The 285994-nt window shown below is 52.1% G+C and overlaps 7 protein-coding genes across 13 annotated transcripts; 4 read left to right on the forward strand and 3 right to left on the reverse strand.

The window, feature by feature from the left end:
* Positions 1-275: 275 nt before the first annotated feature.
* Positions 276-41135, forward strand: P2RY8 (P2Y receptor family member 8). 3 transcript variants are annotated; one of them, XR_007124728.1, is made up of 3 exons: positions 19908-20101; positions 38489-40876; positions 41126-41135. XR_007124728.1 is itself a non-coding variant. In XM_047715382.1 (2 exons), the coding sequence occupies exon 2, from the start codon at positions 38521-38523 to the stop codon at positions 39595-39597; it is 1077 nt and encodes a 358-aa protein (XP_047571338.1). In that variant the 5' UTR covers positions 276-585; positions 38489-38520; the 3' UTR covers positions 39598-41114. The 3 variants fall into 3 exon arrangements, 2 of the variants coding, with proteins under 2 accessions (XP_047571338.1, XP_047571337.1); XM_047715382.1 differs by lacking the exons at positions 19908-20101; positions 41126-41135 and adding an exon at positions 276-585 and having other exon boundaries at positions 38489-41114; XM_047715381.1 differs by lacking the exon at positions 41126-41135 and having other exon boundaries at positions 38489-41114.
* A 6381-nt stretch (positions 41136-47516) lies between these two features.
* ASMTL (acetylserotonin O-methyltransferase like) lies at positions 47517-69800 on the forward strand. Of its 2 annotated transcripts, none has more exons than XM_047715379.1 (13): positions 47517-47699; positions 49684-49815; positions 51473-51520; positions 51649-51713; positions 52157-52218; positions 53579-53687; positions 54653-55049; positions 57297-57459; positions 59287-59462; positions 61246-61363; positions 62212-62355; positions 63459-63581; positions 68162-69800. In XM_047715379.1, the coding sequence occupies exons 1-13, from the start codon at positions 47607-47609 to the stop codon at positions 68380-68382; spliced, it is 1851 nt and encodes a 616-aa protein (XP_047571335.1). In that variant the 5' UTR covers positions 47517-47606; the 3' UTR covers positions 68383-69800. The 2 variants fall into 2 exon arrangements, with proteins under 2 accessions (XP_047571335.1, XP_047571336.1); XM_047715380.1 differs by lacking the exon at positions 68162-69800 and adding an exon at positions 64047-65389.
* Positions 69801-74627: 4827 nt separating this feature from the next.
* Positions 74628-77925, forward strand: SLC25A6 (solute carrier family 25 member 6). The gene is made up of 4 exons (XM_047716104.1): positions 74628-74849; positions 75362-75848; positions 76661-76801; positions 77347-77925. The coding sequence occupies exons 1-4, from the start codon at positions 74739-74741 to the stop codon at positions 77502-77504; spliced, it is 897 nt and encodes a 298-aa protein (XP_047572060.1). The 5' UTR covers positions 74628-74738; the 3' UTR covers positions 77505-77925.
* A 1450-nt stretch (positions 77926-79375) lies between these two features.
* On the reverse strand, positions 79376-99966 carry IL3RA (interleukin 3 receptor subunit alpha). 4 transcript variants are annotated; one of them, XM_047716102.1, is made up of 12 exons: positions 99682-99966; positions 96890-96983; positions 92747-92865; positions 89799-89919; positions 89273-89405; positions 89012-89187; positions 85413-85528; positions 83732-83758; positions 82571-82682; positions 80973-81078; positions 79904-79977; positions 79376-79648 (listed from the first exon to the last, which is right to left on the reverse strand). In XM_047716102.1, the coding sequence occupies exons 2-11, from the start codon at positions 96951-96953 to the stop codon at positions 79926-79928; spliced, it is 1026 nt and encodes a 341-aa protein (XP_047572058.1). In that variant the 5' UTR covers positions 96954-96983; positions 99682-99966; the 3' UTR covers positions 79376-79648; positions 79904-79925. The 4 variants fall into 4 exon arrangements, with proteins under 4 accessions (XP_047572058.1, XP_047572057.1, XP_047572056.1 ...); XM_047716101.1 differs by having other exon boundaries at positions 79908-79985; XM_047716100.1 differs by having other exon boundaries at positions 79904-79985.
* A 6541-nt stretch (positions 99967-106507) lies between these two features.
* On the reverse strand, positions 106508-135646 carry LOC125092116 (uncharacterized). The gene is made up of 12 exons (XM_047716457.1): positions 134465-135646; positions 129307-129400; positions 125787-125947; positions 117478-117604; positions 117223-117352; positions 116542-116726; positions 114540-114673; positions 112426-112449; positions 110251-110386; positions 108793-108886; positions 108360-108426; positions 106508-106824 (listed from the first exon to the last, which is right to left on the reverse strand). Exons 1-12 carry the CDS (start codon positions 135440-135442, stop codon positions 106747-106749), a joined length of 2208 nt encoding a protein of 735 aa, XP_047572413.1. The 5' UTR covers positions 135443-135646; the 3' UTR covers positions 106508-106746.
* A 2392-nt stretch (positions 135647-138038) lies between these two features.
* Positions 138039-158530, reverse strand: LOC125092117 (granulocyte-macrophage colony-stimulating factor receptor subunit alpha-like). Its single transcript, XM_047716458.1, is given in 16 exon segments — positions 138039-139850; positions 140013-140094; positions 141770-141866; positions 143627-143762; positions 144478-144507; positions 145533-145666; positions 147395-147567; positions 147655-147784; positions 150658-150781; positions 152017-152087; positions 152090-152107; positions 152110-152136; positions 152139-152156; positions 153339-153425; positions 153428-153439; positions 158433-158530. Coding segments are annotated over 16 exon segments (1308 nt in total). The 5' UTR covers positions 158497-158530; the 3' UTR covers positions 138039-139745.
* Positions 158531-189897: 31367 nt separating this feature from the next.
* Positions 189898-211863, forward strand: CRLF2 (cytokine receptor like factor 2). Its single transcript, XM_047716304.1, has 8 exons — positions 189898-189979; positions 199118-199220; positions 200794-200957; positions 202392-202525; positions 204934-205096; positions 206233-206338; positions 208719-208803; positions 210957-211863. Exons 1-8 carry the CDS (start codon positions 189898-189900, stop codon positions 211230-211232), a joined length of 1113 nt encoding a protein of 370 aa, XP_047572260.1. The 3' UTR covers positions 211233-211863.
* The last annotated feature ends 74131 nt before the right edge of the window (positions 211864-285994 follow it).

Here is a 285994-nt window from a genome sequence, read left to right on the forward strand (position 1 = left end):
CAACAAAAAAAACAGGAATTAGCCCTGTCTGGGTGGGAGGGGGCGCTTGCTTCTCTGCCTGCTGAGTTAGGAGGACGGTCCTAGCTCCCCGCCTGCGTGCACCGGATTGCCTCCTGCAGGCGACCCTGGGCAGGGGGGCAGGGTCTCCCCGAGGCCTCTTGAAAGCAGCGCTGTGGCCGGAGGCTGTGACGCAGGCACCCCACCCCACGCAGGGCTGCACCAAGCGTCCTAGGAGTCAGGAGGCCCCACGGGCTTTGCAGTCGCCTGAGCGAGCAAGCGAACAGACGGTTAGTTACACAGGAAATTTCAACACGGGTTTCCTCTCTCCCCACCCTGCCTCCCAACCGTGGCTGCGAGGCTCGGAGGTGGACCCTGGAGAATTTGCATTTCGCAACGGCCGGGCCATGCCCCCGTGAGACCTGCCGGAGCAGCCACAGGACCGCCGCCGTGACTCGGGCCGGCCCTCTGTGGGCACAGACGGTTCCGAGGCACATCTGACCGCCGGCCGGCTTCCAGAATGAGGACCGCCGCCTTCTGGACGCCAGGCTCCGAGACAGAGCTGCCGGCCGCCCTCTGAGACTCCTGGTGAGCCCTCTGCCCGGTGCCGTGTCCATGCCTTGTCGGAAATCAGGGAGGTCCAACGGGGACAGGGTTGCAGGGGTGCAGATGTGGGCGAAAGGGGGGCTGCCCACACAGACGGGCAAACCCCCAGAGAGACCTTGCAGAGGTGCCTACCAGGGAAACTCTCCTGCAAACGTTCATCCGGTAAAAGGCACCCATACCGGCCGAGCCAAACCCTGCACTGGGCGGGCGTATGGGGCCAACACCCTGACGGCCACGGTTGGGGGGGACAGAGGGCCGTGAGCCCCCACAGACAAGCTCACGGGTGCCAGATCATGTGCGAACACGGGGCCTTGGACCGTGTGCCAAGCCGCCCTCCAGCGGCGTCTGGGCGGAAGGGAGCGCGTGGCCCCAGCTAGAGCATCCGTCTGGATACGGTTGTCGGCACGGCGGGCGGTCAGCCTCGCTGGTAGTAAGGAGGCGGAACCCTGGGCCACGTGCTTCTGCGCGCAAAGCCAACACGGTTTCTCTGCGTCCCCGTCGTGTCTGTGCAGTGGGGACGGTCGGAGGCAGGGCCCCGGCACCGGGTGCTAAGAAACTGCATCGACCCAGGAAGAAGCCCGTGGCCGTGAGGGGGACTGTGCCCACGATGTGGGACATGAGTGTCTGTTGTTTTGTCCTTGGATGTCTGCACACTGGAGGAATGGCGGGTCATCGGGGCACGGCCGATGCCAGCCCTGGTGCAGGGAAGGGGGTGTGTCTCCAGGACGGTGGCCCCCAAATCCTGCTGATTACATCTGGGGAGGCCGATGGGACCCAGGTCTCGGGAGGAATCCAGGGATGGATGTGGCCTCTGGATGGTGTTTGGGGAAGCATATGAGGGTCTGCTGGCCGTCGGAAAGACCCCTGCTTAGCCACAGCCCAGGGACGTGCCTGCCGCAGCTGGACAGTATGTAAGGCTGACCCGGGACCCCAACCTAACCACACCCTGGGTGGTTGTGTTTAGGACAAGGGGACACGGAGAAAGGGTTAGGGTTAGGGCAGATGAGCCCTCCCGTGGACCCCCAACTGGGGTGCTGCTCTCCCATCCAGCCCCTCCGTCTGTACGTCCTCCTTGCTGTCACCACCGGCCGGCAAGCCATTGCAGCTGGGCCCTCCCTTTCACATCCCCCTTCACGTCCCTGGAGGCAGCGGAGTGGGCGGGCAGGATATGGGGAGCCTGATATGCACCTGCCGGCTCGCTCTGCAGCCCCTACTAGGACAGGGCCCCTGGGAGGTGACCCACACCAGTCAGGGCCCCTCTCGGCTTCTCCCCGGGGCCAGCAACATCATAGGGAATCATGAGCCCGTGGCCAAGCTCAGAGAGCAGCTGCGGGGACGTCCCCGGGGCAGCACTAGGATCCCCCAGCTGTGTGTGTCTGTACCCTCGTTGGCCACATGGACGGACACGGGGCGGGGCGCCGTCTCTCCAGAGCAATGAGCAGATCCCACAAGTGTGTGGATGCCTTGGAGCCAAGCAGGGATCTCGGGGGTGGGAGGTGGCTGTGTTCCCAACATCCCCCTACTCCACATGGGGGAAACTGAGGCGAGAAGGGGCGAAGGAGGTCACCCAAGCACACCAGACCCAGACTTTCTGCCTCCAGGGTCCTCTCCTTAACCTGCTGCCCGTCCACTAGCCTGCCATCCCATCGATCCAGACGCTGACGACGTCGTCACATGCCGGGCTCAGGGCTGTGCTTCCGGGTAGGGGCGGGGGAGAGAACTCAAAATAATTGAGATACTGATCTGGGCTGCAGGTTGCAAAGATTTGGGGGTGGGAAGAAATCCAGGAGGGCTTCCTGGCAGAGGCGGGGCTCACCAGGTCAGTGTAGCACCAAGGATGTTGTGCCCAGGCTGTGTGTGTTCTGGATGACAGCTGGGGATGATCCCAGCAGGCAGGTGACATGTTAGCACCCAGCCCAGAAAAGCCAAGGAAGCTTCCAGCACTGCTGGAAATTGTGGAGCTGAGCTTTGCAAAGAGATCGGGTGGGGGCCCTGGTCTGAGCACGGGGATGAGAGTCGGGAGGGCGGTGCCCACGTAGAGGGAATGTGTGGTTTGCTAGCTGGGACGGAGGGCGGCTGGACCAGAGGACAGGCCGTCCCCTGTGACGCCCTAAGGATGGCAGGCAACGAGGCATGGACTGACGTAGGACCGTGGTGTCTGTTGAAGGTGGTGCCTTTGTGCAGACGCTGCTGCTGACTGGACCCCCAGGGAGCCTCACGAATGAGTTGCGGGCCTGATGGCAGGGACCCTGGGTGACCTCGATGATGTTTATGGGGGGACCCCCGACAGAGAGAGGGGCTGAAGGAAGACGGGGGCAAAGGAAGGGTGTCTTGGGACAGAACCAAGTGTCAGGTATGCAGGGCGAAGGCACGGTCTCTCTGCTATGGCACGGGCATTGGGTGGAACCTGCAGTCTGCCCCCACCAGATGCCAATCCCATTTCTTCCCCCAAAAGTTGGAATGTCCAGAAATGTTCCCTGCGGGGAGGGGCAAAGTTATGGCTGCTTGTGAAGCAGTGTGATAGATAGATGATGGATGGATGGATAGATAGACAGACAGACAGACAACAGATAGATAGGGTTGAACAGATGATAAATTGGATGGATGGATGATGGATGAATAGGTAGAAAGATAGGAAGATAGATGATAGATTGACAGACTGACAACAGGTAGATATGGATGGACAGATGGATATATAGATGGGCAGATAGATGAATGAGAGATGATAGATAGATGGTGATAGATAGATACATAGATATGGATGGATAGATGGATGGATGGATGGATAGATAGAAGGAAGAGTGGATAGATGATAGATATAGACAGATGATAGAGATAGATAGATATGGATGGATGGATAGATGGAAGGAAGAATGGATAGATGATAGATAGATAGATAGATAGATAGATGGATAGATAGATAGATAGATAGATAGATAGATAGATGATAGATATAGATAGATACATAGATAGACAAACAGAGTCTCTCATGTAGACCAAGGAGTCTCTGCCTCAGCACTGCTGACATCTGTGGCTGGATCCCTCCTCTGATGTGGGATACCCTAGGAACTACAGAGTGCTCAGTGTCTCTGGTCTTCACCCACCCGATATCAGGAGTATCCCCACAAGCTATGACACCCCAAACTGTCTCCAGACATCATCAAGTGTCTTCTATGGGGCAGAATCGACCCCAATTCAGAACTGCCAAGGGAGAGGATGAGAAAGAACAAGGGACAACACCGCCAGAGGCCTGGGAGGAACAGCAAGACCATGTCACATTCTCTGGGTCTCAGGGAGAGGACTAGGCGGGGCCAGGGTGCTCGGGGACACTTTCTCCCATTTCTTAATGTTCTGCCTCATGTTTTTGTTTCTGTGATGAAATTATAGGGGTGATAGGGCACAGGGCTCATTACAGAATAAGCAGACGCAGGCCACATCCAGGGAGAAATGAGCCAAGGTTTACTCTGCTCTGTTCCCACAGGAAGGTCCCTATCCTATAGCACAAGATGATCTGACCAAGAACAAAATCCTGGCTTGAACTAGTGGCATTTTTACTAATAAAGCAGTAACAATAGGAAAACTTTTGTAATATTCTGCCTCACATAGAGAACAGGGAAAGTATGTGGGTTAGGGAGCCTGGCTTCTGGCCAGCCTGGTCACTCAGCGTCTTGGATGTCCCATCCACCAGGAGGTGCTGTCTCCTCCAAGTACGCTGCAGTTGGAGGCATGGAGTCTCCATGTATGTGTTGGAGGGGGAAGGGAATGGAGCAAGGCCACCCCTCCACTCAGGACAGGGACAGACCAGCAGGCACATATGTGGGATGGGATGGGAGAGAACCCAGTAGTCATGGCCATAGGCAATCAATGCATAGGGTGAGTGCATATGCTGCGGCTTTGTAGATGACCCCAGAAAAAATCGCCATGAGTTTGGTAATTGATGGATGGGTTAGTCACGGATGGATGGATAGAAGGATAAAGGCGTGGGTACATGGGTAGGAGGATGGATGATTGATGGATGAATGGATGGATGGATGGATGGATGCGTGGTTGCATGGTGGGTGAGTAGGTAGATGGATGCATCGTGGATGGATGGATAGAAGGATAAAGGCGTGGGTACATGGGTAGGAGGATGGATGGTTGATGGGTGAATGGATGGATGGATGGATGGATGGATGGATGCGTGGTTGCATGGTGGGTGAGTAGGTAGATGGATGCATCGTGGGTGGATGGATGGATGAAAAGGTGCATTGATGGTTGAGTGAGTAAATAACTGGAAGGATGAAAGTTTGGATAGATAGATACATGAGAGATAGATGGATGATAGGTAGACAGATAGATGATAGGATGGATAATGGATGGATGAATGGATGGATGGATGGATGGATGGAAAGGAGAAAGGGTGTGTGGGTGCAAGGATGGATAGATAGATGATAGATGATAGATAGATAGATAGATAGATAGGATGGATGGATGAAAGGATGGGTGAGTTGGTAGATGGATGGATGAATGAGTAGATGGATGGATGCATGGATGCATGGAGGAAATGGAAGGTGCGGTACACATGGACCAATAAAACAAGAAAAGAGGCAGGTTGCCCATCCATCCCTCCAGATCTGTTCCTTAGGGCAGCCATAACCAGTGACCACAACTGGTGGCAAGGAGGTTGGAGATGCAATGGAGCTACACAGAGGCGGTGATTGCACACCATGGTGAATGCGCCCAAGGCCACTGCCGTGTTCACCTTAAAATGGTGAATTGTGTGTCAGTGTAAAGCAGAGAGAGTGGAAACAAACAGCCATCCGATGCCCGTGCTCTTACTTCCTCACCCCAGGCTATAAACACTGTCTGCAGGACACGTTGCCAGTGAGCCGGGTGTCACAGATTCTGAGTCACAGTCACAGGAAGCCGCTGAAGGGCGTTCCTGAAACCCCACCACAAGATGCCCGTCCCAAGCAAGGGCTGGTTGGTTTCCTTCCTTGAGCACGACTCCCTCCTAAGGAAACACGGCCATCCCCACTTGTAAACAGGCATGCAAACAGCAGACAAGCTGAGCTGTCGCCTGCGGGGCTGTGCACAGCCTGGCGTGTGCAGCCCCCTGTGTGCAGAGCGTCCTCCCGGCCGTGGCTTTGATTTCCAGCTCACACCAGCACCACGGTGACCTCCCTCGCCACTGGGTTCCAAGCGAGTTGCTGTGTATGGACACATACTGTCGTTGGTGGAAACAGATTGTAGGGGAGAGACAACGGGAGAGCAGAGAGATCATTAAGGTACCAGAGAAAATTTTAGGAACACATACTTAGGGGGAACAGAGCTTATTGGAGATACATGCCAAAGATCATGGCCCTGTGATCCACATTCAGGAAACCCACTGAGGTCACAGGGACCAGCTGAGCCCACTTTGCCCAAGCATGCTAACGGGCCATGTGGGCTCAGGCACGATGACCCCACTCAGAGCATTTGACCTATACCCCAGCCCAACACAAGAATTACCCCTAGATCCTCTTTCCCACTAAAAGTAGTTTCCATCTTGCTCAGCACATCAGACAACTTCTGTAGTGCCTTATACTTGTCCTCGGACTCTGAGAGGCGGAACATCAACCCCAGGTCAGGTGCCTGGGACTTCCCATAGGGCACTCGGGGGGCACAGACTGGGTGGCTCCTGAGCCCTCGCCCAGTGCTGCCCTCCATGTGATGGGTGACATCTGCGTGTCATGCTCAGAGCTTCTCCTTGGACACTCTCCACTGCCCTGAATGTCCAGCTTCATACCCTCCAAGCATGACCCAGTCCTGGTTTCACACTGCCATGGCTACCTGTCCACCAGGTGTGGACCGAACACCCCATCCCACCTTCTCTGCACTCCCCTAGCAGCACAGCAGGATCTCCACGTCATCCTCTGGCTCCATGACCACTTCCGATTATGAGCGTGTGCAGTAGCCCACAACACGCAGGGGTACGACCCACCGGGTAACACCTCATGCACCTGGATGGCACACTCCACGACAGGTCCCCGGTCAAACACAGTGGTCACATGACACATGCACCTTGAGGATGTGAAGCTCCGGGAGAGAAGTAGACACACACGATCACACGGTGCGCAACTCTCTTTATAGGAAATGTGCAGAACATTTCTGTGTACAGCAAACCTGAAAAATCCAGTGACAAAAACCAGATTGTTGGTGCCAGTGGGAGGTGCCGGTAATGAGGACAGGGATGTCTTAGTCAATTGGGGTGGCGACTCTGTGTCTGGGGGGAGCCCACGTCCTGGTCAGCAGAGACCTCCATGGTCTCTGCAGAGGGAGGGAGTGGAGAACTCAGGTATCCACAGAAAGCACCACTTGGTGGCCTGACTTGGCTTGGGGATTAAACAGAATGGTATAAATGTTATGGGTAGGGTGATTTGCCATGTAGATTTGCCTGGGAAGCCAGGGGTCCTGAGAAGTAGAACTTCAGGAACCAAAATGGGAGTAGTCCAGGCAAAACGGGTATAGTGTGTTGAATGGTGGACCCCTAAAATATATGCCCATGTCTTAATCACCCCACCTGTGGAGCTTATATGGAAATAGGGTCTTTGTAGATGTAATGAAGGGAAGGATCTGAGATGAGCTCATCCTGGATCAGGGTGGCCCTAAGTCCAATGACAAGTGTCCTTGTAAGAGACAGAAGAGGAAACACAGACACAGGGGAGAAGCCACGTGATGATGGAGGCAGAGGTAGGAGGTGTAGATACAAATAAGATTGGATAGATACTGAGATAATAGCTAGATATAGATGGATGGATGGATAGGTAGATTAGAAAGAAATAGGGATGGAGGGATGGAGGGATGGATGGATGGAGTGATGGATGGTTATGCAGATGATAGATAGATAGATACATACATACATACAGAGATGGATGCATGGATGGATGGATTAGGTAGGTAGGTAGGGAGATGATAGAGATAGATGATAGATATAGTGATGGATAGGTAAGTAGGTAAGCAGTTGATGATAGATAGATGATTAGATAGATAGATAGATAGATAGATGGATGGATGTAGGGATGGATGGATGGATGGATGGATGGTCTTGTAGGTAGATGATAGATGATAGATAGATAGATATAGGGATAGATGAATGGATGGGTGGATTCATGGTTGGATGGTCATGCAGATGGTAGGTAGATGCATGGATGGATGGATGGATAGGTAGGTAGGTAAGCAGATGATGATGATAGATAGAGAGAGAGATGGATGGATGATAAATAGATAGAGTCTCTCATGTTAGACCAGGACTTCTCAGCCTCAGCACTACTGACATCTCAGGATGGAGGGCTCTGAGGCAGGGCGTCCTGGGCACTGTAGGGTGCTGAGCAGCATCTCTAGTCTCCACCCACCACATGCCAGGAACAACCCCCTACTCTAGTGTGACCAACAGAAACAGCCCTGGACATTGTGGGACATCCCCTGGGAGCCCAGTCACCCCCAGGTAGTACTTCCTTCACCAACACTGCACCTGTTGGGCAGGAACATTCCCTACGTCTCATGGGCCAACCGCCCACAGGGTTGAGGGACACTAGGCTCTCCTTGGGTGTCAAGGAGCACCTAATTATATTGACCAGAAAAATCCACATACATTGTATGGAATGCAGTGTATTAGTACCAAGGCCAGCCCCGGGGGTTTCCTCCCTCAAATCACAGGGTGCCTGCCTGGGACTCTACCAGGCCCAGTCTCTGATTCCACGTGAAGGCCGGGATGTGGCAGGTCCTGGAGGGTCCCAACATGCACCAAACACTGTGTGGTCTCACCATGAGCGAGTAAGATGGGGCCTGGTGTGTGTTTGTGTCTTCCGTGCACATCTTCAGAAGCCACGAGCTGTGAGTCTGACCGCGGCCATGCTCTGACCTAACGCTTAACCTCTATTTCCTCTTCTGTGACATGACAAAAACACTATTTTCTATTCCGTTCTCTTGAGGATGCTGGGCTAACACTCAGGCCACAGGGGATGTAAGCCTGCTCAGGTACAAGGAGCTGACCCCAGAAATGAGACGCCCTTGAGTGGTAGAAATGCCAACAAGAAGGGATTTGGTTCGGCCAACAAGAAGGGATTCAGTTTGGCAGTTTTGGGCCATAGGTTTACCCAGCCTCGGCTTAGCGATCTGTATGATGCTATATCATCACTCTGTGGGGTTTTGTGAGTTCACTCAGCTCCACGCCTGTGTCACAGGAAAACACGGTCAATTAGAAAGCACGCATTATTAGCTCCATGGTTGTGTTCTCCCATCAAAGCTGGATTCACACAATGACCCAATCCATGAGCAGTGGGGATTGACCCTCTGCAGGACTCAGGACCTGAGTCAAGGTAAATCCATCATGGCCTCCAGGACATGCCAGGGCTCCCTCCTTCTCCCCTCCTTCTGGACCCTCCTGGCTCTGGTCAGTAACAGGTGTGCCTGGAAAGAGGACTCCCAGACATTCTTGGTGATGGAACAGAGTTGCGGGACCCACTTGGCTTCTGATTAGAACACTGATGGACCCGCTCCCTTGAACTTTTCCCAAAACCAAACTGTCTACCTCCTTAGCCTTGCCCAACCGCCTTGGGCCCCAAGTCTTTGATGCAAAATTGCGTCTCACGTTCTCCCCACACCACATCCGTGTTGAGCTGTCCTGGTTCATGGTGGGTGTTTCCAAGTTACCTGATTTTGCCTTCCATGGAGAGTCTTGTTATTGAAAACCCTAGGGTCTGGCTGGAGGGGAACATGTCAGTTCAAATGCAAAATAGGTCATGTCTTTGGAAAGCAGGGGTCTCGGAGCTCAGAGTGAAAAATGCGTTCACCTTCTTCTGCACAGGGAAGAACTAGGATCGACACCTAGGGTCTTGCTTCTCTGAGGGTTTTTGTATTGATCAAGGTTCTCAACAGAAGCAGACTGTGGTGGTTAGTTTTATTTGTGAATATGGTTGGACCTCGGGGTGCCCAGATATTTCAGCCAATAGGCCTCTGGGTGTGTCTGTGTGAGATGAGCATTGCATCAGTGGACCGAGTAAAGCAGATGCCCTCCCCAGTGTGGGTGGTCCTCAGGCAAGCCAGCAATCCTTCCTGGGCCTAAGGAGAACAGACAGTGAGTAAAGGAGAATCAGCTCCCTCTGCCTCACTGTCTCCAAGCCAGGATATATGTCTTCTCCTACCTTCTGATGGGAATGCATCACAGACTGCTTCCCTGGGCCTCCAACCTGCAGACAGGAGACCGTGCCATGTTTCACCCCCCACAATCATGTGAGCCAATTCCTTTAATAATTCTCTTTATATATGTGTGTATGTGTATATATGCTACTGCTTTTGTTTCTCTGCAGAATCCTGACTCATACAAGAACCAGAAAGATGGAAAGATGATAGATAGATAGATAGATAGATAGATAGATAGAAGGTAGATAGATAGTGGGTAGGTAGGTAGGATGGATGGATGTAGGGATGCATGGATGGATGGAAGATAGATAGAATCAATGGGTAGGTAGATAGGTAGGATGGATGGATGGATGGATGGACGGACGGATGGGTATAGGAATACATGGATAGATGGATGGATGAACATATAGGTGGATAGATGGTTGGATGGGTGCATGGATGGATGGGTGGGTGGATGGACGCATACATTAATACATAGATATATAGATGATACATGGAAAGATCTATGTCTGCCTATAGGAGAGATAGAAACAGAGAAAGTGAGAAAGACATTTATTTTAAGGAAATGCGTCTTATTATTGGAGGCCAGCAAGTCTGAAATCTGCAGGGTTGACTAGCAGGCTGAGGCCCAGGGAAGCGGTGATCACGCTGCATTTTGAGTGTGAACACTATCTGGAAACACAGAATTCCCGCTTCCTCAGAGGAGGTCATTCTGTTTCCTCTTAAAGCCTTCAACTGATCAGACAAGGCCCACCCAACCCATTATGGCGGCCACCTGATTTACTTAAAGTCCGCTGATTGGAATGTTAATCCAAAAGAAATACACACAGCAACGTGCTGACTTGTGTGTGACCACAGATCTGGATACCGTGATACCGCCAAGTGGACAATATAACGCTTACTGTCACATGGCAGCAATGCAAAGGGGACTTTTTCAGGGCACCCCCGTAGCTCCCAATCGAGTTGCTGAACTTCTTTTTTTCCTTTGTGCAACATACCGACCTCGTGGCTCATTTTTCACAAAGAAAGGCACAAGGGAAGGCAGTTTGCTGTATTTTGTTTTTTGCACTGTTTGTGCGGACATATCTTCTCCTTTCTTTTTTCCCTAGTTTTAATGAGATATAACTGACATATAGCTTTTCATGAGCTGCAGTGGGACAGCATCATAATACAGCATGTGATATATGTATATGGGAGCATTCAAAAGGAAATGAAGAAGCTTTGTTTGAATCCATAAACACAGTTTTGTGTTATTAAGTTTTAGGAGGGGATAAGGAAGAACACCCCAGATGGTTTACATGGTGAGCCAAAGAATTACAACCACTTCACTGGCAAACTTGTCCTCTTGCATTTTTGTGATCTGATACCCCCCGGAGCTTTGTCACTAGAAACCTAAGTGACATCTTTCACTACGTCTGCAAAGACTTATCAGATGCCTCAGGACAGGGTAGCTCAAACTTTCAATTCTCTTCCATGGGGTGAACCTACTGAAATCCAGCAAGTGGGTAGCATGCGTGTCATGGAGACCCCAAAGATGAAGAGAGCCCCACTGTGGGATCCTTGGCCTGATCTTCACAGAAAGATAAAAATCTGCTTCTCATGATCTTTTAAGTTTCACAACCCTCAGCCCAATGGCCTCTCCACCACCCAGGAAACCCAGCCCTTCTCCTGCCTCCAGAAGCCCATGCAGTTCATGGTGGGAGGCAGGGCATGGGGTTCTGCATCTGTAGGACCACATGCCTCCCTGGCTAGCAGCCAACAGCACAGCAAAAGGTTGCGTGTGCATGGGCAAGTTGTATGTAACTCGTTAAGTTGAGAGCCCACAGAACAACAAGGGACCTCATTAGAGAGGTCCCAGGGCTATGTGTGAATGCAAAAAGGTTTCCCATGTAGATACAGGATTGCATTATTATGGGCTGAATTCCATCCCTGCAAAACTCACCTATTGGAGTGCTCACCCCAAGACCTCAGATTATGACTTGACTGGAAATAGGATTTCCAGTAGTTAGGCAAAATGAAGTCACCTTGGAGTAGGGTGGGTCCCTACTCCAATATGATTGTGGTCCTTATAAAAGGGAGAAATTTGGACACAGACACACACACACTCACAGAAGGAGAACCATGTCAGGACGCAGGAAGAAGACGGGGTCTACGCACCAAGGAGGGGCACCAGCTTCAGCCTCACCTGGATCTCAGCCCCACAGCCTCAGCCCCACCTGGATTTCAGACTCCCAGCCTCCAGGACTGGGAAACATAATTTATTATTCTGTGAGAAAATAAATTTGCAGACTCAGGTACTGTGTTATTGCAACCATAGGAAACCCATACCATCAACAGTTGGGACAATTTCTTACACGGCATTAAGACTCCAACCACTGTGGTTTTCTTCTCAGCTTCCTGCCCTAACCTGCTATTTCTCAGAAATGGAGAATAATCCCACAGAGGAGAGAACAACAGCATTGCCTGGTCAAGGGTGTCTTGTCTCCACTGCAACCCTTGCTGGCCTCAGTACTCAAGCATGGTCTGTGGATGGCTTTCAGGAGAGACTCTTTATATCCATGACCACCTTGAGCTGGAGCTTTGTCTGGAACAGATGGATGGACATGCACTGCCCCATAGGGGTCTCTCTCCCATCAACTATCTAAGCAGGTGCCCTGTGGGTCAGAGGACATGAGGAAGCATATACAGATGGGCCTTGGCCTCAGGCCACTCCAGATTTCTCTGTCTCAACTCTGGACCCCACAGGCATAAAGATCACCTGTGCAGAGTCACCAAACAGAACCAAGCCTTGTGTGTTTGAGATGATTGGATGCATTCCTGAGGCTGCTCTCTGAACTCAAAATAATTGAGCTGGAAATCATAACAAACAGCTGAGCAGAGATTCAGTCACTGCTGGACTCTTCCAAATAACCCATGGGCCAAAGATGGTGATGAAAACAGGAAAGACTTTGAATGAATAATGTTGCTGGCAGACACGGCCTCAGAGATGCCCACGGCCTCTCTCCCAAATGCCCACACCCTAATCCCCATGGGCTAAGCAGGATAATGCAGGTGCTTCCAGAATCCGGAAAAGACAAGGAAACAGATTTTCCCCTAGAGTCGCCACAAGGAGCCAGCTTTGCCACTATTTTGACTTTTAACTGGGAAAACAGATTTTGGGGCTCTGGCCACCTGGGCAGTAAGGAAGTAGATCTCATTTGTCTAAAGCTTGTGGTGCTTTGTCACAGTAGGACGCTCATGCAAACGATAATTAGGACACAATGCCTCAAAGTACGTAAGAGGAGGCCAAAGTAGTGAAAACAGGCAAATTCATTGCCTTGAATCCATGCATGAGACAAGGAAAAAAAAAAAAACAAAACAGCATGCCCACGGCCCAAGAGTCCATCTTAAGTATCTAGAAAGAGCTAGCTGAAACCAAAGTAAGGTAGAAGGGAGGAAACGATGAAATGAAGAGATCAGTAGAACAGGGAGGGGGGATGTACAGGGGTGAGGTGTGGGAGGAAAATGTGCAGAACTTATCCTTATGACGGTGGGATCGAGAGTTTAGGTCCCACCATAGGGTTGTTCTTAGGGTTGAATATGATGCGCCAGCCCAAGGCCGGCTGGTTGGAAATGCTCAGTAAACACCCAAAATGTGCAACCAGAAGCTTCCAAGCAAGCGACACCTTGCTTTGCGGAAACACCCTCGGAAAGTAACGTACGTTTGTCACTAACAGCATTGCTGTGACATATCTGCCTCCTGTCTATACCCCTCTCAACCAGGAAGAGAAAAAACACAAACAACTCTCGAAACATCGGTGAGATCCAAGCCCAACGGTTCATTTTCTTGATTAATTAACTGCTTAACGTATTTGTGTTTTCACTGTGCTTAGTACGATAATGACTTCAAAGCACCCAACTTTGTTGTAAGTAGGAAAGCTAGTTTGGGGCAATTGTTGGTGGAACTGCTCCCACCATCTGTGGGGACTAGAGTCGGGAGGTTGGCGGTGGGCACAGTCCCTGTAAGATGCTTCCCCCTCTCCCAGCAGAAACCATTTCTTTCAGGGATGGATGTGAGTGTTGGGTTCTCACAGAGACTCTAAAGCCGGGAGCACAGCCTTGTCTCCTCCTGTGACCCAGATCCCCTTCTCAGAAACGCAGAGAGATCATGTCTCCTCACCAAGCTGCTGAACGTTCCGATGCCCATTTACAATCACCTACAAATCAAAAGCGCTTTCACTAAGAACGAATTTTGCACACTGCCCCCTCCCCCCAAGTCCCAGGAGACCTCTCCCTCTCCAAGCATGAAGACTGAGAGCAGTAGAGGTCCTTCAAACTGAGATGCCCAAGGCACCAGACACCACCCGGGGGCAGAGGAGGGTCCCCGCACACACTTAGTTCTAAAAGAATCAACGCGTGATCACGGAAATAAGGTGGTTTCTTGTCCAGTCAATGTTCAACTCAAATGCAAGTTCAAGAAAGTTCTAGAATTCTGGGTGAACAAGAGAAAGCAAGCCCTCCTCCAGGATAGATCCTACAATGACGCATGTCCCCAGTGGCCCCAAAGGAGGTGCTCACGTTCTTAATATTCAACCCCAGGTATCACAATCCCAAAGGGTCCCGTGTCACCCACCTGGTCGCACCTGTGTCGACGGCCGGGGAGGTGACTCACTCACAAAGCAGGTGCACGGGGCCCATGCAGAGGAACGTCTGAATTCCCTGGAGTGGAGACAATGCTCACATGTCCAGTTTGTCACCCTTCCCTCCTCCACACCCCAAGGACGCTAGAGCTGCCCGTCAGACCCATGGAGACTTTTCAACATGGCGAGATCCCCTCCCACTAGTTTCAAGATTCATGGGCGGGAATCCCACGGATGAAACCGTTGCGCCATTTCCTCCGAATCTGCTACTCCGTGAGTTAGCGAGCCCTCGTTGGAACTGAACCAGAGCCTATGGGCTCCGGGGACACTGAGCCCTCTTCCTGGGGGACCTTACAAGATGTGTGGTGAGTTCAATGCCTATTGAAAGCGAAAATGAGAGGATACATGTTTCTTTCGGTGCACGAATGTTCTGTTTTCTTCAACGTGTGGGAAAATCTCGACTACAGTCCACCTCTTTCAGGAAGTCGTGTCCCATACATTTTTTTTTTTCACCGTTAGGTGTATCAAGGCGTGTGATATAGTCATGTTTCTTGCATCGATGTGACCACAATGACTCCAAACAAGCCTTTCAGCACCAAGGGCCCGACGGACGGGAAGTGAAACACATGTGTGCGATACAACGCGCACACCTATTTTTGTTGTCGTGACTTGGACGGGATCGCAGACCAAAGAGTTTCGAGCATGTCCCTGAGACGCTCAGAATCTGCAGAAACAGTGATAACAAAATGGCAGTTTGAGGAGAGAGAGAGAGAGAAATCGTGTGATATTGCCCAATCTTCCAAGAGTCCCTTCATCGGTCGGTGACAGGCATGATCCGGTATGTAACGCTGATACCATCAGAGACGCCTTCAGAACGGTCGCCTCGCAGTTGTGTTCTTAAACAGCCACGTTCGCGGTGGGTCCGGAATGGTTTGCATCTCTTTAAAACTGGCGGCGCTGGCTGCTAACGTCCACATTGTTTTAGGCTGCACAGACGAAGACACTGGTGGTCATTTCCTGGGGCAGCCATAACCGAGGACTACACACGGGTGACCGAAAACAACAGAAATTTGTAACCTCCCACGTCCAGGCCAGAAGTCTGAGATCCAGGTGGGGCAGGAATGCTGAGATCCAGGCGGGGCAGGGCCGTGCTCCCTCCTGAGACTGCAGGGGAGGGTCCTTCCTGCCTCTTCAGCTTCTGAGGCTCCAGGTGTCTCTGGGCTGGTGGCCGTGTCCCTCTCATCTCTGCCTCCGTCCTCACGTGGCTTCACCTCTGTCTGTGTCTCTTGTCCTCTAAATCTTACAAGGACCCCATCACTGGATGGAGAAGGACAACCTCATCCAGGATGGTCTCACGTCAGATCCTTCATTTAATCACATCTGCAAAGACCCAATTCCCCCCAAGAAATCTCCATTCCCAGGCTGCGGGGGTCAGGATGCGGACATATCCTTTTGGGGTCACGTTTCCTGTCTGCCTCCCCCCACACCATGGCAGGCCACAAAGCAGGGTTTGCTGGCTTGGTGGAGGCAGTCAGCATAGTCTCGTTCCTGTACAGCCAGGGGCGGGGAGGGGAAAAGGGCCGGTTGGGGACAAGAGGTGGACAGAACAGCAGGCACAGAGCCCTCAGCAGGGCACCTCAGGGGGAAACCTTGTGCCCCTGAAGGTGAGTGCAAGGAGGAAGCAGCCCCAGGTGGGGCCAGTCCCTGTCCAATTGTCAGAAACCCCAACGCAGGGTTCGCAGTGGGGGAGGGAGGGGAGCCGAGCTCAGAGCAGCAGAGAACAGGGATGCATAAACCCACTCCCTTTCAGTCTGCCCTTGGGGACACCGTTCCAGCCACCACAACCCTAGACAGGGCTTGACATCCAAACACGGGCGGGAAAGCCAAACAGAAACATGGACAAAGGTCTGAACGTCCCTCCCAGGGATGCTGCCCATGTCCTCCAGGCTCCCACATCTCCGCCTCCTGCCATCTCGTCCCGGGAATCACCGTGCAAACCCCCCGCCAAGGCATGCGAGCAGAGGAGGCCCCTGGAACTCAGCCAGCCCCAGCACACACACCCTCAGCCACGCCGGGGACCTGCGCAGCCCCGGGGTCGGTGAAAAGGTCACGGTTGAAAATCCCCACCTCCCACAGGACAGAACCGAGACTTTTGCCTCAGCGTCGAGGGGGCCGGAAGCTTGGAACCGCACCCAGGCTCTGCACAGGGATCACTTCCCTCCTTGTGCATGTGTGTGTGTGCATGTGGGTCTCCAACATCCCACTCACGGGGGTGTCCTGCTCGGCGTGCTGCTGGGGACTCTCCCAGCTTCGCCCTAAAAATCCCTCTTCCCGGGAAGCCCCCGGGGACCCCACTAACTGGGAAAGTTGGTGCTCACAGCTGGGAACCCATGCTGGCCCCTGGGAGGACCAGACTCCGGGGTGCGGAGGTCGGTGGTGACGCTGCTCTGGGAGGCCAGCGCTGGGTGACACCTGCTCACGTCACTGTAGCCTCAGCTGCCCCCTGGCACCCTGCTTTGATCTGGGAACTCCAAGCTGCTCCTAACCCTAAAAAAAAAAAAAAAAAAGCACCCATACCATTTTTTAACTTATTTTATTTTTTTGTTTCTTGTGTGTGTGTGTGGTAAGAAGGCTTCGGAGGAGACCTGCCTTCTCAGACGATCTCTACACGCACCATGGCATCCTGCTGTGTATAAGCTCGATGCTGCTCCCTAAATCCTTTTTTTTTTAAATATTTAAAGATTATTTGTTTGTTTGGGGGAGAGAGAGAGAGCACAAGCAGGGGGAGCTGGAGAGCGAGAAGCAGACTCTCCTCTGAGCAGGGAGCCCCACGCGGGACTTGATCCCAGGACCTGATCCCAAAGCGGATGCTTCACCGACGGAGCTACCCGGACGTCCCTCAAGGACGTTTTCATCTTGCAAAGCTGGAAGTCTGTCCCCATGAGACACTCATACCGGGTCCTCCCCCCCGAGCCCCAGGCACCCACCACCTGTGCGTCTGATGGCTCTGGGGTCCTGGTGTATGTGGAGTGACATAGGATTTGTCCTCCAGTGTCCGGCTGATGTCACCGAGCTCCACGTCCTCAAGGTCCGTCCATGTCCGTGCAGGTGCCGCCGTCCTGCATCTTCAAGCCTCCGTGTGCGGGAACCTCATTCTGCTCATCACGTGCCCAAGCGATTGCACAGAGCTGCCGTACGATGCGGCGACCCCCAGAAGGAGCGCGGGCAGGACCTCGAAGGCATGTCAGCGCCCCCGTGACCACAGCAGCGTTAGGACCCGTCCTCAAAATGGGAACACAAGCCAAGTGATTACTGAGGACGAGCCCATGCAGGGCTGGACCATCCCTGGGCTCTTTGCACAGGACCGTGAGCCCCATCTCTGGTCCTACAAAGTCGAGGGAATGTAGGCAGGCTGGACCCCAAGCCCAGGCCGTGGGGAAACGGTGGCTGGTTCTCCCCCGCTAGCCTCAAACGCTCCTAAGCTCTGTGTCCTTCCTGCTTCTCACTATGACCCCAAGACGCTCACCCCGTACCACAGCTCTGCTTAGTTCCTGCTGCTCCCCTGGGTCCTACCTGCCTATTTTCCCCTCATCGTCCTCACGGTGGCCTCTCAAAGCCTCACCAGACCCAGGAGGTGTCCAGCGTTGGGAGACATGCCTGAGCTCAGCCCCACACCCTCTCTCTCCGCTACACACACACCCCCATGCACACTCACCTCCAACCATCACGGACGCGTATCCGACCCCGCGGTGGGGATCCAGAAATGAATTCTGCAAGCCCCCTGCCCCGAGGAAGACAGACCCCTGATCCCACTCCCAAACAGGTCCACGTCCGATTCCTCAGACCCTGTTGTTGGCTTTGCAAACGGGAGGTTGGGGTTTGCCGATGGCGTGAAGGCTGGTCATCGGCGGAGCGGGATGGAGGTGGACGGGTGACCCGGGGCTGTCTCGTGGGGGTGGGTCCAAGGCAGGAAGGGTCCTTTGGCATGCAAGACAGCAGCAGAATAGAGGACGTCGGGCAGGAGACACAAGGATGCACAGCAGGCTTTGCAGGTGGGCGGAAAGACCCCGAGGCAATGGACACAGGGCTCCAGGAGCTGGGTCCGGCCACGGCGTCCCTGCGGGGAACTCGCCCCGCACGCACGTCTCTCCCAGCCGGATTTCCCCATGCGTTTTGCGACGGGAACGTCAGACTCTGAAAATAGGAATGGTAAATAATCACTGTCCATCCCTGGGGCAGGCGTCTCCAGGGGCTTCGTTCCTAAAATACTAATAGGGCAAAGCTTCTGGGGAAGCCGTGATGAAGGGTTCAGTAGTGTTGCATGACATGCGTCCTCTGGCTTCATGCATGAGGCCTCAGGCCACCGCTCGCGGGACATACTGAGCTGAAGGGCCGTCCTTCCAGCCTGTTCCTCTGCAGAATGGCAGCGGGCGAAGGCCCCAGGAGGAGGGTTCTGGGGCCATGGGAAGGGCTGGAAAAGGGAGCAAACAAGTCTCAGGAGGAGGTAGCACCAGCCATCATGATGTATCCATCTAGGGGGCTGCAGCCCAGGTGGGGGGCCCTCTTGGGGGACTCCCCTAACCAAAGCTGCAGAATCCCTTCCCATGGCTCTGCCCCTCCTGCAGCATCACAAGTCAACTTCCAACCGAGCCACGGAGCCAGAACGCAAGGCCCGCTGCCCCGGGAGTGGTTTTCAGGGTTCTGGAGGGTGACGGCCAGATTGCAAGCGCGTGTCCTTCCGTCCGTGCGTCCGTCATATGCTTCTGCGATACCTAGAATGCCTGCTTCTGTTCAAAACCCCAGTCCCAAAGAGACCCAGGTAGGGCTCAGGCTGGGAGGCTGAGACCCAGGCAGGGCTGAGGCTGGGAGGCTGAGACCCAGGCAAGGCTGAGGCTGGGAGGCTGAGACCCAGGCAAGGCTGAGGCTGGGAGGCTGAGACCCAGGCAAGGCTGAGGCTGGGAGAGTGAGACCAGGCAAGGCTGAGGCTGGGAGTGTGAGATCCAGGCTTTACCTCCTTAAAGACCCCGTGTGCAAATACACTGACATTCTGAGTTCCTGGGGGTAATGGTTCGGTTGTGTGAGGTGCGGGGGGCGGGCGAGGCACACAATTCAGCTCATAATGGGATAAAACTCAGAAAATGGACTATAGACCAGCAGCTTCCTTGGCATTAACAAGCCCTGGGAGTGAGGGTTCGGATCATTACCGTGAACAGCTGTTTACAAAGTAAAACAAAACGGTATAAAATGTATCCAGAGGAAACCGCACGGCAACGTGTCCCCTGTCCTCTCCACCAAGTCAGCCCCCGCAAGTCGAACCCCTGACTACGTTCTGGCGAAGATTTTTGTTGTTGTTGTTTTATAAATACCATTTTTTCTAATGTAAACTTTGAAAAAATCTGTGAAATCCCCAGCACGGACGGACGGCGCCCTGCCCCCTCCCTGCCCAGGAGCCCGCTGTGAAAAAGAGGAACCTTTCACAACCTTTGTGTGTTTAATTAAATCTGCAGATGACGGGTTGCCGTTACGAGCAGGCGGCTGGGTCCCCTGGGGGGCCGGGGACCGTGTCGACTTTGCTGGGGGGGGGGGGGGTTGGCGCGGATGAACCGCCACGGGGTCCTTTCTCTGAAGGGACAGTCGCCTGGGCACCAGCGTTAAGGGTCCCCACCGCGCGCCGGTCAGACCAGCTCCGCGGGGACAGCTCGTCCAGGACCGTCGCTGTAAGTCACGGGACCCGAGGAGGGGGGCACGCAAGCCTGGGTCGCAACCCCGGAGAGGCAGGGCAGACCCCAGGCGAGGGGATGCCGCCGTCCACCTAAAGATGCTGCTGGACCGCGGGGCTGGTGGTCCGCTCCTTTGGGGGCGTGTGCTGTGAGAACCTTGGCCGCCCCAGGGTCCTACCCACGATTTATGGGGTGCACAGGGTGGGCGCAGAGCCTGCCGCAGGGTCCCAGGCCTCGGGTGGAGGGCCGGCAGGTCAGGGCTCCGCAGCAACCCCTCGTCCTTGCACATCTCGGGACGCGCAAACCAGGCAACGGCTCAGCGTCTCGTGCGTTTTAGCGCAACTGCCCTCACCGGCGCCCCGTGTCCCTCCGCCGGCCGCTGTGCTCTAGTCCCGTCACCAAGGCCACTCCGTCCCTCCCCACACGCGAGCTCGCCGTCTTCAACGTCTCATCCCGGAGACGTGTCATCCCAACGTCCCTGGGATGAGACGTTGGAGCTGCACACCTGCCTTCAGTGCTTTCTTTTTCTTTTCTTTTTTTGGTTACGGTTTCACAGGGGGGAGGCCTGTTGTTCTCGGTTTGTAGGTGTTGTCGTTGACATGGACGAACGGCTGACGGCCGTGCGGGCCCCTGTCGCCAGGGTTCTGTGCAGGGACTCTGTGACCTCCGACAAGGCAGGCGCTGGTGTGTGGGGCTACCGTGGAATGACTGTGTGTCGGCTGAGGCGGGAGCCGCAGTGTCCCCCGCTCAAATCCGCCTCCTCTGCCATTCTGTCCCCCAACGGGGTGGGGGGCACGTCGGCTCCTAATGGGTGAGGAACAGCTCTTGGGGTGGCACACGAGACACTTGACTCAAGGTGGAAATTGTCTAACTGGGTAGTTAGGGATTTCAGGACAGCTTCAGGCACGGCTCGATCCAGGAGTGTAAATGTCGTCAGCTCCTGCTCTCTCTTGCCCTCTCTCTCCCGTCCGCTATTTCAGCTCGACTGTGGGTTTAGGGTCTCTTGAGGAAGTCTGCTTGCCCTATGTGCAAGGAAAGAGATTCCCTGGCATGCTGAACCCCCTCTTTGGAAAGCAGAACTCAAAGGGACCAGCCTGTCTTGATGGTTGTGTTGCTCATACCAGGGTCAGATGAGGCTAAGTCTTGGGGAAGTCCCCAGGAACGCAGTGATGGGACTCTGGGGTGGGACACGCTTGGGCCGCATCTCGCACGTGTGGGACGCACAGTCCTGTGGACCACAAAGCTCAGAGTGGGACTGACTGCAGGGGAGGAAAGGGGGCTGGACACCAGGCTCTGCTGCAGCAGGGGGACAGCAGGGGGGAGCTGGACACTGCAGGGGACAGCAGGGGGACGAGAGGGGGAGCTGGACACTGCAGGGGACAGCAGTAGACGGGCAGGGGTTGGACACTGAGGGGACAGCAGTAGACGGGCAGGGGTTGGACACTGCAGGGGACAGCAGTAGACGGGCAGGGGTTGGACACTGCAGGGGACAGCAGTAGACGGCAGGGCAGGGTTGGACACTGCAGGGAACAGCAGTAGACGGGCAGGGATTGGACACTGACGGGACAGCAGTAGACGGGCAGGGTTTGGACACTGCAGGGGACAGCAGTAGACAGCAGGGCAGGGTTGGACACTGCAGGGAACAGCAGTAGACGGGCAGGGATTGGACACTGCAGGGGATAGCAGTGGACGGCAGGGCAGGGTTGGACACTGCAGGGGACAGCACAGGGGAGCAGACGGTGCAGGCTGCTCTGTCAGCGGGACGGCAGGCCATGTCCGAGGAGCCGGGGCAGGAGCCCCAGGGGGCAGGAGGGGCTCTGGGCGAACATGTGCACCGACCCCTCCTTCCTTCCGTTCACACGTCCACACGTTCACGCTGCCCTTTATGGACCGCGTCCTGCGTCCTCCATCCCTCCTCTCACTCATCCATGCGTCCGTGCATCCCTCTCTGTGCGCAGACGGGGACCTCCGTGTGCCATTCACTCCCTCCGTCTGCATTGCAGGAGGTCGCCCGTGTGTCCGGGTCTAAACACAGGACAGAGCTGCGCGTCTCCCGGGCCTGGCCTGTAGGACTGCAGCCCTCACCGACCCCAGCCAGCGGTCACGGTGCCCTCCCCTGTGATGCGCGCGGCCGCTCCGAGAGGCCTGGGTGCTTGCTGGTCAGCGGGCAAAGACCAGCAACGTGGGCGCGATCCTCCAGGCCTCTGCCAGTCCCAGGGGTGAGGGGCCGCATCAGCAGACACACAGACGGGTCATGATGGGGGCACTCGGGGAGCAGGCGGGCTCGGCCAAGCCATTCTGCTTCCACGTGAACCAAGAGGCTCCTGGGGGGCTCCCCAGACAGGGGACGCTGCCGACACCCTCTCTCTCTTCTGTCCCCGTGTTCTGACATGTGCCCATGCTCGAGACTCACAGCCCCAAACGGCAGGTGTGAACTCACCTGGGGGATCACGGCCAACAGTCTCCAGTGAGGATAGCTCCCTGCATGAGGGAAAACCATGGCTGGTCATACATGGTGCAGGCCATGGTCTCGGGCCAGCCCCCTCTGCTCCTCAGCACATAGCGTGGCCCCAGACACAGGGACAGCAGACGCTGAGATGGGACAGCTGGACCCAGGGCAGGAGCAGGGCTCACCCAGAAACACCGCAGACATGGTCCGAGGGCTTGGAGTTGCTCGGCCCGAGCCAGAGAGAAACTGTCTGCGGCCTTGAGACAGAAGGAAATGAAAACAGTAGGAGCCCCTGGGAACCCTGAACCCACAAACGCCGGCTTCCCGGGGAAAGTGTTATGTCATGAGTGAAGGTGGCTGTTGTCACCCCTTCCTCCTAACACAGGTCCCACTGCGGGTGCAAAGGGCCGCGGCAACCACAGGCCAGCAGACGTGGGTGGCCGGCTCCAGACACCCCACCAGTGACCCGAAGGGTGGGGACGCTGGAGAAAAAGGAGGGAAGTCTCAGAAGGTGGGGTGAGCAGGCAGCCAGGAGGACAGGAGGGCATGAGAGCCCGGTAGGACATGGGGAAGTTCAGCAGAAACGTCTTCAGGTTTTCTTCCGCCGGGGTCCCTGAGGCCTTCGTTTTTATGGACATATAATTCACATAGCACACAAGCAAGTAAATAATTCAGGGGGCATTTGGTCCATTCACAATCTCATGTGACCACTGCCTCTACCTGGTTCCAGAAGACTCTCGTTGCCCCACAAGGAGACCCCAACCCCACAGTGCAGTCCCTTCCCACACTTTCTGTGCAGCCCCAAGGGACCAGCAATCGGCTTTCTCTCTGTGGGTTTCCCATTCCCAAACATTCAGGATGTTTCATGTAAATGGAGTCACACAGAATGTGCCCTTTCTTGTCTGCATCTCTCCAGGAGCATCGTGTTTCAAGGTCTGATTACGTGGTGGCAGGTGTTGGAACGTCACTCCTTTTTCATGGTTGAGTAATATTCCGTTGTATGCATGGACCGTCTTCTGCTTCTGCATCCACCTGTCGATAGAAATTTGGGTTGTCTCTACTGTTTGGCTGCTTTGAATAGTGCTGTTATGCACATGCGTGTACATGCTTGTGTGTGGACGTGTATCTTCGTTTCTCTTGGGGTTTACCCGGGACAGAACTGCTAAGTGAGAGACAGAGAGATGAACAGATACATATAGATGAACAGATAAATGGATGGATGGATGGATGGATGGATGGATGGATGGATGGATGGATATGATAGATAATAAGATGATAGATAGATGGATGGATAGATAGAATGATGAATGATGGGTGGATAGAGATGGATACATAGATACACAGACACATAGATTGGGTGGGTGGATGGATGGATGAATGGATGGGTGGTTGGATGGATGAATGGATGATGGATGGATGGGTAGAGATAGGTAGATGATAGATAAGATAGATGATAGATAAATGGATACATGTAGCTGAACAGATAATGGATGGAAGGATGGATGGATGGATGGATGGATGGATGGATGGATGGATGGATAGATGGAAGGATGGATGGATGGATGGATGGATGGATGGATGGATGGATATGATAGATAATAAGATGATAGATGGTAGATATATAGATCAATAGATGGATAGATAAAATGATGAATGATGGGTGGGTGGAGATGGATGCGTAGATACACAGACACATAGCTGGGTGGGTGGATGGATGGATGAATGGGTGGGTGGTTGGATGGATGGTGATGGATGGATGTATAGAGATAGATAGATGATAGATAGATGGATAGATAGATAGATAGATAGATAGATAGATAACAGATATAAATGGATAGGTGCATGGACAGTCTAGATAGTGAGTGGAAACATCACAAGGCATATTCCCCCTTCTATTGCCTCGTTTCAATGCACGGTTCACCATCCTACTTGAGGAAGAACTCACGTGTTCATTGTAGCCTCCTTCAGAAGGAACCAGCCTTCATTCAGGACTTTTGGCCTCCAGAGCTGGGACAGAGAAAGTTTCCATTGTTTTAAGTCCCCAATTTGTGGTCATGTGTTCTCATAGTCATAGGAAAGCAATACTGTCCCATCTCCCATGGTGGAAACTGGGCTCACAGAGGGAGGTCCCTGGATAGGGCCATCCATCTCCCACTAAAGGAGCTGGGACTTGAACTCAGATCTTGCTAACCAACCCCCCCCCCACCACCACCAAGGCTAGGCTGATCATCACCAGGCCATCATGCCTCCATGGACACACTGTAGGGCACGCCATCAATTTCACATGGAAAAAAATATAAATGGGTCCATTTAGGGGATTTCCCCCTCCCCCAAGTCACCAGTTTTCCTTTCATTCAAGACACTGTCTCTTTGATGAAACAATAAAGTAAACATCTAACTTCCTATCAATTTTAACTGTGGATGGGGCCTTGGAGTAGATAAGTTTCAGTTAATAAGCAAGGTCTTTCTTGAGCAAGATCATGAATTGTGCATTGAAACAAGGCAAACAAAGGGAAATATTTGAGGCAAATGTGCTTCCCCTTCTCATCCATGTATCTAAACCATCCCTCCACCTATCCATCTGTATCTATCATCTACACATCTACCTGTCCCCATCATCCATCCATCATCTTTTTATCCAGTGTCCATCTATCTCTCATCCATCCATCCATCTGTCCATCTGTCTATGTATATCTACCTATCTATCCATCCATCCTTTCATCTGCCCATCTCTATCTGTTATCTATCTATTCATACTTATCATGTATCTATCTATACATCTATCATATGTATCCATCCATCCATCCATCCATCCATCCATCTGTCCGTATATATCTATCTGTTATCTGTCTACCCATCCATCATTCATTCATCCATCCATCTATCATCTATCATCTATCCATCTACCTGTCCATCTACCCATCATCCATCCATCCATTACCCATCCATCGATCATCCATCCATCCATATATATATCTATCTGTTATCTATCCTTCCACCCATCATTCACCCATCCATCCATCCATCTATGCATCTGTCCATATATATGTATCTATCTATCTGTTATTTATCTATCCATCCATCACTCATCCATCCATGATCCATCCATCCTACATCTATCTGTTTTCTATTTATCAATCTATCTATCATCTATCAGTCTGTCTATCCATCCATCCATTTATCTATCCATCTGCTCACCTGTATCTCCTTATCTGTGTATCCATGATGTATCATCTATCTATCATCTATCACGTATCTACCTACCCATATATGTATCTACCATCTATCTATTTGTCTACCACCCATCAATCTTCTGTCTATACATCCATCCATCGAACTGTATCTATCATCCATTTGCCAATCTGTCTAACCTTATACTCCATCAGCCATCTCCGTGTCTCTATTATCTATGTATTGATCTGCACACATACATAGCTCTTTTTTTAAAAGACCCTTCTCTGGACCCCAAGCCCTTCCTGGCATGACCTGGAGATGCATGACCTCTGTCTGTCTTCATTAGCATGTTAGGGGAGTTCTTCCCATCAACAAGAAAGAGGCTTAAACACCATCTGGAAAGCAGGGAAATGTGCATACCCGGGGCATGTCCCACTGAAGGGTTCCCATCCCTGGGGGTTTCAATCAAGAGGACAAGGGAAAGTGCCCATAAAGTTCAAGCAGTTGTGAGACCATCACGATGCCTTGGCTTCTCCTCAGACGTTCCTTGGACCATTTTCGCTTTGGCAGCTTTGCAGAACACGTTGGTAGAAACTGGATGGGCACCACGAGCCCCGTGGTGCTTCAACTCTCAATCTATTCACCTAGAGAAGAGATCTGAATCACGGTCTTTGAGCAGAGGAGAGCTTTAGTTCATTGCCTGTGGACCCGCTCACCCCTCTCTGCTTCCACTACTTATGCAAATCTCTCCAACGTATTCACGCCGTTCTGGTTCCGTCGTGGTGGAGGGGCCTGAAATTCCTGTTATGTGCCGTCTGCAAACTGCTACTTCCCGGCAGGTCCCCAACCCCCAGGCCGGCTGGGTTTTCTTTCACAGAATGGCTGTTCACGTTAATTAATGTGTGCCTGTGGTCACTTCCTGCCTCACAGACGGAGCCTGCTTTGGCAGGCACCCCTCAGACGGAACTGCTCAGGAACATGTGCGTAGGGGGTACGGCTTGAAAAATGGAAAAAAAAAAAAACCCAACAACAACCACCAACCATGTAATGCAAACAGAAAGCAAGGGGCTTGTTGCATTTTAGAGATTCTGGTCTCTGGTTGGCGAGGGAGCCCTTTGCTTGTGTCCCACTCTAGGAAAAAGACACAGGCGAGGAACCGCGAACACGGCTGCCGTCTCGCAGGAGGTGGCGATTAAAATCTGCATGCACCCCACCGGCGTTTAGACAGACAATGGCATGCAAATCACCCATAATTTACAGCGCACCTGGGTTGTGCAATGCAGAGGGAAATAGAACACAGAGCGATAAGACCATCACGTGCCCATGTGTGCTTAGCGGGAAGAGCTCTTGCACTGTGATCTGAGCAGACGGACGGCCCCCCGTCTTCCACCGCCAGCCTCGCCCACCAGCTGTCCCCATGACTGCGGCTCAGCCCCTCTCTCTGAAGTCTGAGAGCACACTGTTCGCTCAGAGGCGATGCAGCAGTAACGTGAGACTCGGGTCTGCAGAGATCCGGGACCTTGAAGCGTGGAGGTATTGGCAGTACCCTGTCACCCTTGAAGACGCAGTGACAGGTGCAAGGTGGCCAGGAGGCCCCTGGTGATGCAAACGCCCACTTAGAAGGGCCCCTTGTGGACGGAGAACCGTTCCCCAGCCTTACCAGACTTTGCTGTTGGCAGTGTTTTTAGACCCCAGTCATTTCGATACCTGTCTCGTGGCATCTCATTGTGGGGCTAACGTGCATTTCCCTGATGACACACCATGGGTGGGACCTTTCAGTAGGCTTCCAGGACATTCCTATGTCTTCTTTGGTGAGCTATGGGTTCCGACCTGTAGCCCATGATTCACATGGGGCTGGTTGTTCTCATGTAGTTGAGTTTTAACAATTCTTTGTGAATTTCAGATATATAGATATGTATGTGTGTGTGTGTTTATACAAATATACATATTTTTTAGCTATGTCTCTGGAAGACACCTTCTCTCACTCTATGGCTTGTATTCATGTGCTCTCAACATTGTCTTTTCCAGAGCAGAAGTTTTTAAGTTTCATGAATTCCGACGTATCCATTATTTTTTCATGCATCGTGCCTTTGGCGATCTAAGAAGTGATCCCCGTGTCCAAGGTTATCTAGATTTTGTTCCATGTTAATTTGTAGATGTTTTATAGTTTTCACATTTTACACAAAGGTCTGTGACCCCCTTTGAGTTCTTTTGAGTCTGTGTCTAGATTCTTAGTTTTTGAGGTTTTGAGGGGGGCGGTTTGTTGCTTCGTTTGTTTTTTGGGGTTTTGTATATGGATGTCCAGTTGTTCTAGTAGCATCTGTTGAAGAAATTATCTTTGCTTCAGGTTATTGCCCTTGCCTTTTTTGTCAAAGTCAGTTGACTATACTTACGGGGCTGTTCCTGGGCTCTCATGCCATCCCATGGGTCCATTTCTCCACTGTTCAGCTAATACCGTGCTGTCTTCATTGCCGTAGCTTTATAGGAAGTCATGAATCCCACTCGTGTTAGTCACCCCTCCAACCTCTACGGTGTTGATTATTCTCATCTTTTGTCCCTCTAGATCAACTCTCAGAGCAGTTGGTCAACATCCACATCTCGTCAGGAGGTGTTAGGATTGGCGGTATCTCTCCCCTAGCCCACACAAGTCATGGCATATTAAGGCGATGGCTTGGAACCCCAGTTGGGCGAACAGTCAAGGTCCGATGGGTGAGTGAGGTCAGGGATTTCTCGGGTACCATTATTTTCTGATTTTACATTGCGTTTTCTTCGATCCCATCACTCATACATTCACTCAGCAGACAGCAGGCCTGGGTTAAGAGCAGGCATGATGACATGATTGTCATGACAATTATGAGACAGCTTGGGCAACAGCCTGAGGATGACAATTAGAAACTAAAAGACTGTGAAGGTGCTCCAAAAAGAGGGGAGAGAATGTTTTATAGTTACAGCATGGAAAAGATAGAAGGTCGCTTATACCTAAGAGAGGTGTAAAAATACAGAACACATCATGGGAAAGATCTTGTGGCATAAAGATATAAAACGTTAATGCAACATGAAACACCACCAACAAAATTTAAAGTTGGGTGGGTGGATGGATGGATGAGTAGGTGGATGGATAGATGAATGATAGAAGATATAGAAGATATAGATGGAGGGATGGAAGGAGAGAGGAAGGAAGGCAAGCATGGATGGATGGATGGATGTACAGACGGACAGATGGGCAAATGGATGGATAAGTAGATGGATGGATGGATATATATAGATAGATATGATGGATTGATGGGTGGATGGATGGATGATAGATAAATGGTAGATAACAGATGAACAGATAGATAAACTGATACAGATGGGCAGACGGACAGATAAATGGGTGGATGGACAGATAGATTGATACATAGATACATAGAGAGATGATAGATAGATAGATGATATGGATGGATGGATGGGTTTTTGATAAACATGGGATGGATGGATGGATGATAGATAGATGATACATAATGGATGAACAGATAGATAAACTGATACAGATGGGCGGGTGGATAGATAAATGGGTGGATGGATGGATAGATTGATACATAGATACATAGAGGGATGATAGATGATATGTATGAATGGATGCATGGATGGATGATATGGATGGATGGATGGATGGATGGATGGAGAGAAGAAGGGAGACTGGGATTGTCAGATGGATGGATAGATAGATAGATAGATAGATAGATAGATAGATGACCCTGGGGTGGGATGTCCTATGGACTGCAGGATGTTGAGCAGCACCCCTGGTCTCTATACACCAGACAGCAGTATCATTCCCATCCCCACCCGGTGGTGACAACCAAAATTGTCTCCAGATGTCATCAAATGTCTGGTCTAGCAAAGTATCCCAGGTGAGAACCTTTACCCCCAGGTTATGTATATTGTCCCCCGCCCCCGCAGTACCATCTAGATGACCTGTCCTTTTTCTGAATCAATAATCAAAATGTTTCTGTCCTGTTCCATGCAGTTCCTGAACCTGCTGGTGGCTCCTCACATCTCTCTGTTTCCCTTGACTCCTACCCTTTCCATGCCTTATCTTTTCTTAGAGGCTCTTCCCTTTCTTTAATGTAGAATGATCATGGTTCCTATCATTTCTTTAGCTTGATGGAGTGTGTCAACGAAACCCCTTCCCTCCTTTTTTGTGTATTAGCTTCCCAGAAATTTTCTGTATCAAATTACCCCAAACTGGGGGCTCAGACAAGATAAATGTATTCTCCCTTATCTCTGGGGACCAGAGTCTGAGACCAAGGTGCCAGCAGGACTGGTTCCCTCCAGAGCATCTCGGGGAGAGTCTGTTCCATACCTCTTCTGTCTTCAAGTGGTTGCTGGCAATCCAGGGTGTTCTTTGACTTATAGGAACATCACCTCTGTCTCTGTCTCTGCCTCCATCTCCATGTGGCCTCCTCCCCGTGTGCCTGCCTGTGTCCAAATGTCTCCTTTCTGTAAGGACGTCAGGCGTAATGGAGTCAGGTCCCATCCTGCTCCAGAAATACCTCTTCTTAATTTAACAACTTGCACAGGCTCTATTTCTAACTGAGGTCACATTCTGAGGTATGGGGAATTGGGATGACATACAAATTTGAGGGAGTTACATCTCAGCCCATGGCAACCACTCACTTTCTTGTGTCTTTGGTGAGCTGCCCACAGTTGACCAGAAAACCCAATGCAGCTTCCTGTCTGGGTCGCTTCACAAACATTGCTCACGTCCTGGGGCTGTGGGCAAGAAGGCGGTCCCTCAGACCAGGCTGGTGATGGGGTACACAGCTCCCTGGAGCTTATGTGTCAATGGCCAGAACTTCTGGGTGTCATGGTCAGATTACAAACCATAGTCTTGCTTCCTCTACGTCTGCAGGCTGGGCATCCTGCGGAGTCCTCTCTCCAAGGAGGTCCCTCGGCACTAGCAGGGATATCCCTGTACTCAGGAGCATTGCCCTGGGATGAGTGAGGGTCAGCAGCAGCTGGCTAGAGGGAGGGTCTCAGGGGGGTGGCACTCATGCTGATGACACCCCAAGACAAGGCCGTCCTGATGGATGCTTAATGGGTTCTGTTTGTTAATTGAAGACGGGGGACCCAGGAAATGCTACAAACAGCTCTTACGAATGTTCTCCTCCTGGACACCTCCACAGTGGGCTGAATGGGGGTCCCCAAAACACATGTCCCCCAGAACCTAGGAATGTGATTTGCCTGGAAATAGGGTCTTTGCAGATGGGATTCATGAAGGATCCGAGATGCATTCATTCTTGATCAGGGTGGTCCTAAATCTAATGACAGGGGTCCTTATAAGATGCAGAAGAGGAAACACAGACACAGAGGAGAAGCCACATGAGGACGGACGCAGGATTGGGAGGGACGCGGCCACCAGCCCAGGGATGCCTGGAGCCCCCAAAGCTGGAAGAGGCAGGAAGGACCCTTCTCCTGGTGCCTCTGGAGGGAGCTCGGCTCTGCCCCACCTGCAGTGGTCCTGCCCCGCCTGGATCTCAGCAGCCCTGCCCCGCCTGGATGTCAGACTTCTGGTCTCCAGAGCTGGGGGAGGATGCATCCTTGGGACTTTAACTCCCCCGCTCATGGTCACTTATTAGGACTGCTCCAGGACACGCATGCAGTAACGGACCTAGCTAACAATGTTGACAGAGCACAGCACACCTTACAATGTGTTTTCTCTTCCTTGGGTCACACCACACCACAGCAAGCCTCTGAGGAGAACAGTTGAGGAGGAGACTGGAGGTCCAGGTGGGGACACCACCCTGGGCACTCTCCGTGCTGCGAGGCACCAGTGCTTCCCACGTGTGGTGGCAGCTGCACCAAGCTCGGCTCGGCCCAGGATCAGAGTCTGGTGACCAAGACCCCAAGAGAAGCAGAACCTTGCCCATGCCATGCTCATCCAGGCAGGGCTGCCAGGAGCTCAGCCCATGTGTGCCTGATGACTAAACGTTCTCCTATGTGACAAAAGGCACTTCCCATCTGCATTCTCCAACAGCACCATGTCTCCAAAGCTGTAGCATTTTGTGGGGGCTGTCGGAGTCTCCCAGGGCCACCATAACAAAGCACCACAAAAGCCCAAGACAGTGCCGGGGGCTGGCTCGTGGCCTCCTGTCCTCACAGTGAGCTCAGCACCTGGGACAGCCCCCAGCATGCAGGAAACAAGAGTCGTGACCCTGAGAGAAGACGCCGGGGACCCAGAAAGACCCCCGTGCTCAGCCTTCAAGTGGGGGGTCCGATGCTGGGTGCAAAATCCATAACATTGTTCACAATCACCAAAAAGCAGAAACAACCCAACTGTCCATCCACGGAGGGACAGAGGAACCACATGGGGGTCCATCCCAGGGGGGAACAGGACTCAGCCATGAGAAGGACCAAAGTCCTAACACTTGCTGACCCATGAATGGAACTTGAAGTCATGATGGTCAAGCAGACACTGAAAGCCACAGACAGTGCGCATCCCACGTCCCTCAAATGCTCCCGACAGGCTCGTCCGCCAACATAGCAACTGGGTGCACGGTCACCCGGGGTCTCAGATCAGGGAGGCGTGGGGCCGGGGGCCAGCGAGAACGGGGGCGACGGTTCTGCGGTGCGCAGGATTTCCCCTAGGGCCGCTCAGAACGTCGTGGGACGGCTTTACGCCGATGTTTGCACATCTCTGAGTGTCTTCAGAAACCACAGAACTGTCCACTTTAAACGGCTGAACTTGACAATATGTAAATCATATGTCAGAAGAGCTGTGAGGAGCCGTCCCGGGGAGGAGAGCAGTGGCCCGCCGTGCCCTCGGACCAGCCCGCGCTTCCTGGGAGGCGGAGGGCGACGGGCCACCCGGGCCGCGTCCCTCTCATGACACCTCCGTTCAAACCACAAGCGCGTTTCAGAGCAGCCCGGTCTGCCAGAGCTGATTTCTTTATTAATCACCCGTGGCGCTCAGCAGGCGGCCACACGGCCCAGACGCCTCCAGGGGGGCCGCCGCCGGGGCTCAAGGAGTGCAGACGGGGCTGAGTGCCCTCCTGGGGTGACTCACGGGGGACGCGGGGGCCGACGGGCACAGGGGGCTGCACCGTGGAGCATCTGCTCCTGCTATCCCCCATCACACTCGTCTGCTTTCCACCCTGATGCACACCATGCAAATACGCACGATAACAAGCAGCCACCTGGACGGGGGACAATGGACGCCCACGTCCCTTGGTCTGTAAGCGGAACAGGAAACAGTTTCCCCCCGTGCCGCCCCGTGCTGGGAAGACCACGGCACCGTCCTGCGTGGAACGTGCACTTTCCTGCCTGTCCTCGTGGGCACCAGGACGTCCGCTCACGGGCTGTGGACACGTCTCCAGGATGCACACGTCCCCGGAGCACACAGCAACATCCTCACTCACGCTCTGCACCCGGCAGGTTCTGGGTGTCTGCCCTCCCCCACGTGTGTCCCTCCATGGCACCCATGGAGATCCCAAGGACCACGGATCCCTCTGTCTCCTGACACCGTGCGTGGACCCAGATGGCCCCTGGGTGACCGTGCAACGCACACCTGAGCGTACCTGAGAGGAACAGAAAGCACTGAGCTCAACGTGGGACCCGGGGCCATTTGTAAACCGGTTCGAGGAACCTCCCGGATGCCGGTGGCAGATGGCAAGTCCTCGAGGCAGGAAGAACGTCCGCTCAGGCCCGCGGGTTGAGATCTGCAAAGGCTTTGAAGGCGGCGTGCCGGCCTCTCCGAGACATGCACCCCGCACGTCCTGCTGGTGGACACTCCCAGAACAGCGTCCCCTAGGACAAAACGGCCGACACCCAGACTAGCTGGTGTCCTTGATGCAGGGCCCACCCCAGGGGCCGAGAGCGTCTTTGGGGATCCCGTCCATGGGAGGGAGGCCTGAGCTACCGAGAGGCCACCCTGAGCCCCACACCCTGCTCTCAGGAGCCCCCACATCGTGCAAAAGGGCAGTCCACAGCCTCAGCCCCCTGCAGAACAGCAAACAGGAATCCACATCTGGACCACAAGCCAGCAAGGTCAGGGAAACCGGCCTCGGCCGCAGCAGCCCTAGTCCCAAGCCCTCCGCCTGTGGGGCACTGTCCAGCTTCCAGGAAAAGACCCACTGATTTTTACTTGAGACGTTCTGCACAGTAGCAGCAGGCCCAGGCTCCTGAGGACAGAACCGGTCAGAACCGGAACAGTTTGCTGGGAGTCCAGGCCTGAGGCCATCGGTCAGTATCCTGGTGGAGAGGCTCATGCACTGGGCCCATCCAACCCCTGCTCTAACGAGTCCCTCTTGCAACCTCTGAGCCCGGGTCTGTAAGATGTGACCCTGTTGCCCACGTCACCACCTCAGGGCATGGTGGCAGGACCACGGAATGGGTGAGGGGTTTTGTGCCATGGGTGCCGGCCATGCAGAGGAGTTGGTGTGACCCATGGGGTCACAGGAGCTCCTGTGCAATCACAGTGTGAGTGGGGCCAGCAGCAACGGCCTGAGGCCATCAGTATAATGGCTGGAGAGGCCAGCAGCAACAGCCAGAGGCCATCAGTATAACGGGTGGTGGGGTCAGCAGCAATGGCCTGAGGCCACCAGTACAGTGACTGGAGGGGCCAGCAGAAATGGTCTGAAGTCACCAATATAATGGGTGGTGAAGCCAGCAGCAATGGCCTGAGGCCATCAGTATAATGGCTGGAGGGGTCGGCAGCAATGGCCTGGGGCCATCAGCATTACATCTGGAGGGATCAGCAGCAATGGCCTGGGGCCATCCGTATAATGGCTGGAGGAGCCAGCTGCAAAGGCCTAGGGCCATCAGTATAATGACTGGAGGGGCCAGCAGCAATGGACTAAGGCCGTCAGTGTAGCTGGGGCACGGCCAGCAGCTATGGTCTGAGGCCATCAGTAGAGTGGACGGGTCAGCTCAAGCCACTATCACAGAATCACACCGACGGACAGGACGGCTTCACCGACACTCATTTCTCGTAGATGGACGGGTTCTAGGAGGCCCTCTCCTCCGGCCTGCAGACATCCCCATGTCCCCAAGGAGCCATGGTGTGCCGGCTGCACCGTCAACTCAATGTCACAGGTCACCCTCCCTGAAGGCACCCTAAAGATGTGTCCTCGAGCCCCCACTAAACGTCCTCAGCTGACCCCAAGCCGGGCTGCCCCATGCAGGCACTGTCTCCGAAACCCAGAAAAGGCACACACAGTGCTCTCTCTTCCCCCTGACTTTCAACGTTTGACGGCATTTTTCCAGCACTCGAAAGTGGAGAAGCCAGATACGGACCAGGTGGACGCAGGGGAGAAGGAAACCACCAAAGCAATCCCTCCAGACTGTTTAAACCAAAGAAAACACCTCGACTTTCAGGGAGGGGTGCGAGGGACGGGCGGCCAGCAGCGGGGTGTACAGCGTTGCACACTTCTCCGTGGGAGCAGAAGAGCCCGGGCTGGGAGGTCCGCAGAGGAAATGCGAGTTCAGTTCCCGCAGCAGCAGGAGACGGTTCTCACCTGCTGCGTCCAATGTGGTTTCCATATTCCAGGCTGATTCCTGGAGAGCCGCTCGCCCTCGGTCCTCCCACCACGCTTCATCAGGCTGTGAAACCTAAGAGGCAAACCAGCTGCAAAGGGGGCAGGAGAGCGGGTTTCCAGGGTCCCCCGCGGGGATTCCAGCCCATGTTCGTGGGTGTCTGCAACGCCAAGCCACGTCTCTCTGTACCAGGTCCCGCTGTGCCAGGTCCCGCTTGCACACATGGACACAGATAACTAAGATGTGGGAAGGGGCTCCCACTTCCACTCACACATCATAATGTTCCTCCAGGGCCGAGAGCGCCATCTGCAGAGAATCCCCCTGGGTCTGTCTCCATCTGTGTCTCTCCGGATGCTCCAAGGGGCAGGGCTGACCAGGACGCAGCATGCACAGATTTTCATCAGAGAAAATGTCTGCACCAGGACAAACAGGGAGACCATCGTGGAAAGCAGCAGATGTCTGAGCCTCATGCAAATGAGGGACAGAGATCGGGCCGCGTGGGGCAGGCACCCTGATTGCCGAGGTCCCTGTGGGCTGTGCACGGCGCCTGGGGCCAAATGCACCATCAGAGGAGACTCCGTCCCCCAGGAGCAGCACCCGTGTCCTGACAAGGAGCAGGGCACGGGCTGGGCCTCTGCACACACCTGGGGATGGAGGTCAGAGGCGGGAGCTGGTGCCCCACCACGACACTGCCTGTGGGAGCACGTGTGAGGGGCCTACAATCTCTTAAGATAAGAATCAGCACAAATATAAGGAACAGCTAATAGTGACCTCCCGGCCACCATGAGGCCCCTCGGCGGTCCATCCGTCACCCCTGTATGCACGAGCATTCTGCAGAGAAACAGGCACAAAAGGATGGAGACCTATGTCCTCTGTGGCTGCACATCACCTAGATGTACGTGTATGAACGCAGTAGGGTGTGTGCACCACAGAACATGCACGCACACATGTAAACAATACACACATGTGCATGCACGTGTACGCACGTGTACACATATTGCGTGCATGTATATGATCACGTATGCATACGGGTACATCTGTGCACATGTGCATGTATATGTGCATGTACACACATCTGTGCTTAGCACCTTCATTCATGTGGACATGCACAAGGGGACGTCATGTCACAGAACACGTGTGTGGGGGGTGTGAGCATCTGTACATGTAGGATGAATACACAGGATATACACGTGTGTGCGTATATATACACACATGAGAGGATACGTGTGCATGAATGCATTCAAGTATGTGTATATACACAGGAAGACCTGTACACAATGGACATCCTGCATGTGTGCATGTATGTATAAACGTGTATGCCACAGAGCGCACCCAATGGCGTGTGTGTGTCTACACGCATACCCGTATGTGCAGCAGGGCAAGTACTCTAGCTATTGTGTGTGCAAACATATATGTAATAGAAAACACATGCATGTGCATATGCGATAGGATGCATATAGGATAGTGTACATGTGCGAATACACGCGTGTATTTTTATGAAGTAGGATTCATGTGCTATAGAAGGACCATATACACACGCAACAGGAGAAACATGTAATAGGACGGGTCCGTATACAGGTACATATACAATACACGCAATGCATTGCATGCACGATTGGACATGGTTGCATACACATACATGTGCGTAAGTCTATGTAATAGAACATGTATGTATATATATGTGTATAAACACACATGCATGTATAGATAGAGATACAAAAAAAAAATTTAAACTAAGGAACTGGGCACCCAGGATGGCCCGGCTGGTGAGCCTGGAATCTGCAAGGCAGGGGGGCAGGCTGGAGACTCAGGGGAGACCTGACCCCGCAGAAACCTCAGTGTTTCCTTTTTCAGGCCTTCCCCTGATTAGACAAGGCCCACCGCAGGACAGAGCATCATGTCTTTACTTCAAGAAAGCTGCTTGGCTCCAGAGCCGCACCTAGGAAACCCCTTCGCAGACACCCTCGCATGCACGCCCAGCTGGATGAGTGGGGACCCATGGCACAAACAACCTGTACCTCCCGCAACCAGACCTCCACCCCCATCAGCCCTGCCTGATCAGGCCTGGGTCACAGACAGGGCATAGACGGGGCCTGACCGGGATCCCCTGGCCCTGGACCACAATAAAGAAACGAAATCCCTGTTTTTGGAAAACTTGGATAAGCAAAATGCTCGGAGTTTGCCATGTCCTCCCCTCTTGGTATATATTCTGACTGTTATGGAACCCACCCCCCACCCCCAGCCCATAGCCCGGGGAAAGGCACAGGACCTGAGTTGAGAAATCAAGAGAACAAGCAGAGGTAAGACCCAGATGGTAATGTGGACACCAGTCAGGCACTCTGTCTGCCCCAGCCGGACAGGGCTGCCCTCCTGGGCATCTGGCCTCCTGGACCTGGGAGGCTGGGAGGGCGCTGGGGTTTTGAAACCACACCGGAGGGCGCGTGTCTGGTCGTGGGGACAGGTGCATACGTGCTGTATCTTGAAACAAGCGCGTGGGTGTTGTTACCTTGAAGCGGAGATGTGAAACAGCTGTGTGACAAGTGGGCACACTATTCCCTCCACCCGTGGCCATGCCCTTAAATGGATGGGGAGCGGGGGCTGTGGGGCCTTTGGTGATGGAGCAGGGGACTTCCTGCCTGGACTGTGTGGAGCCCTCCCAGAGCCCTCATCAGAGCCTCCAAAGTCCCCCCCTGCAGTGGACACCCCAAGATTAGGGCCTCAGAGCAGGTGAGTGGACCCGGGGTGTCCAAGCTCGAAACAGAAGAAAGCAGGAGGCCAGGAACAGGTGACCTGGGTGGAGATGCTGGGACGTTTAGTGCTGACGACACAGCGCCCTCGTGAGGCGAGGTGGAGCACCAGCGAGAGTCAGGAGGGCCTGGGGTCGCCTCCTCCACCTTCCAGGGGTCCCCAAGAAACTTCCGCGGCTGGAAGGCCGGTTTGCGCCTCCGTAAGTCTGTAACCCCCCAACCCTTTGCCGTGCCTCTCCTCGCGTCCTCCTGGCCCCAACGATGAAGCCGCTGCGCCCTAGCTTGCAGCACGCTCCCTGCGCGTCCCAGTAGCAGGACGGGAAGGAACGTCCAAGTCCTGCGCCTTTGCAGGATGTAGCGCGCATTAGCTCAGCTCCGTGACCCAGGGGGACCACAGCCGGTGCACTCAAGGGTACGGGACTGCTGGGGAGGCCAGAGAGGGGGGCCCGCAGGGAGTCCCGCCCTGCTCCCCTCCTCACCCGAGCGCCCCTTGCCTTCCAGACCCGCGAGAGCGGGGGACCAGCAGCGCCAGGATGGATATGAACATGACACGTCCAGACAACGCCACCATCCTGATGCTGCGCGACCCGACCATCGCGGTGGTCCTGCCCGTCGTGTACTCGCTGGTGGCGCTGGTCAGCATCCCCGGCAACCTCTTCTCCCTGTGGGTCCTCTGCTGCCACATCGGGCCCAAGTCCCCGTCGGTCATCTTCATGATCAACCTGAGCGTCACGGACCTGATGCTGGCCAGCGTGCTCCCTTTCCAGATCTACTACCACTGCAACGGGAACCACTGGGTGTTCGGGGAGCTGCTGTGCAACGTGGTCACCGTGGCCTTCTACGCCAACATGTACTCGTCCATCCTCACCATGACGTGCATCAGCGTGGAGCGCTTTCTGGGCGTCGTGTACCCGCTGGCCTCCGCGCGCTGGCGCCGGCGCCGCTACGCCGTGGCCGCCTGCGCCTGCGTCTGGCTGCTGCTGCTGGGCGCGCTGTCCCCGCTGGCGCGCACCGACCTCACCTACACCGTGGAGGCGCTGGGCATCGTCACCTGCTTCGACGTGCTCAAGTCCACCATGCTGCCCAGCGTGGCCATGTGGGCCATCTTCCTCTTCACGCTGTTCATCGTGCTGTTCTTCATCCCGTTCGTGGTCACCGTGGCCTGCTACACGGCCACCATCCTGACGCTGCTGCGCACCTCGGACCCGCACGGCCGCGGCCAGCGGCGCCGCGCCGTGAGCCTGGCCGTCGTGGTGCTGCTGGCCTTCGTCACCTGCTTCGCGCCCAACAACTTCGTGCTGCTGGTGCACATGGTCAGCCGCCTGTTCCTGGGCGGCAGCTACTACCACGTGTACAAGCTCACGCTCTGCCTCAGCTGCGTGAACAACTGTCTGGACCCCTTCGTGTACTACTTCGCGTCCCGCGAGTTCCAGCTGCGGCTGCGGCGCTACCTGGGCTACGGGCGGCTGCAGGCCTGCAGCCGGGACGCGCGCAGGGACACCCTGTTCTCCGCCCGGACGCTGTCGGCGCGCTCCATGTCTAGCGGCCACGGCGACGGGCTCGACGGCCCCAGCCGGCCGTGCCTCCAGAGGCAGGAGAGCGTGTTCTGAGCCCCGCACCGCCAGAGTGGGGGCGGGGGTAACGGCTGGAGACGGAGGGGACGGCCCTTCCCCGCCCGCCTGCCTGCTGCTCCTGCTGCCACATCCGCCACGGTGCACACGGAGAGGGTCCCCAGATGGGCCTGCTGCTCCTATGACGCATCCGCCCGGTGCGCACAGAGAGGGTCCCCGGGTGGGCTCGAGTCTGGTGTCCCAGCACGGCCGCAGAGCAACAAGACAGAACACCCCGCGGTGTAACAGGACAGGACGCAGCGGGCCAGGCCGACTGGCCCTGCTCCCTGAGGATGACGACCCAGCCTGACAGAACATCGAGCCAGCCCAGCTGAGACCCCATGGACCCCCAACCTACGCCTGCCTTGTTCTCTGTGCCTCCTGCTCGGGAAAGCCAGGGACACGTGCTGCTCCCCAGCCTGGTGGCGCCTGGACTTGCTGTTCGTACCAGCCTCGATCACTGTGCGTGCTGGGATGCACCCCCACGAGGGCAGACGGGCCCCTCTGGCCTCTGTTCTTCCAGAGCTCACGGGTTCCCCTGCACCCCATGTCACGGTCTTCCCAGGAGCAACCATTGCAAGGCTTTCAAAGCGTTTGGTCACTCTGGTTCCTCCAGCCGCACAATCTACAAAGATGTCACAACTTACGAGGTCCAGACAGGAAGGACATCCAACCTGAAGGTGTGGGTCAGGCCCCCCATGCAGGGGGAGGGTCTCTAGGCACATGAGATGCTGCTGAGGCTGAGCACTGTGAAGGACGATGGCCGTCCGCACCTTCTGCCGGGCTCCCGGACATGCTTCTGGGTCCAGCTGGCCCCGAGGTGCCCTCTGGCTAGTTCTCGGCCTCCTGCTCCCAGGCGAGAGCCCCCTGAGTCGCAAGCAAGGCCTCCCAGGGTGTGAGGTGGCCTTGCGCACCTATCCTGACCCATGGCACCCTCTGGGACCCAGACACCCCAGATTCCTGGGGAAGGATCAGCACCCGAGGCCCCTTTGTGCCTGCTGGCCGCCTCAGCATATGGGCGGGGGCATTCTTGTCTCTTCCTGGGCCCAGGGCACATCTGGACCAGCCCAGAGTCGTGTGCTGCTTCGGGAACACAAGGAACCCCATCTCCAGGGGGGTCTGGGGTGCCAAAACAGTGGGTTTCCAGGAGCCCGGGATTTGCCTGAAATAGCAAAGTTTGATACTTTGTTCATCACATAGGGCATGCACGGCCTCGGACTCCGCGACCTCCAGGGAGGAGCGGCTACATGACAGGCAGCCTCCCCACGGCAGGTTCCATGTACGGAAGGAGAGTGATAGCTGCCATCCAGGGGCCCCTGGGGGGGAGGGGGACTTGCTCCTGGTGTGACTGCTTCGGAAGGAAAACAGACACACCTGTCCTCGAGCGAACAGTGACCCCAAGCCCGTGTCCACCCAGGACCTCAGAATGTGACCTGCTGGATCGGGGTGACCCTAAATCCAATGGCAGGTGTCCTTGTAAGAGACAGAAGAGAGACAGATGCAGAGGAGAAGCCACATGAGGATGGAGGCAGAGATGGGAGGGGCGTGCCCACCAGCCCAGCGATGCCAGGAGCCCCAGAAGCTGGAAGAGGCAGGAAGGAGCCTCAGGAGGGAACCCAGCCCTGCCCCGCCTGGATCTCAGCAGCCCTGCCCCGCCTGGATCTCAGACTGGTCTCCAGAGCTGGGAGGGGATTGATCCCTGTGGTTTTAAGTCTCCGGTTTGTGAGGGCCTCCCCAGGACGCACTATCTGGGCCACTCTGAAATTGCAAATTGGGTCATGGGACCCAATCTCTTGGCATGCAGGGCTCTCGGGACCCCTGCAGGGTCCGCCCTTGTGATGCCACAGAGCCTCCCCGAGAGTCCCCAACACATGGCCCCAGAGATTTCCAATGCCACCAATGCCTTTTTGCACACCGTCTCCAGAGTTTTAGTTTCGGAACGGGCCTGCCAGGTGGACGGGGCTGGTGCTACCATCTCTGGAGCCCCAAATCCAGAGGCTCCCCAGGGCGGCTTGCAGAGAGAAGGCCTGAGTCCCAGCAGGTACTCCCCACCCACGGGCTCCTCAGTCCTCAAGACCACATGGCCGAGAGGTGACTTCTCTCCTCCTCCGCATACACAGTGACGTCCACGCATGGAATCTGAAAACGACGTGGGAGGCCACCCTTCACAGAGACGCCTGTTCCGGGAGTAACTCCCCGGCTCCAGCTGCCCGTTATGTGTCGTGGACTCCAGAGGTTAGTGTATAAATTGGGGACCCCAACACCAGCCTCTGGAGGCTCCAGTCCCCCTCCCTGTGCGTGGTCTTAGAATCAAACCCAGTTTCGTAGGTTTGCCTCGTGCGCATGCTTGTCTGGGGTGTGCAGAGGCACGTGCAGGGGGAAAGCAGGTGAGTGCATGCTACGCTCGCCCTTGGGAACGGAGAGTCAGCCTCCAGCGTCCCCTCGAAACCCTGCACGCCACACTGGGGTTACACATAGTCATTGCCCACCGCCTTGCGGCTGGAACGTCCCCACAGGGGACAGCACCTGAGCACATGAGTCCTGAATGCCCCGGAGTGTGCCTGGAACTCAAAGTCACCATAGGAACCCTTCCGAGAGACCCCTTGAGACTCACCTGGAGAAGGATTTACCTGAGGGCATACAGGTGGCTCCAAGAAGGCTGGCACGAGGGACCCGAACTCTGCAGGGAAAGAGCCCCGACCCGCCACTCTACCTGACTCTCCCAAAGCCAAACCCTAGAAAGCAACATCGAGGCAGCAGCCGCATCCCGTCGGAAATCCTGAGCCAGCAAGACGTCCCCAGCCACTCTCTAGGCGTGGGCCTCGGTGCGTCTGGTGCACAAAAGCTGTGAAAACCTCAAACCAGCCGCACAGAACATGGCGGTGGCCCGTGAGAAGCCGCAGACCCCAATTCTGGAAGAAGCCTGTCTGTGTAATATCTTCCTCCGCAGGATGTCAGGCCCCTGGAGCCCTCGGAGGACAGAAGGGACTGTCAGCGGGGTCACTACCCAGCAAGCGGGCCGATCTCAGCGTGGAGTGTTAGCGGGAGGATGGGGGCTGCGATCACACCGGGGCCTTCCCGTTGCTGGGAATCCCAGAGCACAGGTCCCCGTTTCATGCCACCGTGTCTGTCCTATCGCCTGAAATCCCAGGGCTGGCCTTGCTTCTAGTTCCACACTCAAATAATGTTGTGTGCTCTGGGCGTGTGTGTGCGTGTGGGGGGGGGGGGTTCCCCAGGAACCTGACCTGTTCACCTGTTAAGGAGCCCATAAACGTAGACACGTGCATGGGTACATCCAGGTGTGAACTTTTTAAAAAGCTGTGGTACCGGGATTCAGCGGCTGGCTGCATGCGGAGCGCCAGAGGCACCCTGAGACACAGGACCCTTGATGCCAACCCTGAGTTTTCCCCGCGCAGAAGGGGTCTGCACTTCTCCTTCGGGCCTCTGAGACCCCGGCTTTCCAAAGACACGGACCATCTCGCTTTGAACCGCACGCACCCTCCAGCCAGACACCAGACACCACGAGAAGACTCCGCACGGAGCGTGGATTCGGGTTCCTGGGAAGCACACAGCACGAATCGGGGCAGCGCAACGCGGACGGGGCGTGCGGTACAATCAAGGATTTGTTGCCTCAGATGATGGAGCTTTTGAAAAGAAATCCCTTTTTGTAAGACGTACGCGTGTACATACTCATGTGTCCGATGGTATGGAGTCTGAGGCTTTGCTTAAAATACTGGAACAAACAGATGCATGCACACGCGTTGGCATGCACCACATGTACCCATATTCACGCTGGTAGGTGGGCATCCATCCATGTGTGCACACGTGCATGCAAAAGTGCACACAACGTACCCATGTGCAGGCCAGCAGGCATCCATCCGTCCGCGCACACACAGGCACACACCCGTCCATGCACACGAAGTATCCATAAGCACACATGAATACGTGTGGGCGCCCATGCATGTACACACACACACACACACGTGCGCATATACACATGTACGCACCTGGGCGTGCCTACATTGGGAGAACATGGGAGAAGGCTGATCCCTGCTAATGCCTGAAGCTGGGGGAAGGGACCGGGGCTTCCATTCTATAACGCTCTGTCCTTTAAGCATATTTGACAATATCTGTACTTTAACAACACGAGGCATCTCGGGAAATGTCACACGGAGACATCGACTTCTGCCCAGTGGCACTTCTCCAAACTGCTGAACGTGGAAGGAGCAAACATTCCCAACCCAGCTGTGCTGTTTTGTTTTGTTTTGTTTTTCTTTTCCTCCCAGTTATATTGCGGTAAAACACATAGACACAAAACTCACCATTTTATCCACGTTTAAGTGTGCAGGTCAGTGATGTCACACACACTCACGGAGCTGTGCCACCGTCCCCAACGTCTGTGTCCACAATCCTTCATCGAGTACAAGGGGAACTCTGACCCCACTAAACAAGAAAGCCCCTTCCTATCCCCCACCATCTGCCCCCGGTCCCTATAAAGGCGATGCCACCAGGGGACTCTTATACACGTGGGATCACAAAGTATTTGTCCTTTTGTGTCTGGCTTATGTCACTAACCATCATGTCCTCCAGCTTCGCCCACGTCACCGCCAAATCAAGGTACCATTTGCCCCCCACACGGCTCAGCCGGTTGGTAGTACGTTTGTAGTGGCCTCCCCGAGACACCACAGTGCAGCTATGGGACATTTCCATCACCCCCAAAAGATGCCCGATGCCTGTTTTCTCCCCATCCCTACGACCAGCCCCAAACCAGTGCCCACTACTGTTTCTGCTTCTCTGGACTTGTCCTTCCTGTCCCTGTGACATCAGTGGGATCAAAGGGCACATGGGGTGCTGCCATACTGTCTATTTCTCAACAGGGCATTTTGGGGTTCATCCCGTGTGGTAATATTTACCCTATTCTTCTCTCCTTGCTCCGTGGGCTGGGGGAGCGCCTCGTGTCCATCATGCCAGACAGAATCCAAAGAGCCCCCCCTTCGGCAGATTTTGACCTCAATCTCCAGCAAAGGGTCCAATCGAAATACCCAAAACAACAGGGCGGAAGTAGCCAGGACATCGAGAACTCTGCGTCTGTCACGAGGTGCTGGGAACCTACTTCTACCCTGTCCTTTTTGCTCTTTCTGGAAAAGACCACGAAGAAAACGCATCCCACAGCTAACCAAGACTTGAGAATGTCATCGTTATTTGGTCAACATAGAAATTATTCAGATTCAGAATGACTTGGTTAAGAAAACTTCAGTGTTTGACCTTGGCGTGCTCTGTCTCTCTCTCTCTTTTTAAGTCTGATCTCTTTGGAAATCTATGCGATTCTGCAAATGTCCATGAAGGTTTTTTTTTTTTTTTTTCAATTGTCATGAAAATACTTCTAGGGTAGGATTCAATCCAAGGGAGGGCCCAGGGAGAGGGTTTCCAGACGAGGACAAGCCGTGTAATGGGTACGCTAGTTTCTGGGACTCAAGCATAAACCCCCACACACAATGGGCAGCCATCAGAGGATAAACCCCACACCAGGGCGTCCCCTAGTCGATCACATGGGTGAGCTCCTTCATTCATCTCACTGGAATTGGGTAGGTGTTAGGTCCATTTTGCAGAGGAGCAAACTGAGCCAAAGAGAGGTAGAAGGACTTTTCCGGGGTCCCAGAGCTGGCAAGGAGGACAACCCGGGTTTGAAGCTGGCATCTGTCCCCAGAGGCTCATCCCACGTCTGTGGGAGCCCAGGCTGGGTTTGTAACTCCCGCCGAGAGTCTGTGGCTAACTCCGTAACCCAAGGCGTAGCCTGGCCCACCCAGCAGCTCTTCCTTGTGTCCACGCTTCTGCCGTGTAGATCACCCTCGGTGCAAGTGAAAAACCGTCAAAACTCCAGCCAGCCTGTTCCCGCTACTCATCGTCAGCAGGCCCAACAAAGAAGGGTCTGGGTCCATGCCCACCACCCCGGCCCTCAGCTGCACTGAGGATTCTGGGTCCTTGCGTCTGTATCACGACACAGCCTATGGGTGTCTAAACCTCCTTTGAGCCCCTATCCCATGCCTCATGGGAGATCAGCCAGCACAGAACATGAAGGGGGAAACAGGAGAAGGAACAATGCCATCCAAATACATCATAGGCCGTCACGTTGAAGTATGTGTGTGCCACATGTATACAGACACTGCACGTACAAACATGTATATGTGTGCAATATGGGTTTATATGCATGTGTACATACTCTTCTGGGGACACTTATGGTGGTCACAACGGGGGGGGGTGCGACTGGCATGTGGGAGATAGAGACAGGGACACCTACAGCGTAGCTCCTGCAGTGCCCAGGAAGCCCTGGGTCAGAGTCATGCAGCCCAAGATGTCAACAGTGCCCAGGCTGAGAATCCTGGACCAGGCATGAGAGACTATCTATCCATCCACCTACCCATCCATCCAACCATCCATCCATCTATCCATCCATCCATCCATCCATCCATCCATCCATCTATCCATCATATGTATCTATCCATCCATCACCCATCTATCCATCCATCCATCCATCATCCATGTATCCATCCCTCATCTATCGATCCATCCATCCATTCTTCTATCCATCTACACAACCATGTATCATCTATCTATCCGTCCATCCGTCTATGTAACCGTACATCCAACCAACTATCAATCCATCGATCCATCTTATCTATCCATACCCACCTATCATCTATCTACCTGTCCTCCGTCCGACCATCCATCCATCCGTATCTATCCATCGTATCTATCCACCCTATCTATCTATCTATCTATCTATCTATCTATCTATCTATCATCTATCTACCTACCTATCTACCTATCATGTCTATGGTCAGGGTTGTCAACTAAGAGGGACGCCGCGGCAATGTCTGGAGAGACCTGGGACGGTCACAACTCGAAAGGAAGCCACTGCCATCTAGCGGCGCAAACTGGGCTTGCCGCTGGACACCGTGGTGTGCGCAGGTCGCCCCGACCTGCCCCCCCCAAATGTCAGCAGTCCGGAGGCTGAGAAGCCCCCCACAGTTCGCAGGACAGAGTCTCCCTCTCTCTCTCCCTATCTACTACCTGTTTACCTGTGTCAACCGAGGGCCAGTCTGCAACGCCCCCCGCCCCGGAAACCCCCATCTCTGCCCACTGCCTCCCGGGAAACACCTGTGTCTCAGGGACCCTCACCTCCATGCCCCACTGTGCTCTCGGAAACCCCATCTCCCCCCCTCCGCCGTGCCCCTGGGACCCCAGCTCCGCACCCCCATGTCCGCACCCCGTGCCACGCTGTCAGGGACCCCCATCTCCGCACCCTCCGCCGTGTCCTGGGTCCCCCATCTCCGCACCCCCCCATTTCCGTACTTCCTCCCGGAGACACCCTCACCTCCACGCCCCACTGCTCTCGGAGACCCCATCTCCGCACCCTCCGCGGTGCCCCAGGGACCCCATCTCCTCACCCCCTCCACCACCTCCCAGAGACGCCCCCATCTCTGCGCCCGCCCCCACTGCCCCCAAGGGGTGCCGGGACATTGGGTTCTCGGAGATCGTCCGCAACGACCTCTCCCCAGCCCCTCGGCGGGCGCAGCTGGTTTGGGGGCGCGGGGTGGAGGGGACGCGTAGCCGGGGGTCTGGACGGGGAAGGCAGGGGCGGGGCTCTGGCGGGCGGGGCGGGGCGGGGCCTGGGCGGTGCGTCGAGAGGGCCGGGCCTCGTTGGGGGCGGGGCCTCACTCGGCTGATGTGCGCGGCGCAGGGCGGGGCTCCGGCGGGCGGGGCGGGGCGGAGCCTGGGCGGTGCGTCGAGAGGGCCGGGCCTCGTTGGGGGCGGGCCCTCACTCGGCTGATGTGCGCGGCGCAGGGCGGGGCTCCGGAGGGCGGGGCGGGGCCTGGGCGGGGCGCCGCGCGGGCCGGGGCCTCGTTGGGGGCGGGGCCACACTGGGTCCGGAGCGCGCGGCGCGGGCGTGGAGATCCGGCTGCAGGTCCGGCTGCCGGCGGGGTGCGCGGCGCGCGGTTCGGGGCGCCATGGTGCTGAGCCCGGTCATCGGGAAGCTGCTGCACAAGCGCGTGGTGCTGGCCAGCGCCTCCCCGCGCCGCCGGGAGATCCTCAGCCACGCGGTGAGCGAGCGGCCTGCGCAGGGCCTGGGGCTGGGGTCTGCGGCGGCGCCGGGCGCGGGGAGTCTGGTGCCTCCGGGTCTGCGGGCCTGGGGGACTGGAGCCGTGCGGGGGAGGGGGCCTGGGGCCAGGCGCCTACTGACCTGGGCACCTGGGGGGCCTGGAGCCTGAGGGCCTGGCGATCTGGGGCACCTGGGGCCTGCGCCGGGAGGTCTGGTGACCTGGGGCTCTGCTCACTGAGGACCTGGTGTTCCGGGGGGTCGGAGCTGGGGATCTAGTGATCCCGGGACCTGGTGATCTGGGGACATGGTGACCTGGGGGTCTGAAGCTGGCGATCTGGTGATCCCGGGACCTGGTGTTCCGGGGGGCCTGGAGCTGGGGATCTGGTGATCCGGGGACCGGTGGATCCGGGGGTTTGGAGCTGGGATCTGGTGATCTGGGGCTCTAGTCACTGGGGAACTGGGCCCCGAGACTCTGGTGATTTCGGGGAGTGAGGCACCTGGTGATTGGAGCTCTGGTGACTGGGGCTTTTGGTTCTGCTGTGGAGGCGTGGGAGAGGGGTTGGGAAGCCGGAGACCTATTGACCTGGGGACGGGGGGCTTGGGGCAGGGGTCTGGAGACCTGGGACGTGGGGAGGTCAGGGGGACAACTGTGGGGGGAGGTGTGGAAAGGGGAGGTCTTGGTGACTGGGGGATCTAGTGATTGGGATCCTGGTGCCTGGGGGCCTATTCCTAGGGGCTTGGGGACCAGGAGCCTAGTAAAAGGAAGGGACTGGTGCCAGGTGGTCTGGTGTCCAGGTTCATGGTGACCAGAGACCTCGTGACCCACGCAGGTGGTCTGGTGACTGGTCCCTGGAGCCAAGGGCCCTGGTCACCCAGAATGGCCTGGTGCTGGGGCCTTACTGACCAGACCAGCTGGGCTAGTGCCAGGGGTCTTGGTGACCCTGGGACCCATTGACTGGGGTCTAGAGACCTGTGGCTCAGGCCGGGAGCTGGGGGCTGCAGGCTGGGGAAAGTGGGACTCTGTGTGATGGGGGAACAGGGCTCTGCAGACGGGGGTCTTTGTCAGAGCTGTGGCATAGTGATTGAGGGTCCCAGGGACTGACGGTAGAAGCAGTCTGCATGGTCTGAGAACGGAGTCTTCAGGCCAGGCTGAGTGGACGAGAACCTATTGGCCGGGGCGTGGGGGCGGGGGGGGGGTGGTTTCTGGGCCAAGGCCATGTCTGTGCCTGACCTGTGTCCATCCTGGAGGTGGTAGTGGGGAATAGACAGAGCCAGAGTGGAGGGGACGTGGTCTCCATGGGGATGCCCTGTCTAGGGGGCAGGGGTACTGGAGATAGGAGGAGGGGTTGGGGTGGGTACAGACCAGAAGATGGCTCACAAGGCGATCCAGGGAAAACGGGGTATAGGAGGCCAAGGACCAAGGCGGGCCCCTCAGAGAGGTGTGGGGAGGGATGGTCAGAGCTCTGACCAGGGGAGCTCTGTCGGGGGGCACTGCCCAGAGGTGGGGGGAGTTTGACCCTTTGCGTTCAAAGCCCACATTCCTGTCCCCACAAACTCCGGGGTGTCACTGCTCGACCAGCTCCCCACAGGGGACTGCCTTGCTTGTCCACACATGTTTGGGGACTGCGGTCAGTCCTCTGTGGCATTTTGTGCAGGTAGACGTTTTCAGCTGTTTATCCACCGTGGGATGAAATGCCGGCCTCAGGGACACCCTGGGAACCCTTTGACCCCACAGAGCCTCACAACCCAGTGCCCTAACCAATCTCTCCTGCTGGCTTCTGTGTACTGATGTCTTCCCGGCAGGTCCGCTGGGCCCCAGCCAGCCCCCGTGCCTCCCCAGCCAGCTGGGAGTTGGCACTGGTCAGCGTTTGGCATCTTCCTTGCACGTGGCAAAGGCCACCTGTACTGTAAGTCGGGCGCCCTGCTGCTCAGCGTCCTTGGGTTCTTCCTGCCAACCCTCAAAACCCCGATCTCCCCTTTTCCAGGGTCTCCGGTTTGAGGTGGTTCCTTCCAGGTTCAAAGAGAAGCTTGATAAAGCGTCCTTCCCCACGCCTTATGCCTACGCCATCGAAACAGCGAAGCAGAAGGCCCTGGAGGTCGCCAGAAGGATGCACCAGGCAAGGGGGCTCTGCTCCTGCGTCTTCACAGAATTCTCTTGCTGGGACGGCGGTGTCGGGGTCTCCGTGCACATGCCGTCCATAAACGCCATTTACTGTATCGTATGCAATTATGGTAGCTCATCTACCAATGAGTGTTAACAATGTAACGTGCTCTTATAATTAATATAACAGTATCTTTGATATAACGCGGTTCATATCCATCTGTTACTCTGTAACATGCTATTGGGATTAACAGAGTGGTGTCATTTACCATTAAAAAATTAACATAGCTTGGGGCACCTGGGTGGTTCAGTGGGTTAAGCCACTGCCTTTGGCTCAGGTCATGGTCTCAGGGTCCTGGGATCGAGCCCCACATTGGCTCTCTGCTCAGCAGGGAAACTGCTTCCCCCTCGCTCTCTGTCTGCCTCTCTGCCTACTTGTGATCTCTCTCTCTCTGTCAAATAAATAAATAAAATCTATAAAAAAAATTAATGTAGCTCATCTATTACTATGGGCTACTATGTAAAATACTATTACAATTAACCTAATAGTATCATTTATAATAAAGAATGAATATAGGGGCGCCTGGGTGGCTCAGTGGGTTAAGCCGCTGCCTTCGGCTCAGGTCATGATCTCAGGGTCCTGGGATCGAGCCCCGCATCGGGCTCTCTGCTTAGCAGGGAGCCTGCTTCCTCCTCTCTCTCTGCCTGCCTCTCTGCCTACTTGTGATCTCTCTCTGTCAAATAAATAAATAAAATCTTAAAAAAAAAAGAATGAATATAGATTATGTACTACTGTGTATTACTATACAGGTAATCTTGTGGATAACATAACAGCATCCCTCAAAATAAATGAACAGACCTGAACTATTCTTTTTTTTTTTTGACCTGAACTATTCTTATACGTTACCATGTAATACACTGTTGCGATGAGTATAAGAGCATCACTCATGGTACAGAATTAACGGACCTAAACTATTACCATATAAAACTATATGATACGTTATTGCAGTGACCGTTATGTCATTATTTATGATACAAAATTAACAGACCTGGACTATTACTGTTACTATATAATATAGTATTACAATGATGACAACAGTATCACTTACGACATAGAATGGACATACCTTAACTATTACTATATGATATGCTATTAGTGACAATAACAGCATCATTTATGATACAGAATTAATGTACATTGTTATTGCTAAGTGTTACAATAATACCCTGTTGCATTTAACGTAACAACAAATGCACGGTACTGAATGCTATAAGAAGTATTGATATAAATAAGCAAGTGTTGATCAATTGATTTTCGGCAGTGGAAAAGTTAATATTTACGTACAAGCTAAGTCCAAGGTTCCATACAGATCCCCCATGACCGTGTTCAGCCCCAAGCCTGAATTTTCTACTTGGATTTATTTTATTGTCCAGTGTATTGACCAAGTTTCAACTTCGGTTGAGCGGGCCAGAAAACACCGGCTTTGTCCTTAATTCAGGATAGCTTGGGGAGGATTTGGAGTCACGTTCGTGTCCTTGTTTGGGACATGGAGGACACCCACGTCTTAGTTTCTGAAGTGAGAGTGGCCTCGTGCCCACCCGTCACCCCATCAGGGTATTTGCGGAAGACCATAGGGACGTCGTTTCTAAAGCTGGGTTCGGATTTCTTGCAGAAGGACCTCCGGGCCCCCGACGTTGTCATCGGAGCGGATACCATTGTGGTGAGTCCCCCCTCGGGGCCCCCGTTCTGGCCTCCAGTTTGGTTTGTGTGTGCTTGGTGACCAAAGTCAAGGTGCGGACGGTGAGATCCAGCTGAGTGAGAGTGAATTCCTCCCTGGTTCTCTTGCAGACCATCGGGGGGTTGATTCTGGAGAAGCCAGTGGACAAGCAGGACGCATACAGGATGCTTTCCAGGTCGGTGCAGACGGTCGTCCCCCTGGGAACAGCACTGGGGCAGGTCTGGAGCAGGGCCAGTGGGGTCTGTGCCTGGGGAGGGGTCTGTGCACAGCCTACCTGGCCACCCTCCCGGCTGTCCGTGTGTCCATGAGCTCTTATTCCTGGTCTCCTGTCCTACTTCTGAGTGGTGGTCTCCCCATGCCCACCTCCGTGTGCTCGGCTCTCCCCATGAGCTCTGCTCGGGCAACAGGCGGATGGGCAGTCTCCCTCCGGCCGGACATGCTCAGCCTCTACCTCAGGGCGTGTGATCCCCGAGGCCGTGCCGTGCGCCGTGCACCGTGCACCCATGTTTCACTCTGCTGCAGGACAGCATATGGACGGCTGAGAGCAGGGTGGCGGGAATGTGCCACAGAGCACGGCTCTGGCGAGGGGGACACGGTCATGACGATTATGTCTTGCAGGTTGAACGGGAAAGAGCACAGCGTGTTCACGGGTGTCGCCATCGTCCACTGTTGCACCACAGGTACAGCACCGCTGGCTTCCTCCCCAGGCCCTGGCCACCGCGGGCGGAACCGGTGTCCCTGCAGACCTGTGCCCTCCCTCCTGCCTCAGGGAGTCGGGGCTGCACAGAGGCCTCGGAGCACCTGACAGAGATGGGTTGGCCCGCCCAGTGTGACCCACGCAGGTGCTTCCCTGCAGACCTTCCGGTCCGGAAGACAGAGAGGGCTGGCTCACGCCCGGCCAGCCGGAAATCACAGCAGGCCAAAGAAGGTTTTTTCAAAAAGGACGGAAACCCCAGGGATTGTCTGCAAAAGCTGCTTTGCATAATGTGCCCCGCGGGCCGTGCGGGGGGCTTTCCAGCCCCACAGCCAAGGCCTCTGGGCCAGCCCCGAAGTTCTGTTTCTTTTCTTTCTTTTTTTTTTTTTTTTTAAGATTGTATTTATTTGACAGAGAGATGCATTGAGGGAGTGAACACAAGTAGGAGGAGTGGGAGAGGGAGAAGCAGACTTCCTCTGAGCAGGGGGCCGGATACGGGGCTCGATCCCAGGATGCCGGGATCAGCTGAGCTGAAGTCTGACTGTTAATGACTGAGCCACCCAGGGACACCCCCACCCCCACCCCATCCGCACCCTGAGGTTCTGTTTCTGCAGGAAAACCCAAGGCCCCATGCTTGTCTGCGTGTTGGGCGTGCAACATTCCTCACTCCCCGAACCCCAGGTCTGGGTCTGCAGGTTGCAACTTTTTATCCCCCAAGCCCCACCCCTGCAGGTTGCAACTTTATACCCCCCAAGCCCCACCCCTGCTGGTTGCAACTTTCTATCCCCCAAGCCCCACCCCTGCAGGTTGCAACTTTTTATCCCCCAAGCCCCACCCCTGCAGGTTGCAACTTTTTATCCCCCAAGCCCCACCCCTGCAGGTTGCAACTTTTTATCCCCCAAGCCCCACCCCTGCAGGTTGCAACTTTTTATCCCCCAAGCCCCACCCCTGCAGGTTGCAACTTTATACCCCCCAAGCCCCACCCCTGCTGTTTGCAACTTTCTATCCCCCAAGCCCCACCCCTGCAGGTTGCAACTTTCTATCCCCCAAGCCCCACCCCTGCAGGTTGCAACTTTCTATCCCCCAAGCCCCACCCCTGCAGGTTGCAACTTTCTATCCTCCAAGCCCCACCCCTGCAGGTTGCAACTTTCTATCCCCCAAGCCCCACCCCTGCAGGTTGCAACTTTTTACTGCTCGTTGGTTTTGCTTGCTTGAGTTTGCAATTTAATTTTCCCTGCCTGGAGCCTCCTGCCGCCCCTAATTAAGAACGGAGAACCCGGACAGATGTCCCCCAGGTGTACAGAGCCCAGTGGCTGTGCCCCCTGACTGGCAGCTCTGTGTTGCAGACGCCCAACTCGACTTGGAGGTGTCCGAGTTCCACGAGGAGACCACGGTGAAGTTCTCTGAGCTGTCGGAGGAGCTCCTGTGGGAATACATCGACAGCGGGGAGCCCATGTGAGTCCCTCAGACGAGGACACTCATTGCCGTGCGTGGGCAGGCCACCCTCATGACAGGATCCCCTCCAAACGCCCCACCTCCTAACACCATCACCTTGGAGGTTGGATCTCAATATATGAATTTGGGGGTGTGGGGGACACAGACATCTGGTGCATGGTCATCGTGTTGCTGTCCTGATTACAACGGGGGCCGGGCTCAGGCGGGCAGTGCAGGGACCTGGGTGATGGGCTTCCTGGAGGAACAGCGGGGGTCAGGGGCTGCTGGCAGGGCCCGTGTCAGGACCTGAGCTGTCCTGGGCTGGGACAGTGAGTGCGAATCACCCCAAGTGTGAGAAGCAGTCTTGGGCTGCTGTCCGGAGAGCAGGTGAGTACACGGCCAAGCTCACCTGCTCCCGGTTCCGTTCCCCCCATGGAACGGGGCCAGGTGGGGGACAGGTGCATGGGTGCAGATGCCAGGGGACGGTCCCAGTGCTGACGATGCCCCGAACTGACTCCTCCTGCCATTTTAAGGACCGGGGTCGGGGGGAAGCAGACGACGGAGGGTCAGGTTGAACGTGCTAGGCGCTAAAGTCAGGGTCCAGGAAAGGGCCTGCGAAGTGCCCTCCCTGTCCCGAAGGAGGCCTCAGCAGAAGCTGCTGGACCAGAGATGCAGACGGGCCCTAGAGCATGGCCTGGGTCGGGCGTCCTCACTGCACTGCCCCCAACTGCTGTGCCCTAGGCCTGGTGTGGGAGACAGTGTCCCCGAGGGACGGTCTGGGACACCACGTCATCGCCCAGGATGGGACTAGACTCATCACTGAAGCAGCCCGGGGTGATCGCTGGGCTCCTGTCCGCCATCCCGTCTGATCATGTGCAGTGAAGCCATCCAGCAGCCACCCGTCTTTTGACCCTTCAGACTTTGATTTCTTCTATAACCGTCCCCCTCCTCTCCTCCCCGCCCGTTCTTCCTTCCTCCCCACGCAGGGACAAGGCCGGTGGCTACGGGATCCAGGCGCTGGGCGGCATGCTGGTGGAGCACGTGCGCGGAGACTTCCTCAACGTCGTGGGCTTCCCCCTGAACCACTTTTGCAAGAAGCTGGTGGAGCTGTACTACCCGCCCCGTCGCGAGGACCTGCAGCGGGTCAAGCACGACTCCATCCCCCCCGTCGACACCTTCGAGAACCTGAGCGACGTGGAAGGGACCGGCTCAGACCCCGCTCAGGGCGATGACGGTGGCGGCCACGGAAGGGCAGAGGCCGGCGGTGACAAGAGACAGGGTCCTGCTGGCATGCAGGGAACAGACTCTAACGGGACAGGGAAGAGCCCGCCCCCCTTCCCAGCGGGCCTTCTAGAACTCATAGACGGCTTTAAAGCATCAAAGGTACTTGTCTGAGTGTCCTGAGGCAGCCGTAACAAATGACCGCAGACTGTGGGCTTAAAACACCACAGTTTCATCCTTTCTCAGCTCTGGAAACCGGATCTAAGATCCAGGTGGGGCAGGGATGCTGAGATCCAGGCGGGGCAGGACCACTGAGATCCAGGCAGGGCAGGGCTGTGCTCCTTCCTGAACCTCTTGGAGAGGGTCCTTCCTGCCTTTTCTAGCTTCTGAGGCTCCAGGCGTCCCCAGGCTGGTGACCATGTCCCTCCCATCTCTGCCTCTGTCCTTACATGGCTTCTCCTCTGTATCTGTGTCTCATCTTCTGTTTCTTACAAGATTGGATTGGATTCGGGACCACCCTGATCCACGATGAGCTCATCCCAGATCCTTCCCTTCATCACATCTACAAAGACCCTGTTTCCAAATAAGATCTCCCTTTTCAGGTTCTAGGGGTCAAGTCTTTGGCATATCTTTTTGGGGCTGGTGTTCAGCCCATACAGGTGTCCCCAGCTGATTTCCTGCCTTCATGAAATGGCTTGGGAGAGAGAGTGACTTTGGGGGTCACAGAGGCTGTGACCTGATTTGCTGGGGCTCACATCCTGGCGTGTGAGACTCGTGCTCAGGGCTGTGGTGGCCGAGTCTGATGCCCAGCTGGGGCGAGCTGTCTGTGGATATTTGAAGGTGAGCAGCGGTCTCATGACCCCAGCACAGGGCACACAGGGCATCGCTGACCAGCCTCTCACCAGCCCCGGACGACGAGGCCAGAATGCTGACCGTGCACCAGCCTCGGGGAGCCCAGCATGCCCCTGGCCAGGTGGACTCTAGCACTAGGTCACCAGCTGCCTGGAGGGATCTGTGACCTCATCGTACTGTGGCTTTGGGATCCCAGACACCCGTCTCAGCCAGAGGGTGTCCCAGGCGGTGAGGGAAACTGCAGGCCACTGGGTGCTCGCTGGAGCCAGCTGGTGCCTGTGGCTGTGGCCTCCCCAGTCCTTCCTGCGAGTACCCACGGGTACCCATGCCACACTGGACGGCATCTGAGGCAGAAACCCACCTGGTCGTCTCCTGCCACGTCCATCAGGGACAGGGCTGGTGCGGCCATCCCTGCCTTCCACCCATCTCCGCCCACACGGCTGTTACATCTCTCCAACCTTCTGCTGCCCCACTAGGCCGACCTTCCAGCCATCTGAGCAGCTCTGGGCTTCAGAGAGAGAGCTGGAACGCAGCCCTCCCCGTGCCTGGGCTCCTCAGGGACCACGTCAGTGGCTCTCGCGTGCTGGGTGGGGGACTGGAGATCGCCCCTTCCCACACTCCAGCCCTGGCCACTTCCCTGGCCTTGTCTGGGGCAGAAGCTCTCCTAATTAGGAGAAGTGGTTGTTCTGTGTTATACCTCAAAATAATCAAGTTTTTCTGCAAAATGATCGTTAAATGATAGTACATGGCACCCTCATCTGATGGATGTACACGTCGTTCTATCCTCTCCCTCTCTTCCTGTCTTTCTACCTACTTATCTACCTATCATCAAACTATCATCTATTATCTATCTACCTATGTCCCTGTGATCAAAGATCAATTATCTGCGTATCTATCGTCTATCTATCCGATCTATTATCTATCTGCCTAGCTAACTGTGTATCTGTCTGCTTACTACATTGCTGTCTTTAACCAAGATCTCCCGGTGGTCAGGTGAGCTGATCAAGCCGAGAGGCAGGAGGGAGCCTGGGAGTGTGTCACCTCGCCAGGTCCGTCACGGTTAGTTCTAGAAGCAGCTCCGTGTCGTGCCCTTGGGAACGTGCATCAGTTGTCACAGACGGTTTTGGCAGCACGAGGTGAGGGCCGTGTGAGCGAAGGTTATCGCGGTCACTGCAGGGCATCTGTTCTGAGCTTTGTAGAGACTCTGCACCTGAGGACAGCCCTTTGCCTCCAAATACAGTCACGTCCTGAGGCCCTGGGAGTTAGGGCTTCAGCATACAGATCTTAGGGTGGAAACACCATTCAGCCTGAAGCCGCAGCACACTGGTTTTTTTTTCCCATGGCCCCGTTTTTCTGCTTGGTATTCACTGATGTGCTTTTGCCTTGTGCAAACCTGGTATCAGCTGGCCCCTAAATCCACTGTCTTTGGAGGAGGAGTTTCCGTTGACAAGTTAAATACGTACCACAGCTTTGACCTCCATGTTTTGGGTCCACAAGAGTCAAAAGTCCTTGACAAGTCACGGAGTGAGTCTAACTGTAGTTGTTTCTACTGGATAGGCCCTGTTCGTGGCTTGCAAGCTGAATGTGTTTGATGTACTGAAAGATGGCGCCCCGCTGAAGGCCGTGGATATCGCAGGCAAAATCGATGCCTCTGTGTGTGGAACTGAACGGCTTCTGGATGTCTGTGTGGCCCTGGGATTGCTGGAGAAGACAGACAGAGGTAAGAGAACATCTGAGGTGTCTTGCTGAGAATCCTTGCAGGTGGAAGTAAGTCACCAAGTGAAGGTGGTTTCTGAGCCAAGGCAGGGAGGACGAGACCGTTGGAACATGGCTTGTCCCCAAGGGTGAGAAGTAGAGGATGGAAGAAAGGAGACATAGGTGTGCGTTGGGCGGGGGGGTGTGTATTAGGAGAGTGACTTCTCTATGGGCTCTGCTCTCAAACGACCTATACCTGCGTTCACCAGAGAAACAAAACCAGTGGAATATATGTGTGTGCAAAACATAGATGCGTGTTTGTTTTTACTTATTTAGACAAATGAGATGAATGGGTGGGTACACCTAAACAGATAATAGCTTGGTAATAGAGACGGAAAATATCTAGGTAAGTAACAGGAGATTTTGATGGATAGACTGATGGATGGATAGATGGATGAATGGGTGGATGGATGGATGAATGGATGGATAGGTAGGTAGATGGATGGGTGGTTGGGTGGATGGATAGGGAGGTAAATAGGTAGATGGAGGAGTGGAAGGAGGGATAGATGGATAGGTAGGAGGATGGATGGGTGGACAGATGAACGTGTGGGTGACAGTGTTTGCTGAATTGAACCAGACTGTTGAGCATGGCCTCAGAGCAGACGATCCCCCAGATGGTCTTTGTGGAAACCTTGGGAGTGATGGTCGTCGGGGGAGGTGGGATCAAGGGCCCCGGGCAGGAGAGACTGCTTCCCTTCTGTGATAAGGAGGAAAGCGGGATACTGGCAAAGGCCCCAGAACCTGCCTTTTGTACAAAAGTCATACAGACATGTGATTACGATTTGGAGCTTAGAAAGCAAAACTTTCTCCTCACCCAGATCATTGTAATGATCTTCTCCTCTGTCCAAAATAATGATTGAACCTCGAGAAAGTTTCAGGTGTCTAGACTTCTGATCACCCTGGACCTTCTTCCCGCACGTTTTCACTGATGCCTTGCAGGGTTCTGCAGGCAAACCCCGTGAACCATTCCCACACGTGCACAGGGAGCACTGCTGCTCTTCCAAAGGCCTCAGAAGAACGACACTGAGGTGTTAAAAGGGATTCGGTGCTGTTCTTTATTTCTCATAATTCTTTATTTCTCAGTCGGTGCAACCTTCCATGGAGAGATAGGGTCTCCCCCACCATTACCTGTACCCCCAGTCTCCCATTCTCCAGATATAGGTGTCCGGGAGGGGCTCCCATGAGCCAGGTCTTACAGACAGCCCAGCTGGGCATGAAGAGGGTGGAGACAGGAAGAGACTCACCACCAGTCCAGACTCTCCAGAGAAGCAGAACACGCAGTCTGGAGATCTGCAGGTGTATAGCATGGAAATGGCTCATCCAGCTGTGCTACTGGGGTAGTTGAAAATCAGTACACACTGACCCTGAAGTCTTGAGACACAATGTCTTCTTGCTCAGCAAAACGTCATCCCTACTCTTGGCACCTTCACCTGATTGGATGTGACCCACCCACATTGCCCTGTAGTTATAGATCGCCTGTAGTTATAGATGTCAAAACACTCCACAGCAACGTCCCTCCTGGCATTGCACCTAAGAACCGGGGACCATGGCCCAACCAAGTGACCGTCCTACAGGGTTTGGGGTCATCTCCCCTGGGAATGTCCACCTGCTTGGTTAACACAGGAGTCCACCTGCATGCTGGGTCTGGGCTGTCTCTCCATGGAGCCGCCCCGAGCAGGTGCCCTGTGCCCCAGTCAGGCAGGTGAGGTTTGTGCCCCCATGTCAAGATCCCCGCTGTAGGGTCTGCTGCGGCGTCCCTGCTAGGAGCCCCCACGACGCCTTGTCACATCAGGTTACCGCAACACGGAGCTGGCGGACGTGCACCTGGCATCGGACGGCGAGTATTCCCTGCACGGCTTGGCCATGCGCAGCAACGACCACTTTTGGAACCTCTTCACGGACCTGGAGCTCGCCGTGCGGGAGGGAGCCAGTGCGGCTTTTGGGAGGAAGGCAGAAGAGCCCGTTCAGGTACCGTGACTCGGAACGTTTGTTGTCACATCGTGGACGTATCTTCCAAAAGGACCGACGGGTGCAGAACCCTTGCCCTGCCAGTGGGTTAACAGGGACCTGTTAGAAAACCACAAAAGTTGGCTCGCATGACCTCAGGAGCCGTGCAGGGAGGCCGCGGCTGGCTGGTATGGGGGGGGAGGGGCAGAGCACGGAGATGGGGGGCCTGGTGGTCCTCTGACCGCCAGGGCCAGGTGGTGCCCAAGAAGAGACAATGCTTGTAGGACAAGACTTGGGCCTACACAGAATTAACGCACCGTGTTTCCTTCTTGTGGTTAAATCAGAGGGACCCTGTCATTCGAGCTCACGCTCTGCAGAGCCCTTCCTGCTGTGTCTCTCCCTCGTTCCCCTTCCAGAATGCTTTGGGGATTTGGGGTGCAGCATTGGCCACGGGCAGAGACCTGTGGCACTGACCCAGGCTGTCTGCGGGATGCAGAACTGACCGTGAGAGCACGGGGCTTGTACCCAGCCTGGGCAACAGGGACAGAGACAAACGGTCTTGGGAGGGCGCAGGCCAGGGGGCTTACGGACAACAGACATTTTCCTTCTCAGGGTTCTGGAGGTAGCATCCAAGGTCAAGGCGCCTGCAGACTCAGGGTCTCTTGGCTCGTACTCACTGTCTTCTCTCTGGTCCTCATGGAGTGATGGGGTCAGGGGTCTCTGCACCCTCATGTCCCCATCCCCCCTGCTAGATGCCCACCTCAGAACGCCATCCCCGTGGGGCTTTGGTTTTGACATGGGAAGTGGAGGGGTGGGGGTCAGATGCGGCAGAGAGACCCACAGTCAGGTGGAGACAGAGAAGCCACAGACGGGGCTCCCTGGGAACAGAGTGGGACGGGGGTGGGGCCAGGAGGAAGGGGGACCCCTGTGAGGTGGGCTTGCTCAGGTGGGCTGCCTGTGGCCCCGTCTATCCCTGTGGGATTCAGGGACACGTCCTGCACCTCCCCACTGTGGCACGTCCGGCAGTGCTGGGGGCTCCAGGAGGCACCCTGCCCCCCAGAGGCCACCCTCCCCAACGGGGGACCCCATCTTCCCTCCCACCCTGGAGAGGCCCTGACCACATGGGGACCCCTCAGTGGAGCTGGGCGAGGGGCTGTGGTCTGACTACTGCTAAGACGGTCAGCAGCATGGTGCCGGCTGCAGGGGCCACTGGGGGACCCCACCCTGTACCCCACCTGCTTGTCCACGGAGACCCTTCATGGGGGTCTGGGGCCTCCAGGGTGACCGTCCCAGATGACTGACTTCAGATTCTTAGACGTGGGCATCTGTTAGGATGGGAAAGGGGGGATTCCAGTGCCCCACCGGACCCCCCCCCAAGTTTGCTTCCTGCCCGACCCAACACCCACCTGCCCCACCAGTCCTCTCCCACAGCTATGCCTCCCGGGACCCTCCTGCCCCCAACCCTGCTCTGCTCCTCCCCTGCTGGCTCTGCACCACTCACCCCCTCCCTACACCCTCTGCTGTACCCAACACCTTCCTTGCCCAGCTCTGCCCTGAAGGAAACCCCCACCCAGGCCTCACTGTGTCCCCCCAACCCCCTCCCGACCCAGCACTGCCCCACCGGTCCCCCTTCCGGCCCGCTCCCCCACCAGACCCCTTCCCCAGCACAGCTCTGCCCTAACGTTCCCCTCCCCGTGAGCCCCACCGAGCTCCCACCTGCAGAAACGCCCAGTGGCCCCCAGCCAGAGTGCAGGAGCTCCCCAGGCCTCGGTGGGGGCTCGCCTCAAGCCTCATTCTCTTTCAGAGCAAGCACAAGAAGCTGCAGTTCATGAGGGCCATGCACGGCCTCGCCATGCTGACGGCACGCCCGGTGGCCACTGCCTTTGACCTGTCCCGGTTCACCTCCGCCTGTGACCTGGGAGGTGTGTAGTGCCCCCCGCCTGCTCCCGCCAGGAATCGGGAGCAAAGGGCTCTGTGCATTTCTTGTGTGAAGTCATGCCCACCTCATTTGCTCTTAAGATGTCCAGGATGTATCTACCTCTTGAGGAAGCATCTGAGGCCTGAATTTGGCCGTGGCGGGAGCTGGGGCTTGGGCAGAAATCCCCAAGTTCTAGGAGGTTCTAGCGATGGGCAAGGACCCCCACAGAGGTTATAGGGCCCTTTCTGGTGGATGCTGAGTGGTGGGGAGAGGATCACGACCCCCATTTGCCCTCATCCCATCAGCTCTAATTGTGCCTCATACACTTTCCTCCCCATCCCAACCCACTCCGTAGCCCAGGGACAGCACACGGGGCGAGCAGATGCCTGCCTAAGGGGTCCAGAGGGATTGGGGTCCCAGGGGGAGCCCAGAGGACCAGGTTTTATTTCCCTGTCCGCTGCATACCTTTCCTGCTGGTGGCCCAGAGTGGCTGCTGGGGCACCAGCCATCACACCTACCGTCTTGCACCAGAAAGGAGATAAGGTGCAGCTCCTCCCCCACGACACAGCTGGGCTCCGTTCTCCTTCCATGAGTCTGTGCCCACCCCTGCCCAGTGCTGGGCCAGGACTGGCTCTCGCACCAGCGAGTGAGGTCCTGACCTCGAGAAGCCGTGAGGTCTGCATGCGACGGCACAGATCTCTGCCACGGGCTGGCTTTCTTTCCCGGTGCTGACCTCGGTCTGTGTGCTCAGGCATCATTTTGGTTTTACCAAAGTTGAATTTGGGAGACGGGCGAGGGTTTCATCAGCGCTGGTGGGTCAGGTCACAAAGTGTGTGTTTGCATTTCCCGCAGGCTGCACAGGTGCCCTGGCCCGAGCGCTCACCCAGGAGTACCCGCGTCTGAAGGTGACTGTGTTTGACCTCCCGGAGGTCATCGAGCACGTCACGTGTTTTCAGCCCGAAGGACGGCGGCCGGACCGGATGAGCTTCATGCCAGGTAGACGCGTCTCTGTCTTTGCCGTGAGCCAGTGTTCGGCAGGCCTTATTTGTAGAGGAGTGTGCGTGTCTGTGTGTGTGACTGTGTCTGTGTGTGTATATGTGTGTTTGCGTATGTGCATATCTGTGTGTGCTGTGTCTGTGTGTGTGAGTGCAAATGTGTGTGTTGTGTCTGCAAGTGTGTGTTGTCTCTGCATGTGTGTGCACATGGGTGTCATCTGTGTGCATGTGTGTGTCTGCATGTACATGCCTATTGTCTGTATGCATGTAAATGTGTGCCTGTGTATATGTCTCTGTGTTTGTGTGCCTGGGCGTGCACAGGCGTGCATGTGTGTTGTATGTGTGTGCATATGTGTACATGAGTGCTGCGTGTGCATGCACGTGTATTTCTGCATGTGGGTATATGTGCACGAGTGTTGTGTGTGCACGTCTGTTTCTGCATGTGTGTGCGTGGTGCGTTTGTTCTCTGCATGTACACACATGGGTGTGTGGTCTGTGTATTCATGTCTGCATATATGTGTGTGCCTGTGCGTACATGCACGTGTTGTCTGCGTGTTCGTGCAGATGTGTATGTGTCTCTGCGCGGATCTGTGTATTGTCTGTGTGCGTGCATATGGGTCTCTGTGTGTGTGTGCGCACCCGTACGCATCTCCAAATCCTGCGAGTGGGAGTGCGAGTGGCAATTGGATGGGAAGCCGTCGCGGTGGGAGGGCAGGTGGGACGTGGAATGGCAGACGTGAGCATCTCCAGGTGTCTACAACCCACACAAACCGCAAAACCAAGTTCCACAAAAGCTAGAGCAGGAAGGCCTTGAGTTCGACGTGAGGGAGAACTTCCAGGAGGGGCAGTCATCAGTGTGGGGGCAGCTGGAAATGAAACCGTTCCCACCCCGAATCTTGGGAACACCCAGCCCCAGGGCAGACGAGCTGGCGGGCCCGGGGCTCCCCCCTGCAGGTTGTGGGGTTCAGGACACAGTTCTCCCCCGACAGGCAGTCTCCCTTCTGCTCCAGCAGCCCTGGGGAGCGGCACACCCACTGTGTCCAGCAGGGGCAGGACCCGGTCCGGCGTCCCTGATGGGCTCCTGACCTCTTGTTGTCACACCAGGTGACTTTTTCAAGGACGACCTCCCAGAGGCAGACCTGTACATCCTTTCCAGAATTCTGCACGAGTGGCCGGACGACAAAGTGTGCGAGTTGCTGAGCCGCGTCTCGAGCCGCTGCAAGCCGGGTGAGTCCAGGCCGCGACCGGGTCCTTCTTGCAAACGTAAAGGCCGTTTCCACTTACAAAGAAACAAAGATGTGTACAGAAAGCCGTGCCCCCCGGCACCGTTTACCGCATCCCCCTGACAACATGCTCGATCCACAAGGGGGTGGAGGGAGGTTTGGGGACGTCTCCCTGGATCCCCTTGTCTGGGCCCCATAAAGCCAGTGACGGCATCTGAGCTCTCAAGCCCCAAAGTCTCCTGGATGCTTCCCGGCCGTGGCCCTCTGTGGATGCAGGCCGTGGCTTCTCCGATTGCTGTCCTGGGCGCTCCTTGTCCCCCCCACCATGTCCAACCACTCAGGGCCATCATGGCCCATCAGGCCACAAAGAGGGGCACGCCCAGTTCCCGGGTTCCCTTTCCAGGCCCTCGAGGTCCCCAGTCCCACAAAGCACAGCCCTCACTCCCATGTCCGGGCCTGGTCCACTTAGGGAAGAAAAACAATATAGCAATTCACGGGTCCTTCCGCTCCACGGTGGCCGGGAAACGCCCCGCGTGTTTGAGCTCCTCTGTCGCACACAAAGAACGCAAAGGTGAAGTGCAACAGGCTGTGTGTGGATAGAGATGGAGAAAGAGAGAGAGACCGGTCTGTTCCGAGGAATCAGTTCATGTGATCCTGTAGCCTGGGACGTCCAACGTCTGCACGGTGGACCGGGCAGCCGGAGACCCGGGGACCGGCTCCTGCTGAGGCTCGAGTCCGCACACAGGCGGGAGGCAGAATTCCCTCTTCCTGCAGGAGGCCAGTCTCTTTGCTCTCGAGACCTTCAACTGATTAGACGAGGCCCACCACACTGTGGCGTGCCACCTGCTTCTACCGACCGAACCGTGAATCTAATCTCCCGGAAGGACGCTCGGCCACGAATCTGGGCACCGCGGCCCGGCTGAGATGACCCGTACAATTAAACATCACCCCAGTGGCCCCCAGGCAGGGCCAGGTTATCCGTGGCCCCCAACTCAGACACAGGGCCCCGTGGAGGGCACACGGGGACATTTTATTTGGCATGAGGTTCAGCTAACATTTTCGATGCGTGCTGGCCCCTCTGGGTACCCCCCATGCCCACCCTCCAGAGCAGAGTCTGGGAGAAACATGGAGGGTCTCCTAGCTCCACACGGTGTCCCTGCTCTGCACAGGCGAACAGGCATCCAGGACTGAAAGACACGCTTGGGGACCGGGGAACAAACAGACTCGCAGAAGGCAGAGGGCAGAGTCCGTCCCCCGCTCCGTGCACAGAGCGTGACCGCAGGAGCGAACAGCAGGAAAGTTCTAGCAAGTAAAACAAGGAATGAGGCAGACACGGATCAGACCGACAGCCGTGGCAGGAAAAGGAGACGATTCAGGTTCTAGCTGGGAGCCCTCATGCCAGACCCGCGAGGGTCCCCACACCCCGGGACCCGGAATCCGGGAAGCATCCCACGTTGGGCACAAAGCGGACGTTTCAGGATCCCGGGGACCCAGACCTGAGCCTGCGTGGAGACAGAGTCACGCAGCAGTAATGGGCATCAGAAACACACGGGGGTTCCTCTAAAGGAGAGTGAGGACAGCAAGGCCATGTGTATATTCAGTGGGGAGGGGCGTCTGGGGGCACTGAGCGACCGACCCTTGATTTTGGCTCAGGTCACGATCTCAGGGCCGTGGGATCGAGCCCCGTATCGGGGTCTCTGGTCAGCACAGAGTTTGCTTGAGAGTTGTCTCTTCCCCTCCCTGTACCCCTCCTGCTCGCTCGCACTCTCTAGGATGAATAAATATATCTTTAAAAATTCAGGGGCGCCTGGGTGTTTCAGTGGGTTAAAGCCTCTGCCTTCGGCTCAGGTCATGATCCCAGGTCCTGGGTTCGAGCCCCGCATCGGGCTTTCTGCTCAGAAGGGAGCCTGCTTCCTCCTCTCTCTCTGCCTGCCTGTCTGCCTCCTTGTGATCTCTCTCTGTCAAATAGATAAATAAAATCTTAAAAAAAAAAATGCAACACGGACAACGAATTGCCAGTTCACAGCTGTAGACAGAAAGTCCCACAGGCATTTGTGGACTCAAAGCGCTGAGCCCCCTCCCCCCCGCCATTCCGAGGAGGCTCCTGGAGACATTCTGGAGTGAAGTACACACAGACGTCCAGGAACCAGACACGATGGTGCTCCCACCATGGGACAACACTGAGGGGCCCCAGGTGACGATCCAGGTGGGGACGGTGAGAGGGGAGAGTCCCGTGGGCCGGACTCGCAGAGACACAGACATGGGTGAGGGATGTCACACGTCGGAGGGTTTGGAAACAGTATTGGCACGTGTTGACCAATCTCCCGGAGCCTCTGGGGGCGTGAGCGTCTGGGGACATGTTAACAAGTGCCGCAGAGAAAATTGAGCAACTGCTTTTAAATGAGCCAAGTTCCGTGCCAAGAAAGGCGGTGGCGTTTGAGCATCCTAGTTGGTTCGTGCAGCTGGATGAGTTCTGCAACCTGTCCGCCACCCCCCACCGCCGCCGCTCCAGAGTCATGTCCACTTGGAACGTGTGAATCGGACCTTGTTTGGAAATAGGGTCTTTGCAGAGGTGGTAAGGGGGAGCATGTGAGATGAGCTCATCCTGGGTCAGGGTAGTCCTGAATCCAAGGACAGGGGTCCTCCTAGGAGACAAAAGAGGAGACACAGACACAGGGGACAAGCCACGTGAAGATGGAGGCAGAGATGGGAAGGACGCGGCCACCAGCCCAGGAACACCTGGAGCCCCAGAAGCTGGAGGAGGTGGCAAGGACCCTCCCTTGGAGCTTCAGGAGGGAGCTCGGCCCTGCCCCGCCTGGATCTCAGCATCCCTGCCCCGCCTGGATCTCAGCCGCTCTGCCCCGTCTGGGTCTTAGACTCTGGCCTCTAGAGCTGGAAGACGACAAGTAACCAGTCTGTGGTCATTTGTTGCCGCAGCCCCAGGACACGCACGCTGTCGGGGAGAGGCAGGCGTTCACGCGGCCATCCCCATGTCACATGGGCACTGGGGCTGCCCCGCGCGGAGAATGTGGCCCTGGGAGGACGGGTTTCTGCCTGTTTCCTCCCTGCAGCGTTCCCAAGCCCTGGAATGGAGCCCCGCCCCGAGCGGATGTCCACAAAGCTGTGAGTGAAACGATCGTCAAAGTGTGGTCAAGACTGACCGCTGGGTGAATGAATCTTCACCTGCCCGGGGAGACAGCTAGGCTAGACGGAGAGCTTATGCTGTGCCGCGCTGGCTGGGGGGGCGGGGGGCATGCCTGGGTGCACCGAGGCTTCTCCCCCACCCGCTGGAAGGCTGCCTTCCCTCCCATGCGTGCCGAGTTGTTAGCTTGAACTTGGCCAGGAGAGAGACGACCTGACCACACGGGCCCTCATAGCCGCTAGGAACCGGGGCTTCCCATCCACCCCCAGAGCTGGGAGTTTGGTGGTTAGCAGCACCTGGGGCAGAGTGGGGGGTCCTGGGAGCCACAGGACAGAGCTGAAAGTGCCCGGTTTAACCTGAGTCTTCTGGAGCCAGTGGTATTAGCCCCACGTGTGCATTTCTTTGAAAAACACCAAGATTGGGGCGCCTGGGTGGCTCAGTGGGTTAAAGCCTCTGCCTTCAGCTCAGGTCATGATCTCAGGGTCCTGGGATCGAGCCCCACATCAAGCTCTCTGCTCAGCAGGAAGCTGCTTCCCTTCCTCTCTCTCTCTCTGTCTGTCTCTCTGCCTACTTGTGATCTCTGTCAAATAAATAAATTAAAAAAAAAAAAACAAAAAAAAAACCACCAAGATTGATGATACACTAGAGAAATGCTCCGATCCCGATTCTGTTAGCCCTGCGTTCGCTTGCATGCCTGGAACCAGCAGGAGAAGAGCCGCAGTATCGTCCCAGCGGCGGCCACCTCTGGGCCCGTCCTCTCTCCTCTGCCCCTTGCCTGTGGATCTCAGCTGGAAGGACAACGACCACAAAACGCAAACATGAACTACTTCCTGCCGGGCTCCTTTGCATCCCAAGGGAGCTGAGTTCCCGCCGCTTGGTTTCTCCGTCCTTTGTGAACGACTTTGCACGGAGAGACGCAGACAGACGCGTACAGGGCGCGTACACACACACATGCACACACAAGCACACTCGCACACACTTTGTTCTTGAAGTTCTCACGCTTTGTGCACCAGTAATGCAAGGGTTCCTGGGTCTGGCGTGGCTGGTCCTAGCCCTGTCCCGAAGCAGGTACCGTCCCGGGTGCTCATGGGATTTCCAGGGTGAATGCGTGCTCCCTGCTGGGACCACCGGACCTTGCACCCAGCGTTTGTGGCATGTTTCCATACACGGTGAACCCTCAGGGGAGCCCTGGGCTGCGTCTGTGTGCACTGAGCCCCCGTCCAGTCTGGCCCGTGAGACCCCTTGCTATCTCTGTGTTCTCCCGTCCATGTTTCTCTGTCTCTGTCTGTCCCCCTGCGGTTCTGGTTCCCCAGGCTGGCGGGCAGTGTCCTCAGCCTCCCCGCAAGTCGACCCGAGCTCCCGTCCTTCTCGAAACCGGCCACCCCCACGGGGCTCCCCGCCAAAATCTTGTGCGTGACTCTAGCTAATTGTGTTCTTCACAGGTGGTGGCATATTGGTGGCTGAGAAGGTGCTGGAGGACAAGCCAGCGGTGCGGGGCAGCCTGCCATCGTCCTTGAACCTGCTGGTGCGAACCCAGGGGAGGGAACGCAGGCTTCCCGAGTACCGGGGGCTGCTGGAGTGCCACGGCTTCCGGGACGTGCGGCTCGCACACGCGGGGGACAGGCTGGACGTGATGCTGGGCACCAGAGCCTCGCCACCCTGAGGCCCCCGGCAACACACGCTGCTTTCCCTGGAGGCCGACGGGTGTCCCCGTCCCCAGTGTCGGCTGCCAGGTACCCCCAGGACCAACAGCATCTCGCCAACCATGGAACCACACAGATTAAAGCAGCAAAATGCACCTGCTGCAAGCTCGTTTGTGGGTCCCGAGATGGGCCAGGCCGTGCCCGGAGGTGGGCAACACCGGCCAGGTGCTCGCCCAAGGACCCACCTGCCCTAGGACCCGTCTGCCCCAGGACCCACCCGCATGGCTGGCTCTCCAGCAGGTGTCAGCCTGTGGCCGCCTCCTCCTTCACGCCTGTTCTAAACATGTGTGTCCGTGTGACTCCCGGCCGCTCGGCACTGCAGGACACCTGCCGTGTGCCGGGGTCCTGGGGCGCCCCATCTCCTACCCTCTCCACCCGGATGCTGGGAGCAGGGCCGTGGCCTCCCCCCGCGACCTTGCCCAGCTCACGTCTTTAAGAAGCTGGTTAGCTCCCGCGGGCCGCCGTCGATCGGGGCAAGAGGACGGCGTCCAACCCGCGTCCCCAGCCGACCGATTTCTCGCTCACGTCTCTTGTGTATGTTCCCTGAGTTACCTCGTTGTCTGAAAGGTAACTCTGTTCTCTCGTGTTGGGGGCAACAGCAAATGCGTACGACCCGCGAGCCGTCTGTCGTTGACGTCACGGGATGATTCGAGAAACGGCCCAGTCGGTCCGACGGGGCCACGTTCAGCGAGGCCAGCCTGGCGGCGTTCTCTGCCCGCGCTTGCCGGCTAATAGCCACCTTCCGGGGCGCCTGGCGGGCTCCGTCGGCCGAGCCCTCCGCTCTTGGCTTCGATTCAGCTCGCGATCTCAGGGTCGTGGGATCGAGCCTCGTGTCTGGCTCTGTCCTCAAAGGGGAGTCTGTTAGGATCCTGTCCCTCCCCCCTGCCCCTCCCCCACTACATGCACCTGCTCGCTCGCTCGCTCTCTCTCTCCCAAATAAATCTTTTCAAAAAGTAATAATAACAGGAGCGCCCAGGGGTGCTCTGTGAAGCGTCTGCCTTCAGCTCTGGTCATGATCCTGGGGTCCTGGGATCGGATCCCGCGTCGGGCTCTCTGCCCAGCAGACCGTCTGCTTCTCCCTCAGTCCTGCACGGGCGCTCTCCGCCTCTCTCTGGGTCAAATAAGTGATTAAAGTCTTTTTTAAAAAATTAATATTGAAAAACAATAAGAGTGAAAATAAGACACTGTACGTCCCCCAAACATAGACAAATATATGCAGATTAAGGCTCCCAGTGTATGAAGCTATTTTATATAACAATGTAGTATGTGTTTTAGATGCAATTCTACAGGTATATTCTTAGAATGCAAATTCTATATTTGTGTATTATAATTATATGTATCTGTTCCACGCAGACATAAATGCATACTTTTGGTTGAAGTCCGAATTTTTTTTTTTTTTTTTGAATCACAAGGTGTGTCTCTGTAGGAGGCTGGAGTGGGAGAAGGAAATTAGACACTGATCTAAGGGGCTGTGCTGTCCGGGGTGCCCATGACTGCCCTGTGCTAAGAACAAAGGTTAAGGGCTCAGACTCCTCCGTCCCCTGGCCCCGGGCAGGCGCCAGGGAGAGATGCTCCTCCCACCCTGGGTCCCGTCCTCCACCCCATCCAGTCCCCACACCCACTGGCCAGTGCTCACATCTGCCGTGAACTAGCCCCAGTTGGGGGGAGCTGGGTGACACTGACACGGTCACCTTGGGCCACGCCGGTCACGTCCTTCCCCACCTGGGAGAACAGGGCGTTTCCTGCAGGACCTTTTGTATAGGTGGAAAGCTGTGGCCTCAGCAGTGGGTGTTCCCCGTACACCTGTTGTCCGGCCCGCTGGGCTGGCCCGTGAGCCGTCTCAAGGACATGGGTTTTGTTAGAACCCACCGTGCGTCTCACCACTGCTGGTGCCTGCTGGCGTGACTTGGAACACCCAAGCCCCTGTGGGTCCCGGCTGCCCTGTACCGGCTGCTCACAGGGACCCGGCCCTAGGACCCCAGGAGGGGCTGACCCTGAGTCTGCACACTCACAACTGTGCCCTAAAACCTCGGATCCACCCGAGGGAGACCCGGGGTGGAGAGCGGCAGCCAGATACCACTGGAGAATCCCACAAAGGTTCTGTGGGTTCCTTATACCCCTTGCTGGCCCGTTTCTGTCCGCAGGAACTTTTCATAGCCAAACCTAAGAAAAGTGAGAAAATGTGATTTCTATACTATTAAGACCTGACTTTTCATTTATTAGGAACGCTGCTCAAGCTGTCTTTAGGGGAGTCTGAGAAAGAACGGAGAGGGTGTGCGTGCACACACGGGTATATGTCTTTAAAGGGCTTTTACTCAGGGCGCCTGGGTGGCTCAGTCGTTACCTGTTGCTGGTCATGATTGGGTTCGAGCCCCACATTGGGCTCCCTGCTCGCTGGGGAGCCTGCTTCTCTCTCTGCTTCTCCCCAGCTTGTGCTCTCTGTCAAATAAATATGTAAAATACTTTAAAATATATATATAGGGTTAGTCGTTCCCCGATGCACACATGCTCTCCTTCCGCAGGTGTCTGCCCTGTCTGACCACATTGCTAGATGAAATCTGTCCTCCAGACATTCGAGGGTGGGGGTTGGTTAGGAAGTCGTCAAGAGAACACCCAAGAAGACATCCCCAGGCTCCCTCCCGTGGTTCCCTCCCAAGGTCGCGTGTGGGAGTATCTGGCGCCATTCCTGGCCAGCCTCCTCAGCACTCACCAGACTGGGTTACTCAAAGGCAGGGTCTCCATGAAGGCCACCACCCCCACCCCAGGGACGGAGTCACCCACCCACGGGCTCACAACACACAACCCCACCCCATGGCCCAGCCCCCGCACTGCACGGCCCTGTTCTCAGCCATTACCTAAAATGCACAAGGTTTTAAAACGGATTCTTACAACAACCTCTTTTTTAGTTCACACCCTCATTTCTCAGAAATTCGGGGGATGCGTATTTAAGCACCTGCTGGCCAGGTAGCAGCTGACCTCTAGCGGCACCCAAGTTGCTGTCTTAGGAACGTGGGATCCTTCTTGTGGTCCCCGTGGGCGCTGGAAATTTGACCCTTTGGAGGATCCCATCCACCTTCCCTCCTACCACCCCACCCCCCGCCATCTCCCTTCAGACATCCTCTCCCCCTTTCCTGTCTCGGGGTGGGGGCCCTCTGCCTGGGCCATCCTTTCCTAGGTACATGAGGTTCTCGGTTTCTGGGTTGGAAAGACCCTGCTGCCCTCTCTCTTGGTAAGCCCCTCTGGAGCACAGGGGCCATGTCCCCCAACCTCCTCAATACACACACACACACACACACACACCCCAAGGACGAACAGGTGGGTGCCTCAGTCTAACATCCATGGAAAAATGTGTTCTTAACATGGGTTACTTCCTTCCTCCCTCCCTTTCTTCCTTCCTTTCAGAATCATTCTCCAGGGCCCCTGGGGTGTCATGCTGACCGCTGCTGGGGTGGCCACTGGGAATTCGGAGCACAGGAAGGGGAGCAGACCACTCCCAGGTTAACCGTCCCCACCTACAGAAGCGGTCACTCTGCGGAAGCCCCTCATCCCAAGTCCTAGAACTGGAGTCCCAGTCTGAGCACACCCCAACCAGCTTCATCCTGGATGAGCAGCTGGTTGGGCCCTGAGGTTCCCCCCACCCCACCCCGGGGCAGTGATCATCATTTCGAGGGCCCCTTCCAGCCCAGACAGGCTGATCCAGTTCTCACCTGGGAGTGCCCAGATGTGAGCCTCTGAGCGAGATCCTCATCCCCACCCAGCACCCAGAGCGGCCCTCTGTCCTCTCCTACAGAGCCCATGGCTGCTCCAGCCAGAGTGCGACTGGACCCTCCAGGGACCTTCTCCACTTCCCGTCCCAGGGAAGCCTCAGGAATGTGCCAGAACCTCCACTGCCCTCCCCACAGCCCTCCTCGTAAGCCTAGACCCTCTAAGCATTTAAGTGACTTCTGAATGCCCCACCCCCACACACACAGCTTGATCAGCCTCTGTGCCCTGCTGGCCTCACGCGCCAGGAGCCTTCCCTGCCTCTCCTGGAGGTCAGGACAGGATGGAGGCAGGCATTTGCAAGGACACCCGGGACCGGCAAAATCATAGACTCAGGGTGCTCGGGGCTCTCCTGGATGCTTTGCCGGCATCCATCCAGCACAAGGGTTTTCTACCTGCTACTGTGGACACAGGAAACCACACGGAAGTGCGGCAAGCGCAGAGGAAAAAAGGAAGGAAGAGGAGAAGAGACAGGGAGGGAGAAACCCCAAGAAGCCTTGGCTGAGGATTGCTCTTAAAGATCGTGTTCTGAGCTCGGTGTTTACACCGCTGTAAAATGCAGCTAATGATACACTTCCTACTCCTGCAATTTGGTTACAGCTCAGTAAAAGGTTCAGGATGCAAACCTCCAGGCTTGGTGAGTTTCATGAGTTCTGGGGGTGCATGGAGTGGGTATGCACGTGTGTGTGCAAGTACTTGCGTGTAAGGAGTGGGTGTGCATGTGTGTACAAACGCATGCGTGTGAGGAGTGGGTATGCACGTGTGTAGAAATTCATGCATGTAAGGAGTGGGTGTGCACGTGTGTGCAAATGCACACGTGTAAGGAGTGGGTATGCACATGTGTACAAATGCATGCATGGAAGGAGTGGGTATGCACGTGTGTGCAAGTGCTTGTGTATAAGGAGTGGGTGTGCACGTGTGTGCAAATGCATGCATGCAGGGGTGGGTGTTCACACGTGTCCAAGTGCACACGTGTAAGGAGTGGGTTTTCACCTGTGCGTGCAAGTGCACGTGTGTAAATGTGCACATGTGAGCAGCTGGGTGAACACAGGCCCTGTGCGCTGAGGGCCACCATGGATCACCAACCCATATGGGTTTTGGGACCCCATGTCGGGGTGGTGTCCACCACCTGGGCCCAGCGCGACCAGACCTGGGATGGTCTGAGTCTCTGGGGCAGGGGGCGGCGTGTCTCGAGATGTGTCAGTTTGGGGGGGGGGGGGCGGGGGCGGGCTCTCATCACTCCGGAGGTCCAGGTGAACAACTGGTCGGGGGGTCTTTGGATGAGCGCGGGGGTGGGTGGTGACCTAACCTCGGGCGTCTTCAGGGAGAGCCTGAAAGTTGCTACCTGACCTCGAGAGTCGGCAGGGAAAGCCAAAGGGTCGCGGCTGGGGACGGCAGGGCGTGGGGGTGATCAGGGAGAGCTAGGGAGTCACGGTCGGGCGCTGGTCACCGCGATGCGCCAGGGACTGGGGTTTGGGGGGTCTTCGGGGCGAGGCCGACGTGAACTCAGGGTTGAACAGGGGCAGCCGAGGGGTCACAGGACGGGGGTAGGGGTCTTCGGGGCAAGCCGGGGGGTCAGCAGGGAGAGTTAAGTGGTCGTGGTCGGTAATCGGGGAGAAGGTGGAGGGTGGAGTTCAGGGCAAGTCTAGAGGTCGCGGTCGGGTGTTGGTCAGCCACAAGGGCCAGGGGCTGGGGGTCGGGGGTCATTGGGGCTAGCCTGGGGGTCGTAGTCAGGAGTCAGTCAGGCAGACGGGCCAGGGGCCGGGGGCCCCAGTCAGGTGTCAGTCAGGCAGACGGGCCGGGGGTCAGGGGTCGGGGGTCATCGGGGCGGGCCCGGGGGTCGCGGTCGGGCGTCGGTCAGGCAGAAGGGCCAGGGGCTAGGGTCAGGGGTCTCCGGGGCGGGCCCGGGAGCCGCGATCGGGCGTCGGTCAGGCAGACGGGCCGGGGGTCAGGGGTCGGGGGTCATCGGGGCGGGCCCGGGGGTCGCGGTCGGGCGTCGGTCAGACAGAAGGTCCAGGGGCTGGGGTCGGGGGTCTGCGGGGCGGGCCCAGCCTTGACAGCCCGGCCTCGCAGGGCAGCGGGGTGAGCCCTTCCCGCGGTCTGGAAGGAGCCCGGGCGCAGGGCCCCGACGACGCGCGGCCTTGCCGGTCCGCAGCGAGCGCCGGGGCCCCACGGTGACCTTGACAAGGTCACGGCGGCCGCCGAGACCCCCCCACCCCCCGCGGCCCGCACGGCGCAGGGGCGGGGCCTTGCTCCCGCCATGCCCTGGGGTGCGGCGCGCGGGAAGGGGCGGGGCCACGGCGGGGACGCGGCCAATGGGCGCGGCGCTGGCGGACGAGGGGCGGGGCGCGGCGCGGCTCCCGGCAGCCCGCGGGGGCGCGGCGCAGCCAATGGGCGCGGCGGGCGGGGGCGCGGGGCGGGGCGTGGGGCCCTTAGCGGCTGCGCGCTGGCCGCCCCGTCCTTTCGATCCCGGCGGCGGCAGCGCTGAGCCCTCGGCGCCCACCCTCCGGCTCCCCGCGCCCGCACAGCGCCGTCCGCCCGCCGCGCCGCCACCATGACGGAGCAGGCCATCTCCTTCGCCAAGGACTTTCTGGCCGGGGGCATCGCCGCCGCCATCTCCAAGACGGCCGTGGCCCCGATCGAGCGTGTCAAGCTGCTGCTGCAGGTGCGGGGCGGGCCGCGCGCGCTCGGGGGCGGGGAGGGGGCTCCCGGGGTCGCCGAGGGGGGCTGCAGGGGCGCGGGGGCTGAGCGCGCCGGCCGGCCGCGTGCACCGGAAGCGCGGGGCCGCGCCGCTTTGTCCGCGCGCCGCCGGGATCCGGGGCCGGCCGCGCGTCACGTGGGTGGGGCCGCGGGCGCGCATGCGCCGTTCGCGCTAGCAGGGAGCCTGGGCGCGTGCGCCCGGGTCGGAAGCCCCCAAACTCCCTCCCGGGGTGGGGGCGGCGAACGGACCGCGGGTTCCCCGGTGGCCGCGGCCGGTCTTGTATCTGTTCCGTGCGGCTGCAGACCACACGGCGCCGCGCTCCGCCAGGACGTGCTTGCAGGCCCCCCGCGGCGTCGGCAACATTGTTGCAACGTCCAGTGGCAACATTGTTGCAACCGCGTTCCAGTTCGCGAGCTCCCGAAACCGCTTTCCCAACGCGTCTTGCGAGCCTGTCCGTCCGTCCGTCCGTCTTGCAGGTGCAGCACGCCAGCAAGCAGATCGCCGCGGACAAGCAGTACAAGGGCATCGTGGACTGCATCGTGCGGATCCCCAAGGAGCAGGGCGTGCTGTCCTTCTGGAGGGGCAACCTGGCCAACGTCATCCGCTACTTCCCCACGCAAGCTCTCAACTTCGCCTTCAAGGATAAGTACAAGCAGATCTTCCTGGGCGGCGTGGACAAGCACACGCAGTTCTGGAGGTACTTCGCCGGGAACCTGGCCTCGGGCGGCGCTGCTGGAGCCACCTCGCTCTGCTTCGTCTACCCGCTGGATTTCGCCAGAACCCGTCTGGCTGCCGATGTGGGCAAGTCCGGCACCGAGCGGGAGTTCAAGGGCCTGGGAGACTGTCTGGTGAAGATCACCAAGTCCGACGGCATCCGGGGTCTGTACCAGGGCTTCAACGTGTCCGTGCAGGGCATCATCATCTACCGCGCGGCCTACTTCGGCGTGTACGACACCGCCAAGGGTGAGTGTGTCCTTGCGCTGGGGCTGCCGAGCGAGGGGCTGCGCACGGGTGGGGGTTCAGTCACGGACCTCGGGGGTTCCACGGTTCCGGCGGTCGGGAGTGCGAGATCCAGCTGCGCACAGGGTTGCTTCCGTTCCTGAGGTGTCCTTGGACCGTGGGCAGCCGTTTTCATGTGGCTGTCTTCTGTGTGTGGGTCTTTTTTTTTTTTCCAAGATTTTTTTTAAATTTATTTATTCATTTGACAGATCACAAAAAGGCGGGGGGAGGGGGGCGGAAGCAGGCTCCCCGCGGAGCAGAGAGCCCGCGCGGCTCCATCCCAGGACCCTGGGATCATGACTCCAGTCGAAGGCAGACCCTTTAACCCACTGAGCCACCCAGGCACCTTGGGTCTTTATTTTTTAAAGGGTATTGTTGGTGTTGGCTTAGGTGGCAGCCTGATGAGCTCATTTTAACTTGTTCTCTTTTAAAAGAGTCTTCTGATTACATATTGGAGGTGGGAGCTCTCATGGGAACTTTAGGTTGTACTGTTCACACCCTGGAAGCAGCTGTAGGCCTGCTAGCGTCGGGGCTGGGTTGTCTGCAGCAGAACATGCTCGCGTATGGTGTGCCCTCTTCCCAGGGCTGGTCTGAACCCTGCTGTACGGAGAGGCCATTCCCGGGCCCTGAGCCGGGTCCTCTGGCCAGCAGGTGGTCTGTCTGCCGGCCCACTGGTACTGGGCGTGGGGAGCTCCACGTGGAGCCGGGGTGGGCAGGACTATTCCTGTACCGCTGTGTGCAGCGCTAGGTCCTAACGCTGGCCGGTGGCCCCACAGGTATGCTCCCGGACCCCAAGAACACCCACATCGTGGTGAGCTGGATGATCGCGCAGACCGTGACGGCTGTGGCGGGCGTGGTCTCCTACCCCTTTGACACCGTGCGACGGCGCATGATGATGCAGTCGGGGCGCAAAGGAGGTATTGTGTCTCAGTCCTGGTGACAGCGGCTCACTCTAGATCTCCCTGAATGGGGTGGTTCTCTGGCCTCAGCTTAGGGAGCTGCGAGCCAGCAGATGACATACTTAGCGAGCTTAGGGGCAAGGCTTTGTGGGCTGGCTTCACAGGGTGGCGACGCCCAGGTCAACGACTGTGTTCACATTCTCAAGGCTGCTCTAGACCCCCACAGCTTGGCCAGGTACCTGCCCAAGCCCTTGGTCCTGCCCTTTCTTGGCTCTTGTCTTTCTAGCATGGGTAGGGGCCTTGCCTTGATTCCAGGGGTGGAGATGGTGCTCCTTGGTGATTGGGGGGGGTGTGAGTTTCTGCATGTATGGTCCCTATCCGCCCCCCACCCACATCAGTGGGCTGGGCAAGAGCCGTGAGCCAGGGCTCTTGGTGTGCCTGTGGTCAGAAGCAGAGCTCCCCCGGAGAGTATCGTGCAGTTTCAGTGTGCTGTGTTTTTCGGGGTTCCCTTTGTGCCCCTTCCCAGAAAAACCTCCCAGTCAGCTCTCCTGTCTCTCTCGCAGCGGACATCATGTACAAGGGGACCGTCGATTGCTGGCGGAAGATCTTCAAAGACGAAGGGGGCAAGGCCTTCTTCAAGGGCGCGTGGTCCAACGTCCTGAGGGGTATGGGGGGCGCGTTCGTGCTGGTCCTGTATGACGAGCTGAAGAAGGTCATCTAGACGTTCCTCCTCCAGACGCGGGGACCATGGGAATCCCGTAGAATACTTTTAACTGTTATGGACCATTGATCTTCGAGAAATTCCAGTGTCCTTGTCCCGGCCAGATCACACGTAGAGGCTTGGGGAAGGTTCCAAAGGGGGCTCATTGTGATCTATCATTGGCACCAGATTCCATGTACTGATTATGGGGGGGAGGGGAATCACGAGGTTTCGTGGGTCCACAGGCCAGCAGCTCCCTGGCACAGACCTTAGAGTCCAGGTGCTTGTGGGACCCGAGGTGTGTTTAAGTATTTATTTAAGAAAAAAAAAATCATGTCTACATTTGTACTTAAGCACTATTCTCTTTTGCACAGCCGAGTATTTGCAATTATGTTTCATGTCGGGCATTCTGCTGCAAAACCATAAAAAAATGGGACACAGACTGCTGGTTTGTTTTCTGCTGAGCGGCGTTGTGGGCGGGGCTGGTGGGCAGCAGGGTGGGAGACGGGAGGGGTCAGGGAGGCTACAGGGCATGTCCCTGCCTGCAGGGTAGGGAGGCAAGTTCAGACCAGCCCACTGGCGGCTCGTCTGCTGCTTGGAGAGACCACCCTTGGGTGGGAAAGAGAACCCAACGAGAGCGAGCCCTGGGGCGTCTGAGTGTCCCTGCTCCAGGGTGGGGGGGGGGGTCTTTCAGGAGACCTTCCTTAAACTGCTGTGAGCTTCCCCGTCCCATCTGAGCAGTACAGCGTAGCTAGCTTTCTTGCTGGAGAAAGACCACCCAGCCACATCCTGTGACCAACATCAGCCCTGGTCTCCTACGCAAGAATCCACAGGAGCAGGCCCCGGGACAGGTCCACGTCCTCTGCAGCCGCCTCTGCACAAACGGCAGCACCGTGCAGGAGAGACTCGGGGCTGAATGTTGGGTCCTGGCTCTGCGTTGACCTGTTCTGGGTGACCTGGGCTAGGGAGGCCAACTGCGGGTTCTAGAACCTTCTGGGGCTGGGACATCTTGCACACAGACGGCAGGTTTTCTCTTCAAGAATGGGCAGGTGTAAACGCACATTTCTGCCCCTATGCGGGGTCGACTCAGAGCTTGGAGTCTGGACTCTGCCCAGGGCTCCCAGGCAGGTTAGAAGGGGAGGGGACGGAAACATGCGTCCTTGCACCCGTCTTAACCCTGCCCAACTCCTGAGGAGTCTCCCTGGGAACCCCCACTTCAACCCACGGGAGCCCTGGTGTTCTGAGTGAATGACCATGTGGACGCGGCCTCCTGCCTGGAGCCGTGTCGATGGCTGGGTTTGGAGACCTTCCGTCCCCTGTTCATCTTCGCTGGTTCAGAACGGTGCGGTCACTTGTGCCCTTGTTCTGTTAGTTGGCATGTCCCCAAGTATTGGCATTGCTGGTGGCCTCGTAGGGATTGTGAGTACAGTGTTTCTGCACTGACGCCGGGGTGGTTTTCAGCGCGGCCCATTCAGCGATGTGGGGTGCAGGCTTGCTACCGTTCTAAATGGCTAGAGGTCCCTTTGAGTGGGCGAGCCGAGCCCGGTGTTTCCCGGGAGCCCTAACCCCTGGGAGGCCCTGGCCCCTGGGGGGCAGGTTGTGTCCGGATCTGCGTCCTTGTCCGGGTCTCCGTGTCGGAAATCCACGCCGTGGGCAGCCCCACTCAACGCCGCCCTGCGGGGGATGGTGACGAACCAGCGGGGGGCCCAGGGTTTCCCAGACGTCGCCTCCCCATCTCGGGGTGCCTGACGGCCCGTGTGTGAACACATCGACGGCTGCCGCAGGGACCAACCCGTCTGGCCAACGTGTTAGCATCCTGGCGGGGGGCGTTTTGGGAGGCCAGAGCGGGGCCCCGGGGTCCGGTGTGATGGGCAGTAGGCATTCCCCCTGCCCCCACCTGCGTACAAGCACTGGGTGGAAACAGCGTTGATTTATTGAATGAGCCCGACACAGCCCTGCTTCCTTGCTGGTGGCCTCTCCATGGAACACTCTCTGAGGTTCCTACCCCACCCCATACAGTCATCCCTCGGTCAAACCGCAGCCAGGCTGTGTGGGCATCTGGGCGGGCCAAGAAGGTCTCGGGTCCCTCGTCATGTCTCCCCTAAAACCTGCACCTCCGCCACTGGGCAGTCCTCCCGGCTTGCTCTGCTGCCCTCCCAGGCCACCTGCCGGCGACAAGGGGGTCAGGCTGAGCCGCAGAGCTGCGGAGGGCGTGGCTAGTCTTGGGCGCCTGGGTCACTGGGGATCCAGGCCCTGCGTGCCTGGAGGAGCTCTTGGGGGTGACCCTGCAGCTCCTGACATGGCGTCACCCTGCAGCTTCCCCTGCCTCCCGCCAGGACCCACACACAAGCCTCCTGCTCCCCCTGCGGGCCGGTGGCTGCCCCGTCCCAGCCCCACCCCCAGCAAGGGCCCCGACGTACCAGCTTGCTGCTCTGAAGGTTGTCAGTGATGGGGTCTTTCATGTGCGGGATGGGAGGAAAGAGCTTCTGCAACACTGAGTACCTCGGAGGACAGAGACACAGGCTCTGGATCCAGAACTCGGGACGCCGGAATGGAATTACAGCTCCGGCTCAGTCCCCGGGTGGGGGTGGGGAGCTGGTCTCCACGGCTGGCCCCTGGCGCCCAGCCCCCCCGAGCAATCCTGGCAGGCAGGGGCAGAGCCCGGCATCTGCTGCTGGGACCCATGCACCCCACCCAGGCTCCTGCCACAGGCCCCGGCCAGGCTGGAGGCGGCCCCCCGGCTCCGGGCACCCATCGCGGACGCCGCCGCTCCCCACGGCTTACAGACCAGTGTCCCCTACCTGAGCCACAGGCCCAAGCATGCCCAAGGCCCAGCCCCTGGGCAGGACGGCTCAGCCTGAAGGCTCTGGGAGGGGCGTGGGTGCAGCCAGAGAGAGGCCTGAGCCCCTAGGGACAGACCCCAAGGCCCGCTGGGCAGGACCTGGCTGGGCAGGACCTGGAGGCATTTGGGAGACACCCCAAGGGCAGGACTTGCTATTACACTTGATCTTAGCCAAAAGGCCGAGAAGCGATAGGACTTGCTATTCGATGGGCAAGGTCAGCATGGCCCTGTCGCTGGCCTGTTGCCTACTGGAGAGAGGGAGGAGGACAGAGGGGGGAAGGAGGGGGAGGACAGAAAGGGGAAGGGGGAGGGGAAAGAGGAGGGGGAGGGCAACTCCCAGTCACCCCGGCCCCAGGATGTGGGGAATGGGGAGTCTGCACGAGGGGTGAGTGGCTGAACAGCCGGGACACATGGGGACACGCAGGCGAGCCTGGCTGCACCCCGGGGCTCGAGCTAAGAGGGAGGGACCTTCTGGATTTTCACGACGGCAGACAGCAGAGCAAGGTCAAGTCTCAGAAGGACCCTGGGGACACGTGAGGCAGCAGCCCCATCCCTGGAGGTGTCCCGCACACGCGGTGGCGGGAGGGTGGGGACAGGGAGGAGCACCTTGCGGGGAGGAGGCCAGCGGGGGCGGGGGTGGCACTCACCTTCCACACAGCGCGATCACGAGCCCCAGGACCAGCAGTGTGGCCAGCAAGACCAGCGCGGACAGCAGCCAGTCGGGCCGCTGCCAGTCGTCCCCCACATCGCACGCTGCGGAAGAGGGCGGGCAGGGCACATCAGCAGGTCCCGGGGTGGTGGTGGCACCCAGCCCCGAGTGCTACCCCAGGGGACCCCGGAGAGGCAGCGGGCACTCGGGCACGTCCCGGAGGGGAGAGTGGGCGGCCGCCCGGCCAGAAGACAGAGGCCCCCACTGCACACTCAACACCTCCTGGAGCCCATGTTGAGGCCGGGGGGGGGGGGGTTCCATTCCCCTGCAGCTGGCGGGTAGGGGGAGCACCAGCACGCTGCTCTGCAAAGACCTCCGCCTCCCCTCGGGACAGCGGGGCCTGTGGGGAATGTGTGAGTTTGCTGGGTCTGCCACAACCCAGTCCCACAGACTGGGTGGCTGACACAGCAGATACTGTGGCTTCACGGTCCCAGAGGCTGGAAGTCCGAGATCCACATGGGGCTGAGGCCGGTTCCTCAGGAGGCCTCTCCCCTGGGCATGCTCACGCTGTGTTCTCCCCGTGTCCCCACATGTTCGTCCTTCTGTGCCTGTCCGTGTCCTCAGCCCCTCTTCTCATGGGATCAAGACCACCATAATGACCTCATTTCACCTTAATCCCCTCTTTAACGACCCCATCTCCAAATATAGTCCCATTCTGAGGTCCTGGGGGTGAAGACTTCAATATGTGAATTTGGGGGGACACATTTGAGCCCACAGCAGAGGGTCTTTGCGGAAGTAATTAGGTAAACGTGAGGTCCCAGTGGAATAGGATGGCCCTAACCCAATGACTAGTGTCTTTATACAAAGAAGAAATTTGGACACAGAGACACACAGGAGAAGCCACATGCACATGGAGGCAGACATTGGAGAGACATGGCCTGAAGCTCAGGGACGCCTGGAGCCCCAGAAGCTTGAAGAGGCAAGAAGGACCCTCCCCTGCAGTCCCAGGAGGGAGCCCTGCCCTGCCTGGGTCTCAGACTCTGGTCTCCAGAGCTGGGAGAGGCTGGGTTCCTGTGGGTTTAAGCCCCCTCCCCCACCACCTGTGGTCATTTATTGCAGCAGCTGCAGGACCCTCGTGACCAAGGCTTCCTCCGTGCCACCTCTGAAATGGGACATTCTAGGAGAGCCTGCGAGGAGGCTCTGGTTTCCGAACAGGTCAGGGAGAAACAGCAGGTCTTATTCTGGGCAAATCCTTCTAATCAGGCCAGGGACCATGTCGGATGAAAGGAACCCGTGTGCCTGCGGACAGCGTTGTAACTGACAAGCCATGGGGGCTCGAACTGGGGGTCTTGTTCCTCTTCCTCTCTGCGCCCCCATGGGGTGAGCACAAGGTGCAGGGTCAGATGTTGTCTTCAGAGCCCTCTCTGGGGACGCAGAAGCCTGTGCGGCTGGATCCCTGCTCCTTTGGTGGCAGAGCATCCAAGAGCAGGGGTGAAGAGCCCGTCCGAGCACGAGGGGTCCGTGCTTCCTGGAGCAGGGGTGGTGCCCGCAGCGTCCAGCGCACACACAGGACAGATAAAAGGGCGCCTTACTCACCAAAGCGTTGGGGGGCACTCCACTCGCTCCAGCTCTTGCGGTAGAAACCTTTGGCCCTTAGTCTCGCCACGTAGTTTCTGGGATTGTGAAGCTCAAAGAACTTTTCCTGGAGCTGTGGTTGACAAGGAAAGAAGGAAAGGCTGTTCCCAGTGGGCGGGGAGACAGTGGGGCCCCGTCGTGGGTGGAGCGGGCCCTCCCCCAAACTCGTGTGTGAGCATCCTCGCCCCGCGGTGCCTCGGAAGCGGACCTCATCTGGAAACGAGGTTGGAGCAGATGCAGTCAGTGAAGAAGAGGGCAGCTTGGGTTAGGGGTCTGTGATCCATTACCACTGGTGGGCTTACAAAAAGGGGGAGTTTGGGAACACACACACATGGGGAAGACCATGTGCATGACAGAGGGAGACAGCCACACGCCAAGGAGCCCCAGTAGCTGGGACAGATGTTCCCTGGAGCCTCCAAAGGGAATGAGATCCTCCCCCATCTATATCTTGGACATCTGGTCTCCAGGACCCCGAGAGAATAGAGCTGTGTTTTAAAGCCCTCAACCTGGGACACTCGTTATATACAAGCCCCCCCAAGAATGTGAACCCAACCAGCCTCCATCGGGGAAGATGCCTGTTCAGAGGGGTCCGAATCCTGGAGCCCCCTACCCTTCTCAGCCCAGGCTCTTGGTGTCCAAGACACCAAGCACTGGGAGGAAAAGAAGCCACGGCCGTCCCCAAAGAGGCCAAGCCCATGGTGCCGTGTGTGGGTGTTGTGCATGGCATGGGGCCCTACCCACTCTTGAATGTGACCTCTGCTCCCCAAGAAAGATATGTCATCACCCTCCCCCTTGGAGTCTGTGGTCCGGACCTTCTTTGAAAGTAGGGTCTTTGCCGATGTGCTTACTTGAAGGATCTCGGGATGAACTCATCCTGGATTGGGGTCGCCCTACGTCCAGTGACAGGGGCCTAACAAGGGACAGAAGAGGAGACACACACACAGAGGAGAAGCCTCAGGAGCACAGAGCATCATCTCCGAGCTGTTCCCCCTCAGCACGGACTCCTGGAGATCGCCGGATGGGTGAGCAGGGCCCACGAGCAGCGTCGGGCACCACAGAGAGACTGGACAGTAAGGAAACGGGTTTGTGATGCCCAGTTCAGGGAGGGTGGGGGACACTCACCTTCTCCGTGTAGGCGGGATCACTGCCCTACAAAACAAGAGGAGAATGCCGTGGGTATATCTGCTGCTGTCCCCCGACAGACGCCCTTATTCAAGCCCTTTTAGGTTTATAACAGAAACTGAGTACAAAATAATCAGCGGTTGAGCCTAAATGAGTCATATCATATATAAATAACCTGCGTATGAAGGAGGTATGAACTAAAAAACACCTGGTCTTTTTTGGGGGGGGCGGATAGAATTAATAACCTTTATCTCAGCTCAAAACATTTGGTCATTTTCTTTTAATTTATAGACTTAGAGGTTTTTGTTTTGTTGTTGTTGTTTTTTTTGTTTTTTTTTTTTTTTAAAGTCTATTTGTTTAGTCTCTGGGCCCAGCGTGGGACGTGAACTCCCAACCCTGAGATTAAGAGTCGGTGCTCTGACCGAGCCCACCAGGCATCCCCCACTTGATCATTTTGTAAGGTAATTGGATTCAGGCGTAATTTGCTTGAGCAAACCACACCTCGAAAGCACACTCCTTGTGCCCCTCGGCCACGCTTCCCTTCCCGCACACACCCAGGGCCCACGCATGTCACCCACTAGAGATCGTGCTGCATGTTCTACGCTTCTGTGCATAAATGGGGTCCAAGCCAGACCTTGAGTCTGGCTGACCTTTCCCTGGGGGACCCGATTCCACAGCGTGGATATGTTTTGTTGGTGCCTTCACTTGGGCTGTTCCTAAACTCAGCTGCTATGAACACGCAGGTCCCCACGTTGGTGGGACTTAGGTTTTCATCATTCCTGGAGCCAGACCAGCACGGGCATGGCTGCCTCCACGAGATACTACCAAAGCCCATTCCAAAGTGCCTGCACCATGTTTTTCCTTAAAAATATATGATTTTTACCCTGGGTCTTAACCATCGGGAGAAGGTTCATGCACAAGGGACATGCGAGAGAAGAAGGAGCCACGTGTATCATTTTGAATGGCCCCCAGTTGAGTTGCAAGCAACTGTTGCAATCAGCTGGGTGGCAGCCTCCCCTCCCCTCGGTTTGGCCAGACTGTCACGTTAGCCGATGTCAGGGGTGCGGAGTGGCCTCTCCCTATGGTTTGCATGTCGGTGACACCTTTCCACGTGCTTACGGGGCATGAGTACGTCTTCCTTGGGGAAATGGCTGTTTCAAGTTCTTGCCCTTTGTTTTTTTTCATACAGTTATTGGTCTTCTTGTTATGGACTTGCAAACCGTTCTCATCCAGCCCGAATACGAGGCCTTTGACGGACAAATAGGCACCTGGTTTCTTCCCTCGGTGGCCTGCCTTTTTCATTTTACCTCTTCTCTTTCCAACAGCCAACACTGTGACTTTGCTTAAGGCTAAATTTTTTTTTTTAGGGTTTGCATATTTGCTCTTGACAATTTTCACACACGAGAGGTTAAACGATCGTTCATTTTTCTCAGTTTTTGTTTTGTGTGTGTTAACATTCTTCATTGTTATGTAGAGTTTAGTTCATGTTTTTATTTGTTTTTATTTATTTTAAAATTTACTTTAGTTTTTTTTTTACTGTATTGATATTTATTTTTAAAAGAGTAAAAAAATATTTTTTTTTGATTCATATTTGTGTGTGTGTGTGTGTTTTATCTGCCTCCAAAGCCTGGGGGTACAGATTCTCCTGAATTTGGAAGTGCCAGCAAGGGCAAGCATGTACCTTTTGTAGCTGAAGTTCATACTCAAATCTGTTATTAAAGTGGCTGCACGCTTCCCACTCCATCATCAAATACGATTTATTACACATTGCAGTGATATTAGGTGGATTTAATATCTCTAGGACAGGAAAAAAAAAAACTTTTATGAGTAAAACCAATCAACACCCCCGCCCCCCAGAATATACTTCAAAACAGGCTTCATGGAGATTTAAGGTGGTAAAGAGCAGAGGAACATGTCATTCCAAGGTTAGACAATGGGCAAAGCATCCGTTCGGATGAATGACAAGATACGTTGCCATGTCTGTCGGTTTGGATTAGCCATAGGTCTAGCTGCGCAGACGCCAGCCGGTGACAGACCCCCGCCCACCCCTCCTGGAAAGCAAGGTCTGTGCCAACGACGTCGCCAGGACGACACCTGCTGTTTTCCCTTGGCCCTAGTTCCACCGTCCTCCAGCAGAGGGAGGACAGCGTCCTGCGCCCGAGGACTGCCTCCTTCCCACCGGCCCAGTCTCGGTGCCGGGCAGCCTGGCCCGCTCCCCGCCCCGCACAGGGTCCGTCCCAACGCCAGTGCTCTCCGCAGGCCAGCCCCAGCCGTACTCCCGGAAACATCTGCCCCGGCCTCCTCGCCTCCCCCAGACCCTGCCGGCTGCAGCCAGCTCCTCCCCGGACGTCCTGTCCTCCCTTCTGGGTGCTGGGACCCTCCTGGCTGTGCTCTGCCCTCTGCCCTCGCTCTGGGCATTCAGCTTCCCCTGACTCCGTGGCTTCTCCAGCTTTGCATGTGAGCACATCTGAACCTCCGCTGGGAGCCCAGCCCTGGGTCCTCACCTGTCGGCACCTGTGTTCCACCGGCACCCCAGGCTGGCAGTCCCCAACTCTGTCTGGGTCCCCTCCTCCTCAAGTCCTTCCCCTCCTCTCCCTCCTCTTCTCCTGCTCCCTCCTGCTCCCCCTCCCTCATCAGTGACATCACCCTGACCCCAGGCTCCCTCTATCCCCGCCTCTACCTCCAGCTACAATGCCATCCTCAGAAATAGCCTCAAAACCAGCCCCGCTCCCTCCTCCCGGCAGCCACCCAGACCCTGCCCATCTGTTGCCACGGGACCCGCACCCCACAAATGGCCTTCTCCCCTCAGGGGCAGGAGACAGGGCAAGAAGGCTGCTTGGGAGGATATGTCCATTGGCAGGGCCGGAGAGTGAGGCCAGGAAGGCAGGGGCACCCCAAGGGGCAAGTGAGTCAGTCCTGCTGGGCAACAACCCTGGAGACAGCCCAGAACCCACCTGCTAGGAGCCACCCGGCCCAGGTGAGGGCGCAGGGTTACCACCAGCCCTTGGGGCAGAGCCTGTGTCCCACCAGCCTGTGGGAAAGGCTCTGTCACAGAGTAACACCCACAGGCTCCCCTTGGAGATGGTCCTTCTGGGAGGAAGGGCCGGGGCCAGCATGAAATGTGAGCCACTTTCTAAAGAGCTCCACAGTGACGGGAATGGTCACCCCCAAATGGTCCCTCCCTGTCAAATCTCTAAAACATGGGAATGGAATCTTGTTTAAAAATAGGGTCTTTAGGGGCGTCTGGGTGGCTCAGTCCTTAAGCGTATGCCTTTGGCTCAGGTCATGATCCCAGGGTCCTGGGATGGAGCCCCGCATCAGCGGGAAGCCAGCTTCTCCCTCTCCCGTTCCCCCTGTTTGTGTTCCCTCTCCCGGCTGTGTCTCTCTCTGCTAAATATCTAAAAATAGGGTTTTTACAGGTATAATACATAAAGGATCCTGAGATGATGTCCTCCGACTGCAGGGGGCCCCTAAATCCAATGACAGGTGTCCTTGTAAGAAATAGAAGACAAGCCACGCGAAAATACAGGCAGAGATAGGAGGGACACGGCCAGAAGCCCAGGGACGCTTGGAGCCCCAGAAGCTGGAAGAGGCAGGAAAGACCTCCCTGGAGGCTCAGGAAGGACCATGACTCTGCCCCACCCGGATCCCTGGTCCTGCCCTGCCTGGATCTCAGATTGCTCTCCAGGGCTGGACGATTAATTCCTGTGCTTAAAGCCTCACGGTTTAGGATCATTTATTAAGAGAGCAATTGGGAACTAATAAACCCCCCGACTCTCTTGGTGTCATGGGGCACCATCAGTGACACTCTCCAGCAGCCACCCCTGCACGCCTCAACCTGGCCCGTCCCGGCGCAGAGCTGTGTGGGACTGATGTCCTTGCACATGGCCCCAGGCTTGGGTCCCTGCTCTCCCGGCGCCATGCTGAAGTGGCCAGTAATGCCATCGAATTCATTTCCCACTCCGGGTGGCCGCCGGCCATCCCTGGCGTTCCTGGGCTGTACGCCCTATGGCCTCCCATGGCCTTCCCGTCTGTCTTTGGGTTGGCCTCTGCGTCTCCTCCATTTCTTCTAAGGGAACCACCACATTGGATTAGGCCCTCCCTATAACAAGTGCAAAGATCCTGTTCCCACACAAGGTGGCATTCACAGGTGCAAGACGCGGACACATCTTTGGGGCACAGCAGGCGTTTTTGAATTTGTGCTCCTGACAGGATAATGCAGCATGCACTGGGGGCACAGAGCCCCCGGTTCCCATTTGACCCCTCCATGCATCCCCACCGGGCTCTCTGACACCCACCACCCCACTGGCCTGACCACTGTGTCCTCCACCCCTGCTGGGACTGGGGCGGGAGGACACAGGGGTCCAGGGGGGAGCATGCACAGAGTGGCAGCAGCCTTAGACATGGTCTGGACATACCAGTGAGCGTCCCGTGTCTGGGGCAGCAGCGTCCAACACCAGTGCCCATAAAACACAGCATGTCAGCTCAGGAGGGGGAAGCCGCAAACAAAGGAAGAGGCCCCCCACTTTTCAAGCAAGAGGCCTTGCATTCTTCCCCTCTGCACCACATGTCAATTCATGTCGCCGGCCCCGTGCTTCCTTATCCCACGTGGACCCGCCGGGGCAGGCCCAGGCTTCCGGAGGCCCAAAGCTATCACAGTCTGGGGAGGGGTCCGGTCGAAGGAAACGGATGGCAACAGAGCGTTGCTACGACGGGGTCTGTGTTCCAGAAACCCATTAGCATAAGAACACAGGGCCTTGACAGGGGCTGTGGGCACGACTCTCACCCCCTCCCCGAGACTCATGAGGGAGCCCCGTGCCCCGTGTGTTGCTGGAATGCTCTAGAAGCAAATGGGTTAGTTCCTTAGCTGCCGTGAACTCACAGCCGCTGCTTGGAGCTGAACACATGTCGTCCCCAAACGCACATGCCCTGACCCCTAGTGGGATGGCGTTCGAAGGTGGGAGGTAATTACGTGGGGCCCCATGATGGGATTCGGACGGCACCAGAAGAAGAGAATGGAGCGCTCTTTCTCTCCCTCGCCCCCTGGGTGAGGTCACAGTGAGAAGTCTGCCATGGGCAAGCTGGGAAGAGGGACCCTCACCAGGAACCCGATCTGCTGGCCCCTTGAGGTCGGGCTTCCAGCCTTCAGAACTATGAGAAATCAGCATGTCATTTCAGCCGACCGCTTGGGGCTATTTTCTGACGGTCCCCTGCGCTCAGACACCAGCATCCCAGAGCCCAGGGTGCAGCCTGAGAGCCGTGTCCTCGACCTGTACTCACCAATTTCTGATAATTCGACAGTACGGTCAGAGCAGGGGATCCTGACACCTTGGCTTGTGCCCCTCACTAGGATCTGGAGGAGTTTCGGCAATCTGGAGACATCATTGAAATGACACCGGACGAGTTTTCCCTGATTATCCATTTCGTAATTTGGGCACTCGTACTCCCTGTGGGTCCTGCGGCAAGGAGGGGGCACCCAGCAATGACCCAGCGGCCCCATGTGCCTGGGGAGAGCCCAGCTGTGCCTGCAGCCAAACCTACCTCAGATCCTGCCAGTACAGGTGATACTGGATGTCCCGGGGGGCCTCCCTGCCCACCTCCCAGTTGCACGTCAGGAAGTCCACGTCGTGCACCCGGCAGCCCAGACCTTGTGCGGCCGCCTCAGGGTTTCCTTCTGCATTTGCAAAGGAGATGAGAAGAAAAACAAGTCACCTTTAAGAGGGACGTTAGGATTTCCAGGTCCTCGTGGGTTCACACATAGTTGCAGATGTCAACGCCCAAAATGTCAGGATACAGCGTGGTCTCATCCCCCAAGAGCCCTCCAGATGTTCCTTTTCTCTCCTCACCCCTGCCAAGCACTAATCTGTTCTGCATTTGCACACGTCATCAACCCAAGAAAGTCTTACGAATGACATCCTCCTGCATATGTGACGTCCTACGGTCCTATGCTTTCTTTCCCCCCAGTCCCTGCAGGTCCACCCCAGCTGAAAGTCATGGTTTCTGTATCCTTACGACCAGCCAGCGACTGAGAGCATGCAAAACGCAAAGAGGAACACATTCCCTTCACCTTGCAGAGGATACTGAATCCCCATCAGGAACGGCGGGCCTGTGGTCAAGGAGACGCTGAAGTTTTTCACTTCACACGAGGGAAGGATGTGGAACTGGCAGTAACGGTTGTTGTTGACGGCCTGAGAGGGAAAGAACCATTTAGTCATTGTTGAGAGAACACACCTAGTGTCATGGTGACGATACCCAGATTGAATAACAACGATAACCATAACGACGGCAAAAAACCGTAAGTCTCTATAGAGTCCGTTCAATCTTCAACAAAACCCCAACAACTTACTTTGTGGCAATCGACAGACTGGAGATGGTGTATAAATTACTGGTTGGTGGAGAGGGAGGGAGAGGGGAACAGATGAAACACAGCATTTTTTTTTTTTTTTTAGGGCAGTGACTTTGTCCTGTGTACTACATTTACCATTCTCTGTTTGTCGAAAGTCACCAAATACACACACTGAGAGTGACCCGTCTCGTCATCCGTGCACTCTGGGTGAGGATGACGTGTTCAAGCACATTCATCCATGTGAGGCCTGTGCCCTCTGGTCGGGAGGCTCCTAGTGGAAAGGCCGTGCGTGTGCACGGGCGGGGGACTGCGGGCCATACAGGAAATCCCAATACCTTCCTCTCAATTTTGCTGTGAACCCCACACTGCTCCGGGAAAAAAGTGAAGTTTATTCATTTTTTAAAAACCATACAAGAATTTACATAAAATAATTCCATGTATGAATAAATAAATAACCAGCTTATAAATAAATATTCCATTTATAAATTCCATTATGAATAAATCAACCCTTTTCTGAGGATCGAGAGATAAAAGAAATTGGGACAGAAAAGTTAGGAAAATGGGGAAATAAAAATGTAAAGTCAAAAACGAAAGGAAGATATTTATCAAGCTCATGATGAATTCTGGCTTTTTCCCTGCATTATGTAATAAGTTAACAATGTGGAGCCCCAAATAGTTTAAGAAGGAGAAGGTTATTTTTTTTTAAGGTTTTAAGTCCGCTCCATGCCCAACATGGAGCTCAAAGTCATGACACCCTAATGTCAAGATTTTCTCGCTCTGTACCAGCTGAGCCAGCCAGCACCCCCAGTTGGTGGAAATTGTAATTAATAAAGGAAGAAGACATCTGTCTAATTAATCATATCTATAACAAATTCAACCAGACTAGTTGTTAAATACACGTTAACACAACAAATCTCGAGAATCTGGGAAAATGTACGTCTTTGGGCATTTTTTGGGCACTGATCTAAAGCTTCCTTGGGTAATTCAGGTGAGACTCGTAAACTTGGTCACTGTCTCTTGTCCGAGGAACCTGAGTTCCATAAATGCCTCTCAAAGGAAGTTCTAAAAGAACAACAGGATGCGGGGTTGATGGGTGTTTTCCCAAACCCGCTCACGTAGGCAGACCATGGAAACAAGGAGAGGGAGAGACTCACCCACTGAGAAGGAGAACCTGTCTCCATTGAGGACAAACACACCAAACCAGATGGCTCAACCCCATGTTTACCCATTTGGCCAAGAGCATAATATTAAAGTAGCGTAGATACATGGGAAAACGGGACCCACACACAAAGACCATGAACAAAACGGAAATGAATTCAATTCAGGGAAAACCAACAGCAGATGAAGGAATGACAACAGGGTCCAATATCTTGAAATAGACCTTTTAGCAATTCCTTCTACATCTTCAGGATCCAGAAAAATCTCTAGATCGCTCCTAATTGCGATTTATGTGCCTGGACGTTGGGAAGTAGGAATCCAACTTAACTTCAGCGCATTTTGGAAATTGTGCTGACTCCATGCGTACAACCATCCTTCTTCACCGATTTGAAATAGCACCTTAGTGGTGTAGAAAACCCACCCTACCCAACGTGCCACCAAGGCACGCTTCTGCTTCTGGATTGTTCCATTTCTTTAATCTATCCACGCATTCCATCAACCCAACCCTGGATAATCATAGCTTCTTGGTACATTTGGAGACGTCATGGAAAGGCAAATTCCTGATCACTAGTTTTCTTCATCAACATTTCTTGGTTGATTTGTAGCCTACCATGGTCCAGATAGAGTTTAGAGTCAACTGGACAAGTCCCAGTGAAATCCCACCTAGGCTTGTCATGAACTGGACTGTGTCCCCCCAAATTCGTCTGGTGAAACCCTCACCCCCAGAACCTCAGAAAGTGGTTGTATTTGGACATTGGGTCTTTAAAGAGGGGATTAAGGTAAAATGAGGTCAGTAGGGTGGGCCCTGATCCCATAGGACTGGGGTCCTTAGAAAAAGAGGACATCAGGACACAGACACACACCAAGGGATGACCACATGAGGATGCAGAAAGAACAGAGTGTCTACACACCCAAGAGATAGGGCTCAGGAGAACCAGCTACAGCCCCGCCTGGATCTCAGACTCCCAGCCTCCGGGACGGGGAGGAATATTTGTATTGGGGGCCCAGGTTGTGACCTGTATTGTATTAAATCAAGAATAATCTTAAAACACCAAATTTATTGTCAAGGAAGTTGACAGGTGCATCTTCCTCATGAGACACTATGAGCTGTGAATATGTTATATTCTCATCAAGGCCCACCCATGGGGTCTGTCACAGTTCTCAAGACCTCTCAAGCTCGGAAGATGACACAGTATAGGATTTGGGTGAGGGGCGGGCGATGGTGGGAAAGCAAGCACTCACTTTGAGGTGGGCTTGGCTCTCCACCCGGATCCCTGAGGACATGTTCTCACCAAGGTTCTCCAGGAGCACCATCTTGGACATCGTACAGAAGGTGAACCCTGAGCTGTGGTGTCTGTGATAGTCTTTAACCCCTTCCACAGCCAACCCCAGAGTAGAATTCCCGCTTCTGTGATGCCAGAACCCGTCTTGGCCTTTGGGCTCTGCTGGCTCTTAAGTCCCCTAATGTCAGGAAAACCTTGACTATGCCAAGTACAGGGAAGATGGTTTACCTTAGTGATAAATTTTGAATTTATGAAACACATAATTTCAGAAACATTTCCATGGAGGTCCCAGGTCAATCTCCTTTCCACCGGCTCTATCCTTAGGTTCTTAATTGGTGAATAGCGATCTGAAATGGGTAGAGGTCAGAGTTAGGAGAAGTATTGCAGAAGCTTGAACCCTTATCACCGAGGGGACTTCCTCTTCCCACCGAGTTCACCGACGACCTTGGGAAGCAGAATTGTACACGGGTGCGGAATTGCTGAGAGCTGGAAGAAACCTTCCGTCAACAGCGCCCTGTTCCTCTCCTTAGCCTGCCATCCCCATGATGGAGAAACTGAGAACAGATCTGGCTTGCATACGTCTCTCAAGGTCTGGGTTTCTGGGACTGGTTGTCAATGGCCATCAAACTTGCTTTTTTTTTTTTTTTTTTTTGCTTTATTTTGAAAATACAAGGCATGGTCATTAGAATGATATGCATGGCCTTTCAGGGCTCATAGGCTGTTGGAGCAGGTCTGACATTACTGGAGAAGCTCCCCAAGTACATCAGGTTCTGTTTTGAGACGGAATCAAAGCTCACGCATTCCCGTTACAAGTTGCTGGGAAAGGGGGTCTCCAGCGGCAGACCACAGGGCTCAGCATATCTCATCCACGATTTGCTTGCCCAGGTACAAGGTGCTACCGAGTCACGCTTTCCAATAACACCCGTCTGTAAAGCTACAACGGACAGCCGGTGAGATTTCATCTGTGACCCCTTTCAAGGACTTACAGGATGTGACTTTAATAAACGTTCACCGAGTTGATAAGCTGTCAGTATCGTGATTACGTATCAAGATCAACAGCCTTAGTTTCATAACCAAGACCAAACCGTATCAACACCTTGGTTTCTGCCATTATTTTCTTCTACCTTATAAGGACAATGTATTCCTTTACGGTAATAACAACAACAAAAAAATTCATTGAGGCAAATTTCTTATACATTGAACATGTAATTCTTAAGAGTTTTTTAAATTTAAATTCAATTAGCCAACATGTATACCTCATTAGTTTCAGATGTACTGTTGAATAGTTTACGGACATTCTCTTAATAAATTCTTTTTTTAAAGATTATATTCATTTATTTGTCGGAGAGAGAGCGAGAGCTCAAGGAGGGAGAGCAGCAGAGAGAGAGGGAGAGGCAGGCTCCGCACTGAGCAGGGAGCCCGATGCGGGACTCGATCCCAGCACCTGAGCCGAAGGCAGAGGCTTAACTGACTGAGCCACCCAGACGTCCCTCTCCTAACAGATTCTTAGGCCTGAAAACCTACACGCAGTTCTGCGAACACAACATTAAATATCATTAAAGCAGATAGGAAAGATGAAGTAGGAAATACTAATGTTAACATATTTTATCACATTTTATTTTTATAACTAATAATATATATAAATTATCAGATATTTAAGGAAGAAATAGTATCATGGGCACAAATGTTCAAAAAAGAAAGCGGGGGTGGGGGCCACGGGAAATATTTCCTGATTCCCTTTAGGAGGCCAGCATTATCCCAATATCAAAATCAAAGATACTAAAAGTCAACTCGAGGCCAACATCCCTTATAAACATAGATGCAAAATCCCTTCAGAAAATATTAGTCAACAAAGTCCAGGAATACACATAAACCTGGTAATATCTCATGACCCAAGAGATTTACTCTGGGAATGCAAGTTTTGTTTAACCGTCGATGTAATTCACCCCCATTAACAAGAAACTAATGATCTCTATAGAAGCAGGAAAAAAGAAACCGACCAACTTGCACCCATTTGTAAGTAAAAAAAAAAAATCTTAATAAACGAGGAAAGGAAGAGATCTTCCTTACCCCGATAAATCTATGAAAATCTTTGCGCTAATTCAGACTCAATGGTGAAAGACTAACCACTTCTCCTTAAGACCAGAACAAGGCAAGGCGTCTGGTTTCAACACCTCTATTCCAGCTCGTGCTGTCCCAATGGCCCCTCTTAATGCAGTGTGGCCAACGCTGGAGTCTTACGGGGCGTCCCGCTTACGAGGGAAGATGTGAACATTTCGGATTGCGTCAGCTGCCCCCTTCTAGGAGCCTTCTGTTCCTAGAAAGCAGCTCACTTCCAACCTGTGGTCAGCCATCCTAGAGCACCCTCAGGCCTGAAGTGACCACAAAGGCAGCAGCGGCCTTTGTCCCCGGCCGAGACGGGCAAACCAAAGGCGGGAACTGGGAGAAGAGCCCAGATCGTCCTCAGACCTGGGGGTGGCAGGCTGAAGTGGACAAGGCACCTTCCCTTTCCTGACATCCCGCCATGTCCCAGTCCCCTGGATGGGAGGGGGTGTGGCCACATGACTGGGTTCTAGTCCATGAAATTCAACACGACATGTGGCGGTACTTCCAGTTCTCACCCATAAATGCTCTTGGGGGAGCCGAAGGACCCTGGATCTCGGGATAAATATTTGGGGCAGAACCACCTGTCATGAGCCCCACACTGTCCCATCAAAATTCATGCTGGAGTCCCAACTCCCAGGACCTCACAATGGGACCTGGAAATGGGGTCATGGCACATGTTAATTGAGATGAGGTCATCCTTGAATAGTGTGGACCCGAACACGATGTGGCTGGTGTCCTTCTTAGGAGAGGACATTTGGACACGAACAGACACAGAAAAGGCTACAGGTGAGGACAGAGGCAGAGATGGGAGGGACGTAGCCATGAGCCCAGGGATGCCTGGAGCTCCAGAAGCTGGAAAAGGCAGGAGTGATCTTCTCCTGCAGCCTCAGGAGGGAGCACAGCTCTGCCCTTGTTGCCTGGATCTCAGAGGTCCTGCCCCACCTGGATCTCAGAGGTCCTGCCCCACCTGGATCTCAGCATCCCTGCCCCCTCCCAATCTCAGAGGTCTGGTCTCCAGAGCTGGGAGACATAGACTGAGCTCCCCAGGCGACAGTATTTTGTTCTGTCTGCCCACACAGACTCAAACAGCAGCCTTCAAGAGACCAAAACCTTCCTCTCTCTCCCCCACAAAAACATCTGAATTCCGCCCCTGTTTGAGGAAGGAATCAACATCTAGCGGGTTGTGAAATCTTGTGGGTGTCCCCGCAGCTGACATCGGACTGGTACAGCCCCAGGTGGGTAGGCTCCGGGGCTCCCGCGGGACCTGTCATGCCCAGTCTTCACCCCAGGACCCTGTGCCATGGGAACCCGACGTGGAAAACATGCAGATGGCCCTCTCGGGGGTCCGCTGATTACTCAGAAAATTCCTGACGGCGAGTGGCTCCCGTGCAGACACGCCCACAGAGACATTACCAGCCCCCTCATCCTCGTGGCACTCGGGGCTGCACCCGGGCTCTGTTAATGCACCGTGCCCTGTACCAGAGCCGTCCAGCAGCTGACGGGTTCCTTAGGACATTCCCTGCTGCACGCCCATTGGCCGCTCCTGTCCCCTGAGGCTGACCGGACAGTGACAGAAGTTGGCACAGAAGGCTCGGGGATCGCCATCAGCCTCTTCTCTCATCGATTCTGGTTCCTATGGGATCTCATTCCCCAGCGTCGTGAGGCAAGATTGTACGAGCCACACGGAGGGCACGGAGACCGCACTCGCCGCACGTGGCCTTCCCCGCGGGCTCACATCCGTGGCCACACGTCCCCTTCCTATAAGAACGCCAGTCCTGTTGTGTTAGGAGCCAACCCAGATGGGCTCATCTCAGCAAACTCTGTCTGCAAACACAGTCACATTTATAGGGTCTGGGTGCGAGGGTTTCCAGGGAGAACTTTAGTGGGGACACAAGTCAGCCCATAACCATCGCCTTGCCCACAACCCTACCCGGGAAAGGGACATACAGGTCAACAGAGTTTCTGTTGGAAAATGACTCAGAAAAATGACTCAGAACCCAAGTAGGTGATGGGTCCTTGCATTCGAGCGCCATCGAAATGCTCAGCACCTCGGCCCTCCCCCACCCCGCGTCCTGGCCGTGAGGTTGTGGCGTGACAGGGCTGCCAGACGACCCCATGGGCAGCATCGGGGTGGGGGGCACACGGGCGGTCTCCGTATCCCCGCTCACCGCTGCCGCCGGATCCGTAACGATCTGGACGTCGAGTTTCACGGAAACAGCAGAACGCCGCACACACCCTCAGAACGCACCTGGGGTTTGGTCCTACCTTCCTGTGATTGCCGCAGGCTGGACGCAGACGTCAGAAGCACGGCGAGCCACAGCAAGGCCATAGCGAGGCAGCTCCCACGTCAGGCCGCGCGCTGGGAAAGAAGGGACGGTTAGCGGGTGGGACGGAGGAGGGTGACTTGGGGAAGCCCCTGCTCGTGAGCACGGGGCCTTTGGCAGGAGGAAAGGGTCTGGGTACGTGCAAGTGTGTGCATTCGCGTATGCCCGGTGCGTGTGCACACATTTGCGTCTGTATGTGTACGTGTGTGCGATCGTGCACATGTGTGTGCATTTGCACACGTGTGCATCTGAGCACAGGTTCCCGCGGCACGCACGTGTGCATACGGTGCACGCACTGCCGTGGGCGTGCACACGGCCGCACACACATGTGAGTGTGCGTGTGCACATCTGCGTGTCCATGTGTGTCCTATGCATGTCCCGCGTGTGTGTGCTTGTGTGGACGTCCCCGTGTGTACGCCAGTCGGCTTGAGAGACTCGCACTCTCGGGTCAGAGCGTGCTCTTGGCTCCAGCCGGAGGCAGAAGTCGGGAAAGCACACGCCACGCACGGTGCCGGGAAACGCGGCCATGACAAAGCGTGGGAAGGAAGTGTAATTAAAACTATGAAGCCGACAGACATCGAATTTCCTGAACGGGCAGAGTTACAGTAACTGAACCCTGCATGGTCCCAGCGGCCCAGCAGGACCTTCTCAGGGCCTCCAGGAAGCCCCGTCTTCAGGCTGGTTCTCCAGGACCCTCGCCTCGGTGACCAGCCTCCTTCCCCCACTGGGACCGTCAGCAACTCGGTCTCCTGACGAGCCCCCATCCTCCCCACTGTGTCACTGTTGGCAAACACCATTCGTGGTCTGGGGCCAGCACTCTGTGCCCCTCAGAACTGTCCACAAAACGTGCCCCTCCGGTCCATCGAGTCTGGAAAATCTCAGCCGGGATTGAGGAGTGGGACCTCAGATTTCCCCTGTCTTGTCCTGGGCATTCACAGCCGCCAGCACAGGACCCAATGAGGACTCCACCAGGGGTCTCACCTGCTCCCCTGGTTCAGCTGTGGGGCTCCAAGCAGATTTCCCGTCTCGAAAACAGGGCTGAGGGCGATTTCCAGCAAATGTGCACTTTTGCACAATCGGACAGCGAAAGTGGCTCTTGCCAACCTCGGGGAACACGCCCGAGAGAGCCCTTCCCCAGGACAGGGGGATGGAAAGATCCCCGATCGCCTTTGGGTGGGAGGCGCCCGGGACAGGTGTCTCGTCGTCGTAACGCAGGGACGCTGGGGAGGACAGGGATGCGGGAGGCTCAAGCTTTGCTGGGGGTCCCCCCAACCCGTGTTCACCATACACTGTGCGCCCCAGAGGTCAGAGCGGGAAATCCACGGTGGGGAAAGGATCCGCGTGTTAAACAGAGCGGACTGGGACTTGCCGCTAGTTACTGAGGACAGCTGCTACGGGACTGCAGGCGGCCGGACGCGGTGGGCGCCAACGTGCACGCGAATGTCCAGGGGTCTGGAGCCCCCATTCGGCTGGAGCCCACAGCTAGCCCAGAGGAGGGGCGAGGAGTGCGTCCTGCCTGGCGTCATCCCCTGTAAGACCTTGGTCCCGACAGGACCTGCCCAGAGGGGGTCCTGGGGAGGCTCTCAGGCATCTGCATTTTTTAATTTTATGTTTTATAAACATATAATGTATCGGTTCATTAATTCTCTGTGGAGACGAAATGCACGTTCCATCAAAGTCGCGCTTTTCACTGCGTGCTCAGCGGGGAACCTGCTTCTCCCTCTGCCCTTGTCCCCCCTCGTGCTCTGTCTCTCTCTGAGAAATAAAGTAATAAAATCTTAAAAAAAATGTTTTTTACTTTTTAAAAACGTAACTGAGGGGCGCCTGGGTGGCTCAGTCGTTTGGGCGTCTGCTTTTGATTCAGGTCACGATCCCGGGGTCCTGAGATCGAGCCCCGCTTCGGGCTCCCTGCTCCGCCAGGAGCCTGCTTCTCCCTCTCCCCACAGCCCTGATCGTACTCGCTCTGTCTCTCTCTCGGATAAATAAATAGAATCTTAAAATAAAATAAAATGTAACTCAGGGACCATCTGGGACGTTCTCCGCCACTCTCTGGCTCCAGGACGTTCCATCCAGCGAAAGGAAACCCCATCAGCATGAGCTCTCACTCCCCGTCCCCTCCCCGCCACTGGGCAGCCCCTAACCCACGTTCCGTCCATGCATTTCCCCGTTGTGCCCGTTTTTCTGGAAATGGGATCACGCACCATGACCCTCGTGTGTCTTCTTGTCTCCCCGTGCATCGTGTCCTCGAGCTCATTTACCGGGCTGAGTCCGACTCCCTGCGTGGACGGACCACGTTTTGTGCACATCCAGGCCCATGTGCATCGGGCACCTCCAAGGGGTTGGTGCTTCATGGTCTGTCCGAGCCCCCAGCAGCTCCCTGCCAGGCCGCGCTGGACGTCGGGAACCAGCCGCTGTGCTCACCTCAGACCCGAGTTTCTTGGCAAGACTCGGCACGGCAGCCTCATGCGTGTGCTCGCGCTTTTCCAAAAAAAAATGGGGTCAGCGTGGTAGAAGGCCACTCACATCTTCTGTCCCGTACCGCTCAGCCCGTCCAGCCCGTCAGTGTGCAAGCCTGGTCTCACGGTCCCTGCCGGCTCTCGGTGCCGTCCCCAGCATCCTTCACAAGCCCTAAACCCTCCAGATCCCGGTGCCGTGCCCAAGGCAGATGTACCGCACCTGGAATGAGCCCCACTCAAATGCCCCTTCGTCCCTCCCGGGGGTCGGGGGTCTTACCTGGGTGTCGACATAGGTCCCACGCGGGAAAGGCACCCAGCCCTGGGCGGGATCAGGACCCAAGACTCCTCTCTCCGAGTCCTGTTCCCAGTTGTGCTCCAGGAAGTGTCCCCAAAGAGAAACCAAAGCTGCCGCTCCCTTCTCAGGACTTTTATGGCCACGACGAGGGGCCCCGCCCCTAAAACCCAGACCCAGTGAGGCTCGGGGGGCCAGGAGGGAGAGGTCAGCGACCCAGGCGAGAACCCGGTCCCCGTGTCTGCCTGGTGTCTTCCCTCGAAGCCGGGGTCAGCCACCCCCTACTTTCCCTGGAATGAGTCCCCTTTCTTTCAAAATTGCTCTTTTCCTGTTGTCATTTCTCCTCGCGTGTTCCTCTTTGTCAGAACCCTGATTGCGGCTCGCCATCCAGGGCGGGCTTGGGCAACTTCCTGGCACCGTTGATGATACGCCGCGTGCAGCCGTGGGCCGGGTGGAGCACGCCTCCCCCGTCTTTCCGCCGGGTTCCAAGGAAGCGCTCTCCTCCGTGCCCCCGGGGCACAGACCCTGGTGAGGACCCTGGGTCCCCACAGAGGACTCCGCCCTGGGTCAAACACAGCCGTCCAGCGGAGCAAGTGGCCTCCGGCTTCGTCTCCCGCTGCAGTGGACCTGGGCTCAGCCCCTGCTGGAAGGACCCCGCTCAGGGACAGGGAATGACCCCTTGGCGTCACCCCACTTACACCTGTGACAACACGCCAGCTCCCTCACGGTGCAGGATTCCGAGATAAGGGGGGTGTGGCTGGCGCGACCCCACTGTGATCCCTGACGTGGACTTTACATTGGAAAAGGGTCTTTGCAGGTCTCAGGAAATGAAGGATGTGAGATGAGCTCATCCTGGATCTGGGGGGACCTAAATGCAATGACTGGTGTGCTTACAGGAGACAGAAGAGACACACAGACGCAGAAGACAGGGCGGCCACCTTCACCCCGCTGAGCCCCTGGTGGACCCCTTTCCAGGGCAGCGTGCACCCAGATGTCCTGGGCATGGAGATAAGATGCACCGGTCTGGACGGGCACCTGGGAGGCCCGGTCCACTAAGCCTCTACCTTCGGCTCAGGTCATGATCCCAGAGTCCTGGGATCGAGGCCCCCATCAGGCTCCTTACTCCACGAGGAGCCTGCTTTTCCCTCTGCCTGCTGCTCTCCCTGCTTGTGCTCTTTCTCTGTCAAATAAAATATATATATATATATATATATATATGTATATTTAAAAAGATGCAGAGGTCTGGGCGGGGCCATTTCAAGCCTGCTCCCAAGGATGCCCCACACGGCATGTGCTGGGCAGCTGTCTAGGGCATGGAGAAGAGGAGCAGAGAGGCCCAGGGCCAGCGGCAGAGAGCGGCCAGAGAAGGACAGGGCTGGGATGGGGGACGTCCGCATCAGTGGGGACCTGAGAGTGTTGTGGGAAGCAGCGTTCTCCGTGGGCAGAAGTGGGACGCTGCCCAGGGTTATTAAAGAGGCAAAGCCGACATCAGGAATTTGCACCCTGGGTCACAACGCACTGACCTCCTTGCGGATCAGGACTCTGATCGGCTGCAGCCACAAGCAGGGACGGACTCCGATCCCTCCGCAGGGGCCAGACGTCGCCTCCCACAATCGGAGCAGAGCTTTGGGTCCGTTCCTCGGTTTGCTTCTCCCTCCCTCCTGTCCTCCCCACGGCCGGCGGCCAGGCTAGTGTCAGCCCTAACCTGGAACACACTGCACGCTCAGACTCCCTGCACCGGGGACCCTGGCAGGGCCGAGGACGGTGGTCCCTTCCAGAAACCGGCCGGGAAGGCATCTGTCCACGTGGATGCAAGACCTCTTCCCTCCGGATTCGAGACCGTCGTTAACGTGGCTGTCGGGAACCAGCTTCTGCGTCACCTGCCTGCTCTACGCTTCCCAAACACCTCTCCTGTCCCCCCCGCCCCGGGGCAGGCATGTGGCCAGACAACAAAAAATTCCCCATCTCAGGAAGTAGAAAAGCAGGACAAAAGCAAGCAACGGGGGTGCGGGGTGGGGTTAGGAGAGCTTCCTTCGTGAGCACAGACGGCACCCTCCAAGGGCAGGGTCTGCACCTGGGGGAAGACAGGAACAGAAGACGGGAAGCGGGAAGGGAAGTGGGCGAGGCAGGAGGTACCGATGCCTGCTGGGGCAGGCCCAGAATAGACCTCCTCCACCCAGCAAGATGCACCCAGGAGCCCAGAGGAGAGCCTGTCACCCAGCACGACGCACCTGTGCACGGAGCCCCTGCACACGGGAGCTCAGAGTAGTCCCTCCACCCAGCACGACGCACAGGTCCTTATCGATGGGCAGATGGGGGCCTCTGAGGGGCCATACAGGTGGCAGGTGCGCCAGTATGACATTACATTACATTGCATTATATTATAGTATTCTATATGATCGTCTTATATATTATTGTGTTACACTGTATATCATTAGACTGTATTGTTACATTATATATTATTGCATTATGTTATCTGTATCCTAGATAACGTCAACCACGTGTTACATGTAGTACATTATTACAATATGATATAGACACATTAATGTTGAGATGAATGAATGTCTATTCATTAATCTATAAACGCTAGCATTTTATTTTAAAATGTTTCTTAATAATGTGATTCATTCACATGCATGGACCGGTGTATTCACGCACGTGAATATTGGCGACATGTTGATTTAGGCGGAAAGGCTTTGTCTTCCCGTCCGGCGGTGCTGGGGCCAGGCACGTGCTCCCAGTGGGGCGGGGGAACCGGAAGGAGTAGGATGGTCGGAGCGTCCCCGTAGCCCAGCTGCGTGGACTCCTCTGAGTTCACTTGCTCCTTCCGGGGGGGGCGGGAGGTGAGCCCTTCTCTGGCAACCCCAGACCCTGTTCACACGGTCTCTGTTACAGAAACAGCACCCGCCCCTGGTGTTCAGGAGCATTTCCCGAGCCTCATTCTTGGAGGGAGCAGGAGAATTTTACCCCGTCTTCCCTGCAGATTAGGGGAGGACAATGCCTCCTTCGTCTGCACCGCCTACCTCCGAATTAAAAAGTCCCATTATGTGGGGGGTCGGCCATCTGGTCTGGGCAGAACCATTGTGAAGCCCGATTCGGGATGTAAGGGGGCACCGTGAGGGCTTCTTAAGGAGGGAGGACTCGGCCTGCGGGGGGGGGGGTGTCTCGGACTCCTGGCTGCCCGACCCCCACGATGCACCCTTCAATGTGCCCACGTGGGTCACGGTCTGCAGCTCAGAGCGAAGCAGGTGGTCCTGGTGCCTCGGAGCTGCAGGAGGACCCGGGACCCAGCATGGAGGCGTCCTTTCCACGCCCGGTGCTGGGGTCTGGGAAGACCCCCAGTCCTGCTTCTCCAAGAGCCCAGGAAGGGAGCAGAGGCAAAATGTTCACCCGAGACACCTTGTCAGCTCTGAGTCACGCAGACATCCAGCCGCGAGGACCCCTGGGCGTCCGTGGGGAGCTTCAGGGCCACTTTCTGCTTTAAGGTTGGCCTTGCCCTGGGACCCGGTGGGCCTGGCTGCAGGATCCCAGTCCTCATCGAGGGGGTTCCCCCAAGATAAGAGGCTCCACTGGTGCACTTTTCCAGCTGAAAACAGAACCGTCAGACGCTCTGCCCCTCACCCCGGAGGGGAAGGTGCTCCTTGCTCTGAGGTGTCCGGGCAGCTGCTCTGGAACAACCTTGCCCACGTCCTTGAGGCTTGCCCTCTGCTCCGTGCAGAGGCTAGTTCTCCTCCAGAGGCCGTGGGCGTACCCCCCACCAGCACGCGGTCCCGAGGAGACGCAAATGTCTTCTGCAATTGGCTCACCAAGCAAAACAAACTCTTTCTGTTTTCTTTTCATTTACCTGTATTTTTGTCTTACACATTGTGGGGCAGAAGGAGAGAGAGAAGCTCAAGCACGCTCCACGCCCCCGGTGTGAGATACGAGGCTCGATCTCACCACCTTAGATCATGACCTGAGCCAGAATCAAGAGGCGGAAGCTTAAGTGACTGTCCACCCAGGCACCCTTGACAATGAGCAGTTGCAGTCACCGTGCTGGGTCGAATGGTGCCTCCCCAAAGGTATGACCGTTGGAGGCTACGAAGGGGCCCTTGTTTGGAAATAGGGTCTTTGAGGATATAATAAAAGACCTGATGTGAGCTTGCCTTGGATCAGGGTGGCCCTGAATGCAAGGACAGGGGTCCTTGTAAGAGACAGAAGAGGAGACACAGACACAGACGAGAAGCCATGTGAGGACGGAGGCAGAGATGGGAGGGACGTGGCCACCAGCCCAGGGACACCTGGAGCCCCAGAAGCTGGAAGAGGAGGAAGGACCCTTCCCTAGAGCCTCAGGAGGGAGCACAGCCCTGCCCCGCCTGGATCTCAGACTCTGGTCTCTGGAGTGGGGGGAGGATGAACCCCGTGGCTTTAAGCTCCCATCATAATAATATTCTTCCTTATTCTTCTCTCGACCCTAAAGAGTCACCCCTGGCTCCTCACTCTGGCCCTGAGTCCCAGGAAGCCTTGCCTGGCCACCCCATGGGGTCCCAAACCCACAGAGGGCGCACAGATGACCCGTCCATTCCAGAACCTGCAGGCGCCCGGCCCGGTGAGGGCTGGATTCCCAGGTTCCAGTTTTTAACTCAAATCCGTGCATGAAACTGGAGGTTCCCGGGTCGAGGGTTGCGGTCATCGGCGGAAGCAGAGCAGGTGTTTGCGACGGAAACTTCTCTCCTTGGCTCGCATGCCCGCGCCCCCCTGGTTGCAGGGTCCTCCCTGTAATCTCGGGGCGCCGTCTGTTTATCGTGCTCGACACCTTGACGGAGCGGCTCCTTGACGTGGCCCCACGGGTATCTCAGCTGGCGTGACAGCCGATAGCAAGCGGCCGCTTCCTCTGCTGGGAGGACTCGGTTTTCTTTCTCGGTGCGTGGACGTGTTTCGAAAGACGCTGACTCCTCTTCCGTGTATTTAAGCCCCGACACAAACCATGGATGTTTGTCAACCAAACCTTCGTTATCAGCCATCAGCGCCTCTTGTGAAACACGTTTCTTCACGGTGCAGTTTTTTTTTTCCTTTTTTTAAGGTTTTTATTTATTTATTGCAGGAGAGACACAGAGAGAGCATGAGCAGGGGAAGGTGGAGAGGCAGAGGGGAAAGCAGGCTCGTGGCTGAGCAGAGAGAACCCGGAACCCCAGAATCACGACCTGAGCAGAAGGCAGATGCTTCCCCGACGGAGCCCCCCAGACGCCCCACAGTGTAGACTGTGAGTGGATTGGGCTGTCTCATGTAATCACAGCGAGCATCTCCCGACCCGGGTGTCCGTGGGCTTCTCTTGTCCTCGAATGAGCACACACAGCCCGGAACAGCATTTTCCTCCTTAAATGGTCACAGCCGCAGCCCCATGTGTGGTATATGGTCATGCAGAACGGCGACAGAGGGGCGCTGGGCCAAGCTCACCAAGCGCCTTCCCCCTCCTCTGCGCCCGTGAGCCCCGACCTCAAAGGTGACAGAAAGAGCCATCCCCAGGTCCCTCATCCCGAGTCCTGGCTGCCTGGCGGCTGCCCCTCGGGGAGGACATCCGGTGGCCGTCTTTCCCCATCCCTTCCCCCCCGACTGCGTTCCCATAACTGTGGACACGCGTTTCCATGTCCCCACTCCGCAGAGTTTCCAAATGGCAACGCGTCTGCCCAGCGTCCGGAAGGCGTCGCTGGCGGGATCCTTGGAGACTTTCTTTTAACGGCTGAGATGCTGTGGGGCCGTCCCGAGTCAGCCGCCGTCCCAGGAACCCGTCCTGGCAGGTCCGGGGTCTATCCGCGGCCACTGCTGGAATCCCGGGCCTGCCGCCATCACCCGCCCACTGGCCCCCCAGTCTGCTTGTTTTTTTATTTTATTTTAATTTCTTAGCAGCCGAGTCAGTGTTCCTGGGGTTGTCACTAAATGTCGCGTCATCAGTGCAGCTTGGAGGCTGTGTGGCGGTCGGGGTCCAGAGGACCCTGTCCAGGGAGTCAGGTCCTCTCCAAATGCCCCCCTGGGTCAGAGGTGGCCTGGGGGTCGGAGGCTGGATCCCTCGGGGCAGCGGGGCTCGACCGTGCAGGCGGCCAGTGTAGATGCCAGGAGGGATGCGAGGAAGGAGCGGAGGGTTGGGGGAGCTCGATGGGAGGCTTCCAGGCACCTGCTGGGAGAGCTGAGTGTCCCGAGGACGCTGAACCCTCCCCTGCGGGTGCAGCTCCTCCTGAGCCCGACCCCTAACAGAGACGGGCCCGAGGGGGCATGTCCGGCATAAGCCACTCTCCTCCCCGGCCCGGCCACGCGCCCCTCGCAAGATCTGAGCAAAGCCCTTGACAGGGCAGAACCTCAGGCGTCCGTCCATGACTCGAGGACAGAGACACCTGCTTCTCTGGGGGGCTGGGTCGGGTGTACCCACGTGTCTGGAGACGGACCCCCCCACCTGCAACGTGGTGCTGTGGGCGTCTGTCCCACGGAGAACCACAGCCTGTCCGGGCCCCGGAGCCCGCCTGGCAGGAGTCCTATATTCCGAGGACGCCCACCTGCCCCACTTAAGGTTTCACTTTCCGCTTCCCAAACGACCTCGTGCCCTCGACCCCAGCGTCCTGTGCAGAGTCTGTTTAAGGACGGGGAGTCTTGGGAAGAACCTTTATTCACCAGCGACGGGATTCACACCAAACCCCACAGCGTAAGGGGGCAACACCGGCTCGTTCCCAGCCGTTTGTAGAATCAGTACAGCCCGGCCAGGACACGGACTTCTCCCCTCAAAACCCGCTCCTGACGCGCGGCTTGGTCCCCCCAAATGTGCCCACTCGTGTCTCACCGTAGAACTATTTTATTTCCCCCGGAGTCAAAAATACAGAAACCAGGAAGGAAACGCCCGTCAGTCGCATACAGCGCTCGCGGCGTGGACGCCAGCACGAAGCCAGAAAGCCGTGCTGCTGGGTTTTGGGTGGCGGTGGTGGGGGTGGGGGAGACATCGTCCCCAGACGTGAGCGTGCGATGCTCCTGCGCGACATTTTCCGGGGAGGCGGGGGACGCGGGGAGAGGCCAAAGCCACGCCCGTCACGACAGGTCCTCCATGATGAGGATGTCCTCGGGCTCCTGGGAGCCTGGCGGAGGGCGGCCCTCGTCCCAGGAGACCTGGGAGACAGAAGACGGGCAGCGTTGAGTGCACCCACGCGCGAGATCCTCGTGCCACCGAGAAAGTGCCTGTGCGGAGCTGCATGGTTCCCCGTGGCCGAAGGGTGGACACCCCCTCCCTCTAGTGCACCGGGGGAAGGTCACTAAGCCACGAACGGAGCAGAGCTCTGCCACCTGCTGCCCCATGGATGGACCCTGAAAGCACGATGCTCTGGGGGAGAAGAGACAGGCCAGACCTTGTAGCACGTGACCCCCAGATCCAAAACGTCCGGGACAGGCAAATCCACAAACAGAATATGGATGCGTGTCGTCGGGAGCTGGGGAGGGGATGGAACGGACCCATCACGGGGACGGCTTCTCCTTTGGGGGGTGCAAAGGCTCAGGGGACCAGACAGAGGGGGTGTCACAGTCCCTCTTGGAGGACACAGATCCTTCCAGCCTGGACGGTGGCGGCCATGGGGGACCCAGGGGATGACTGCTTCAGGACTCAGGGAGGCCCCCCCCAGTATAAGAGGGGGTGACCCCGGCCAGCCTGAGCCTGAAAATCATGTTTCTATCCCGGACCTTATCGGGGGGGGGGGGTCCCTTTGTGCCGACCGTGAAATAGGAGTCCTGACATCCACCTGCCGGCTGCTCTGGGCTCTCAGATGAGCAGCATTTCCTGGACCACGTGTTACAGGAGGGGTCCTGCAAAGGGCCTGGGGACCACCTGTGCCAGCCACAGTGTGGGCTGTGGACGGGACCCCGAGAAGTTGGGCTGTTGCCCTAAGTCAACAAGGCCTTCCCACTGGAACGTTGAGACCCACGGCAAGGCCCCCTACAAAAGCCACGACCTCACCCCAATCTTTTCCATGAACCCTCAACCCCGCTGGGAGGACACCCAGGCCTTGTGGAAGCCCCAGGGGGAGCCCAAGGGTGGGGGGCTTCCCAAGGAAACAGCCTCCAGCCCGAGCTAGAGCCCCTGTGCTGGGGGCGTCCCTCTGCTCGTCATCGGGCAGAATGTGGGGCTGATGCACGAGGAGGGTCAGAAAGGGCAGTGGTGCCATCCCAGGGAGGGTTCCTCACCCGAGAGCCAGCGGCAACCCCAGGGAACCATGGTCCGGGGTTGAGTGGTGGTCCGCAGACTCCACGTCCAGCCAGAACCACGAGAGATAGCTCTATGTGGAAATAGGGTCTGTACCCATGTAATAGGTTCGGGGTCTCCTGATGAGGGCTGTCTGACTGGGGAGAGGAAGACCAGCACTACCCGTGCCTGAGGACTGGCCTGGCATTTACGGCAGGGAAATAGGGCCACCCCACTTCCCCTGCTCCAGGGACTGCTTCTGTCTTAAGCCCCAAGTTGTGGCCTTTGTGGTGAGGTCCCCTTCCCAGGAGGATGGACTTTTGTGCTGAAGGCAGCTGGACCCCCATGCCTCCCCGCTCCCTTGGAACTGCACGCCAGCGTTGGCGAACGCAGGACACCCCTGCCCAACCACGCCGCACCCCTTGGAGCAGCCCCAGTCTCCGGACTGGGAACTGGGAACAGGCGCACCCACCTCGGGGGAGAACAGGGTCCCGGTGAGTTCCTTCTTCACCTGCGGGATGCGGGGGAACAGACTGTACCTGCCGAGGAGGGGGATACCATGAAGGGCCCAGCAAGCCGGGGGGCGCACCCTGGAGCCCCGGCCCCCTACCCCTCCTACAGAAACCCAGCGCGCACTGCAGCGGCCAGACCCGTCTGCACCGTCCGGACCGGCCTCGCCGCTGTGGTCATGTGGCCCCGGACAGACGTGGCTGGCGCAGCGGGAGACGCCCCACCCGCACCCCATGGACAGTCACTCCGCCTTCCTTGCCAGCCCTCAGCAACCTGCAATCCGAGCCTGGACTCTGCATTCGCCCTCCCCTGGCCATTCCCGCGCGCTCCGCGGTCCTGCTCCAGGGTGGGAAGGGCGGGGGCGGGCGGTCCTGGGTCCAGGGCTGGGGGCTCACCATTTGCAGAAGCACACGAGGACCAGCGCGGGCACGGCCGTGGCCGCCACCAGCACCCCGACCAGGGCGCCGTGGAAATCCTGCTCCGGGAGGCCTGGTGGGGAGAGAGGCAGACGGTCAGGACCGCGCGCGCGGGAGTGGGTGGTCAGCTTTGCGCACACGCCCGCCCCCCACCCTCGACCCCGTTACGGGAGGATTACGGACAGGCTGGCGGAAGCAGGGCTACAGCGGAGGAAGACCAGCCTCCCAGAGGAGGTGGAAGGCCGGCGGGGACGTATGGACCCTCCCTCGGGTCCTGTGCCCACGCCGCCCTACTGGCGGTCCCTGCCCATCTCCTCCACGCCCTACGCCCGAGAGACCATCCACCATAGACATTTGCGTAAGGACACAACTAGTACCACGCAACGCATTCCTTCTCATGGACGTTCACTTTCAACACGGTGCTACGTAGCCAAAGGAACGAATGTGTAATTGTGAAACTCCAGGGTGGGACAGGGGTGTGTTCTCTATTGCCCTGGAGACCTTCCTTGGGGAACCCTGATGTGACCTGGGCCGTCTGTGCAGCTTCTGGAGAGCCGTGAACCTATTCTCTGGAAAGAAGGAGCCCCACACTTGCGTTCTGGGGTCCTCTGGGAGAGGGCATCCAGCTGGGGCATACTCTGAGCTCCTTCCCTGTCGCTCCCCAGAACGGATGTGTGGGACTCCTGGAGGGATGTCCCCACGGACTCCTGTCTTATGGGGTTTCTGCCACCCCTGCAAGGAAGTATGCTGAGAGGCCCGGTGAGGGACACCCCCCACCCACCCCCAGGCCCTCAGAGCGCCCTAAAACCCTCCATTTCCGTTTCCTGCCGCCAGCGCTACCGCATGATGGGAGCTGTCACGTTGCAAACCACAAGCTCTGGGATACCCCTCGCTGACCCCATAAAGGAGAGGGGGTGTTTGGGCATCCAAGGGGACGGGTGGAGCTCCCCTGGGCCCTGGCTGACCCTTCTGGGGAAAGGGACACCGCTGGGTTGGGGTATGGCCATCATCTGGGGCTTTCCAGACACCTGAGCTGGGCTAAGGGAACAGTAGCCCACGGGGGCTCGTGCCCTGTGGCTCATTCTTGGGGTCGTCCTCCTACGGTGATCCCAGGAGCTCGGGAGGGGGCGCACAGCAGCAGGACACACTAAAGGTGGTGTGTTTCGGCAGAGAGCTGGTAGGGCCTGCCCCGAGCTCACTCCGCTGGGAGGGGCGCCTGTGAGCTCAAAGGATCCCCAAAAAGATACGTGCGCCCTAACCCCAAAACCTGGCAACAGGCCCTTATGGGAACAGGACCATCTCAGGTGTGATGGAGAGGTTCCAGATGAGCTTGCCCTGGACGCAACGGCAGGTGTCCTGGTAAGACCCCGAAGAGGAGCCGCGCAGGAGCACCCGGTCCAATATCCGTCCGCGGCGCATGGGGAGTCTGGCGCTCACCGAGACGCAGCGTTGGGCTCCACATGCTCCAGAGCTCGTTATGCAGATAGCGCACCCTCACCCGGAGCGTGGTGTCCGGCCTGACGGCAGAACGCGGCACCACGTACACATTCGCGTCTTGTCCCCTCTGGAAAACCTTGAAGAGAAGAGGACACCGTCTGGGACCAGCGTTGGTGACGCGGGAGGGTCCCCTGGAGTCTGAGCACTGGGGTCCGTGCAGGGACGACATCTGAGGCCCAGGATATCCGCGCATCTCTCTGGCCCCAAGCAGGGACCCTAAGGGGCTCTCCCGGGGGAAGGTAGACTCCATGCCCGTGGCGCACGGCTTCCGAGCTGCGCCGACCGCTAGCGCAGAGTCCCCACGTCCTCCGGCCCTGACCTGCGGTTATTGCAAATCTATACCCTGACAGCCGAGGGTGGGTGCGTGGACAGGAGCCCAACCTGGCCTCGCGGCTTCTGGGGGCACAGCTGGACTCTGAATGCGACAGCGCTGGCCAGGCTCCAGGGGTCTGCCATCCCCTCCTGGGGCCAAAATGAGGCCAGTTCTGAGACAGGCCTCACGTGTCCCTCTGGATGAGGACCACCTCTGCGTCCACCGCACAGAGCATGTGCAGGTCTGGAGAGACCCGCGGAGTCAGACTGACCGGAACACTAGGTGGTCAGCGAGGAGAAAGAGGCCCAACTTGCAGGTCCCCGGGGGCAGGGATGCATTTCTTCACGCGCCATGACCCCCTGCAAATCCCCAACTCATCCAACCACTTCCTGGGGCTGGAGCAGAGTGGGTCGCCCAGAGTTCCCGCCTGCTGGCTCGGTCCAGGAGCCCTGGTGTTTCTCTGCAGCATAGATGGGAGGATGGACAGTGACCCAAGTTTGCACAACCCGGAAGCCCCAGACATGTTCTTCACTGTTCCTCTTGCCTGGAAGAACCTAGTTTCTTCTCACCTGTCCATGATGAAGTATCTTGCCTTTATCAGCTGTGCGGCTCCCTTTGGACCCTGAGGATCGCATGCTACTCGTCCCCTCAGCCACAACAGCCCTGGGGCAGGTACTAGATGGGCCCCAGCATGGATCCAGGGAGCTTCCAGGCCAGCCCATGCAGAGAAAAGCTGAGGGCAACAGCAGGGATTCCCCCAGTCCCCAAGGAGAGCCCCCGAGGCAGCGAGAAGCCGTACATGTTGCTTGTCCAATGTCCGTGGTGCACCAGGTCTCATATGTCGTCTGAGTCGCTGATGGGGCCCAGACAGGACACCTGTCTCCCCAAGGCTAGCCTCCGGGGACAGCTTCAGACTGCCACCAACCCTCTTTGCACTTGTCCCGGCCGCTGCCAGTGTGGCCCATGGGCAGCATCCTGCCCGCAGCACCGGCATCGCGTGGGAGCAGGTGATGCCTGCAGGAACCCAGGTGAAGGATGGGACAGATTCTGAGAGGTGGGGGGTTCCTCCTGCCCTTGAGAGGGTACACGGGGATGCTCGTCTCTGTGTGAGTGCCCTGGGGCGACAGGGACCAACGACCACATACGCCACAGCTCAAAACCACAGAAAATTATCCTCCCCCAGCTCTGGAGTCCAGAAGCCCCACTGAGATCCAGGCAGAGCAGGGCCATTGAGATGCAGGCGGGACAGGGCTGTGCTCCCTCCTGAGGCTCCAGGGGAGGGTCCTTCCTGTCGCTTCCAGCTTCTGGGGCTCCAGGCGTCCCTGGGCTGGTGGCTGCGTCCCTCCCATCTCTGCCTCCATCTTCCTGTGGCTTCTTCTCTGTGTCTGTCCTCTTCTGTCTCTTACAAGGACACTTGTCTTGGATTTAGGGTCACCCTCATCTAAGATCCTTCCCTTTTATTTGCAGACACTGTTTCTAAACAAGACCCTGTTCTGAGCATCTGGGCAGACATGAGTTTTTGCAGGACGGTGTTCAACGCATGACGAACTTTGAACTGAAAAGGTCCGAGGCGTCGCGTCTGGAAGAAGACCGTTGCTCTGTCCACGGGGTAGATGATGACCCGTGACTTGAGCTGAGTCAGAGGCTTTCCAGAAAACAAAACTTCTCAATCTGAGACTAACAGCCTGATGGCCACGAAGGGGCTAATGGGGACCCCACCGCCGAGGTGATCTGTGAACACTGATGCTTGATGTGACTTCGGGCCCAAGCAAAGGAGGCGTAGAGAAAGAAGAGATACTTACGGGGTTTGTCCTGGAAGCGCTGTCCTGTAACAAAAGGGAGGATTGTTAGCATCTGGGGTTTCAGCATTATATGCAAATGTGGGAACCCACCTGGACCCCCAGAACTGGTATGAAGAACCCTTCTCAGAGCTTCCCTTATCTGCCAAAGAGCAGACAACCGGGAATGAGGCATGCCATCAGTTCCCCCTTTGGGGAGACGTCCCTTCCGGGATGGACAGGGAATGTGTCATAAATTCCATCTCCAGGGGACTTTCACGCCCAGAAGAAGACAAACAAGACCACTGGTACCTGCCTCAACAAGCATCATCACTATTGTTCTTATCCCCTATTTCTTCTAGAAACCCATTTGTTCCTCTTCTGGAAGTTTTTTCTTTCCCTCTCCCTGTCCCCTGGTTAGGTAGGTAGTAAGCTCCTTACTTGAGCTATTCAAGAGCCCCATCTTTTGTGAGCTCTTATATACATATGAATGCCTTTGCCCCCCCCTCCTTTATTTAATTTACTGCCCTCAGGTTCAGGACCTAAGAGGGTGGAGGAACAGCTTTTCCTCCTCATCACAAAGTTTCCTTATTGTGAATTTGTCTCTGGCTGCTGAGTTTGCTCCGGGGATATTAGCAAGGAAGGAGAAGGCAACGCCCAGGGTACCTTTTTTCCGCATCACTGGATGTTCTAGTGAAGACTGACCCTCTCAGAGACCTTCTGCCTCGTCCAGCACTGACTGAGTGCGCCCGCCAGGCTCCGGGCAGAAAGCCAGAGCGGAGCTCGCTGCCCACCTGGGGCTTCACACACACGGACGCTCAGGCCTGCACAGCTGTGTGAGGTCACCTGTGTTACCACCTGCCTGAGATCACCTGCTTGGAACCAGTGTGAGGTCAGCTGGGCATAGTTCCCTGTGTAAGGTCATCTGTGAGAGGTCACTTACGGGAGGTCCCTCGGGTGATGTCACACACAGGAACCCTGGGAGGAGGATGTAGGTGGGCAGGACCAGAAGCCATAGACTCCTGGCCGGTTGCGTCCAGGAGTCCGACTCTAACCCAAGACCCACACCCAACCTCGCAAGGGTTGTAAGGACAGAAGGGACACGACCTCATTTGTGGTTGGAAAGACACACGCCACTGAGTAGTTCACACCTGGGCGGGGCCTGGGGGTCACCTGCAGAGCCCTGAAGTATGTGGAAACTGTGATGTCAAGGACCATGCGGGTGTGGAACGGGGCCAGCAACATTTACTGAGCACCTACTGTGTGCCCAGAGCACCCAGCTCTGCCATTGCCGTACGCATCATGAAAGCATCCTTGTGCTCAGGGAACCTGCCTCTGTGAGGTATTTGCAAAGGCCCTGAGGTCTGGGGTGCTCGGGACTGAATCCCGGAGTCGCCTTCCATCCCTGGCTCTGGGCTTGGGGTGCATGTTGAGGCCCCAGGCCATGGGGAAACAGAGATGCTGAGTGTCCTGTGGGAAGTCCCCAATTTCCAGGACTCGGGGACACATCCAGATCTCAGGTTGCAGACGCTCTCTGGCACAGGTGTGCTGAGGGGACGGGGAGCAGGTGGGCGAGCTGAAGATTCAGGGGAGCTCCCAGTGCACCTGTCGTGAGCCGCCCATTCCCAGGCCATTTTCACGTTTTGTTTCCAAAAAGGCTAAGAAAGGGGCTGCGTCCTGTTAGGGTCTCAACTCTGATATTCTAGAAAAGGCAGCTAATGGGAACGGTGATGGGCACAGTGTGCATGTGTGGACCACGAGAGGTGTGGGGCATGCCCCTTGACCTTCCCCTCAATTCTGTTACAAACCTAAAGTGACTAAAAAAAAAAAAAAAAGAAACTATTACAGGGTTCCCAGGGTGCCTCAGGCAGAGGTCCGTGCAACCCTTGGTCTTGGGATCCCGACTTAAGTCCCACGTTTTGCATAGAGATTAGTTTTAAAAAATAAAAATAAAGAAGCAGATTTCATGGAGGGAAAAAAAGGAATGAACCACCGGTGTAGGGTATAGGGCACAGGAGTTCCCAGAGAACAACTTTCGGGAGCAGCGTCTCTGGTTTGCGAGCCGGGATTGAGCTCTGCATGAGCAGACGGGACCGAGCACGGTTTGTCGTTCCCTCGCCGAGGTTGGGGGCTCTTACCGGTCTTTGGATGTCCAGCTCATAATACAAGACTTGAGGCGAAAGCTCGTATCTCATCTCGGGGTTCTCCCACCGGATAATGTGATGCGATGTGTTGTGGGCGATCGTGATGTTTGGTGGGGGGTCGTACTTCTCTGTGGGAAATAGAAACAACAACAAAAATCCTCACAAACACCCAGGGGTCAGTTGTGGAGGGGGCTCCCGGCGGATCGCACCTCTGTAGGAAATTGTCCTATATTTCTTTTTCTGCAGGAAAAACAAAAACAAAAACAAAAACAAAAAACAAAACACAGAAGGTGAACTGGGCTTGGAACGGGAGGGCTCAAGCGAGCTGATGGTGCATGAAGGGGACTGTCCCCTCCGTGGTGCCGGCCACCCCTCCTGGTTGAGTACCACCCTCTGTGTCCCTGCTGCAGATTGCCGGAACCCCAGGTAAGGACGCCAGCAGACAAGCACGTCCTCCTTGTCTGTGCCTCATCTCCGGGACACCCTACAACTCTGGGGACCTAAGTCACCCAGGATCTGTGTGCACACACCAAAGCAGGTTGACCGTTCGTCGTCTTAAAAGCATCCAGTCAAAATGAGTCAAAAATGTCAACCAATCCACCAGACGGTTTGTCTAGAACCAGACGCCGTAAGGACATGGCTGGAGGACCCCTTCCTTCGACGCAAGATACAGATGATGCTCCAGGTTATTTGCAGAAATCCGCAGACTGGGTGCAAATTAAAATACAAAGGGGGGTCACCCCACGGGCATACACCCGTATGACGTGGAGCACGGCCAAGCTCTGTGTTCTGGTTTCTGCTCCCGGATTGCAAACCAGCGCCTGTTCTGCGGCCGGTGGAGTGCGGTGTCGTTCCCGCTTTTGTGCTTTGGGTTGGCGACGTCAACGTGTGAAACGGCCCCCAAGCGTGCAGTTGGGGGGTTGTCTGATTTGCACAAAGGGGACTGGCATGTCATCTCCAAAACAGGACACGTTGGCGCAAGGGTTATTTGGAACCGCAGGCAACCGAGAGTCGTGGATACAGAAAGAAGACTTTCTTGGAGCTTTCCTTATCGGACTAAAACCAGAAACTTCTGAGAAAGTAAGATTGCCACAAATCCCGTCTCTGGGGAAGTTTTCTGTCCATGAAAGTCAGCACCAAATCGTATCTGCACCAAAAAACCCCTCACTAATACAACCCTCTCTCCCATTATTTTCCGTATATATTTACCACTTCTAAAAGCACAAATTTGTTTTCATTGAACTCCACAGTTAATTGATTTTTATTAAAATGGTATATAAGTAAAAATTTTAAAAAATTGTTTATAAGTCCCTGAATCTAACCATTTCCTTCGGACATTTTCCTTTATTTTCTCTGAAGCCCTCCCCCATGTATATCAGACTTAAAAATTAAAATGGCATTTGCGTGCTTTTCTCCCGTTAATAGAGCGTCTGTCAGTTTAATTTGCAAGCCCTGGCTACAGAACCTAAGAGGGTAGAGGAAAGCTTCTTTCTTCTTTTGCATCCCTACACGCAAGAAGGTCACGATGTGACTGTTGGAGAAAATACACACATGCGAGAAGCATTGTTCAGTCTTGAGGTATAGGGCTGTGGGCGTTGGGTGCACCATTAATTCATCAGCAATGTACATTATGTAAGATGTCTTTAAACAGAAACACGGTTATACCACGACGGACCCTGTATTTCCACCCCGGCAGCCGTGATAAGTTGGGTTTTGCAAATTCAGGATTTGCAGGGAATTTGCAGAAATTAGCAAAACTGGGTACGTGACATGAACACATGCCTTTCCTGCATCCCACCGCAAGGGGACAGTCAGGGCTGCCATGCCCGTCTCTCTCTGTTCCCCAGACCTCGAGTGCCGACCTTGGTCCTTGCTCAGGCTGGTCCTGAACCCAGGGCTGCATCCCACACAGTGAGGATGTGAGCCCAGATGCGTGAAGCCCGCTCTCCTGGCTGGGGGGCGGGTGGGGGAGGACACAGGTCGCGGAGCGTCTTACCGATCTTACGGGCTTCAAACGGAACAAAGTCCAAAAACGGGATTGCGGTCTCACTGCTGGTCCCATTCAGTAGGAAGAAGTAATTATCCATACTCTGGGGTTCACCGAGTTCATCGAAATGGCAGCCCACGCGTGTCCCCGTGGGGTCCGTGATGTAATGCACGCACTCCGCCTCGTCCTCGTGCCTGTCGTTTGCAAAAGGGATGCGGGAAAAGCCTGACTGTGTATCCTTCTGGGCAGACATTATCAGCAAGGAGATCTCCTCCCCAACCCAGAAAGGCCTCCAAAAAAACCCCAAAACCAAAAAACAAAAAACTGCAAACTGATACAAATCCGTCCCCAAATAAGCACAAAACCAGAACAGGATATGCGTCCTAGGGAATCGGCCAAGATGTGGCACACACAGGGACGGATCCCACCCTTCGCAGGGCGAAGCCATCGCAACCATTCCGTGCACGATAAACATCACGAAATTGTGGCTTTCGTCCTCTCTTTAGGACGGGAGGAGGGTTTGCAACTTTGAGCTAGGCAGCCGCCAAGGCGCCACATCTCCCCTCCCAGGGTTCTGTGATTTTGTGACATTTCCGGGAGGAGCCCCCTGGGGTCCCCCGGCTCTCTGGGCCTCTCCCGCTATGATCCCCTCACAGATCCCCGGTGGTGCAGGGATGGCGTCCGGCTTACAGGGAGGCCCACCAGAAGAGCCGGTAGCAGACGTCAGCGGGGGCTCGGGGGCCGGGCGCCCAGCTGCAGTTCATGAGACAGACGTTGTAGATGAAGCAGGAGAAGTTCACGGCGCCGGAACCTTCCCTGCCTGGGAAGACACCCAGCGACGCTCTCAGAGGCGGCATCGCCACCAGCAGCCCCCAAGGGGTGACGTGAGTGGATGCCCACGGCGCTGGGCGGGAGCCCGGCACCCACCCGCTCAGGGAACCTCACCTGGGTTCACAAAAGGCAAGACTTCCTGGAATTTGGCCCCGTCACAGGTGACCCTCACGGTCAGGTTGGCTCCCCTATGCAGCACGCGGTTTCGGAAGATGCAGAAGTACGTGCTGTCCTCTCTGACCTGGAAAGGGAACCATCGAGAACCCACACATCACACACGCACTCTGGGCTCCCCCGGACCCGACTCCGCCCCGGGAGAGGTCCACGGCCGGGCGTCCCCATCCTAGATCGAGTACCCCTCGGACCCCTTTCCAAGCCTGTTGCATGCTAGGTCTCGTGCCTGACCTACTGAGCCCAGTTTCGGCAAAGAATCCCGCTCAAATGATTATTGAGAATCCCTCCCCCACCTCTGATCCTCTGATGCTGGGAACAGGTCACCCCAAAGAGGCCACTTGGGTGCAACGATTATTTTGAGCTGAAAGCAAGGTGCACACACACACGAAAACTCGCTGCCCTCCTCTGTACCTAAAACCCGGGCACACGTTTCCTTTTCAGAAGGCGTTCCCACCCTGTGGGTCTGACCAAGAAAGGCAGAGTGAATCCCGCTGGCAGAGACGATTGCAGACACCCAGCAACCTGGAAATAGACCCCAATCTGCAAGACAAACTTTGCCCCGTGCTTCCCCTAGTTCCCCCAAATGATCACCTACCCCAAGACCTGCAGGAAACCTACCCTTGCCTATAATAACCAGCCCACAGGTCCTGCTGAGTGAGTCGCCCGGGAAACCACTCGCCCTGCACTAATGCAACGAGCTCACACCTGGCCCAGAATGGCCAGGATCTGAGGGACACCAACGGTGTCCCTGATTCTGTCCTTGCTTCCAGTGCTGCGTAAGGATTATTCTGACCCAGAAGCAACGGAGAACCAGCAGATACAGAAAGAAACCTTCCTGCAGCTTCCCTGATCAGACTAACAGCAGAAACCTGTAGAAACACACATGACACGGATCCCCGCTCTCTCTCTATGGGGGAACTTTTAGGGCCATGAAGAAGGCAGAAAGTCAGCACCAAGACGAAGCCATACGAACCACCCTACTGACATGAACCGTGTCTTCCAAGAGTGTCCTTCAAATATCTATCTTCCCCCGCAATTTGCTGCCCTTAGCAGCCTCCAATGCTCTTCCTGCCGCTTGTCACAGCTGCACGATGTATCTGCTCTTCATGAAAAACCATATACAAACTCTCAGGTCTAACCACTCCTCTGGGGGCATTTTCGTCTTTCTATCAGGACATCCACATCATGCCACCTAAAATGTTTAACAGCACACAGAATGTGCATGCCTTTTCTCAGCTCGTCTGTCTTCTGTCATTTTAATTTGCAGAGCCTCACGGACAGAACTTAAGAGGGTGGACAAAAGTGGTGTTGCGTGCCTGCACCACGATGCAGTTTTCCCAGTCCTCTGCGTGACTCTGAGGCTCTGCTCAAGGTCAGAGCTGGTGGCCGACACCCTGGCTGGAGCCTCCTTTGTCTTCATTTGGGGGGGGGGGGGGGTTCTTGGTTGTTGTGATCAATTGTGAACGCATTTTATTAATGCTCCTGTAGTAATACGGCTGTTTTGTCTTTGTGGGGGAGGCTTTCCGGGTTTGGGGGTTGGATTCTGTGTTTGATTAAGTTCCCCAAGAAGTGTTACTGGGGATGCAGGGGGGTGAGTGGCCACAGTGCCCTGGGGGTCGGGGAGGGATGGTGGGGGGAGATCAGATGCATGAACATCCCTGAGAATCCAGCCAGGCCTGCCCTCCAGCACAGCTTCTGGAAGGGGATTCAGGAAGCATCCAGGATTCTGGAAGCAAGGCCAGGTGACAATGGGGGAGGGGGTCCTGGAGACACTTGGGTGACCTGGCACTTACCAGGCCCACCAGGCCCGGGGCAGGGAGGGGGTTGCCCTTGTGTAAAGAAAAACAATGAGGACCCAAATCGTGAAATGATTCTGCCATAGGAAATAAAAGGATGATTTATTTTTTTTTCCTAGAAATGACAGTAGGACACGTGCCATTTCCGAGTCTACAGAAACCCTTTATCGCAAAAGGGTTTTCCTGCACGAACAAACAAACAAACAAACAGAAACGGTTGCTCGGGAACCCTAAAACAAATACGCATTTTGAAAAAGGATGATCAACGAGGACGACCTGGGGCTGGGGAGAAGGGGAGGATTCCCCCCAAGCTCCTTGTAAGGGGAACAGCCTAGGAATTATACAGAGAACAAAGAGCCCCTTTAAAACATCCAGGCAGGAAAATCTCAGATTTACATAAAAATCGGGTGATTGACGGCCTTAAAACGCCAACCACGAGGCCACCAGCAGGGAACCCATTCAGAGGTTTTTTTGGGGGAAAATGGTTGAAAAGAAGTTTTAATACATCGGGGCCTGTTTGTGAGCGAGATGAGGAGAAAAACACCTTCTTCAATCATCAAGGGCTCACAAAAGTGTCCCAGTCATCACCCATCCTGAGGCCAAATGCAAATCTTAAAATATATATATATATATTTTTTCTAGTTCCAAAAAGGATAAAATACACCTCCTGCGTCTTTGATAGCATCCATTAGAAAACGGGCAACAGCACGGGGTCTCCTGGACACGTGTGTGAATCTCTTTTACAGCTGAAGGGGATGCAGCTGGGTTCTGGGGTTCTAGGTCCCAGCGGTGTCTGTCAGGGGCCCGGAAGCCTCTGCATCTGGAGCGTCCGTAAGGGGCTCCTGCGTCCTGTCTCTGCAAGAAATTTGCTCCAACATACAATTTCCCACTTGTTGAAAAGATGGGACTTTTAATACAATGAAAATCATAACAATTATTAAGAAACAGAAATAAAAGATGGGATTTGGATGCTTCCTTCGGATCAGGACAGAGAACAGGTGCGTCACGGGTTGTGTCTGGCAGAAAAGGCAGAAAAGGCGAGGTCCCTCCCGTCTCTGCCATGACCGAGCAGGATGCCCGGGAACCCCTTGCATCCCGGTTTCCTGCTGATGCTCCTCAATCCGTGCTGGCCTTCTGGCCGGGCTGGGGATTTTGTCTGATTCATTTACATATTCATACATGTATTTCTGTTTTGCTCTGCACTTTAGCTTTTGACCATTTTTTTTAATTTTAATTTTTTATCGTGGACAAGTAGGCGTAACCACAAAATGGACCGTGTCCTTCCCTCTTAGGCGTGCACGTCAGTGGCGTGGGGCACCTTTGCTCTGTGGTGGAAACTTTACGTCTAGTTCCAGAATATCATCACCCCCACCCCATGGCCCCCTAACTAGGCCTCATTTACCCCCTTTCCCCAGCCCCTGGCAAACACTAACGTACTTTCTTTTACCAGGATTTGTCTATTTGTGTAGCTTCACAGAGCTGGACTGATGGAGCCTTTTGGGTCTGCATTCCCAGATACAGTTGCAAGGTCTGTATACACTGTAGCAAGGTTTGTGTACATTGTAGCAAGGTTCGTATACATTGTAGCAAGGTCTGCACACATTGTAGCGCGGGTCATATACATTGTAGCAAGGTTTGTATACGTTGTAGCAAGGGTCGTATACAATGTAGCAAGGGTCGAGCTGGTTCCCTTTCACAACTGCGTGGGAGTATGTATTTTTAATCCTTTTCCCCTTACCGTGGTATCACCGCTGAACACTCCTATGGGGGCAAAATGAGGAACTGGAAAAAATGGGCAAAGCAGCGTTCGCCGGGGCTGTGACGGCAAACAGCCCCACATGGTGTCTCGTGCTAAATATGGAGCCTAAGCATGGTGACCCATGAGGTCACGAGATTTAAAAAGAACTTGAAAGGAAAAACAGAGCATGTGGAAAAAAAGAAAAAAAAAAGTGAGTACAGCAGCATCCTGTTTGTGAAATCCTGGATTCCGTGGGTGCAGGGTGGCCCGGCCGACAAGGAATTGTGGGCATTCACTGCCCATGGGGCCGGTCGGGTGGGGTCCCACCAGGACGGTCCTTACATACACTCCAATTTCCTCAAGTTCAAAACGTAGGAAAACAGACTGAGAGCATCACTGACATCTGTTTGTCTGTGCCCGATCTCGTGCTGAAAGCCAGAGGCAGACTCCCGGGGGTTCCTGGGAGGTCTTCACGCTGCAGAGAGACCCCCATCCTGACCCGGAGCTGGGTCTCCCTCAGCGGGGCCTGCTAAGGAGGGAATAAAACCCACAGTCCAGAGATGTGTTCAAGGGTTGACTGAACCCACAGCTATCCCGTCTTCCCTGCAAGCACCTTTGGGCAGCCTCACAGAAAACCCAAAATCCCAGTGACAAAGTCTGCAGTCACGTTTTCTTAGTCTGCAAAACAAAACAAAACAAAACAAAACAAAACAAAACACCAAAACCCAGTCAACTCCCAACTAAAGAAGAAGAAGGAGGAGGAGGAGGGAGGGGGGGAACTCTGATTATTTCAAAAACAGAATTATGTTTTCCCAAAGGAAGTCTTGAGAATTCCTTCAAAGTCTTGAGACAGCAGGGAATTAGAAGCACCACGCAGGCCGTTTAAAACAAAAGTGACCCAAAGAGGCAGCCCAGCGAGGGCTGAGGGCCCCGGTTCCAGCACCTTCACTTTCCAACCAGCAGGAAGGAGTTGGCCCGCCACTCAGTTAATCTAAGACATTAGAACCCTTCTCTGCAAAAGAGCTAGCATTCTTTTTTTTTTCCCCTTTCCTGCAGAAAACCCTCAAAACAAATCTGCTCAGAGCAGGCGGAAGGAAATGAACCAGAGATTACTAACACGGAAAACACACATGGGCAAAAAACGGACGGCCTGAAGAACACGTAGAGGGACTCGTTTTTATGTTCGTGGCAGAGTTGGAATCTAAGACCATCTGGAGGATATTTTATTTTATACTTTTAGAAGATTTTATTTATTGATTTGAGAGAGAGAGAGTGTGTGCATGTGAATGCACACAAGCAGGGGGAGAGGCAGAGGGAGATGCAGATTCCCCACTGAGCAGAGAGCCTGATGCGGGACTCGATCCCAGGACCCTGAGATCATGACCTGAGCCGAAGGCAGTTGCTTTACTGAGTGAGCCCCCTAGGTGTCCCTGACAGGATATTAAAAAATAAATAAATAAAAATAAGAACCAGTTTCATTTAAAAATTAAAATTAAAAAAAACAACAACAAAAACGGGGTACCAGGCTGGCTCAGTCAGTGGACAGTGCCACTCTTGATCATGGGGTCGTGAGTTCGAGCCCCACACTGGGTGCAGACTTACTTAATAAATCTTACTTAATTACTTACTTAATAAAATAAAATGTTTTTTTTTAAAGAAATGTAAAGCTATAAAAAAAATAAATCCCAAAATGTCATGCTCATGCACTAAACTCAGCATTATTTTTAAAAAAAATCCCATCAAGATTGTGCACGATCTGTTTTCATGAGGTCCATACAGGGGGGGAAGCAAAGGGATAACCTCGACAAAGGTCTAAAAACACATTTTCAAGAATTTGCCAGATCTGTGCTAGAGAAAAACAGCACTTAGCACAGCAGGCACTTAAATGCTTTGGGGTTTTGTTGTTGTTGATGTCCGTTGTTTTTCACCAACAGGCCGTGTTGTAATTCATATGGAAACACTAACTGTAGTTTTCTTGAATTTTTTAGGAAAAATGAGATGAAACAGAAAGCCAAGACCATTACAAAGGGGAGGGGCACACTCACATTGTTCCTAAATTACGGGACGACATTCAGAAGACCAGATGCTTCCGCCAAACATATTGAATTTGTAAAAAAAAAAAAAAAAAAAAAAAAAATAGTAATAATAATAAAACAAATAACCCTGGACAGGAAAGCCATTAAATTAATGCCTTCCGTGCACCAACGGGAAGAAAAAAATTGAGGCAAGCCACAGAAAGAGATACAATGCTTAGAAATGACCCACTCATAAAGGAAGGTCAGCGACCCATTTCCATCTGTTTCATTACGTTAAAATTTAATTTCATTCCTTTTTAAAAGCACAGGTACGTAATGATGCCCACAGCTGGGTCTCTGCGAACCCCTACGGGGAAACCCTCCTTGCTCCATCCTCCTGCCCCCACCCCGGGGGCCATAAATCCCTGCTCCCAAGGGGTGACCGTGGCAGACTCTATCACCTCCCAATACACCATCTCGGCACAAGGATTATTTTGAGCTGAAGGCAATTGCAAAGACCAGATAGAAGACACCCCCAGTGCAGATCACTTGCCTAAAAGCAGGACATACCTGGGAAGGTGTCCTTTGCTCCCCACGACTTTGATCTCCGGAGACAATGCAAGACCCCCTCAGCCTGCAGATGGCGCCAGAGGAACCCATATAAAAAAATCCTAATGGGGAGCCCGGGGGACAGTGGGCTGACCCTGGGTCTTGCTCTCGGCTCAGGTCCTGATCTCAGGGTCAGGAGATACAGCCCTGCGTTGGCCCCACGGTCAGCATGGAATCTGCTTGGGATTCTCTCCCCCTCTCTTTGGGCCTAAATACATAAATCTTAAAAAAAAAAAAAAAAAATTCCTGCTAGAAACAGCCCTAATGATACAGGGGTCCTCCTCCCCACAGTCTGCATGGGCAGGGGTACGGGAGCACAGCCCACCTGCTCATTCCGGGTTTTGGCTTTTCCCGGGGCAGCCTAGATTCTCATTTCATTCTAGAATCGGTTTATGGGGCGATTCCAGGGGGTGTCTCAAGGTACGGTCGTCCCATGGAGGGATGGAATGTCGGGGCTGGAAGCGCCCCAGGGGCAGGGTTTGGGGCAGAGGACATGGATCCCTTGCAGCCTCCTGTCTGGGGCACATCCCCACCGGTTGTGGGGATCCCCCACTCCATCCCCAGGAAGCCCCAAATTATTATGAAGATCATTTTAAGCTGAAGACGTTTGGATTCAAGAGATGCAGAAAGAAACATTTTTGAGGAGAGCTTTTTTTTTAATCTGACTAAAAGCAGAAAGTTCTGGAAAATGAGGCTACCATAAATTCCCTCTTTGGAGTGAGTTTAACTTCCAGGAAGGACATCAAGGGTAAACCTACCATGAATGCCCTCTTTGGGCAAAGCTTTAGGGCCACTAAAAAATCAGAAAAACTTCTCAAACTTACATAAACAAGCATGATTCCAAACTTTATCTTCTGTTTTTCTGTTTTGTGTTTTTTGTTTTTTTCTGGAAAACTCCTTGTTCTAACCATAGAGAGCTTTATTGTCTCCTTTCTTTTTCGTACTGGTTAGGTACATAAATCCTTCACTTTAGCTATTTATTGAGCTCTGTTTTTTATAAGCTCCATATGCATGGGAATATATTTTTCTCCCTCTTCTTTATCTATCTTTCAACATGTTAATTCACAGGCCTCTGGGGACAGAACCTAAGAGGGTGGATGACAAGGTTTTTCCTTCCTGACATCCTTAGAATGAAACTAAGGGAGTGTGTGAACTAGGTGATGAATGAGTAAACATAGCCCCAAAACACAAACTGAATCCAGGGGGGCTGTTTTAACATGAAAGGGATGGAGCCCATTTAATGGGCAAATTCACATCTTTCCCCCTCCTCCCTCACTAAGGGGAGAAATCAAATGAAGGCATGCACCAAAAAGACAGCTATTATATTCTCCCTCATATGTGAGACGTAGTGTGTACGTTTTATTCCTACCATACAGAAGCAGAGTGAAGGAGGTCATCCTATATATGGGATTTGCCCCAGTCCCAAAGAGACCACTTGGGCCTACGAATCATTTTGAGCAGGGGGCACCTGACAAATGGACAGATAAAAGAGGGCTTCTCCGCCTCCTTATCTACATAAAAGCAGGACACAAAAGACCCTTTCACAAAGGATTTTCCCACCTTCTCCTGTGCCTGGAAGGTGAAGAGTGATCCTTATTACGGGAGAGGGACCACCAGCGCTGAGAAGACACTGCCCAGACAGACCTTACTAAAATAACACGTACCAGCCACTAGTTCACCCACTGATTCCCTAGTCACTTCCAAACAATGTAGTGGCCCCAGAAGCCAAAAATCCCTATTCCCTCATCATGATATCTCCTCAATTTCTCACTCCTTTAAAAAAAACAGCAGGAAATCTTCCTAGTCTGACCACTTCTTGGGGTGTTTACTTTGCTTCTGTGACTCTTCATGTATGTAAAAAGTTGAACTAAGAATAAATCTGTACGTCTTTTCCCCCTGAAAAATCTGGCATTGGTCACTTTAATTTTCATGTCCCTATCCCAGAATATAAGAGGATAGAGGAAATGTTTTCTCCCTGTTGACAAGAGCAACAGGAGTGGAAATCAAGGCAGGGGACTCAAGAGTCATTTCACAGGAAAATTCAAGATTTACAAGGAGCAAAGCAGTAAGGCATGAGCCAAGAGCACTCACCTGTGGGGCTTGTATGGTGGAAAAGGTGGGCACGGTGGGAGAGTTGGGAGGGGTAGATATCATGCATTCCTGCTCACTCACGTTTCTTAGGTAATTCCAGGTTAACATTCTTTTCCTTGAATCTAGCTGCATGTTTGTAATAGGAGATCTATTCTCCCCTGCTGTAATTAGAAACAAATAAACAAACTTAGTAAGAATTAGAACCCCCTCCCCAGGTGATGTCATAGTTACAGGTCAGGGGAGATAATCTGCAAACATCAGGCATGGATTGTCACATTTGTTTGTTTACTGAGGCCGAATTCACGCACAAAATAAATAAAATAAAATGAATAAACCATTTCAAAGTGAACAATTCAGGGACATTTATGAGCCCATGAAAAGAACCATTAGTTATCAGGGGAATGGATAACAAAACCGTAATGAGAAGTCACTTGATTCCCGTAAACTTAGCTTTCGTAATAATAATTTGAAAAATACAGAAAATAATTTGAAAAATATGAGTTAGTTTGCCTGGGTGGCTCAGTGGTTAAGCATCTGCCTTTGGCTCAGGTCATGATCCCAGTGTCCAGGGATCGAGTCCCACATTGAGCTCCCTGCTCAGCGGGGAATCTTCCTCTCCCTCTGCCTCTCCCCGATGGCCTGTGCTCTCTCTCTCTCTCTCTCTCGCTAAAATAAATAAATAAAATATTTTTTAAAAATAAAGGAAAACACAAGCCAGCTATTGTCATAATTTGAAAAATAAAACAATTTGAAAAATACACAAGTTAAGTATAGTGATGATTAGAAAAATATGCAAAATCATTTGAAAAGTACAAGTTAACTATAATAATAATGTAAAAAGTACAGAAAATAATTTGAAAAGCATGGAAAAGTTAGCTATAGCAACAATAATTTGAAAAACTAAAATAATTTGAAAAATACACAAAAGTTAACTATAGTAATAATATTTTGAAAAACACAGATGATACAGAAAATAATTTGAAAAATATGGACAAGTTAGCTATAGCAACAGTAATTTGAAAAATACAGAAAATAATTCGAAAAGTACAAGTTAGCTAAGTAACAATGTGAAAAAGAAAATAGCTTGAAAAATACAGAAAATAATTTGAAAAATACAGACAGGTTAGCTATAGCAATAATAATTTGAAAAATACAGACAACTTAGCTATAGTAGTAAAATCTGAAAAATACAGAAAATAACTTGAAAAATATAGAAAATAACTTGAACAACACAGACAAGTTAGGTATAGCAATAATAATTTGAAAAAATACAGACATGGGGCCCCTGGGTGGTGGCTCAGTGGGTTAAAGCCTCTGCCTTCGGCCCAGGTCATGATTTCAGGGTCCTGGGATCGAGGCCCGCATCGGGCTCTCTGCTCAGGGAGCATCCTGCTTCCTCCTCTCTCTGCCTGCCTCTCTGCCTACTTGTGATCTCTGTCTCTGTGTCCAATAAATAAATAAAATCTTTAAAAAAAAGAAAAAAGAAAAAATACAGACAACTTAGCTACAGTAGCAATAATTTGAAAAGTACAGAAAATAATTTGGAAAATACAGACACGTTAGCTATAGTAATAATAATTTGAAAATACAGAAACTGATTCTTAAAATATAGAGAAATAAAAATTAAAAAAATCTTAAATACAGAAAAATGTTTAAATACAGGAAAAAAAATTTTTAAATACAGAAAAAAAGGGGCGCCTGGGTGGCTCAGTGGGTTAAGCCGCTGCCTTCGGCTCAGGTCATGATCTCAGGGTCCTGGGATCGAGTCCCACATCGGGCTCTCTGCTCAGCAAGAAGCCTGCTTCCCTCTCTCTCTCTCTCTGCCTGCCTTCCTCTCCGTCTACTTGTGATCTCTCTCTGTCAAATAAATAAATAAAATCTTTAAAAAAAAAAAAAAAACAGAAAAAAATTACAGAAACTATTTAAAGTCAAAGGGCAGGTTGTGGAGACATTAGGACCCTCTAAACCTTCTGGGAGGGAATGGAAAGTGGGTTTTCCTGTGTCAATCTAATTGAGGAGCTTCTGTCCCATGCCTTCTGGGTGGGCTTTGACTCTTGGGGTGGGGCAGGGAGTGGGGGACCTGATGCATCACCTGGACCAGGAGGAACCTGCCACAGGGGAGGACAAGTAGAAACTAACCATGAGGACTTTAATTCTCCCTGTTGGGGGATTAAAAAAAAAAAAAAAGCATGAAGAGCCAATTTGCAACATCAGAGCCAAGAAGATAGAATGGGGGGATGCAGAGTCTCTCCAGAAAATGGTGGGAAAAGCAGTCTGACTGCTGGGAAAAGCTGTCAGTCACTTGCCAAAGAGTGAAACCACGCCACTAACCAGATTCACAAAAAAATTAACTCAAACTGGATTAAAGACTCGAACGTGCAACCTGAAACCAAAAAACTCCTAGGCAAGAAAAACATAAAAACATAAAGCCAAGTTGGAAACTTCCTTGACGTCGGTCTAAGCAATGATTTTTTTTTTTTTTTTGACTTGACCCCAAAAGCAAAAGCAACGAAAGTACAAAGTAGAACATGGCCCTTCCCAGAGGGGCTTTTTGAGCATCAAAATTCCAGAATGTCTGGACCCAGATCTGGAGCATCTGTGAAATGTGGTCGTCAGAGAAGTGAACGCCCGTCCTCAGCCTCGGGGGAGGAGAGACGCCCCAACGTCCCCAGGACCCTAGCTCCAAACCAGGGGATGTTTTTCTCCCTGTCTCTGCGCCATCTTTACTGGGTCACCTACCTACAATTTCTACATTATCTTGCACCTTTGTGGACAGGTTTTGCGGATTGGCAGATTTTTTTTGTTTTTAAAACATACACTTTTGGGGCGCCTGGGTGGCTCAGTGGGTTAAGCCGCTGCCTTCGGCTCAGGTCATGATCCCAGGTCCTGGGTTCGAGCCCCACATCGGGCTTTCTGCTCAGCAGGGAGCCTGCTTCCTCCTCTCTCTCTGCCTGCCTCTCTGTCTACTTGTGATTTCTCTCTGTCAAATAAATAAAATCTTAAAAAAAAAAACCATACACTTTTAAAGATTTTCATTCTTTCTTTCTTTTCTTTTCTTTTTAGTGTTTTATTTATTTGTCAGAGAGAAAGAGAGAGAGAGAGAGCACAAGCAGGGGGACCAGCAGAGGCAGAGGCAGAGGGAGAAGCAGGCTCCCCGCTGAGCAAGGAGACCCATGTGGGACTTGATCCCACGACCCTGGGATCATGACCTGAGCCAGAATCAAAAGTTGGATGCTTCACTGACTGAGCCACCCAGGCGTCCAAAATTTTTGCATTTTAATAAGTTTTTTTCCCAGGATAGGCAGAAGGTCTGACACCTGAGCTGGGTTTGAGTGACTTTTCAGTCCCTGATTCTGACAGAGGTTAAACATCCACTTATAGGTTGATTTGCAAAAGGACCCCTTCCTCTACCAGGGGAGATACCTCGGGTCTGGGGGAGGGATTTGTCCCCTTCTGGCGTGGGGGTATGGCAGTTTCACCCCACCCAGACCCTGGCGTTGGAGCCCCTGCCTGTACCTACCCAGCTGTGCTCGTCCGCAGCACGCCGAGTTCAGGAGCACCAGAAAGCTCACAGGGCCCAGCATGGTCGCCATGCCCCAGCCCCAATGCTGCACCTACACAGGAGGAGAACCCAGGTCAGAGGTCAGATTCCAAGCTGGACCCTCCCTTATCGCCCTTGGGGGAGTCAGCGGTAATGAGCCTTTAAGAATATGCAGGAGCTCTTGGGGTGCATCCCGTCACCTTATTTGGCCAGCAGCGCCCCATCCCAGTACTGTGTGGGGCCACCCTCCTATTCCCACACCCCTGGTTCCCTGCAAAATCACAGTACCTCTGAAACTCTGCTGGAACTCCCCCCAGAGCGTCAGTACGTTCAACATGCCTCCTTGATGACCACTTTCTGCAAGATGGTAGTGAACCAACTTTCCCCAGCAGGCGTGATTTTCCCCACCCCACTGTCACTGGCCATTGCTGGTCCCACCCACATTCGTGCTGCTGAGATGCTTGTGTGCGGAACCATTGCAAACCCCAGAGCTACTATCGGGATTATGTTAGGCTGCTTCTCTTGTGCAGGGTGGCCGAGGGCAGAAGTGAGGCCTGCAGTAAAGAAGAAGGAATGTGTGGTGAGGATACCGGTCCCCAGCAGCCACTTTGGGGTCCGAGGCAACTCTGTCTGGCCCTGAGCCAAGCCCCTGGGGCTACCATTTTCCTATAGAACAAAGGTCCCAGCAGGCAGGAACACTCCTGGCATCATCCTTAGGGACTGACCATGGTCCACAGGGAGGTCACCTGCCTTGGAGTCCATGTGATGAGTACTGGCTTTAAAAGCCATTTGGAAGTGAGCAGGGACCTGGGAGCTGGCTGTGTTGCAGAGGCCAAAAAAAAAAAAACGATGGAATTTTCTGATGGAAGGTCTTTCTGTGTCTGCTGATTGTCGGGACAGGGTTTTGTATCTTTGAGTGATTTTTTTCTAATAGTTCTGCATCAGTGCAGATCAACAAGGGCTGGACACAAAGACAGACAGGGGATGGCCTCAGTGGCTGAATGGACACCACCAGGAATGAGGCCACAGGTCACCTGACCGGGATGGAAAAGCTTTTTTAAAAAAATCATCATTATCATTATTATTATTTAGAGAGAAGTAGTGGGGGGAGAAGCAGAGAGAGAGAAAGAATTCCAAGCAGACTCTCTGCTGAGCACAGAGTCCAGTGAAGGGCTCGTCTCATGACCCTCAGATCACGACCTGAGCTGAAATCAGGAGTAGGACGTTTCATCATCTGAGCCGTCCAAGTGCTCCAAGAATGAAATGTCTTTGTAGAAAGATCCAATATGAGCCTGGGGGCCACCAGAGACTCGGAGTACACAAACCCCTCAGGCCATCACAGTGTTTTAGTCTCTTTCCAACCTCCAGGGATGAGAGATGTTTATCTCCCTACGGGGGAAGCAGGTCTACTCCTTTCTGCTCTGTGTCTCCTTAGTGAGTGAGAAGTCTTCCTACATACGACAGACCTAGGACAGAGACGAGGAAAGGAGAGAGTCAGAGAGTAGAGGTTGTAGGGGAGGAAAAAAAAAAAATCGATTCCCTCTAACCTCTTAGATTCGGTTCACGACACCCGCAAATTAAGCAGCTAAAAGATTAACAGGAAAACCAGCCTTAACCACAATATATAAGCATGGGAGTTCTTGAAGGAAAATGTGGCTCAGGGAGACAGTCAGATGATCAGGTCTTATAAACCATCTTCAATTCAACATCGGAAAGGGGGTTTCTGGGTTTTGAAAGGGGAAAGGCAATTATGGGGAAAGGGAAAGCAGGAAATGAGTGATAAATACAGGCTCTTGTTCATAAGAATCTCTCAGATGATAAGAAATCTCTGGGTGGAGTCATCTTCCTGGTATAGAAACGTTTTTTTTTTTTGTTTGTTTGTTTGTTTTTTAAATTTAATTTCATTTCAGATTTTTTTTTAAGATTTTATTTTATTTATTTGACAGACAGAGATCACAAGTAGACAGAGAGGCAGGCAGAGAGAGAGGAAGGGAAGCAGGCTCCCCGCTTCACAGAGAGCCCGATGTGGGGCTCGATCCCAGGACCCCGGGACCATGACCTGAGCCGAAGGCAGAGGCTTTAACCCGCTGAGCCACCCAGGCGCCCCTATAGAAATGTTTATACCATTAGAAACTTTATTTACAAATGTAATTTTCCTTCATGATGGGAGACTTTATGTCCTCTGTCTTCTGGTCGTTAGGGAGACATATAGAGCTCTTCCTGCTTCTGCTGGTTCTCCATGGCCTGTTGCACAAAATCTTCCATATGCCCAAGAAGTACATTGTAGGGCAGTGTGGCGTGGTGCCCTTCAAGACTGACCTTGGCCCCTCAGCTTGGGGTGCAGAGCTCCATATACCAGAGCAGTGGGTGGGAAGTAGGTGCTCTGGACCAGCCCACCAAAGACCAGCCCTCCTGGAAGGCGTTCTCGGTGCACCTGTTGTGGGTCAGCCTTGAAGCAGGGGCTGACCTGCCCATGCCTGCTGGTGGCAGGTCTCAGGCACCTCCCGGCTCACAGCTTCCCACCTTCCCCTGTGGCAGGGGGGTGGGGGTGGGGTGGCCCCGCCACGCCACACCCCGCCACGCCACTGATGTCCATCAGCCACTCCGGGATCATTGCTGAAATGTTCCCCACAAGAAAGGAAACACAGTAACATACGCGGGCCACAAAGGGAAGTTCGAGGTCTGTTTGGAGGTGCACATTCAGGACAGGAAGGACTGATGTGGCCAGGCCAGGGGAAGTGAACCCTTTGGGGAAGGGCCTGTGCTGGGTCAGGAGCCGTGTGAACACAGACCACAGAAGGGCCACACAGAACCTCAGGGTCGGCTGCCGGAGAAACTCAGAGGGGACAGAGAAAGGCCCCAGCGATAAAGTTCCAGAGGAATGTGTGAAGCCCATAGAGGAGAAAATGCTTTGAGGGAAAAGAGTCATCTTGAGCATCAGGAGCTGTGGTGCTGGCCTAAGGGGGCTTGTGAGCAGTGAGGTGGACGTGTCCCTTCTCCAAGAAGGGGGAGTCCTGGGGGCTGACTTGTGTCCCCCTAAAATTCACATGTAGAAGCCCTTGCTCCCAGGACCTCAGGATGAGTCTATATTTGGAGATGGAGTCTTTAAAGAGATTAAGGTAAAATGAGGCCATTGAATGGACCCTGATCCCATAGAACAGGGGTCCTTATAGGAAGAGGGGATGAGGACACAGACATGCACAGAGATGACCATGGGAGGACACAGGGAGGGCACGGGGTCAACACACCAAAGAGAGAGGCCTTAGGAGGAACCAGCCTCAGCTCTGCCTGGATCTCGGACTCTCAGCCTCCGGGTCTGGGATCAATAAATATCTGTTGTTGAAATCGGCATATCTGGGGTATTTGCAACAGCCACCCTGGTTATTTGGGGGTCTCCCTGAGCCGCATTTTTCTCTGTGAACCCCAGTGCCTATATATGTAGTTAAGGCAGGTTTGCCTGTTAATCCTTTATCTGCTTAATTTGCAGGGTCAGGGACAGAATATAAGAGGTTAGAGGGAAAAGATCCCACGGCAGAGTTGCCAGGAAAACAAGGCGTGGTGATGCTGAGTGTTTAAGGCTGTCCCCACCATCCACAGTGTCTGCGTTGTGAGTCTTAGGGACAGAGGATAGGGGTCCGTGTGTGTTACACTCAGGGCCCGAGAGTGGGGTCCAGACAGGCACGGATTCCTGATGACTCCGGAGGTGGGAGCTGGGGGCAGGTGTGTGTCTCTGTGGGTACCAACCCTCCTCGGAACAGGTCAGCCTGCGGACATGTAGTCCTGTCATCTCGGAGCATCCAGCAGTGTGGCCAGAATCAGAATCCAGGACCCCAGGCACCTCCTGGGAATGAGCTGTCCCCTCCACAAACTCCCGATTTGTCCTGAAACTGCGGCATTTATCCTCTTCAAACCTCTTCTCGCAAGTGACCGACAAGAGCCACGACGCACAGGCTGTGTCACTGAGGCACGGAAAGAAAACGTGGGTGTTTCTGCATTTCGCACGGGCTCGGCAACCCGCGGAGGGACATGGCGGTGTCTAGGCCGGGGGATGTGAAGGCGCCCACGCAGGAGCCACGAAGGGCTGAGCGCCAGGCCTGGGACTTCTGCATTTTTCACAGAGTCTCCCTTTGCCCTTCTCTTGGCGTTGACCCAACGATTGCCCGTTAAGCCTTCTGGACGCCCCGTTTCTTCTGCACCTTTTATGAACAAACAGGATTCCTTCTTCCTCGGGTGTGCACGCCCACAGCCGTCCTTGATAAGACGACTCTTCTCCCTGAACCTTGTGCCAACCGCAGGAGTTGGAAGACATGTCCCCGCTGGCTTCCCTGACCTTTCGTTGGGGGGTGGGGTGCATGGGCAGGCGGGATCCTCTGTTCTCTCTGACAGTTGTCAATGTGCCCCTTTTTGTCCTCTGGGCCTTCCCACCTGCTTTCCTCCCTCCCGTGGGATTCTTGAGGCCAAAACCCCAGCATCCGTCTCAATGAAAAATATCTCGCCGTGTCTTCCTACCACTGGGGCGTTTCCAAAATTAACCCGGGGGTCTTTATCACACGGAAAATCCGCACACGTAACTCAAAGGGGTTCGATGCGTTTAGTCCTGAATTGGGCACTGGTCTGCTTTCTTTCTGGCATTCCGGCAAGATCGTCCGACCTCCGGCCGGGGCTTATCAGGGGTACCAGCCTCTTCCCGGAGACGCTGCTTTGCCTCCGGCTGTAGACCCCCACCCCCACCACCCCCCCACAACTTTGCCTGAGTCTCAGCTTTGCTCTTGGGTTCAGTGGTTTCTGCTTCCAACTGGAAAGATCTGAGCTATCAACATGCGAAGTCCGACCCTGGGTGACTTTAATCCTTAAAAACGCCCCAAAGAGGGACATCCAGGCCTTGTGCGCACTGGCCGGATGCCGCGACCGTTCGCGCACCCCGTCTGGGAAAGCCACGCTCCCGGGGCGGCTTCCCCGAGGCGGTGGTTCTGGTCTCCGTACCGCGGGGGTGCTCAGCCCACCGGTCCACTCCGCAGCCGTCCCGAGAGGGGCGCACGGAGCTCGCACGGGGTTTCCCTCCCATCCCCAGTCTGCCCTGCCGTAGCATCACGCCAAAGCCTCTGGGCCCTACAGATGCGACAAGCCTCAGACTTACTCGTCCGCGAGCTTTCCGGAATGTTCTCCGCCCGTTTGGAAAGCGCTGTCCTGCCCGGTGGATGGGCCGCCCGTGAGGCCGTGGTCCGCGGGGCGATGGAGACCGGCCGTGCCCGAGGGGACGAGCAGAAAGCCGCCTCAACAGCCTTCTGTGCAGACACTGCCCGCGATTCACGCTCAGGTCAGCGTCTGGAGAAACGCCCTGTCTGCGGTCCGCGGGGTCCTCCTTCTCGGTGGGCGGCGGGGTCCCCGTTATCTCCCCACGGGACAGGAAGCTTTCCAGCCCAGCCAGCGTCTGTCTCAAGCTCGAAGCTGGCCCCTGGCTTTTATCAGCATCTCCGAGTTCCTCTTTTTTTTTTTTTTGTGCAGCAGAATCCCTCTGGCCAGTCGCCCACCCGGTCCCTCTGGGGTGCTCGGGGTTTCGGTGCTCGGTGTCATGCTTCCTCACACTCAGCTCTCTGAGATGGGCAGGGTTCCCGTCCTGGCTTAGGTCCTCGAGGCTTCTCTGTCTCCCCAACGCTTCCCCACGATGGGACGGATCCTCGTCGCCGGGGGAGTCTGTGTCTTCCCTCTTCCACAACGACCCCGCTCCATCACGCCTGGATGGACGGATCCGGTGGGCGAGCTCGGAAAGGACTCGCTTCCGCGTCCCAGTGGGGTGATTACGTGCCCAGCACTCTCCGGAGTGGGGACGACCATTCCCGGCCTGTCTCCTCCCACAGAAATGGTGTCCTTGGAAGGCTTTTCTCATGAGATGGACCGTATCCCCTTGTTTGCTCTTCTCAAAGACTATTCTACCCTGCAGTGTAGACAAGACGAATCCCAGACGCCCCATGAAGGGGATGCACGCATGGAAATACAGCTCTTGAGATACGTATCCTCTGGAGAACTCCTTGCCCCCGTTGGGTCTCCAAACTCCAAACCATGCCCTGGGTAGAGAATGGGTTACCGTTTGATGGGGGACACGTTTCCCAGGCATGAGGCAGTAGTTAGGCTCCTGCTGTTTATTTCAGGAGCTGGCGAATCTCTCCCTCCCAAACCCAGAAGCCAGTGGGAAGTTTCTAGAAGAGCGGGAGTGCTGGCAGGAAGGGTGTCTCTTTGCTTTGATTTGGAAGGGGACGCGCCTCAGGGCTGGATTCAACGTGGCGCCGTCTTCGGCGCTGTTCCTGCTGGTGGGGAAGCAAGGCCCTCACGCCCGCGGCCACAGAGCTCAACGGGCCGCCGGGAACTACGTGGGGCGGGAAGCATGGGGCTCTGGACGCCTCGGCCAACCTGCTGTTTTATAAATCCCAGAAATACGGATGGCGTATCCACATGGATCTGGCCTCCAGCGCTGGGGAGGGTTTATGTGGGAACGGCGGAGTCCTGCCACCCCCTGGATCGTGTTGCTTTGTTGTGAGCACCCTGGAAACTCGTCCAAACACTCCTGCCCGACCCCCGGCTGCCCTGCCTGCGTATCTAGACTGAGATTATCTTCCACAGGACCCCCGTGTCCCCTACACATGGCCAGCACCGCCCCGGCTCTCCTGGCCCCTCTCCCCATGCCTGTGCAGTGGAAGCAACTGTACTTGCCTCCCCGGCCTCCTGAGAGCCCCAGTGCCTGCCCAGCTGTCTGGTTTCCTGGAGGAGAGCTCCTCCCACCGTGGGGCATTTTCTCGTACGTCTGCAAGAATATGGGGCCCAGCCCGACTCCGTTCCCCTGAACTGTGAGCTCTTCACCCCGTTGTGTCCCTTCCCCTAATGTTCTTGACAGTGCGAGTATGGGGAAGCCAAGTGTGACCCCAGACTGGTCATCTCAGTAACACATGCTTCAGGGAGGCTTTTTCCCCAGAAGCCGGCCTCCTTGTGAGAAGAAAGGGCACCAAGGACGAACCCCAATATCTGGGTCCTGGTCGCTGCCCCCATTCTGTTCCATCTGACCCCCAGGTTGCCACTGGTCCTCACAACCGGCTGCCCCCTGCCGGGTGTGGGGCATGACCTAACCCTAACCCTAACCCTGGGGACAGAACTCCTACCCAGGGGGTGTGCTGACCCCAGTCCTCTTGGGTGCCCTCGGGTCAGTCCCTGAACTGGGGTGAGACTCCCTCAGCATCCAGATGGAGAGGCATTTCCAGGACCCAGCGTGGCGTGAGGTCCTGGGGTCCCTCTGCACCTGGAATTGCTTCTCCTGGAGCTTCATCCTGTCCCAACACTGTCCTTGTCTTGTAGTGGAGGGCTTCTCCAGGGCATCTTTCCTAAGGGGTTCTTCCAGGGCCACTGAAAATGTCTACTGAACAAAAGAAGTCTCTCCAGCACCACTTCCCCCTGAGTTTAAATTCCGTTAAACCTCCCCAAACCATCAATGCTTACACCTGAAAATGAAATGGAACCAGCCTGGGAGGGGGATTGCAAATTCATACTAAAGTGATAATGACTGATATCACCTCCGCCTACACATGCAGGAACTCAGTCTTTTATAGAAGTTACAGGTGAGTGGGGAAGGTGTCAGGGGAGGCAGAATGGAGAGGGAAAGCAGGAACAGCAAGTGGAAAGCCTAAATGTAAAATATCTCTCTTTTGCAACATGATTTAGATTTTCCTATATCCGTATTTTGCCAAAGGTAGTTGTTCACAGAAACCTGCTCTTTTTGTTGTTGTTCTTTTCTGTGCATAGACTATTTTGGTCCCATCTGGGCTATTCCAGGGCAAAATTTCAAGGTGCAAGGCGCATGCCTTTGGTGCCGTCCATGCTCTTATCCCTGACACTCCTGCGTGGGGATCTTGGGCGACCATTCGCACTCCTGGAACACAGAGGTCCTGTCCTCAGCTGACGGCCTCCATTGGGCGAGCATCTGTCATCCTGGAGTCCAGTTTGGTCCCTCTGGACTCTGAGCAGCATTTACTTTCCAAGGACAAGTCTTGGTCTGAAGGGACGTCCCCACCTATGGCAGGATGTCAGGTGCCAGGAGTCGTTATCGGAGGGTGATGGTGTTTCTTAGAGATGAAGAGAGGGAGGCAGGTTTTCGGCATCCTGGGCATCATCTTACAGACAGACAGATGGACAGGACTCACATGAAGTGCTTGTTGGAATCTGCGAGGCAGGGACAAGTGGGGGCCACCTCGTACACACCCCTGGGGGGTCCATGTTGAAAATCTGAGAGTGTTTAGTGCTGATGTTAAGCCTCTGGAAACTCCAAGGAGGCTGGGCCAGACGATCTACAGCAAAAGCAGCAAATGGTATAAATCAACTTTTTTTTTTTTTGGTTTTGTTTTGTTTTGCTTTTCATTTCCTGGGGAGCTGACTGAGAGGAGCCCCGACACCTCTGAAGTCAGGTTTAACAGCTGGGGGGTCCCTTCAGGCCCCAAGCATATGATTTTGTTACCTGAAACTTGTCAGGAGCAAATCGCACAGCAAAGCTCCCAGGCTAGGAGCCCCCACCCTGGGCAGACCTGCCTGATCCCACAGGAGCCGTGGGAAGGCACAGCTGGCACTGGGAGCAGAGGTCCATCTCCACGGCAGGTGTCACCTGGGACATGCCCAGGGCACCCACTGCAAGTCCCATCACAATGCATTCCATTTTAAAGGGTTCCAGGATGATCCGTTTGTGTGTTCACACAGACAGGGGACAAGCCCCCTGTTATGCAATCAGACACTTGCCTAGAGCTGTTTTGCAGGTGGGACAAAAAATCCACTAGCAAAAAAAGAAAAAAAGGAAACAAAAGAAGAAAAGAGAAAGAAAAAGAAAAAAATCCACAAGCCACTACATTTAACAGAGTCTACTTCAACGGTGGTGGGCCTCGTCCAATCAGGTGACGGTTTTAAAAGCAAACAGCACTCTTTCTCAGAGAAGTAATTCTGCCTCAGGTGTGTACTACCTATCACCTGCCGCCTGCATCTCCAGGTCACCCACCTGCCCTACAGGTGTCACACGGACCAGCCCCACCATCGTATGAGCCACTTCCTTCCCATCTATCCTATTCATGTGTATTTTTTGTATGTATGTCCACCCATTTTTCTCCAAATATGTATCTGTCTCTCCCTCTGTGTATCCATCCACATACATTGTTTCCTCTCTTCTGCATGTATCTTTCTATACGGATATACCTGTCTCTGTATCTGTATGTATCCATATTTCCAGACACATCTGCCCTCCCTGTAAGCTTGGTCCTCATCAACAAACACAACACCACGTGAGCTGCGGTTTTCGCAGGACACTCTCCTTGGCTTCTAAGACTTTCCACAGGACCCCGCTGCATATGCGCTTGTGGCCCTTCACGGCCACGTTCACTCCCTGCGTGGGACTGGCTTCTTGTCTCTGCAAGACCTGTATGAGACCCTTCCCTCCTTCTTACCTTCATGTGGCTGGGCGGGCGGGTGGCCTGCGGGGTTTCATATTCACGTGTCTCAGAAGTCAAGGTGCAGAGTTGGTCTCGGGATCCTCGAGAGAAGTCCCCTCCCATCCCCGCCCATGCCTGCAGACGAAGGTGTCCACGTCCTGATCCATGTCTGGTGGATGGAACTGTGTCCCCAAAGACGTCCACATCCCGATCCCCACATGGTGGACGGAACCATGTCCCAAAGACGTCCACATCCCGATCCCCAGAACAATGTCCCCAAACATGTCCACATCCGATCCCCACGTGGTGGAAGGAACAATGTCCCCAAAGATGTCCATATCCCAGTGTTCAAGTGGTGGACGGAATCATGTCCCCAAAGACGTCCACGTCCCGATCCCCACATGGTGGACGGAACCATGTCCCAAAGACGTCCACATCCCGATCCCCAGAACAATGTCCCCAAACATGTCCACATCCGATCCCCACGTGGTGGAAGGAACAATGTCCCCAAAGATGTCCACACCCTGATTCCGAGAGCCTTGGAATGTGTCATGTTAGGTGGCAAATGGGACTTTGCGGGGGAGATAACTATTCGGGACCCTCAGATGGTCCCCACATGGGGCTGAGCTGCAGCTAGTGGAGAAACAGAGGAGGGCAGTGCTCCCATGGGGACCACAGACAGGCCAGAGACCCACGTCTCAGCCCTGCTGGCTGTTGCCAGGAGGGTATCTGAGCCACTGTAAAACAAGGAAGAGCTCTCTGTTCCCGGGAGAGAAGCAGGGGCATCACGGCGTCGGATCCCAGCGCGTTCAGTGAGCCCTCCGACGACAGCCATCTTTGCAAAAAATCACATTCTTTTCAAGTAAAAAAATTAAAAAAAAAAAGCTGTATAAATAAATGCTCAAAACAACAATAATAATAATTTTAAAAAAAAGCAGCTTCCAGAATGTTCCAGGCCGGAAGCGTCTATGCAGCTTCCATGCTCGCCGGGGCCACTGAGACTTCTTGCACTGTTAGGATCTCCTCGTTGTCACCCTTTTCCGTGTCCAAGGTGAAGTTCTCCCAGATGACCTGAGGAGAAGAGGGAGGATGGGGGTGTTGGGGTTTCAGGTCAGCCGGAGAGCAGGACCGGATCCCAGCCACACCCCATGAGGACACCGCGGTCCCCCTTGGGCAGACTCGCTGGGGCGTCCTCCCCGTCCTGGTTCTCTGCTCTGTCCCCGCCTCACCCACCTGGTGGTCAGGCCGATGGCTATCCGTCCACTTGTCTTTGATGCGCGGAATCGGTGGGAATAAAGTCTGGGATGCGAGGAACCTAGGGAGCCGGGAAGCGTGTGAGGGGAAGAGCCTGGGGACACATGTCCTTCTGGCCGCGAGGAGGGACGCGTCCTCCTGCCCGCAGTGGCAGTAGCCTGCGGGCTGCGAGCTGAAGAACAATTCCATGGAAGAGTCACGGCGGGACCACTCAAATTTGAGATCCGTGAGCCAACAAGACACACTATAGGAACGCAAAGGGTTAGGATGTTTCTAGAACCTTCGCTGACTCACTTGGGTACGGGGACAAGAGTGGGGGATGTGGCCAGTCACAGGCAGCCGGGGCAGCCCAGGGTCCCTGCGGATCACAAGGCGTGTGTCCCTTCTAAATCCACACAATGATGAACAGCGGTTTCCCGGTGTGGCAGGTTTCTATGTGCTTGGTTAAAGGTTTGCCCCGAATCCTAGTGTTTTTACTTAAACAGCGGAATTGGTCTTTGCCAAACATTGGAGTTTGCTGCATTTTCAAAGGGGCACTTGCTTTCTCTCTTATGAAAGGGACAGCACCCCCAATTCCATGACGTCTGAAGATGCTTCTGCTGAGCTCCGTACTGTCCCCCCAAAATGTATATTCAAGACCTGAACCCCAGAATCTGGAAATGGGACCGTGTTTGGAGATCAGGTCTTTGCCGTTGTAATCAAGGGAGCATAAGCTCATCCTGGATCAGGGTGATCCTAAATCCAAGGACAGGGGTCCTCGGGGAGACACAGACACAGAGGAGAAGACACGTGAGGACAGAGGCAGAGATGAGAGGGACGTGGCCACCAGCCCAGGGACGCCTGGAGCCCCAGAAGCTGGAAGAGGAGGAAGGACCCTCCCCAGGAGCCTCAAGACGGAGCACAGTCCTGCCCCTCCTGGATCTCAGTGGTCCTGCCCCATCTGGATCTCAGACTTCTGGTCTCCAGACCTGGGAGATGATTCATTTCTGTTGTTTCAAACCTTCTGGTTGTGGTCATTTTTTCCCCTGTGGTCACAGGAAACTCAAACAGCTTTTCATTAAGATAACTGTTCTCATGTAAAGCACGCGCTCCATCCCCGTTCCGGCAGAGGGTTGCGGGGCTGCCCCTGTTCCCCTTTGCTCTCGGGTCCAGGCTCCCTAGAGAACAGGCTGGTGCTGGGTCAGCACTCGTCCTGCAGGCCTGGCGGAGTCCTGTCCTTGTCCCTAGGCTACATTCCTGTGCCGTTAGCTCGTATGTCAGTGCTCAGGGAAGTGCACACGGGACGCTAGATTAGGATCGGGGGCATCGAGGGGTGGGCACCGGAGGACACCTCCTGGGTCCCAACAGGGTGTAGGAGGAGTGGCCTTCGGCAGGCCCCTAGGAGTCTGAAGGGCTAGATGAGAGGTTGTGGGGAGACGTTCCAGAAAGAGGAAGGTCCTTCCCACGAGGCTGAATGCAACCCATCCGTGAGCACAGCTGAGCTGGGTGGGGGTCCACGTCCAGTTGGAGGGACAGGGCCAAACGGGTGGGCTCAGTGCAGCCCAGGGGCCTGGAAGCATCGGAGAACGTGCGTCCGGTGCTGCCCCTCGAGGGTCAGGGCAAGGCCCCCGTCGGCTGCCAGCTACACCTCCCCAGAGGGCCGTCACAGCAGTGGGTTCCCTGAGCTACCTCCGAACGAGCACCTTGTCCGTCTCGCCCGTCTGCAAGGATGACGCCAACCTGTCAGTGGGGTTTACCTTTTCAAAAGGCAGCCGAGGGTCAGGACCGTGATGAGGGTCCCCAGGACCACCAGCGCGTAGATGGGCACGAGGCTGGGCGAGGTTTCCTCGGAGCCTGCAGACAGAGGGGACGGTCCCCTTCAGGTGGATGGTCAGGGCATGGCCGGTTCCTTCCCTCCCTCGCCGGCTCAAGGCTTCCCAGAAAGGCTCAGAGCGGGAAAAATCTACCCCCACGTGCCCATCCCAAACCCGTCCCACAGAGCCGTCCGCCAGGCAAAGCATCCTCACGACCCTCCCAACCATAACGTGCTCGCGCCGCACGACGAGACTATGTAAAAATGGACCCAAACATAAATCAGTAAAAAAAAAAAAAAAGTTAAAAATAAACAAATGAATTAAACAATGGACCCCACCCCAAAATACCCATTTCCAGGCATAGGGTGTGAACAAAGTTGCCTCACAACTAGTAGTAGATCTTCTGGGTTGCTTACCATGCGGAAGGGGCACTTTTTACAATTTGATATTTTTCTAACAGGGGCATATCTTATGTTACTATTTTTAAAGAAATCCAATTAAAAAACCCCACTCCCTTGGGAGTGCCTGGAGAGCTCAGTCGCTTAAGCGTCTGCCTTCGGCTCAGTCATGATCCCGGGGTCCTGGGATCGAGCCCCACATCGGGCTCCCTGCTCAGTGGGGAGCCTGCTTCTCCCTCTGCTTGTGTTCCCTCTCTGGTTCTCTCTCAAAACAATAAGTAATATCTTTTTTTAAAAAATATTTTATTTATTTATTTGACAGAGAGAGATCACAAATAGGCAGAGAGGCAGGCAGAGGAGGGGGGAAGCAGGTTCCCTTCTGAGCAGAGAGCCCGATGTGGGGCTCGATCCCAGGACCCTGAGACCATGACCTGAGCTGAAGGCAGAGGTTTAACCCACTGAGCCACCCAGGCGCCCCATAAGTGATATCTTAAAAAAAAAAAGAAAATAAACCCAGTCCTATGAGGATGGCCATAACCAAATTGAATGGCATCTTGAGAGCTTTCCATATTAATAGACAAAATGTACCCTCTTACAAAATAATAATAATAATAACAATTTCACTTAAAAAGTGCCCATTCCATGTGATACAAAAGTTTTTAATTTTGATGAATGCCAATTGACCTATTTTTTTTTTTTTTTTAATTTTGTTGTTCCTCATTTTGGAGTCATAGTTAAGAAGCCACTGTCTCATCTCTTCGAACTTACGTTTTACCTCTGGATGAATATTTTACATACATTTTATACCAGCCTTTTTTTTTTTTTTTAATTTGCTTTTGGATCAGGGAAAAAAAAAAACCAACCCACAAAATTGCATGCATCAAATGCTTACTGAAACACTTTGGAAATACTCGGGAGGGAGAGGTAGTGTGGAAATGCAGATTTCTTGAGGACTCTATTGGCTTTGGGTCCAAACCATTAAATTCTTGCCAACCCTTCAAGGTTCCAGGGAGGAAAATGGCGGAAGGCGTTGGTAATCGAGTTCCCTGGAATGAATAACTCCCTCTTGATGAGGAGAAAACACGCCCAACGTGGATGTCTGTGTTCCCCTGGCTGGGAGCATGACGTGAACAGGGTTGATGGGGACCAGGAGTGATTCATCTTTTCTAGCTGAAGCAGCCCCTTCAGGAGGCTGAGTGGGTTGTCCATTCTTTGGAGGAACAGAGCCCCGTGGAGACCCGTGGATGGAAATTCCTCCGTCTGGGAGTCTCTGGGGATGGTGACAGGGACAGGGATGGGAATGGGGACGGAGTTGGGGATGGGTACAGTGTCAGGGACGGGGATGGGGACAGGAATGGGAAGGTCTCAGAGATGAACGGAGGGACGTGCCCAGGACATATACCAAACTCAATGGGCTGGCTCCAGGCACCCCACTTCTGGATCCGTGCGTCCGAGGTCCTTATTTTCACAGTATGCTTGGGTCTGGGCTCCGGACTTGGAAAGTTGTAGCTATTCTCCAAATTACCAGGCACCTCAATCTTTGGACAAAAGAAAAAGTTTGAGAGCGGGGTGTCCCGCCTTCCGAAAAGAGGGGCTGGGATGTCTTTTCCCACCACTGGGATGGATGACAGTGTCCAAGCACACGTTCCTGATCCAGGCATGGAACATGCACCATGGAAAGAGGACAAGAAGAACTGTGTCCTCACCGTGTGAAACAGCATCAAGGGCAAGTCCCCCATTCACCATGGGACACTTCTTGGGTGCTCATCAACACAGATGCAGAAAACATTCAGGAGGTACACGGGACAGGAGCAGAGCCACCTATGGATAACGTCCCAGGAAGGACATTAAACTGAGTAAAAAGCCCCCAGTTGGACAGCGGAGGACACTGAGGTCACCATAGTGCTGGGACTTAGGACACGCCACCATAAAGGGCTTGGATGATTTTCTGCTAGAGGTGTTTTGAAGGAAGAAACAATCTTCTTCAAACTCAAAGGAGTATTTTCTTGACCACATAGATGCACATGGTGGGAGGTCACTATTTCAACAAATGGGACAGGGCAAGTGTACCCAGATGAGACTCTCCTCCCACAGCGGGACTGTTGGGAGCATCCCTACATCACTGACTGGACTGCCCTCTGGGGAGCGCCACCCTCTCGCTCATCACCCACCCCATCCTGGCCACGTGTCCACTTGAGTAACATTGGACAGTTACACGACGGGATGGTATTTTGGGTCAGAGTCTTAACTCACCAGTTGATTCTCGCTGTTTTCCTTATTGCTCTAGAAAAAAAAAAAAAATAGACCTAGGTTTACTTTTCTCCATTTTGAAGATTTTTACAGGATCCGTTCATTTGTCTCCTTTGAGTGTAGTCACGGGGTAACCCCAAGAGTTGGGGCCATGGGAAGGGCTGAGTTCCCTCTGTACATTCTTCTCCTCAAGTCACGCAGACAGGGGTATGGACTTGGCCACCGAGGATGGCCCTGATCATGACTCATCCTTGAACCCCAGCTACTGATGGGTCCAGTTAAGGGTCCAAGTGGACGTGGAGCAGAGGGTCCCCCTGTCTACACTGGGTCCATGTGGATGTGGAGCACAGACTCCCTCTTATCTACACTGGGTCCAGGTAGATGTGGAGCGGAGAGTTCCCCTTGTCTATACTGAGTCCATGTGGGTGGGGAGCAGAGTCCCCCTTGTCTACACTGGGTCCAGTTGGACTTGGAGCAGGAAGTCCCCCTTGTCTACACTGGGTCCCAGTGGATGTAGAGCAGAGGCTCCCCCTTGTCTACACTGGGGCCGTGCGGACATGGAGCAGGGAGTGCCCCTTGTCTACACTGGGTGCAGGTAGATGTGGAGCAGAGTCCCCCTTGTCTACACTGGTTCCAGGTGGATGTGGAGCTGAGAGTGTCCCTGTCTACACTGGGTCCAGCTGGACTTGGAGCAGAGGCTCCCCCTTATCTACACTGGGTCCAGGTGGATGTGGTAGAGAAAATACCCCTTCTCCAGGTGGGGTCTGAGTGGACAAGTAGCAGAAGTTCCTCTCTGTTCTGCATCTGCTTGGAGATCTCCAGCACCCTCTGAAGGACTGAAGGATCCAGCTGGGTGTGGGGCTACCCCTCCTGGATTGGCTGTGGTGGTGACCCTCATGCCCAGGGCATCCTGTCCACACAGCCACCCCTGTGTTCCTCCCCATGGATCACTTAGCCCTGCCCATCTCCCATGGCCTGGGCCCTCACCATGAGTCACGGGGGCTGCTGCCCTCTGCTCCTTGAGGCACAATGTCCTGCTTGGGGCAGAGTCCACTCACCTTTCTCTGGATGTCCAGCTGGTATTTGAACTCCATGTAGGACAGCCTATTTCGGGTCTTGGGCTTTTCCCAACAGATCAGGCAGTGGGACTTGTTGCAGAGCACGCTGATATTGTTAGGTGGGCTATATATTTCTGTAATGAGATCCCAGGACACTCCCCTGAATCAGTGGGCATCTGCTGGGCCATGGAGGTCAGACCCAGTTCTGCAGGCAGCTCCCAGGAGTCACACAGAGGCCAGAGTCTGTGTGGGTTTGAGTATTGCCTCTTGGGGAAGAAGACCACTGGGATGTGTGCAGGTTCAGCGGTGCACAGAGGACAGTTCTGTGCTCATTTTGTGATGTGCATGTAGGACTCTGCACCCAGTTTTGATGCGTGGGGTCCCCCTTCCCACCATCAAGCTATTCTCAGACAACTGGTGGGGTGTCCTACAATTCAACTCAATTCTGACCTATCTACCTGGACGTGGTGTCAGATCTCCTAAGGCTCAACCCTGTAAGACTGCCCTTCACCCCCTAGGTCAGATGCCAGTCACAAATCCAGGTTGTTCTGACCCACCAGCTGTAGATCAGAAGTTCCCAGGACCTCCTCCTCGGGTTCTATTAATCTGCTACAGCGACTCACAGAGCCCAAGGAAACACGTCACTCACTAGATCACGGGTTTATTATAAATGGCTGTAATTCAGGAACAGCCAGAAAAAGTATGCATGGGGCCAGGTGTGGGGAAGGGGCTTGTCAGGGGTGTCTCTCTTCCCAAACCTCCACATGTCCACCAAACCCAGGTCCAAACCCCATCCTTTTGGGATTTTAGGGAGGCTTCGTTATGTAAACATGGTGATTAAAATCATTGCCCATTGGGGACTGAAGTCAGCCACCAGCTCCTTTCCAGTCCTGGTCCGGGAGGTCACAGGAGGGGACTGAACATTCCAACCCTTTAATCTCCTAGTTAGTTCCCCTGGCAACCGACCCCCACCCTTCGGGGCTTTTCAGCTGTCAACTCCTTAACATAACAAAAGGCACACCTTACTGCTCTCCTCCCGGGGAAATTCCTAGGGTTGTGGCGGTTCTGTGCTTGAAAGGACTGAGACCAAACATGCAATTTCTTACTGTCAGTCACAAAGGCACAGGATTGAAGTTTGAAATGATATTGGGCTTTCCTGAGTTAAATAAAAAGGTTAGAAACATGGGGAAGGAAAAAGAAAAAATGGGGATTGCCTCGGGAGGAGGGTGGCTGAGTCAGGGCCACAGGAGGTTTGTTTTGCAGCAAGGAGCGGGAAAGGCAGACCCTGAGAGGTGGGGAGCACAGCTGCTACCTGGCTGGGTACACACACCTGGAGCTCCCCCAACAGGTGACGTGGAGGTGGAGAGTGGGGGTTGGCAATGGCCTGTGAAGTAGATTAACTGGAGAGTTGGCATCCGTTTGCCAATGGTGTCCCCCAAGACAGCAAGAGAAGGTTGTGCGTGCTACCCATGGGGGATGGCCACAAAAGGGTCAGAGTTAACCTCCATCTCCTGTTCTGAACATCCTGCCTTTGGTCCTCAAGGGGCTTCATGGTCTGACTTCAGGCAAAACACCTTCCTGTCTGGGCTGTCCTGGGGCCAGAGCCAGCTGTTGGAGGCTGAGGGCATTGGAAGACTCTTGCTTCTTCTGGGGGGAACCACTTCTTATCACCCAGTTTAATTCAGACTAAAAGGATGGGTTGGCCTCCTTCCAGAAGGAAGCAACCACGCTAACACCTTGATTCTGGGTCTCTGGCCTCCAGAACCATGAAAGAAAAAATTTCCATTCTTCCAAACTTCCCCACAAACTCCCTTTGGTTCACCTGTTAAGCATCTGTTTACACCACAGGACGTGGCTCTTACCGATTTTCTTCCACGACAGAACCGAATCAAAGAACTGGATCCCCGTCCTTTGGCTGGTACCGTTCACCAGGAAGTAATTGTAGCTAGTTAATCCCGAGAGGTCGTCCAGGTAACATCCCACATGGGTTCCCGAGTCTTCTATGTAATGAGGACACTCTCTTTCCCTTCTTTTCCTATAAAATTCAAAACTGTTCAGAGAACAATCTGTGCTTCCTCCGGCCCGTACGTCTCGGGATTGTCTACCTGAGCTCAACACTTACCTCGAGTCTCTTATATACAAAAAATATTGGACATCATCAGGGGCAGCCTGACCCTTTGCCCAACTGCAGTTCATGAAGTTTGCATTGTAGATAAAGCAGGAGAAATTCTGGGCAGCTGTGTCATTCCCACCTGAGAAGACACAAAAACAAAATAATTTGTGGGAAATGGACCACATGGTTTCATGGTTGAAATGTCTACCAAACATCCAAAGAATAATTAATTCCACCCCCCCCTTTTTAAAGATTAATTGATTTATTTGAGAGAGCGAGAGAGAGCATGAGTGGGAGGAGCAGAGGGAGAGGGAGACAGAATCCCAAACAGGTTTCCCCCTGAGCACGGAGGCCAATGCAGAGCTCAATCTCATGAACTGAGATCAGGACCTGAGCAGAAACCAAGAGTCAGATGCTCAACTGGTGTTGTGCCACACAGGCACCCCCCACCCCCAATCCTTCTTAAACTCTTCCAAAAAATAAAAGAAGAGGCAGCACTTCCAAATTCATTTTCTGAGGGCAGGATCACCATGATATCACAACCCTGAGAGATGAGAAAAGAAAATCACATCCCAACATCCTAACAAACGTAAATGTAAAAAATCATTAACAAAATACTAACAAGCAAATCCAACGGCACGTTCAAAGGATTGCATGTCGTAACCGAGTAGACCTATCCCCACATGCAAAGATGATTCAACATATGGAAATCAATCGCTGTCTGGCACCATTTAATAGAATGAAAGAAAACCATCACAGAGTCATCTCAGTAGCTACACACAATGTCTTTGATGAAATTCAGCCTCCATTCATGATAAAAAACTCTCCATAAAATAGGTGTACATGAAATTTACCTCAACCCAATAAAGGACAAATATGGACAGCCCATGGCTAAAAACCACACTCAATGGGGAAAAAAAAAACCACAACTGAAAGCTTACCTTGTAAGGGAAGAAACAAGGCCAAGGTAGGCACTCTCACCACTTCTATTTAGCATAGTATGGGAAGTCCTAGCCAGAACAATTAGACAAGAAAAAGAAATAAAAGTATCCAAATTAAAGAAAAAAAGTAAGCTTATCTCCGTTTGATGGTAGCATGACCATATATGTAGAAAAACCTAAAGACCAAACAAAGGACATTGTTATAGTTGTAAATAAATGTAATTAAGTTGCAGGATATAAAATCAACATACAAAAATCAGTATTTGTATACACTAATACGAGCTATTCGAGAAAGGAATTAAAAAATAGTCCCAGGGTCCTCGGCCAGCTCAGTCAGTAGAACGTGACACTCTTGATCCTGGGGTTGTGACTTCAAGCCCCACGTTGAGTGTATAGAGTACTTAAAAATAAAATTTAAAAAGAATGAAATAATCCCACTCATAATAGCAACCAAAAGGATAAAATACTTGGGAATAAACTTAACCAAGGAGGTAAATTGAGTATTATAAAATTACATTGATGAATATTACAAAACATTGATGAAAGAGATTTAAGAACACACAGATAAATGGAAAGAGATCCCGTGGTTGTGAATTGAGATAACTAATGGTGATAAAAGGTCCATACTACCCAAAGTGATCTGTAGATCGACTCAATCCCTATCAAAATCCCAATGGCGTTCTCTACAGAAATAGAAAGAGAACCCTAAAATTCAACAAAAGACTTCAAAGATCCAAAGCACTCTTGAGCAAGGACAAAGCTAGAAGCGTCGCATTTCCTAATCTCAAAATACATTGCAAAGCTATAATCCTCAAAACAGTATGGCACTGGCCTAAAGATAGACACATAGATCAATGGGACCTCAGAGAGCCCAGAAGTAAATCCACAGACCTATGGTCAACAAGGTTGACCTTCAACGAGAGTCCCAAGAACAGACAACGGATGAAGGATTCCCTCTTCACGAAATGGGGATGGGGAAAATGGACATCCACAAGCAGAAGAATGAACTGGATCCTTATGTCACTGCATATGGAAATCAAGTCAAAATCAATTACAGACTTAAACACAGAACCTGAAACCATACAACAACTGGAAGAAAACATAGGGAGAAAGATTCTTGGCATTGGTCTTGGCAAAGATTTTTTTGGATATGACACCAAGAGCACGGGCATCAAAACCAAAAATTGACAACTGGGATTCCATCAAACTATAAATCTTCAGCTCAGAGAAGGAAACAATCATCAGAGAGACAAGGTAATGTACGGAGTGGGAGGAAATATCTGTAATCTCTATCTATCTGATAAAAGGTTAATATCTAAAATAGATAAGGACCTCAAACAATTCAACAGCAAAAAATCCAAAGCCCCCCAAAAACGAAAAACCAGAAAACAAAACAAAACAAAACTTAAACTGAACAGGCAGAAGACCTGAATAGACATTTTTCAGGAGAATACGTACAAATGGCCAACAGCTACCCAGAAAGATGCTCAACATCACTCATCATCAAAAAAATGCAAATAAAACCCACACTGAGCTATTACCTCACACACTTTTAATAGTCACTTAATGACTATTAAAAAGAAAAAAAAAAGAGATGAATACTGGTGAGGATGTGGATAGAAGAGAACCCTTGTGCAGTGTCGTTGGGAATGTACGTTGGTGTGGTCACTGTGGAAAACATGAACGTTTCTTTAAATACTGACCACAGAACTCCTATATGACCCAGCAATCCTACTTCTGGATGTATTTCCAAAGGAAATGAAATCTGGGTCCCAAAAAGATAGATGCACCCCCATGTTCAACACAGTATTATTCACAATAGCCAACACGTGGCAGATGCATCGACACAGAGAGGAAATGGTGTTTTCCAGGGGCTGAAGGGAGGGATAATAGCTTAATTGCAATAATTATTTCTCAACATGTGTGTCTATCGAAGCTTTAAGTTATATACCTTAAATGTATAAAATACCTATTGTCAAATGTATCTCAATAAAACTAAAGAGAAATAAAGGGAAGGTCTCTACCTTGAAGCTAGTGATGTTCAAAAGGGTCACTGCGATGTTTTCCCTACCTGAGTTAGCGTAGACCAGTGTTTCTGGAATCGGTCTTTGGGTGCTATTTACTTTAACCATAAGCGTGACTCCATCATGGAGAGAATAATCCGAAAACTCGCAGTGACATTCTTTCTCCTGGGGCTAAAAAGATGCAACCAGCCAGTACGTTAGGAAACTCTTTTCTTCTTCTCCTCTCCGTGTTGTTCGCTCTTCCATGGACCCCGAGATGCCACCACCACCCATGGACATTCTCGGTGGGTGGATGGCAGCCTGCCCACATGAAGGCGGCACCTCGACTTGCTGGTCTAGTCTCCAGTGTTTAGGAGGTCGGAATAGAGGTCCCCTTTTAGTGTGCCCTCAGTCCCCGGGGATCTTGTCAAAATGATTCTGGTTCAGCACTTTGTAGGCAGGGGATTCTGCGTTTGTAACAAAGCTCTCGGGTGAGGCTAACCTGAGGACCACTGCTCTGAGCATCGAGATCTCTCATCACTTTAAGCATCGTGGAGCTTAACGCACACTCTTTTATGTTTTTCCGTTTTCTTGTCTTATCTCATACCCCTTTCTCCCACAGCCTTCGTGTTTACAGTGTATCTATTCAGTTTGTTTTCATGTACCTATTTGTTTTCATTTCGTGTATCTATTGGTATCATCTATTGTATCATGTATCATCTATTTCATGTATCTATTTGTTTTCATCGTATCTATTCAGTAACTTTGTTTTCACGGAACATGGGTGACCAACTATTTGTTTCTCAGGATTAAGTCGGCCACATGGATGACTTTTGATGGACCAGTTGAGCAAAAGGCTGCTGTTTCTGTTGGTAGGAGAGCAGATCCCTTAAGCAACACCCCTTGAAGGGGTACAGAAGACTCAAAGTCACAGAATAAGCCATTTGTCTTCCCCCGATTACTGTTGTTGGGTATTTCATTTCCCTGAAAGTGACCACTGGAAATTCTGGGAGCATTTGTGTGCCCGATTGCAATCTACCTGTATTGCACTGGAGCCCCATTCCACAAGCCTGCCTCATTTCATCTTCCTTGGATGGTTGAGCATCCCTGAGGGTCCCGCCCTGCAGCCTGTACCAGGGCTAACCTCATAGGAGTTTTGGGCTGGGGCTCCTCACCTGGGAGCCCTGAACGTCCTTTCCTTTTGGGATAAGACATTTTCCAAGGAGTTCCTCAGTCTCCCGGGGAATCAGGGTGCACCTCTTGGACACAGACCAGAACTTAACTTTCCTGGCGCACCCAGAAGCGTGTCTCCTAGATGTGTCTCAGGATCACACCCATGCTTTCTGTTTCCACCAGTTGCTACCTTGTTTCTAACGTGACAAGAGGTTTGTAAAGGACAGCAATCGTCCATAACGAATCTGTCTTACTATTATAGTGATTGGTCCATTCTCCTTGTGAATCATCACACATTCAAGGTAGGTAGTGTTTTCTTCGCAGTCCAACTCAGTTTCATTCTCAAGAATCAAACTTCATATTTAGACGGGGACCCTTTCTGCAGTTGGAATATCTGAAAGAAAGGACCACCAGTTTCAGAAATTACACTTTTCCTGCCTCTACCCACTGCCTGCTGACCCATCCCATGTCTTGTAAGCAAAGATCAAGACTGGGACATGGTGTCCTTTCCCCTATCCACACAGGTGGCCCCAGGGTATTGAGACATGCAGGAATCTCCCCAGATGGATCTCTTCTTCCTACCGGACCTCCATGCCTTTTCTCCATGTTAAGATGCTTATTATGCCAGTAAGCCAAGACCTACCAAGTGAGAGCAACAGAGTCTGTTTACTCAGAGCCTACCACGGTGAGGAAGTTGGCCACCACCACTGGCATTTGTCAGAGACAAAGGGGAGACAGGGGAGTGGGCAAGTTTCACAGTGGGCTAAAGGGAATATTCAGCTGTGTCCTGAGCAGAGGCTGTGGGTGTGGGGACGCAGGTGGCTCACTACAAGTAGGACATCCCATGGGACTGGTTAGGGGACCATATCTGGCTTTCTCTAGTTGGTCCTATATAGGAACTGGGGTCAAAACGTAGGGAAGCCATTGGTTACTGATCAAGTGCTGGTCACTGGGGGCCTGTTGTTCCAGAAGGAATCATTTAGCTCCTTGGGTTGCCGTGCAGATGGACATTTGGCTTTTTGCACATCTAACGTGCAGACAGCAGGCTGGCTCTGCAGGCTGGTCCCCATAGACGAGGGCTGGTCCCTTTGGGACAGGTTGCTGCCGGTCATGGGCCAGAGTTCTTTCTTAAGGATGCTCTGCCCATTGTCCATTGTCTACTGAAACTCTCAGCCACGTGGCCTCTATGCTACTGGTCAGGTGATGTTGCCTTTGTCAAGGGTGGGACTTGAGTGTGTGTGGCCTCACCTTGTAAACTCTGTCCACCTGTTTAAGTCAAGATGTTTACTAGTCCCTGCCAGGGCGAGACCCTCCACGTCCGTTGCTCAGACCTGGGGCTGATGACCTACACTTTGCATCTAGGGTGGATGACCTCGTCATAAGCCTGGAGCAGGAAGGGGCTTTCAGAGCATGAGCAAGAAAACACTTTAGCTTCTGGTGACCCTGGATTGTGCCACTTGGCTGACCAATGAGTACGAAGATGAAATGTGATTGGACCTTCAGGATGTGTCCCCAAGACACACGGGACGTAGGAATGAGACAGGCAGAGAAGGGTCAAACAGGTTCACACACTTACCCTGCTGCTCCAGAGTCTGGAGGAACACTGGGTCCAGCAGCATGAAGAACAGGATGGTTATGGCCAGGAGTCGCATCGGGTTGCCAAAGGATGAGGAAAACCTGCAGGGACAAACAGTCACACTTTGAGGAAATCAGCTCTCATGGGGATCTTGGCAAGGGGGCCCCAGTGAGCTTTCCTTGGGGAGTGCAGGACTATCCCCAGCCTGATGGTCAGTCTACTGACCTGGCCAGCTGGGGGTCACTGCTGCTGCAGAGGGTCTGCACCAACTTCGGGGTGCGGGCAGAACCAAGCGCCTGTCCTTCCACGTGACACGAGGCTACAATCCACCCCGTCGTACTGTGGGCCACTGGGGCAAATGCGCCCAAGCTGTGGCTTCATTCCTGTCTGTAACCTGGGGGAGGACATGGATGTCTCTGGGGCCGTGATTCTGTCCACCACAAAGGGATCAGGATATGGACATCTCTGGGGACATTAGCCCGCCTACCACAGGTACCAAGAGCCACTCCTAAGATGTATGGCCAAGTCTAGGATCGGCAGCCCCTTTATGAACATATTGTCCAAAGAACAAAAGAACAGTGGAGATGGTCAGGCAGGGTTGTTCCCAGGCTGCTGGACCCGTGAATCAGGCTCTGGCTCACACAACCTGGCCTCCTGGACATGTCCGTCCCTCTCTAGCCAGGGTCAGGGGTGGAGCACAAACTCACCAAGCCCTTCCCCAGGTTAAGCCTTCATTTGTCAGCAACTGGGATTCTAGGTCCTCTGGGGCTGTCCACCTACGCCAGAGCCCACAAGAGGTCCAAAAACAGGAACCCACCGCTGACTTCTGTTTTCTCCAGGATCAGTGTTCTGAGAGGGACGGCTTGCAGAAAGATCTCCTACAACGTGGAGATATACTACTGCTGCCCTGCAATTCTACCCTACAAACCAGCCCATCTGTCTTCTATCAAGCTTGGCTTATGGTTCAGATGAGCCTTGAAGCTATGGGAGACACATAACAGTGACTTTAAGATGCTTTTTGGGGAATATTACACCCACTTTGATTATTTTCTCATTGTTCTGACTCTCTTTTATTTTGCTTGTATAATTAAAATGTTTACATTTTTATTTAAGAAATTTTAATGTGAGTATGGTTGACACATGCTCCAAAGGTTTTTAGAATGGATTTTTGGAGGGAGAAAAAGGAATGATAGCTCAGGTTTCCGTGATGGTAATAACAGCTTTTTTTTTTTTTTTTTTTTGAGATTTTTTTCCTCTTTTCTTAAAACTTGAGTTTCGCAAGAATCAAAAACGATACGTTAAAAAAAAAAAGAAAAGAGGAAAATAAAAAGGGGTAAGTGCACTGAGAGGCATAGGGGATGTTAAAATACATTTGCTAAGTGAAAGAGGCCAGTCTGAAATGCTACATCTGGGAAGGTTCAGATTCTACAACATTCTGGAAAAGGAAAAAGTATGGAGACAGAAAAAAAAAAATCAGTCGTCACCAGGGTTTGGGGGAGGGACAGATGAGCAGGCAGGGCACAGGGGATTTTTTAGGGCAGTGAAACTACTCTGTATATTTCTATGATGATGAGTGTATGTCACTCTATATCTGCTCAAACCCATAGAGCGTCACACACCAAGAGTGGCTCTAATGTAAAATGTGGGCTTTAATCAATAATAGTGGATCAATATTGGCCCATCGGTGATGTCGGATGTGCCCCACTGATGCCCAATATTAATAAGTGTGGAGACTGGGTGAACGAGGAAGCACGTACGTAGGAATCCCCTGTACTTCCCACTTAAATTTTTCTGTAAATCTAAAATGGCTCTTAAAAAAAAAAAGGCAAAAAAAAAAAGAGGCCCCCAAAAAAAGGCTATTAAAAATGTTTTCAACACGTAAGTACAAAAGCACAAAAGCACGTACGTAGGAATCCCCTGTACTTCCCACTTAAATTTTTCTGTAAATCTAAATGGCTCTTAAAAAAAAAAAAAGGCAAAAAAAAAAAGAGGCCCCCAAAAAAAGGCTATTAAAAATGTTTTCAACACGTAAGTACAAAAGCAAAGGGCTCTGTCGCATACAGCTGCACTCGACAGAGAACATCTGATGGTCTGTGTGGGTTTGGGTGGCAGCTTGGGCTCTGCCCACCATTGCCCTGGTGGGATCTTTGCTGGTGTTTGCTCTTCAGTTGTTGTTGTTGTTGTGATCTGTAATGGGGCCTCCATCCCTACATACTTCTCTTCCTCTCAGCCGCTGACTGTCTCTGCTGTTCATCTGTCTGTGTTCCCCGGACTTCGTCCTTTCAAAGCCTTCCTGCTCTTGGAGAATCCTTCCTCTCTTCTTTGACGGTGCACAGTCATGCTCTCGGTCATGCCCTTGGGTTTCTAGAGTCAATCGGTCTCAACACGAAGGTCTCTTTGCTCTTGGTGTATTACCTTCCTGGGGCCCAACTGAACAAACGACCACCAATTTCTTCCCTCTTTCCTTCTTTCCTTCCTGTTTCTCTTCCCTGCTTTCTATTTTCCTTCCTTCTTCCCTTCCCTTCTTCCTTCTTCCTTCCTTCTCTGCCCCCTTCTCCTCCGCTCCTCCTCTCTCTTAGACATCTCCATCACCAGTTCCTTCTCTATTTCATTCTTTCCAGTGTTTCCTTTTTGGAGATCCAGCCATCACACCCCCAACACCCACCCTGTGGAACTGCATGTCCTCACCTCCAAGCTGGCACCCGTCTTCACAGACTCTCTTCTTCCCCCAGACTCCCCTGAAGCTCGGCTCCTGCCAGGACCCAGCATCTCCCTCCTGCGCGTGCCTAGTTCAGTACATTTTGGCACCTCCCTTCCTTGATGTCCAGCCCCGCCCAGGGGGCTCATCTGCCCTCTGGAGGACCTATAGGATCCCTTACTTTACTGATCCTTGCCCCTACAGACCTCGGAGCTGTGAGGCTCATTCTCTCCATTTCCTCACCTCTGCCTCCTTTCCCACCCACCCTTTGCTGTGATGAATTCCCTGTCTATTGAGGGTCACCTGGCTTGTCCAGAAGCTACAGCCCCTTCTCCCCTGTCCCTGCACCAGCTTCCCAGGCTAGAGCCCAATGATGCAGAGACCAGCCAGCTCCCCCAGCCAGGTGTGCGCACCTGTGCCAGAGTACCCCTGGGGAGTGGCACACAGTCTTGGGTTCCTGCCTCCCAACCTCCCAAGCCCACTCCCTCTTAGAGCACCACCCTTGCTCTAAAAGAGGAAATAAAAACCATGGACCAGACCTTCCCCAATGTCCCTGCCTCCCACACACCTTATACTCCAGTGCTATGGGGGAAGTTCCTGGCTTCCTCCATCTGCAAGCTAAACCCTGCTCCACCAGGCCCTTCTTGTCCAGGGTTCTTGGCATGGGGTTGGGGGGCCTCTATAATGCACCCGAGAGGATCCTGGCGAAGACCCTTCCTCCCTCTGGGCTGACTCTACCATTCCCCTTTGCCATTCCTGTCTTGTCTCTGCCCTGCTTTTCACATCTGCAATCGTTGAGCAGAGCCACACTTAATTAGGAGAGGGTGGTACAGTACAGCAAGGCAGGGAGGGTCCCCATCCCATTCATCCCCGGTAAGCTTCTGGAATCTGCTTTCCTCCACCTTTTTCAAGCCTCCCATAGCATCAGCTTTGGGGCTGTACATAAAGTAGGTACCTACAGATGCACAACCCATCCCCCCATCAGAAGGAATCTGCATGGGAATACGCCCTTAGCTGGACAGTTCCCCATTCTGCTTCCTCTAAACTGAACTCCGCTCGCCTCTCATCATGATGGAGCAAAAGCATAAACTTCAGTAAACTTGACCTAAGAAAAAAAAAACAACCCCTATAAAACCCAAATAGTGACATTATCACATACCAACAGCACCGTGCAAGATGATCTAGCAAGGGTTGCTGTTTTAATTAGATGGTTAGTCACAACGTGGGGCTCTTGGCCACAGTGGATAATTCGGCCACAGTGTGAAGTAATTAGTGTTGTGATTTCTCCACAGCCTGGGCCGACCACGCGTAGGCACATTCCACTTGGCTCCTAGTTTTCTCCCTCACACTCATCCTAGGAGGCCATTCCTATTATCCTCATGCAAGTGGGTAAGAAAGTGAGGTTCAGGGAACTCTCATGGTCCCTTTACCTAATTTTTGCCTTGATTTTAAAAACGGAGGTGAAATTCACACAGTATAGAGCTCTCCCTTGAAACGTACAACTCAAAATGCAACGGATCCAGAATGCTCAACCAGCACCTTTTCCTGAACCGGGTCATTCTCATTCCCCCCCCAAAAGAGGACCCCCACCTCCATGAAGCCAACAGTCCCCTTTCTTCCCTCCTGCTCTGTGGATTTGCCTGGGGGTTTTGTTTCATATGACTGAAAACTGAGATGTCACTTGGCTATTTTTTTGTCCACAGACTACCCACTTTCCCTTCTCCTTTCAGTTTTCCCCAGACTGGGTTTTCTTCCCCTTTCTATAGACCTAAAGTTCTACAGAGACGCCGGCTCCATCTGTCAGACTAGGTCAGATCAAAGACCCAGGGTCATGCAGGTGCTGCCGATCTACGGGCGTCCCTCGGATGACCTCGGATGTTGAGATCCTGCCGTTTGGGGGAAATGCAATCGGTCATCATGCTCAGACAACACAGGGAAGGGAAGGCTGTGGTCCCCAAAGACACCTGTCCCCCAGGTTGGCCAGCAGCTCTGCACTTGGTGGCCAGGAGATCTGAGATAAGTGACTGCCAGCAAGTGTCGCCCTAGGATCCAGGGACCCCTGGTTCCCCATGTGGACGACCGCATGCATCCAAGCCTCTGTAGTAATTCCAAGTGGCTTCTAATATTCACATACACAGACTTGCGATAGGGGCTCAGCCTGCCTCCCAGGGCAAGCTGGCTAATCCCTGGGGCTAATTCAGACCTTTCAATGCAGTCCCCATGAGCTCAGTGCCCCACCTCCCTGTTGGGTGCCTTCATTCAGACATTCCCACTTCCCACATTGAGGTGCTCCTTGATCTGCAGCATGAACTGCAGCAGAAGCAACGGGAGCAGAAATAGCTACCTGAGTGACAAGGCACATTTGAGAGTCAAGAGAATGAAGGGAGCTGCCTTACCCCACCGCACCGGGCTCTGCTCTGGCCACCTGTTTTCTTTCTTGGTTTCCCGGCGCTCCGACATCTGACTGTCGTCTTGGACAGCTCTCTGCCTGGTCACAAAGTGAACACAGTGATTTCCTTGTCAAGACATTTCAACCCTAAACTTCCCTTTTCTCCTTAGCGCCCTCCCCCTTCCTGTGATGTTTTCTCATTACACACACTTGAGAAACCTGCGGACGGTGAGTGAGCCCGTCAGCTTCTCAGCTCCCAGAAGAGAGTGGATCATGGGGGTGACACACACACACTCGTGCACACCCCCACACACAGCCCTCGTGCTGTCTGGGATATGCTGAGCAAAGCCGAGCGCAAGAGGAGAGGTGTTGAGATATGGGCTGCCACGGTCTATGAAGAACACAGACAAGATGTTAGCCAATGAAAGTCAGCTAGGCAGGCGATGTGTCCATGGCTCCCCCTTCCTGAAGGAACCACTCCCCTTCAGCATTGATGTGGAGAACCTCATCTTCTCAAGGTTTAACCAGATGGCTCATTGAGTCTTCCTGGGATGCTATGAGCTTGCTGGCTTTTGGCATGGGGCCACTTTTGTGCCATTGAATTCATCAGAGCTTTATTGGGTACCTTTATGGATTAGAACCTAGTGGAGTGGGTAGGGAGCAGGTTTGCAGCTCATGGCAAGACAAGGCTGAGTAGAAGGGCCATGGGGGATGGATTTCCCAGCATGGGGTGTTTGGATGGGGAGACGAACCATAGTGGGCTTGAGAGTGGGAAGTGTTTCATCTGAACCATGGAGGACACACTAATGCCCACTGGGATAATGGTACTTATGGTCAATGGAGCATCACAGGGAGTGGGGGACATCATGTCTTGGGTAGAGACGCATGAATGGGGGCTGGACGGGAAGGTCACCTGTCAGCTCTCGTTGAGTGGGATGAGCCGGCTCTGGTCAGGTGCATCTTTCCCAATGACACCGTTAATGTGATCACCAGAGAACCCTCCCTCATTAGCGGTTCTGGAAACCTAGGAGCAGAAGCAGCACCAAAAGAGGAGACCACTGTGAGCAGCATGACGAACGCACAATGGCCAGGACAGAACTGAGGAGGGAACTGCAGGTACCCACGCTCAGCACAGCTTGAGGACTGAAAAGGTGTGGGAATGGTGGTGTCTCATCTGAGTTGGAGAAATAGAAGAAGCTGGCAAAGGGCATGTAGCCAGGGGAAGAGGTGCCATGTTCTAGACTCTTACACAATTTGAGTCTCTGAAGGTTGAAAAATCTCACAACACACCTCCATGGTAGAGATTTAACAAAGCAGGCCTGGATTGTCTACACCTGCCCCTTCCAGGTTAAGGTCTAGCCCTTGATCAGCTCCTAGAAGTTCACCTATGAACCCATGAAATGTCCTGTCTGATGAATGTCTTTGTTTGCTTGGAGCCACAGCATGGGCTTTATGCTATGATGTGATTTAGGATGGGGCTTGGGGTCATGCCATAGCCAGCCTTTTGGAAGGGCTGGTGATGGAAAGACTCACCTCAGCCATGTGGACACTCCATGCTGTGCGACTGACCCTAAGAAAATGCCTGGACATCAAGGCTTGGTGAACATTCCTGGTTGGTACTGCCTCATGCATGTTGTCATACATGGTCACTGGAAGACATAAGTAACATCCACAAGTCCATGGGGAGGGGACACCTAGAAGAGCTCAGACCTCATCTCTCTTGGACTGTGCCCCATGCACTGTAGGTCTTCCTGATTTTCATCTGTATCTTTTTGTTGTATTAAACCAGAGCCATGGGAGTAAGAGCTTTGCGGAATTCTGTGAGTCCTTCTACTGATCACAGTACCGGTGTAGATTCTCAAGGACCCCGACATGATACCTCTTCACTGTCATGAAGGCCACCATGTCTGGCTAGGCATGACACACACACAGAAAAAGATTAACAAGTGCTGACTGGTCTGAAGGAATGACAACGTGATGTTTCTTGGGACCCCTTTGTTCCATCTTGCTTCAAGTGTTTTGCCTTGGCCCTTTTAGATCTGCTTGGAGCTCCCACCGGGATGTGGAGAAGGAGAGAAGAGTAAAGGGACCATGTCTGCCTTGAGGTGGCTCACAAAGGTCCTGTAGGACTGCCTGGGAGAGCACAGAGACCAAACAGGGGAACTGGAGGCCAAGGTCACAGTGGCCACACACCATACTAGACCGCTGGAAATTTTGCCTCTCTGCAAGTATAACAAAATGTACTATTCTCTTCTTCTTTCTTTATTTGGGACTTGGATTTTTAACTGATGCAACAGGTTTTAACTTTTGTTAAAGGTTAAGTTTAGCCTTTGTTGTAGGTCACATTCTGAGAATTTAATGTGGAAGTAGATTTTGCATACCATGGTATTCTAGGAACTCCTAGAGAAGAAAGGTTAAAGTGTTCCCGATAGCTGCAACCCTCCTCCACATTGTCACTCCAGCCAGATGGTTGTCCTGGGTGGGATGTACCCAAGGGCCTGGTGGCAGGTCACCAAGGGTGGTATTGCTGGAAAATCAGCACCTTTCATTCACTCTGAAGAGCTCGTTTGTGCCTAGATGTGCAGGTGGACACTTGGCAGGTGTCTTTGTCTCTGGTAGTGTGCCAGTCAATGACTCACTTCTGGACTCTCTAGTGCTGTTCATGGCCTCCTCTTCCAACTGTGGCATGAAGGATGTGGGACAAGAAATTAAAGGGAAGACCCAGGCCTCCTTTCTCTGAAAAGAAAAATAAGATAGTTCATCAAGCAGACTTGCTAAAGAATCCATCTACCAATGATAATGATGGTGGTGGGGATGGAGATGGTGGTGATGGTGGTGATGGTGAAGATGGTGATACTGAAAATGAAGATGGTGATGGTCATGGTCATGGTGAAGATGGTGGTGATGGTGGTGGTGAGAAGTCAGCTGGGAGGGAAGGCGAAGGGAATAGAGATTAGGACAGTTTAGGACAGTGGGAGCATGTAGCTTCTGGCCACTTGGTTAATTAAGCCTCAGTCCCCCAGTGAAGATCTTCACAAATAAGGGACCCACCCTGACCCTTAGTCTCTTCATTGGTAAATGGGAGACTATTCCTCCTTTCTGCAACGCATGGTGAGGGTCCATTCAATTCAGATGGCGAAACTCTGTTTCACTGTGTGGCAAATTTTATGACGTGGGATGGCACCAATAAACCACACACATTAAAAGTAAATACTTGAACACATCCTGTTGTGTATGTTTGCTTGTAAAGGCAGCTCCATTTTCCAGACAATGGGCATTTCCGGCAGACCCACACATTTTGCTTCTCATTCTCCTCCTGTCCCTCAGACCCTTGCCTCCCCCTCTTATCCTCAGGCCCTCTGGGCTCCTGGCCCCCTGTCATTTCTCCTGAAAACTGCAGGGGACCCTCCCTGGATCTATGGGTTCTCTTTCCTGTTTATCTCTCCCCTCCCCACTCCCGTGACTCACAGTCTCTCACCCTCTTCTACTTATAGGCCACCATTTCTTTCTCCCATGGTCTCAAATCAGGGGCTTTGCCTGGTCCCCACTTGGGTCCCCTTCCCTAAGTCATGCCTGGAAATTCTCCCGAGTCTTCAGCTAGGGCAGCCACAGCACTCGCCTGCCTGCTTCCCATTTCTTGGGGTCACTGTCCTATGTTGCGTGAACTCCAATGACTCCAAAATCATTGTTTCATGTTGCATAGGATTGAATGGTGTCTCCCCCAAAATTGTATCCTGTTGGAACCTTGCAGTGGGACCTTCTTTGGAAATAGGGTCTTTGCGGTTGTAATTAGTTAAAGATGATGTCATTCTTGATTAAGGCGGTATTAAATCCAGTGACAGGTGTCCTTACAAGGGACAGAGGAGGAGAGACACAGACATAGAGGAGAACCATGTGACAATGAAGGTGGAGATGGGAGGGACGTGACCCAGGCCCAGGATGCCTAGAACCCCAGAAGCTGGAAGAGGCAGGAAGGCCCCTCCCTTGGAGACTCTGGAGGAAGGTACAGCCCTGCCACACCTGGATCTCAGCATCCCTGCCCACCTGGATCTCAGCAACCCTTACCTGGACCCTAGACTCTGGTCTTCCAGAATCCCAGCATCTGCAAGTTTGCTTCCCAATCCTAGAGGCATCTGCCCTGGCCTGTGGACATGGTGAGGGTGACATGTTTTCTTGACTTAAAACGTGGTTGGGAAGGAGCAATGGTCTGAGTGTTGTGAGTCTCCCTGCGTTTGTCTCCCATTCCAGGCCAGGAAGCCCAGGTTCCTCCTTTACAATGTGGGGCATGAGTATGCAGGGTGCTTTCCATTCTCCTGAAATATAGTTCCTCTGAGCTGACGGCACGCTGTGGTTCCTGAGTCTCCTTCTGTTCCTTTTCTTAGAGGCAGGAATACGCATCAGAGGGTGGGTGGAAGGGGCCAGAAGCTCGGTGGCAGAAGTGAGAAGACACCTCCAAAGTCACAGCTCATGTTGAGGAGAATGCCCATTTGATGCCACAGTGACATCGGGATGTACAAGACCCCAGAGAGAGAGAGTCATAGAGTGAGCCATTCAGCCACTTAACAAGGGACACAGTGATAATGCAGGCACTGACTTAGGACGGGTGTCTAGAAATGACTTGTATCACTGTTTCATACCAAAATGATGTATTGTCAACACCACCTTAAACAGAGTGAGGAATGAAATGGAGGAGAACACTTTCTAAAATAAAAGTTCTTCTGCACATGGAGAACCTTATGTTGTTACTCTGCGTCAACCAGAAAGAGGTAACATCCAGGTGGGAAAGCAGGGGGGATCTGGGACCTAGTCTTGCCCGTACAAGAGGGTTCTGCACCATAAGCTATTCCCACAACTTGCAGGTGGTCTAAGGGAACCGTGTTTTATCAATGTTGTCCCCAAAATTACGTTTAAATGCTCTTATTCCACAAGGTCTAGGATCAATGAGCAAAGACTATAGGAAACGGGGTGGGTCATTGGCATACTGGGTGTCCTGAAGCCAGGGGCTTAATGACTTTGCCTGCTGACCCTCTTTCCTTTGTAGTCCTATAGAGTGAGCAGCTCCCGTCCTTGTCCTCAGCTTCAAAAGCTCATGCTCAGCCACCCAGAGATGGTAAACCAGCTCGAGTTCTCTAGCCAGCATACACCACCAAGCAGCCACCGAGTATCCTTTAGGACCAAGACTGCCCTACAGGAATCCAAGGGGTTCTCTGCTGTGCCTGGGTCATGCATGGTGAGAATCTGAGCTTCCGGAATTGTGTTGTTTTCTTCTCATTTTCAAGAGGCGATAAGCAAAGTGGTGCTGGGAATTTGACTTTTTTCGGCAAACCAATTTACCAGCACAACTATGGGGCGACTCATTGGAGATGATCCAACCAGCCCACCGTTTGACCACATCATGACGAAATTCTAATTCCTTAGGAGGACGGCAGCTTCATTATTAAAAATAGTCTTCATATTTGAGGTTTTTCAGAGTTTGGTGAAGCACATTTGTTTTCCTTAGAAAGCCAACAGATTAAAAAGGGGAAATAAATAACAGAGAGATGCAGAGAAAGACACATTTTAAAAGATCTTTTGAAAACCTGTAGTGATATAGTGATCTAGTATATTATGCATACCTGAGAAGGCTGGTGGGTGAACACTCAGACATTGGTCAGGAACCGTGTCAAGGTTGTCTGTTGTCATCAGAGCTACTCAGCATTGTGTCTGAGGTCTTGTCAGCACACACACACAAAATAAGATAAATAGCAAAGACAAGGAAGAAAACTCCTGCGATCGAGAGGTGGTACGATTGATTGTTTATGCAGAAAATTCCCAGACAGACAGGGGTGCCTGGTTGGCTCAGTCAGTAGAGCACACGACTGTTGATGTCAGGGTTGTGAGTTCAAGCCCCATGTTGGGCATGGAGACTATTTAAAATATTAAAGAAAAGAAGAAAATTTAAAAAAATCCCAAAGTGTAAGGTACTTTGGCCAACCTGTCTGCTACAGGATTAATAATGACTCAAAAAAATGGCGACACTCTGGCTCAGCTAAAACCTGACAAAGTGGGAGGAATTAAAAAAGAAAACCATTTATTTCTAATTGCACCAAAAGCTATCAATCTTCTAGGAAAACCCTGAAGAAAAAAAAAAGCATAGATTTTATATGGAAAATCATAAGAATATATTGAAGAGCATGAATGAGGACACAGATCTATGAACGTTATACCGTGTCACTGGACAGGAACCCATAATATGAGAAGTTGATGACTTCTTCCCGATAAGTGCACACATTCAGTTTAATCTCAAAATCCCAACAGGGTTTGTCTTCAATCTTGGCAAGTTGATTCTAAAATTCTCATTGAAGACTGTAGGGTCAAGAAAACAAAAACGCAGGGACGTGTCTCACGGTTGGAGAGAATTATTTCTTTATCGAGCTGCAGGTAAAGAAGCCAAAACGTAAGGATGAATATATTTGACTCCACTTTAATTTAAAACACTCGTTTCAGCAAAGACACGATCAACCATTGAAAAGAAAGAGCCAATTAGTAGGAAAATGTTCTCTCGTAGCATACAACAAAGGGTAACCACACATGTGTCCATGAAAGAATAATGTAAATTGATATGAAGACCAACACCACAAAAGAAAAACATATGCGAGTACAAATAGGCAAATTTTATTTTTTGTTTGTCTGTTTGTTTGTTTATTATGTTCTTAAAACTTAAATTCCCGTAGAGTTAACATACGGTGTTGTATTAGTTTCCTGTGTAGGATTTAGCGATTCAACCAAGGAAGCACATTTTAGAAGACTCCCCCAAATGGGCCATAAAAACAAAAGGTCTGACCCTCAGTGGAGAAACAGAAATTTAAATAAGCAGGACATGCCTTAAGTCATCGGTCACATGGATGACAATTCAAAGTCTGGTCATATTAACAAGGATGAGGAGAGGGCGTTAGACTCCTGCTGCTGAGAGTGAGGACGGTTATACCCCCTTTGGAGAGGGATTTGGCAATACGGAAATGATGCTCATTCCGTTCAATTCAGCCCCCACTTCTGCATGTTTATTCTGGAAGCTCAGCTTTGAACACAGGGAGACGTGTCCAAGAGCTCACACTAGTCTTAATACCAACAATTTTGAAATACTTAGAAGGCTGTGGTCTAGACACGCTGAGAGGCGTGACAGGGCCGCTAACACGAATGAGCTACACTCGCCTGGCCCATGAGAAACAAAATACACTATTTGGCACACACCATTTTCTATGAATAAAATCTCTAGTGAAAAAATTTGCAAAGGGGGACATATGTTTGATGAAACACACGCAAAACTTTTTCCAAATGTGCAAACTGCATTGTCATTATGGATAAAAACATTTTCCCAATATTTCCACCCACATTTTTATTTGCGTATAATCCCATATGCAGAAAAATGAACAAATACTAAGTGTCCCGTTCCAGGAGTTTTTAACCACACTTTTGTGGTCAGTGCGCAGATCAAGAAGGAGATACAAAGCTGTACTCAAGAGCATCCCAGCTTCTGGTCACTGTCCCACCAACTAGTTTTTAAATAATACCCTATTAAGGGAAACAAACGAAGGGTTTGTTTTTAGTCTATTCGTGTAATCATGCAACCATCACTACTTTTTTTAAAAGATTTTATTCATTTATTATTTTATTTTTACTAGTTTTTAAGTAATCTCTATGTTCAGCATTGGACTCTAACTCATGACCTTGAGATCAAGAGTCACACGTTCCACAGAGTGAGCCGTGTAGGCTTTCCATGACTCCTTAATTTCAGAACATTTTATCATTGCCTCACCCCTGCCAAACAAAGACCGTCAGTAGGTGCTCTGCCTCCCCCTGCCCCGGCCCCCAGCGAACTCTAACCCACTTCCTGTCTCCATGGTTTCTCCAGAACACCTGCTCTGCCTGTTTTGTACTCATGGGATCACACACTATGGGATTTTTTTGATCTAGCTACTCTCACTGAGCTTGATATTTTCAAGGCTCACCCACAGGGTAGCAGGTGTCAGAGCATCTCTCCTTTTCATGGCTAAGTAATATTCCCCCGTGTGCATGGACCACATTTTATCCTTTCATTCATCTGCTGATGGACCGTTGGCTTGCTTCTCCCCATCGGCTGTTGGAAATAGTGTAGCCACTAACACCCGTGTTCGGGTTTTTGTGAGGACCTCTGTTTTCGTTTCTCTGGGCTGTAGACCTAGCAGTTGGGCTGCGAAGACATGGGGTGACTCCATGTGTAATGTTTTGGCAAATCGCCAGGCTATTTTCTAAAGAAACCAGACCATTTTTGCAGTAGGAAGTTCCAATTTGTCCACAATCTCACCAATGCCTCTTCTTTTCCTGTTTTTTTTTTTTTTTTTTTTTAAAGAAATCAATAACCATCATCATGAAGTGATGTCTCATTGTGGTTTCAATTTACGTGTCCCGAAAGACTAATGAAGTTGACCGTCTTTTTTTTTTTTTTTTAATTAAATTTGTTTCTAAATTCCAGTTAGTCAACACACAATGCTATGTCAGTTTCCGGTGTACAATTTAGTGATTCAGCAATTCTACACATTACTCAGTGCTCTTAAAGACGGGTGTACTCCTGAATCCCCATTGCCTGTTTCAAGGAACCTCCCCCAACCTCCCTTCTGATAACTATCAGTTTGTTCTCTGTCCTTATGATTCTGTTTCTTGGGTTGACTCTCTCTTGCTCTTTTTTTCTTTTGCTCCTTTGTTTTGATGAAATGACTTTTCTCTCCCCAGCGAATGGCCTTGACACCCTTGCAGGAAATCAACTGACCGTGCAGGGTTGGGTCTATTTCTGGACTCACAATTCTATCCCACTGTTACGTCTCCCGTGACGTATCCAACGGCAACATTCTCTCTCGGTGCCTGTAGGCGTTGCGGAAAGTTTTGAAATCGGGAAGTATGAGTCCTGAAACCATTGTTCTTCTTTTTTCAAGATCGTGTGGGTTGCCTTGGATCCCTTGCATTTCCATATGCATTGTAGAGTCAGCTTGTGAATATGTGCAAAAAAACCCACAAAAAACAAAAACAAAACAAAAAAAACCAACCAAGGCAGCTGGGATTCTGATAGACATTGTGCTGAATCTGAAGGCCAATCTCAAGGTTTGGGAGGTGTTGCCGTGTTAACAAAGGTAAGACATCTAATCGAACAGAGGACATCTTTTGATTTACTTCAGTCTCTGGCAACATCAGGTACTTTTCAGCGTACACACCATGCACTCCCTTCATTAAGCTGTCCCTGCATTTTGGGTTCTTTTTGATGCTATTGTAAATGAGCTTTTAAAAAATTAATTTCAGGGGTACTTGGGTGGCTCAGATGGTTAAGCATCTGCCTTTGGCTCAAGTCATGATTCCATGGTCCTGGGATTGAGCTCCGCATCTGGGTCCCCGCTCAGGCAGGAGTCTGCTTCTCCCTCTCTCTCTCCATTGTCCTCCCTGCTAGTGCTCTCTCACTCTCTCTGTCAGATAAATAAATAAAATCTTTAAAAAAAAATTAATTTCATTTTGGATGGCATGTGTGTGCTTGTGCATGGAATCCATGATCAGTTTTAACCGTTCGCTTAGTGCATTGCTGGAGATTTCCTATGTGTAAGTCATCTGCAAATAGGTTTAGTTTTACTTCCTTCTGATCTGTATGCTTTATATATATATTTTTAACTTTTACCGTAAATGCCTATGCTACAACCTCCAGCACAATGTTGAATGTCTGTGGCAGTAAGAGACGTCCTTGTCTTGTTCCTGATCTTACGGAGAAAGTGTTTAGTCTTCCACTAGTGAGTATGAGGTGAGCTACAGGTGGCCCATTGATGATATTTAAGAGGATGAGAAAGGTCACCCCCTCCTTGTAGTTTGTTGACTGATTCCACCCAGCACAAAAGTCTTGGGTATGCATTCTCTGTTTCCCCTGCCCACAGGGACCCCACTCAGCTTCCCTGGGTTTTTTGAATGAGGCCAACATTCACAACCGTGCAGAATCCACCACCGCATCCCTGTCCTAATGCCCTTCACCAGCTCATTTTCCCCACAGCTCATACACAACACCGTCTTGCAGCAGCTGGAGCGTGGGTGGTCACCTGATATCTAGTACCTCTTTGATGAATGAGTGAACAGACATTAAGAATGAATGAATGAATGTGTGAATTAATGGTTGTAATAGGACACTTTACCAACCGTTGGGAAGTCCAAGTAGCGGTGTTTGCATGACGTTGGCACTATTTTCCACATCATTTTACATACTGGAAAACTTACATGTAAGTTAAAAAGAAGGAAACGTTAAGTTTCCTTTTTTCCTCAAGAGAAAAAATGCATACATTCTTCTGCGTGTCCCATTGGAAGGAAAACAGGATGCAGGTTTCTTTTCAAGGAAGTCCTGATAGAGGCGGGCAGGGCCTCCATACATATGCCAAATAAAAGGTCATTTAAGAAAGCCAGAAGGGACATTTAGGAAATGCCAGTGCCCGTAAGACAAGTAGAAACACGTTTCAGTGTACCTTGAATTCTTTTGAAAGAGCAGCTCTCCTTACCCATATTTGGTGTGGCATCCCTGAATGTGGGGCTATCCATGGAAGTTTTAAAAAGTGACGTGTCCACATTGTGATGGTTTTGGCTGAAATAAGTGGAAATAGCAGTTCCCCTGATATCAATTGCTAAATAGGGAAGTGGGGCCCATCCCTGGGTGTGCAGCCTACAAAACACAGCAAGGCTGACCCGGGGCATGACGGGCTCTGCCCTCAAATCCTGTGTCATCCCCTGTCTCCATCCCTGCACAGTCTGGTGGGAGGCACACGGTTACTCCACAAAAAGTCTCTGCAGAACAATGACGCATTGTGCTTTTCCCTGAACAGACACAGCTGTGGGATATTTCTTGTGGAAATGTGTACGCCCACCCCTTCCTTCTCTCCATCCATCATCCACCCAGCTAGCCAGCCAACATCTAACTAGCCATCCATCCAGCACACCCATCCATCCATCCGTCTGTTCATCCTCCATCCCTCTATCCATCCATTCTACCTATTATCTATCCAACCATTCATCCATCCATCCATCCAGCCAGCCAGCCAGTCAGCCAGCCATCCAGCTATCCAGCCATCCACCATATCTATCTATCTACCTACCTATCCTATCTATCTATCTACCTTCTGTCCATCCATCCATCCATCCATCCATCCATCCATCCATCCATCATATCTACTTATCCATCCATTCTATCTACTATCTATCTATCTATCTATCTATCATCTATCTATTTATCTAGCCATGCATCCATCATATCTACCTATCCATCCATTCTATCTATCATCTATCAACCCTGTCTATCCATCTACTTTCTGTCTATCCATCCATCTAGCCATCTACCCATCATATCTACTTATCCATCCATTGTATGTATGTATGTATGTATCCATCCATCCATCCATCCATCCATCCATCATATCTATCCATCCATCATATCTATCCATTCATCTATCCCTACATCTATCTATCTATCTATCTATCTACTATCCACATATCTATCTATCCATCCATCTATCCATCCATCAAATCTATCAGTAACTCACTCTATCTATCTATCTATCTATCTATCTATCTATCTATCTATCTATCCATCCATCCATCCATCCATCCATCTATCCAATCATTGAATCTATCAATCAAACACTCTATCTGTCTATCTATCTATCTATCTATCTATCTATCTATCTATCTATCCATCCATCTAACAAGCTATCATCTATTTGTCTGTCTATGGCACTGTTTCTAAAGTGAGGGTGATTTTGTCCCTTAGGGGACACTGGACAATGTCTGGGACATTTTTGGTTGTCTGAACTGGGAACAGGGTGCCACTGACAACTGGGGTTGGAGACTAGGGACCAGGGATACTGCCCAACACCCTGCAGTGCCCAGGACGACCCACCTCAGAGAGTCATCCAGACCCAGACGTCCATGCTGCTGAGGCTGAGACCAGCTCTAGGTGCTTGTTGAAATCTTTTGCCCCTTCTGTCCTTGCAGGCTTCCTTCCCCTCCCCCTGGTCACTTGGCCCCTCCCTCCCAATGTGTCCTTCCAGATAAGAAAAGAAGGGCAGTCTTCGTCACTCTTTCAGAGCAAGTCCGAGGTGAGGTGGACGGCTACTCAGAAGCAGGACCTCAGGAAGCTTTGTACAGAGCATATAGTTCTGGCTACTTGTAACCTCTCTTTTCCCAGAAATAGAAGCAGATAGAGACAAGTTTCCAAATAGCCGCAGGCAGGATTTCTCAACTTCCTGACTGCCAGCTAACGAGCCAGCAAGTGGGCCTCCGCACTTCCTGGAGAGCTTGCAGCGGCCCCATGTCTGCGGGGTCAGAGAGCACTGGGTTCAGGGTTATCTTCAGGGAAACAAGAGTGCCAGGCTGGATTTCCAGCTGCTGCCAGACAGATTCCTCATCCTCATTCCCATGTCACGCCGAGGACCTCCACCCCTGGAAGCTGGACGCAAGGACAGTTTCCGTCTTCAGATTGTACAGAGCAGAGCCTGCCCCTCCTTGGCCCCTTTCTTACAAAGGAAGATGTGCCCCCTTGCTCAGTACTTCCAGGGTGGACAGGAATGTGTCCCCCAGAAGCCTGGCCCCCAAGGGGGCCACTAGATAGGGGGTCTTTGGGAGGGGATGAGGTGTAGATGAGATCAGAATGGTGCGGGCCCCATGGTGGGATTCACATCCCATTGAGTATGGGTTTCAAGTAAATATCATAATTACCAAGTAAAGATATTTCAAGTAAATATCATAGTTATAATGTGATAGTTGATGAATACACACCCAGGCTGCTATATACTTTTGTGTCTTATATCATGGGCTACGAATGTTACCGATGTATTCATGCAACATATATAACGTGTACATTATTCCAGTGTGTACTGTGTATTTTATATATTATGTACTTACATTATACATACTAGACACTTTTATATAATGCGTATATTATATTTGATACACATTGCTCATATATATGATACAATGTATACTTTTATGTAATAGATACATTGCTCTTCTTATATATTTATATGGATTTATATTAGATTATATAATTTATATTATTATATATTATATATATTACAACATTATATATGATTTATATAATTTATATTATTATATCTTATACTATATTACAACATTCTATGTGATTTATATTACATCATATATTATTAAATATATTACTTTTATATTTATTTTATATTATATATTTATATTACATAATGTATACTTTTATGTAACAGTTGTATCTAATATACTACACACATTTTTATTATATACAAAATATATGTAAGGTATATATATATAAAGTATATATAAATATATAAAATATATTTTATGGAATATATATTACATTTATATGTAAATTTATAAATTATATACTTATATACTATATTTATCTATAACATATATGTCATATATGTGTATATGTATTATATGTATTATATATTAAGCACAACTTGCTTGTATGCAATATATGATGAATTATATAGTGATATATTTATTTAAAATGTCATATGCACTTTTGTGTATTATATTTCATATATTACACATACATATATATTTGTATCATATATGTAATACGTATTACATTTTATATATTGGATACGTGTATATTCATATATGTTTATGCCATAGGAAACACACTTCAATATTCATTGTATATAACGTAGATTTTAGGTATCACATGTATGATATATTATATATTATGTGTATATCATTTTTATTTCTATGTGTATATTATATAAATATATACTTTTAAGCGATATATAATCAATTACATATTTATATATTGATTTAATCAATCACATATACTTGAATGTACTGTATTTTGAATACTACATATATGCATATGTTTTATGTAATACATATTATATTGTATTTTATATTTAAAACACAGACTGAAGTATAATTAGGCTCAGATCTCAGCGACTTTGGTCAGTTCAATCGTCCAAGGAGTCGCTGCGTATGAAGTCTCCATTTCAGATCGTCCCATGTATACAGACGGCAACGTTAGGGACTAGAGAACGGTGGAGCCCGTTGAATCCCCCTGGATGAAATGGTTTCACACGTGCTCTTTTGTTATTTTTTTTTTTTTTTTTTACGTTTTGTGCCATGAAATTTGTTAACTCTGATGCGGGCAGGGCTCCAGGGTTTCTCAAGACTCTATCTCGGGGGGCCGCGTCTCCGTTCCTGCCCTGGGTGCGCCTTTGACACGCTTGTTCCTCAGAAGAAGACGCTCGCCGTGCTTCTCAGTCATGGTCCACGGCTCACGGGCTTCTTCTGACGTGCCCCCGGGGTGGACGAGGATGATACGTCCTCAGGCAGATTGCCCTTCGCACCTCTCCTTTGGCCTAGCTGATGCAGTCGGTGCCCACCGGTCTTACCGGAACTGTCCCAAAGCTACCAGGAACCCTCTGAAACCCTCCGTTGCTTCTCTGGTTTCCTGCGGGTCAGCCTTGCGGAGTCTGCAAGATGCTCCTCGTCCTCCCTGGGGGCCCTGCACTCTCGGGCGGCCCTAAGCCCCCTGCCCGTCCCTCCATGCCGACCCTTCCAGGCAAGACGTGGTACCACTTGAGCTCATGCACTGACTGATGCTTCCAACAATTTCATCTCCTGCACCTCTACCCTGAGGGCCTCCCCGCTTAGTCCTCCTTCCCTCTTCCGCGGCGCCATCTGCTGATCTGGGAGGAATGATCCTGCAAAGTGTTTTGTGGGCCCGAGGAGAGACATGTGGCCCCTGGTGCATTTACCACCGGAGAACCCCATTCTTTCCTGAGCTATCCCTTTTCCCACTAGCCTGAGCGACCCTGCCAAGCTGAGTCCCGTTGCCGCTGTATCCACAGAGCCCCGCAAATGGCAGAGGTGAGGCTGGGTTTCTGGAGAGCCCAGTATGGCCCAGGTCCCTGCTTCTGGAGGGACGGCAGGGAGGGAGCAGACAGAAAGCCCTAAAGGGTGCAGAGTGGGGGACCTTGGTGTCCCTGGCATCTGCTTTCAGGCCACGCCTTCAGCCCACATCAGTGAATCTTTAATAACAAACCACTTGGCACGATGACACGCAAGTGAGCCCAGGCCAGTTTCTGTGGGTTGGGAAAGCCTCCAGAGCCCAAGATACACCAGGAGGCAGAAGGAAAACACTTACTCTGGAGCATCACGAGACAGAGAATCTGGGGAAGCGCCGCTGTCTGTCCACCGAAAACCACCAGGTTGGAACATTATCTGTGTCAAGAGGCTCTTACACGTGTATACCTTCTGCGTACCCGTGGGTGCAGCCGTGGATGGGCTGTCACCATCAGCTCCTGAGGCAACGGAAGGCAGTTGCTGGGGTGTCCTGGTTGAAGACACAATAGGGTCTCTGCAGGGCGTTGAAGAGCATCTCCCCAAATTCACGTCCACCTGTGAACCTCAGGATGGGGTCTTCTTTGGAGATAGGTCTTTGCGGATGTGATGAAGGGAGGATCTGAGATGAGCTTGTCCTAGATCAGGGAGGCCCTGAGTCCAATGGCAGGTGTCCCTGTAAGACACAGAAGGAGACACACAGATGCAGAGGAGAAGCCACGTGAGGATGGAGGCAGACATGGGAGAGACGCGGCCGCCAGCCCAGGGACGCCTGGAGCTTCAGAGGCTGGAAGAGACAGGAACAACCCTCCTGTGGAGCTTCTGGCGGGAGCTCAGCCGTGCCCCGCCTGGATCTCGGCATCCCTGCCCCACCTGGATCTCAGCCCGCTGCTCTACCAAGCTGGGAGAGGATGAGTTCTCCTTGTCTTCAGCCTTCCCCTGTGTGACCCTCCCTTCTCTTCCTCTGTCACATTTTAGAGAAGGAACGGAGACGTCTCAGCACCCGTGAGAAGAACCAGGAAATGAATCCACAGACACAGGGAAATCGGGTCACAGCGATGCCCACCATATTTTGGAACCAAGACAGACGGGAGGCAGAGCGCACATTCCCTGCCCGGACAAGCCAGCCGGGCCATCAGAAACCTGAAACAGAGCCAAACGGTGTCACCATCTATGTTGGCACCCAGCGGAGAAGGGGACGTTGTTCCTTCCAACTGGAGGTTAATGCCTGTCCCAGGCGACAAGGATGCTTTCTGAGGGTTTCTTCTAACTGTCCATATCCTGCAAGATGGGAACGCACATCACAGCCTGCTGGGGTCATCCCCAGGACTCTAAGGGTGGCTCTCCAGGAGGGACGGCCCCGGGGACCCAGCTCAGCCTGTCTGGTCATACTAGACCCCAGGTCTCCTCATGACCCTCCCGGGGACCCCGCTGGGACGGTGCCCAGGTGTGGTGCGTCTACCCGCCGGCGGTCATCATATGCTCGTCCATCCGCTCCCTTGGCTTGTCCCGGCTTCCGGTCACCTCCTGCACCGGCTCACCTGCAGACCTCCGGGCCCCTCCACACGGCATGGTCTCCCCCCGGCTGCAGGGACAGGCCTGCCACACTCAGTCCTTCTTCCTCCGGCCCCCTCCGATTTAAGGGTTCATTTTCGTGGTGAACAGAGCCGACCTGCCCCAGGCTTTCAGAGGCAGCTACTGACCCCTAGTGACCAAAAGTTCCCATCAAGGGCGAAGACAGCCTGGCGGTCCCGCTCGGTGGTAGAACCGGCAGCAGCAAGCGGCTTTTCCACCTCGGAGGACACAGTTGGTGGGAAGGGGGCGGGGAGAAGCTCTAGGCTCCTTCAGCCCCTGGACACGGCCTCACAGATGCTCTGGCCAACGTTCCTCCGTGTGCGTTTAGTAATAACCCCACCGAAATTCCTGCTGAAATCCTACGCCCTGGTCCCTGGGACTGTGACCTATTTGGAAAGACAGTTTTTGCAGGTGTCACGAGTGAAGAAGACGTCATCAAGGGGGCCCTCCATCTGCTGGGACGGGGCTCCTAAGACCGGGATTCAGGCCAGGCTGTCGTCAGAACTGCACAGAGAACCCCAATACCCCCGATCCCGAAACCCCCTCCCCGAGGTTCCCTCTGCACCCCTCAGCTCAGAGGCGGGCGGCTCAGACCCCAGAGTGACAGCCCCGATTGTTTGCTCCAAACTCTCTTTTTGGTGTCCTCTGCGGTTGGAACGTTTCCCCTCATTTTGGGAAACAGCGTTTTGGGTCTCTTGGAACGCTTCTGTCTCCCCCAAGAGCCTCCTTCCACACTTGAGAGGACTGAATGCCGGATCCCTGCATTTGTGGGGGAGAAATCGGACACCCCCATCCCTCCCCCGAAAAGCTTTTGGGGTTCAGGTTCTAGCAGATGAGAACCGTCCCCGGAGTCGTTCTGCTCAGCCAGAAATTCTTCCCGAGACTCTGAAATGCTCCGCGGGTCAAACTCGGGCGGGGGCTGGTCCGTTTCTTCCTTTACCTAAACAGCTGCATTTAAGGCAAAGAACGCCACCGGGACAAACTTGTCGTCTTTCCAGGGGACTCTGCTGCCATCTCATGGCCATACTTTGTGCTCACGGACAAGAGGCGTCCGGAAGCTGAGCCGGGGACTCTGCACCTTGGGGGACTCTGCACCTTGGGGGATTTGGGCACATTTCAAGTAAGGACCATGACCCCAGACAAATAAACCCACAGAAATGCTTCCTCCCCCAGCTCTGGGGACCTGAGTCTGAGATCCAGGCAGGGCGGGACTGAGCTCCCTCCTGGGGCCTCCGGGTGGGGGGGGTCTTTCCTGCCTCTTCCAGATTCTGGGGCTCCAGACATCCCTGGGCTGCTGGCCACGTCCCTCCCACGTCTGCCGCCGTCCTCACGTGGCTTCTCTACTCTGTCTGTGTCTCCTCTTCTGTCCCTTACGAGGACACCTGTCCTTGGATTTAGGGACACACCCATGATGTCATCCTAACGCCATCACATCTCCAAATAAGAGCACATTCTTAAGTATTACGGGTTCAAATTCCAACGCGCCATTTGGGGGACAGAATTCAACCCCCAGGGGGACATTGTTGAAGGCCGTTATGGCCCTGCGCCCGGCCACCAGAGCATCCTGGGTTTCTGTGCAGCTACTGCCTTGGCATGTCCTGAGTTGTAGACCCTTTGCCGTCAGGTAGTGGACAAGAGTTGGGAGGACCTGTCCGTGCACAGACCTCCTCAACCAGGGGGCAGCGACCTGGGCCGTCCACCTCGTCTTCAGGCCCTTGCGTCCGTTGGGAACTTTTGGTCACTAGGGGTCGGTAGCTCTCTCCGCCTCCGGTCAGTCCAGCTCCAGACAGGGCTGTGGTCCCAGGGGAAGGGGCATTCTGCCTGCAGCAGCTGTGAGGTCCTGGGACTCAGGACCCGTCCTTGTCCAAGGACAGCACAGGTGCCCCATCAGGAAGGCCCGGAATAGAACCAGTCTTCCGGGATTTGGAGACCTGGGATGCGTCCGGCTCACTGAACCTGACTACCACGGGGACAGCAGGGGTCACGCAGGATGGGGAAGGTTTCTCAGGGCTCTGGCAATGCCCAGGGCTTGTCCTGTGATGTGAGCCCAGAAACGGTGGGACCCTGAAGTCCTGGGGGTCTGACCATCAGCCTGAGCCCTCCTGGAAGAGGCTGGGGGTGTTTATCCCCCCTCAGCCCCAAGACCCGGGGACAAGTTCCACACAAACTTGGAGCCCGAGCGCACCACCTGGACCTCCGTCCTTCCTGACATGCACCTGCTCCCCGTCCGGTCCCTGCGGGACGCTCTGGGCCGGCGGCAGAAATGCACAGAAAATCGTTTTTCTTCTCCCCTAGAACGTGCAGACCTTCTGCAAGTTTTCTTTTTTGAAACATCGGAGATGAGCATTCTTATCTCCCGGGCTTATCTCCCAGCGGAAATCACCCCCAAGCCCCACGCCTTTGTGGTGCTGTAGCTCCCAGAAAAACCTTCTCGAGTGGAGAGATGAGCGGGATGTGCGAGGAGATCCTGGTTGTGAGAAACCGCCCGGCTCCCACCGCGGCAAGACCTCCGGGGTTGAGGTCCACGTCCGTCCCCCAGCCCTGTCCGGGGCGGGGGGGGGGGGGTCTCCTCAGCTAAGGTTTCACAGGGGGGCCCTCAGGCCACATTTGAGCACCCCTTGTGGGGTGATCACTCCCCTTTCCTGTGGTGTGACCTGGTCTCCCCCTTTTCTACTGCTTTCCAAACTCACCGCAGCAGAAGGAGCTGTGAAAATTACCCTTTTGGTCGCGTTAACGAGTGTACGGAGAATTGTTTGGTTTCCCGGGATTCTGCGCAGGTCTGCCTGCCCCGCAACCCCCCTGTCCATCTTGGGCACCCCACATCTCCACACCCTGGAGATCTCTCATGGAGCTGCTCGAGAGGCCCCAGGCTCACCTCAAATCCCCATCATTCACCCTGACATCGTCCTCACCCAGACGTCCGTCACTTACCCCCAAGAACCCCCACTCGTCCCGTATTCGCACCATTCCCCTGACACTCCCAAGATCACCCCAACCTTCCCTAACTCAGCCCAGAGACACACAGGTTAACCCCAAATGGTCATCACTCAGACTGAAGACCCCAGAATCACCCCCAATTCCCACTGCTTGCTCCCAACGCCCGCATCCACCCCAAATGTCTGCTGGGGAGGGAAAATGTTCTGTCCAAGGTTTTTCTAGCAGGAGAATGAACCAGGCAGGACGCAGATCAGCAGGAAAGAAGGGAACGGACGTTTAGTAACGACGTGTGCTCACGGGAGAGACCGCGGAAGACCCACGGGCGTGACCAGCCGCCCCCCCAAGTGGCCACGGCCCCACCACGTGTCCCCTCTGGCTGAGGACACAGGCGGTTGGTGGGAGCTGTGGGGTGGGTCCTCCAGCCGCCCTCCAGGAGGAGAGGTTCGGGCTTTACACCCCTCCCCCACTTCCTGCTCCCCGGGGCAGGTCGGGGAGACCCCCTCATGAATGCAGATTTCCTTATCAGGGCACAGATCTCTAGCAGTGCGTGCTTCCGGCAAGCGTTGGCTGCCTCTGCACTTTCTTGCAAATCAGGACTCTGATCTTCTCCGGGGCAAAGAGGCAGCTCCCGGGAAGGCAGGACGGGTTCCCCTGCATTTCCACTACTCCGTACCCTCCGCCCACTTCAGAAACTCCCAGACTCACCCCGGATTTCCATCACGCACCCCAGGGAACCCAGAAACCCCCTGAATTCCACCACTCACCCCAGAGACCCCAGACTCATCCCAAATCCCCTCCCCCAGAGCCCAGAACCTCTAAGTCACCCTGAATGTCCATCACTCACCCCAAAGAACCCCAGGCTCATCCCGATTTTCCATCACTCACTCCAGACACCCTGGAGACCCCAGACTCATCCCAAATCTCCTTCCCCACAGAGCCCAGAAACCGCCAATTTCCATCACTCACTGCAGAGACCCCCAGGGTCACCAGAAATCTCCATCCCTCATGCACACTCCAGTTACATTGCAAAGTTCTCATAAAGGCATGGACACAGAATTAAGGGTGCTCCAGCGGACGACCAACAGTGGAAAACAAAACCATATTTCCTGTAAGCTGCTCTTGTCAAAACGGAAATCAGAGATTACCACTGAGGACCCCAAATATCCAGGAAGAAGGGAATTTAGGCTCAGTGGGTTTCCCTGTCCATCTCAGAGCCCTACGAGCCCCCACTTTTCCAAAGGGGGGGTCCTTGGAGAAGCAGCCCCAGCACCGTCTGGGGCAGGTGAAAGGCACAGCCCACCGGGATCCACGTCCTGGAACCCACATTTCACCCAGAGCCTCCCATCCACCTTCCTATTGTGAACCAGACTTAGGACCATCACCGGTGGGGACATCCCTCTGAGACACTCACACCGTCTGCATGACCAGTGACCGCCGAGCTCGATGTGGCCTTGACACATGGTACAAACAACCCAACCAACCTGTCCCCAGTCCAGCTCCCCTGAAAACCTATCCCTAGACCAGCTCCCCCCAAAGCCCATCCCAAAGGGCCACACCAAACACACAAGGAGAAGTTGGGCACACGTGGCCATGAAAACACATCATGGCAAAATGGGTTTGGAATGTCTTATTTTGGCCAATATTACTAAAAGGAGGACCGTGTGAGGTCACTGCCAGGGCCGTCCCTAGAGGCCATGAAGCGTATCCTTTTTGGTGAATGCACATGTCTCCTTGGGAGTGACTTTGAGAAGGTATAGTGGGTCTTCCCATTGTCGGTGTGCCTTCCTTCCCACGTTTGGTCCTCTGCCCGAAAGAAAACCCTTTTCCCATTTCAGAGGAAGAAAATGTATGTTAAAAATTCATTCATTTTTAGTTGTGATAAAATACGAAGCATAAAATTTACCATGTTCACCATTTTTAAGCGCACAGCTCAGTGGCACTGTTGTGTGGCCATCTCCACCATCATCTCCAGAACCTTCCATCTTCCCAAACTAAAGCTCTGTCCCCATGAAACGCTATCTCCCCAACCCCATCCCCAGTCCCAGGCCCCACCACCTACTCTGTCTCCGTCTCTGTGAATGTGACTCCTCTAGGGACCCCCCCCCCCCTATGTGGAATCACATAGGATTTGTCCTTCTGTGTTTGGCTCATGTCACTCAGCACCATGTCCTTGGGTCCCTCCACATTATAGCAGGCGCAGAACGTCCTTCTTCAAAGCTGTGTCATATTCCACTATGTGCACAGACCATGTTCTGTTTACCCATGAATTCGTGGATGAACATTTATGTCTTGTGGATAGTGCTTCTGTAAACATGGGCTTCAAACATCTCTTGGACTCTCCAGTTTCAATTTTGGGGAGGTCTACACCTAGGCGTGCGGTTGCTAGAGCTTATCTTGAAAGAGAACATGTCTTTGACTCAATGGGCTATTTTAAGTCTCATCGGAGGTCAACTCTCTCCTGTCCACATGCGAGGAGGGGTGTGCAGTTCCCAATCTAGGTGGTGCTGCATGGGTCACGTCCACGGGGTCCTGCATGTATTTTGCTGATGGCACTCTGGTGATTCTCCTGCATGAGTGGATCAGGTTGGCCAGCCCCTCCAGTTGGGTACTTTGGGGCATCGATCTCTCCATCCCATAAGGGCATGCTGTCCACAGGTAAGGCATGCTTAGGCGGTCAGCTGGTGCTTTCCCTAAGCTGCTTGTCCTCCCGGCATGGGCAAGCATCCTAGATTTTGTGACATCTCTGGATTTGTTGAACCAATCGCTTCTGTGTGATGGATGGTTTCCTTCCCCAATGAGTAGACGTGAAACACCTAAAACTCCCCCAAGAAAAGAGGTCATCAGTTTCTCTCGTCTTCTTCTGTTTCTGCAGCAAATCCCAGCAAATTGAAAATTCATTTGCTAATGAGCGTCTCTGATCTAAGGGGATGAGGATTTTATTTATTGTCTGAATGCTCTACCCAAGACAGCTTCACCCACCATGGCCTCTGAAGTTCTCTAGAAAGAGGAAGGACAAAGAAAACAACAGCTAGGACTCAGTGAGACATCTCCATGTGCTTGAAGCTGAGTACTAACGTTCCTGGGGTGGCGGCATGACTGTCAACTCCACTGTTACTTGAGGGGAAACTGAGGCAGATACAAACCAAGTGGTTTGATCTGTGTCACTCAGACACCAAGAGGAAAGCAAGAGTTCAGAAAATCAACAGAGTGTATATACATACATAGATATACATGTATATATATATTTATATACACGTATATAAATACATAGATGTGTGTGTGTGTGTGTGTGTGTGTGTGTGTGTGTATTTAAAGGAATTGGCTTATAAAGTTATGGGTCTGGCAAGTCTAAAATTTCTAAGGTAACCTGGCAGGCTAGAAACTCGGGCAGGATTTCTGTTTTGCAGCCTTGAAGAAGCATTAATTTCTGTATCTAGACACCTCTATTTTTGCAAATGAGACCTTCATCTTTCTGGATGAGGCCCACCCACCATATAGAGGGTGATCTGCCTCAACTCTACCAGTAGTAGATGTCAACCATACCTATAATCAATATGATCCTCCAACAACTGGCCCCTAACCTCACTGTCTGTCCTGTCCTGTGCCCAGGTAAGCCAGCATCTGCCCCTCACATCAGGCGACACTTGGCAATGTCTGGGGACATTTTTGGTTGTCACAACAGTGGGGTGCTATTGGCATGTGGTGGGTGGAGACAAGAGATGCTGCTCAGCACCCTACAGTACTCAGGATGCCCCACATCAGGGCCCATACATCGGCCTTGCTAAGACTGAGAAGTCCCAACGTAGTATGAGAGACTGTATCTATCTATCATCTATCTATCTAATCTATCATCTACCTATCCATCCATCCATCCATCCATCCATCCATCCATCCATCCATATATATCTATGTATCCACCATCATCTATCTAACTAGCTATCCATCATCTATCTATCCTATCTATCTATCTATCTATCTATCTATCCATCCATCTATCTATCTCCTATCCACGGCTGTTTATAACAGCTTCATTTATGATTGCCAAAACTGGAAGCAACCACGCTGTCCTTCCGCAGGTGGATGGATTAACAAACGGTGGCCCATCTAGACAATGGAATCTTATTCCGCACTAAAGAGAAATGAGCTTTCAAGCGAAGAAAAAACATGGAGGAACCTTCAATGCACACCACTAAATGAAAGAAGCCAAGCCAAAGTGTCCTTCCTGTATGACTCCAACTCTAGGACATTCTGAAAAAGGCAAAACCATGGAGACAGTAGAAAGACCAGTGGTCACCAGGGGTTTGGTGGGGGGAAGGATGAGTGAGTGGAGCACGGAGGATTTTTAGGGCAGTGAAGACATCTCGTATGACACTATAATAATGGATCCATGTCATTGCACATTTGTTGAAACCCATAGAATGGACACTGCCAGAGAGAACCCTAATATTACTATTAACTGTTTAGTTAATAATTGTCAATGTATTAATCACATCACATTAAAAGTTCACTGATAAAAGTCAATGTTTGAATGATAATGTATCCCTTACTGGTTCATCCACAGTAACAAATGTAGCACATGAATGCAACATCTTAACAATGGGGGAAACGTGTGTGTGTGTGTGTGTGTGTGTGTGTGTGTGTGTGAGAGCATATATGGAAACTCCCTGTACTTTCCATTTGAATTTTCCATAAACCTAAAATCACTCTAAGAATAATTTTTCTGAAAAGCTGCTTCTGTGGGGTCCCTCCCCACGCCTTCTTCTTGTCTTCATGAATCTCCTGGAGTTGTGCCCACAGTGTCTACAAATCACCCGTAGGAGTTTCTCCTGTGAGTTACAGCACAGGGACCAGATTCTATCTGGAGAGCTCGTGACCAAGGAACAAAAAACAACATCGACCTAAGTATTTCCTTATTAGGATTCTGAACTATGTCTGTTGAGGGTTTTCATGGTTTTGTCTGGGACTTGACCTTTTCAAAAAGGTCATGGGGTTGGCGCCCGGCCGATTGGGTGTTGGGATGAAATAGAGGAAGCAGCTGGGCACTGGGGAGCTGGCCAGATTGTGGTACTTGACCTGGGTTCTGTCAGCCGTATTCTCCATCTGCAAAGGTCCATCAAGCTGTTCCCTTAGGATATAGGCATGATTTTGTAGGCATACTTGAGGACAACATCATCTTTTTTTTTTTTTTTTAAATGATGGACATGAAATTCTCATCACCAAAAAAAGGTGCCATTTTACTTTATTTATTAAGTTTATTTAATGAATTTATTTTTTAATTTTTATTTTAAATAGGCTCCACTCCCAACGTGGGGCTTATACTCATTACCCTGAGATCAAGCGCTCATGCTCTACTGACTAAGCCATCTAGGTACCCCCAAACATGCACTATTTTAAGGTATATTGTGTGATCCAGTGGACTTTAGTGCTTTCCTGATGTCCAGCCACAACCAGTCCATAAACGTGTCATCTTCCCAACAGGGGACCCTGTCCTTATCAGCTGTCACTTCCCACCCACATCCCCACTGGTACACCCAGTGGTTACCAATTTCCACCCCATTCATCCAGTTTCTCTCTGTGTGGATTTGTTTGTTCTGGGCATTGCGTATCAAGGGGATCACACATGATGTGGGTTTTTGTGTGTGCCTGCTCTCCCTGGGGATGTTTTCAAGGTTCATCCACATGGTACCCGGTATTAAAGCTTCATTCCTTTCTATAGCAAAGTTACCATTTTGTAGAGGACTCCATACTTCACAAAGTGGGGAATCTCTTCCCAAGAAACCAGACTGGATCCAGGTCCCCTCAGGCTGTCTCATTCATCCTATGTTGTACCATAAACAACCCATTTCTTTGGGAATACCCAAAAGGTTCTACAAAGAGGGAGTGTGGGGCCAGCAATGCCGGGGATGTGACACGCTGGCCTCGCCCCAACTTTGGCACGGTTCTGTCAACCCAGGAGTATTTGGTGCCCTGGGAAAACACGGACCAAGGAAGTACCATCAAGGACTGTTGAGACCAGGCCTTGTCCTGATGACTCCTTTGTTGTATGACTGTTCAGCCGTATGAAGGAAGTCCACAGAAGGTGGGCCACCATCTTGAATCTGAGCGCACATTGACAAGAGGGAGATCAGGCTGCTGGTTGACCTGGGAGCTCATGAAAGAATGAGGCTTATTTAACCTGGAAAGTAGCATTGTATTTCCATCCCCAGCTGTCTGAGAATGGGGAGAGGCAGGTGCGTTTTCTGTCCATTGCAGCCATTCAGAAATGGAATGAGCTGTTCTGCCCAGAACAAATTTGTTGGCCTGTTGGAGTCTTAGGATAATGCCTTTGTGAGTTTTCCAGGAATGCCATAACAAAGTATGCACACGGGTAGCTTACGAGGACAGAAATTTACTGCATCACAGTTCTTTTTTTTTTTTTTTAAGATTTTATTCATTTATTTGTCAGAGAGAGACACAGCAAGAGAGGGAACACAAGCAGAGGGAGTGGGAGAGGGAGAAGCAGGCTCCCTGCTGAGCAAGGAGCCTGATGCAAGACTCAATCCCAGGACCTTGGGATCATGACCTGAGCCGAAGGCAGATGTTTAACCGACTGAGCTACCCAGGTGTCCCTGCATCACAGTTCTTGAGGCCAGAGGTCCAACATCAGAATGTTGACAGGGTGGGTTCTTTCTGAGGGCTGTGAGGGCAAATGCCTTGCATGTGCTCCCTCCTAGTTCTGGATTCTCAGTTGTTCCTTCACTTGCAGACAGCTGTTTTCTCCCTCTGTCTTCTCCTGGTCTTCCTTCTGTACATGTCTGTCTGCATTTCCAATTTCCCCTTTTTATGAGGACACAAGTCATATTGGAATAGAACCTACTCAAATTCTCTCATCTAACTCAATTTTCTAAAAAGACCCTACTTCCGATTAAAGTCATAGTCATAGGTACTTGAGGTTAGGACTTCAATATCTTTTTTGAGGGGGAAAGTCAGCCTATTTTAACATCTTTCAGGCATCTTCCAAAACCAGGAGTGGATGATTCTTTCATGATTTCACCCACCCACCCAACCATGGATCGATCAATTCATTTACTCATTCACTTATCCGTCATCCTTCTATCTTATCCATCCATCCATCTATCCACCCATTATCTGTGTGTCCATTGTCCATCCACCCATCCATTCACCCATCCTTCCTTCCTTCCATCCATCCAAACATCCATCCATCCACTTATCCATCCATTTGTCTGTCTACTCATCTATCCATCCATCCATCCATCCATCCACCCATCCATCCATCCAAACATCCATCCATCCATCCATCCATCCATCCATCCATCCATCCATCCCCTCATCCATGCATCCATCCATCCATCCATAAACTCATTCATGCATCCATTTAACCCCTCTATCAATTTTAGGTTCATACTCTTTCTGTGTGTTGGGCACAGGGTAGACACCATGTTTCTGGGAGGTGTAGACCCCGACCAATGGAGCCCTACCATGTTAAACATCATCACATCCTTTATTTACTTAAGTCTCCATTTAGCTAGTGTCCAACTTGTAACTTTCTTTATGAAACCTTATCACGTCACAAATGAAAAAGTTTTCCTTAGTCCAACTGTACTTCCTTCACCCAGGAAAGGTCTGAGGAACTGGTTCAGTTCTCCCACAATTGCCCAGGATGTTGGTCGGTAATTTGACCCCATCCTGGTACTTCTGTGAGTAGCAAGGCTGGGCTGGGTTGGGGGTGAGTGGCTGGAGCAGGGGAAGGCAGGTTACTGGGATGGAGGACGAGAGCAACAGCTCTTGTTCAACTTTTATTTTGAGGACTCTGTGGTTTTTTTTAGAGAATGTTATTCAGCAGAGGCACAATATTGTAATTATGTGGCCCAGAAAACCATGCAGTTAAGGAGTTCCATTTCCTATGTCTTGTGATGTCAGCATCGTACCCAGGTCCACACTCTGTGCTACAGTCTGTGCTGGCCAGTCCTTGGAGAATAGAAGGGAACAGACATAAGCGTAACATAAACACCCATGGGCAAGGCTCCCTTCTCCCGGGTCAGGACATGTGCCTCTCCATGTCCTTGCATGCATCCTCCAAAGCCAACTCCCCCTCCATTCTAGAAGGTTCTGCAATGGACCCTATGCCTGTGTTCATCTTCCAATCTCTACCAAAACAAATGCAATAATGAAGGGACATTTTCACATGGTCCTGTAGTATAAAACCCCTGCTGTCCTGGACGCCTCCCTTTTAGTGCAGTCCCCTCTGCTGGGGTGGGGAAATGCTTATCTTATGTAATGTTAAGTAAACTTGGGTAGGGTTTTGCTCAGAGATGAATCTGATAGCTTAACCGCATTGCTCACGAATTTCAGCTGCACCTAGGCCTTTTCATGATTACATCTAGCATGTTGGACAGATTTGGAAATTAAGCCAGCCAGAGCTAAGATAAGAGATCATCTCACCACGTACATTCTGACACAGTTAACTACAGAACGAGCTTGACATGAAAAGTTAGCGGGGGCTTAACCATTTCTAGAGCAAATTGTCATTGCCATGAACACTCCTTATCTTGAGTTGATGTAAGAATTAAGTGTCCCTTTTGGAAATAACACTAAAACTTTTCAAAAACATCATGACCATAAAACAATCAAAATGAGTGTGAATTCTTCACAGCAATTCTCAAAGAGGGGTGGAGTCCTGTTTCTCTCCTCTTGAGTCTGGGCTTACCCCTCACTTGTTTTGGCCAAAAGGTTGTGGAAATGACAGGTGTGTCATCCAGAACATTCCATCCTATCAAGTCTTCCTGTTGGTGAAGGTCCCATGCAAGCTGTTGACTGATAGCTCAGCTGCCTGGGGTATGAATGGGCCATCTAGAACATTCTGTCCTATCAAGTCTTCCAGTTGGTGAAGGTCCCATTCAAGCTGTTGGCTGATAGCTCAGCTGCCAGTGGTATGAATGGGCCATCTAGAACATTCTGTCCTATCAAGTCTTACAGTTGCCTAGAGCTCCAGCCAACACCAGGTAGAGCAGTTGAGTCCTGTCAACCCTCAGAATCAGGACACATAACAACAGCTCAGTATTCATTTAGGCTATTACATTTTAGCATAATTCATTCCCTATAGATAAGCAAAATAGATGAGCAAAATAACACCTACAGGCAGGATGCGTAAAAACAAATACGTGAAAGAAATAAAAGAAGCCTTCTTCAAAGAGAAGCAGTGATGTTTTCAGCTATATTCAAACCAATGGCTTACAATCTCATCCGTTTTGGTATTTTCCCCCTTGGTTGCTGACTCATCGCACATGTCTGGCATTGTGAAATACGAACAACACAATATCGGTTTGCGGTTTTGAGTGGAGATGATGAACAAAGGTGGTGGAAGGCATGGTTACGTGTCATCTCCATGAGAGACAATGATAGCCTTCACAACTCACATGACATGTGCTTCCACGTCCAAGAGAGAATACAATCCTTGCTGCCCATTTTCTCATGAATTCCCCTAATTATTTTCTTCCTAAGGGAAAGGGCAGGACCAGTGAATGTCAGAGATACCATGGCAGTTTATCAAGATGGTCCAACTCCAGTAATAACACTTTTTCTACCTGTTAGCCTTCTCGGGGCCGTGATTTTCAGTGCGTTCAACAGTAAGATATGGTGGGGACTATCGCATGGTTTACGAGGAAGTATGGAGACCATCATATATTCCACATTTCTACTCATCCAAAGGACAAACACTGTTTTTTATGTCAGACCCCATTAGCTGTGATAATCTATTTTTGGGAACCACACATGTTTCTCTTTCCATAAAGTTCTTTTTTTTAAAAAAAGATTTTATTTATTTGACACAGAGAGAGAGAGAGATATGGGGAAGCAGGCTCCCTGATGAGCAGGGAGCCTGATGTGGGGCTCAATCCCAGGACCCTAAGATCATGTCCTGAGCCAAAGGCAGAGACTTAACTCAGCCACCCAGGTGCCCCTCCATAAAATTCTAATCTCACCAAATCACCCTTCTCGAGTCACAGAAGAGCCAATGCCACACTTGGCCATCTTCTCAAATTGGCCTGCCCCACCATTTCTTTTTGAGGTGTACATTGGCATTTCTCCCTTTTGTATGTAAACATCCTGAAATGAAGTTTCCGGAGAGTGAGACCCCCTTGGAAAAGAGCTAGAAAATCCAGCTTCCCTAGGGCAGCAGGGAGGTTGGGTGAAGGAGGAGAGTTAAGAGATGACACTTGCCCTCCAGTGGGGCACATGTCTGGGAACATTTGGGTGTCATGATATGGTGGGGATCCTATTAGTATCAGGTGGGTGGAGACTAGGGATTCTACTCAACACCTTACATTGCAGATTATCTATCAATCTATCAGCAGCAGCAGCAGCATCTATGTATGCATGCTTGTATATATCTATCTATCTATCATCCATTATCTTTATCCATCCATCCATTCATCCATCCATCCATCCATCCATCCATCCATCCTTTGACTGGTTGATCTATCATCTCTTCATCTATCATCGTCTATGTACCCATTATCTATGTATGTATGTTTGTATGTATCTATTGATCCATCATCCATCATCTCCATCCATCCATCCATCCATCTATCCATCTTATCTATCTACCTACCTACGTACCTACCTATCAATCAATCATCTACCATGTATCTATCTGTCCATCTAACTATCACCTATCAGCTCTCAAACTAGGGTATCTACATCCTAATACCCTGTGTGGTAAACAGAACAATGTTCCCCAAAGATGTCCACATCCAAATCCCGGGAATCTAGGCATCTGCTACCTTACAAGTCGAAAGTGCTTTTGCAGGTGTGATTAGGAATCTGGAGATGCGAAGGACCCATGTGGATTACCTAGGTGGGCACAGGGCCCTCATTTAGAGGAGGGAGGCAGAAGGTTCAATGTCAGAGAAGGAGCTGGGACCTCGGACGCAGAGGTTGGAGGGATGTAGGTCTAGGAGTCAAAGAATGCAGGCAGCTTTGTGCAGCTGGGAAGGCAAGAAGCCTGATTCTCCTCTAGAAATCCCAGCAGGAATGTCCGGCTGCCATCACCATGATGTTTGGTCAGTGAGACCCATTTGGACTTCTGGTCTTCAGGATGCTTGGGGTGGAAGATTTGCTGGTCAAGGGCCAGGAAGTCCTGAGTCAGCCTGCACTTAAGTGATTGGAAGCCACTCAGCTCATGCCCAGCTTCTCAGAAACACAGATTTCACTCTAAAATGAAGATATTCCTGTTTTTTTGGTGGTGGTGTTGGATTTTTTTTTTTCTTATGTCATTTTGCTTACAGATTCCATGTCTGTGAAAGTGCTTTTTAGCTATGGACTGTTTTTACCAGAACAGCAATCACTGTTAGTATTACTTAAATTTTTTTTAATTTAAATATTTAAAATTTAAATTAAAAGTACGAGGAAAAAAAATGTTCTAAGTAATCTCCACCTTGACATGTGGGGCTTGAACTCATACCCCCAAGACCAAGAGTCACATGATTCACTGACTGAGCCAGCCAGGCATTCTCTGATTTTTTTCTTTTTTCATTGACAGCTCTGGGCACCCACTCCCGGAGTGTATTTGAAGACAGAAATGGTGGACACAGGTGGTCAGTCCTAGCTCTGTGCTCTTGAGGAACACGCAGTAACTGGTGTCCTCATTGACGTCCAGCCAACAATGATTCTTCGTTTGAATTCTGGAAGTTCCCCAATGTGAACCTCATGGACATCAGGCTCAACACCTTCGCCCCCAGCTTGGATGGATCCCAATGGGATGGGTGAAATGTCTTCACCGCCAGATGACCCACCACGCCCACCATCCACAGAGCGCCTCCAGGACCTCACTCTCCCCACAAGCCTCCCCACTACCCGCAATGCTTTCCAGCGCAGCTCCTCATGGGCGGCAGGCACATAGACAAGAGTGATCTTGTGTTTCTGTTGTGGTTTTTTTTTTTTTTTTTTCTGTTTTAAACAAGAGTCATCATTTTAAGTAAAGATTGACTCTGTTTCCCGTTGTCATTTCCTTGTTTCTGTTCCACTCTTTAAGAACAGGATAACCTCTTTACATTAACCATGAAGGCACAGACCTTCGGCTCACTCTTTCGTGTCTCTCCGCAAGGATGAGGACCGTGTTTCTGCCCTGGGCATTGGCAGCCCTCTTCCTCCTGGCCGACGTGGTGGTTTCAGAAGTCTCAGCACTGGGTAAGCCATGCTTGTTGTGTGGCTATGTGGCCACTTGTGTGAATAAAATGCCCTTTATTTTAACCAGCCTTCCTTCTTTCCTTCCTTCCGTCCTTCCTTCCTTCCCAGCTTTCAGTGTTTCTCTTTTGCAACTGTTGTACTTTTCGTTTCCCTTTGCTTGTTTTTTTCGTAACAGTAACAAGGAGCATGCACATTCCCAAGTCTCCACGGGTCTGCTCACCAGTTTGCAGAGGGCTCGTGACGGACCGAGCTGGAAAGCATTCGGTTCGAATGCACGAAATAAATAAATAAGTAAATGAAAGAGTGCGAGGTCTGCTGCATTGAGATTCTGGGCAGCTTCCCTGTTGTTTCTTCCAAGAGCTCAAAGTCATTTTGTTTTAGTGACTATAGACCTGTCGGGGATGAATTTGTGTCACCCCCGGGAAAGGTGAGGGCGTCTCTGCGCCCGCCATGGGCTTTGAAGCCGTCCGTCTGTGGGGTCATCCTTGAAGCCCATGGCCGTGTCTCCTGAAGGGATCCCAGCTCCCACCTTGCTGTGTGTTCTTGGGGCCTGTTCCTGGGCTTTTTTCTGGAACATGACCACCAGGGTGCATGCTCCTGGGATACGCTTTGCTAACATGGGTCCCCCGAGAGAAGGCAGGTGGGAGAGATCCAACTACGGTGGGTACGGTGGGGCAGGTCTCATGCCCAAGGAGGTCTGATTGGATTTTGTAATGTGGGGGTGGCTCAGACAGGAGCCGGGGAGGACAGTTTAGGGACTTGGAGTCTGTGAAGTGTCCCCTTCACTTGCAGGGGATCCTGCAAACCACCCATGGAGGTTTACAAGTCCCCATGGGCCCCGTTTGCTATAGTCTCATAATGGTGCCTTGGGGTTCCAGTGGACACAGCAAGGAGTCCCAAAGAGCCTGTGTGGGGGTCTCCCAAGGCTGAGGCTGCATGGGGTCTAACCTAATTCCTAAACTATGCGACACCCATTGGTCCCTTGTCACATTCTCAGATCAGACCTGCCACGTTCCATGACGCTTTGTACCCACATTTTACCTCCCGTGAACCTGAAACGCCTCGTAGGTGGTTCCTACATCTCTGTCTCCCTCACTGACACCCCAGTCTTGGAGTTACACGAAGAAAGGCACAGGTTAGACCAGTTCTGGGTTCTGATCCGTGAGCAGGTGCATGTGGGGACCGTCCGCACCCAGAGGTGCCCAACACACTCAGACCCTTTCTGTAACTATTATTTTATTTCTATTTTATTTATTTTTATTCATTTAAATTCAATTAGCCAGAGTATGGCTTTCTAGTAACTTGTTAGAAAACACTTTGTGAACGAGGTTTGGGATTTGCTTCCTTTTCTTTCAATGGAGTTGCCTTTTCACCCCCGAGACGTTATAGGCATAAAAGCCTTGAAAACTAAGTAGTGGGACCTGGGGTCCCACAGGGGCACAGCGTTAGAAAAGCTCCTCCTACTTTTCCTGTGCACCCAGAGTCCGCTGAGGAATGCACTGGGACACCCAGTCGTCCCAGGTCACAGTGGCCAATGGCAGGAGTTAGGATCCCATAGACGTGGAAGGGGGCCACTATGACCGGACATACAGACTCACGAGGGGGTTTCAGGTCGAATTTCTGTCAGGGCAATTTTAGCTTTCCTGTGGGATGACACACCTTTGGCCAGAAGGAACCCATGAGTTCACAGACCTCATGAGCAGATTTAGGAAGGGTGAGGGATCTCCAATTATGATCAGATGCTCCCCCCACACGCAGTAGAGACTAGAGGCTCAGGTGTGGGTTACGATGGGAGGGGAGGAGGGAGAGGGCTCAGTACAGGTGCTCTCCCACATGCAGTAGAGACCTGACACTCAGGTGTGGGTTAGGGCGGGAGGTGAGGAAGGGAGTGGAAGGTGACGCTTATCTGACAATTTCTGATGTTCTGATGGTGGTCGTGTGGGACACGTCTGGGCTTGTGGTTGTCGGGACAGTGCCGTGTGAGTAGACCAGGAACCACCTTGCAGGTTGGTGACATTGAGGTGACCGTCCACGGGGGAAGCCATGGTGGGCCACCAATGTGCCGGTGATGGCAGCTCTGTAGAAGGTCTCCCTGGGCACCTGCCTCCCTTGGAGATGGGATGGACCCAGACCAGACATCCCGCTGCCTCTGTACCCAGGAGCTGGGAGGACCCTGGCTTTCGTTCCCACCTGCCATTAGCGGAGTCCCCCGTCACAGGTGGGAGAGATCTATAATCAGGGCCCCATGCGTGCATAATGGAGACGTGGGTGCCTGGGTCACAGCTGACGCGGACAACCAGAGGAACAAGGGGAGCCCTAGCGGGGTCGGGTGGACCACAAGGACGTGGCCGACTGGCATGAGATGGATTCTAGAGGGTGTCCAGGTGGGGATGGGCCTGGAGGGGGACGCCCCGGTGTAGCTGCCTTTGCATTTGCATGTCGGCTGCCCAGTAAATAAAGAAGGAAGGAGGGAGAAAGAGAGACAAAGAGAGTCCAAAGCGTAGCATTAATAACAGTCACCTTACCAGAACGATTGCCCTTTAACGGGATGTCACTCTGTCTGGTATCGCGGGGACCCCATCAGCGTCAGCCAGGGCTCAGCAATGGTGTGGTTTTGGCCAACCTCCTTCCTGCAGACAAGCCCTGGGTAGGGGCAGATGTGGGGCTTCCCATCCCATCAGGGACCTGCCTGTATATGGGGATGACACTTGAGTCCTGTGTCCTCGCAGTTAGGACAGATAAGAATGGTTCAGACTTTCCCACCTGACTAATGTCCTGGGTCCCTGTTGTCTTCGTGCTGGTCTTTGTGTTTGTTACCTTGAGGCATGCAGGCCCCAGGAAAATGCCTCGTGATTGAAGGGCCTTTCTTGCTGTCCCTCCTCCCATGCCACCCGCCGCTTTGATCAGACCTCATGTACTAACCCCGGAAATACCCAACCCTATTTTGGGGCGGAGTCCCTTGGGAACCTCCAAACTCCTCGTGAGGTTCTTGAATCATCTTTTCTGTAACTCTCTGTGTGCAGTGAACTGAGACCCGGGAAGGAAATTGTTGGCGTTTCAATGATGCACCTGCAGGAGGCCGTCCCACTGTTTGCAAAGGCGTCAGTCCCCAATTTCCCCCGCAGCTCTGGGAGGGTGATGGAATCAAAGGCACATCTGCAGATTTGCTGGGTCCTTGACATGTGGGGGGGGGGGCTGTTGGGGCAGGTTCTCATCTCCAGACCTTTGAGGAGGGAACCCTGCTCATCAGTGTTGGCGGAAAAGGTCTCCATCAAGGGAGACGTCCACAGGAGCTGGGATGGGGCAAGAAAGTGAAACAGGACATGGTTTTTTGTTGGTTTGTTGTTGTTTTTTGTAAGCAGCTCTACTGGGATATAATTTGTCCATTTAAAAGGCACAATTCAATGAATTTTAGGAGATTCATAAACACATGCAATGAGTTTTAGAACATTTCCATCATCCCAAATGGAAACTCTCGACCCAAGAACCCATACCACCCCCTTCCCGATCCCGTCCCCAGCCCCTTGACAACCGCTAACCTGCTTTCCATGTCCGTGGATTTCCCTCTTCTGGACATCCCATATTCATGGTGTCCCCACGGTATCTGACCACTTTTTTCTGTGGTGTCTGTCAGTCAGACTCGTGGGTTCATTCTTCAGCTGCGTTGTAGGGCAACTGGGTCCTTTATTCCTTCTGATGGCTGAATGATACGTTGTCCTACCCATGGACCACAGTGACTTTGTCCGAAGACACGGCTTTGAGAATTTGGCCTGTGGGCGCCTGGGTGGCTCAGCCCATTGACCATCCCATTTTCAGGGATGGCTCAGACCATGATCTCAGGGTCTTGAGATCCAGTCCTGGGTTGGGCTCTTAGTCTTCTTTGAGATTCTCTCTCTCTCTTCTCCTCCTCTGCACGTGCTCACGTTTCCCCTCTTCAAAATAAATAAACAAATCTTGAAGAAGAAGAAGAAGAAGAAGAAGAAGAAGAAGAAGAAGAAGAAGAAGAAGAAGAAGAAGAAGAAGGAGAAAGAACTTTGTCCAGATAGCCCCAGACTAGAGCACCTGCCCGATCGGCATCAAAACAAGGAAGCGAAATTCATTTCAACCATTCGTTGGGGTAGATGCTCCCAAGTCTGGAGCATGAGCAATGACTTAGGAAATATCATGAAATTATGGGGTCAGATACAATTTTTTGCAAAATGAAGTTGCTTATTATTTTTAAAAAAATGATGGCAGATACAATTTTTTAAAATAAAATTAAGTTGCTTATTCTTTTTTAAAAATGGTGATAGATACAATTTTTTTTACAAAATTGAGTTGCTTATTCTTTTTCAAAAAAATGATGGTAGATACATTTTTTAAAAAAAATGTAGTTGCTTATTCCTTTTTAAAAAATCATAATAAACTATATATAGAAGATTCCTTCTTAATCTTTCTTAATTGCACAGGTCAGTGATATTAAGAATATTCACAGTGTTGTCCAACCATCTCCACCACCCATTTCTAGAACTTTCTCATCTTCCCAAACTGAAACTCTATCCCCATGAAACTCTGACTCTCATGACCTCCCCATCCCCTGGTTCTATCATCTAGTGCTTGAGGGGCTCTGCACAAAAGTAAGGATTTTCAATACACGTGAACTATTGATGAAGTCCGGCAATCAGTGTCCCAAGGATCTTTCTTTGCTTCCTTCTCTCTCTGTACAGACAGATTCTATCACCGGGGCTGCCTGCATTATAGATCCTTGGGTAAATTTGCAGTTTTGTGCCTTTGCCTCTTGACATGTCCAAATCAATTCATCATATTTGGTAAAATCAATATATACTTTCTGAGCAACAATTACAGGGGGAAAAAAGCACAGTTTTGGTGTCCCCACGTTCTTTTTTGTTGGGAAGCTGACATTCAAAGATGGGGAACCTGGAATCACCAGAGTGAGATGGCATCACTCAGTGGAAACAGTGACACCAGGGTTGCTAATAACAGATAGACCCATGGCCCAGGAGTGTGGCTAGTTCCTGGAGAGTGGGGGATGCTCCTGACCCTGCTGGGGAAATTTAGCAAGAAACAAAATTGCTTACCAACCTAGAAGCCTCATCCACAAAGGTGGAAGAGAGAGAAAAACCACCCCTTATTATTAAATGAGCATTTAACCAGAAGGCAATACACACCACACACAATGCACTAAAAAGATCTACAAACACAAGAATTCAGCAAACACAGAAACCCCTTTTTTAGAGCTGGTGGGCACCATGCATGACACACATACTCTGGGAATAAACAGTTGCTGGTTCTCAAGTGTGAGACCCCCCCCAGCACCATTCGCCCCACAAAGTTCTCCCTAATTTCACCCGGTAATTGGAGCGACCATCTGTGTTAGCTAGTTGGTTTTATCCAATGGGAAAGTAAACTCCTATCTTTACAACAAGATGCTGTTTTATAAGTTGGAGCCAGACTTAACCCTCACACAGAAATGGAACATCACATTCCTTGGTATTTGCATTTCCAAGAGTTATTTTCCCGGTCTCTGAGAAAGATAATCCTGGGCCCTAAATCTGGGGGAAAGCTTACGAAGGTAAGCTTTATAAAAGGATTTGCATGTATGTCAAAGAGATGCAGAAAAATCTTACAAGTTTCCTGAAGTTCTCCAAGAAAGGGAAGGGAAGCATGTCTTCCTTTTTATTTAATTAATTGATTAATTAATTTATTTTAGAGATGGGGAGAGCACAAGCTGAAGGGGCAGCGGGGAGGGAGAGAGACTCTCAAGCAGACTCTGCTCCAAGTGTGGAGCTTGACCTGGGGGCTCCATCTCAGGACCCTGAGATCACGACCTGAGCCCAAGGCAAATGCTTGACCTACTGAGCCACCCAGGTGCCCCACATGTTTTATTTTTAAACTGCATTTGCCTTTACAGAGTACAGGGAAGGGCAGGGCAGGCGTGAGGACCCAATGTGGAAGTAGAAGTTCCCTTCCTGTTTTGCAAACCGCACTCAAGCCCTTACAGATGGCTTGCGAATCTCAGACCTGCTTTCATGCCCCACTGAAGAGTTTGCTTCAAGAGCACCATTTTGTAGGATGAAAGCATTTTGTTGGATCAGCAGAACGCCTTCCACGCTCTCCTTCTCCTTCTCAGAGAAGTCTTGCCCAGACCCCGGTGGCGAGAACCCCAGTCATGTCCCTCACCTAGACTCCAAGGGAATGTCAGAATCGATTCTGGACAGTTAGCAACGAAGCAACAGACACACAACGACTTCCTTTTCTTTCCCCTTTTCAAGTCTGATCAAGTTGCCAACTCTCCCGGCAACTGGCTCACCATATGGGGGAGGTAATGAACCACAAGAACATTTCTCCTTTCCTGCTGATGCCCTGGGGTGTCTCGTTTATCCATTAGACATCTTCCACAGACAGGGGTCCAAAGATCTGTCGTAATGTTTGCTGAGGACTGAGCTGTACACTCCCCTCCCTTTCAAAGCCTTCGAAGGTGTTTGCCGTAAGACATGGGCACTAGTTCCTCTTCTGAAGGTCAGGGATTTCCAGAAGCTAGGAGGTCCTTCCCAACATCTCTTCTATTTCTGGAACCAGTGGATCAAGTTTGAGATCATCTACTGTGTGATCAGTGACGTCAGGAACAATGGTCAGCACAAAACAGAAGTATTCTGTACACCTCGGGCATGAGAAAGTCTTCCTTAAAAACTCAAAGAACATTTATATCCTTCCTTCTACCTTTGATTTTCAGAAGTCAGGGTAGATCCAGAGTCCCATAATGTTGTGTGTGTGGTTTTTAATTTTTTTTTAAAGATTTTATTTATTTATTTGAGAGAGAGAGTGAGGAGAGGAGCAGAGGGAGAGGGAGAAGCAGGCTTCAAGCTGAGTATGGAGCCTGACAGAGGGTTCAATTTCATGACCCCAAGATCACAACCCAAAGCTGGATGGTCAATCGACTGAGTCAACCAGGCATCCCGTCTCCTGGGATAAAAATCCCAGAGTTTATGATGGGATTTTTCACAGAGTTCAACTTCTGTATTTGTGGCCAATTCAGCACATCTTTCCTGAGCATTTTTCCACGTGTTGAGCACAGGACTGGGCACTGTGGGTGACATAGGGGGTATCAACGACATTGGAAAAAGAAGAGTGTAGATAACATAGCTGACAACAGCCCAGAGAGGACTCGTCGGGGTCTCAATGAATGGCGGTCACATTGCCAAAATGCAGGAAACTGAGACACAAAATATGCAGATGGACAATGGCCAAGCAGTCTAGGAAAACAGAGCTCTGATTCACAACCTGTGGCAGCCTGCCCGGGAAACCAGCCCCTTGAGTTAATATCTGACAACTTCCCTAATTTTCATCCCAGCTTCCAACTCTGAACCAAGCACAAAAAAACCAATTATGCTCGTCTAACCAATCCCACCAGACACTCTGCTTCTAGCGAACCATCTGCAGCTCCCCCTGTGCCAACAGCCTCCATCAGGACAGACTTGAGCGTCCGTGCCCCACCTCCACCCCTGCCCGGCTATGAGGCTCTCCCACTCCTCCGTCTGCCTTTGAGTCTCTGTCAAATGCAAGGGATGGTGCTCGACTCTCTGGTCCTGAAAGCTTCGAAAAAATTGTCTTCTGCTTGTTTTCATTTGGGTGGGCTTTGTTCATTTCCACAGTGTGGATAGTCATTGGCCAATTGAAAAAGAATATTGGCTGGAGGTCTTGAGAAACATGTAAGGGAAATACAAGATTGGATTTGGATTGCTGAGAGGCCATGGTGAGAGAGCATGGTTAACTCCAGACCATGAAGTGGAATGTGGCCCCCTGAATGTTCAGCAGGCCAAACCATCCAGCCCAGAGACCTCACAGGGGGGTTGAGCAAACAGAGCTAGGGCAAGGACCTGTATTGGCCTCCTGCTTGATGGGTGGGGGAGCTGAACACAGCACTGAATGTGGACTATGAGTTCCTGACCTAGGGGCTTCCAGACCCTCCTTCTTGGCATTTGTGGACATGTATCTGTTCACCTCCTCTCACCCACAACCTGCTGGGTGTTAGAAATGTGTCTATTGATCCACTCATCCATTCATCCATTCATCCTTCCATCCATCATCTATCTACCTACCTACTTATCTATCTATCTATCTATCATCAAACCTATATCTATTTATATCTAGCCTATCCATCCATCAATCTATCCATCCATCCACCCCTATATCTATCTATCTATTTATCTATCTATCTATCTATCTATCTATCTATCTATCTATCTATCATCATCATCTATCTATCCATGACATCTATTGATCCATCCATCCATGTCTATCTATCCATCTACTCATCCATATCTATCTATATATCCATATATCCATCCATCCATCATCCATCATCCATCCATCCATCCATCCACCCTTTCATTATCTATCTACTTACCTACCCATCCATCCATCATCTTTTATCTATCTATCTGTCTATCTATCTACCTATCATCTATCTACCTGTCCTAATACTTCCACTTCTAACTCAACATCACTGAGTTCATTCTAGCCTTCCATATTCCCAAAATTGTTACTCCCTCCTCTGACATTTGGAAACTTGCCTCTTGCTACCCACAGTATCACAGCATGTTTGCTCAATCCTAGAATACACCCATTCACGACTTTCACAATGACTAACATCCGTGAAAATCAAAAGTACCCAAGACTTTCACTTGAAAAGCCAAGACCAAAGGACTCATTTGTCAGTGAGCTTTTTCTCAACTTGTCATGTTTGGTGTTCTGAGTGAGACAGCGAGTTGAGTAGTTTGGGGACAGTGTCTAATGCCCCCCCTGCATGCCCCCAAAAGATGATGTCATCAGACACACAGTCGATACTCAGTAGCTGCCCGTCATATTAATTAATGGTCATTATCTCTTGCAAACACAAGAAGAAAACGGGATGTAATCTTGCTGCTGGCTTATGCCTCTGTCCTGAGCAACCTTTGTATATCTGGAGGCTCTCAGTGACATAATTAATGCCTGGCTTGTTTGTGAAAATCTTGGTTTTCTTTGTCCCTTTAAACCATTCTTTCATTTGTACGACAGAAGTGCTGATGTCCTTTGACATATTTCCATCTGTTTTCAGCATGGCCTCAAAAGATCTTCTGTTTGTCTCTTTTCACCCAGACGGAGCATTGCAACTTCAGATTATCAACTTTAATTTCGAAACCGTGCAGGTCATGTGGAATGCCAGCAAGGACTCTGGGACAAATTTGACTTTCCTCTATAAGTAAGTGCCCTCAGGAAGGGAACATCCTGCCCTGTGTGCAAATATTTCTTCCTCTGAGACCCCAGCCGTTGGGAGGGCCTGGTCGTGAAGGTGTGAGGGATCAGAACGTTCAAGTGTGAATGTGTCTGTTCTGTTTAGGCTCGAGCCCTCGCCACAACAGCAACCACAGATCCCCAAGCCTCCTAACCAAGTGATGACCGAGTCACACTCAAAACTACCTAGATTTTTACCAGGACACCCAGAAGGTGTTTGTTCACCCAGGACCATTTGCAATGTCTCAACAGATACCTTCAATGGGAGCCCTGTTCCCTTGAAACGTGCTATGCGGCCATGGCAAACATTAACCTTCTGACACTTTCACGCCAGCTCACCAGCCACCACCACCTTCCAAAACGTGTCTCCCTGTCATGGGCTTTTTTTTGTCTTACATGCTCAAAGACACGGGTATAAATGTGGGAGGAAAGGATTCTCTAAATAATTTAGTCCTAATTCTGTGAATGGGAGATGTGTGATGTGCGATTGATTCTTTGCCGTTTGATAGCATATGACACAGATGGGAAAGTGTACGCAAGAGGGAGAGTTTAAGGTGAATTGACTGGGAAAATAAGCTTTAAAAAAAAAAGTGCCGGATTTCCTAGGCAATCACACAGGTAAGTCACTTGATCATCAGTTTCTTCATTATAGAGGACACAATTCTTCATCGAGTCATTGCTTGGATTTGAGGACTTAAAGACAGAGCCTGAACTGGTCTTAACTGGGAACCGTGCTTTTTTCTTCATATTGTACAAAGCCCCAGGGAGATCTCTAATTTTAGTACCTCCTTATTAAAGTGCCTGCTCAAATCAGGGGCATGGTGACTCTGCAAGTCAAGCCGTATTCGTTATTAGTTTTCAGGGGTGGCCATAACAAAGTACCACAAACTGAGCAGGTTAGAACAACAGAAATTCATCCTCTTCCAGTTCTGGGCACCAGAAGTCTAAGATTCAGGCAGGACAGGGCCAGTGAGATCCAGGCGGGGCAGGGCTGTGCTCCTTCCAGAGGCTCCTGGGAGGGTCCTTCCTGCCTCCTCCAGCTTCCGGGCTCCAGGCATCCCTGGACTTGTGGCCACGTCCCTCCCATCTCTGCCTCTAACTTCATGTGGCTTCTTCTCTGAGACCGTGTCTCATCTTGCATCCCTTATAGGGATGGTGTCATTGGATTTAGGACCCACTTTAATGCAAGATGATCGTATCTTGATATCTTTCTTTTAATCACATCTGTGAAGACTATATTTCCAGATAAACTCCCATTCACAGAATCCAGGGATTAAAACATGAACATGCCTTTTGGAAAGCCACCATTCAACCCACTAAAGGGGACATTCAAGAAGGTTAACCTTTTGAGAGAGATTGGATGATTTCTGTTTGGGCACTTCTTGCTGTGCTAGTAGGAAAGGGTCCTTGAAGCTAGTGAAGGGGGTCCCCAATCTGAGTCTGTGGCAGAGATGTGGAGCAAAGGAGTGGCCCATAGATGTGTGAGGATATTATTTTCAAAGACCCTTTATGGCTGAATGGGTCTCTTTTTTTAACCGCAGGTTAAGCAGTGATGAGGCCAGTAGCCAATGCTCCAACTATATTCTTCAACAAAGTCACACTGCCGGATGCCTCCTGAAGGCAAAAAAAGATGAAATTCTGTGCTTTTCCATCTGGAATGCAACACATCTCCTTCTCACCAAGTGCCAGTGGATCAGTGCTTACTGTAAGTACCAAAACCGAACTCATTGCCCAGTGCTCCTTTCCTACTCCAACTTAGAAGAGACTGGCCTTCTAGAAAATCTATCTTGATAGATTGGGCAAAGATGTGGGCAAAGATGTGGCATGACACTCTGCCCTCCAACAGAGAGAGAGAGAGAAGGACATCTTGCCCTCCATACCACCCCATTGGTTTTTCTTAGGAGTGTTCAGAGTTGGCTGTCTGTCTGGGGTTACAAAACAGTGTCAATGAAATGACTACAAACCAGATGGTTTGAAACAACATAAATTAATCATCTCCCAGCTCTGGAGACCAGAGTTGGAGATCCAGGTGGGGCAGGGCTGCTGAGATCCAGGAGGGCCAAGGCTATGTTCCTTTCAGAGGTTAGGGGAGGGTCCCTTCTGCCTCTATCAGCTTCTGGGGCTCCAGGCATCCCTGGGCTTGTGGCCACGTCCCTCCTAGCTCTGCCTCCATCTTCATGTGGCTTCTCCCCTGTGTCTGTGTCTCTCCTCTTCTGTCTAAGGACACTTGCTCTTGGATTTAGGGCAGCCCTAATCCAGGATGACCTCATTCTATCTTGATGATATCTGCACAGATCTTGTTTCCTAATAAAGCTGCTTTCACAGTACCAGAGGTTAGGACTTGAACATACTTGCTGGTGGACACCATTTAACTCACAAAAGCGTTCATTTTCTAGAAAGGAGTCCCATATGGCATTGTCCATGTTCTGTCCTCATTTTAGTTTGCTGGGGCTACTGCAGTGAGTAACTACAAAATGGGTGACTTAAGACAAGAGAAATTTGTCCTTCCACAGTTAAGAAGACCCCAGGCATCTGAGATCAAGGTGTGGCCAGTGCTGGTTCCTTCTGGAGACTCTGGGAGATAATCCGGTCCATGCCTCTCTCTTAGTTTCTGTGGCTCCTGACAACTCTTGGTGTTCCCCAGCTTGTAGAGTAATTAGCCCCATTTCGACCTCTATCTTCATATACCCTTTTCCTGCTGGGTGCCTCTGTTTCCTTATGAGGACACCAGTTAAATAGGATCAGAACACACCCTACTCCAGCAAAACCCATCTTTTCGTTAATAATTATACCTAAATGTATCCCAAATGCAGTTCTCTTCTGAGATATAGGGGCTAGGACTTCAACATACATCTTTCTTTAAGGGGACACTATTCATCCTGTATGATACATAGGAGTTTTTCACACAACCTCAAAGATTTCCTCTTACAACATACATACAGGTCCTTGGAGCTCTGGTTCAAACACATGCTATAGGTGTAATAAGGACAAATGACCCCCCAATGCCAACCTTATAAAGTATTAAGGGAAGGATTCATGTAAGCAAAAGAACATGAGTCTAAGAAAACTTACAACGATAATTTTAGAGACGTGGGATCTCTGTAGAGGTGGTGATCATTTTATTGTCTCTATGTCTTAGTGAAACCCAGCTCCCCGAAAGACTTGAACTTCCAGTGGTATCAGGAAGCCATCACAGTGACCTGTTCTGATCTCCCCTACAAGCGTCTCCTCTACGAAATCCAGTACAAGAGTATGTTCGACACTGAGTGGCAGGTGAGTGGGGTGGCATCTTTTTCTCAGGGCAAGTGTGAGTAAGAATCACCAAGTGTTAACTGAGAGAAACATGGAGAGACACAGAGACAGATGTTGACATTTATGTTAAGGAATTGCTTATGAGATCATAGGGACAGGCAAGTCTCAGGCCAGCAGGCTGGAAACCCAGACAGGTTTCCATTAGGGTCTTGAGACTTCTCTAGGAAACTCCAGTCTGTCCTCTCAAGGCCTTCGATGGGGTGAGTAAGGCTCACCGACATTATAGAGTAACCTAAATTTGGCTGATTAAACACATTGATCATTTCTAGAAAACACCTTTACAGGAATATGTAGGCTGACACCTAATTAACGGGGCACCAAACCTGGCCAAGGTGACAAATGAAATTCACCATCATCACACACTGTACCACCCAGCCCTCTTTGTATGCTTTTTGAACATACAAGAACCTTTCTGGTTCTGTGTATATGGGCATAATATGTGGAATACATTAAAATTATGTGAAGATCATATGACCCAGGGGCTCGCAATTGTCTTCCATTAATGAAATGACCACTGTATAAACAAGGGATTAAATTCCTTGCAATCGCAGAACTGGAACTAATGGGCAAATCCTGCAGAGAGCAGACGGAATCACCCAAATCATGTACAGTGAGATGCCCATTCCTGGAGGTGCCCAATCTCTGAATTTGGCTTGAAGGGGGTCTCCTAGAGGTAAGGGTCTAACATGACAAGAGTAGTTAAGCTGCCTGGACTATGAACTCCCTGCCAATCTCAGAATTCAGGGATTCCACAATTCTGCAAGTACACTTGTGTCCATCAAGCTCTGTAGACTTGGATAATGAGGTCGACCAGAAGGACCATATCTCATAGCACCATCCAGGAAGTAAAGGGTAGGTGAGTGTGACTGAACATCTCAGCCCAGGACAGTCGATACCTACCATGGTTACGGGTGTTGGGAGGGATTTTCTTCAACATTCCTTCAAGATATACCTATTGAGTATCTACTCGGCCCCAAGCACTGAGGACATAATAGTAGCACCTAGCGAGGGCAACTGGTGGATGGAAATGATAACACATGAAAAGCATTGAGTAAATTCACTCTTACTATGGGCAGTCTTACCACTAGGCACACACGTACTACTCACTCACTACTCTTCCTCATTATTATTATGTTCACTGGTGTCTGGACCAGGCACATATGTGGAGACAACAAGGGGATCTGTCAACAGACGGGAATCTCTACTCTCCTAAAGTGAACCCTCTGTAGGAGGAGGCAGACCCTAAGTGGACGCATTGCCCCTGCGACACATGCCAAAATCTGGAAACGGTACAATAAAATGCAGCAATAAGGATAAAAGTGAGAATACCATGGTAAGGCAGTTAAAACAGGAGGGGACCTCTCAGAAAAGAGAAAAAACTGACCTATTGCTGGTCTAGTAGAATGCAATCACTGAGATGAGATTTGATGAAACTCATCAAAGAAATACAGATTAAAGCAACAGGTGGGTACCAGATTTTACCTAAAGACTATGCTAATAATAAAACGTGATACTGGGCAAGGATGTTGAGCATTAATAAACTTTAAGAACTTCTCCTGGTTTTGATCTGCTGAGTCCCTTTTTAGAAATTAATCCCAGGGAAAGGATTGAAAATGTGCATGAGGTTTTATACACAGAGACATCTATTGAAGGATTATCGAAAATAATGACAAAGCATTGGAGGCCTCCTCTATGCCATACAGTAGGAAGAGAGTCAAATTACAGTACATCAATATGACAAAATATGTAAGAGCCACCAGTTATATCATGGAGCTAGAATGAAGGAGGTTTTATGTTTTTTGGTTGTGTGTTTGTATGTGTGTATGTTTTCTAAAGTTTCCAAAGTAAATATGAGTAACTTTTGTATTCTTTCCAAAAAGTTAGTTTTTTTGGGAGGAGTAAGTTTTCACCAAGTAATTCTTTTTTTTTTTAAGATTTTATTTATTTATTCGACAGACAGAGATCACAAGGAGGCAGAGAGGCAGGCAGAGAGAGAGAGAGAGAGAGAGGAGGAGGAAGCAGGCTCCCCACTGAGCAGAGAGCCCGATGCGGGGCTCGATCCCAGGATCCTGGGATCATGACCTGAGCCAAAGGAAGAGGCTTTAACCCTCCGAGCCACCCAGGTGTCCCTCACCAAGTAATTCTTAAAAACATACGTAGTCGTGTCTGTTACAAGGGATGGTTTCTTCTTGGAGAGGCATCTAGAAATTGTCACTGCATTTGTTTTTGCTGTTGTTTTTGCTAGGCCGATAGAGAAAGTGCAACAAGAGTGGGAATGCTGAAAAGTAGGAATCTTATGTGACTCCCTAGTACAAGGTTAAAGGGTTTAGGTCAAGTCATCGATCACCGTGTTTGTTTTTTCTCTGCAGTCCAAGGAGGGAGAAACCTGCAATGTTACGATAGATGGCTTGGACGCTGAGAAATGTTATTTCTTCAGGGCCAGAGTGAAAACGATGGAGTCCAGCTATGGCCCTGACACATACCCAAGTGACTGGTCAGAAGTGACACACCAGCAGAGGGGGATGCTGAGAGGTAAGGCTTGTCACACAGCAGTGCTGTACCTTGTCTTTTAGGGGAGAGAGGCTTAGGGGCACCTAAAAATGAATAATCTCACCTCCCACTTCAGAGATCAGTTTGAAAGCAATTGTTTCTCTCTCCAGGCTGTCTACCCTTTTGGGCTAATTTTCATTTTTGTTTTTATTGAGAGCAGCAATAATAATAAGTACTGTTTATGCACGTTGTTAGGGTGATGTAGGCATAGATTATAGATATACAAATAGATGATTGATGACATAGATGAATAGATAATGACAGATGGGTAAATAAATGATAGTTGGTAGATAAGTCAATAAATCGGTGATGGATAGATAGATGGATACATACATACATAGATAAATAGATATGGTGGGTGGGTGAATGAATGGATAGATGGCTAGGTGATAGATGGAAAGATAGATGATGGGTGGATGGATGGATGGATGGATGAATAGTTAGATATGGATGGATGGATGGATGGATGGATGGATGGATGGTTGGATGGATATGAGAGATAGATGGATAGAAAGATGGATGGACAGACAGATATATGATAGATAGATAGATGATGGATGGATAGATAGAATGAGGAATGAATAAATGGAAGGATGGATGGTTAGTTGATATGGATGGATGGATGGATGGATGGTTGGATGGATATGAAAGACAGATGGGTAGATAGATGTATGAATAGATAGATGGATAGATAGAATGATGGATGGATAGGTAGAATGAAGGATGAATAAATGGAGGGATGGACAAATAGATATGGTTGAATGGATATGCATGGATAGATAAATGGATGGATGGATGGATGGATGGATGGATCGATGATTGATAGATAGATACATCGATAGATACAGAAGACAAAGGATAGCCAAAACCAAACCTCAGTATCCTCAAACACCGCTGGTAACACAGGTACCTGACAGCAGTGTGTCCACTCTACCCACCTCCTGCAGTGACTGCCTGAGGTGTGACTGTCCAGACATACCATCTCTCTTTCCGGGATATTTCCAACTGAAATCAAGATTTGCAGACATCGCCATTTATAAAAGGAAGGAAAATGAGACATTGGAGTCCAATTTACTACCATCCTGAAAACTGACGACATTCATTCTTTTTTCCTTTAGATTCGTGCCAGGAGAAAAAGCTTTTCCCCAAATTTGTTTTAATTTCTGGCATGGTTGCTTTGCTGACCGTGTTCCTCCTTCTTCTGTCTTTATGGAAAGTACGGAGGTAAGGATGTGTCTTCTCGCCGGTCTTGTCATACACATGGGAGAGAGGGCTTTGGTTGCCATATGCCCATGAAGTAGAAAAGAGAAAGAGAATCATCTGATGGGGTTATTGAGGTAGCCATCACGTCCTCCACAATCACATTTCGCCAAGAGTGTCTTACAAGAAAATTGATGGAAATAATGCCAAAAAATGCAGGGATACTCGGGCTATTCATTGAGAAATAGTGTCATAGAGACAGGAGAATATGTGAGTGTTAACTCCTACCAGAGGCTTAGCTTGTTTCCAACGTAGATCCCACTGAGCTGTGTCCATCTACCGTGTTAGAGTGACTGGTGCTTAAAACCGTTTTCAATTGTCATTGAGACTTATTGAGCTTTTTTTGTTGGGTGGAGGGGTGAGAATTGCACATAACCCTTGTCTGCTTCTCTAACCCAGTGACAGATACACCCTCACAGTATTCTCTGAGCCCGCAGACAGTATCTCAAAAATTATTAAATAGCTTTTCTTTGCTAACCTTCTTCACAACTTAACCACTGCTATTTCCATCCTTATGTAAACCGACTTGTGTTGTACCAAGGCGTCTGGCGGATGTGTGAGGGTACCAATGTCCAAGGTAGCGGACACCATCTTCACCTCTTAGGATGAGGTTTCCATAGCGACACTGGGGGTCACATGTAGAGAAAGACAAAGGACCATCCTGGAGCACTGAGGCTGGGTAGGGGAAGGAGGACAACTGCCACGGGCCCTCTCAGGGCCTGATACAGCAAGGGGGGTGCATCTCCTAATTCTTGCAGATTGTCCGTGACCTTTCCAGCGTCATCTCCTCTCATTTACCTGCTCCAACAGATGCCACCAAAACAGTGCCCTGCTGCGGAGGAGATGAAACGGCAGATCAGGGTGTCTGCTGGTGTTCTAAATACAGAGCTGAAAATCTCCCCCAAGGGAAACTGAGGGGCACGATTCCTGGAAAATACTAGCACTTGCCCTGTCTTCAAGGGAAGCCCATATTCACAGTGAGGGGTGAAAAGTCAACTATATTGGTATCAGTGTCCTAGGGCGGCCGTAACAAAGGACTAAAGATGGGGAGGCTCAAATCACAGGCATTAATCCTCTCCCAGTTCTGGAAGCTGGGACGCTGAGGTCAAGGCGTGGGCAGGGCGGATTTTCCCTGAGGCCTCTTTCCTTGGTCTGTAGACACCATCTTCTCCCTTTGTCTCCTCTCCCTGTGAGTACACACATCCTTGTAATCGCTCTCTCTTTTTATAAAGTCTCCAGTCATATCAGATTTGGAGCATAGTAGATTAGAACCTCCTGAGTGCTCTCCCCGGGGGCCTGTGAATTAAAGTGACCCAAGATAAATTAACAGGGGAAACGGCATGTTTCTTCCTTTCTTCCTTTTTTTTTTAAAAAATATTTAATTTAATTTATTTTATTGCTTCTTTCTTTTAGAAAGGGTTCATCTGCATGTAACTTTTACATCTGGCTTCATTTTTTAAAATTAAATAAGGCATATGTTTCTTTATTGATGTTATAATTTTACATGCAGGGAGGAGTCACAGACAAGAAATGAAAACCCAAAGTGGCAGTTAGTCTGGGGAGCTTATATGCTGGTTTAACAAAGGGCAAAAATTGTGGAGAAGTTGTTAGGCAGAGAAAAGGGGGTCTGAAGGTGTACGGGTAAATTTGGGGGAACTGACTAGGAAATGTTTAGATAAAACTAATGGTAGAGAAAGATTGTCTATGTGGAAATATATCGGTGGTAAAATTTGTTTTCCTTTTTCCTGGTTATGAGAGGGGGGCACCTTTATAAAAACAAATTTCCTTTGCAAAATGGGAAACAGATGCCTTGTTTTTAGGCAGGTGGGGAAGAAGACAGAGCTTCTTCTATATGTCCTATATCTTAACAGCCATCAGCCCCAAATAACCAATGGTCCAGGGGGCTTATAGTGATCACCATCAGGCTCCTCCCTTAAGACTCTGGGATCCTTCATTATGACCACCCGAAAAGCCTGATTTCCAAACACAAGTCACAGGGAGGGTTATGGCTTCAGCCTATGAATTTTGTGGGGACACCATTCAGTCCACTGCCTTAAGGAAAGGGAAGGAACAGTCCCTGTGTGATGGGAATCGGTATTGTGCAGGAAGGGGGTCCGTCCCTGTAACCCCACACTTTCTCGATGGACAGTGTCAGGGGCACGGTGGGAGAAGGGAGCCTGGGGAGCTGAAGGAGGGAGCGTATGTCTTGACAAGGAAGACATTGTTCTATCCAGGAGCCACGTCCCTGAGGGGGGACTGTGTCCCCATCCTTGTCCCCTTGAAAGCCCACAGCCCCGCTCCGCAATGCCGGCCCGCCTGACCATGCTCTCCGTGTCCATTTCAGAGTTCAGAAGCTCCTCATGCCCATGGTGCCTGATCCCAAATTCAGCTTCCCTGGGCTCTTTGAATCCCACCAGGGTAACTTCCAGGTAACTGCCATCCTCCCGTGCTTGTCCTACGGGATTTCTTTGTCACGCTGTAAGACCTCCCCCTGCACCCTGTTGAAAACCCACATTAATTCCAGCTACCTCCTTGGGAGCCCGCGAGCCTCTTCTGAACCCGGGCCCCCCTCTTCCTGGTTTGCTCTTGGGCAGAGAGATGAGGTCGCTAGAGGGTTTCAAGGGGTGGCTTCTCTTTCAGTCAGCCCCAGAGAGCGGAGCCCTCACGGGATTTTCCAGCCCAATCGCCTTTTCATCTCACCAGGAAGTTGTGTTCTTAATGTGCTCCCCCCGCAGAGCCGAAAACAGACCAGAAACTTCCGCTTTTCAACGGTTTACAATTGTTATTTCGTTCCCTTGATAAAGGCTCGTGGAGGCCTGTGAGTTGTTGGGAATTAGGGAGACGGGACTAGCTCCCCAACCCTGGAGCTCACTAGATGGTGTCGTCGATTTTAAGGGACAGTGCACCGGAAGTTGCCTGGTGCTGCCTCCATCCAGAGGCTTGAAACAGCAGCAATTAATCATCTCCCTGTCCTGGAGACCAGAGTCTGAGATCCAGGGGGTGACAGGACCACAGAGATCCAGGCGGGGCAGGACCACTGAGATCCAGGCGGGGCAGGGATGCTGAGATCCAGGCAGGGCAGGATCATGCTCCCTCCTAAGACTCCCGGGGAGGGTCCTTCCCGCCTCTTCCAGCTTTTGGGGCTACAGGCGTCCTTGAGCTGGTGAACGTGTTCCATCCCATCTCTGCCTCCATCCTCTTGTGGCTTCTCTGCGTCTGTGTCTCTTCTTCTGTCTCTTATGAGGACACCGTCCTTGGATTGAGGGCCACCCTGATCCAGGATGGTCTCATCTCTGATTCTCCACTAGTCACATCTGCAAAGTTGCTATTTCCATTTAAATATACATTTACAGGTTCTGGGTGTTAGGAGGGGCACATGCTTATTTTGGGGGGTGTGTGTACTCTCCTACCTCCTCCAGGAGCGTGTTTGATTTCGAGACTACTTAGATGTAAGGGAGTTAAAAAAAAAAAAAACGGGGGAAATTTTTTTTTTTTGCTCTACACTCTTATGTTCTGTGTTCAGGGCCCGCAAATTAACCAGATGAAAAAATCAGATTAACAGAAGAAAATGTTTATTTCATATGCACGTGAGGGTGGAGGAGGGTTCACGGAAAAGAAGTGAAAACCCCAAAGAGGTGGTTAGACCTGGGGGCTCCTGTGCCATTTCCATGAGGTGTGATAAAGCTTGGAGAAGCAACAGTGCAGAGGAAAAGGGAGGGTTGGGCCTCTGGGTGGCACGTGTGATGTGGGAAGTGACTAGGCTGATAGTAAAGGTTGTTGAGTGATAGTAAAGGTTTGTTTCGCAGACAGAAGCCGTCTGGGGTGGCCAGGGCTGTCTCTGCCGTGGTAGAGACACCTTTGCAAATGCAAATCTTTAAAAGGAAAACTTGTGGCCAGACTTTTGTGCAGAAAGGGAGAAGGCAGACAGTTCCTCCCATGTCTGTTGTTTTTTAATCGCCTTCAGCTCAAAATAATCTTTTGTCCCAAGTCCTTTATGGTGGAAAGGTGGGTTATCCTGATCCTTTTCTAAGGAGAGAGGAGAGAATTAGAACAGAGTTCTCACGACAGAAAAAATGAAAAAGGAGATTGGGGAGGCTGGGCTGGGGGAGACCCCACGCCATGCAGGAGCAAGGACACTCCCCCTGTTGGCACAGAGTCTCGCAAAGCCCCCTGTCCCAGGTGTGCCCCCGCCAGCATCGAGGACATCCCCGGGGGACTTGCTAGAATTGCAGTGTCAGGAGCCCACTGCTGAGTGATAACCCCAGTCACAAGACTCCAGGCGACTTGCAAACACAATGGAGTTCGAGAAGAGCCATGCCAGAAGGCGTGTTCCTTGCCCTGACACCTTTAGAAGGCCACGGAGGTTTTACAAACAGCTTTCGAGGCCGATGATACAACGCAGGTCTAAAAAGCACCCTGGGCTTAGCTCAGAGATGCCAGACATGAACGCCAGTGTTTTTTGTTCCCTGGGACTGGCGTTTCCCCCAGAGGGAGGCTGCCTGGGTCCCAGGGATGCAGAGCCAGGGGGCACGAGAAGAGAGGCATTTCCTTGGGTTCACGATGCCATGTTTCATCCCCGCAGGAGTGGATAAAGGACACCCAGAACGTGGCCCACTTGAGTAAGATGGAGGGTGCAGAGCAAGAGTGTGTCCCAGAAGAGGCCCTAGTTGTCCACGTGGTCAAGAATGAGGCTGAGATGCCCATCATGACGACCAGCCCACTGTGCCCACAGACGGAGGAGGAAGAGGCCTCCGGGGACCCCAGCCAGCTCCCTTGCCAGCCCCTGCAAGGTGGTGAGGAGATTTCTCTGGGGGGCTTTACGTTTGTGATGAGTGACAACTCATATGTGATGTTGTGAGGGCGCGCAAACTCAAAAGCCAGCATTGAGATCTATGTTGAGCTATGGTCTCAAGGAGGAGCATCTAGGGGACTCAACACCATGGTAAAGAGAACACAAACATGGCCAGTGTCTGGAGAAGGATAACTGAAGACTCCTGACGCCACACCATTGCACCTGCTGGGTCATCTCTCATCGCTACTTGAGGGCTCAAAGGCAAAATCACCGTAGATGGGATCCCGTGCATTGGAGTGTTTCCTGCTTTGAGCTTGCATCTCCTTGTGCCTGATGTTTTCCCATAACTCATAAGGAAAGATGACTGGGGTGCCCCAAAACCACCTTCATCCGTGCATCTCACCCACGTCCTGCCCTGACATTTCCATTCCTGAGCGTTTGCTCTGCTCTTCTGACCTGCAGCACATGGACCCAGAAGCAGAGCTCCCTGCTCCTGGGTGAGAAAGGAGCCCTGCCTTGCCAATGCCAAACAGCCACCCATCTCTCGCGCTAAGATGGAAAGACACCCACTTTTCAACCCCTGGGGCGTTGGCTTCACAAGAGTCTGTGTTTCTCAGTGTCTACCCTCGTGGCCTTTACTCCAGTGACAGCCAAGTTACGATGCCGTGCGCAGTCACCGAAAGCGTCCTGCCCTTGGGTGCCCATCTCCTTTTGTGAGTGCAAATAAAGAGACCAAAGAACAAACTGGCTTGAGTTTTACTGACTTCAGTAGGTTGTGGGTGTTTGTGTAGACGGTGGAGAACACTATCAGCTTTATCCCCTTGGGCTTCAAGTACGGGATGTTCCTCGGTTTTCCAGATGGTGGTTCTTCCCGCTGGCCCTGATGGAGGATGGAGGATGGAGGCAGGTTTGTTGTTTGGAGCCAGGAGCCTGTCAGGACTTCCCCTCCTGTATTAGGGTGACCGTAAGAAACACCCCACATGGGGGAGACTTCAACAATAGGAATTCATCTCTCAGTCTGGAGGCTGGGAGGCTGAGATCCAGGCGGGGCTGAGGCAGGTTCCTCCTGAGGCTTCTCTCCTTGGGTGTAGACCCCTTAATCTCCCCGTGTCCTTATGTGGTGGTCTCTGTGCCTGTCTGTGTCCTTATCTCCTCTTCTTATAAGGACCCTAGTCCTATGGGATCAGGGCCCCTCCTAGTGACCTCATGCCTGTGTGAAGACCCAGTCTCCAAATACAGCTGACTTCTGAGGTCCTTGATGAGGGCCCAACATATGGATGGGCTTCAACCCACAACAGCTCCCATTTAATCACAAGAAGAGGTGATGTTTGGAAACATGATCCATGCACCATGAGGGTCACCCATTGGGGAGGGGTCAGGGAGTCTGTGCGTATCGTCCCACGCATACCCTCTGCTTCCCGTTCCCGTAATTACCACCATTTTGCACTGGAGAGACCCTTGCACGAGCTACCCCAGCACAAGCAGGAAACCCGAGGGAGGCCTGTCGGTCACGGGCAGGACACCTTGGAGACGCAGGTGCTGTCATTTGCTTATCCGGTAAAAGCGTTGTGCTCTTGTCCTCACCAGGGACACCACATTCAGCACCTGCTCCCGAGGGGAGGGCGGTATGCGGAAACAGGGACCAGAGCAGGGGTCCGTGCATTTTCCGGTGATGCTGAGCAGCCTGTTTTCATCACATGGAAAGCGGGGTTTATGCCAGCTTGGAAAAGGCCCCGTGTTCCACGGGCTGGAGATGCTCTAGTCCACGCTGACCTGGCCTTTGGTGGCTCACGGCCACCAGCCTCCAAGCATGATGTGCGTGTTTCAGGGCTGGTCCCAAGACGGCAGACCGCTGGGTGCAAACGCCACTTACACGCAACTATGAATCAGGCAGTCATGGCATTTATTCCACGAGGGAAAATGAGCTTAAACAAGGGAAATATGAATCGTGTGATGCTGGGCGGGGGGTGCATGTGCTGGGATTTGCCGTGGAGGACGCTCCTGGCTCTGGGTTGGAAGGGGCCCCCTTCCAAGGAACAGAAGAGAGTTTGGGCTTTCTGCACGTGAGCACTGGGGCTCCACGCACACGGGGACGTCCTCGCGAGGACGCCTGCCCCAGCACTTGAGGGCTGGGTGGATGCTGAGAGCCTCTAGGTGCTGGAGGAAGACCCCAGCTCGGTCCTGCTCCCCGCCAGACCCTCCGGCTTACTGCAAAGCCCAGGTTCAGTTCTCAGACCCAAATCTCTCCGTGGTAGGTGTGCATGGAGCTACGCAGCCCCCCATATGGTGAGATGTGAGGTTTCAGTGGCATATGTCACAAAAGGAGAAGAGGGCAGCTGGGGGGCTCAGTTGGTGAAGCATCTGCCTTCGGCTCTGTTCATGATGCCAGGGTCCTGGGATCGAGTCCTGCATTGGGTTCCCTGCCTGCCTCTCTGTCTACTCTTCTCCTCTTTCTTTGTCAAATAAATACATAAAAATCTTAAAAAAAAAAAGGAGAACGGGACAGTACTTAAAGTGGTGAGAGCAGATTTCACTGAGGGATGTGACAACAGAGGAGAGGAAAGATCAGTGGAGACCCTGCTGGGCTCAGAATACGACACGGGCACGTGGGGTCACAGCCCCAGAGCAGGCGGGCTCGTGGATGGGTAATGATCAGGAGGAGCATCATGGATCGCGCTGGGTTCTGGCTGAAGGGATCTCTGAGGACCCCTGCTGAAGGCAGAGCCGGATGGTCAGGTGTTACCTGGGGATGGTGGGCAAGGAGGGACCCATTCGGATGTCCAGATGACCTGATGTTGACGTGACCAGATATGGATGTGGGCAAATATCCAGGTAAAGAGATATCCAGACCAGGTATGCAGGTGGTCAGGTGTCCTGGCGACCAGGTTTTGAGGGTGGTGGAAGATGAGGAACCCAGTCAGACACCCAGCAGCCCAGATACTGAGATAACCAGATGTGCAGGTCGTCAGATGTAGAGGGTGGTAGGGGATGACAAAAGCTATCAGATCTCCGGGTGAGTAGATCTCCAAGTGAACAGATGTCCAAGTGAACAGATCTCCAACTGAACAGATGTCCAAGTGAACAGATCTCCAACTGAACAGATGTCCAAGTGAACAGATCTCCAACTGAACAGATGTCCAAGTGAACAGATCTCCAACTGAACAGATGTCCAAGTGAACAGATGTCCAAGTAAGCAGATCTCCAACTGAACAGATGTCCAAGTGAACAGATCTCCAACTGAACAGATGTCCAAGTAAGCAGATGTCCAAGTGAACAGATGTCCAAGTGAACAGATGTCCAAGTAAGCAGATCTCCAAGTGAACAGATGTCCAAGTATGCAGATCTCCAAGTGAACAGATGTCCAAGTGAACAGATGTCCAAGTAAGGAGATCTCCAAGTGAACAGATGTCCAAGTGAACAGATGTCCAAGTAAGCAGATCTCCAAGTGAACAGATGTCCAAGTGAACAGATGTCCAAGTGAACAGATGTCCAAGTAAGGAGATCTCCAAGTGAACAGATGTCCAAGTGAACAGATGTCCAAGTGAACAGATGTCCAACTGAACAGATGTCCAACTGAACAGATGTCCAAGTGAACAGATGTCCAAGTAAGCAGATGTCCAAGTGAACAGATGTCCAAGTAAGTAGATCTCCAAGTGAACAGATGTCCAAGTGAACAGATGTCCAAGTGAACAGATGTCCAAGTAAGCATATCTCCAAGCGAACAGATGTCCAAGTGAAAAGATCTCCAACTGAACAGATGTCCAAGTGAACAAATGTCCAAGTAAGCAGATGTCCAAGTGAACCAATGTCCAAGTAAGCAGATGTCCAAGTGAACAGATTTCCAAGTGAACAGATGTCCAAGTAAGCAGATCTCCAAGCGAACAGATGTCCAAGTGAACAGATCTCCAACTGAACAGATGTCCAAGTGAACAAATGTCCAAGTAAGCAGATGTCCAAGTGAACCAATGTCCAAGTAAGCAGATGTCCAAGTGAACAGATGTCCAAGTAAGCAGATGTCCAAGTGAACAGATGTCCAAGTAAGCAGATCTCCAAGTGAACAGATGTCCAAGTGAACAGATGTCCAAGTGAACAGATGTCCAACTGAACAGATGTCCAAGTAAGCAGATCTCCAAGTGAACAGATGTCCAAGTGAACAGATCTCCAACTGAACAGATGTCCAAGTAAGTAGATCTCCAAGTGAACAGATGTCCAAGTGAACAGATGTCCAAGTGAACAGATGTCCAAGTAAGCAGATCTCCAAGTGAACAGATGTCCAAGTGAACAGATGTCCAAGTAAGCAGATCTCCAAGTGAACAGATGTCCAAGTAAGCAGATGTCCAAGTGAACAGATGTCCAAGTAAGCAGATCTCCAAGTGACAGATGTCCAAGTGAACAGATGTCCAAGTAAGCAGATCTCCAAGTGAACAGATGTCCCAGTGAACAGACCTCTAGGTGAGCAGATTTCCGGGTGAGCAGATCTCCAGGTGAGCAGATCTCCAGGTGAGCAGATCTCCATCCCGGTGGCCAGGTGTCCACGTGGCCAGATATGGAGAGTCAGGAGTTCTCCATAAATCGACTGAAGAGGGTTCTTGGTAGAAGTGGGAAACTCAGGGATGAACCTACAAGCCCACACATCTGGCCTCGTTGAGCACGAGTTCATTGGAGGCTGCTGGAGTCGGTGGGGGAGACAACCTGTAGAGTGCAAGCCCCATCTCTGTCAATGCCGTGCATGGTTCCCTCTGGCCACAGTAACAAGTTACCCTGAACAGGTGGCTCAGACAGAGTCTGAAAAGGAGGCCTGGGGAGCTGAGGAAGGGTCCTCTGGGGGTGCCCCAGAGCTGTGAGGGCATCAGTTTCTATGGTCCAAGCCCTGGTTTATGGGTGTTCAGATGGTGGCCCTGACACACCTGTACTCACAGCACAATGGACAAAGATGGGTCTGTGTTTGGGGAGCGCGCAGGACTGGCCCTGAGCCCCGAAGAGTAAGTCTCATAGTCCTGATGTCTTTCTGGGGCCTGGAGCTTTCCAAACACATCTGTCCAGTGCCCAGTGCCCTGCATGGGCACAACGCCCCAGGGGACCCTGTGTCCTGCCCTTTGGTGGGCTCTGGTTTCAGGGAATGGTTGTTTTCCGCCAAAAGGTGTACACGAGGGCTGCAGAACCTGGCGTTGTGGAGAAACCCGGTCTTGGGGTGTTGGGACCTTGATTGTGAGTGTTCCCGCTTCATGTACATGCCACTGTACTAACTGCCCAGGTCAGCTTGGCCGCTGGGGGTCCTGGGCACAGGCCTTGGGCTCCCCTCCCTTCCGTGCAGACCACCTCACCCCGTAGAACGCCTCCCCAAACCCAGAATTTATGAACCATCGCTGGGTCCGGAAAGACATGCGTTCAGAAGAGGGACCCCCTCACCTGCCTCCCAAGCCCTCGGGTCTGCACACACTATTCATTCTTGATCACCCCGCAGCTCTCTGTGCCTCTATTTGCTTGGGATGTGTGGGGCAGGCCTGACCCTGGGTCTCACCTGCGACTCGAGAACCCGTAGCGTGAACAGGTGGATGTTCTCAAGAAGTCATGAGTGACAGATGCTATCTGTCTCCTTTGTCTGCGTCTCGTTCCCAAGTCTGGGGGCCCACGCCCTCCCTGACCTGTCCCCACTCCCACACGGGGGTTCTCATGACCTACAGCACAGACGACGGTTGAAGGCTGAGGATGGCCTCCTACCCCAGCTGCAAGCCTGTGCACCCTGTTTCCCCCTTGCCCCTTGGAAAGGGAAAGGGAACATCCCCACGGACAAGTTGATGGCAGAAGGACAGACTCTGCTGTCCGGGCAGGGCTGCCCCTCTTTCCACCCACCTTGAGAAGGACCAGACCCTCCAGGAACGTGAGCAGCCCTGTGGTTTGCTGTCCAGACCCCGGGCTGTGCCGTGTGACCTGAGGCAGTGCTGAACCTCTCCGAGAATTCATTCCTCTCTGCATTAAAATCCACACGGCCTCTCCCTCAGCGTCTATAGGGATGAAATGCAAGACATGCATGTGGGCACACGGGATCCTGGTAGAGTTTACGGGAGAAAATCCTTGTTCAGACCGACACATTTGGGCTTAGAAAGGAGAATATTTCCTCTACGTCCCAGCGATGCCTCCGAGTTCATACTGTGCGTTTTGTACCCCGAGCACGCTACTATGTATCACACACAGACGGGAATAGACGATCTGTGACATTTTCCTGCAACACAGTCTCTGCTGTAGCTCGCCATGGCAGCAAAATTATCCAGACTCCTAGCTCGTTTGCCAAACTTTGCGAGACGGAAAGCTCCGGGTTTTCTTACTGAGTTTAAAATTACCGACACAGATCCTCCCGGCAGAACGTGGCATCGCAAAGCCTTGAAAAGCCAGTCTTTCTCTTCCCCTTACGCACGATGGCATCAAGAGGAAGGGCTGTCACGCGCCAGAGGGCACGGAAGCCTCCGGAAGGCTGGTGTGCGTCCCACCCGGGGCGGGGGCGGGTTCATTCCGCAGGTGCCTCTGGGCTGTGTCTCTCTCTCTCTCTCTGCATAGGGGAGGCTTTAAATCGGGGAGCTGAACGACGTTCTCCGGAAACTAGTCCCACCACTCGGGTAAGCACCGGGGTTGCCGGAAAGTTTCGCACACTTGGGTTTGATCGGAGGAGACGCTGGCGACCCAGGAGACACACTGGCTCCAGGATCGTCCTGCAGATCCCGCCTCCCGAGCTGGGGGCTTGGAAACAGGGTGCGGTGAGACCCGGGGATACGTCTGGTCAGGGTGCCGGGATTTCAATGTTTGGTTTTGGCCCCCGAATGTTTGGCTTGTGGTGTCTGCTTCGTTTTAATGACCACACCCAGCCCCACGCCCTTATTTTCTGTCCCTGCGGTTAACGACTTTGGATTTAGATGGAGGAACATCCGTTCCGTTTGGACGATGGGGCTCCAGGAACCCTGGGACACGTCATCTGCACGTCGGTGACCATAATGGACAGAACCTGTGGAAGATGATGCTGTCATGTAAAATAGTAAGAAAATACACGGTACTGTGCTGGGTGTCTATCCGCAGGACACAAAATCCCTAATTCAAGAAGACACCTGCCCCCCGCCCCATGCTCCTGACCCCCCAATTCACAGCGGCCAAGACACAGTAGCCACATACGTACCTGTGGGCGGATGAATGGATAAAACGGCCCGTGCTCTTAACTTGCCTTGATGACAACTGCTTCCACTGAGGACACGAATACAAGATGATAGAATCATCATCTCCTGTCCGATGAGATGTGGGTTTTTTGAGCACTTTGGGCTCATCCTGTGGGTCTTCCTGGAGGAGGTGGCAAAGATGGCTGGCTGGGGTTGGGGAGCATCCTGGACTACTGGGCAGGAATCTGGGTCTTCTGCATCTGCCCATCCTGGTCTCCACGGACGTGCCTGAGGTTGCGTCTGGTTCTTGCTGTGGCCGCTGTTCTGTGGGAATATCTGTCCTCATGTCTACCCTCCCGTCCCACTTGCAGGCACAGGACTCACCTGGGGCTGATGCAGAGTTCCTGCACCATGCACAGGGAACCAGTGGCCTACTGGCCACGTCCCTCATGTGGGTTCTGCACCCCCCTGAGGGATAAGGAAATGTTGTCCCCTGTCTATTGTGTTTCCTGAGGGATGAGGAAATGTTGTCCCCTCTCCATTGTGCCCCTTCTGTCCCCATTTCTGTCCACGGCACCGCATGGAAAGATGGGAGAAATGTGAGACTGTGGGTGCCAACAGCTCACAAAAGGGAAACCAGCAAAGGTCCCTGATGTCACCTCTCCCAACAATGATGCCAGCTCGCCAGTGGCCACTGCCAACCCCAAGGACATGAATCCCTAGACTCACACCAGGAAACTGTGAGGGCACCCTAACATCTGCTTTTCTGTGGGGAGGACACGTACACTTCACTAGTATGTGAACCCATTACGGACCCCAAAAATACTTCTTAAAAACCCTCACGATGAGAGATTCAAGGCACACCCCTCAGGGTTTCGGAAAGACTCACGAATGAACTCTTGTAATTGAATTTTGGAGGACATTCACCACTTATCTGTTGAGTGTGTATTTATAGGTTCTTACTCAACGGGAGCATGTCATGGGTTGAATGCTGTCCCCCTGCCCACAAACTCACATCTACTCATCCCTGAGAATGGGACCTTCATTAGAAACGTGGTCTTTGCAAATGTAAGAGAAGGCTCTGAAAGGAGCTCATCCTGGATCAAGATTGTGCTGAATGCAATGATGGGTGTCCTCGTAAGAGACAGAACAGGAGACACAGATGCAGAGGAGAAGCCACATGAGGTCAGAGGCAGAGATGGGAGGGACGCAGCCACCAGCCCAGGTAGGCCTGGAGCTACAGAAGCTGGAAGACGGAGGAAGGACCCTTTCCTGCAGCTTCAGGAAGGAGCATGACCCTGTCCCGCCTGGATCTCAGCATCCCTGCCCCACCTGGACCTCAGAGGTCCTGCCCCACCTGGATCTCAGACGTCTGGTCTACAGAGCTGGGGATAGGGTGGGGATACATTTTGTGGCTTTGGGCCACCTGGTTTATGTTGCTTAGCTAGGGTTGCCCTTGGGTGATTCACATCCTGACACTACCCCAAGCCCAGTGCAACACCTCCGAGTCGAGTCCGTGCCTCTCTCTGTCTTCCCATCTACGCAAACCTTTCTCCCACTGTGAGAAATACGACTCCCATTATCCCCGTTAAACCGTTCATTAGCTTACGCCCGGAATCCACAGAAAGCAGGTTCAGAATACACACGGCTTACTTGAGTGATGCTTGTTCAGCGTTTCTGTGCGTTCAGAATTCAGCCATAAAAGCAGAAGCTTAGAAAAATCCCTCCGGACGCAGCAGCCCTCATTTTAACCAAAGTCTCGGTCCATATTGGGAGGCCAGGATCGGTGATTCCTCTCACCCTGGAGACCAGGACTAGCAGATGCCTTCACGGATGCTGAAGTTACACGGGAGAGGCAATTAGGATTCTAATGGAAAAAAAATAAAAATGAAAAGAAAGCCCGGACGTTTGCCAGGCATCACGAGGGGCCTCTGGTTCAGTTGGGATAATACGTCGTAAAAACGCCCGTGTTCCGTTCGCATCAACGCTTTCTACATTCTCACCTTGTCTCCGATTAAAAAAAATCCCCTCAGATGACTATTTAAAGGCTGCTCGTTGTACCTCCCTGAACGCCTGCCAAGAAAACACAAATTTAAGAGGTGCTGAGTCCATGGCCTGGGACCCTCCAAGGCTTAACTCAAAACCACTCCTTTACGAAGTCCTTAGAACCAAAATCCAGATCAACCCACGCACTGCCATGTTCCCGTTCGAAAAACCCCAGACTGTCCCGGGTGTCCTCTTGCGAACGGTTTAATTTTAATAACGAACAAGCCGGCGAGTTCCCCTTTTGTGATTTGCCGAACAGCCCAGTCTCTCTTCTCTCTGCGTTTGGCACGGCACGGCTGGTGAGATCAAGGAGTCGGTAAAGAGGGAATTTTCCATTTTCCTCTGGCTCCCCGCCTGGAGTTCACGTCTGGGTGGTCCCCACCCGTCATGCTGAAAATAGGGGACTTGGGAAACGCATCCTAGCAAACTTGGAGGACTTTTCAAGGTCGGCTTCATTTGCGTGTGTGCCTTTGCCTCTGACGCCGTTTGCAGGGAAAGGGTCGTGGACACAGTGTGTGGAGATTGTGTGTCTCCCACGGGGAGGCCCACGGCTGAAGAATTCTGTCCGGTCCCAGATTTCTCTGGATTCCTACAAAACGTGAAACGCAAGCGGCATTGACCCATGACGACCGGCCCCGACCTCCCTCCACTTGTTCACGTCGAAGACAATATTTTTTATGAACTCCCTCACCTTCTCTAGAGGGTCGTTGACGATCCCAGTTCCCCAGATCTGGGGAGACGACGGTTCCAATGTGGATTCCTTCCCTTTGCAGAATGCACTTCTGGGGTCTTGTTGAAGCAAACGTTGTGTTTTCAGCTCAGGATCTAGTCACATGAATGATGGTGATGAGGGAAACAGAAGGCACACTGAGGACACACCAGAAGCCGGCACCCTATGATCATGCCCCCATCGGAAATATGGGACATTCCTCAGGTGCTCCTGGCTGCCCTAAAGGAAAAACAATACTTAACTTGTAGACACCACAATCCTCCAAGACCTGAGTGTCTACAAATGTCCTAGTGATGTACAAGGAAGAAGTTTCTTGTCCATAGTCCAACTTCCAAAGACCTTCCCAGAGCCCTAACATCCTCTTCTCTTCCATAAAATTGAGGGAGGCTGAAGCAGAGGGAAATGTAAATCAAGTTAAATTTCTTCTAAACCTGAAGCTCATTGATAAGGACGGTAACAGCAGGAGTGTGACGTTCCTCCATGAAGCTCCCAACTATCTTACTATTAATGTCTTACTGAGAGGAAAAGCAAATCTTAACCTGGCAATGGCAAGTCCTCTGGTATCTTGTAGGTCCTCTTCTGCATAGGAAAGTCCTTTGAAATGTCCCTTTTCATTACTTCCCCCAACCCCATAGTCTATAATCAGTCACTCCTCCTGACCCCGGGGGCAGCAGCCCCTTCTGCCCTCCCTGGGTCCTGTCCTTGCACTTCAATAAACCACCATTTTGCGCCAAAGATGTCTCAAGAATTCTTCCTTGGTCATCGGCTCTGGACTCCAAGCCACTGAACCTCACTTGTATCCTAAATCTTCATCAGAGGTGTCTGCGGGGCTGTGTTTCTGCCCAGAGTCCACATTGCAGCTCCTTCCGGGTCCTGGCAGAATTCGCCCGCTTCTCGTGCTGTGACTGCCTCTCCCTTTTCTTCTTCCCACCTTGGCAGGGCTCACGTGACAGATCCCATCACGTACACTAATCTCCCAATCTCGCAGCCGGTAAGTAGGTAATTATATCCATAGTCTGGCTGACGAGCATCAGAACCTATACACGGGGATGGCACCAAAGGGAGACGGTCCTAGGGGCCAAAATCATGCTTGTCACGAAGATTTGGCCAACTTTGTTTTCTTCTTGATGGAACAGCCAATCATCCACCATCCACTAAAATATCCATCTTATCCCCGTCCCCACTTACGCATGGACATATGTGTCTTTGCTTGAATCTGGCCTGCAATGCTTCATGCTTAAAATCACTTTTTTTTAAGTCTATTTACTTTTCTTTCTTTTTCTTTCTTTCTTTCTTTCTTTCTGATCTCCATACCCCATGTAGGGCTCGAACTCACGACCCTGAGACCGACAGTCGCACTCTTCTCGGACCGAGCCTGCCCGCACCTCTCACTTGAACTTTATTTATTAATATTCCTCAAGACACATACCATCCCCCTCCACTTTTTTTCTTTTATCTTCTTCAAAAATCTCTGCGTCGTCCTTTTTTCCTTCCATCTGCGTTCAGAAGCCACGTTGCAAATCTCTTCATCGTCTCTTCGTCTTCAGACATTGTCTCTTTGTGTCCTTCAGAGCCTCCGTTTGGCTTTGACTGGAAGTTCATTCAGGGCCTCCCTCAGCCTCTCCATCGTCCACACAGCCGTCCTGACCGTGTTTCGTAGATACTCTTTTCTGTCCTTTTGCAAAAACGTGCATTTTCTCAGCAGAGGATCTACACATGCTTCGTGACTCTTCTTCCTGGTGCCTCTGTTACCACAGTGCAGAAGCTGCTCCCAGTTGTCCCCGAGGATCCATGCTCCTGGTCAGCCCTCAGGACCCAGCTGTGCCGCAAACCCTGGGCTGCTGTGATTGGCTGGCACGGGTCACACTGCCAGCCCTGCACCTCAGATGATGCTCTCTGGATGCAGGAGTTCCTTGACAGGTGCAAGGGGGAATGTCTACCCTGCAGATGTCCCCTGGATGGGTCACTCTGACTTTATGGAATAGACTCTGAGCTTCCTTGGTGGTGGTGCCGGGCACATCTGGGAGCCAGACCAATGGTTACAGACATGACGCTCCTTCCTCCTCTCCTCCACAGACTGCAAATCAGCCTCAGACATGTCCGTGTTTCAGAACGAGTTCACCGTTGTTTCACCCACGAGATCTGTTTGCTGTGACATGTATTAAAATGAAGGAAATCCTCTTTCCTTGGGACAAACTTGGGATTTCTTACCACCCCTCCTCTAATTGCTGGACCCTAAAATGCTTTGCAACGTGTCTTCTGTCAACATGTTGGTTCAATGGGCGTCTGGCCAGCAACGTGGGTGAAGCATTGGATTCTTGATCTCGGGGTCATGAGTTGGAGCCCTTCATTGGGTGTAGACCTTATGTCAATCAATCAATCAATCAATCATCAATCAAACAATCAATGGAAATACTCACCTCAATAACTATGTTTGTTATTATTATTTTTTTAAATTTTGGACTCTCTCCAATTTTATACCCAAATCACTTCCCAGAATTTGGGTATGATTGACCCTCTCATGTCCCAGCTCTGTACAGAACCCCTTCACTGTGGCTGTGGGTTCTCTCTGAAAAAAATGGGGGACCCGCAAAGATGATGGAAAACGTCGTGTCTTTCCAGCCTTAGGGTATATTGCACTTCCGAGGCATTTTATATTTTTTCAGATATTTATTTTTTCAAATATTTATTTGAATATTTATATGCATATTTATAGATGCATATCTATAAGTATGTGCATATTTATAGATATGCATACATACCTACCCACATGTATTCGTTTACTATACGGGTTTTGCAGGTGTTTGAAATGACGACGTTTATAGAATACAATGATCTGACTTGGGCGACGTAATGTTATCTATGCCGATTGTTGACCTTGGAGATATAGTCCCTATCAGCGCGGATAAGAGGGGCTCAGTTTCTCACCTTGGTTTTCTTGTCCACAGGGTGCCAATCTAGAAAGAATGAGCTTCCCTAGAGCTTTCTGGAACGTTCAGTGCTTTCTCACAGTGACGTACGTAGCTACGGGACCATCAGGCATTTATGTCTTCAGCGTATCTGTGATTTCCTTCCTGGTGTGGGGGGGACAGTGAAAATGGATTTTTCCCAAATGCCTAATTCAAACAAGCTGTCAGACAGCATCCCTTCCACTCCGCAACAGAATTCTGACTGCTTCTCAATTTTGTGTTCCCTTGTGCTTCCAGATCTTTCCATTCTGACCCACGTGTATGTACCTCCCAGATTGGAACTTACAGCTTTGATATAGCATCCATCCACCTGGTTCCTATTCTGGTTCAAGATGTCCAATTCGAATGCCCAATTTTGTCCACTAATAGGTCCCTTTGTTTGCAGAATGTTGGTTGCGTTCTTCCAAATTCCTGCTTTGAATGTCTTTTTGAGAAGGACCCATCCTCCCTACAACCACAGATAGGAATGGGAGTGTTGGAAAAATCTCTCCTCTCCACTGTGAGTGTGGTGGGATTTTCCACCTACTCCTAAGTGCTATAATTTTTGGTTTTTTGGTCGTATCTCAGGCACTTTGGTAAGTACTGCGTGGTTCTTGTGACGGCATCTCCAATAGTGGTTTTAGGTCTTGTAGTTGGAGATCGGAACCGAGTGTCCCATGCCTCACGGAGCTGGAGGTTTCAACTAGACAAAGTTACCTCCTGAGCTTAGCTTTGCTTCAGGACAATGAGAATGGTAGGTAATTCGGTGGTGGTGGTGGGTTCATGGTGTTCCCTCAAATTAATGTCCATGCAGAACCTCAGAATGGGACATTATCTGGAAATAAGGTCTTTGCAGATGAAGGGAAGGATCTGAGATGAGCTCATCCTGGATCAGGGTGGTCCTAAATCCAATGACAGGTGTCCTTGTAAGAGACAGAAGAGGAGACACAGATGCAGAGGAGAAGCCACATGAAGATGGAGGCAGACATGGGAGGGACACAGCCACCAACCCAGGGACACCTGGAGCCCCAGAAGCTGGAAGAGGCAGAAAGGACCCTCCCTGGAGCCTCCAAAATAAGTGTGTCTGCCCCACCTGGATCTCAGCATCCCTGCCCCACCTGGATCTCAGACATCTGGTCTCCAGAGCTGGGGGAGCATAAAGCCCTGTTGTTATAAGCTCCCCCAGTTTGGGGTCCTTTGTTATGATTGCCCTAGGAAATCAAGTCAGCACTTGTGCAGAATGCTCTGAATGACAACGGTGTCCCTGAGATCCCCTCTTGCGTCCTATCTCTCTGATGCAGGAAAACAAGAGCCCGGACCCAGCCTGCCCCTTCGATGTGGGACGCTGATTTTCAAAGGGAGACAGAAGAGCCCTGGCAACTAATGACGGTGTGAGGCCAGCACCAACCCAGGCCATATGGAGAAAAGCTTTCAGGTCCACACACAGACCCGTCCCCAGGCTTCGCAGCCCCTGGATCCTGGTGAGGAAAGAAATGAGGAAAATGGGCTACGCTAACCTCACGGCCGCCCCCCCACCCCGAATCCAGGCTCCCCACTGGTAATGCTGTCATGAGCAGCTCTAGTTTCCACAAAGCCCCATGACAGAACATCCTTCTGCCTGAGGGACATTCTTCACACCCCAAGACAGTTGGGCTCATGGACCCAACGGAGTGTTTGGGACACTGCTCCAAAACCGTCTCCAGGAGCAGCCCATGTTTCAAGAGGTTCTCAAGAGGAATCTCTATGCAACGATAGCACTGAGGTTTGAATTGCAGCAGAGGAAAAACACGTCCCACACACTTTAAGGTTCTGTCCTTGGAGGCTGTCAATTAAACTGAGAGTATACATTTCTAAGAGGAAATAAAAAAAGAGTTGATTTAGGCATTCCATGTGCATACACACAAGAGAGTTCAGTGATGAGTATACAGAGGGCAAAAGCATTCTCTTCCCACCTTGGCCTCTCTGGGTGGGGTCCTGTCAATGACACTGGCTATAGATGTATCAATAAGAGGAAACCCAAGTAGAAGTTTATTAACGTTACATCATACTTGCACACGAGAGTATCCAGGGATGAGTAACTCTAAGGGGTGGTTAGAAGGGGCTTATAAACCTTTTCAGGGTAAACAAAGGCAGAGGGATTTTGGATTTCTATGCTAGGAAAGCAAGTTATGGGGAAGTGACCAGGATAGGACAGTGAACAAGGGTGTTTCATAGTATTTGTTATGCAGATCCAAGTCCTCACCTCTTCTATCTATAAGGGTTGTAAAGAGGGGGTCCTCTTCTAGGTGGGGGGCAGGGAGAGTTCTACAAGGGGACATTTCGTTTATAAATGTGAATTTTCTTTGGAAAAGGGTGCCCCATTCCTAGAGCGTCTCCTGCTTCTCCTGGTTCTCAGCATCCTTTAAGCTCAAAATAATCCACATTTTGGGGGCGGCGTGTTGGGGCCCCCGTCATGAGTGGCTGACTGGATGGTTAGAATCGGGGGTGTCTCTACCCTCCTAACAGGTGGCAGAGTGGGAGTGGGGAGAAAAAGCCCTTACAGGAACACAAATGACTTTTTGGACCCATCAGTGGGTTTTCTGAGATTAAAGATCAGGTAAGAGACATTGCAATGATGTTGGTCTAGACACACACACGTCTTTGCATCTCCTGCTGGGCCTTAAAGTGGCCTGGACAAGGCGTTTGGGTAGGTCTTACTGATTTCTGCATGCCTGGGCGGGCGGAGAGCCAGACAGAAGAAGAATTTATGGAATTTGGCTTCCCAGGAGCTGCGGCTTTGTGTCTGACGGAGGGAAGCTCCCCGAAGAAGGCTTCTTTGTGCCTCTGCTTTCAGCTCAAAATAATCTTGACACCAGCTCCGGGGCACAAAGGGCAGAGGAAGGGGGACAAAAGTGAAGTCATGAATTCTGGAGGGGTCCGGGGAGAAACGTATTTGGGGTTTCATTGAAAAGCCACAAACACAAACCTTTCTGGGGAATGTTGTTTTCTCTCCTCTGCAGGAAGGCAGGTCACATGACCCTTGGTGCCCCAGGAGGGGGCAGGGCGGCCTGACTTCCCACCCGGACGGGACCGAGGGGACCTAGGATGCCACACCACATAAGCTCCTTCCTCTCAAAGGCACATGGGACAGGTGTACCAAAACTATGCAAACCCAGCCCCCAGCATTAAGAAATATATATGGCACAGTTATGCTAAAACTAGGCCAAATCATCCCCAAACACACACAAAAGATAATTCTGCCCATAACCAAAAGATAACATAAAGAAGATATATGGGACAGTTGCACTAAAATTATGCCAAACTGTCCCCCCAAATTAAAAAAAAAAGATAGTTCTCCCATAACAAAATAATTGGATAGTATTTAAAATATAATATATTTATTTATAAATATAAATTATATTTATATAAATATAAATATAATATATAAATATATTATATTTATATAATATATAAAAATAAAATATAAATATATTATATTTATATAATATATAAAAAAATATATATAAATATATTATATTTATATAATATATAAAAATATATATATAAATATATATATCCCATATATATATGGGACAGTTGGACTAAAACTATTAAATTGTTCCCCAAATTAAAAAAAAAAGATAATTTTGCCAATAACAAAATGATTGCATCACATTAGAAATATATATGGGCCTGTATAACATTAAAAAAAGTATATATATATATATATATGGAACAGGTGTGCGAAAACCATGCAAATCATTCCCCAAATAAATAGACAGTTCCTCCAGTAACGAAATGATCGCATAGCATTAAAAATAGATCTATTTATGACCGATGTGTTAAAACTATGTGGATCATCGCCCACATAAGGAGACATATTTCTGCCAGGGACAAAATGATGGGGTAACATTAAAAACAAAATAAAATTATTTTATTAAAATAAAAGCAGCGGGATTCTCTGGTGCCGCTGTTCACCGTGGGACCAAGAACTACTTTAGAAAGACAACAGAAACATCACGAGAGGTTTTGGGCAAATTCCTGTAGGAACTGGAGTTTTTTCCCCCTCCACCCCAAGCTTAAAATCCCTCCCAGGGAGACCCCCCCCAAATCCCGGTGGGGTGGGAGGCAGGGGTGCAGGGCGCTTTCTCCAAAGGCCACGCGTCCCCTTGTCACCGCCCCCCCCCCCCCTCCCCCCCCCCCGTCAAAGTATGCCCAACGCAGGCAACTGTCCCCGGCTCTCATCAGTCTCTGGGGCCCCAGTCCAGAGTGTGTCCCCCTGCATTCCCGCCTTGTCAGATGCCGCGGAAAAGGCAGCTGGAATTCTCACCAGCGTCCGATGGGTCTTTAAAACGCTGACCGTCTTCATTCCCCTGCGTCTGGGACGCTCCCTCTGGGTTTTGAAGAGCCCCCGATGGAAGGTCCTTCCCGTCTGCCCTTGGAAGTGTTTTCTTAGGTCCTTCATTTGATGCTATCCTAAATACGATCTTTTCTGTTACATTTTACCTCTCCTTGTTTCTTTTCTTTTCCTTTCTGGCGAGTGGGCACGATAATGGATATTTTGTGTATTGATTCTGTATTTGGTTCTTGTGTGATATGCTCCCTCAGTCTTCCAAGTTTCCTTTTTTTCTTTTCTTTTTTCTTTTTTCTTTTTTTTTAAGATTTTATTTATTTATTTGACAGACGGAGATCACAAGTAGGTAGAGAGGCAGGTGGCAGGAGGGTAGAGGTGGGGGGAAGCAGGCTTCGTCCCAGGACCCCGAGATCATGACCTGAGCTGAAGGCAGATGCTTAACCCACTGAGCCACCCTGGTGCCCCCAGGTTTCTTTAATATTATTCCGGAATCATCTAGATAGACAATGATCGATCAGGTCATTAATTATCATTCTGCTTCTTGTCTACTGCTCCCAGCTTTCTAGTTCTTGTCCCTTTTATGTTTCTGGTATCACCAACTTGTTCCTTCCATCTCTCTCTTTTCTTTTTTTCTTTTTTCTTTTCTTTTCTTTTCTTTTCTTTTCTTTTCTTTTCTTTTCTTTTCTTTTCTTTTCTTTCTTCTCCTCCTCCTTCTCCTTCTCCTTCTCCTTCTCCTTCTCCTTCTCCTTCTCCTTCTCCTTCTTCTTCTTCTTCTTCTTCTTCTGTTTCCAGTCAGCTCAGCAGGAAGGTTGCCAATTTTGCCACTTTTCTGGAAAAACAAACTTTACTTGCCTTTTTTTGTCTTCCTTACTTCCTGCAACCCACAGCGTTTGAAAGAGAACCGTCCCCGTCCTTGAGTTCAGAGGTAGTTAAAACACTTTTTTTTTTTTTTCCATTCTGACTTCTTTATCCTCCGAATTTTAAATGTGTGCTTTTGAATGTCCACACATGTGGGGTTTCCTGGTTTTCTGTTTCTTAGTGGTTTCCGGGGTAACTTGATTGCTTTCAGAGAAGACATGTTATTGGATTGTAGACTTTTTGGATATATTGAGATTTACTGGATCGACCTGCGTATGGTTATAGGGGAAGACAGACTTTCCTTCCATCCTACTTGATTCCACAATAGGTCCTGGCCATAAACAGAGAAGGGGCACGTTTATAGGACAAAGGGTGAACACATTTATGTGTGGTCACTATTACAACTCCCCTAAAAAGAGCAGAGAAATTTGAGGATTTAGACAGCCTTTTAATAGGGGAAGTGGAGGGCATGTGGGTGTTTTGGGGAAGAACAGGGCATTTTACAGACAATGACTTGTGTCCTTGGAAGAACAGACAGGGGGTGTGATGGTTTGTGACAGAGTCTGTCTGGCTGTGGGATCCATGTCTGTGACCTCTGCTGAGACCAGCGTCCACCCTCCTAGCTGATGATGCCCCACCAGGGCATTGCTGACAATCGGTTCCCTTTTGGGGGAACCAGAGGCAGGTAAGTTCAGAGACAAAGTCTGTCCTGCACCTGCTAGCTTCAAGAGCCTGCAGCTCGAAATTTTCAGTGTGACAAACACCCACCTTCTGGGGCTGGGGGCTCGTCTCCAAACTCCCTCATGATCCAGCGTGGTAAATTCTTTTATACCCGAACAAGAATATGAACCCTCGAATCCTTAGCGATACTGAAGACAATCACCAAGGCAAAAGGCCCCTGTTTTCAGCCCCAGGGGTCTTCTCCTGGATGGAGCCATGTTAGCCCCAGGGTCACAGCTGTAGGTGGGCAGGTGCAGGTGGGTTTGGCTAATGCCTGCAGACGCTGGGACGTGTGCAAACAACCACAGGAACAATCTCTACTGGGGTAAACACAGCACCCTCAGCCTCTGCTTCAAAGATTGAGGGCATGAATGCAGCCCTGGGGAGACCCAGTTTTAGGACAGGTCAGGACATAGCCCCGGAGTCCCTCATGGATGTCGAGGTGGAGGGTGTTTCTGATTTCTGATTTCCCAGGGGGGGACCCTGCAGGTCCCCATGCATAGACCCTCGGGCTCAGATCAAGGGTGACATTCCTTGGCAGGGCACCCTTGTCATTTAAAAATATCACTGTGAGGGGTGCCTCGTTGGCTCAGTCTGGACAGCATCCCACTCTTGATCTTGGGGTCATGAGGTCGAGCCCCACTTGGGCGTACACATTATTTAAATAAATAAAACTTAAAAAAAATGAAAAGATCATTGTGGGCCACTCCCCACCCTTTGCCCCATATCACTGGAGGTGATTTGGGATTGTTCAAAAGTCAAATTTGCAGGAATCCTCAGTGCACAGTTAGAGACAAAGTCTGAAAGATAAAACAGGCAGTGTGCTTAAAAAATACCTTTTATTTTGAGGTGATTTGAGATAATTTACTTTCAGAAAAGTTGCAAGGATAGTAAGAACTCACACACATTACTCAGATTTACCAAATGGTGTGCATTTTGTCATATCAGTGTGTCTGTGCGTTTATAATGCCTTTCAGCCCGCAAAAGGGGAAATCACTGAGAAGCAAAAACATTTTACCCTTTTTAACTATATGCCACAATTTTATATAAATTATATAAACATATTCTAGTCATGGTGGGAGGGAAGGTAGCAAAAATGTCAAAAAAGCCTCCTTGAGAAAGGATAATTAAAAAAAACAGGTTTATTTACAGAAAGGGGAAAATATTTGCAAATCATATATCTGATCTGGAGTTAGTAGGCAAAATATATAAAGAACATATACAACTGAATACCAAAAATACAAATAACCCAGTTGAAAAATGGGCAGTCAACAAAACAAAACAAAGAGGCAACCCACGGAATGGGAGAAGATATTCACAAACGACAGTACAGACAAAAGGTTGATATCCAGGATCCTAAAGAACTCCTCAAACTCAACACACACAAAACAGATAATCATATCAAAAAATGGGCAGAAGACATGAACAGACACTTCTCCAACGAAGACATACAAATGGCTATCAGACACATGAAAAAATGTTCATCATCACTAGCCATCAGGGAGATTCAAATCAAAAGCACATTGAGATACCACCTTACACCAGTTAGAATGGCCAAAATTAGCAAGACAGGAAACAACATGTGTTGGAGGGGATGTGAAGAAAGGGGAACCCTCTTACTCTGTTGGTGGGAATGCCAGTTGGTGCAGCCACTTTGGAGAACAGTGTGGAGATTCCTCAAGAAATTAAAAATAGAGCTTCCCTATGACCCTGCAACTGCACTACTGGGTATTTACCCCAAAGATACAGATGGAGTGAAAAGAAGGGCCATGTGTACCCCAATGTTCATAGCAACAATGGCCATGGTCGCCAAACTGTGGAAAGAACCTAGATGTCCATCAACAGATGAATGGATAAAGAAGAAGTGGTCCATATATACAATAGAAGACTATGCAGCCATCAAAAGAACCAAAACCTTGCCTTCTGCAAGGATACAGATGGAACTAGAGGGTATTGTGCTCTGCAAGGTAAGTCCAATTCTGCATGAGCTCACTTTTAGGTGGCATCTAAAATCGTCAAACTCACAGAAGCAGAGAGCAGACACGTGGTCTCGAGGCACTGGAGATGTAGAAATGCAGAGACATGGGTCAGAGCCATACGCTTCCAAGAGTAGGATGAACAAGTCTGGGCATGGGGATCGTGGTCAGCAAAGCTGGTCTGTGGGCCTCAAAGCTGCCAAGACATTAGATCTGAAACATTCTCAGCACCTAATTAAAAAAAAAAAAAAGCCGGTAATTATGGGAAGTGATGAATATGTTGGGCAACCTCACTGTGGTCCCCGTTGTGCACCATACAAACACACCAGCTTTTCAGGTCCTACATCTTAAACTCACACAGTGTCGATTGTATCTCAATTAAGCAGGAAGGAAAAGGCAAAAGAAAAGAAAAGAAATGAAAATTCGTGAAAAGTCACCGAATCTTTGAAGGTAAAGGGCACCCATCACGAACCTTTTTGGCTAACACATCCACGGCTCTTTGTGCTAAGATCAAGGTTTTCCAACAACACGATCAATCAAAATTTCCAAATGGGAAAATTCAACGTTGATGGAACGCTACAGGCCTTCTTGAAATGTTACCAATTGTCCCGATAACGTGGTTTCTGACATTTTTGCCTCCATGGCTAGGATCCCCTCCGGGGCTACATGTCGCATCGGCTGAGCCCTTTCTTCTCCTTTGTTCTGCTGGAATCCTGCTTTTGTTTTTGCTTTTTGAAACACTGACTTTTTCATTTGTTCATTTCAAAAGTTATTTGGTGTGGGATGGGGTTTGGGTGGCGATAACACCCAACAGGAGATCTACCCTCTTCAGAAATTGTGAAGGTGCCTTGTTGCTCTGCAGATGTTCGGAAATCACCCATCTCATGGAATTGAAACTTTATTTCATGGATGAATGTCTCCACCACACCCACGGCAGTCACTGCTCCATGGTGATTCTACAAATATGACTCTTTTTTTTTTCTTTTAGTTATTTTTGAGAGAGATGGAGAAAGGAGAAGGAGAGAGAGAAGACTCTCCAGCTTTCTCCAAGGAGACCTTGTGATCGTCGACCGTGTGTGTCTGTCTCTGGACCCCACGAGGGGAAGTGATACAAGCCAGGTTCGGGAGGCCACGTCCTTACACCGACATTTTCCATAAAAACAATTCAGACCAGTTATTCTGTTATTTTTGTCTATTACCCCTTTCCACTATTGTGATGCTTGTTACCAGTTGTAACACCAGAAGGCTGTGTGGGGCCCGAAGGGTGGCTTCTGAATCAGGATTCACCCCCATTGGGGGACTGCTCCCTCAGACCTTATGGACACAGCAATCTGATTTCATCCCAATTCCCAAGGCCAAGCAATCCTGAAGGCTTAACTCACATTAGCCCGACTCACACAGACCTGAAGTGCACAGTCTTGTGGGAATTGATCAGTTCATGCAGACGGGGTAGCATGGCATGGAAGAGTTTTCTCTGCTCTGGTACCATGCAACAGAGACACCCAACCAGTGGCCAAAGTCATGTGGCAGGTACGGCCTTAAGATTTAGGGACGGATTTGGGTGTTCTCCCCGGTGACGGGAAGTGAGTGCTGAGTCCATGGGCCACACCTGAGTGATGGTTTGTGCTCATGTCTCCTGCCCTGGAGCCTTCCTGTCAATGCCACAGCCCGTGGTGGTCAATGTGGGCTCAACACTCCCATCACGGGCATGGCCTCCTATGGGCATAAGGAGGTCTTTACCTGCCTAGGAACAGCCACAAGTGCCGGGGTTCATTCCCTGTGCCCAACAGCCATGTTCATTCCCTGTGCCCTCCAGTGTCCACACCACTTTCCTCCAGGCAGGCCATCAGATTTCACCGGCTTACCTACATGCCGCCATCACAAACTCTCAGGCATCCACATACTCACTCACACAGCTCTTGGGAGAGAAATGCCAAGGACCCAGGAGGGGGTGGGCGTGGCGTTCCAGTGATCCCACTGGGATCACCCGGATTCTCACTTCTGGGATGCGGCTTCCACATGGCGGCTGGGTACCAGGAACTCAGGACCCCTTCCTCCATGCATGCAAGGGGTGGGAGACCCAGTCACCTTGGACCCAACCCCAGGGTCACTAGGGGAGCGATTTCAAGAAAGCTCAAACCTTGGCATTCATTTGTGCCTGGGAGGCAGATATTCAGGGAGGAAGAGGGAAAAAACAAGAGCAAAGATGAACAGGGGGTGGCGAGGTTGGATGCTGCTGCTCTGTATTATCTTTCCTTCCATTAATATTAGGTTCTGTCCTTGGTGCATGCAAATTAAACTGATAAAAGCCAGATTGTTTTTCTCCCTATTAATATTGCCAGGTAGGAAAAACTTTTCCTCTACCCTCTTAGACTCTGTCCTTGGGGCATGCAAATTAAACTGACAAAAGCCTGATCAACTTTCCCTCTGGTACTATTGCCAGATACTAAAAGTTCTCCTTTAACGTTTTAGGTTCTGTCCTTGGGCATGTAAATTAAACTGATAAAGCCGGATTAGTAAGAAAATAAAACTGATTTACTCAGACGCATAGGCACAGGAGTTTCCAGAGAAATCTGACTCAAGGAGGCAGTTAGAATTTTGGGTTTATATACTATGCTAATATGGAATGAGGAGGGACTGAGGGCATCTAGGAGAACAAATGACTCTTCAGAAGGGGGAGAGAAAGGACAAATGGTTGCTGAAAGATGAGTGGGTCCTTTGGACAATAAATAGGAGATATGATATTTGTATAACATAGTCTGGATGTGGTGCTGACCCCTCATCTCCTAGAAGAGATTAGAGCTTCTCCCAGGAGTGGGTTTAAGACACTTGCGTTGCTGGGGGGGAGGCCTGCTCCCAGACAGGTGAGGACTTCGAGAAACTCAGATGCTTTCAGCTCAGAATAATTTGTACGTCACCACCATGGCTCATTCTGGACCCCTTCCCTATCAGTATAATAAGCCATATTGGGCACCGATTAATAGCTATATTACCGTTGTATACATATTAATAACAATATATACATATTAATTAATAAAGACGGCAGCAACAGCTCATTCTGGACACTGTCATCCTCACGGACGTGCTCGCCCTCCCCAGGGACAGATGTGTCCCCGTGAAGTGAGCCAGTGAGTCCCAGCACCAGCACGCTCCACTCCTGGGGGACATCCTCTCTCCCAGGGCATGGCGCAGGGGGAAGGGTGCAGAGAGCATCCAATATCACAACCCATGCATGTGGGTGCCTGGTGGAAATTGAATACAGTCCATGTGACACCACACCTGTGTCAGACCCCCAGGTCTCGCCCCCACTGCCCAAGTTCTGGGGACGGCAGCTGAGCACGTGAGTCTCCATCAGGTGCAGCTGTGCTGGGTCTTCCGGAGCCGGGCCCTCTTCTAATTTATTCCCCCATTTCCTGACCCCGCTCCCCGCCCCCAGCCCTCATCCCTCAGAGGGGAGGGGCCGTCTCTCTGCCCTGTTCTCAGATGTGGGGCTCTGCACCAGCCCTCCTCCTGGACCCCTGACCCTGAATGCGCCAGCAAGAACGGTGTTTGTTTTCTTAGCCCTCTGGCCCCGGGGCGGGTCTCCACATGGGCAGGGCGAGTGTTCTCTGCCCCCAACAGTTGGCCACATTTGCTTTGTGCATTACTGGATTCTGAGCATGTCAGGGCGGCTTGCGGTCCCCTGGGTGCACGCTCCAGATGGTTGGAAGCTTGTTTGGATGTTCCTGGGAGTCGAGCGGTCTGTGCACCGTCTCCTCCTCCTTGCAAAGCCTGGTGCTGTCTTTGCTTTCAGAGATGTTCCTTCTAGGGGAAGGGGGTGCATTTTTCTGAGTCCTGTGCTCGTGTTTTGTGCATGGGGGCACAGTGACCATCGTGAGTTAAGTTTGTCTGGGAAAGGACAGACATCTGTGCATGCAACCCACCTGTATCTCTCCGCCTAGCACGCCCGTGCATTCACAACCCCCTCTCCTTCCCAGAGAAGGAGCAGCTCCCCGTGTTCCCACCCCAGCCTATCACCTCCTCTGAGCTCGTGCAAAAGCACGTGGAAACAGGCGCTGTGGATAGCAGCAGGCAGGACTTCCTGACCCCTAAGCTTGAGAAGGAAATGTGTGAACCAAAATCTTTCCCTCTGAACACACGCCTTCCCCATGCAGACCCTGGTCCTCTTCACGGCCTCTCAGATGCAGTGTCCCCAACCTCCTGGAGGTGGGATAGGTGTGCGGGATGCCCCAAATCGAGCCGCTGAGATTGGAAATGATGAAGAGTCAAGAAGCCTATTTTGTTAGTAAGCCCGATTCTGGGGATAATGAAGGTGTAAGCGTCAGCGTCAAAGCTCGATCTGTTTGTTGGTAACTCATTTATACACAACACCTCTTCATGCAAGAAAGGGAAGTCTGAGATGGCCCACTTAGAGCATTTATTAGGCCAATAAATATATAACATTAGATAGATGCGAGTTTCTACCTAAATGCATAGGATGAAATACTTTTCATCCTACGATTTATTTCTACCTCGATGCGTAAGATTAAGGCGCATCGTCTTCCGGTCTTCAGTTTCTACTTAGCTGCATAGAATAAGATACATTTAATTTTAGCGTTCATTCCTGTTTCTCTGCATAGGATTTGATACATTTGTATCCCACTATTTGTTTCCACGAGGGTTCTAAGGATGGATACATTGTATCCTGCTATTCCTTTGTCCCTGAATGCCTAAGGTTAGACACATTTTATGCTACTATTTCCACAGTCCGGTCTCCTTGTTTGCGCATTTGAACAATGTCCTTTGCAAAGTGAGGGGTGGATAATTTGGGCGACGATGGGCATGGCATGGGGCCATAAGCATCGTGGATGGAGAGGATTTTGCTTGCTGATGCTGGGGGAGGGTTGGTGTTGGTTGTGGCCTGGGTGTGGGCAGCAGGTTCGGAGGAAGGTGCTCAGAGTTTTGGTGGCTGCGTTTGGAATGCACAGTAGGAGCTAGATCTGTGTCTCCGCTCCCCCGTGCATACAGAGTCACGGCTTGGGGACTGTGTCCACTCTCTGAGCGATGATTCCCCCCTTTCTGCAAGCCTGCTTCATTTCAGCAAAGCACATAATTTACGTACACGTAGGTCTGCATTTGCATCCCCTAAAAAAGGCTCCAGCAGGCAAAGCTGGTCCCCTGACTGGAAAAATAACCCAAAAAACTCTTAATGGCTGAGACTGATTTTTATATCTTTATTTTTTTGCTCGAGCTCCTGAGTACCAATCCAGCTTGCCTCTCTCCCTTTAAAATCCAGCTTTTTCTTAAAAAAAGCTCACTTTTCTGGACAACGGTCTGCAAAGACAGTTTCATGCATCAAGGCGTTACCTATAATTCTGCGAGCCGGGGAATTCGAAGGTCTCCCTGCCTTCCACAAGACGGCCTCACGGGCCGTCAGGAACGGGAACATCTGTCTGGATCCCGTGAAAGCAGAAAGGAGAGACGGAAGGTGTCCATTCATGGCAAACCCCAAAGGAGCAAGGCGTTTTCTTCAGGAGCCAAAATCTGGAAACAAGGTGCATCGCACCTGCACGGCCACCTCTCTGCCCTTGGAGGGGCGGTCCCGGGGGGCAGGCAGCGGCATCCAGCCCGAGAACACTCTGTGTCCGGTCGCAGAAGCAAACCAAGCCTTGCACGAGAGCTCTGCTCTGCGCTGGCATGTTTCCCGTGGGCATTTATGCAACACGCGTGCACACAGAATACAATGTACGTACAATTCACCTCCTTCCTGCAGGATCCCAGAGACGCCCTCAGAAGTGCCTGGACGCAGGCTTCCCCGCCGGGCAAACACAGGTCTCGGAAAACACCCATGTGCAGAGGAGAAAACCCAAAACGTCCCTGAGGCAGATGCTGGCGTAGCTTTGCAGGTAGAAGCATCTCCAGGCCTCCTCCCTGAAATGGGGCCGGATGCTAACAGGGGCTTTGGTTGGTGCCTCGATCCCGTCAATCCTGGGACAGACATCACGCACTCTCACACACACAGATGCATCCCACCTGAGGCATGCGTTCCCCCATGGCTGTCTGAGCCGGTGGGCTGGCTCCCTGCTCCCTGTAAGTCTGCAGGTAAGTCTGGCCAGATCGGTGACGCCTGAAATGGGGGCCAGGACTTGGGACACAGCTTGTCTCCGCACAGATGAGGAGCCTGTCTTCAACATGCATGCTTAGGAAACGTCCACTCACGGTCCCCGGGCCAGTTGGTCCTGGAAGGCTGCTTGGAGGGAGAGGCAGGAGCCCTTTGCTGTTGATCTGGGCAGCAGAATGCCTACAAGACAAGGGAAGCAGTCCACGGTGCTTTGCAGGAGGTGCGGACTCCAAGGGGGCCTCCAGGAACACACAACCTACGCGGGGGCGTGGGGGTGCACTTGGAACCCAGGGGCAATGCCTTTGGTTCTCCTGTGAGCTTCACGGTTGATTCCAGCAGCGGGACACGGAGCACAGCAGGCTCCTTGAACACCGGCCGCCAGGGCCACGTTCCCCGCACACCACTGGGTGGCAGCAGTGTCCGCGGCTTCTCAGAGCACGGCCGGATTCCAGGGACACAAGCAGGAAACACTGCGTGCTGTGATCAGGGCTCAGACCGCAGACAGGAACCACACAGAGAGTGCCACGTGATAACCCATCCATCCCACACGGACGCACGTCTCTTCCTTGTGGCAGAGCCCCTGTCGGGGCGTCCCTTTCCTGGTGGCAGATGGTATGTGGGTCCCAGGTTGGACCAGCCACGTCCCAATATGGGCATAGGTGGGTGGTGGGGGGGGGGGTCTGTACCTGGAGGGAAAGTGACAGGAGGGAGCTGGGAGATGCCCCGAGGGTTTCAAGTCACTCGCCGGTGTTGGCTGTAGCTGGTGGGCTAACCAGGCTTTGCACCCCTCTTGACAGAAACAGGATGCAACTGGGGGTGACAGCGCCCCATTCCCCCACCCCAACCCTGCAGACGGCCCAGAGCATGGCCGTCACCTGCTTCTATGCAGATGGGCCGATGCCTCCTTCCACTGTCTGTGCCCTTCTTGACCTCTCCCTCCGTCCCCCAAGCCTTTCTGCAGGGACAGCTCGGGGGCAGAAGCAGCCCTCGGGCCCAGCAACAGGGGGGTGGGCGGACCCCCACGTGCGAGGGCATGAGCCCACCACCGGTGGGCTGCTCAGTCAGGAAGCAAGACATCCTCCAGCCGAGGTCCTGCTGGCGGGGGGCACGCATGTTGCACTCATCGTTTTGCAAACGTGATGGAAACAGGCCCCTCTTATGGGGACGACCATGGGCTCGGAGGTGAGAGGAACAGCCAAGAGGCTTCCCTGGAGCATGAGTCCCCGTTCCTGCTGCTGCGGGGTCATCAGTGCTGTCCTTCTCCACGCGCGGAAGACAATGCAAGATCAGAAACTGCAAAGACGCCCCCGTCGGAAACCACAGCATAGCGACCCAACGGAACTTTCCAAGACACAGGAAATTTGTGATGGGGTCAAGTCTCACCAAACCCATCCTCAAAAATCACGTAAACCCCCAAGGCACCCCGTGTCTGTGTACATGCTGCCATCACCCCAAACCTCCTCGTTGTTGGCTGGACACCCCCCAGTGCTCCAGGGCGGGCCACTGACCTGCGATGAGGGCGCAGTGGCACCCGCCGTGGTCCCCATTCTGAAACTCCGGCTGGTGCGTAATTTACCCAATGCCAGCGACACTCATCAGGGGTCAGACTCCAGAGGCGGAATTTGCAGGTCTGTGATTTCATGAAGGCCCAAACCGTGTCCTGCCAGGACGCAGCTGGTGATGGTTCCGAGGTCCCCCTGACAGCGTTTTGGGGACGCTTATGTGCCGGCATTTTTTGGTCCATGTTCTTCTCCCCCTTCAGTGGTGGGGGCCACTCGCCCTTGTCCTGAGCACATGCAGACGCAGCGTCTGGGTGGGCGCGAGGCCATGTGGGCAGCAGGTGTGCGGGCCGCTGGAGGAGCCGGGGGCGGGCAGGTGCTCGGGTCACGGCCATCCCACTGCCTGCGCGGGCACCGTTATCCTCTAGATAATAGGGCTTTGTGCAAAGCGGAACCAGGGGAAGCCGGACGCCTCCAGCCCGGCGACGCGCCTCCGGCTTTCCCACTCAGACAATGCCTGGCCTGAGCGCGGCCGCCGGCATTCTTCAAAGGGCCCAAGTTCACACGGGAAGAGGGATGGTTTGTATTATTCGTAAGGAGGATTTTATTGCGTCCCGAGAGCAACATTAATGTAGGGGTTGTTCTTTGTACGGTGAGCGATATGACCCGGGAAGTCCACGAGGAAGAAAAGAACCCAGGGAGTGCATTCCGCTCTCAATTTTCTCTCTCTCTTTACTTCTTTCTTTGTTTTTTTTTTTTTTTTTTTTTTTTTTTTTTTTTTTTTTTTTAAACTCTGGTAAAATATCTATAGCGTAAAATTTAGCGCCTGGAAAGCGCGGGGCCCTGTGGCATCAGCTGGCCCCACATCACTCTGCAGCCAGCATCTACCCAGCCTGAGCGCAGACCTCTCCATCTCCCCACACGGAAGCTCTGCGCCCGTTCAACATTTTTTGGTTATTTTTTCACTTTTCTTTACTTTAAAACCTTTTTTTAAAAAAAAAGATTTTATTTCTTTATTTGAGATAGAGCGAGAGTGAGCGAGCACACAGGCAAGGGAGCGGCAGGCAGGGGGAGAAGCGGGTTCCCCACGGAGCAGGGAGCGCGATGCGGAGCTCGATCCCAGGACCCCGGGATCATGACCCGAGCTGAAGGCAGACGCTTCACCCACTGAGCCACTCAGGCGCCCCTTAAAAACTTTTTGTAAAAGTCTTTCCATTAAACTATTTTAAAACGCTTTTTAAAAAATTTTATTATTATTATTATTTTATGATGAAGAAATATATCCAGGAAGGAGGATTTGCAGGGGAAGGTCGGTGGTTGATTCAGTTTAAATGTGTTAAGTTTGAAAACGTAATTTAAACCACATCCGGGGTGGCTGCCCTCGGCTCAGGTCATGAAGCCAGGGTCCCGAGTTCGCGTCCCGCATCGGGCTCCCCCGGGGTTTCTGCTTCTCCCTCTACTGCTCCCCCTACTTGTGCTCACGTGCGCGCGCTCTATCTCAAATAAATAAAATCTTTTAAAAAAAATAAAATGTGTCCAAAATATACGGAGAAAGTCGTGGGCTGGGGTGCAGGTTTCCTGCGCAGGAGGCATTGGCGTCGGTGTAGACGCGAGTTTCCCGCGGATGAATCTCTTTGCTGTGACCACTTCGGTCTCCCCTTCCATGGCCTCGCACACGGGCTCCCGGTCACTCCGCCTGAAACCGTCCGATGCGGCTCCAGGGACAGAGGCCCCGCGGTGCTGCGTGCGGGGGACCCTTGCCGCGCGCTGGGAACACGGAGGAAGCCCATGCGCGGGCAGGCGTGGGAGAGTGCGAGCGCGACGTGTCCCGTGTCACTGTGTGCACACGCACGCGGACGCACGACTGCGGGAGGGGCGCACGAGCCGGAGGGGCTCTGCCGGTGGCCGCCAGCTGCCCGCCGTGCGCCCTTGGAGCGCCAGCTCTGCCCTGGACCAGCGCCTCCCGCCGCGTCCGTTCACGAGCCCCTCGCATCGGCGATCTGAGCTCACCGGGACCGCGGGGATGCCGCTCTGTCCCTGTCCTTCCAGCCGCGTCCCTCATGCCTTCGGATGAAAGACGTCCGCTGTCTGGGGCGTACGCCGATCCCCTCCCCACCGCCAAATGCAGTGCACTCTGTCTCCAAGGACGCGCACGGCGTGCCCGCTCTGGTCCTGTCCCACGGGCACTGCCTGCAGAGCTCGCCTTCAGTTTGCAGGATGGACAGTCCTCCTGAGCCGGGAACAGCAGGAGGGAACAGAGATGGGGGGGGGGGGGAGACACAGAGCACATGCAAGGTGCTGTCAGGCCAGGAAAGGCTCACCTGGACAGGCGAAGTGGGGTGGTGGATGCTGGCAGGGCTGGGGCTCGGGGTCCCATGAATGGATCATTGCTGTGCATGCATTTGGTCACTGTGATGGGGAAGATCTGCAGACAGAAAGCATGTTAAAAGGGCAGAACACTCCTGTCCCAGCCCCTGGAGCTCCAAGCCTTGCACCCAGGAAAGGACGAGGCACAGGGTAGGGAGGGGGCCCGGGGTCAATTCATGTCCACGCTGAGCTTGGCGTCGTCCTCTGGGGGAATAGAAAGAGAACCTAGTCATGCACGGCAACTGGGGAGGCTGCCTGTCCTCCCTCCCGCTTCCTCAAAGCCACAGAAACCCTTTGAGGGGGCCCCCCCGCCCTGCCCCAGGCCTCCTGGACAAGCCCCCACTGTTGCCAGTCTCTGCGCCCAGAGCATGACCAGCCAGGACCTGCCTGCAGCTGCTGGCCAAGCGTCATAATTCATGACTTGACCACCGAGGTAGGAAGCCAGGGACGGCATGCGCTAAATAGATTATTGTTGGGGAGAAAATAAATAAAGGAAGTGTTCTATGGTGACCTTAAAAAAAAAAAAGAAAAAGAAAAAAAAAAAAGCAAAGGTTGGAGAATATGAGTAAAAAGGAAGCTTTCTTTCCCGAGGCTTTGGTCAGACTTGACGTGCACACAAATCGCCCTACATGGGCCATCTTGTAAGTGGGGAATTCAACCCCCCTGCCCCTGGGTGTAGGAACCAGGCTAGGGGGACAAGGATTATTTCCCAGGTGGTGACCGGGAAGCAGAAGTGGAGTCTGTCCCACTGTGGTGAGAGGCCAGCCACATGGTGGTGTTTTCTCCGTGCTGAAACCTCATCTTGGACCCAGGAGCGGGGAGACAGAGCTGTTGGACCCCATTCCAGGGCAGTGCAAGCTGTAGGGCATTCATGGTGGCAAAGTATGGCCTCCTGGCTCAACACGTTTGCAGGGCCCGGGAGATAGCAGCATGGGTGTAGCCTTCTGCTCCCACACCAGAGAAGCCTCTGAAATTGGGGTTCTCAGCTGGGGGCGATCAAGCTTCCAGGGGACACTCGGCAAAACCTGGACATGTTCTTGGTTCTTGTGGCTGGTGAGGAGATGATCCTACCTGAGTGTGGTGGGTGGAGACCAGAGATGCTGCCCAGCGCCCTGCAGTGCCCAGGACTCCGCACATTGGGGGGGGGGGATCCAGCCCCAGATGTCAATACTACAGAGGCTGAGACAGCCTGGTCTAGCGTGAGAAACTGTCTGTCTGTCTATCCATCCATCATCCATCCATCCATCCATCCATCCATCCATCCATCCATCGTATCTATCTATCTATCATCATCATCTATCCTATTGATCTATATCTATCTATCATCTATCTACCTGTCTATGCCCCTATTATCTATCTACCTACCTACCTGCATAGACAGTGGTTCGACCCTTGGGATGACACTACCTTCAGGGAACATTGCACACGTGTCTGCAGACAGCTTTTGTTGTCTCCAGTGGAGGTAGGAACATCCTTCTGGCATGTGACAGGTGGAGCCCAGGGATCCAACTCAACATCGTACAACACACAACATCCCCCCGAAGTGTTGAATCCCAAATGCCAAGACGCTGATGGGGTGATGGTCTAGTTTGGTTTGAGCACATCTGAGCAATGAGAAGTCGTGTGTGAGGGGACACAGTTCTCTTCGCGTGGCTGTGGCTGTGGCTGTGACACTCAGTGTTGAAGCAATTTTTGTTTAGAACAAACCCTCCCCATTTCCAGTAGAACCAGGTTTGCTTTTCTGAACGGACCATGATTGTCACCCGAACGTGGTTTCCACCTGCCATAGCCATTCCCATTGCCACACGGATCCCTGTAACATAGATCGTGGTACCTGTCTTCCTGGCCGCCCCCATGAGAAAAATCACACTCAGGCACCATTTGGGGCAAGATGGAAGGGAGAAAATCATGCGTAGTTTCAACGTGAAAGGAAGGGCTCCCCTCTCTTCCAGAATTTGGAAGAAAAAAATACCATTTGCTTGGCGCCCCTATGGACACTAACCTCCCTTTATGGGAAAGGGGAGTTTGTGGCAGATGGAATAAAGGAGGTGAGCCAGACAGAAGATGTCGGGGCAGAAGCTTGCGTGCCTGTGTCCCCAAGATCCAGGCGGGTCTCACCGTTGGTAGGAGGTAGGGTCTTCTCCCTTCCTCGAAGCCACGGGGACGAGTGCTCAGACACACAGTCCCCACACGTCCCACTGAATCGCGACGCTCAGGGTGATCTCTTGGGTTCATTCCCTCCTGCAGACACTCAGGTGACAAGCACACAGGCTCATGGACTTTCAGGAAGAAAGAGGCAAAGACCCAAAGAAAGAGTGCTGGGGCTGGGGGAGCCTGCGGGCTCCTGGAGACGTACAGACTTTGTACCAGTGGCACAAAACTGCAGTGAGACCTTGAAGGGTGTGGGAGCCAGGGGCACAGGGAGCTAGCTACCTGTGCTGAGCTGAAAGGACTCCCAGAAGATGACCATGTCCTGATCCCCTGTGGTGGACTGAACAACATTCTCAAAGATGTATATGTCCTGATCCATGCATCCTGCATGGAGAATAATGGCCCCAAAGCATCCACGTTGTGATCCCCACGTGGTGGGCAGGATAATGACCCTAAAGATGTCCATATTCCAATCCTTGCACTTGGATGGAACAATGTCCCCAGAGATGACCACAGCATGGATCCCCACGTGGTTGATAAACAATGATCCCAAAGATGTCTACATTCCTACCCCCTTGTGATGGAAAGAATGGTGTCCCCACAGGTGTCCAGGTCCTGATCCCCGTATGACGGACAGGACAATGGCCCCAAAGATGCCCACAATCTGTGTCACACTTATAAAGCAGTTCAAAGTTTAGAGCGACGTCCACATGCTTTTGGAGAATGGTGGCTAAGTTTTCTTATGAATACGAATGTAGGAATAATGGAACCTGTCCCACGAAAGAACCAGAATTGTTGCACAATACTGCAAGGATGGAATAGTCTCCTGATTTCATGCTCTTTTTTCCATTTCATGGCCACTGAATGTGGCGGTTAATCTGTCCATTTGTGTGGCTGTGGGGTGTCTCCATATTTGGTTTGGCATTATTTCTGGGTGTGTCGTGGGAGCATTTCTGGATGTGACTGGCAATTGAATCTGTGCAGCGGGTGGAGAAGATAGTCCTCCCAATCTGGTGTGTGGGCCTGGTCTAATCAGTTGAAGGTGGGGGGGGGTTGATGTCACTTCCAGAAAGTGGGCCGACCTGGTCTTATCATTTGGTGGGGGGAAGAGAAGCAGAACAAATTTGGGTGGGCGTGGTCTAATCAGTTGTGGGGGGGGGAGGTCCTTCCCAGAGTGTGGGTGGGCCTGGTCTAATCAGTTGACGGAGAAGTCGCTACCAGAGTTGGTCTGGCCAGAAGTGATGGCTTTCACAGGTGACCTTGGAGGCAGCAAAGGGCTTTGCAGACAGACTCGCTGTCATCCAATCAGCGTCCTATTTTACGGGCAGTTGAGACTAAGCACATAAAAAGGTGGCTCGTATGCATGGACGCTTTATGGCCGCACTGGAACTCTACTTAGGAGGAAGAAGGCCCCCTCGTGCCTGGTTGTGGGTGTCCCCCCGCCCCGTGGACACAAAGAAAGTCCATCTTTCTGGGTCCCTATCTGCCCGGCCCATGGTGACCCATCAGCCCAGAGAACACAGGGCTTTGCCAAGACCCCGAACACTGGACCGTCTCCTGCCCTCTGCACCTGTCGGAGCAAACATGATGTTTCCCATTTTCTGCCTCAATTTTTTGTTTTTAAAGCAACTTGATGGCGTTCCCTCTCTTGTTATCCTGTTGGGGAACATGACCTTCTTCTCCTCTCCTGCTAAGTGTCTTCATCCTTTTCTCCGTGATGAACCTTTTATTATAGAGATAACGCTAAACTACAAATAATCATCTCGGCCCAGGCACCAAATGCGACTGCAACCCAGCACCATGATGGTGCATTTCCATGATTACTAACTCAATTATCTGGGTTGCCTTGGACCCGAATTAGTCCCTGAGGGCTAATTTCCTGTTTCTCTAATACGCTTCTAGTACTTACAATCGGGGGACGTTCCTGTGCTTTTCATAAAAATCTCCTCCACACCTGTTCATGTCTGTAACTCACATGTCTCGAATGCCCCCACCATCAGGGGCTCTTGGGACAACATTAGTTTCCAGGAGACTTTGGGTTTGGGGTGCCCTGGGTCTGTATGGCCTCTTCCTCCAGGACACGTGGGCGGGGGTCTGTGGGTGGGGTCAAGCAGTCCCGACTGGGTGACATAAAACAGATAGTCCCACCCTGGGTCTGAGTCCAGGCTCCCTCTGGTCCTCAAGGGCTGGGACCAGAATCTCAAGAATGGGACCGTCTCAAGAATCAGGAGGGGCCACATTCATGTCACAAGAGCAAGGCCAGGGTTGGGGGTTGAATAGTGGTCCCCCAAACACATAACCATGCAGAACCCAAGGATGGGACACTGCCTGGCTCGTGGATCATTACCAAGTGTGTTTGGTGATTGTGGAAACCATCAGTGGGGTTATGGGAGAGGGGACGTGGGCTGCCAAGGTTTCCACCTGGACTTTCCATGGCACAAAGATGCTTTTGACGTGGGAAGAGACTGTTTTCAAGTTCTCCTTTCTGGAACGATCCCAGCCCCTCCTGAGGGCCTCCCGAAGTAAAAATCATTGCCATCGTAATGATTGTAATGATGTGGTTGTCCACCTGAGTCCCCTGTGTGCAGCATCCTGCCATCCCCCTCCTGCAGAAAGCCCCGCCTAAGTAGGATCTTTGGGGACACTGAGGCTCAGGATGCCAGCATCTCTGCAAAGGCAGGGAGTCCTACAAGCTGGATCCCGGGTCCTGTGCACTGGATGGCTCTCCGGGCTATCGAGACTGGGCGTGAGGTCAGCACACGTGATGTTTGCCGGGACACCCCCTGAGTGACGTACGTCTGCAGCCCTGGGATTGCATAGCCACAGAGCAGACAGGCTCATTAGCACAGACACTGGCTTGAGTGACACGTCTCCCCGCGAACGGGTTTTAAGACGCGTGGGTTAGTCTCACATGAGTTACAGAACCATGGATTAACTCAATTTTGCATCCCTGAGCTCAGTTCATTCGTCATCTTGGTCCATGTGAGTTCCCGGGAAAGCTTGGCCACGGGAATCCTGAAAAGTACATGACTGGCCCCGATCGGGGACACAGGCAAACGTTGTGCAAAACGGGAGCTATGGCGGAATGTGTTTCTTCTCTTAGGATCTTCAGAAACGCCTGAAGCCTGTCCATGAATGTGGGCATCGGAAGGCAGTTTGAAATCCCCAAATTAAACTAAAACCTACACACACACACACACACACACACACACACACTCACACACAAGAACCTCCCCCCCATCCCCCCAAAAAGAAGCAAATAAATCATGAAAATTACATCAGACCGACAAGGACTCAGATCCCCTTCTTGAGAGGACAGATCTGAAATCACAATTTGAACTCTGCGGTCACTCTGCCCGCATCCCCGTGACATTCCGGATACTCGGAGATAAAACCCCGCAATATGGGACCTTAGCCACAGAACACGGGATCCCCTGCTTTGCAGAATCTCCCAGAAACAGGCAGAGATGTTCACGTTCCTGAAAACACCTTCTGTGCTCCCGAGATGGATGGTTGCGTTTTTTCCCTTTTTGAAAGACAAGTGCTGCACAATCCTGTCCTTCAAAGCCACTGGGGGGATGAGGGGAGTCAGGTTTTATTTTCTCCTGCAGACTCAGCTCTGCACACACAGAAAGCTTAGAGACGATGGCACGGAGGGGGCTGCAGAACTTGAGTTCAGGTCTGTGGAGGGACCCTGTGCCCCAGACAGGTAGCACCGCGGGGACCGGCATCCGCTGAAAACCCCCGTAAGTGCCTGTCGACACCTGTACGCTTACAAACGCATGTGTCTTGCTCCACACCGGCCGAGGCATCGCTGAACTGGATGGGGACAGACCGGGGCAGCAGCCCTGCTTCTGGAAGCTGCTGGCAACCCAGCCCTGCAGCGCTTGGAGGGAGGAAACATGGGATGCGTCTCCCTCGAGCGTCATGGAGCCTGTGACCAGGTCGGCCCGGACGACAGAAAAGGCCCAGGGCCCTTTTCAGCCCCAAAGCCGCTGGTTTACGGCAGACAGGAGTGATAGTTAATTCAATTAGAGGCATTTCCCGGAAGCCCCAGGGGTCACTGGTCAAGGATGGATCAATAGTCATCTGCGTCCTGCATCCGGATCTTCCACCAAGTGAGTTGGGAAATTCTGGCCTGTGGGGAATGTTGGGGTGAGGGGAAGGCACAGGTTGGTGGCCGAGGAACGTCTTAGGACTTTTGGGGAGTTCAGCGGCATCTCTCCAAAACTCACGCATGCTGGGAACCTGGGAATGGGGTCTTAATTAGAAATAGGATCTTTGCTGACGTGATGAAGGGAAGGATCTGAGATGAGCTCATCCTGGGTCAGGGTGGTCCTAAATGCAATGACAGGTGTCCTTGTAAGACACAGAAGAGGAGACAGATGCAGAGGAGAAGCCAAGGGAAGACAAAGGCAGAGATGGGAGGGACACGGCCAGCAGCCCAGGGATGCCTGGAGCCCCAGGAGGGGAAGAGGAGGGAGGATCCTTTCCTGGAGCCCCAGGAGCGAACCCAGCCCTGCCCCGCCTGGATCTCAGTCTCTGGTCTCCAGACCTGGAAAGCATGAATTCTTGTGGTTTCAGGCTTGTCGTGTGGGATCATTTCAATGTGAGACGACTAATATTTAATGATATTTCATAGGTTTCAGGAATGAAAGTGATTTTTCCACTGGGGCAGTTCCCAACTACTGGGGTCTGCTGCCTTCTTTGCCCACACATGCACCCCCTTCCGAGGCATGATGACGAGGCCCCACATGAACGCGTGCACGAGCGGGCTGCGGGTTTACCCACGTGACGCGTGCACGAGCGGGCTGCGGGTTTACCCACGTGACGCGTGCACGAGCGGGCTGCGGGTTTACCCACGTGACGCGTGCACGAGCGGGCTGCGGGTTTACCCACGTGACGCGTGCACGAGCGGGCTGCGGGTTTACCCACGTGACGCGTGCACGAGCGGGCTGCGGGTTTACCGTCTGAGCAGCCCACGGAGGCAGAAATTCAGTTCTTGAGCCAACGCCATTCCGAGCTGATTTCGGGGGTTTTGCAGACAAAGCGGGAAGGGCCTCCAACACCCCTGTAGTTGCCAGAAAGTTTCTGTAGCTTCTCTTCAAGTCCAGAGCCCGGGGGAGAAAGAAAGGCCACCAGGGGCTGCAAGATTGTGGTAAGACGAGGCACAGAGAGGCAGCGGCGCCTTCTCCCAAGCAGGGAGCGTGAGCCGTCCCAACACGCACGATGTTCAGGAAATGAGCCACAGACGTTCAAAAGCTGCGGCCCAGGGTGGGGGCAAACGCTGGGGTAGGGGTGCAGGGCCGACACACATGCCTCCAGAGCGCCCCATGAACGTCCCGTAGATTAGGGCCGTCGATCATACGGACGGGACGCAAAAATGTCCAGGGTGCCTCCGCGTCCGCTGTATCTGATTAGCACCTCATCAGGCCCAGCGCCGCAAACAGATGCCAGCGGGACCCCAGACGGGGCCGCCATGCCCGGCGCGCTCTGTCTCCCATTAGGAGGAGAAATAGGTTGAAAGAGGTAAGGCCTAAGCGCGGGCTAATACATCAGCGTACGCTAGACACAGCCAGTCGGGGAAAGAATGTTTATAGGCTGATGAGAAGCGCTGGGACGTCCTGCTCACAAAGAGGGACAGAAACACAGGTGGTCGTCTCCCAAGAGCTGGGAAGAGGGCGCCCCGGAGCATGGGATGTGGCGTCCATCCGTTCGAGGACGAGTGTCGTGTCCCCGTTACGGGTTAGGGGGTTTGCGGGAAGACAACCGCGGTGCTCCTTCTCGTGAGGCTTGTACCATTGTTGCCGGGGTGAGGGGAAATGTAAAGAGTGAGCAGACTTGGGGTGCATTGGGGAGGACCTACGTGCTATGGGAAGAAGGGACAGGAGGACGTGGGGTGGGAGTGTGGAAGCTGTTTGTGTGTAAAATACACAGGAGGAGTGAGCTGCCGTGCGACTGGATACCTGGAAGAATGTTCCAGACGGCTGGCCAGGTGTGGGCAGACAGATAGGAGGGAAAGAGCCAGAAGCCTGGAAGCCAGGAGACACAGGACTCTGGAACACATGCATGTTGATGGTATGTCCTGCAAGGAATTGTCACCTAGCGTCATTAGTGACCTTGATAGGAGATAACTGTGTGCAGCAGGGGGTGAGGCAGGCATCCACACCTGCCCCTGCTTCCACACCTGCACCTGCTTCCACACCTGCACCTGCACCTGCACCTGCATCCACACCTGTGCCTGCATCCAAACCAACACCTGCATCCACATCTGCACCTGCACTTACACCTGTATCTGCATCCACACCTGCCCCTGCTTCCACACCTGCACCTGCATCCATACTTACATCTAGACAAACACCTGCATGCCCACCTGCACTTGCACCCACAGCTATGCGTGCATCCACACCAACACCTGCATCCACATCTGCACCTGCACTTACACCTACACCTGCATCCACGCCTGCACCTGCTTCCACACCTGCACCCACATCCACACCTGCATCCACACCTGCACCTGCATCCACACCTGCTCCTGCTTCCACGCCTGCACCTGAATCCACACCTGCATCTACACCTGCACCTGCATCCACACCTGCTTCCACACCTGCACCTACTTCCACACCTGCACCTGCCTCCACACCTGCACCTGCATCCATACCTGCACCCACATCCACACCTGCTTCCACACCTGCACCTGCTTCCACACCTGCACTTGCATCTGCAGCTCTCTCTGCATCTAACCCATGATGGTTCCTTGTCTCTGTGGAACACAGACTCAGGCAGGGTTTTGCTTCAGGGGAAGATGGAAGACCTTGTTCCCAAGGGAGGAAGGTGTAGACAGGAGTGTCGGTGGTTTGCCCACAGTGCTGGCAGGGATAATGGCACAGGAGGGGACAGAAGCCCCTGAGTGGCACGTGGGGGGCTCCCTCTGATGCCTTCCGATTTGTTGGACAAGAGAAACCAGGGGCATCATCCAGCAGGGAAGGTGGGGGATGTCGTGGGGAGTCTGGCGGAGGGCTGGATTTGGAAGCAGAGAAACCCAGCGGGAACCCCCTCAGAATCATGCCACAAATCCCACGGGAGACCTGTGTTCCAAGCCATGACAAGGGTCATCGATGTGAAGTGTGCAAAACTCAACCAGATGTTTGCATCTGCTCCCCCAACAGGTTGTGTGCAAGACCCTAAGATTCAGATGTCCCTTTGCAGGTGTGACACTTTGCAGGTTGGTGGTCCCATAGGACATCTCCTTTCTGTGCTGATTGTTCCTCCGGTGTTTCTCATCTATCCATGGCAGGGATCAAGACACGGAGATCTGTAGGGACATGATTCCATTCACCATGTGGGAATCAGGATGTAGATGTCTTTGGGGACATCATTCTGTCCACCATGTGAGGATTGGGATATATGTGTCTTTGGGGACATTATCCCCACATAGTGGAGACGGGGATGCAGACATCTTTGGGGACATTATTCTTCCCCATGTGGAGATCGGCACACAGACACCTCGGGGCCACTATTCTATCTCCCACAGAGGCCAGTTCCCTTCCACACCTGCAACCAGAACCCAGGCAGCCTGTGTCCTGCTCCTGAAGCAATGTGTCCCACAGGACCTGTGTCTCGTAGAGTCCCACGGTTTTCAGGTCCTGTGCACTTGAAGGAAAACGATCCTACCCACCTCCCTGTTGGGCTTGGACCACTTCCTTGGGCTCTGTCCCCACGCCATCGGGGAGGATATCTTAGACTCTGTCCCTGGAGCCAGCACCCGAGGGAGAGCAGGGACCACGGCCATGTCAGGTGGTTCCGAGCCCTTTCCAACAGCAAACAGAAGGGGAGCCTGGCCACATGTGGTTCTGCTGGGCGCAAACATCAAAGCGCTGTTCCCACCTCCTACAGAGGAATTCCTGCGGCACGGGATCACAATGACTAACACATTTAGAAGCTGTATCCCACTTAATAACCAGGAGCATTAGTGGGTAATTCCATATTTATGAAACACAGGTAATCGTTGCTCTAACCTTCAAAAGGACTCCCGGATTCCAGGAGGCAACAGGGCCGCTGAGTGCTTCCAGGAAAAATGCTATTTTCATGTCAAACCCTGTTGATCTTGAAGGCTCAGGACTAGTGGTGTGTGTGCCTGTGTGTGCGTGGGCGTGCATGTGCTGGTGGCCACACTGCCTTATACATGGAAGGATGACATGCCCAGATCCCCAAGAATACAGTGATGTCCCCACGTTCCACGTCTGACTTCCCGTCCAGCCCCGCCGTCCCCGTCCGTCTCCATGGGTCTCTCTTCTGTGTGTGGTCTGCCCTGGAGACCTGCCCCCAACAGCAGCCTGAACTCACCCTTTCCCTAACAAGGGCACAACTGGGCTCAGGTCCGTGGGGACTCCGAACTATCTGGGTGATTTGTCTATAAATCTGAAACTTACAAAAAGGGAAGCTTTTAAAAAAGTTTGCATTTAATGACATGCATATGCATATATTATGCATATATGCATAGATCTTCTGTGGGAATATTTTATACGTTAAAAAGATAAACACAGGGGCACCTGGGTGGCTCAGTGGGTTAAAGCCTCTGCCTTCGGCTCAGGTCATGGTCCCAGTGTCCTGGGATCGAGCCCCACATCGGGCTCTGTGCTCTGCAGGGAGCCTGCTTCCCCCTCTCTCTCTGTCTGCCTCTCTGCCTACTTGTGATCTCTGTCTGTCAAGTAAATAAAATCTTTGAAAAAAGAAGAAAAAAAAAGATAAACACACATAAAGTTTAATGCAGAGACGTGTGCGGATCTGGCTTGGTTAATCTTGTGTATCAAGTCAGCAGGGCCACGGGGTGCCCAGATATTTGGAGAAGCAGGATCCTGGCTGTGCCTGGGAGAGGGTGTCTGGATGAGATGAGCACTCGGATTGGTACAGTTAGTAAAGCAGATGGCCTGTCCTGATGTGGGTGGGCCTTGTCTCATCAGTCGAAGGCCTGCGTATCTCAGAAAGGTGGCAGAAGGGAGAATTTGTTCTCTGTGTGAGACTGCTTCGGTTGGCACAGCAGCCTGCTCCTGGCCTTGGACTGGGATTTGTGCCATCTGCCTTGGACCCTCAGGCCTTTGGACTCAGGTGACAGGGCATGGAATTCTCATTCTCCTTGACCCTGTGAGCCAATTCCTTTAAAAAAAAAAAATCATGCTCCACTTATGTTGTTTCCTGTTGGTTCTGTTCATCTGGAGACCTGTGACCAATACCGTGTTCATGGACATTGTAAACCAAACATTACTGCATATACATGCATATGTCTCTCCACATATATACGGAGCTTCAACATTATGAAGCTTAGTATGTGCACATATATGTATGTGCATAAGCATATGTACATGTGTGTCTGTATACACACATCAAACTTTATAATGTGCATGATGTGTGTGGCATATAATGTAGATGACACATCGTATGTATGTACGAATGCGTGGATCTATAGCTATGTCTGTCATCTCTCATGTGTCATCCATCTATCCGTCCATCTGTCCATCCATCTACTGATCCATCTGTTATATCCATCTATTGATCCATCCATCCATCATCTATCCATTTATCCATCATCTGCATATCCATCCAACATGTATCCATCCATCATATCTGTCTATCTAAATATCTATCCATCCGTGTATCCATCCTTCTATCATATCTATCTCTCCATCCATCCATCATCTCCCTATCCATCTATCCATCCATCTATCCATCCATCATCCATCCATCCATCCATCCATCATCTTTCCATCCATCCAACCATCCATCCATCCATCCATCCATCCATCTATCCATCCATCCATCATATCTATCCAACTATCTATCCATCATCTATCAGTCCATCCATCCATCCATCCATCCATCACCCATCCATCATCTATCAGTCCATCCATCCATCCATCCATCACCCGTCCATCATCCATCCATCCATCCATCCATCCATCCATCCATCCATCATATCTATCCATCTATCTATCTATCTATCTACACATCCATCCATACACTCACTTCCCATAGGTTTAAATAAATCCACAAATGACAGGAACATTGTGTCCACAAGCCACCCCAACCAGTGTGCGGCATCATGTGTCCACCATGATCCGTGAGTAAATCTGCAGAATCCCTTTGACGCCCCCATCCACAAAGGACCCTGCTGTGTCTGCCACCATGTGGAGCCTGGACATTTCCCACGTTGGTGTGGTTCTGTGCAGACAATCATTTGGAGTGCACACACATGCCTTGTAGGTTTTAGTGGGATGGGGCTCCTGTGAGCAGCTGGGCTGTACGATACTCCTGATATTTTCATTACCTTCTCAAACGTGGAGAAGTGCGTTTGATATACAATGGGAGTTGGAAACTATGTTTTCCCTCCATATCTTCCAGGGGTTAGACAGTCCTCCTGGATGGATGTCATGGTACAGTGGAAACACGGGGCCCCGTGTGTGGCTGCTCCCTTCGAAACCTTGTGTGACGTGTGCTCACCATGTGTGTGGGGTGCTGGGCAGCCCCCACGTCTGCAGGAGAGAGGAGGTCCCCTGAGGCCATGGGTCAGGCATGGATATTGCTTAAAATCAGTACATCTCCAAGGAGGAAACATGGTGTCATTCCAAGCTGGGGGTTCATTAGGTCTCTTTTCTCCGTCCGTTGGCTAACTCCAGAGTTTTAATTACAAATGCACAAAAGAAAAGGAAATTAAACCACCGCCTTCCCCTGCCCCTCCCCAAACTCAAGCCATTAATTTGACTTGAGCTTGTAAATATGATGCAGATCAGAGGAAAGGGCTTTTCTGTGCACAGTCCCCCATCTTGGAGGGCTGACCCCACATGCCAAGGGTTAGCCTCCTCTGCCCAGGTTGGAATTACCCCTCCTGATTACTCGGGATGGCATTCTGGAGCGGAATCCCACAGTACTGCCATTTGTTTGCTCCGACAGAACCTGAGGGGCACCTTCTGGGCAGCAAGGACACCTGGACCCTGCAGCTCAGCGTCCCCAGATGCCTTGCTTTGCCCTTTGGTGAAGTTTGAGTCCCCGGGGTCTTTTTTGTGTCTTGCCCGTCCCCCGAGAGGAGCGTGTTTTCTGGAAACTCATTCTGGCTGAGCTGGGAACCAGGAGCCAGAAGTAGGTGCGGCTCTGTGACAGTTCAGTCCATTGGGATCCTGTCTGCTGTCTCCATAGCCCTGAGGGTGACTCCCGGGGGGCAGAAATGTGCCCCACGGTCAACCTGATAATGCGTCTGGTGCGTTCCTGCTGGTGGTGGCTCTCCGTTCACAGGTGCATGTGGTGAGCGCTGGATAGTTCCCCAAAGATGTCGACATCTGGATACGCACTTGCTGGCAAATAATGTCCCCGAAGACGTCCATGGCCTGATCCCCACGTGGTGGAGGGAGTAATGTCCCCAGAGATAACCAAGCCTGAATCTCCAGGACTTGTGACGGTTCCCTTATGGAGCATAAGAGAGGGTGACCTTGAGCGTCCCAGTTTGGGGATGGTCCTAGAGCCCTGGGGACCCACTGTCATCACGGGGAGGCAGGAGACTCCAAATCAGGGAGGCTGTGGGGACAGAGGCGTGGGCCAGGGGCAGGTGCTCTGACCGTGTGTCCCGGGGTGCCATGCCTCTGGAGGCTTCAAAGGGGGAAATTCTCACCTGCATTTTCCAAAAGGAAGCAGCTGACACCGCGAGCTCAGTGCTAGAGGCCGTCACTGCTAAAACGGGGAGGTGCTCATTGTGCGTTGAGTGACTCTGTCTGTAGCAGCAACACTGGAAACGCATTGTGATCCCTGTTGCATATGATTCACGGTCGGGACAGCTGAGGTCCCCATCGTTGGCTCTGGTACCCAGGAGGTGCAGGTTTTGCTGGACGCCACACTGAGCTCTGAGCACCCCATCTGTCCCTGCACGGTCCCCTCAGTTCTGGTGCCTTTCCTGGTCATTTCACGGGGCAGCTACCAACAATCCCGTGCTTTGTGTTGGCATTTCCAGGCGGTCCTGTCGGAAGGTGGGATTCAGGCTCTGTGTGCACGTGGGGTTTCCCATTACTCTGGCCGAACCCAGAGAATGAGTCTGGGTCCTTTGCCAACACCCTCTCCAAGGGGTCCAGGACTCAGATTTCGGAGGCTGGTGAGAGAAGCCCGATTCCCCCAGCAGAGGGCATGAGACGAACATATATGTGGCGTCTGACCAGCCCGGCTGTGCTGGGAACAGGCAGCCGCGTCACGCCTCCCCCAGCCCGGCTCGGGCAGCAAAGACAGAACCGGGTTCTCATTACTGACGTTGTAAGAAGCGTCCCTGTCCCCACCTTTCCAGACCTGCCAGGTTTCCTGGCGTTTCTCAGATTCCCCACCCCAAACCCATCAAACCCTGTTTAATGTCCTTCACTGTGTGGACACGGGACCCCCAGGCTCAGGTGACAGCACCCAGGGGCCGTTGTAAACCTCGACCTGGGGTGGAGGTTTGCACAGGGAGGCGGTCAGACTTTTGGGGGCTGGAGTATCCTGCTTGATGGGCGACCAGACTCCCCGAGAGGGGGGTCTCCAGGGAATCAGCATTGAAACCCGGCACACCGTGGAGAAACGGAAAAATGTGCTCAAACTTTATGTAGATACAGGTCCTATTGCTTTTAGGATGACGGTGACCTCGATGCAGGAAACTTTCCGTCTCCAAAACCCGTCTCATGGATTTAGAAGAGCCCGTAGATGACTGCACCTTCCTCCCGGGCTCTGGATGTAATTCCTGCCAGACGCCCTTTCCTCTCTCCAAACAGCCTCCGTCTCAGGGTTTGGCCAACCTTCCTATTCAGAAGAAAAGTGTCCCTAGAGAACTTCCCACTAATAATATGCTTGCATGCAGGAAACAAACAAACAAACCCCAAACACACCTCATATCTTCAGCTCTGGGAATTGTCTTTTTTTCCTCCTCTAACGATGTGTGCTGGAGATAAGGAGCAAAGGGAGATGTAAGATCAACACGGGGGAGGGGGGAAGGAAGGAAGGAGGGACGGAGGAAAGGAGGGAGGGATGGGAGGAAGGAAAAAAGGAAAGGAGGGGAAAAGAAAGGAAGAGAAGAAAGAAAAAAGAAAAAAGAAAAAGAAAGAAGAAAGAGAAAGAAAAGAAAAAAAAGAATGAAAAAAAAGAAAAAGAAAAGAAAGAAAAGAAAAGAAACAGTGAGTGAGAGAAAGCGGGAGAAAGACAGAAAGAGAGAAAGAAAAGAAAGAGCCCCGAGCCGACCGGGAACAATGGTGAAAGGAAATCATAAAAGCTCAGTTATAAAGCACGAGGGCTTTTATGAAGGCATCCAGCGAAACCCGAGAAAATGTTATTAAGGAAACATGAACATGAAAAATCATTCCAGATGCCTTGGTTCTCACGAACCGAAGAAATAAATGCACGATCGGATCCAGAGAGGGGATTAAAAAAAAAAATAGACAGAAAAAGGCAGGATACTTAGAAAAGAGATAGAAGAGGGAAAGACGGTGATTTTTTTTTTTTTTTATTACCGAATACGCAATCTAAGTATTCACAGTCCCCGTTCCCATCACACGGCCGCGGCACGAGCCCCTTTCCAGACCCCAGCGTCTTTGCCGAGAACCGAGCAGCGCAGCGTGGCCATTTCTGCACGGGGTCTGGGAGGCATGTCCCCCCATCTGCTGACCAGTCGCGGGGCACGTTCAAAGAACATTTTATGAGCGCGGTTTCGAACGCCGTAGAGAACCTCACTTTCCTTCACCGATTGTGTGAATTGGGTAACTCGTTCTTTTTTCTGTCGTGGCTGGGAAGAACACGCTTTCTGTGTCCTGCAGACGCCCACAACGCGGAGAGACTGTATTTAAGTCAACCTGATAGCTATTTAGGGAAGTCAAAGACAGACCAGCCCATGTCCTTTTAATTACAGCCCTGCCACCTTCAGCCCTTGGGAGAGAACGTGGTGTCAGCACTTCGGCTGTGGAACCCTATTTTTAGGGGCTTCTAACTCAGCTGTTAAAATTCGCTGTAGGCTGAGAGGAGACAGAAAATTTCAAGCCTCGGAGCAAGAGACGAAATTAAGAAAAGGAAAATCAAGGCAGGATGGGGAAAAAAAAAAAGAAAAAAAAAAAAGAAAAATCTGGTCATGGCAAGAGACCATCAGAGTGAATTTCAATGACGTTTCAAATGCCAGAAGCTGGGTACTGGACACCCACTTTCCCATGGGGGCCGCCATGTTGCACAACCACAGAGGGTATGATTATGTGGAATTCTGTGCCTTGGGTGATTCAGTAAGAGCGCTGTATAACGGGACGCCCATGGATGACCATGGAGGCAGTAATGGGATCACTGTGTCCTCACATCAGCAGATGGATGGGTCTCCAAGCCATATCCCTGCTGTTCTCCATTGTGGGGGTCCCTTTTTGCAAATTCTACTAGCAGCCATTGGTAGCAAAGCTTAACCATCATTAGATATTGGGACCAGACTAATGAGTTATCCACTGGGGGATCCACTTGATTGGACACAACTGTGGCATCACTGTGAAGAGATGTTCTCACTGGATCTACTTGGTTGGGGTTTGCTGTGTGCATTGGGTCTACTTGGTTGGACTCAGCTGTGGGGCCAGTCTGATATGTTCCCACTGGATCTGCTCAGTTGGGGTTTGCTTCCAGACCACACTGGGAAGCTGTGTCCATTAGGTCCATTTGCTCGAGGTCAGTTCTGGGACCATCCTAAAAAGGCATCCATTGGGTCGACTTGATTGGACTCAGCTGTTGTGACCACCATGGGGAAATGTTCCCATTGGATCTACTTGGTTGGGATTTGCTGTGGGACCACACTGAGTCACGTCCATTGGATTCATTTGGTTGGGGTCAGTTCTGGAGCCTGAGTTGAGTTCATTAAATCAGTGTGGGTCCACCCTGGAAAGTTGTGTCCGCTCTGTGGTCCTGGTTGGATTCAGTCATGGTGTCACCCTGGTAGACAATGAGTCCTCTGTGTCCTTGATGTGGTAGAAGTTGGAAAGCATTACCCTGATTGATCCCTCCTACAACTGAAATTCTTACCCTAGAATAATTCACATCTCCTTCCCATACCCCAGGATGGTTTTGTTCCCAAGAGGTAGAGATGGACCAAACTTATGCTTTGCCCATATCGTGACCTGGTTTTTCAGTCCTGTTCCATCCTTCTCTGGGGCCACACTACCAACGATCCTGGACTCCTTCCGCAGGATACCTTGAGGCATCTCACAGGAACGTTGCTGCCGAAGACACAAGTGTGCCATCTCTGAGAACTTCCCCCATTCACAGCGATGATGTCTCTACTCATTTATTCACCGGCTAACACCATATGCAGGTATACATCTGTACGCCAACCCACTGGCCCCAGCTCTGTTGGAGGCTGCCATTGAGTGGAGAACGCAGAAATCATGACAAATAAACACCACGTGGCTACAAATAGTCACACCATTCAGTGCTCAGGGTCTAGATATTTGGGGGACAAAGAAAAAAAAATCCACACCATATGTACTGATGTATTGATGCTAGAAAAAGACAATAAAGCCGTCCTCGTTGGCCCTGTGAACCAGCAAACAAGTACACAGAATGAGGAACATCTGCAAAGATACATAAACATGTGTATTTTCAAGAGAGGAATCCGATATGGTGTTATATTCTCTACTTTTGGTTCAATCTACTGGATTATGGAGTAACATAAGCTGGTTAAAACCCATGGGTCTTACAATGCAAACTTTATATCTTGGGTTCTCCAACGACAAATTCGGGTTGGGGTTCCAAGAGCACATTGCTGGGATCTCCAAGGTCACATGCACTCTTTGCTGTTCTGAGTCTGCGTGGATGACAGGTCGTAGTCTTGTCTTATAGGTTTGGTTCCTCACATGGTTCTCCTGTGTTGTTGGATGTTTTTCAGGGGGGATGCCTGCCCATGTCACTTTTGCAGGAGCCAGGAGTCACTGCAGGACGTTCAAGCCAACACCTATGCTTGGGTGGATAAAACATTCACTGTGCTGCAAGTTTCCGGGGTCAAAAATCTCGAGTTGACCCACAGCCCTCTCCACTCCACCCAAAGCCTGCTTGGACACTACAAGGAGTTCTTGACCCACAATAAATGACCACAACTGGGTGTCATAAAACAACAGGAATCCTTTCTTCTCCAGCTCTAGACACCAGAAGTCTGAGACCCGGGCAGGACAGGGCTGCTGAGATTCAGGCGGGGCAGGATTGAGCTCCCTCCAGAGGCTCCAAGGGAGGGTCCTTCCTGCCTCTTCCAGTTTTGGGGACTCCAGGCATCCCTGGGCTTGTGGTTGTATCCCTCCCATCTCTGCCTTTTCCTTCACAGATCCATGGCTACGGGGCCATGTCCCTACCCGATTGCCCCATGAGGACATTGCAATGGGATTCCAGCCAAAGGATGCAAAAATGCCACTTGATAGGCAGCACAGAGTAGACACAGGCAGGTGGATGTCACCTCACATTTCTGAACTTGGCAATCCTGCTTATGGGAGTACCTACTTTTGCAAAATCGGTAGGATTTATGTGTGCCACGGATGGGATATTAGTTCCATTGAATTCACTTGTCACCATTTGTTCCTCTTCACAGGATTTTAATCAACGGTTCCCCTGCTGATTGAGGCCCCATTGCACTTGTAATTGTCCAGAAAAATCGAAACAGAGACGTACAAAACGACACTGAATGTTTACTTCATTTTGGGATTCTGTTCATCAGTGCATCGGGACAGGAGGCACGTTGAGTTCAATACCATTTCGAGCACCGTTCAGCGACACAGCTGCCGCACACTTCAAATGGCTTTTGATTACATTTCGATTTCTCTAAGATCACTCAAAGGAACATTTCTGGTGTGGGCATTTCATGACGCCCTCTGCACCACTTCAGGCAGGGATTTCAAAGCCGACTGGCATTTGTAAGCACTGAGGGTTTCACGCGAGACCGTGCACGCAAGCGGGAAGGAGGTTTTCAACAAAGCTCACGAGCTCTGTCTTCACGGCGTCCAGTTCCGGTGGCATCACTGCTCACCTTCGCTGCAGGGGAGAAAACTGTGTGAAATATTCCCTCGACTTCCGCAGGCTCCTCCCGCTGACGCCCCGGGCCACGACGAAGGCACGGAGTGATTCTTCCTCTGTCCGACCCCCATGGCTACGTTCTAATTCCACCTATGTTTCAAAGCGTGTGCAAATCTGGTGGCTCAACCCCCAGCAAACGTGGAAACCACTGGAGACTACACACACACACACACACACACATTGGGGAATCGAAGTCGACTCGAGAACTAACAGGTGCGCTGCTGGTCTTCACGCCCCTATGTGTCGCAGGCATGGGTTCCCGTGTTGGAATCACAGTTGTACGCACGTGAAGAAAGTGATTGAGCATTTCCCAAGAAGGAAGCTCATTTTCTTCGCCGGTTGTGGAGCTAGGGCGGGGTCTGGGGGTTCTTCCTGGTCTCCCTTCTCCCTCTCTCTCTCTCTCTCGTCTCCTTCTCCTTCTCTCCCCATCCTCGTCTTTAATCCCCGTCTCTGCTTGTAGAGCTTCAAATTGAAATATCTTGAACAGATGTAAAAACACATGTGAGTCTCCGTGCACAAGCTGTGCGCGTCTTTGTTTCATCTGCTGATGGTGTGAAGCCTAAAGGAGCTCTTTTTAAAATTTCATCACTATTCAAAAGGATAATTAATACGTACCCCCAGGCTTTGATTATGCTGTGCACAGTAAGTAATGCTTCTGCAGAGATAATGAGGGCTCATCAGGCGGGGTGAAGATACGCGGAGAGACGCTCAGCCTCTGCCAGGCGTGGAAGAGGCAGCCAAGGTACCATGTAGGTGGCTTAATCTAATTTTAATTTGTAACACAATGCAGTAGATAAGACCATTTGTTTGTAACCAGCGCAGGCACTTTGTTTACACGGAACCCCAGTCACGTTCGGCAGATGGGCTTTTTAAAGGCTTAATTGAAGTTTCTGATCTAACCTCTATCCTACCCTCCATTATGGACAGGGAAATAGCAGGGGCACACCTGCGTGCACACATGCACACCAGCATGACCTTGCACGCACCAGCATGCACAACCGTGGACACACCGGGGTGCACATGCACACATAAGCACACATAACCACGCACACACCAGCCTGCACACACAGACGCACACACCAGCACACACAACCACGCACACACAGTGTGAACACACACATGCAGACGCACCAGTATGCACATGCGTACACCCAAACGTGTCCCTTTCCCAGGACCCCTCTAAGGGTCCTGACTCCCAGAGGACTGTCATTTGCCAGCATCACCCTGCGGGTCCCCTCCTGCCGCAGGTTAGCCTGCCGGCGCCCGCTCCACGCCGCCCCTGTGCCCTGGCCTGCCCTCTGCCTCCCAGGACACGCTGTCAGCCTTCCAGCCAGGGCCTGCGAAGTCAGCCCTTTGGCAATGTTTAACTAGGCATTTCCTCTGCGTGTACCTAGAGTCGGGTGTATTTCCCACGACAGGAAATGGAGGCTATTGTTCTGTCCGAAAGCACCCATCACCAGCAGGGTCCTGCATCCAGGCACGGGGGTCTGGAAGTCTCATGCCTCCGTCTAAAGTGGCACCTGGTCGCCATGTTCAAAGACGTCTCCATCTGGAGGATCCCATGGGGGCCCTGGGTGGTCTGGCCGGGCAGGCTGACGACCCTCCATCTTTTGTCATTGTGCGAGTGACTCGGCACTGAGGCTGCTTGCGGACCTCGCCCGCAGCCTCCCTGAAGCCAGCAGGGACCCTGTACCTGGAATCAGCCACACCGGGCTCCCCTCCCCACAGCCACCAGCTACCTGATCCTGACCACCTTGCACCCAACACTCACAGCGGTGGCTGTCCTCATTCCCAAATAGGGCCTGTCTGGGTCAGCATGAGGATCAAGCTGGGAAATGCTCGCCACCATCTTACTCTACTTGGAACCCAGACGGTGCTCAGCCAACGGCCCCAATACCGGGAGGACGCAGGTCGTGCTCTAAAGGGAGTTCAGTGCGTGTGAACCAAAGACGAACTCACCGTTCCCTCCCTCAGCTTTCGCAGCCTCACCCGACTTCAAAATGAAGCCAGACGGCTCGACCCGAGGAGCGACGGTGCCTTCAAACTCTGGAACTCAGCCCCAACATGTGAGGGACACAAAACATGCAGAAAGAGAAGAACCAGGTGCTAAGGCTCACGGCAAACGTTTGGGCCAATGACGTCCCCTCGGGGCCGTGCGGCAAAGACCTGGGACACCGTCTTGAACTCCCGACCTCATTGCAGAGGGTCGTGGTCGAAATCGATAGTCCAACGAGCTCATTTTCGAACCTGGGTCCGTGACACAAAGACCCAAGCCAGGACTGGGTCCCTTGGAAGTCGACGTCCTCGTGGATGGAATAAAGCATCCTATGTTCTGGAACTTTTTTTGTAGAGGTCGGGGAAGGGGAGGGGGCACGGTTTGAAAATAGGTGGGCCAGCCTGGAGGCTCATGGTTTTTTTTTTTGTTTGTTTGTTTGTTTGTTTTTTTCTTCTTCTTCTTCTTTTTATGTCTCAGACTCGGCCGTGTCTTCCGACACCAACAGCCCGCGTCAGACATTGTTTCGAAAGCCTGTGTTGATTCATTTACTCAACGGACTCGACACTGTTGACTCAACAGCCCATCGAAGTTGAACTTGTGGACGCCTTAATTTGGGCAGACCCAGCGGCGAGTTCGCCTATGACGAGAGGAGAGGTGTGGGGGTTATGCTGCGCGCCCCAGCGAGGGTTTGCAGGTGGCCAGGGGGGGTCGGAAGGTGCTTCTCCTGCAAACATGCTCTGAGGCAAAGCAGAACGGAAAGGCTTTTCATGAAATCCCGGCTTTACTGGCCCCGGAGGAGGCGTGGGGAAGGGGGTTCTCAGAACAAACAGGGCCCAGCTCCCTGCTCTGAGACCACCTGCTGCAAACAGCAGCATCTCCGTCTTCATCTACCAGCCCAACCCTGGGGGCTCCAGGCATGGGATCCGCGATTGGCAAAAGTGTGTCTCCCCCAGCCAGATTCATACATGGATGTTCTAACTCCCGCCCCCTCTCTGGACCTCTGAATGGGACTGTCTTTGGCAAAACGGTCCTTGCAGATGCTGGTAGTTAAGATGGGGTCATCCCGGAGTAGGGTAGGCCCCAGCCTAATAGGACCAGCATCCTTATTTCACAAGGCTGCAATGAGAAGCAGACACACACACACACACACACACACACAGGGAGGATGCTGTGGGAAGCACAGAGACGGCCAGAGATGCAGGGAGGGGCCTGGAACAGACCCTCCCCTGGAGCCCCCAGAGGGAGCACAGCCCTGGCCCGCCTGGATCTCAGCACCCCTGTCCCGCCGGGATCTCAGACTTCTGGTCTCCAGGCCCAGACAGGTTGAACGTCTGAGATTCAAGCCACCCAGTGTGGAGTCATCTGTTAAAGCCGCCCTAGCTGCCCAATGCTGAACCCAGAATTAAAGGCGATGACACCCCTTGAATTCTGGAGGCGAGTCTGGAGGGCACATGGGTCTCTCCCACACACTGTGACTAGCCACGTGGCTCACGCCCTGTGCACAGTGACCGGTGCCTTCCAGAGCAACAACCGTTTCCGAGGGAGAGCCTGGCAGCTTTGTCCCTGGCTGAGCAGATGGACAGGTAAATCACGGAGGATCCACAACGTCCCCTAAAAGGCTTCACACTTTATGTTCCAGGGGGCAGGGTTCTCTGGCTTCCCATGGAGGTTTGCCTCCCCATTTCCCTGGAAACCAATGATGCAGGTGTGTTTCCCGGAGCTCACTGGTCGGCTGTCCCGACTCCCTCCTTTTGTGAACGGTCTGCGTTTGCTTTGTTTATTTCCTTCTGGGCTGTCTGCCCTTCTTGATGACTTTGTAGGAATGTCTCCTCGTCTGCATACAAGTCCTGCGTCGGCACAGGTGCTGTGAATTCCGTCTTTGTCTTGGTGTATCGTTGTTCCGTGTCTTCCTGTGTGTATGTTTCTATCCTTATTTCACTTGCATCACCTGTAGCCGTACATCGCCTGTATCTGCATATCATATGTATCCGTGTATCACATCTATCCGTGTATCACATCTATCCGTGTATCACATGTGTCAGTGTATCATATCTATCCATGTATCACATGTATCCGTGTATCACTTGTATCCATGTATCACATGTTTCCATGTATCACATGTATCCATGTATCACATGTGTCCGTGTATCACATGTATCCGTGTATCACATGTGTCCGTGTATCACATGTATCCGTGTATCACATGTGACCGTGCATCACATGTATCCGTGTATCACATGTGTCCGTGTATCACATGTGTCCGTGTATCACATGTGTCCGTGTATCACTTGTATCCGTGTATCACATCTATCCGTGTATCACATGTATCCGTGTATCACATGTATCCATATATCATATGTTTCCGTGTATCACATGTATCCATGTATCACATGTATCCATGTATCACATGTATCCATATATCACATGTTTCCATGTATCACTTGTATCCATGTATCATATGTTTCCATATATCATACGTGTCCATGTATCACATGTATCCATGTATCACATGTGTCCATGTATCACATGTGTCTGTGTATCACATGTGTCCGTGTATCACATGTGTCTGTGTATCACATGTGTCCGTGTATCACATGTGTCCGTGTATCACATGTGTCCGTGTATCACATGTATCCGTGTATCACTTGTATCCGTGTATCACTTGTATCCATGTATCATATGTATCCATGTATTATTTGTATCCATGTATCACATGTGTCCGTGTATCACATCTATCCGTGTATCACACGTATCCGTGTATCACATGTATCCGTGTATCACATGTGTCCGTGTATCACATGTATCCGTGTATCACTTGTATCCGTGTATCACTTGTATCCGTGTATCATATGTATCCATGTATTATTTGTATCCATGTATCACATGTGTCCGTGTATCACATGTATCCGTGTATCACATGTGTCCGTGTATCACATGTATCCGTGTATCACTTGTATCCGTGTATCACATGTATCCATATATCATATGTATCCATGTATCATATGTATCCATGTATCCATATATAATATGTATCCATATATCACATGTATCTATGTATCACTTGTATCCATGTGTCATATGTATCCATATATCATATGTGTCCATGTATCATATGTGTCCATGTATCACATGTATCCATGTATCATATGTATCCATGTATCATTTGTATCCATGTATCATTTGTATCCATATATCATATGTATCCGTGTATCACATGTATCCATATATCACATGTATCCATGTATCACATGTATCCATATATCACATGTATCCATATATCATATGTATCCATGTCTCATCTGTATCCACACATCGTCTGTATCCATCTATCTCCATCTCTCTATGTATCTCATACCTATCTCTCTCCATACATATCTGTATTTGTATCACCGCCTCTACCTATCTTTAATCTATACTGTTTTCCAGATCCGTATTCACACACCTCGATCACCTCTGTGTATCACGTAGGTCCCTGTATCCTTCCCTGCGTCTGCCTCATCTGCCGATAGCTGTCCTTGCACTCACACCTGCACCGTCTGTGGATTTCCTCATGGACACCTCATGTACACCTGTCTGTTTGCAAGGATGCCCTCAGTCCCTGGTCCAGGTCACCTGGGGAGCTGGGATGAGAAGCAGGTGACACGCCAAGGTACGGGAGTAAGTGGCATAGATGCGTGGCCGCTCACAGGTGCGAGTGAATGAGCTCGACGCAGGCGCGAGGTCCCTGAGCTGACTCGGCTCAGTCCTGGGAGTCCCGTGAAGCCGACCGCTTCTGCACACCTGGCTGGTTATTCTCCGATAGGTTGTAATGCCCAGGAACAAGGGTGTGCATGTCCCGGACATGCCCGGGAGTGAGTGGCAGAACTGGGGTCCCTCTCTCAGCCTGCTGGTTCTAACTGGTTTGTTTTCCCAAAGAACCACAGCAGTGTTCTGGGATTCCTTCCTGCACAGATACACCTGGATGCCCGCGTGAGTGTTTGGGGTTGGGGTTTAGAAGGCTAATCCCTCTGCCGTAGGACTTACTGCTCACCGTTCCCCCAGGATGCACCCACCTCCAGGCTCAGCTGTGGTCCTCGCTCCCCGCAGCAGGTGAAGGTCTGAAGGGCGGGTGACCTCATCATGCCTCCCCTACCTTTCCCAGTCGACATCAACCCTTCTGCATTCGTGACTGACCCTTTTTGGGGGAATTGCACACACCCAGGGGAGGCGCTCATATGCAGATGCTCAAAGACCCTTTCCCATCTCAACCTACATATCTTGCCACCGACCCCGAAATGCCACGGACGGAAGGCACGCCAGGATTTCCTGCCTCAAGACGAGACGGGAAGGTCCGCTGGTATACTTGGGGTGTGTCTTCTGCATCACACGGGGGCGAATTTCAGAGATGAGAAGGTGGGGCCCCATGGGGAAAGGAAATCAAAAAAAAAAAAAAGGTTGGGTAACTATGGAAACCCCCGTGCAGACGTCTTCTCCATAGTCCCTACAACATGAGCTCCTGTGGGGACAAATGTTTTCCATGTCCGCGAGGGAATGTACCTAGGAAAGCACGGCAGCCTGAGATCACAGTTAGTGCTGACTCATGACGGGGCGTCCGCACCTGCCAGGAACACATTCTGAATATTTTCGGGGGTGGGGAATCGGTGAGTAGATTCCCCATATCTTTGCAGTTAGGTGCTATTTTCCCCTAAACACATGAACAAGGACACAGGGACAGAGGCACGTCCCCACGTGCGAGGGTCCCACGGGCAAGACCGGGGAACGCCGCCTTTCTGCCGGACACGCACGACCCCGGCGGACAGACTTTAGACCCCGGTGCCGGTTTCCGTGGGTGCTGAACGCTAATGTGAAATCACACGTGTGGAATGTAAGGAAAAATTAGTTGTAATGATGGACGTCCCTTAATTTTACACCAGGCCTGAGGCCGGAGGTTTGGTTTATATGTTTTTCTCACTGTCATTTCTAGGCCCTTCTGTTACCTAAAACAGAAAAGACTATGAGTGGATACAGTCCCGGTTTATCATTTCTGGGGACAAACATGCAATTTAATTCCTATAAGGAGAAATGGACTAGTGATAGGTTTACACCAGTAATTGGGGCCCAGGCACTTACCATAATGCAGCTAATTGGAGGGACACATTTCATTGTGTTGGGTTCATATTAGTGACGGGAGTCTCGTTTCCTCGAGTGGTTACATAAACCCTGTGTGGGCTCCCATGAAAGGCTGTGTTCTCCAATGTTCTACCCACACTGACCCAGGGAAGCATCAGGGACCAGGACCCCTCCTGCACCCACACCTGCCCCTGGGGAACATGAGGGACCAGGACCCCTGCTGTCCCCACGCCCAGCTCAGGGTTGCAGGGGTTCTGGTCCTTGATGCACTGTTTTTAAATTCAGAATCCTTGGAAATTGTACGTACACCTGTCATTCAAACGGTGCGTGCCATTTGACATTTCCGCCGGAGCCTACAAAACTGACGTATTTCCTGCCTTGCTGTTGTTCCCCGTTCATCTGTGTGAAACTTTAATTTCTGATGTCGGGATGATGATTCCAAACACATGTGCTCAGAGTAGGGTTTTAGGAGTCTTCGCTGCACTGCTAACATTTGATTTGGGTACGATTACAGGAGTGTGAAACCCTCACTACCGACCCAAACGTCAGACTTACATTTCCAATGGGTTTTTGTCCTGAAAGCATGTTTGTTTGTTTGGGATTAATATTGTGAAATGCACGTGTCGTCTCGCGTGTTAGAGAAACGGAGACCCTCCCCTTCTTCGTCTGCTAGCTTTTCTGGACGTCCAGCAGCGGACGCTGGTGATGGGGGCGTGTGGGTCTCTGTGGTCTTGGGTGTTTAGGGTCAGAAAGGTCCCAATGGCAACCCCAGAGCCATGCGGGGTGACCTGATGTCTCTTCCCCGGCATGGGGAAAGCCTTCCTGCTGACGGGAGCAGAGTGGTGGGGAGACGAATCAGGTTACACCACAGGGTAAAGAAGCATCCCAGGTCGAGAACCATCTCAGGAGGGAAATCCAGAAGTCCAGGCGAGGACGGACCAGCTCCTGTGCGAGCTTCAGGAAGAGGCGAGAGTAGTTCTAGAAAGCTCCTCGGGTCCCAGCGTGGGGGTCACTGTCATTCCCTGGGCTCAGCCCCTCCTGCAAGTGCGAGCTGCTCCCGTGGTATAGGCCCGGGCATCTCCGGGAAGCCTGGCCCGTTTGCCATTCCTGGCACCACTCAGGCCGAGGGCATCAGGAGGTGCGTGTGAGCAAGACCCCCGGGGCCCCGGTGAGCCCAGGAATGGCGGCGCTGACTTCGTGAGCTCTGAGATGTACCGTATTTCAACTGCCGTTTTCCAGGCAGGCAGACGAGCATTTTCTAAAGTCGCTCAAGCATCCCAATGGTTGGCACTGACCTCGGCACGTTTATGGGCTCATGGAGGGCGTGGGATTTGTCACAGTCTGCAATGCGTCCGTGTGCTCACGAGTGACGGCATGCGGAGCGCCCTGGGGTCTCCCCGGTGGCCCCTGGTCTGCTCAAACTTGGGGCCACATGGGCTTCCTCTCCTTGCCGAAGGTCAAACGTCTCTTGTCCTGCCAGGCACACGGGGAGGGGCGCAAAGGTCGCCCGACTGGCCAGTACCTTGCTGGTGCTGCGGAGTCCGGAAGCAGGGTCTCTGGGGGAGGAAGCAGAGTTGGCATGATGGGGGGTCGGCGTTGGAACCGAGGCCGTTCCTGTCCACCCTGTGCACTCCTGTCCAGCCCCTCTTCCCACGAGTCGGGAGCCTCTGGGGGCCACTTGCCCGCAGACAGATGCCCCTTGCCGTCCTTCCTGGCCCCCTGCATCCATCCACGCGGTCACTGCGACCCCCACTTGCTGTCCAGCCAGCGGGCAGGCATCTTCTTCAGAACACGAGGACACGGCCCCGTGCGGTGCTGCTTATGGGGCGGGCTGCGTCTAAGGGGTTTCTGCACCTCCCTCTCCCGTTCCGTTTCCTGCACAACCTGCATACGTTACGAACGCATAATTCGTATGAAAACCAGTACACGAGGGCGTGTGCCCACACGTAACCGGAAGCGTGTACACATTTACGTGTGCACGCATGAACGGGAACACACGGTATGTGTGGTAGGGAAATCTGCATCATAGACAAGGACAAGCCCGTGTCCAATACGCAAATGCATATACGTGTTTACAAAACATACCAAATATTCCTTTCTATACCGACATACACAGGGCGTCATGCCACACCCGTGTGCTACACATAGAACATGCATGTAAGTGTTGTATGGACAGAATCATGTTCGTTACATGTGTGCATACATATGCCCGTCATCACACCTGTGTTCTGTGCATACAATATGAAAACATGAGCAAGGCCTATAGAATGTGTGTTACTAATATTATTATTATACTAAACTTACTACATATGATATATAACGCCCTCTCGGAATACGTATCATCTGTGTATACACACCTGTCTTTTTCTCTCTGGAAACGTACACATACAAACACGTGTTATGTGCACACATGTACGAAAACCATAAAACAGGCTCATTACACACCAGTAACGGGCATGTGTGTATGTGTCACATACATATCTCACTGTCTCTCGCTCTGTGCATACAGACAGAATGCATGTGCTGTCTACAGGCGTGCATGCGCACATGTAACACACGTGCCCTGTAGGCATACATGTAATCCACGCACACCCACCTCTCCGTGTCTGCATAGAATGCACACACACACACACACGTGTAACATGCCAGCACAACCGCTTCCACCTATCCCAGCACAATAGAATGCATGTCACGCATGCACGCACACAGACATGTAACACACACGGCTCCCCCCGTGGGTCCCCGCATATATGGAATGCGTGTTGCATACATGTATGATACACACATGTAACACACCTCCCCACCTCTCCTTGCACACATACACACCTCCCACCACCTACCGTTGCACACACAGAATGCATGCGTGCATGCATGTATGTCACACGCACACAGCTCCCTCCACCTGTCCTCACATGTTGCACGGATACACACATGGAACAGGCACACCCCTCCACCTCCTTTTGCACACACACAGAATGCGAGTGTTATGTGTCCATACACATACATCTCTTGAAGGGCAAACACTTCAGTAGCCATAAAACCATCTAGTTCGTCAGGGAACGAAGCCGACCTTGGTTTCCATCCCGACCCCGTCTGCACTTAGTCTCCTTTGCTTCCTCCAAACTAAACAGTGCCCCCCGCCACCTCCTCCTCTTCCTCCCGGCCCCCTCCCCACCCCGCCCATAGATGACCCTGGCGATGATGCATGGCTCAGCCAGACTGCAGTCCTTGGCCACCGCCCGGGGCAGTGCCGAGCTGCCACCCTGGCCGCGGTGGGTCTGGGAGGCCGACGGGGATGCCCTGCCCGGGGAAGCAATTACGGCAGATGCCAGCTGACAGACTCGAGGCCGCCCGGATCCCTGAGCAGTGTCTAGGCAAATCGTGTCCTCACGCTCATTCTGGGCCTCTAACCAATGCTGGCTCCCATCAGGAGAGGTAGATCATGTCCTTTGTTCCGAGGAGCTGATTTCTGCTTCCCTGTGGGGACGGATGAGGGCGTGGGTAGCCACCACCTGGGAGGCTGGACAGAATACAGCCACGTGCGGTGGCCCCAAACCCTGTGCTGCCTGCTGAGTCCCCATGATGACTTCTATCCCCCCGTGATTTTCTGATCGTTGACAACAATGTATGCGTGTCACACCTCCCTCCCTCACGCCCAGCTCCCTGTCTGTGCTCGTTTTTATCCAAGGGGTCCCCAACGGGACAAAGGCCTTTGATTCTGCACAGAGCGGTGACACCAGGTGGCAGGACAGAGGGGAGACCTCCCTGACCGGCCTGGGGAGGGTCTCGGTCTGCTTCTGCTGCTGTGGAGCACTTTGGGGACGTGGCCGTGGGAAGGGCCCAGGAGCCGGGATAAGCCTCGAGGCAGGTCTTGACCCTAAGACGTCTCCATTGAGACCTGTGCTCCAAGCTTCAGCCTGGGGGCCCAAAAGACAGCCCTGCCGAGTCCATTTGCCTCCGTGTTTGGGTCTCTACCATGAATCTCCAAGACCTTCCTTATTGTACAATTACTTCTTACAGAATTCCCAAGATTCTGTTCCTTTTTACTCCGTTCCTCGAAAAGCAAACAACGGGGGATTTGTATTTTCTCGCTTCTGTGGATAGTCCCAATGCTGGCCCACTGGGGGATAGTTAGAAAATGTAGATAAAGCGGCACTAATTAAATGACATAATTCTGGCGGATCCGACATAACCACTGTTTACATGTCTACATGAGCTCTTACAGCCTTTCTCTACCTTCTTCCTGCGTTCCGTACCCCGGGGGTCTCCCTGCACACACGGAGCAATGCCTTTGGTGGTGGCCCTGGAAAGTTATGTCCATGCCCTCACCTCCAAAGCTGGGAAGGGGAACCTTATTTGGAAACAGAATCTTTGCAGATGTGATGAAGGGAAGGATCTGAGATGAGCTTATCCTGGATCAGGGTGGTCCTAAATCCAGTGACGGGTGTCCTCGTAAGACACAGAAGAGGTGACACAGACACAGAGGAGAACTCAAGGGAAGAGGAAGGAAGAGATGGGAAGGATGAGACCACAGGTCCAGGGAGGCCTGGAGCCCCAGAAGGTGGAAGAGAGAGGAAGGACCCTTTCCTGGGGCCTCAGGAGGGAGGATGGCCCTGCCCCGTCTGGACCTCACTGGCCCTGCCCCGCCTGGATCTCAGCATCCCTGTCTAACCTGGATCTCAAATGTGTGGTCTCCAGAGCTGGGGGAGGATGAGTTCCTGTGGTTTTAAGGCACATTGTCTGTGGTAATTCATGAGGGCTGCTGGAGCTGGCTAATGGACTGTGTACGTGCCATTTTAGGGGATTTTATTTTCTTGTTTGTCATGTGAGTGTAGTGATAGACACCCCTCCCCTCCAAGAACATGGAACGATGGACATTCTCCTTCCTCAAGCAGGAAAGAGCCACACAGACCACCCCCACCCCCAGCCACATTTCTGTCTGGCTGTGTCTTCACAGTATGTTCAGCTCCAAACGATAGAACCAAAGCCAGCACCCTAAACCAGAGCGGAGCTTGTACCTCATGCTACGAAGGGCTTTCGGAAGCCAGATGGGGGCTGGCATGGTCCTTCCAGGACGCAGGTTCTTCCATTCAAGGCTTCCATCTCCAGCGTTGCCTCCGAGTCCTGATGGATGCTGTGGCTCCAGCCTCCATGCCCACCTTTCACCCAGCAAGACGGAGCAAAGGTAGAAGAGTGCACACCGGTCCGGTGGTCCCCAGAGGTGGCCGTGCAGCTCTGTGGCTAGGGCAAGACCGCAACAACTCTCTCAGGGTAAGACGTTTTCAGAGTGCTTGGTCTTTACGGAGGATCTGCCAGGGACTGGCGAGGCCCTGTGCTAGACTGGCAGAGCAGGTCGTGCTCAACGTGCACCCCACGAATGACAGAGCCCGCCAGCCCTGAGAATAGACCTCCTAGGTGGACCCCAGGGACAGGGTCGGCTGTACACTTCCCTCTGGAGGCCTGACCATGGACAGTTTGTGGTCTCTCTGGGAGGCTGAAGGAGGAATGGGAGGGGAAGGGTCAACCACGGCCCCTTGGCAAGTGTCCTCTGTAGGCGGGTTCTTGCAGAGCCATTGTGCCTGGGGAAGACCCAGCAGCACCGTGAGGGGCCGAGGTTACAAAGACGTGCATCCAACAGGTGTCCCTGTCCACCTGTACCCATGGCCCCTGCCTGGCTTGCTATCTCCGTCTATCTAATCTGTTATCCCTCTGTCATCCATCCATCCTTCTATCCATCATTATCTATGGATCTGTGGATCTAAGTATCTATCTATCCTTCTATTCTATCTATCCTAAATTGATCTACCCTTCAATTATCCATCTATCCATCATATCTATCCACCTATCTATCATCTATCCATCTATCATCTATGTATCTATCTATCCACACATCCCTACATCTGTGTATCTGTCCTTCCATCCTTCCCTGCTCTATCGATCCCTACATCCATCCATCCATCCATTCATCCCTACATCCATCCATCCATCCTTCTATCTATCATCTGTCATTATCCCTATCCATCCATCCACCTATCCATCATCTCTACATCCATGTATCATCTATCTATCTATCTATCTATCTATCTATCTATCTATCTATCTATCTATATCTATCTATCTATCTTTCTATCTATCTATCTATCATCTAGCTATCATCCATCCATCCATCCATCTATACATCATTATCTATGGATCTATGGATCTAAGTATCTATCTATCTATCTATCTATCATAAATTGATCTGTCCTTCAATTATCTATCCATCATATCCATCTATCTATCATCTATGTAGATGTATCCCTCCATCCCTACATCTATGTATCTGTCTACCCAGCCCTCCCTTCCTCTATCAATCCCTACATCTACCTGTCTATCCATTCATCTCTATGTCCATCCATCTGTCTATCATTTATCTCTGTACCCATCCATCATATCTATCTATCTATCTATGTATCTATCTATCTATCTATGCACCTATCTATCCATCTATCTATCTCCATTCATCTTTCCATCCATCCATCATCCATATCTATATCTATCCATCCATATCTATCCATCTTATCTATCTATCCATCCACCCACCTATCCTCTATCTACCTCTCAGTCCATCCGTAAGTCCATCCATCCATCCAACCAACCCTCCATCCATCCATATCTATTCATCTGTATGTATCCATCCTATCTATCTCTCTATCTATCCATCTATTTCTATCATCATCCTTATCCTTCCATCCACTTATCCATCATCTCTACATCTATCTATCTATACCTATTATCCATCTACCTATTGATCTGTCAATTTTCTATTTATCTACCTATTACCCATGTATCCATCTATTGATCTATTATCTATCTATCTATTATCCTCCTATCTACTATTGATCTATTATCCACCTAGTTAGTAATCTATCTATCATTATTGAAAAATCTAAGAGAGAACAGGGAAAGGAAAGAAAGGACAGCTAGAGGGAAGAAGCAAGGAAAAAAGAGGAAGGACAGAATACAGGAGGTGAAAAAGGAGTGAAGGTGCATCCCTCACCCCTGCCTCCAAGACCTGTGCAGAGAGAAGGAGCTGGACCAGACAGAACCAGAGAAACGGCGTTCATTGCCTTTCAGTAGAGCCAGGGAGGCACTGTCATGCATGTGCACCCCCCACACTCATCCTGTATTTCTGACTTGTTGACGATGCCACAGAACAGCATCTTAAATCAGAGATCAGACCCCCGGATGCTCTGGTTGTCGCAGAAGGAGGAGTTTTGGGTAAAGTCTCAGGGGACCCATGTGAAGCGGTGACACCACTGTGGGTTAACGGTTTCTCAGACCAAGGACAGATATTTGGCCGCTGCATAGGCATCCAGCTCAGGGCTGGTAGAGAACTTTTCTGGGTTTGCACAGCTAAGATTCATCATGCATTTCAAAGAGTCCATCGAGGCTCACGTACCAACAGCTTCTCAGAAAGAAAAATGTATTTTGGAAGACTTGGTGGTGACATCTTCACGGATCAGTACAAGTCAAGGCAGCAAAGAAGTTTTGTGTTGCGTTTCGGTCCTGTCGGTGGACAGGACCTTCCTGGATGTGCTGTGTTGAGAAGGACGCTGAGGGAGAATTCCTGGCTTACATCACACTTGTGTATTCATGACAATGTCTTCATAAGCAAACAGGAGCCCTCTATCCTATTTTAGCCGATCTGGGTGCCGTTAAAAATAAATCTTGAATGAAATTTAAAGTAGTCAAATGTCTCTTAAAAATATGCAGGAAGATTAGATGCTATGTTTAAGCCCCTTGAATCATTAAGATCAGCAAACCAGTACCTAAGGGCCAAATCTGGCCCCCAACCTGCTTTTGTAAATAAAGTTTTATTGGAACACAGAAATTGTTCATTCTCTTATGATTTCTCTATGGTGATTTTGTGCTATCATAGTAGGCTTCCAGACACGACATAGTCCAGAAACCCTAAAACATTTGCTACCTTACCCTATGCAGAAATTGTGTGCAGCCCTTTTCCAAAACATGGGCGCAAACGTCGATTGTTTGCAACGACGGGAACTTTTTTCCAGGACAAACAGTTATTATGATGCTTTCCATGGCTGTGGGCAGGTACATAAAGTAACTGCTTTGAAATCCTTAGAAGCCCAAGAAGCACAAGGAAAAAAGAAACTCGAAAATATGATTCAAAAGAAAGCGTTGCCATTCTAACCAGCTAAGAAACACGAAAACGCTCACATTTGGGGGAAAGAAAAACGGACCAAAATAATACCGGAGCATTGCGTTGCATTTTACCTTTCTGCCGTTTTCTGCACAAAAAAGCTCTTCAATGATATGAGTGCGTTTGAACCGTCACCTCCAGAGTTTTGAAAGCAAGTCTGAAAGTTGGGTCTAGTTACCTTAAAAAAAAAAAAAAATAGAAGAAGGAAAAAAAAAAGAATGAGAGGAAGAAGTCGGCTGTCGAAATCTCTAAAAATCTGGGGCCATCTGTCCTGTTACCATTTATATTGGAATCAAGCATGAACTTCATACTCAGCCCACACATGACAGTCTGCTTTGACACCGAGTGACAAATAAAGGCCAGACGGCTGTCCAGGCCATTGAAGTGTGTCCGGGCTTGATATCTGGGGACGGCGGGAATGGTAGTTGCTGGAAGTTGATTAAGGTGCTCAAGGCAGGCTCCTTCCTCCTCCGCCAGAATAATGGGAGGCCATTAAAATGGAAGAGAAGGCGCCGGTAATGTAAATGGAATTCAGAGAGCGTTTCGCTCAGCAAAGGGAACATTTGGGATGCATATCTGTGTGGGCGCTGCGTTAGCCTGCGCGGAGGACACCCGGGTGGGAGGGAAGGGAACAGGAAGAAGAGGAGACTCGGAGTCGTGCAAAATCATTATTTCTACATATCCCCGACTTTGATGTGAACCCTCTTCTGTGGGAAACGTCTGTAGACTTTGGGAATGAGTCACAGGTTGGCTTGCACACACACACACACGGGCACGCATGCACACACACTCTTGAATTCCACTCTGGCCGATGCGTCTACCCGGCCATTATCCCACACTTAGCCAGTTCACGCTACGAGGTGCGGCTACGACGCGAAACCCATCCCCCGTTGATGAATGGCGTCCGTGAGCCTAATTTATTCCGGTAATTATTGCAATAATTCCGAGGAGATAAATTGTAACCTATTAGGGTTTAATGCAAAAAGCCGTAATTAGTTTGCTTTGGAGATGGGGGAAGCAGCCAGCGTGCTCAACGGAGAATCCATTAAGCCAATTAACGGTGTTAGCCCGGCTGAAAATCCCCGGCCTTCTAAAATACACCCATGGCTTTCGCCCCACCGTACCCTGAGCACCGAGGCTCATCTGTCACATCCCTCATTAATTTAATAATTGCATCGAGGCCAAAGATGGGAGAATTCCTTCATCGTCGTAATTCACGCACGTGTTGGGCCACGATGTTGGGGTTGGAGACGGAGAGGGGGAGAGGGGAAAGAAATGTGTCACTGCGGGTAATTAGGAGTCAAACGACAAAACCACGGCCGCCCATCCGCGTGCAGCCCGAGAGCCTGCGAGCTCACGCGTGTGCCTCCCCCAATACGAGAAGAAGGACGCGTGGCTGAAAACACCACGGCATGGCACGCTCTCCCGGCTCTTCCCAGACGTGCAAAAAAAAAAAAAAAAAGCCAAAACAAAAGCCATCCCTCCGCAATTAAAAAATATATATTTAAACAAGCCGGTAAGCGGTCTCCCCTATTTACTGTCAAATTAATTCAGCCGCGCTGCAGATGCCATCTGTATCACCGTCACCGGCATGTCACCGGCTCTCAGATCCCGCGGAAGGGAGCCTGCTGGTGTGTTTGATGGCTGTGATAATGGGAACAAGATAAGCAATTGCAACAGATATATCATACATTTTCTCATAATTATCTGACCTGTTACGCTGTGTCAGTCGGCCGCCAAACACACTGTTTTTTTTGGTGTCAGAAGCTGTATGGGCATTTTTGGCTTTGATCACGCGGTATTCTCGGCATGTCAGCCTGACTGTATTTTAATTGACTCTGGGGTAGCATTCAGAGGCGCACCCGCCACTCCCGCGGCGGGCGCCTGATGAGGCTGACAAGCTGGCATTTTACGCACGTTAGGGCTGCTCGGAAGCCACGTGCTCCCCACGCCTCGGAGGGGGGAACAAAACGATGTCAGGATACCTCTCCGCAGAGCCCACCTCCTCCTGGCCCCCTGGGACAAGCTGCACATGGGCCGCCTGGGCTGGGCTCCCCAAGCACATTGGGGCGAAGGCATCAGCATCAGACGATGGTCCCCTCCCACCGCCCTGCACCTGCATAGCCAGCGTCCTCGTTTAGGATGGGGAAAAGAGACGGCCGTCCCGGAGACCCCCTCCTGCCGCATCCACAGTCTCCCGCCCGTAACATGACAGGGACCTCAGTAATGAGGAGCCAGGCTTGTGGATTTCGATGGAAGGAACGCTTATCTCCGGTGACTCGGACATCTTAAAAAAAAAAAAAAATCCTCGCGGTTGAAAACGGGCTCTGAGCAGCAACTGGAAACATTTCAACGTGGAGGTCAATTTACTGGGTCTTGACTTTTCCGAGACAGGAGATCGCTGGCCTCCTGTCTGGGAGCACAGCGTTGTCACGCTCTGCTCCCTGCCTCGTTAACCAGACAAGCTGTCTTCATCAAGCCCCTGACAGACACAGGGGCCCCCTTGCCCCCGACTCCTCGAGGGACGTCTCCTCGTCATCACTGCCTGCTGATCCGTGTAATTGGCCTTGATGAAGCCCCGTGCTTTCACAGAAACCCGAAGGGAAAGGAGAATTCACCAACAGGGAGATGGGAGATGCCACACGGAGGGTCCGTTTGGAAGGTTTTGCGGGAACGTTCTGTCCAACACCGTGCTGCCTCCCGGCCCGCAAACGTGAATCGTCCCAATCAACAAATGAACAGATGTCCTAATCAATGAACAGGCTCCGGGTCGCCCGGAAACAGATTCTGTCCCCTGAGTCACGCCTTCCTCTCCACCTCTGATCCATGTGAGGGCATTCCTGCCATGTCAACTCAGAGGCCCCCAGACACGGACATGGGTCAAGACGGATGATGCTAGGAATGGCACTTACTCGATTTCATGTTCATGACGGGCACTGCGCCAGAAACAATGTTGGCTGATTTTATTTTCTCAAACTGTGCGTCACCCATCTGGGGCTGCCGACCCAAATCCCCCAGACTGGTGGAAGGATTGGTTCCTCATGGTCCTGGAATGTAGGCAGTTCTGGGAAACTAGGAAAGGCATGGAAACAGAATCAACTCTCCACTCATCTACCCACTCACCCACCCACCTATCCATCCATCCATCCATCCATCCATCCATCCATCCATCTGTCCATCCATCCATCCATCTATCCATCCATCTAACATCTATCCATCCATCCATCCATCCATCATCTGTCCATCCATCCATCCATCCATCCATCCATCCATCTACCTGTCCATCCATCCACCTGTCTACCCATGTACCCACTCATCCATCCATCCATCCATCCATCCATCCATCCATCCATCCATCTACCTGTCCATCCATCCACCTGTCTACCCATGTACCCACTCATCCATCCATCCATCCATCCATCCATCCATCCATCTACCTGTCCATCCATCCACCTGTCTACCCATGTACCCACTCATCCATCCATCCATCCATCCATCCATCCATCCATCCATCCATCCAATCATCCACCTATCCTTCTGTCCATCCATCTGTACACTTATCTTCTTATCCATTAACCTACCCACTCACCTGCCCACCAATGTATTAGTCCACCCATCCATCTACCCACCCGTCCATCTGTCCATCCAACCATCCATCCATCCATTCAACCATCCATCGATTCTTCCTTCCATCCTCCACCCACCATCTGCCCATCAACCCATCCCACATACACTTATTAAGCACCTTATATGCATCAAGCACACTCCAGGCACAGAGCCAAGATTCCAGCCCTGTTCTCCTGGAGCTCCTGTTCCAGGGCAGGGGAATAGACAACAAAACTGTATAAAGCAAAGAACAATAAGACAACTCCAGAGGGTACAGGAGCTGGGAAGGGACTGTGAGGAAATGGTATCTTCTTTAATTAAATCTGCTTGGTCTCTCTGCATGCATTCAGGGATCCAGCTTCATGGGGTGGAGATAGTGGGCTGAGTCTCTGGACACTGGCCCTCTTCCCTTCTTGGACCTTGTGCTCAGAAAAAGAAAGTCACTGCTTGGTGTCCCCTCCCCTGTGTCCTCATGGGGACATCACTCCCCTTTATCAGTCCTGCTATGAAGATCCTTTCCTTAAGCACGGATGGGTGCTGGTTGCTGCCCAGGAACCACCCTGTAATTTCTTGTATCCATTCTTCTTTTCCCCTGGGGTATTGTGGATCCTCTCCTTTCTCCTCAGGCCCCTTCATCTCCATCCTCACCTGGTGATGTCCTTCCTATTGACTTGAGAATATGGAAGCAATTAGAAGAGGCCTCCCATGGACCCCCAGTGCCTACAGACCCACTCACCCACCTGCTCTGAAGCCATTGGCTCCTACTGCTCTCTTGAAATGACTTTTGACTTACTTCACTCAGCATAATACCCTCTAGTTCTATCCACGTCATCGCAAATGGCAAGATTTCATTCCTTTTGATGGCTGCGTAGTATTCCATTGTGTATATATATATATATCTCACATCTTCTTTATCCATTCATCTGATGATGGACATCTAGGTTCTTTCCATAGTTTGGCTCTTGCAGATATTGTTGCTATAAACATCTGTGCACCCTACATTCTTAGTGTCCCATACACTCCTAAGTCATCTCATCCTTGAAACACTTTCTTCCCTTGGCCGTCAGATCTTGCCCTCTCCTTCTTGATCTCCTCCATTGCATTCAGTCTTCTCCCCAACCTCTTCACCAAGGGGAGTCCTCAGGATTAGTTTTGTGTCCTCTTCTCTATCTGTCTGCGCAGACTTCCTTGGTGAACAAACTTATCTGTAACCACCTTCCCACATTCATGCATGTGTTAGTGATGTTTAGTATGTGCTCCCCACCTGGATCTCTCTCCCAAAATCCAGTCTTGAAATCTAGTCAACAGAGACCTCACATGTCATGTCCCATGTCTGACAGAACTCCTGATGACATCCCCAACCCCCCTACACCCATCTAGGTTGATGGCAATTCCATCCTTCCAGATGCTCAGGCCACAGGAGACTCCTGGAGTGGCTTCACTTGTCACATCTTGACCTCCGCCTCCATCTGCATGGTTGGGAGCCCTCTAGATGATTGTGGAAGACTCCCACCTGATTTTGCTGCATCCATTGGCCATCCATCCCCAACAAGGGAGCCCACATGCTCCTTTAAGACCCTGCTCAAAGGATGCTACTCTGTGACACACTTTCTTGAGCCTGACTGCCTCACTCAGTGTAAAAGACAAAGTCCTACCCCATAACCAGGTTCTTTACTTTCTCACTCCTGCTCTGACCTCATCGCCTATCCTTTAACTGCTCCGTTACCTAGCCCCAGCTGCCCCTCCTCCTTTCTGACTCTGGAACATTCTAGACATGTTCTTGCTGCAGGGTCTTTGCACTTAATGGTACCCCCTAGGTGCCCATCACCCCAGGCTTCTGCTCACTCCTTCTCCTGCTTCAAACGTTTGCTCAAACCTCACCTTCATAGCCAAGCCCTCTCAAAACTCTTCTTGGAGCAAGGGCCAAGCCCCACTTCAAGTGTTGGCCCTCCTACTTCCCGAACATTTTTGATCTGCCCCCTCTTCCACTCATTTCCCCGTAGACCACATGGCTTTAAAACTGAAGAGTCTCTGTATTCCTTTCTGGCATAATGGTTGGAATGTCAGCTCAGTGAGGGCTGTAGGTTAATTCCTGGATGCATGCACATATGTAGGACAATGCCTGGGACATACAAGGTGATAAAAACATTAAAAAAAAAGATACGATCTTCTTACTCATTGCTAAAAATGCAGCTACAATGTCAGTCAGTCTGGCAAGACAGGTGATTTGCTCATGGGTACACCCAAGTCCCCAGATTGGTGCCTGGTCCGTGGAAGGTCATCTCATGAATAAATATTTGTTGGAGGAGGAACTGGAGAAAGCAAGAACAATAAGGCATGACATTGGTTCTTTGACCAGGACAACGAAAATGTCATTGGTGATTTAGGAAAAGTGTCCTGCATGAGGCCACGGTGTAGGAGAAGAAGTCCAAAGGGAGAACCCAGGAAACAGAGCAACCATGTCCTTTAGCAGGAACCTCTTTCAAAACCTGTCATAGGATTGGGTCCCAATACCATGGACCCAACCCTTTAAATCCCAATCCTATGGGTCCCACATATGACTTGCAACCCTAGTCCCATGGATCCTGACCGTATGTACCCTAGCTTTATGAATCAAACCCTGTGTGATCTCAGCCCTATGGACTCCTATATGATCCAATTCTGGATTCTAATTCTTAAGATCTCAGTCCTTGGGTCTCAGTCCTCTGGATCCTAGTTCCACGGATCCAACCCTAGATTTCCAGCCCTAGGAACCTTAGCTCTGTAGATCTCCCATCTATGGGTCCTAGTGCTCTGAATTCAAGTCTTATGGGTCCAGCCCTACAGATTCCAGCCCTAGGAACCTCAGCTCTGTAAATCCCCATTTCTGGGCTCAAGCCCTCTGAGTCCCAACATAATGGCTCACAACCCTGTGAATCCCACCCTATTACTTCCAGATGGTTGGGTCCCAGCGCTATGGGTGCCTCTCACAGAGCCCTCTTGAAACCTCAAAGTACTTCCTGGGGCAGAACACAAGCCCATCAACCCTCTTTGGCTCAAAAGGTTATCTCACCCTCCCAAAACTGCTTCCCCCAAGACCACCAAGAACCCCACTATCACTCGTCAGCACCCCCAAGGCTTATGTACCCAGAAGGCTTGGCAAAAGATGCTCATTTCCCTTCCCATGTCCCCGTGCTGTGGTGTAGCTCTCACGTGTCCATGTCATGGTGCCCCAGGAGCAGCCCTGGGTCTCCCCTGATGCCTTGAGGCAGAATTCAAATTCAACTGGAAATAACCCAGCACCAGAGTCCTACTTTTGACTATCAAATAAGTTCACATTTAAAAAAAAAGCCAGAAGCTAAGGACAACCTTGTGTAACCCAAAGACATTCCACGAGCTCTACGTCAGGAAGGATGCGGGTCTCCCATAAAGCCCCAACCCCACTTGCAAAAAACTGGGGATCCTGTTCCCGAACACTTCGCTACACTTTGAGGAGAAGTCGCCCAAGACAGGGAAGCGTCAGGCAGCAGTTCCTTACGGAGAGTAAAATGTGCATTTTCAGATGACCCAGAGTGTGGGGTAGGGAGACAGATAAAGAGGGGTGGGGACCCGGCAAGACGGTATGGTGTCCAAGCTGCGACCACCAGGTGTGGCCTGCAGGGACATTCTTGCTACATCCTTTGACTTCCATTTTGGAAAAAAAAATATTTTCTACTCATGTTAAAAAAAAAGGAAACCCAGAAAACAAAAACAAAACAAAAAAACCCCCAAAAAACAAACAAACTAAAAAAAAAAAAACCCACAACATAAAATGTACCTTGTTAACCATTTTTAAGCGTCATGTTTACTGGCATGAAGTCCGTTCCCATTGTTGGGACAACCGTCCATCCCAATGGTCTGCAGAATGATTCCATCTTCCCTAACCGTAGCTCTGACCCCGCGAAACACTAGCTCCCCATTTCCTCCTCGTCCTCCTAGGAGGACAAGGAATAGGAATATATAGGCCGTGTACACATTTTATGTACATAATAACCACATGTCATTTATCTGCACATCCGTTGATGGACGTTGGGTTCCTTCCTCATGTCTTGGCTATTGGCAGTGGCCCCGCCGTGAACACAAGTGTGCAGATATGGTTCCAAGACCTTCCAGTTCTCCACGCAATGTACCAGGATTTGGATGGTTGGATCCTACAGTCATTCCATGTTTGTTCTTCAAGGAACTGTCGTACTGTGTTGCACGAGAGCTGTGACATTGTATGTTCCCAGCAGCAGCGCACAAGGGTTTCCATGTCCCCACATCCTCCCTGCGAAACCTCGCTCTTCTCTGTGCGTCTGTTTGCAGCGGCCACTGTAATCCATTCAGTGGACTCCAAGGAAGACCGCCATGTTTGAGGCTAGGGGACAGGGAAGTTCTGCAGAACATGTTAAGATGTTCTTGGTAGACGTCAGACATGCATTTGTCAAGCAAGCAGAGAAGCAGCCCGGCAACAGGTACCGACGGGGGCTCTGTGTCCCCCAAGAACAGCCCGTCTGCCCTGAGCAACGTAGAGGAGTCCATATCTGGCTCCTCTGTGGACATCCCTGACATCTCTGGGCCAGACATTCACTGTCCACGGGGAGCAAGTCAAAGGAAACAGGCAAGTGGCTCATGGACCATCATCGCACCTGTTCCAAGCTGAGTCACAGAACCTCCTGTCAGGGTCAACCCCAAATCCACCAAGAACACCCGAGTGCCACTGGGAAACATCCCCGTAAAGGAAACCATTCTCCAATGATGCATTTGCATGAAGTATTTACTTAATATAAATGACAGCTCTTTATTTCCCCCATCCACCCCTTTCATAAAACCTAGTAGAACCAGAAACTCGAATGCAGTTTCCAGGAAGATCGGGATCCTTGCGTTCTTCCTCCAGCATGCTTTCTTCCAAGAAGCAGCATCGAGGAGGTCTTGAGTCCCGGCAGTCATGACTACAAGACCAGCGACCCACAGCGTCGGACGTGTATCTCAGCACCCACGGGGACCCCGAGGTCCCCTTGCCTGCTACCCCTAACCTTATGGCTTCCTGACAAGGCATTCTAGGGGGGAACCCGGGGGAAAGGACCCCAGAATTCAGAACTCGCGTCACAAAACTCCTGTTGCCCAGCTTTAAAGCATCGACCTTATCCTGCAAGATAAAACCCAGCCTCAGCCCCCCGCCAAGCCCCCTCGGCTGGTCTCATCCTCGTGGACCGGAAGGTTCTGCACACTTGGTACCAGGAAGCCGTCCCTTCAAAGGGGCTCCCAGCCGTCATCCTGGGAGGAAGGGGGCTGAGATCTCTTTTCTCTGTGGAGCCTCCATTCTGGCAGCTGAGACCTTAACACCCCCATGTGTTTCATCTCTGCTCCCCGAAATGCCACAAAAGCACAGAAAAAGCAAAAAAAAAAAAAAAAAAGCAAATCATGGCTTTCAAAGGCTGCCCCCACATCAACGGGAAATCGCTCCCCGCAGCCTCCATTTTCCCACAAACAGCGAGAACAAATGTTTGAAAGCCCTCGCTGCGCCCGTGCCTAGTCCCCGCCTGACCGCCTGGAATGCCCGTTTCCGGAACGAAAAGGAGGGGAAAAAGAGAAAGAAAAAGAATGAGCTCCTGCACCCGAAACCTCCCCTTCCATCTCGGCTCGCAGGGCAGAGCGGGAACGACACTCCCGTTCCGGGGAGGCAGGGAGCCAGGCTTTGCCCGGGGACAGCTGGGGCATGTTGGGACCTTCCAAACTTTTGGATCCCGGGCTGTGGGCTCACACGGATTCTTATCTTTATTTTCCACGGACACCAGGCACACACGGCCCATGATTCACCGCTTCCAAACGCAAACGTCGGTGGCCTTCGGCACACTGACGATATGGGGTGACCGTCACCGCTGTTTCTGGAAATGGCTCGTCACCCTCTGGAAACGAGACCTCGTCTGCATGAGCCCTCGCTCGCCCTTTCCCTGTGCAGGCCCCAGCG

This window comes from Lutra lutra, chromosome X (assembly GCF_902655055.1).
Source record: "Lutra lutra chromosome X, mLutLut1.2, whole genome shotgun sequence".
NCBI classification, from domain to species: Eukaryota; Metazoa; Chordata; class Mammalia; order Carnivora; family Mustelidae; genus Lutra; species Lutra lutra.

Bases quoted from the DNA above. Each gene is read 5' to 3' on its own strand.
- SLC25A6 (XM_047716104.1), top strand. From the start codon at position 74,739: ATGACGGAGCAGGCCATCTCCTTCGCCAAGGACTTTCTGGCCGGGGGC. The intron at 74,850-75,361 runs GTGCGGGGCGGG...TCCGTCTTGCAG, and splicing joins GTGTCAAGCTGCTGCTGCAG to GTGCAGCACGCCAGCAAGCA. The intron at 75,849-76,660 runs GTGAGTGTGTCC...GTGGCCCCACAG, and splicing joins CGTGTACGACACCGCCAAGG to GTATGCTCCCGGACCCCAAG.
- CRLF2 (XM_047716304.1), top strand. From the start codon at position 189,898: ATGAGGACCGTGTTTCTGCCCTGGGCATTGGCAGCCCTCTTCCTCCTG. The intron at 199,221-200,793 runs GTAAGTGCCCTC...TTTTAACCGCAG, and splicing joins AATTTGACTTTCCTCTATAA to GTTAAGCAGTGATGAGGCCA. The intron at 205,097-206,232 runs GTAAGGCTTGTC...TTTTTCCTTTAG, and splicing joins GCAGAGGGGGATGCTGAGAG to ATTCGTGCCAGGAGAAAAAG.
- IL3RA (XM_047716100.1), bottom strand. From the start codon at position 96,953: ATGGCCTTGCTGTGGCTCGCCGTGCTTCTGACGTCTGCGTCCAGCCTG. The intron at 79,986-80,972 runs GTGAGTGCCACC...CTGTCCTCCGAG, and splicing joins GTGATCGCGCTGTGTGGAAG to GTACTCAGTGTTGCAGAAGC. The intron at 79,649-79,903 runs GTACGTCGGGGC...TGTCGCCGGCAG, and splicing joins ACCTTCAGAGCAGCAAGCTG to GTGGCCTGGGAGGGCAGCAG.
- P2RY8 (XM_047715382.1), top strand. From the start codon at position 38,521: ATGGATATGAACATGACACGTCCAGACAACGCCACCATCCTGATGCTG.
- ASMTL (XM_047715379.1), top strand. From the start codon at position 47,607: ATGGTGCTGAGCCCGGTCATCGGGAAGCTGCTGCACAAGCGCGTGGTG. The intron at 52,219-53,578 runs GTACAGCACCGC...TCTGTGTTGCAG, and splicing joins CGTCCACTGTTGCACCACAG to ACGCCCAACTCGACTTGGAG. The intron at 59,463-61,245 runs GTACCGTGACTC...ATTCTCTTTCAG, and splicing joins AGGCAGAAGAGCCCGTTCAG to AGCAAGCACAAGAAGCTGCA.
- LOC125092116 (XM_047716457.1), bottom strand. From the start codon at position 135,442: ATGCCTGGGAAACGTGTCCCCCATCAAACGGTAACCCATTCTCTACCC. The intron at 117,353-117,477 runs GTGAGGTTCCCT...GTGTCTTCCCAG, and splicing joins CTTGCCTTTTGTGAACCCAG to GCAGGGAAGGTTCCGGCGCC. The intron at 110,387-112,425 runs GTAAGTATCTCT...CTTCTCTTCAAG, and splicing joins GCGCTTCCAGGACAAACCCC to GTTTTCCAGAGGGGACAAGA.